Genomic DNA, 288,358 nt, shown 5'->3' on the forward strand with positions numbered 1-288,358 from the left:
ATAGATCATGGGAAGCATAGATCAGGGTTAAAGATAAACATCGAAATGGCTATGCAGCTGAATGAATGATTAATTTTTTAATTTATTAATTACTCAAAAATTATAAAACAGTTCTATTTTAATTTTAATAATAATTTATAAATGCCAAGTCATGGTCATTTGGTCGGTTGGATAGAACACTTTGATAAACATAGGCATATCTACTTGAAAAATAGAAATTCAGATGAATATTTTCCATTCATTGTATTCACATAAAACTGTATAGGTACACATATAATTGTGTGCCAAATGCATAAAGCTATAGGAAAGGAAACAACTGTAGGAAAGCTACAGGAAAAGAAAGAACAGTTTAGGAAACAGCTGTAGGAAAGCTACAGGAAAAGAAAGAATAGTTTAGGAAAGAAAGCTCTTTCAATATTAGAAAAAATCTAATATTGCAACACTCCCCCTCAAGTTGGTGCATAGATATCCCACATGCCCAACTTGCCCAAAAACTTTGAGAACACTCGAGTTGAAACCGCTTTGGTAAGAATATCGGCTAGTTGATCTTCTGATTGAATCTTAGGCAGCTCCATAATCTTCTCATCCAACTTCTCCTTAATAAAGAATCTATCTACCTCCACATGCTTTGTATGATCATGTTGAACTAGATTATGAGCAATATCATATGTTTCTTTATTGTCACAATATAGTTGAATTGGCTGCCTAGGCGGACAGCCCAAATGTCTCAGGAGGAGTCTTAGCCACAATGCTTCACATACTCCAAGTGTCATACCTTGAAATTCTACCTCCGCACTTGATTGTGCAACAACATTCTATTTTTTGCTTCTCCATGTAACAAGATTACCTCCTACAAAGGTGAAATAGCCTGAAGTAGAATGCCTATCATCTATTGCTCCAACCCAGTCAGCATCAGTATATGCATCCACACTTTGATAATCCTCATTTTTAGTGAATAAAATTCCTTTTCCAACAGCAGACTTTAGATACCTAAAAATGCACATAACTTCATTCATATTTTGCTCTCAAGGATTATGCATAAACTGGCTAACAATACTTAATATATAGGCAAGGTCTGGCCTTGTGTGTGCTAAGTACATCAATCTTCCTACAAGTCTCTAGTATCTTCCTTTATCAACTGGTACCCGATTAGACTCAATACATAACTTCAATCCTTCTTCCATGGGTGTGTCAGTGGGTTGACATGCTGACATACCAGTTTCCTGTAACAAGTCTAAGGCATACTTTCTTTGAGATAGAAAGATCCCTTTATCATATCAAGACACTCTGATCCCAAGGAAATATTTCAAGGGACCGAGATCTTTCATTTTGAATTCTCTGAACAAGTAATCCTTAAGAGCCCTCCTTTCTTCAAGATCATTTCCTGTAACTATCATGTCATCCACATACACAATAAGTGTAGTGATCTTACCCTGCTGATTCTATATGAATAAAGTATGGTCTGAATTGCTCTGATGGTAACCAAAGGCTTTCATTGACTTTGTGAATCCTCCAAACGATGCCCTTGGAGATTGTTTCAACCCATATAGTGACTTCTTTAATCTACACACCTTCACACTATGTATTTCTGGTATCATGCAGCTAGGTGGGAGTTCCACGTAGACTTCTTCGGACAACTCTCCACGTAGAAAGGCATTCTTCACAATAAACTATTGTAATGGCCAACCCAAGTTTGCAGCTAGAGTCAACAAGACCTGTACTGTATTAATTTTAGCTATAGGTGCAAATGTCTCTATATAATTGATCCCATAGGTTTGGGTGTACCCTTTTGCCACCAGTCTTGGCTTAAAGTGTTCAATTGTACCATCTGCTTTTTACTTAACAGTATAAACCCAATGACATCCAACTGGTTTCTTTCCTGGTGGATGGTCAACAAGTTCCCAGGTATTATTTTCCTGTAATGATTTCATCTCCTCATTCATAGCGTCTTTCCACCTTGGATTAGCTAAGGCTTCCTGCACATTGTTAGGAATAGATACAATAGATAATTGATTTACAAATGACTGATTTGATTCTGATAAACAATGGTTAGACACATAATGACTTATAGGATATTTAACTTTATTAGAAAGTTCAGGTCATATGTGGATTTAGGAATACCTCTGGTGAGATGTTGAGTTAGTAGTTTTCTAGATGGTTCAGGAACATCCTTGGTAAGTGATTGGTGTGGTGTTAGGGACTCGGATGGAGGTGGACCCACAACTTTAGTTTCTGGGTGTTCATCACTACTTTGATCCAAAGTTTCACCTACTTCTTGATTAACAATATCAATTTTTGGATTTTCATCACTACTTTGATCCAAAGTTTCACTTACTTCTTGATTAACAATATCATAGAGTTCCCCTTCTTTAGAGATGTCCAAGCTACCAACATCTTCAGGAATATGAACATCCACATTTTCAGAGGTGTTATCCACATCTTCAGAGATGTGATCATCATAGTCTAAAGTCTGAATTTCCTTCTTGTACTCCCCCTGAAGTTCAGGCTTAGAGGAAAAATACATCGAGTCTTCATGAAAAACTACATCCAATGTAATAAACATTCATTGAGTTGGAGGATGATAGCATTAGTACTCCTTTTGATAAGTAGCATATCCTAGAAAGACACATTGCAATGCTCGAGGAGATAACTTGTTGCATTGATGCTTATGGAGGTGTACAAAAGCTACACAACCAAAGATATGAGGAGGTAAATTTGGGACAGCGAGAGCAACAACTACCTCAACAAGAGCCTGGGATGGTGTTTGGAAATCAATAGTGCTAGAGGGTACCTGGTTGATCAAATATGTTGCAGAGGTAAGTGCTTCACCCCAATAGGGTAACGGCATATAGGCTTCTATCAGAGAAGCACCGACAACTTGCAACAAGTGATGATTTTTCCTCTCAACTACCCCATTCTGTTGAGGTGTATTGAAACAAGTAGTTTGATGAATAGTTATGTGTGCTTCCAGATACTGCTGAAGTTTACGACTCAACTATTCACCTCCATTGTCACTACGAAGAACTTGAACTTGTGCATTGTACTGAGTACGATCATGTTATAAATTTTTTGAAATAACAAGTTCACATCACTTTTAGACTTCATTAAGGATACCCAAGTCATCCTAGTACAATCATCAATAAAAGTAAGAAACCAACTTGATCCACCCAAGGTAGTGACTTTGGATGGACCCCAAACATGAGAATGTATGATCATAAATGGAACTGAACTTTTATTCAAAGTTAATGGAAAAGAAGCATGATGGCTTTTTGCAAGTCTATAAGCTTCACACCAGAAGCTAGAAACATCAAATTTTGCAAATAAACTAGGAAATAATTTCTTCAAATAACCAAAGGAAGCATGTCCTAGACGTCGATGCCATAAGCAAATTTCAGATTTTTACTTGTCCCCCTTAGAGCCATCCATCGCTAGAGCATAACGTAGCTTGTCTGAACACTTTGACTCCAAGTCCAAGTAATATAGCTTCCCTTGCCTAACACTAGAACCAGCATTTGCCTCATTTGGATGTCCTTAAACACACAGAAATCAGGCCAAAAAATTACAACACAAAGTAAGTAGTGGTGATTTGGGAAATTGACAACAAATTGTAATTCAAAGATGGAACCACTAGAACATAATCTAGATTCAAAGTATCAATGAGAGGTAAGGATCCTTCTCCAATAACTGGGGCCAGAGAGCCATTGGCAGTGGAAACAATTTTCTGTGAGGACAGTTTAAGGGATGAGACCTGTCTAGAATCAAACATCATATGATCTGTAGCACTGGAATCAATTATCCATGCATTATTAGAAACAAGTGTAGACATATTTAAAGACTTATGACCATTACCTGCCACTACTGCTAATGCTGAGATATGTCCAGCAACAGTTTGATTGCAATGAGTGCATTTGTAGGTGGATTTTTTAGCACCATTAGTGATCCCTACCTTGAACAATGAACCTTCAGATTGAATAATAATGGGAGCAGATTTACTCTCAAATGATTTGCTCTCAAATACTTCTGAATCTAAATCGGCCATAGTTCAATGAAGGGATACAAATAATTCAAGCTTCAAAGCTCAGATACCAACTTGAAAAATAGAAATTCAGAGGAATATTTTCCATTCATTGTATTCACATAAAATTGTACAAGTACATATGTAATTGTGTACCAAATGCATAAAGCTATAGGAAAGGAAACAACTGTAGGAAAGCTACACAAAAAGAAAGAATAGTTTAGGAAACAACTGTAGGAAAGCTACAAGAAAATAAAGAATAGTTTAGGAAAGAAAGCTCTTTCAATATTAGAAACAATCTAATATTGCAACATATCTATCTCTAGTAGACTATTAACAAAGTAGCAGATGATATTAAGGTTTTGTGGGTTTTTATGATTGAGTAGCAGTTTGTATCAAGGAGTATCATACATGTCTAACCGTAGTTCAATGGGTGATATCCTTAAAAGGACAGGAACTATATATTTTTAAAACTAGAGACAATATTCAAAACTGCCAGCACTCAAGTCCTCCCAATTATTATGCAACCTTAACAAGGGAATCCATTAAGGTGACCATTTGAAAAAATAAATAACTAAATAAATAATAATGCCCCATCTTTATTGATGTGAAGATAAGGAAATATTTATAATTTATTACTAAGACAAATGCTAAACACATTAACGTCAATGAAGGAAGGTGACAGAAGTTGATAATTAATAGAAAGACATTCAAAGAAAAGGAAGTTATAGTAGCTAAATGCAGTTAATGTATACATATTTAAATGGAGGATGTGCCAAATTTAATAGCAAATAGTGATATTCAAAAGTCAGGATTTGATATTGTGGAATATGAGATAAGAAGGTTTAGGTTCATAATGATTTGAGTGAGAGTGTGTTTTATGGATGACTAGTGTATCTGTCCTTCAAGTTTTTGCATGGGCTCACAGGAGGATCGATTATGGACAGCATCATATCTAATGGACAAAGAAATTGGGTTGAAATTGGAGAATAATTATAACTTGCAAGAATTTGGCCTCTAAAATTCTTGTATTTGTCAAGCTATGACCAAGCTACATACATAATTTTGTGAGTTGTTGATCTCCTTACCTAGCATAAGTGCTCAAATACATCAACTCTATAAGGAAAATTGTGGTAATTCAAAACTCCTAATAGAAGTGTTACATTTTATCATTTGAAATATATGCTTGCTACAATCTTAACAAACATTTTATGGTCTCAAGGATGCCAAGAAAGCTCTGAATAATGAAATCAATGAGAATTTTAAATTGTGGGGGAATAATGAAATAAGTAAGATGTTTACATTGTGGGGGAATAGTAATATATGTTTCATTCCACTTGAACCATCTTTGAAGGGAAGAATCAGAGAAGAGACACTTCAGAGTTCCAATTTGAGCCATCCTTAGTGGGGAGATGATTCAAAAGAGGAGACGTCTCTCAAACAATCTAAGAATGCAGTTTTTGATTTGAGGATATAGCTCTTCATTGAAGCAACTTGTATCAAGGATGCATAGATAAGTATTGATTAGCTTTGAGTATTACATTTATCTTCTCATTGTATTCTCTCTCTTAAATTGGATTTCTATATGTGCTATAAGATTTATTTGTGTTGATCTTTTGCCATGTCTCTAAGGATGTTCTTGTAGGAAAAGAAGAAAGGCACATTAGGCATGCCACCAAATATGAGTACCTTTCTATAAAAATAAAAAAAAGGGAGTTTGGCACATCTGTTAGAGAGGGAGTAGATATGACATGTCTCAGTTTTCTTGCAAGAATCTCAGTCATATTGATTAAGGAGTAGACCTTATTGAGATGGATTCTCCACCAGTCAAAAACTATAACAACTAAAGGACTATGATTCATGGAATAAAGTCTTGTGTATATAGGTTGGAAGGCCTTATGCTATTAGGATACCTATTGAACTAGGGAAGCATGACATGACTTGCTACTAGAGGTTAGAAGGATGATAATAGATGCAGAGGGAGTCTAGAACTTCATCGAAGAGAACCTTGTACTAAGAGGTCAAAAAAGTTGATATTAGACTAAGAGGGAACTTTGATACTTTATTACTAACCTCGACAAGAAGGTCAAAAGATTAGTGTTTCTTCATGAAGAAGAAAGTCCTTTGTATTACATTCTTGTCTATGAGAGATAAGTTTGAAGTGAAAATCTTATTCTTTGATATGTTTTATGGTGGATGTCGTGACAATAGCACATGACAATATTCATAGGTGACTTCATGTGAACCTTTGATGGCATACATGTATGAGTTTGTCCCCTGTGTACAACATGAGAAAGTGACAACTTCTAAATGATTATCACTTGTATTTGGAGAAGTTATAGAAAGGTGACAACCTTACAATAACTTGTATCATGATATAAATTTTGTGTAAATTTTGAAATAAATCATGAAAAGACTTTATCTTATAAAACAACAATTAGGTGTTAGATGACATTTATTTGACTATCTACAAGTTGTTTGTATAGATATATTTTAGGTACTTGGTGAATATCTTGTCATGATATTTTGATATGCCATTACTCAGAGTAATTGATGAATATCATTTGATTGATATTCTGATAGGCCAATACCCATATGATATTATATATAATGGACGTCTTCTGATCAAAGATTTCCTTCTTGTGATTTCCTAATATTACTAATGGTATAATATTTATATTTATCATATGTTTATCCTTTCTTGCTAAGAGGGGGTGTTAATGTTTTATAGCTTTAGATGGATAAACCTATGAACAATTATATCTAAGCTATAATGTGTCTATATATATATATATATATATATATATATATATTGTCCCTTGAAGGGACGTGGATAGAGATTGTTATATTTGAAAGATATGGAAATCACTAACAATATTATTTCATATATAGCAATCTTCAAACTTTAATATGTTTTGGCTCACTTAAGGCAAGAAAGACTTCCTAAAGGGAAGTAAATTAAGTTGCAGATGAATTTAGAGCTAATGCCTATGAGATAGAACTCCTTCATGGGCTAGCTTTATCACCTATTTTTAATGTTTCTGACATTTACCCTTTCAAAAGGGTTGTGGCTGAAGGTGAAGATACAAGTACAACAACACCATTAGATGAAGATTGGATTAGAGACCTGCCACCTAGCCAACTAGTGGAATTAGAGTACATTTTGGACAAGAAAGAGCTAAAATAGGGAGGAGAACCTATTACCCATATCTAGTCAAATAGAAAGGGCTACCAATGGAGGATGCTACTTGGATGACTAAGGAAGACATCATCAAGCATTGATACATTGTTGTAGGTGTTAACTCAATAGGAACATGAGATCTTTTCCTAAGGGAGTATGGTGTAAGACACTATACATGTTGATTAATTTTAGTTAAATAATATTTTGTAAGGTCATTTTAGACATTTAAAACAGCTATGATCATTTCAAATAATTTTCCAAAGTTCCAATTCTTTGGGCTTTAAAATGCACAAATTGCTCAAATTGGCAAGTTGTAAAAATCAACGTTTTTGAGAAATGAGGGAGAAAAACATGGAAAAGAAGTGGAAAAGTCACCTCATGAACATGGATCAATTACATCAAATGATTATAGACTTAAATAACCCCTATGAACTTCATTTGTAGAGACTAATAAAGGTTTGAAGTGAGTTTTGCAAGAAATTTTCTTTGGTGTTATGTGATAAAGAGTCTGAAAATTGTTCAATTTGATTCATTTTTCTTTATCCATATGCTTTAATAGTGATTGGGGTTGATAGTAATATGAATCTACTCTATTTTGTCATTGGTTTTATGTTATGTCATTGAGTTTTCATTAGATGTCATTGTTTTTGTGAACAAAGGCCAAAACAATCTACCTAGGGTAACTTGAGATTCAAAAAAAAATGTTGAACTCTTGATTCACTTGGTAGATTGAGATAATTTTTGGGTATGATATATGTTTTCACAAATAGTTCCTTGTCTCAAAAGTGCAAGAGAAATGGAGGTGACCTCATATGGGTTTTATAGATTTAAGTGACTGATATCCCTATGTATCAGTTAAGAGAATAGAGTTTTTGATTTGCATGTAGGTATGGTGAGTTGGTTGGATGAGTTGAAGGGTTGAATCATTTCATGCATGTAATTGTGGAATGTTTTTCATGTTTTTGGGGTCCTAAATAAGTGGAGACAACAATATTATACTGCATTTTGCCTCTTGTGTAAACAAAAAGACAGGTTGTTGTCCTAGTTGTGTCCTAAACTAGCAAAACTTACTGTTGTATGTTTCATTGATTTTTACCATTATGCATGGGATGATTTGGATAAGCATGTCATATGGTTGGAAAGAGTATTGAAAATAGTTTTGTTTTCTTCAATTGTGACTCATTTTCAATGAGAAATGAGTAAGTTATCCACTTTTGTAAAACCAATATGTTCAGATTTAGGCTCCCAAATCTGTAGTCTAGTGAGTACTTTATATCAATTATGTATAGTTGAATAAGGACCTAAAAATTGGTGGGGAAATAGTTTATGTTTTGAACAACTTTCATTCTTTCTAGAAAAAATTATCTTGTGATTAGAGGGGTCAAACAAACCAATTTCCAAAAATTGTCATGTTTATATGGTTTCCTGTCAGTCTTGCTACAGGAAGGTGGTAAAACTTCATTATGTGTATTTGTAAGCTAAGTGACCATGTATGGTCCGGAAATGTCTCATTTATCATTAAAAAGGTTTCTTGAGGTGTCATATTGTGTAGGTTGAATACCCAAATCAAGTTTAGGTTTGTATCTATTTGTTGGGAAGTATGCCCAGTTGGTATTAGACTGGTTCCAAGTTTTGTGTAAACCTTGTTCCCTACATGTCGTTGTTCAAGAATGAGAGCTTGGAGTTCTAGTAGTAAAAAGTTTAGTGTTTGTGGTTTATGCTTCTATGATCAAAATACATACATCAATTAGTATAACTCAATTAACTAGTCTTTCATGTTCTACCATAATATTGGATTCTTCATGAGCATAGTTTTATGCACACATTTACCTCTTTTGTGTTACTTTGATTTTATATTTCAGTTAATTCATTATTAGATTAAATGTACCCCACATTGTCTTGATCCCTTAGCTCATCGGCACACTAGTTTAAATGGGGTAGTGTAAGGTAGGTTTTCTCTTTGAAAGGTAGCAAATCCCTTACTCTACACACTTGTGTGATGAGTAATGCCTCTAGACCTTAATCGTAGGGAAACACATATCCATTTTAAATTTCTAACAAAAATGGATGTCTTATGAAATTTCATGTAATGGCACCAAAGTTAGCTAGCTCGACTACTAGTCCCTCTCATTTGGACCAATCTTTTAAATAAAAGTGAACGCATAGGTTAGTAAGCTTATAGCTCGTTTTAAAAGGCACAATATAAGGCACACTTCAATTTTTACATTTCTAAGAAAAATGAGGGTCTTACGAAATTCCATGTAATGGGTAGATTTTTGAAGTTAGCTAGCTCCACTATTGATCCCTCTCATCTACAACAATCTTTTAAATAAAAGGAAGACATAGTTTAGAAAGCCTACAGCTTGTTTGAAAAGGCACAAAAAAGGCACCATCTAGGACACCATTTTTCAGGTTTATAAATGTATTTGACAAAAGATGTTTCTTTTGGGAAAATCTGCAAGCACTTGCCAATATATATAAACCTTTAATCTTTTAAACAAAAGCGAAGAAGTTTTTATTAGGCCTACAAGTTTCAAAAAAGACTTGAATTATATATATATAATTGTTTAATAGAGAAAGCAAATCAATGGGCAAGGCAATATACCTCACAAAATAACTCTGCAAGCTGATATATCATGTATACAACTAGATTTTCATCTTGGCCACTGAAGAATTTATTTCTCAGTGTACAGTTATTTTTTGGATTTATAAATGTAACAAACAAAAGAATTTATTTTGAAAAAAAAATGCAAATGCTTGCCATTATATATATTAAAAATTTTTTAATAGAGAAAGCAAATCAATGGGCAAGGCAATATACCTCACAAAATAACCCCGCAAGCTGATATATCATGTATACGACTAGATTTTCATCTTGGCCACAGCCAAAAGCAGTTTGAAGGTTCTTAATTTCGCTATTTAACTATAATAAATAAAAAATGTAATGAAAGAAGAGAGCACAACTTTTATCTATGGTTTGTTGTAAATTTTGACGTTTTGATTGAGAGACAGCTTGTTCGGAGTAAAATGATAATGTGCAGATTTTCAACCAAGAGGTGTGGTAGTTAAGAGCACCCATGCAAAAGAACTCTGTGTCAGACTCACACTCTCAATATATGCCAAATAAATATGTACTTCTAGCATTTCCCCTCAACTGTCTCGCTGCTTGTAGGTTCAGAAGAAAGAATCAACTCCGTAATGCACAAGCCATATTATGGTCCATTTCTTGCTCACTTGGAACATATAGAGATCTTTGTCAGGGGAGGCTTTTCATCATCAGCGGCAGAACACACAATCCATAAGTGTACCGAATGCTAATCAAGATAAGCTTCCCATCCAATAGTTTCTAACCTCTCCGCCTTCTTTCTAACTGTTTCTTTCATTTCAATCTGGTATTTACTTAATCTGAAAGGAAATGTGTACATCAAATGGTGAATATGATCTCAATTACACCTTTGTATTAGCTATTCAAAGGAAGATAGAAGAGATGCTTACCTTTCGTGGAGGATGGCATCTATGGTAGCCAACATCCTTACTGCAAACAAAGCAGCATTTGTTGCATTTTGAATTGCAAAAGTACCAACTGGAATACCTTTAGGCATCTGTAAGTTTGCATGAATGTAAGAACAGGACATACAGGTGACCATTCCAGAAAAACAATGCATTATGGTTTGCAATATATGGACTAATGATTTTTACATCTTCAAATCACAAATAATCAAAAACTGTAACTGCTTGGTTTTCATTCAAACAATCAATTATACAAAGCATAAAATACCAGAACTAGACTGTTTACCCTCTCATGATAGGAACTGCCTTCGAAAGATTGAATACCAAAGCAGAGACACAATAACTTCAAACTCATTATCATGGTTTGAATTTTGAAGGACATTGGGAAAGGAAAGAGGGTAAGTTCTGGCGGGGCTAAAATACATAAATTTAATATATCTGTTTCATGTCTTGTGCTACTACCATTTCTAGGGAGAATAATGTAACCATATCTCGAGAACTGGATGAGACAAAGGGAAAGAAAGGAAAATTGCAGCAGCTGATTTCTCAAGATCTGAGAGCACCTTTTTCGCAGTGAAAATTGAGCACCCTTGGAGGTTCTGCTAGATGAAGCAAATTTTGAAAGTTATGATTTGCATATAAAATGAAGTTGAGCAACAATGAGACTCGAAACATATTTATTTTCATAGCAATGATGAAAGCACTGAGCAGCATTGCAATCAAGCACAAGATTCTTCATTGAAAATGATGTAACATAAGCATCCTTGATGTCTTAGCATCAACAATGATTTACTTCTAGGATCTATGCAAATTCCAGTGTATGCATTATGTTAATTATATCCATATTATCATTAGTGGCATGTTGAATGAATTATTGAATAAAGATAGCTATGGTTTTTGAAGGTTTTTTTTCTTTTTCTCTGGCAGCAGTCAGGTCAGATACATCACCACATTAGGGTAATATTGGGATGTACATGAGAATAAACAAATTCCAGTTTACCTTTAATGCCCTCTTATGTTTTATTTTTTCTTTTTAAAATTTTACCTGGTTAGGCTCAATGCAAACACACCCACCTAATGTTTTATGCATTCCAATTACTAAACTCACCAATACATATCAAGGTTACCAGGAGACAGGGAGACTTCGAGGTCACCAATACTGGTACTGGTACCAGCATGACTATGTTTCAAAAATAGGAGATTGGGGTACTTGGAGGTGGCAATTTTTTTAGTAGTTTAAAGTGTCTTAACACAAAATAGTAAAACTGTAAAACTAAAAGACTAAAGTAAATAATAATAGTAATGTCACATTAATATACATTCAAATAGTTCAAAACTCACATTACATATCTCATAGTCATATCTGATTTCTGAATATCACATATGATCATCATCATATCAGATTAATAATCGCTGAGATTATCATTACATATTCAAATTTTAAATTCACAAATATATAGTTTAATGTTAAATTGCTAATACACAATCAAAAAACTTAGAACTATAAACAAAAATTAGAAATCTATCAAGTATCTAGTATGATGATGGTACTATCATCTACTCCACAAGGTCATCATCCACAAATTTTCAAGTTTCAACAAATTTTCACAAATGTTCATCATCAGTAGTAGGGTTGGGAATTAAAAAAAAAATAATGATATTTATAAAATAAAATATTTTTAATGATCTCTAATTTGGTTGGAATTTGGGATTATGGAATAAAAATGAAAAAAGTTTGTAAAGTTTTTTTGAGTTATTAAATAAATTTTAATAAAATATTAAAATGACTCAAATGATTAAATCATTTGATTGTCATTGGTTTTGCATTAAAAAACATTGCAATGAGGGCAAAAATGCATAAAATCCAGCATAACACTAGTACTAGAGTACATTAGGATAGTGGGACACTAGGACAAGTTTTCGGGATAGGGAGAAAATGGGCCTCATTTTCGGGAAGGCCAGGGGACGGCGACAAGGGGAGGATGAGGCAAGGAGGGTTTTTGTATGGAATACATATAGGACTTGAAATGCTAGTTATAAAATAATGTTTCAGTAGAACATACCAAATTAAAATACTTGAATATAGCAAAATCACAACATGAACTAGAACCATTGAACTTTCAACATAGTAACATATTACATACCCAATAGTAACATTCAAAAATCAAAATTCAAATAGATATTCAAGTACCCATCCCAGCGGCAGCATGGTTGCAAAAATGGTGGCGGTGGGGCTACATGCAAGGATGTCTCGGGGACAAGTACTTCAAGGTTTGGGAGGGGGTGCGAGTCCCCATGTTACACTGATAAAATCATTTAATATTATAATTTATTTTTATTTTTTATTAGGAGACTCTGGGAGACTTCACTTTTTTGGATTTGAAGACTTGAAACCTTCAAAAGACTTCATAATGAAGTCTCCAACCTTTTATGAGATCTCCAGAGATGCAAGAAGACTCCCAAGGTAGGGGGAGATGTGTCCCCCATAACACTGCTACATGTGCTAGCTGAACCTTTTCATTATTCAATAGATGGTATGTTCCATGAATATCAATAGCTAGAGTCCTGGCACGCTTTGATGTAGCTCTTTTTAGGTTTGGTAGCATCAACAAAGGATATGACATGCAATGGGAATATGGTAATTGAACAGGTGAGATAGCTGCACTGCAGTATCTACACGATTCTTCATAAATTTCCTGGATGATTTATATTAGGGGGGACCCATTCAAGCTAAAAGGGCAAGGTTTGAAAACCACCAAGTCACTTTTTCAGTCATCCAGGTTACTGGTTTGAATGACTGAGATGCCCACGGGGCATTAATGTTTTGATAGTTGATAATATGATATATTGCATGAATGAAAATAGTTATATTTGAAGGTTATGTTTTCAGTACGTAATTGTTAGATGGATTAACACTATTCAAGTGAACGGATAAGTTTACCTATACAATTGATTCACTAAATCCAGAAGCTCGTGTATCAAATCTTTTAGGTATGTTTTTCTTTGGTGCCACACAGGCCACATAGCATCAGCTCAATGAATATGAAAGATTATAAGAGATTCTTAAAATAGATGATTTGGTACACAAAAGAAAATTTGCATTTCAAACACCTGATCAATTGATAGTAAGGAGTCCATTCCATCCAACAACGACCCTCCTCGGCATCAATGCTTTGATTGTTGGTACATTGCATGAATGGCAATAAGCAGATTTGAAGGTTATATTTTCGCAGTTCAATTGTTCGGTGGGTACACTATTCAACTGAAGAGATTATTTTTTCTATACTGTTAAATCCAGAAACTCAAATTTCAGAAGTTAAAACCATTTTGGTATGTTGTACTTTAGCACTACTCAGGCTCCATAGCATCAACTCAATGAATATGATTTTTTTTAAGCTCTGAAAATAAAAAACTTGGGTTTATGAAAGATGAATTAGCATTTCAAACACCTGAACAATTGATAGTAGGGAGTCCATTCCATCCAGTGATGAACCTTTGACTGGGACACCAAGAACAGGAAGTGTAGTCATCGAAGCTATCATACCTGCACTATAAGTTAATTGTTTCATTGTTTCATTAATAAAGGCTTAAGAACCCCTCAAATATTTTGCTTAAATTCAGAGATCTGTACCAAGAATAGCTTGTTACATTATTATTTCATTCATTAGAGGTTCACTCACCAGGCAAGTGTGCTGCTCCACCTGCACCTGCAATAATGACTTTGATTCCTCTTCCATGGGCCTCTTTAGCATATTCTACCATTCTATCAGGTGTTCGATGAGCAGATACAATGGTTATCTGGAACACAACCAGAATTCAAATATCTTATCAAAATGTGTGGTCCCAAATACTGTTGCTTTCCATCACTTAAGCATTTCTTAAAATTATTCTTCAGGAAATCATGTGCAACTCTGATAGGCCTCACAAACCAACCTCATATGAAACATTGAATAATTTGAGAATTTCTGCAGCAGCTTTCATGACTGGCAGATCAGAATCTGAGCCCATTATAATACCCACTTCTGGGCTAGCTGTAAGAAATAGACATAAGGAAGATATCTTATAACAATAGTGTATGTATGTAATGAGGCAAATCGTAGAACGAAAATTAGACAGAAAACAGTAACGCAGAAGAAAAGAGATAGTTGAACTACGAAGTAAACTGGGACAGACCTCAAAAAGCACTGATTAAATAATAAATAGTCAGTTGGCAAAACTGCGAGCATATGTCATGATTACGCAAATATGAGAACTCAAGTCAGCAAATAAGGAAATTTAAACACCATGTATGGATATATTTAATATTTATTATGGATGCATGTATCCTTTGTGGTTAGGTTAAATTTGTTGCTTTAGGTTTCTCATGGAATATGTTTAAACCAGAATGTTGTGCTCTAATCCATTAATTTTATGACAATCAGTCATCTGGTTGCTTCATGAAATTACTACCAAAATTTCATAGACAACAAAAATCAAGACATGCGATGCAACAAATAGTCGCCTCATAAATCCAACATCTGGAAATAGAAGATTTGAATGCATATACATCCCCATGAGGTTTGATTTTCAACTTTTAGCAGAATCAATGCTTAAATATCTCCTACTTATCAATTACTGTTTTTGCCAAAATCCATATATTGCATTGTTCACTATAACAATATGAATGTTAGTAGAAAAAAAAACACCTAATTATGAGCACAATGTATTAGATCAAATTGGCTAAATCAGTCATTTGTGACTATCAGTCATTTGGCTGCTTGAATGAATAACTACCAAAATTTCATAGATGACATAAATCAAGTGTAATAACCCCAACAGGTTATAACTTCTTCAAACACCAAAAATCTTTATACTTCAGTTGTTTGACATTTCGTCAAACACTTTGCAAGCAAGCTCTGATACCACTGAAATGACCCTTACTATAAAGGTCACTAAAAGAACCAATGCTAAACTGAGACAATTCGTCAAACACCTGTCTTGTAGTCTGAACTGCACTATGGAAAGATAATGTCCTATGAAATTTGTCAAAACTGGGCATGTACTGAATACTACTGCTGGAGGTAATTTCCTGATTATAGGGAATTGTTTACAGAACTAACAACCTATTGATAAATGATGGCCAAACGTACTACACTAACTGAGACAAATTCACAAACAGTTGGCGAGAAATGTAAAGGTATAGCTGTAAACTTAAAAATTTGCCATAACGCTAAATACTGGAAACATCTATTATTTAAATCATTCTACACCTTCATATGTCTGATTATTACAATGAATGATTACCCAATTATGCCCTTGGCCTAATCTCAAAATCGATATGCAAACAATTTTAACATAAGAACCTGAAAATGTCAGCACTGCCCAATTACTGAGGAAATTCTAAAAAAAACCGAGCAGACCTGTACATGAATACTCCAGTCAATATTTTAGTTCCCAACTGGAATAGGCCTGTGTGATTCTTTTTGTAAAATTCGCAACCTTCAAACAGTGCCTAATCTGATATGAACTGAGTCCGCCTAGTGTCAAGGAAGACAATGCCCTAAGTCGCATGAAATTTGGATCAACTATGAAGATTGGGTTGCTCCAGCACAATTCTGTTCCTCTTAAACTCCAGACTGAGTGCTAAGTCCCTAAGATTCAATGCTGATGAGATGGACTGAATAATGGTCGGATTGAGACCTCTGATCTGTTCCTGGTCTGCCCCTCTACAACCTGCCCACACTGCCGCTCCTGTATGGCTTTATGCAATTTTTAATATAAATTGTAAACTTCAAACGTAGTGCCAAATCTGGTGTGGACTGAGCCGCCTGGGTTCAAGGAAGACAATACAATAGATCGCATGTAATTCCGACCAGGCATGAGGGATTTATAACCATAAATATGCTTCCAGCTTCCTTTTGAATTTCTCCAGTTCTGCAATAATTTGTGTAGATGGCAATTAATTCCACTCTAGCTAATCCTCCAATGATCAATGATGCAAGAACCTCAAAATTGGCCTTAGGCCACAGATTTCTGCCCTGATGAAGTGACTGTAATATCACCTCCAATTTGCAATAATTCAGGTGATATTCCACACCCTCAAAATTGCTTATCAATGGGAGTTTTCGTTCCCAAATATAATTTGAGAATTTGCAGACCAAATGACTACAAATTGCTCTAACAAAAATAGAAGTTGAATCCACAAAACCGCTTGTTTAAATGGATGCCCCCTGCCCTCTATTTATTCACCTTCCTAAGAAGTCACTAGGAACTTCTAGAAGCATCTTTTATAAAATCTTATTATAATGCACTTTATTATTAAATAACTTTATAAAATTAAAAGTGCATTCTCAATTCAAAATTAGAACATGTAGGCCCCACTTACTGGATGTAGGCTCATACAATCATCTGGTCAACAGGATGACTCTCTCTCTCCAAAATCATTTGCCTACGAGAGTTAATGATAGGCAAATCTACTATGGGAATCATGTCGCTAGAAAGGGGACATGACAGTCCGCCCTTCCTGAAATTGCTTGTCCCCAAGCAATGGCTGAACAATTAATCAATCAATCCACCTGAATCCCAAATGTAGTCATGAACTATACTACTATCAATTAACACAGGCTCCTACAATATCCTCTACAATATAACCAAGAGGAATCCATAATCAAACTGACAATTACATCTCAACCAAACTCCAAAACCACAACTGCCACAGTCAGAAACCCAAGAGACACCAACTCTTAGAACATCAGAACCCAAGTAAAGTGGACAACTCAAACTGCCAACACAGTAAATACCATCAACGCATCCCACTGGCCTATATGGAATGTACAATCCAACTCTGCAACAATGGTGAACACTCCCGAATGAAACTGTACCAAGTATGGAGAATCCACACACTGTACAACTCCTGCAGTCAACACAACTCTGTAGATCAACAACCACTATCTCATAGCATAACTCCCATGCACCGTTGATGGCGAAAAAACGTCACAAGATAAACAGCAAGAAATGGAACCCAAACCAAATCTGCCTGCCATCAACTCCTCAACACAAGGATCAAATGCTAACTGATGTACATACCCTGCAGTATAATGCTGATAAAAAGAACCAACCTCAGTCAACAGCTCACCATGAACAAGTGATACAACCCACTGTGACTGATCACCAACTAAGTCAGGAAATGTCATAGCCAAAGGAGTAGAATCAATAACAACAACCGCTGAAGCATCACTCCCAAACTCCTGCTCTAAGTCATGTATTATCAAGCTGTCAACCGCAAAACCTATCGCCATGTCATGCCCATCACAACTCTCATCTCGAGGCGTCAAACCGTCCCATAACTGATGATAAGCACTAAGAACCAAAGTACATCTCTGTATCATCATTTCCTCAACATGGTCATCAAAGGTAAATTGATGAGCATACCTTACAGTGTAATGCCGATAGAATGCGCCAATCTCAGTCAGTGGCTCAAACTGCAATCCAGATGAAACTAACTGCAATCGATCATTAACCATGTTGGAACTAACTACTACCTCCGAAGATATCACCAAGGGAGTAGTATTACTAGCAGGAACCATGCCAACTGCCGGCTCACCATCATCACACATGATCTTTGATACAACATCTCTAGTCTCCGTGCCATCAATACTAGAGGCCACCACCATGTCAAGCATATCACAACAATCTGCTGCAGCACCCAACTCAACTGAACCCGACTCTAGTGGGAACTAACCCGATATGCCAATGTTAGTATCAAGGATGGATGCATCCCCATCTCCACTGTCTTTGACAATCTCGACCATGGACATCCTCGGATCACCAGACACCACAGCTTGTGACTATACAGAATCTAGTAAAGACTGTAGTCGCTCTAACTCCATGGTCACCTTAGCCAAATGAAACTGTGACTGCTCGAAAGCCAACTGTGTACTCTCAAGAATCTCAGAAGTCACCTCGAGTTGCTGAGTAAACTCACTCACCTCATCTTCCTTGGCCACTAACGCACCATATGCTGTACTCCCCCACTCAATAAGAAAATCTGTGTCGGCTACCAACTGCATATAATTCTGTATCAGAATCCGGATAGCCTCCCATAAAGAGTGGAACTCTGTCAAAGAAAGATAACTGCCTCCTAGCTCATCACTAGTAGGAGAACCCCATCCATAAACTGCTAACAACTGACGAGCAGCATCGAAATGTTGGCGAGCTATAGCAATGTCTCGCTCACTAACCCTCAACTGACTAGACACATGATGGCACTGGCTAGACTGTCTCCTGCAAACCTCCTCTGACACACTATCTAAGGGAGTATCCTCAAAGTTACTGGTCTCTAGAGTATTACCAACCATATCCTGCGAATCAACTCCAAAGCTCATGTCAACATACGGAGTATCAAAATCTGTAGCACTGCTGTCCAACTCCTCTGTACCAAAAGGAACTGCCAAGGAAACTAAGTCTTCAAAATTGCCCACTGCATCCTCCTGGATATCATCAATGCCAATATGATCCTGGGACTCATCTGTACACACTGCAAAATATGAAAGATCATCAACACATTCCAGCAAGAATGATCGACTGGATATATGAACAAAGCCCAACACCGGTGTATAAAAACTAATACCAACATCGGACGAGCTGCTGGCACAAGAAAAGACAACACCGTGTAATCTGCTAATCAAATCCATGATAGCACCCAAACAATCACTGTTACCAAAAAGTGTTAAAGATCTCCAGTCAACTGAATCCCAAACGCCAATATAACAATCTCAAGTCCATATCCGTAAACTAGAATCAGTTGGTAACTCAAGCAAACTCCTCACCTAAGTAATATGACCAATACCAACTAATTCCACATATCTGTCTGACATTGTCCCTGTATCCTGGATGTGAATGCAAGATGAATTCACAACATTATCATTGACCACATATGATTTACGTGCCGCAGAAAGCTGAGTATCAGGAGTGCAAGATGAAACTAAACTCAACTCCATGCCATGCTTATCCCCATGTCTCTCCCAGTCCTGTAATGCCAATGGAGTATTCACCAAAGAAGCTCGAGTGTCCTCAAGCTCGCGAGAAAGCCTGTCAACTTCCTCCTCCTTCCTCCTCAAGGCATCTGAATAGTCTCCGACAAAGCTAAGAAGATGGTCACGATTTGATAGAAGATGTAAATAACTCAACTTCATCATTCTCATTCCTTCCCTAATCGCCTATAAGTCAACACAAGAAGAACCTGTTGTGACTCATTTCTGTCTCTCCTGTAGTTGAATCATCCAAATGTGATTCTCAATCAATCCATGCATCCTGTCATGATGAGATAAAGCCGCGACAATATCCTTGTCCCTTGTCTTCAGTTGGCTTGCCAAACCAAGTGAAGAGCTACTAGCCTCTATCTCATGTGAAGAAGCATCCAACTGTGCCTGATACTCATTTTTTGCAAAGTCCCTCAAAATTGCTTATCAATGGGAGTTTTCGTTCCCAAAGATAATTTGAGAATTTGCAGACCAAATGATTACAAATTGCTCCAACAAAAATAGAAGTTGAATCCACAAAACCGCTTGTTTAAATGGATGCCTCCCGCCCTCTATTTATTCACCTTCCTAAGAAGTCGCTAGGAACTTCTAGAAGCATCTTTTATAAAATCTTATTATAATGCACTTTATTATTAAATAACTTTATAAAATTAAAAGTGCATTCTCAATTCAAAATTAGAACATGTAGGCCCCACTTACTGGATGTAAGCTCAAATACAATCATCTGGTCAACAGGATGACTCTCTCTCTCCAAAATCATTTGCCTACGAGAGTTAATGATAGGCAAATCTACTGTGGGAATCATGTCGCTAAAAAGGGGACATGACATCAAGACATGAGATGCAACAACTAGTCACCCCATTTATCTAACATCTGGAAATGGAATGTTTGAATGCATATACATGTCCTACATGCCCATGAGGTTTGATTTTCAGCAACTTCTTACAGAATTAATGCTTAAATTACTGTTCCTTAGCCAAAGTCCATATGTTGCATGATTCACTATAACAATACAAAAGTTAGTTAGTATAGATGGACACTTAAGCAAGAACACAATATTTACCCTAGCCCCAATCGAGAGAAAACACCAACATGGAAATGAAGTACCTCATGGTTTTTTGTATAGAGGTCAATGAGTTCATTCCAAGCAGAAAGAAAATAATGAGATATCCAATGTACATCCTATAAGAATCACCATTGGACTCGACCTTATAGGATCACCTACAAAACCAATACTCTATACTTAGGGACTGATTTCTTGAAATTCAAAAGTCTTATGTATAAGAGTTTGGATGATAAAAATAGTCTATCAACTTCCTAAATATATTGTAATAATAACAAAATAAGGAAATGATCTTTCAAAGTTTGAAGTAAAATATGGATATTGGAGCTCTATGATGTGATATGCCTCGAGCTATAATGAATTTTATCATTTCAGATATTCTCTTATTGTATATGTAATTTGGACTATGTACTGCTGTTTAGAAATATATGATGTGTCTGATCAATATCCTTCAAATCAGGTATGAACTTCGTATGTATACCCATCATGGGTTTTGCAACTTGAAATCCTTATCGGTATGCAAACAATCATGTACCTTTTCCCGATTTATTTACATGAAATACATGCCTCCATAGTGTAGGCTTCTGCTGCTCAACTTGAGTACCTTCAGATTAGAGTGAGAATAAGGTACAAAATCTTCACACTCTCTCATCATTCAGTACCTAAGAGTCCACTGTTTTGTTTGGTCGATCTACAATTGGAAATTGTTCCGCACTCTTAAATATGTATGTTTCCTTTTACCATCCCTTAACTCTTATTTATCCTTCTTTTAATCTTAATCATGGTACTATGGTGGGGTCAGAGCAGCTTGTTGGATGTATTTGACTACTCCGAGATAGGGCAAGGGGATTAAAGCCTCAACCAGGCATCCATTCACTCCCACCGGTTTAGTATATGATTCTGATTAACCCTAGCCGTGGAGTTGCTAATAAATATGCAGTGAACATCCACATTTGATGATGACCCAGACCAAACAAAAAGGCCGCTCATCCCGCCCCTCCATATTGTGATTGCTAAATGTAATGTTTTCAGTGTCCTTTCCTAACAATGACTCTACCCTTGCCGTGTTGAGTAGTCTACTAACTAAATTGGGAGTCTCATTTTTCCTTGTACATAATGATCAATCCCCTCTTGGGTGTAATAACCCCGACCAGTTATAACTTCAACAAATGCCAAATTCTTTTATAATTTACTCGTTCGACGAAATGTCAAACACTTTGCAAGCAAGCTTTGATACCACTGTAATGAGCCCTGCTGGCTCTCAAACAATTTGTTATGAAGAATTGATTTCTTTGTTGTTGATGTTTTGCAAATTTTGATACAACAATATTGCAGCAAAACAAAAGATATTGCAATAATAATTTGAACTCAAATATTTGAAAATTACATAGGGAATATACAGCTGAAAATTCCAGATTTTAATATCAATTTAGATACTGAATATTTTCACAAAATATCAACAACCCAGTTGATAAAATATCCCCTTTATCTAAATCAACAATATCCAGAAAAATTAGAAGTTACAATTCATGAACATACATGTAGACATGCTTTGAAAACCCTCTGAAATGAAGACTAACAGTAGCAAAAGAATTCTCCAACAAATAAGTGCAACTACAAATATGTTGCTCCCAATGTGCATATAGAAAATAATGCCCAACAACAAATATAAATGGCACTCCACCAACTCCAAATAAACCAACAAACAATTTGATATAACAATTCCAGTGAATCCCCTCACAAATTCGAGATCAACCTCCAGCAACAAGAAAAATTAAACTTCTCCTTAGCAACAGTTAATACAATGGGAGAAATGACAAATTGTATACCTCAACCCAATTTGCTAAGAGACCTCGGAATAATTCCCAAAATTGAATCTACAATACTTCAGGTGTAGATCCCAAACCCTTATACTTCAGCAAAGGCACAGAAAAATCAGAACTTCAGAAACATCACAAAGACGACAAACCAAAATAAAATTATCAAATAATATGACGCTTTACTCATCAAATGGGCTCATATTTATAATTTCCAAATGGCAAAAAGTTTCCCAAATGAACTTCACTTAAGAAGCTTCCCACACACAACATTAAAATATAATAAAGTGTTGTTATAAACTAATTTATTAATTACTTTTGGCTCCGAAAATGACTTTTGCCACCATGACTTAAAATTTTGACATGCAAGGTCATTGTTTCTTGTTCTCATGATTTTAAAAAATTCGTCCTGGTTCCAATGAGCTATGATACTACGGTGACCAACAAACAACACCAACAAAAATAGCAACCTTAGCATATTTAAATGAATAACAATAATAATTCACCTGTCTTGCAAAAATAGCTGAAAAAGCATCAGAATTGAAATCTGACAAGACCAAAGTGATCTTGATGATAAAAGAACCTAACGGGGTGACTTACTATAAATAGACGCTCCCTCCAAGATTCTTGGCGCTCAAATTGGAAGGCCGGAATAAAAACTAAGCATCACCCAACTCCTCTAACTCAACATAGCTCATCGAAACCAATAGATTGACTTACTATAAATAGTAATCCCCTCAAATGGAGCCAAAACACACCATAGGTTGTTGGAAAGCCTATAACCACAAAACTGAGATCCTCAAATCCCATTGTTAGCTCACGAGAGTTGTGACGGTGAACTAACCTAGCCAACTACAGGAACCTGCTAAAAATGGGGACATTACATTGGGGAAGCTCTTTCATAGTATGGTGGACTACAAAATCAGCAAATGGGCAAAATCAGAGCATAAAAGTGCTAAGGGGCAGGCAGGTTTCAGACCTAAACATTCCACAACCGATTGTGGTGCAACACTGAGATTCTTGGATGAAAATATATGAAACACACAAGGTGCGAAGGCTTTTTAGCTGCTTCGTTGACTTTTAAAAGGCCTTTGACACAGTACCACGAGACAAGCTTTGGTTGAGAATGGAAGAGCTATGTCATGTCCCGAAATTTTAATCTAATTTTTTTAATTAAATTAATTAATTAACTAGTCCCAAAATTTAAATAATATAAAGACCTTTAATTAGTTACTTTAATTAATTAATATGTGGCCCAAGTTAATATTTGTATTTGTGGTTTCGATTGATTTAATATATCTCGGACCTATTTTTATTTTAGTTTTCATCGGTAAGTGTTGTCGTCAACTATCTTTGTATACCCATGGAAAGGTTTTCCCCGACAGGTATTTAAGCACGGCTTGTAGGTAGTCGTAGATAAGCATTCTGATTATTTATTTTGTACTACGAATTGCTGTTGGAATTCTCTATTGTTCGCCACTTTAGAAGTGAAAAATCTTCCCTTATTTGGTTTTGGTGAGATTCAAGCCTCACCCTATTCCGTTGCATGTAATACTTTGCTCGGATCTGGCAAGTCGGGGCACCATCTTTTGGCAATTATTAATTGAAGGTTGTTTGTGTTTGAATCTCTATTCTTGTTTGGCATTGTCTAAAGAATTCGAAATTAATAGCTTAAAGTGCAAATTTGAAATCATTATTTTCCATACGTCCTCCATTTCTCACAACACTTGGCGCAATTACTATACGGCCTCCAAGCTAAGTCATACCTCCTCCCAACCAACCGTACGGCCTCCACCTGCTCATCGTATGGACCCCATAGTCCCTACCGTACGGCTACACTACTAAATTGACCCGAAGCACTAAGCAAAACAACTTGAAGCATTGACAGGAAGCACTGACTCAATGTTGGCAATATGACCAATCAATCAAATAAGGTAAGATATGTGGTTGTTATTTATGGCAACATTTGTTTTGCAGTTTAGTCATGATTATTTGTGAAGGAAAATTCTCTAAGTATTAGACAATGTTACAGCAACCTACAAGATTTGTTGATAGCAGAATATTCCCTTGGAATATTCTCTTGCGCAGTTAACCTTAGATGCATGACATCATCCTGATGATGCATACCAGTGCGCATGTCCATACGATCAACCTAGTTCAAGTTATGGAAGAAATATTGATGCAAGTACCTCATAGTGCAGAATAGAGCATGTCAACAAATTGACTTGTACAACTTGCAGAATTGTTTTGATTACTAAATCTTGATGAACCGACTCTAAGGATGATATGTGAGCCGACTAAGGAAGAAATTATTAATATGTTTGATATAAGTAAAGAACTTCAATTGCCAAGTTAAAGAGTGTGAATGTGAATGCGATATTATGATATGTGATGCAAAGCAATGTTATGCGAGATATGATGCAAGTTGATATGTGCGCAGTCATTCTTGTATGAAGAACTGACAATTAGAAGTATTGTTAAGTACAACAAGTGATCCAATATTGTATGTATACCTATTCCCTTGAAGAACTTATTGTATAGTTGCATGTTAGGGCAGTGGGATCTTCTTGCACACAGTTGTATATGATTTGCCAACTCCTAACAGGGTTGAGACTTCTAACAAGGCCTAGTCTCCTAATAGGGACTCGAGACACTATACATTCTTCATAGACTCCTAACAGGGTCAATATCCTTAACCAGATTCTTTTTTATAGTAAATCCTCTAGTGGATTTCATCCCCACCGAGATTTTCCCTTGGCTAGGGTTTCCCTAGTTAACAAAATATGGTGTTATGAGATCTCTCTATGTATGGTTGTTTCTACTGTTCAGCATTGTTGGTTTATTTTCTTATGCATGTTGCAAAGTAATTAATAATATTCAGTTGTCGGTAAAAAGATTGAAAATACTGATTCACCCCCCCCCTCTCAATATTATCTATTTCTAACAATTGGTATTAGAGCCTACTTATTCAGAAGAGGCTTAACAGCTTGAATAAGATCCCTATGGATATGGAACAATTGAAGAAGAATCCTGAAGAAGCTCTTGAACAAATTGATCTCCTTGCTGATGAAAGAGAGCCTAAAAGACAGATATAAAGATGAAAAAGCTTACATTGGTGAACTAAAGGACAAAATAGATGACCTGAAGCAAAAAGGACCTAGTGAGCAAACCAGTGATGATGATATTGAAGATCTAAAGAAAGAAAATGAGATCTTGAAACATGAGTTAAAAATAGTTGAACTCAAGCCAAGTCTTAAGAAAAATGGAAGGAAGAATGACTGAAATAAATGCTGAAAATGCAAATCTAAGATCCTAGTTAAGCAAAGTAATATTTGAATTGGAATCTATCAAGTTAGAGCATGCAGAATTAGAGAAATACGACACTATTGTGAAAGGTGAGTTGGTGCAAACCAAACAGAAACTTGAGAAATTATATTCCAGTAGTGAAAAGATTGAAGAACAAATATCTATATAGAGACCTAGTTATGACAAGACTAGACCTGGATTCTTCCTTGGACAATCTACCAAGAAATCTATTGAGAGAAAATAACCTGATACCCCTGAAGTCAAAAAGGATCTAAGCATAAGCAAAACAGATGATACATCTAACGATAAGGAGAATGTTGCTCACTCTGAGAAATCTAAAGAATCTGATCAAGATGAGGATAGGAACCTCATGCCTGGTGTAATCAACTTGAACATACTAGAGATGATTGCAAAGGTAAGTCTTTTAAACCTATTTCAAATTTTTTATTCTCATAATTTTCATAGATATGGGCATTATGCAGTAGATTGTAAGAAACCTAAATTTGATAGTGATAATGCAAATAGTAGAATGTTTAGGAACACTAACCATGCAAGCAATAGAAGAAGATCTCACAGCAATGAAAGTGGAGAAAGAAGACAAATTATTCGTTACAGATGCAACAATCTTGGACACATAGCAAGGAATTGCAAAGCACCTAACAACTAGAATAATGAACAAAGGTATGTACCTGTATGCCAATTATGTAATAACTTTGGACACATAACAAAGTTTTGTAGAATGGATAGAAGAAACCTTAATAGGAATCAAAATCATAGAAGGAACAATAGAAGAAATGATGACAGTCTAAAGGAAGAAATGAAGGAGTTGACGAAAGAATTTAAGGAAATATTTGTAAAAGCAAGAGAAGCTGGAAGTTCTCACACAGTTTAGGAAAAAGCTCATCCTAATGTATATGACAAGACAGTAAAGTCACTTATTGTCTGTGACCCATCTTACCTGCATTAAGCACTCTCAGTAAAACAGTGCTTCAATTAATCATAACTAATATTAGAAAGTATATCACAAGTTGTGCAGTTAACAGTATATACTAGACATTGAGAGGAGTCTACAGTTAAGTGCGCATTGCTTAATATGATAAGGATAAGGATATACAAGAAGAATTATCTCTCTATTATACAGAGATAGTATTTGGAGTAGTGGTAGATATGCATTTAATGTAAGTACAGATTGCAAAAGTTTAAAGGATGCAAATTGATTTACGAACATCATTTGCTTGTGCGAAATCTTAAGTGCGAGATTGAAGAGAGATTTGACGTGTTGAAGTTTGGAGATACGTGAAATTGCTGAAAACCTAAAACGCTAAATTAAGGTCTTTTCTAAATTTGTTGAGTATATTTTTCAGAAATGGCAAGACAAGAAGTGTTTAATGTAAGCAATAGACCTAGATATAAGTTCAAGAAACACCCATTTGTTTCTCTGCTCGACGACCCCATTGGAGCATTTTCGCAAGTACTGGAAAATGTACTTCATGTCGAAGATATAAGAGGTCATATTCATTGTAAAATTGAAAGCATAGGAGATAGAGAGATTCATAAGGAATTGAACAAAATGTGCAACAATGATTTGTCACTAAAACCAGAACATGCATACCTAGAACAACTTAACCTAGTTAAGCACATGTTCTATATGGACTTTGATAATCATGAATGGAAAAGAATAATTCTGAGCAAAGTTCATGATGACCTTCTATGGTTGGGGGATTCTATCATATGTATTGATAATGACCTAATTCACAAGGTCACAGGTTTAAACAATGAAGGATGCAATCCAGTGAACATAAAGAATGTACGCAAGTTAGTTGAAACAAATCTCAATGCATGTTTTGATGGTAGAAACATAAAGGTCAACACCATTCAAGATGATGGAGTGAGACTCATTAGTAAACTTTTGGGATATGAGTTCAACCATGGATCTAGGATAGATTCAGTTCCTGTCGGATTTCTTCATGCATCTTATATGGTAGTAAAGGGTGAAGAGGTTAATCTATGTGACATTATCCGAACACAGTTGTTGGATAACATATCAAGAATCAAGAAGTCTAGGAGCACAGTCTTTAGATTTGAATCCCTACTGACATATATATTCTTCTACGTAGCAAAGAAGTTTCCTGGTATCACAAGTTGGGATGGAAGTGAGTGCGCAATATAGACTATCACTCGTGCATACAGAACCAAACTAGAAACAGTCAAAGACAATGATATTGACAGAATGATGAAATTTTTCCAAGTTGAAATGAAGCAAAGATATAGGATACCTCCTACGCTAGTGAAAAAATATAAGGATGAACTATGCTTCATGGTAGAAATAAATTTCACATGTATGGAGGCAATAGTTCCTCAAGTTAAGTTCATTGAACCTATGGGTTGCGAAATGAGTGAGGAAGTGATTGAAGGATATGCGCAAAAAATCTTACACTCAGAAGTTGATTCTAAATGTCCTAGACGAGGGACATATACTGAGAAGATGAGAGAAGTTAAAACAAGTCAGATAATCAAGGACTCCAAGAAGGTAGAAAAAGTGATTGATTCTATCTTGAAGGAATCAGGAATGTCTAGAAAGGAATTTGAAGAGGTGAAAGGGATAGCCATGGAAATGAAGGCCAGTTGTCAATTTGAACTATTGATCCCTAAACCTATTGCAATGGTCGGACCTATTGAAGAGGTCACAGTTGCCCAGACAAGTGCGCAAGCACCTACAGTGCCATATGCAGCAGTTGCGCAACAGAAACCTTCAAGGAATGCAAAGAAAACAGAGGAAGTGTCAACACCTAGGAAATCCACAAGGCTTGAGAAAACCCCTCCTAAGAAGAGAGGTAAGAAAACTACAAGTGGACCATGCAAGAAGGGAACAACCTTGCAAATTAGTTCTTTTGAATCTGAAGAAGAAATTGGTGACAGACTAGTAGAGCTAGTAGATTAGGAAGCAAAGACTTTAGTAGGAAGAAAAGCATGGAAACCTAAGGTAGAAAATCTTACCATGCAAATTATTAATGATAATAATTTCGTACATTTCAATAAGTACTATGACTTGTATAATAATGTGGATAGAAGATAGCTAGAGAATGTTGTAGTTAGAAATCTTATCCTAAAAGATAGAAGGTTTGATAGCATAAGAGGGCAAATACCTAAAGACTTGTACAATAGACTTTTAAACAGAAAAAGTAGAGTTATTGAGGAAGATAAGCAAATAAGGATAAATATGGTGAAAAAGCTATGTGTTGTAAATAATGAGGAAGAAATAACTGAAATTCTGAAAGGAATAGCACCATTATTGAGAAATAAGAAGAGATCCATTCTCCTCACGGGAGGAAACTATGAAGAAGTAAATGTGGAAACTCAAAAAGCAAGTCACATACATGTCTACTATGCCAAAGAAGAGTGCGCAGCCAGGAAGGCCAGCCCTATGCCTAAGGAGACTGAGAAGAGTGCGTAGACAGAGGAAACAAGTCCTACTGTAGTCAGTCCACCTCACAGTTTTGAGCAACCAACTGAAACACCAATTCCAAGTGATTCACCACATATTACAATTGCCAGTGAATCTATGCAAGTGGATGACACCAATGTGATAGTGGATAAAACTAAGGACCCTTTTAAAGATTTTGGTTCCAACATTGTTGGCAATATTGTTGATTACAACAGCTCGTTTGATGAAGAAAATGATCAAGAGCCTAAGGAAGAAGATGCACCTTTTGCAAAGAAAATTGAATCTAGCATTGAAATGGCTACTTCAAGTGTGCCTTCAGCAGCACCAGCAGTAACACCCTCTACACCACCTACACAAGCAGCAGTGGTCACAGCAGCAATAGTACAGTCAGATGAAGAAGATGAGGCACAAAATCTTATATCTTTTTTAAATAAACTTCTTGAAAAGAAGAAATCTGTCAAGTCTATTGAGAAGACTCTAACTTCAGTTTTGGACAGATTGGAAAAGGCAGTAAGTCTTGTTGATACACTTGCAGATATCCAATAGAGAGCAGCAATTTTGTGCAAAACCTTTGATAATGAGTTTACAACACTTACCAATGTGCCTACAATTCAAGCACAAATTGAGCATGATGGTAAACTTCTTAATACCATGTGTACAAATATAAGAAATGATATAGAAACTTTAAATGAATGCATTAAGGCATTAAGGCAGAGCATGGAGGAAGGGAAGCAGATATATGCTAAGTGCAACATGGCATACCTTCATCTTCACAGTTTTGATGAGCAAATCAAAGAGAAGGTAACTGAGCTTCAGACGCTCACTGATAACTTTTTGAAACAGAATCAAAAGTTAGAAACCATTGAGCATACAATGCAAGCACTTCATGATAGCATCAGGGATACTCAAGCAAAAAAGGAGAAAGTTCTGAAAAGATTCACTCTTTTAAGGGACCGTTTATCCCCACAGATTACATTGTTACAAAATCAGTTGGAGGAATGCTTGGCAGCCAAGTCCTCATATGAAATGTTTGTGGCTACAGATTTGAATGCAGCAAAGTTAGCGGCATATGCTCTATGTGCGATAATCAGTGTGTCTAATGCACTGAAAGATAGTTGGAAGAAACACCTTGAATGACTTCAATTGATAGTTGACAGCTCTCAGAGTCTTAATGACTTCAGTAGTGACCCTTTCAGTAGGAGATCTACAACATTGGAGAATTGTGCAAATGCCAAAGTAAGTAACCTTCTCTTAGATCTTGAATTGCAAAATTTGGTCCATGATATGTTTCATCACTTCTTGGTCACCATCAAGGAAGATCATGATACTAAGATTTCAGTTGCTATGCAGAGTCTTATGATTTCATGCATTGAAGAGATGGATGAAATATCCCGACCCATCACATCTATGTTATGGGTTGTTCATAATCTAGAATGTATTCCCTCTATAGCAGCATATAGATTGGTTAGTAATGTTTTCAAGCATTGTGAAGAAAAACTAATATCTCATTTGCACAAGTGGGAGAGAATGACTAACAACGACAATGGTGATGCTTTACATGAGGAGAATGAAGGCATGATTATAGGACCACTCCAAGAGGATTTGCTAAATCTTTCTACAACACAAAGATGGGGAGAACACCAAAAAAAATGAAGAGGTTGCTTGCACAGATCTTGTGAAGACATGGATGGATCAAGTTGTGCCCATCACCAAAGTTATGCCCGAGGTTCTGCCTGTCACCAAGGCACTATCCGTTGAGGAAGTTCCTTCAGTTGCCAAAGTTGTGTCCATCATAGAAGTTGTATCTGTTGCCAAGGCTTAGTAGTTTTCACCTCAAGCTATGTTTATCATCGTGGTCTTGTCCATCACTAAGGTTGTATGTCTGTCACCGTCATTGTGTCTGTCACCATCGTGTCCATCATCGTCATGTCCGTCACTAATGCCGAGTCTGTGTCCGATGTCGAGTTCGTGTCTATCACAATCGTCATATTTGTCACCGTCTTGTCCATCACCATCATGTTCGTCATCAACATCGAGTCCATGACTGTCATCGAGTTTGTGTCCATCACTGACGCCGAGTCTATCTCTGTCATCAAGTTCATGTCTGTCACCATTGTGTCCATCACCGTCATGTCTGTTACCAACGTCAAGTTTGTGTCAGTCACCGACACCAAATCCATCGTTGAGTTTGTGTCAATCATCGTTGTCGTGTTTGTCACCATTGTGTCTATCATTGATGTTGAGTTCGTGTCCGTCATCGAGTTTGTGTCCGTTACCGTCATGTCCATCACCGACGCCAAGTTTGTATACCTCGTCGAGTTTGTATCTGTCACTGTCGTGTCCTTCACCAACACTAAATCTGTGTCTGTTGTCGAGTTCATTTCTGTCACTGTCGTGTCTGTTGTTGTCACCGTCGCCATATCCATCATCGTCATTGTGTCCGTTATCATCACCACCGCTTTGTCCATTGCCATGTCTGACACTGTCACCATCATGATGTATGGTATCTTCGTTGTGTCCATTGTCGTCACTGCAGCTGTGTCTATTACCAAGTCCATCATCATTTTTGTCACCATCGTTGCGTCTGTCAACGTCATATCTGTCATTGACGTCAAGTTTGTATTCGTCGTCAAGGGTGTATCCATCACTGTAGTTGTATCCATCGACGACGTCATGGCTGTCTTTGTCATCATTGTGGCTGTATCGGTCACAATAGCTACGTTTGTCGCCATTGAGACATTGCTCGTTGTCGAGGCCCTATCCATCATCGAGGCTTCAACTGAGGTTTTGCACACCATTGAGGTTTTATCTGCAGCTAAAATTTTGTTTGCCGTTGAGGTATTATCCATTGAGATTTCTTCTACCAAGGTTCCCTTTACTAAGGTATTCTTTACTGAGGCTCCCATCATCGCGGCACCCTTCACCGAAGCTCATGTCACCAAGGTTCTCACAATCAAGCCCCCCTTCGTCCACATTCTCACTACTGAAGCTTTCTTCGTCAAGGTTTCATCCATCCGGAATATAATAGTGATCGTTGTGGTTGTGTCAATGGGTAAGTTAGTGCTAGCATCAACATTTGTGTGCACGACCATACCCAAAGAGATTTTGAACATAATGACATGAAAGGTTCCATCAATTTGTGTCATTGGATCTTGGTGAAGGCTACAACAATGTTTATATCAAAATGACACAGCAGATACTTAATGACAGTGGGGTGCAAGAGAGGTTTGATGACAATTCACTCATTTCGCCTGCGTGCTTGGTTTGGGATCTTGGCGACTTGGGATACAATAATATTTATATCAGAGTGGCCCGACAAAATTTTGATAGCAATGTGGTGCTACGGAGGATTGATATCATTTCACTTGTCTTCCTGTGCATTTGATTTGGGACCTTGGAGCTGTTGGTGTTTCATCAGATGACGGATTGCTTGAGAGCAAGCAATCTTTGGGCAACAAGGATTTGTCATGTCCTGAATTTTTAATGTAATTTTTTAATTTAATTAATTAATTAATTGGTCCCAGAATTTAAATAATATAAGGACCTTTAATTAGTTACTTAATTAATATGTGGCCCAAGTTAATATTTGTATTTATAGTTCCGATTGATTTAATATATCTCAGACCTATTTTTATTTTAGTTTTCGTTGGTAAGTGTTGCCGCTGGCTATCTTTGTACACCCTTGGAAAGGTTTTCCCGGACGAGTATTTAAGCACGGCTTGTAAGTAGTCGTAGATAAGCATTCCTATTATTTATTTTGTACTCTAAATTCCCGTCGGGATTCTCTGTTGTTCGCCATTTTGGAAGTAAAAGATCTTCCCTACTTGGCTTATTTGGTTTCGATGGGATTCAACCCTCACCCTATTCCGTTGCATGTAATACTTCGCTCGGATCTGGCAAGTCGGAGCACCATCTTTTGGCAATTATTAACTGAAGGTTGTTTGTGTTCGAATCTCTATTCTTGTTTGGCATTGTCTGAAGAATTCGGAATTAATAGTTTAAAGTGCAGATTTGAAATCATTCTTTGTCGTACCTCCTTCATTTCTCACAACTCTCGGTGCAATTACCATACGGCCTCCAAGCTAAGCCGTACCTCCTCCCAACCAACCGTATGGTCCCCATATACCCAACCGTATGGCCTCCATCTGCTCATCGTACGGACCCCATATTCCCTACCATACGACTACACTACCAAGCACTGATCGAAGCACTAACCTGAAGCATTGGCCACCCGAAGCACTGACAAAAGCATTGACCTGAAGCACTGACCCGAAGCACTGGCCACCCGAAGCATTGACCCGAAGCTAAAGCACTAGCCTGAAGCACTGACCTGAAGCACTGGCCACCCAAAGCACTGAGGGATACTACTTGGAGCACACAACCAGACTACCTGAAGCACACAACAAGACTACCTAAAGCATACTATGGGACTTCATAAGGACACTCTATAACAGAACATTACAGTGGTATTAGAGCAGCAACCTTTCGAGAACATCTCCGAAACTTTTGAGAACATTACCGAAACCGTTTGGGAGCATCTCCAAAACTTTCAGGAACATTATCGAAACCATTCAGAACATTACAAGCTACAAATCCTGACTGAACTTTAGAGCTGCAACACAGACTATATGAGCAAGTTAGGGCTAAAATCAAAACCATGGAGGGGATGTCACAGACCTTTGCTAGCAATATAGGAGTTAAACAGGGTTGCCCCCTCTCTCCTACCTTATTTGAATTATATATCGACAAGTTAGAAGAATGCCTAGATAAAAACAACAACGATGGGATTCAACTAGCTAACTATGTAATAAAACTTCTCCTATATGCTGATGATCTCATTCTAATTGCTAAAATGGCTGATAGGCTGAGGGAGCACTTGAAGGCACTGGACATCTTTTGTCATTTCGTCGGGATGTAGGTGAACACTACCAAAACAAAAGTGATGGTTATCTCTAAATTAGAACAAGAAACAACAAAACACTTTCCTTTTTGAGGGCAGCCCTTTAGAGATAGTGGAGGAATACAAATATCTAGGCATCAACTTCCACAACAAGTTCAACTGGGAAACATGTAGAACAAAACAATTCAAGGAGGATGGAAAGCATTATACTTGCTTTAGAACAGATGCAGGAATACAGAAGTATGGGATTGGAAAACCAAAAAGATGCTCTTCGGATTGTTGGTCATTCTGGTGACTCTTTATGGGTGCGAGATCTAGGGCAGCAGCTTGTCAGATCAGAAATGGAGACAGGTGGAAAGAATCCAAAAACAATTAATCACTCGTAGTCTCAAAATTAAGTCTATGGTTCCCTACAGGATCCTATTGGCGGAAACAAATATGCTTCCTATAGAGGCTTCAGCTATGGTCCGGTTGTATGCTACTTAAATAAAAGATATGGAAGCGCATTGCTGGCTCAAATGGATCATAGAGGAAAAATTGGATAGAAGAAAAAACACATGGATGAAACAAAATATCAAGTGGATGGAAAAATGGAATATTAGTATATAAGATTGCCTAGATAACTTTGATGGAATAAAAAGTTTATAAAAGAAAAATTCAGGAGCCTCCTACGGACAAATCAAAATGGGCACAAAAAGGAATATTCTATTGAAGAATTTAACCCAATGAGGGATCTTGAAGAGAAGGCATACATAGGAGAAAATATCAGCTAGAAAGCCAAAATGATAATAGCACAGCTTAGAACGAGCTCACATCTGTTGAGGTCTGTAACCGGGAGATGGATGATTCCAAAAGAAGAATGGCAAGAGAGGGTCTGCCTATTCTGTAGCATGGGAGTGGTGGAGACAAACTGACATTTGATTATAGACTGCCCAGCCTACAATAACATCCGCTCCATCTATGGAGATATTTTAGAAACGGACAACCTAGCTACTCTTTTTGAGGAAATGCAGCTTGATAGGTCAGCACACTTAGTGGTCAACAATCACTGTCAAAGAACACATCTAAGGAAACAGTCTCAAAAGAACTAAGATTTTGGGCGTTGGTTGTTTCTAGCTGGTCCCATAGGCTGCTTGGGCCTCATGGATGTTATTAAAATAATTCATTCATTAATTCATTAATAAGATTATCTATGTGTGATGGGGTTCAACTTGCTGACTGTATACATGAATCTCTTCTTAACTATGCTATCCTCCTTTCGTTCCTTTCGTTGCTTCCTTATATATTTTGTTTATCTGAGAGGATGCGCCTCTTGGTTTAGAGATCTCCTTTTTGAGGGCACGATTATCAACCCTACTCACATATTTGAGAAGTCAAACGCTATCATTGTCGTATTCTTCAAGGATACCACTTGAGTATAGATTCCTTATGGCTAACTATTCCATGTTCTAAAGATTAACTTAAACATTTTCCACTTCCAATTCCGACACCAATGGCTTGTTCGCAATATATGGTGGTCATTCCATCAAAACTTCTAGTAACTCTTAATTAAAGTTTTGTATTCATTAATTGTATTAACTGATGAAATTAGTATCCAATGTTGTCCATCCCTAAATACTTTTCTATTTTACTATTATTATTATAGAGCTATTTTTTGTTCAATGATATTATTATTGGTTAGATATCTTATATATAAATATGCATTATAATCTTATAGTTTCATACATATCATTAGTAATCTATCATTTTTAAACGTTGATTAATATATTTATTACATGTTATATTATTCTACTTTTATCTATTTATTCTATTATTAAGATAATTTTGTATATTTAATTTTATCAATGTGGTTATAATTATTTAATCTTATGTTTTAATTTGTATTATCAATAAATCTCACTCAAGAAATTGGCCATTACAAATGCCTTTCCCAAGAGAGCAAAGATAGAATTAGATCAAATTGGATACTACACCACAATACATGCATCTAATTCCTTGATTATAAAGGCAAGGTTGGATAGGATTAGACAAAGATTGTGTCATGTGTCTTAATCAAATGTCATGAGACAACTAAAGTTACAACTATTCAGCGATCCGACTGGTTCCTCAAATTGTTGGTTGGAGTATTTAGGATTTAAAGAGACTGTAATAACAATTATATGAAAATATAAACAATATTGGAAAATAATAAACCACACAAAAGAGAACACAAAACACAAAGGTTTAACGTGGTTCACCCGATCCCTAGGCTACGTCAACTAAACAACAAGTCTAATATTCTTATTATACAGTGATTACAACCTTAATACAATTTGCAATCCCTTGCGACTAAATACCACTCTGCCCCAGGACCTTAATACAATACATGCATCTAATTCCTTGATTATAAAGACAAGGTTGGATAGGATTAGAGACTATGTCATGTGTCTTAATCAAATGTCATGAGACAACTAAAGTTACAACTATTCAACAATCCAATTAGTTCCTCAAATTGTTGGTTGGAGTATTTAGGATTTAAAGAGATTGTAATAACAATTATATGAAAATATAAACAATATCGAAAAATAATAAACCACACAAAAGAGAACACAAAACACAAAGATTTAATGTGGTTCACCCGATCCCTGGGCTACGTGAAACAAACAACAAGCCTAATATTCTTATTATACAGTGATTACAACCTTAATACAATTTGCAATCCCTTGCGACTAAATACCACTCTGCCCCAGGACCTTGCAAGGAGCCCTACCCCTTGACCTTGTCTAGGGGGCACTGCCCCCAAACCCCCATAGAATAATCTAGGGGGAAATTATGTCGAACGAAGTGGGGAAAAATTAACCTCCAAATCTAATTAGGCTCCGCATACAACAATCTCCCACTTGGAGACTAATCAAACTCCACAACAATAACCTCCCACTTGGAGACTAATAATAGCACTGGTAAACCTATAGCTCCCACTGGGATATAAAACCACACTAGATTCTATTTTTTTTTATTATGTTTAGTACAGAAGACCAACTAAACCTTTGTAAACATATATGTTGAATTATCATCTGTATGTATCTTTTATAGCTTTAACCGTCCATCATCCATACCGCAACTAGATATGTTTTGTATTTGAATGTAGAGCAGAATTCTTTACAAGATGAATGACGCTTTGGCTATTTGTAAACAAATAATTGTTCATATGAGGGCAGCCCCAACTCTTCAATAAAGAATTGAAGCCATATCATCTCCTTGGTTGCCTCTATAGTAGCAACATAGTCGACCTCTGTAGTGGATAAAGCATTCACCCTCTACAACCGAGAAATCCAACTCACTTATTTTCCACCAATAGTAAATACATATCCTATAGTACTCTACCTGGTATTTAGATCCCCTTCCAAATCTAAGTCAACATATCCTTGTAAATCAGTAGTAGAACCCCCAAAATGTAAACATTTACTAGATGTACCTCTCAAATATTTGAAAATCCATTTGACGGTATTCCAATGCTCACTCCCACAATGACTCATATATTTGCTAACAACTCCCACTGCATGTGCAATATCTAGCCTAGTGCATACCATAGCATACATTAAACTTCCTACAACTGAAGCATATGGTACCTTTGACATTTTATCCTCCTCTTGACCCCATGACCTCGTTTTGGGGACACTGGCCCCAAATCCCCATAGAATAATGTAGGGTGAAACAATGTCGAATTAAGTGAGGATAAAATTAAACTCCGAGTTTGATTAGGCTCCACATAACAACATAAATCCTATGAGCTTGCCTACTCAATACTGGGATCTCCAACACAATTTGGCCAATGAACAAGACCAATCCTTAAAGATCAAATTCCCTTGCTCTTCAAGCTTTGTAAAACCTAGGTGGGTTAACCTACACCTTAGCCCTTTCAAACTCATTCAAGGTTTTTTATCGCAGACTTTATTGATTCTTCTAATTGGAATGGCAAGAATTTTCACAGGAATAATCAAAACTAAAGTTGAGAGTTTTGAAGTGTTTGAAAGCTGGAGTATACGCTGAGCAATTCAATGATATGCATATGAATATGGTAATGAATATCACCAACTACAATAAATAAACAATTTAATGAAATAATCAAGACCAATTCCTTATCAAATTATGGGTATATAGAGTCCAACTTATATGATTATTTAATCATCAAACTCTTTGGAGATAGTACGTGCTACCATCAACCACTAGATAGAGAAAATCAAATACAAAATCCTAGTCTAATTGAATTTAACTTCAGCCAAAGAAGATCAATCATACAAAGCAAGCACTATATGCACACTTTGATGATCAAGAGTATGTATTGAATTCAATCTATCAATAGCAGTTTTTAATCCAAGAGGACAATTTAAAGAATGCAAGTATATAGAAATCAATTTCCCAAATTTGCAACGAAAACAAGTTCTTTGCATTAATTTCAAAAAGATAGATACAATTGAGTGATGACTGGTTGCAATACCTATTCAAAGACTGCAAAATCATTTTCTTTTTATACTATTCACTATATCAACTATATCTATTAAGGTCTTGTTACCCCTTCTTATAGAAAATGAAGGGATGCAATAGTGTAACATCCACTTTTTTTGGGTCTTAACTAACAACTAGCATATCAAAGAAATATAGTTATTACTACATATTCATAGGAAGACAATTATATCAATTATATTCATGTGAATGAGATTAATGGTTATGGAAAATTCCATAACTAACAATTGAAGACATCATTAATGTATTTAACATGCAATTTAAAATCTACATATCGTAGGATTCAACAGCGAAATCCATCTAGGGATGCTTTTGCAAAACCCAAGTTAATCCATAAATACCACTTAGGAACAATTAGCTATACCACTTTATCATTTAGGGCATCACATACCACTGTATCAATTAAGGCATTAATTACCATTCTATCATCTAGGGCATCACATACCATTATATCAATTAGAGCATCAATTACCATTGTATCATCTCGTCTCCTTCCATTGCTAACTATGGCAATAACATTCAGTTAGGAAAATATGCTCATATTCAATATTCAAATAAATGGAAGACTGAAATAAAAATCCATCACATAAACCTATCTCTTGCATATAGATATATTCCATGTCCAGTTGGAAGATCAACCAATCTAACTGGTTGCCAATTACATTGACGATAAGGGTTGCTTTCATTTAAGGAAATAACTGAAACGATGATATAAATCAATCCATCTTATCTTTTACTTGAATAAACATCATAAAAGTAAATTACCTATTACCAATAAATGTTTGAATGCTTAACTTGTCATTGTCTGATGCACGTCCTGCCATTTTGTGGAGAGGAAAACATTGTTAGGGGCTTAACCTCCCAAACACGGACCTTAAACTTATCCCCTCACTTTCTCTAACTAGAAAGGCCCTCCCTACCCAGAATAGACATGGAACAGCTTGTCTAACCATTGAGCATCCTGGTACTTAATTCCACCACTTGACTTGACAACAAAGTATATGAATTGGACAACATGAGTTATTAAATGGTTCTTTAAAAGTAATAAAATTATTATATCAAATCTGATTCTGGTTTTCTTGTTCTTGCAGAGCTATTTTCCACCTCTTCACCCTCTTTCTTGGCCATCCAACCGAGTGAGTGTAAGGTGTCAAATCTTAGAGTAATTCAACTCTTTTGCTGAAACTCAACTGGTGGAAAGAATAATATAAATTCAGTACTGTCATAATACAGTTTTTAAGACCCGAGAACTTTTCTTAATGAACTACAGAGAAATAATTGGAATCCGACTGAAACAAAGGGGTGACTTAGCATAACATATATAATTGGTTCAAACTTAATATGGTGAGATGGATTCATCGAATGTACTATTTGATATTATAGTCAAACATTAATAACATAGAAATCATTGACACAATCCTTGCATCTGTACTATCAAATGCATAACATATATCAATTACGATTTGGGAAAGTTGATCGCATAACCTGATCAAGAAAGATATGGAGCTTTGGGCTTGACTCCGTACAGCCAGCTCTTGAAGTGTGTGTTCCAAAATGCGGAGTTCAAATCGGAGATCTTGCAATGAAAACGACTCAAATTTCTCTTCAATCCAATCGCAGAAATAAGTAAGAGAATAAAATGAGAGAACAACGGTAAAATACTGAACTCGGGTTTGGTTCTCAGACTTCTCCCCACAAGAAGACATAAGGAAAAATATAAAGGCTTTTAAGAAGCCGTGGCTCTTGCAGCAATTATAAGAAAGAAAACTGGCTTCTTGTTTCACCGATTAAAAAAAGATGCTAAGTGTACATTCTTGTCTCTTATAAAGACTAATAAATATGAGGAAGAATTTGAAGGTTACCTAATCAAAAGGATAATTTATACATACATACATACATACATACATACATATATATATATATATATATATATATATATATATATATATATATATATATATGCACGTATATATATTATTTCAAATGCTAGTATCATATTATTATTATTTTGTCCAAGGTTATATTTATTTGGATACGCATATTTAAATACATGTATGCTTGGAAGATTATTTTATCTTCTTATCTTCTCAGGGTATATGCATATTTGTGTATACGTATATTAATAGATATGAGCTTGTATAATTTAATATTATGGTGGCACCATACTTTTATACCTATGTGCACATACATATATATGTATTATTCAAAATGATGAGAATGTCAACATAAACCATTAAAGGTATGTACTTTGATTAAGTTAAAATGTTTAATGTTTTAATGATTGTCCAATAGCTCATGGTATTGTCCAACGTACACTCTTGTTTTCCTAGTTGGTTACGCTTAGCCATGGTGATTCAAGATTCATACCTATTTGTCCAGTGATGGTGGTGCCCTTGTACCCCATTCTTTTCTGACAATGCTCCCACCCCTTTGACGTGCTCCCTACAAGGAAATTCTCCATAGTTAAATCATATTACCATAACAAGTTATTAAATAAATGATCAAAACAAATAACCGCCTTTTCAATTCCCATGAATTCATGATAAATAACCATCTAAAATAGCTTTAAAATATCATCATAACGGTTAACTAGCATGTTATCTTTATATAAAATTATAATGACTAACCATCTTACCATTTCACATGATTATAACAAATTTCAATTGTCAACTGACTTCACGTAAACCTCAATGGCTATATGAACATTTTTAATTGGGTCAAAAATTGAGATGTAACAAATAGAGCTTCAAACCTTTTCACAATGTAATTGCCTAAAACTAATTGCAACCAATCACTAATTTGTACAATAGTAAACAAAAGCAAATAACCCTATTGACTTCTTTACTTAGGCTAGCTAGATTCCTCGAAACATTTCAAGTGTCAGTTTTCATGTGTCAGTTGTTGCCCAACTGATCTTGAAACTATGCAAAAATCTGTTGCACCTTGCCCTTGCCTTCCTCTAGTTCCAACTCATGGCAAGTGCTGGTGTACTTGGCATAACTTGTCGTCAATTGCACGCAGCCACATACAAGTTGTGAATCACATCCAACTAGTCCTCCTATTCAGATGTGTGATTCAATTGAATGATTGCCTTTAGGTCCTCACCTGCAAGATGCTCTTGAACTGGAAAACCCATTCTTGTAGACTATGGCAACTAGAACTAAGACTTGATGATGATGGATCTTTGACCCAATATCAACCTAGCATGCTCACGTAATATAACAAGTACATTTAATGCTCTATTAATTTGAATGTCACTTCAAAGACATTCCATATATATTTTCATTTATTCGTGCTCCAAAATGGTCACATTCCATCAGTCATTTAATTCGAACTTTGTACTTTTCAAGATGTTTTAAGACAGATCGTCATTTTGCTACTTCGTACGCTTCTCTATCCACAAGTTCCAAAACTGCAATAACTATTTCACACTTCACCAATTCGGAGCTCTTCAACTTACTTCCTATGATTTTGCAAAATTACACTACTTCACAAGCTTCTTGGATCATACCTACAAAATCGTGTGCCTTGTTAAATTTTCCATAGGGAAGGTCTACAAGGATGAGCTATGCTGTGATGTGATTCCGATGGACACATGCCATGTCCTCTTGGGTTGTCCCTAGTAGTATGACAGAAAGGTTATTCATAATGGAGAAAAGAATACTTGACACCTTCTGGAAGGATGGATCTAAGGTAGTCTTATTACCTCTCAAGGGTGATGGAAAAACTGAAAGTATGTTGTCTAAAAAGGAACTTGTTAAGGAGATGAAAGTGACAGGGTGTTGTTATGCTTTGGTAGTACAAAACGGGAAAGAGGAAGACTTGACTATACCACCAAAAGCAGCTGCAGTGTTGGAAGACTATTCAAATGTTATTCTAGAAGAGCTACCTAATGGAATTCCCCCAAAATGAGATATCCAACATCATATTGATCTTATTCCAGGATCAAGTCTCCCCAATCAAGTGGCATATAGAATGAGTCTAACACAACATGCAAAATTGGACAAACAAGTGACTGAGTTCATACAAAAGGGCTTAGTACAGGAAAGCATGAGCCCATGTGTTGTCCCAACATTATTAACTCCAAAGAAAGATGGCACGTAGAGGATGTGCACAAACAGTCAAGCCATCAATAGGATAACCATCAGGTATCGTTTTCTTATCCCACGTCTGGATGACATGATGGATGTTCTTGTTGGAGCAACATATTTCTCTAAGATTGATCTACGAAGTGGGTACCATCAGATCCGCATCCGAGAGGAGGAGGAGTGGAAAACAACTTTCAAAACTAGGGATGGTTTGTATGAATGGAAGGTTGTGCCTTTTGGTTTATCCAATGCACCTAGTACTTTTATGAGACTCATGAACACTGTGTTGCGTTCGTACACTAGTAAATTTGTAGTAGTTTATTTTGATGATATACTAATTTTTAGTAAGGGAAGGGAAGAACATCTGCAACACCTGAGGATCATATTGGGGGTATTGAGAAGAGAAAAGCTCTATGCTAATTTGAAGAAGTGTAGGTTCATGCAAGCAAGCTTGGTTTTTGTAGGATTTGTCATTTCTGCAGATGGTGTCAAGATGGATCCAGAGAAAGTTCGAGCCATTCTTGAATGGCATTGTCCACGTAGTATCACCGAAGTGAGAGGTTTTCATGGCTGAGATACTTTCAATAGAAAGTTCATTCGTAATCCCAGCAGCATTGTAGCACCTATGACAGAATGCACCAAGGGTCGGGAGATTTCATGGACCAAAGAGGCTAAAGAGAGTTTCCAATACCTAAAGAAGGTCACTGAAGCTTCCAATACTAGCACTACCAAATTTTGACGAAGTGTTTGAAGTGGACTGTGATGCCTCACATGTGAGCATTGGTGTTGTACTCCGCCAAGAAGGTATGCCCATTGCCTTTTATAGTGAAAAACTGAATGATGTGCGAAAAAAATATTCTACACATGATATAGAATTCCATGCAATTGTGCAAGCTTTGAGGCATTGGAAGCATTATCTAGTAGCCAAAGAATTTGTGTTGTTTACAAACCATATTGCTCTGAAATAATTGAACACACCAAAGAAATTGAACACTAGGCATGCAAAGTGGGTCTCTTTCCTACAGGGGTTTACCTTTGTTCTGAAGCATAAATCAAGGAAGCAAAATCAAGTTGCAGATGCCTTGAGCAGGCGAGTTGTTCTTTTGACCATCATGAAAATAGAGGTGGTTGGCTTCAATGCAGTCAAAAGCTTGTATGAATCTGATAGTGACTTTTGGGAAGTTGTTGATCAGTTGAAGAATCCAATACCTGGGCAGGCAGACACTATTCAAGGTGAATATCTAATGCAAGACGGTTACTTATTCAAGGGGAAGTAGCTATGTGTTCCTGTAGGCTCAATGCGGGAAAATATTATTCAAGAATTCCATAGCAGTGGTATGGCTGGGCATTTTGGGAAGGATAAAACAATAGCTTTGGTGGCAAATAAGTACTATTGGCCAAAGATGAAGCGAGATATCACCAAGGTTGTGGAGAGGTGTCAAATTTGTCAAGTAGCCAAAGAGCACTCCTAGAACACCGGATTGTACATGCCATAACTAGTACTAGTAGGACCATGGACAGACTTGAGTATGGATTTTGTATTGGGATTGCCACATACATAGTAAGGTAATGACTCTATCTTTGTAGTTGTGGACAGATTCTCAAAAATGGTTCATTTCATTGCTTCTAACAAAACTAGCGATGCTACTAGGGTGGCCGAGTTATTCTTTTTTGAAATAGTCAAATTGCATGGGGTTCCAAAAACGATCACCTCATATCGAGATACTAAGTTCTTGAGTCATTTCTAGAGGACCTTATGGAAGAAAATGGGAACAAAATTACAGCTCAGTAGTGCTTACCATCCACAAACTGATGGACAAACAGAAGTTGCCAATCGTAGTTTGGGTAATCTGTTGCGATGTATTATTGGAAAGAAGCCCAAACAATGGGATTTGGCATTGCCTCAAGCAGAATTTTCTTATAACAGCTCAGTGAATATAAGATGTTCCAGACCTCCTCTGGTAAACAACCGATCAAATGATGGTGTGAATGCCCTTCAAGAGAGGGTCGTACGGCTGGGTTATGGAGTAGAAATGAGGGATGGTTGCTTAGAAGTTCGTACAAAAGACCACAAAGGTTATACAATGAGAATAACTAAGTCGTATGGTGAGGAAGGATGATGGTATTTGATGGGCATACGGTGAGCAAGTGACTAGCAGTATGGTGGAGATTGTCCAGGCCGTACGGTGGAAGTGGGCAGCTGTACGTTGAGGATAGATGTCGTACGGAGGTAGGACAATGGTTTGTGCAAGCCGTACAAGGAAATAAGAGGCCGTATCGTGGTGTATGAAGGCTATACGGCTGAACTGGAAGGTTGTACAGTAGACAGGAAACACAACCGTACAATGAGAGTGGGTAATGGGGATGGAGGGATGAATGAGGGGTTGTACGGTCAAGGAGTGAGTAGTACGGAAGAAGATAGGAGGCCACATGAACAGGTACCTGAGTCCAATACGGAATACAATCTAATTCATACACAAAACACAATAGCTCTTGATAAAACCCACACAATAATAGAGACTTGAATGCGAATAATAATGCCGAAAGATGGTGCTCCGATTTGCCAGATCCAAGCGAAGTAATACATGCAACAATGGAATAGGGTGAGGGTTGAATCCCACCAAAATTGCAAATAAGCCAAATACGGAAGGTCTTTCACTTCCAAAATGGCGAACAACAGAGAACCCTAAATAGGAGTTCGCAATACAAAGAAATAATCCAAAATGCCCCCCTACAGACTTCCTACAAGCCGTGCTTAAATACCCGTCGGGAAACCTTTCTGAAGGTGCATAAAGATAGTCGATGGCGACAGAAACAAAATAAAAATGGGTCCGTGATACATTAAATCAATCGTCCCGTTACAAAAGTCTAATTTATTATTTATTTTATAACGGGAACATTACACTCCTCCCGTCCCAAAGTTTGCTTGTCCTCAAGCAATTGCAATGCCAGGTGTTGGAGAATGTGCTCGCCTTTCCACGTTGCATCTTCCAACGGTAGGTGTCACCAGTGTACCAAGTATTCATTCACAATGCAATTCCGTAGGGCCTTTTCATGTACCTCGAGGATCTTGGCTGGTTCCAAAATGAACTTTCCTTCTTCGTTGAGTGGTGGAAGGTTGGTAGCAACTGTGACAGTTTTCCCTATGGCTTTCCTCAGACAAGAAACATGGAAGACATTATGAATGCAGCTTCCCTCCGGAAGTTCCAATTTGTACGCTACTTCACCAATGCGACGAACCACGCGATAGGGGCCATAAAATCGTGGCTTCAATTTTTCCTTTCCTGTTCCCTTTAATGAAGATTATCGGTATGGCTGGAGCCGGAGATAAACAGATCCCCCACTTCAAAACTCCTCTATATTCTGTGTTTGTCGGTGTACATCTTCTGTTGATTTTGTGCCCGCTATAGGTTTTCTTTCAAGCACCTCAGTTTGTCCTGTCCCTCCTGAAGCCAGTCCCTTACCCTTGGTGCACGACTGTCACCCAGAACTGTGTCAATGAAGGAGAGGGGTTCGTACCCATACAGAGCTTTGAATGGTGCCATTCCAATGGACATGTGGTACGTGGTATTGTAGCAATATTCCCCCAAACGGATCCATTTTACCCACATTCGCTATTGTGTCGAGACGTAGTTCCAAAGGTAGCCTTCGAGCGATTTGTTCATAATCTCTGTTTGTCCATCCATCTGCAGGTGGTAACTGGTACTTGGCAATAGTTATGCCCCTGCCATCGGAAACAATTCTGTCCAGAAGATGCTGATGAATCGCCTATCCCGATCACTGACGATGTTTTGGGGTAACCCGTATAGATGAAAGACTTCTCTAAAGAACAATTCGGAAACTTGTGAGGCCTGAAGGTTAGAGGGGATGGCGAAGAAATGTGCATACTTTGTCAATTTGTCAACCACCACGAAAATACAATCCCTTTCATTCACCTTGCGAAGCCCTATTATGAAATCCATTGATATACTTTCCCACTTATGTTCGGGAATTGGCAAAGGTTGTAGCAGCCCGGTAGGAAGAGTATGTTTGGACTTGTTCTGTTGGCAGACTATACACTCTTACATACTGCAACACGTCCCCTTTAAGTCCTTTCCATGAAAACCTCTCCCGAAGACTTCTGTAAGTTTTGAGGAAACCCGAATGTCCAACCAGAGGTGAGTCGTGTACTTCCTTCAAGATTTTCTGCTTCAATTTGGATTCTGGCACCAAGTATATCTGGTTCTTATAGTAGATGATGTCATCCACCACTTTGTACCGATTATCGTGAGTGTGGCCATCCATTATCTCATAGGCAAATGTATTTTTGGACTATTCCACTAACAGATGTGCCTTCCAGTCAGCTGAAATCTAGTCTAGTGAGTAGATGGTGGGTTTTCGAGACAAGGCATCTACAACCACATTGTTCTTCCCTTTCACATATTCAATGTCAAAATAGAAAGCTTGAAATTCGCTTACCCATTTTTATTGCCGTTCATTCAAGTCCTGTTGCTCCAGAAAATATCTCAGACTGTTGTGATCCGTACGGATGACAAACTTGGCACCTACCAGATACTACCGGAACTTGGTTAGTGCATGTACAATGGCCAACATTTCTTTGTCATAGATGGAATATAGGCATTCTGCTGGCGTAAGCTTCCTGCTCTCATAAGCGATGGGATGTCTATCTTGCATCAGTACCTCTCCAATGCCTTTCCCAGACGCGTCGCACTCCAAAATGAACGGTTGAGTGACATCAAGTAGTGCAAGTACGGGACAAGTGCTCATGGCCTCTTTCAACTTATCAAAGATGAGTTGTGCCTTTTCATTCCACTAGAATGACCCCTTCTTTGTCAAATCTGTTAATGGTGCGCTAATTTGAGAGAATCCTTTAATGTACCTCCTATAGTAATTGCACAATCCAAAGAATCCTCGCAAATTCGTGAGTGATTTTGGGGGAGGCCAATCAAGGATAGCCTTAATCTTCTCCTAATGCCCTTGAACTCTGTATTTATTGACAACATGCCCCAAGTACAATATTTCTGTCATACCAAATTCACATTTGGATTGCTTAATGAACAAAGACTATTCCTCCATGATACTTAGGACTTCATTCAAATGCTTCAAGTGCTCCTCCCATGTCCTGCTATAAATAAGATCATCAAAGAATACCAATAAATACTTGCGCAGTTGTTTGTTGAAGATGCAATTCATGCATGATTGAAATGTAGCAGGTACATTGGTCAATACAAACGGCATGACCAGAAACTCATAATGTCCGTAGTGACAACGGAAAGCTATCTTCTCCACATCTTCCTCCCTCCTGCGGATCTGATGGTATCCCGAATGGAGATCTATTTTTGAAAAATAGATCGCGCCATGCAATTCGTCCAGCAGCTCATCTATCCTTGGAATGGGATATCTATTCATTAATTTTTTTTGTTCAACGCGCGGTAGTCCACACACATGTGCATCATCCCATTCTTCTTTTTGACCAATACCACAAATGATGCGAATGGGCTAGAATTAGGACAGATCCATCCTTTCGCTACCAATTCCTGAATCGTCCTTTTGATCTCATCTTTGAATTTCTTGGGGTGACGGTACAGTGTGATTATGACTGGCTTTGCTCCTGATTCTAACTCGATAGTGTGTTCAAACCCCCGATGAGGTGGTATGCCAAGAGGAATATCCATGAAAACTTTATCATGTCTACTTAAAATATCCTGGAGTTCATCATCCTATGGAGGTGTTCGATGCCCCTTTATAGGTTCTGTCGAGATAAAACAATGCGCAACGCACGCAATGTCATCATGCTGAAAAATTGCCTCCATCCGCTGCGAAGAAACTTCCTTCGGACCTTCATTTGCCATTCCTCGGAGGACAACCTTCTTTCCATCAAAAACAAAGGTGAAGTCCATCTGTTTGAAACTCTGAGTGTATTCATCAAGTGTCTCCATCCACTGTATGCCGAGAATAACTTCCATGTCAGCAAGGTCCACTATGAGGAAATCTTCAGTCATCGTGTGACTCGCCATTGTGATACTTAGCTGAGAAACAAGGTGCATGCAAGGCAGAAAAGTCCCTTCGGCAACCTTGACCTGAAAGCCTGCGTGCGCCTCCATAGGTAGATTTCTTTGCTTTACCAAGGATGAGTTTATGAAATTTAGAATAGGTTTGCTATCCAACATCACCGTAACCCTTTGTCCTTGAAGGGTACCCCGTATACGAAAAACTATGCACCTTGGGCCGCCAACCAATGCAATGGTTCCCTTGCATTGTACTATTGCGGCAATTCTCTTCGTACGGTTCAAACTGATGTTGGTGTCATTGTGGGGTTGGTTATCTTCGGTTAGCATTTTTTCCTGTTCGTCCTCATCATCAGACACGACCTCAATGTAATGGATCTTCTCATTTCCGAGGCATCGGTGACCAAGCTCCCAAGGTTCCTTGCAATTGAAACACAATTTATTCCTTTGGAGTTCCTATCTGGTAGCTTCATCCAACGACGGCTTCTTGGGCGGAGGTTTTTCCCTCGGAAATATCAACGGTTTAGGATGTGAGTAACTTCGAGAGGATGATGCCGATGACGATGCCATACTCTATGCTTTATTGATTGCTTCCGACAGGGTGGCAGGATTGAACCCCTTTACCCAACCTTTCAAAGGTTCTGTCAATCCGTCCATGAAGAGCACTACCCGTCTCCTTTTGGAAATGTCCATGACCAAAATAGAGAGTTTTTAAAATTCCGCAATGAACTAATCGACCGATCCAGTTTGTCTCAGTTGTGCCAAACCTTTGAAATTGAGCTCCGGATCTTTACCATCAAATCGTTCTATCAATTTCTCCATGAATTTTGCATAAGTATTTATTTGATCATGCCCTGATGTGATGGTGTTGTGGTGCCACCATTCATGCGCAACTCCCTCCAAGTGCAACGCGGCAAACTTGATTGCTTCTTCTGGCATAGGATTCAACTGGAAGTAAGTATCAACTTTCATTACCCACGCTTGCGTAGATATGAAACCTGATCCGTCAAATAGAGACAGATTTACCTTACTCAACTTCCTTCTAAGATCATCGTTAAAGTATCCTCTATTTCCGCCTCTCGAATATCTCATTCTCATATCTGCGTACTCTTCGTAGGATATATCTTCTTCAAGGTTTGCATTCTTCCAGTCTTCTCTCATCTCTTCGAAGGTTGGTTGTCTCCCTTCGTGTTGTGCCTCCGTCCATGGTGGAAAAGTCGGCATGGAAGGTCGAGAGCGTGTTGGCTGAGGGTTTGATTTACACGACACTAAGTCTGCGCTATGACCATTTTGTTCTCCGGATATTTTTTTCTCTGCCAACTTCTTGAGAGTTTCTTCCATGATTCACTGCATATCAGTGATCTGTGCCTAATTCCTGGCAAGTTCCCTCCCTAGTGCCACAAGTTCGGTAGAGGTAGGTTCTAGTTCGGCAGCCATTCGATCAAGGGAATGTGTCCTTCTCTTCCGGCTATAAACTCTCATTCACTGACCACAGGTTGGCAGGATCGAAGCACTCTGATACCACTGAGATGTTCCAAACCTCCTCTAGTAAACAACCAATCGAATAATGGTGTGAATGCCCTGCAGGAGAGGGTCGTACAGCTAGTGTATGGAGTAGAAATGAGGGATGGTTGCTCAGGGGTCCGTACGGAAGACCACAAAAGCCGTACGGTGAGAATAACTAAGCCGTATGGTGAGGAAGGACAATGGTATTTGATGGCCGTATGGTGAGCAGGTGACTGGCAGTACGGTAGAGATTGTCCAAGCCAATACGGTGGAAGTGGGCAACTGTATGTTGAGGATAGATGTCATAGGAGGCAAGACAATGGTTTCTACAAGCCGTATAAGGAAATAAGAGGTCGTACAGTGGTGTGTGAAGGCCGTACGGTTGAACTAGAAGGCCATACGGTAGACAAGAAACACAGTCGTATAATGACAATGGGTAATGGGGATGGAGGGATGAATGAGGGACCGAAACCGCAAATAAGCCAAATAGTGAAGGTCTTTCACTTCCGAAATAGCGAACAACAGAGAACCCCAAACAGGAGTTCACAGTACAAAGAAATAATCCAAAATGCCCCCCTACAGGCTTCCTACAGGCCGTGCTTAAATACCCATTGAGAAACCTTTTCGAGGGTGTACAAAGATAGCCAACAGCAATGGAAACAAAATAAAAATGGGTCCATGATACATTAAATCAATCGGCCCATTACAAAAGTTTAATTTATTATTTATTTTACAACGGGAACATTACAGAATAAGTCAACTAGTAAGTCACCGTTTCAAGTTGTTTATGGACGTAATGCTCAAGGTGTTCTCGATTTGGTGCAGCTTCCCTTGGATGACAAAGTCAGTGATGATGGAGAAGCCTTTGCAGAGCATCTCTACCAGTTGTAGGAAGATGTAAGACAGAAGTTGCAGGACAGCAATGAGTAGTACAAAGCTTCTATAGATGCTACTTGAAGGTATCAGGTTTTTAGTGCAGGGGATCTAGTGATGGTTTATCTCAAAAAGGAAAGGTTTCCTATCGGGACTTATGATAGATTGAAATATAAGAAAATTCGTCCCTACAAGATTTTGAAGAAGATTAATGATAATGCTTATGAGGTAGAGCTCCCCAGTGATCTTGATATATCTCTTGTGTTTAATATTTCTGGTTTTTATACTTTTCATGGTGATGATACCTCTGTTGAAAAGGAGGATGTGGTAGACTGGACACACACCATACCTATCAAAAAAAGAGAAAAGGTTGCACAAATTCTAGACAAGAAGATTGTTCAAACTTGCCAGGGTGACTACAACAGATATCTCGTGCAATGGGAAGGGTTGGCACCAACAGATAGCACCTGGATCATGGAATGGAATTTGCAGAAGCTAGATGAGCCTAAATGGAAGCAGTTTGAGGACCAAAACTTACAAGAGCTGCGTTCTTTTCAAGCAGGGGAAAATGATACAGGGGCATTCGAGGGTCAAGGCTTTTGACTTAGATGTGGGTTTTGGTCAAGATTTACTTTCGTGGGTCATAACTTTTGACTCGGATGTGGGTTTTGGCTGAAATATTTTCAGGCAATTGCATTAGGAGTTATTTGAATTGCCAATTGAGCCCAGCTCGATAGGTGGTCATTTTGACATTTTTTCGAGAGCTTGAAATCTTGTCTTGACCTCTAAATTTTGCTTTTTGTGTTTTTTCTAGTTTTTTTAGAAACTTGTTTTTGTAATAAATCTAAAATCGTATTTTTGATTTCCTTGATCAGTGGGCAATTCATCTTGCCTTAGTTGGGGGCTTTTCTTGGGAAACTATAATGAGCCTTGCTCAAACTGACCACAATTACCCTAATTTGCTGCTTGTAAATTTTGTCAAACAAATCATGTGCAACCCTGTAACTTGCTGGTCTGAGTGCATAAATGTTTTCCAATGATATCCAAGGTATTTACTATTTGCAAAAGAGTCCTATGATGTTTAGACAAGGTCCTAGATGCAATGCAAATTTCTTTTTGTATTTTGAAATGCAATAGATGTAGTATCATGACCTAAATGTGCAGCTACAGCTTATAGTCATTATATCAAACAATTGACATACATCCTCAGATTTAACATTCAATGCTCAAAACAACAAGTGATAACTTCCAACTAATGATATGGTATTGAGAATGCAATCTTCTAACAATGATGTCAATGCCAATGCCAAGACTCTTGGCTTACAACTCATATAATAATTACAAACAGATCTGATACAAAATGTTCACCTACAGCAGCTACCATGAAATGCATCCAAATTATCATTAAGCTTGTATAAATCAAAAGGAACCTGGAACATGAAGTTGCCTTGAAGCTGTGATGAATTAGCAAGCAGCATCTTGAATGATAATGACCTCTTGATGCCGAAACAATCCTCAAACCCAGCCACCCCTGTTCTGATATAAATTAATTTCGATAAAATAATTCTTAGCTTCTATGCCCTCCAAAATGCATCCAACTTTATCTTCTAACCCTCTTATGAAGTGCGCCCATGGTAGAAGAGAGAATCGAACCAAGTTGAGGGAGTTACAAGCAAATCGTGGCCTCCATTATGACTGTAATTTTCTGATGTTTGAATTATCAGACTTTCCCTATGCAATCTGCCCTTTATGACCTGGAATCAAGAAGAATTTGCTGCCAAATGAGGAGCTAACAATATACCCTGCAAAGAATCATCATCTCCACATTGTCCCATGCAAAATTAAATGAATATGTTGCTCCTCTATGCCAAATCGAATCTCCTATATGCTGGCCCTAATGACTGTAATAAAATCAGACGGATATCAAATTATAATGAAATCTCCAGCTCCAAGCTTCATCAATGGAAGCTCAAGCTTCTCCAATTAATGGCTCCAATTGAAACTCCAAACCAGCAAAAGAACTTGGCTCTTTGGCCACCAATTAAGCACAAGTGAAAGGACTGAAATATCCTTCCCACAACTGCAATAATTCAGGTGATATTTCACACCCTCAAAATTGCTATCAATGGGAGTTTTCATTCCCAAAGACAAATTGATTATCTGCAGACCACTTGGCTCCACAAATACTCAAGAAGAAATCATCAATCATCAACATCCAATCTGCCTCCAAAACGGGGACATTACAGAAACATCGGGATTTGTAGGATGAGTTTTAAAATTTACCAAATATGGTAATTTTTGGAATTGTAATAAGTAGGTGTTTCTTTTCATTGTAGAGGCAGAGTAGAGTTGCGAAAGTTTTAATAAAGAGTTATGGTATTCTGAAACATCTGTCTAGTGTTAATTTCTGAATTATTCTTTGAAGAGAATGGGTTACATCAATAAATTAATGCTCAATGAAATGAATTTACATGCTAGTGGAGAAAGAATGACTTTAGTATAAAGAATGCTCTTCATAGTCTAAGGCCACGTCCACGGCACAAATGAATATCTTCCACCAAGGATATGCTCCAAATATCATTGAAATTTGTAGAAAGAATCTAGAAAAGCCTCTGTAAAATGAACTGACTAATATAGTCTAATGGATATATTTGGCATAGATAAATTATCACACTTATGTCATTCATCGTTGCTTCTTTATAACTAGAATTTATCATTCATATTCCAAGTTCCCACTGTGACTCTGACATAAAACAATAAATGTCCTCCATGTTCGGTGCTTCCTCTTGACGATCTGTTGTTGGATGAAAGAATGTAGTCCTTTGCTACTTTTGTCACTAAGTATCATCCAAACAGGTTCATGAAGAATTAATCACCCAAATATATGGTGCAATTATATTTCATCTCTATTGGAAACCAGTCTTTATTGAATGATGAATTTATTTCTTCCTCGAACCTTTCTTATGTTTGGAAATAAGTATTATCTTTGTGAAAATTATTTGTATTATTCGACTTTGTTGTTCATTACAAGAGGTAGTCTCCAACAACGGAAATTCAAACTTTTGAGAATGTGATTCAACTTCACCATGGGATGAGCTTTAGGTCTTAGAAATGTGGGACACTATGCTTTAATATCAACAAGAGCCCACTCCTTACATTGGATGCGAATTATATGTTTATATGGGCACCTTAGTAATATACTCTATTTCATAATACTTGTTTATATTCTATGAACGTGTCAAGACACAAGGTTGCAGCCCAATTATGTGTCTGACCCTCTTCCTTATTTCAATAGCAGACTTCTATCGCTTGCTATTGGATACAACCGCTATATAGACTTCCATTTTTCCATTCTAAACGTGTGGCTTCAACTAATGAGCTTCCCTAAACATCGATGCCATCTAGATTGTGGCATGGTTCCTCTTGTCTATCCTTTCCCATATTGATGGAAGATTCCACTGCCCCTTCGATTGAGAGTTGCGTGTCTTTGGTGGGTCTTGACTTGTCTCTCTCTACATCAAGGCTTACCGACTTATACCTTTCAATCGTCAATATAGATATTTGCTAAAGATAACTATGCCAAGCATTTTGTGATTACTATTATGCCATAAATATGGAACATTGAATGAGGACCAAGAAAAACATCATATCACCACAGATTATAAGATGTTCATCGAGATTCAAGAAATATCCATTCTAAAGGTTTAGACAATCATATCCAAATAACATTTCTATATTATCTTGACTCTGACAACTGGATTTTCCAGGGACAAATAAATACATCTTTAATATCGTGCCCTTAGCGAACAAAGATCTCACAATTCTCATCAAGCCCTACATGGTTTCACTAAAACAGAAACTAGTTAGACATTCTTTGTCATTTCATTCATGTCACAGTCATTGACATTAATAACATGAACATCCATGCCAGGATTTTTATATACTGTATTTGGGAATTGGAACAATCAATTTGAGGTTCACATATATGGTGAACTAGCCCAAGGGATTTATGAATAGAGGTTTGTCAAAATAGTCTCTCTTCCTAAGTCACTAGCTTGAGTTTGTCAAAAGTCTCTCTTCCTTTATTTCTAATTTTACCATGTTGAGTTTTATCAGTTTCATTTAGTACATGATAGTCAGGCCTAGATGTATCTACACCAGCCCCACTATTCTCAAACTCACAATAAAGCAAGGTAACCAAATATTGTCCGTGGAATTGCACTGCAATCAATTGGCAGGATCAATCAAATTCCCAAGAGCAGATGCATAACAACAATGCAAGAAAGAAGGCTGCCATGGTCTTCCCATATAAGTGGTAAAACTTCCTTGGACAGGGACTAAATCAGAAACCGATGTAATTATAGAAGCATGTATGATAATGTCACTATTTTGGTTGGGAACTGTTCTTCCTTGGTCAAACAAGACAAGAAAGTTGCTTTTCTGAATGAGGGCGACAGAGTTGCCAAAGATGAAACCGATTGTGCCTTAGATGTAGCATTCTCTGACAAATTTGGTGGTTCCTACATGTACGAATGGTGGAGAAGCAATCATGTGATTAAAGAATGAACAACCTAAGTTCACTTGCTGCAATTCAAATTAATGTTGACCATGTCGGGATTCAATTAAATTACTTCACTTATTTATGCCCAGAAATATATAAACTCTTATAAGTAAATTACAAATATTTTGACAAACTATAGAATACATTCGGATATTTTATCTGCAGTATTTTCTCAGGCCTGACTACAAACTAGTGCCTTTTGGTGACTTTTCTAATTGTTTGATTCTATATGCTGACTCCATATCTTCCACTGTAGCTGCAAATCTTCCTAGCATGTCTTTGATTTCTTTCTTAGATTCGCAGTTTGGCTTTGATACCATGTTGAGTAACATGGATCATTTTCTGCAAATGTACTTACATTGCCAATGTAATTGATATTTTCCAAATGCAGATTTGTAGACTCATAAATATGAGAGGAGACATGTCTCATGAATAGACATCTCTCTTAGTTAATCATCATTAGTTAATATATTATTAATATAAATAACCATATGTATAATACATACATATATATAACACATATAAGAATATTTATCTAATGATGATTTACAATCAACAATGTATCTCATGATCGAATCAATTCGACTACAACTACAAACTTAACACTTTCTATCATTTTCAATAGTTGTTGCTACTTTGAAAGCCTCTTGCAATGTACTCGGCCTATGAGATCTTATCTCATAATGTATTTTACTGTCAACAACACATATAAAATTTTATCAAGAAGGAATCCACCAGTCGAATGTCTCTTGTTATTCTGTTCAAAATTTTTATTGAATCTCTTATTAAATTCAGCAACTGACTCATTTGAATTCTTCCTAATGCTGGTTAATTCATGTGAGGCAAAAGATATATCACTATGGTCCCCAAACTGCTCAACAAATTATTGCCAACTAGATATAGATCCACCAGGGAGTCCCTTGTACCATTCAACAGAATCATCAGTTAAAGACTGCACAAATAACCATGAATACATCCTCATGATTCTCCTCCAACTCCTCAATTGCATTCTTCAAATTAATCACATAAGCTTCTGCAGACTGAGATTCTTCTCCAAAGAATTTAGGAATGGTTGTTCTTAATTTATTTGAAATAGGGTTAGGATATCCTACAATTTCAATAAAGTCAAGTTGTATATACCCTTCAATTATCACTAGGGCCCTCACTCCTTGACCTATGTTCAACTGATGCAAGTTCTGCCCTCTTTAACTATTTCCTATATTCTGCTGGTTTTTCTGAGGGTTATTTCTTAAATTATTTTCATTTTTATTTGGACCATTTAGATCTTTATTGTTATGATATACTTCTCCTTTATTTTGATTGTCTCCAATAATTGTTTACTTTCTCTATCTTGTTTCCCTCATATAAAAGGTTTTTATGTCAAGTATTAAAAATGGACTCTTTGTTTTTATGAGGATTGTATTTTGATGACTTACCAGCCTCTCAGTTTCTGTTAACATCAGCCTTTCTTGGAGTAACAACTTCATTCCTCTTGATGCCTATTCTCTCCAACATTTTACTTAAGACTCTTCTTAAAGCTTTGGTTGCTTTTGTAGGTGAGATATTGCACAATATTTGAAAAGTTGTATCCAATTTCTGAACTTCATCATTTTCATCATCTTCTTCTTCTCTTGCTTCATCTTCTACCTCATAGATTTTTGGCCGTTCTTCGTCATTAAGTACTGTCACCTTAAAGAATGGATTCTTCTCTTGTTCTAGGGTTTTGTTATTCACTTGCTCATCATCTTCAATGTAAGGTCCTTTCTCTCAATATGCAAACCTTCTATATCCAGTTAATGGCATATCTAAGGACCGGTTCTTCTTACTTCCATTCCTCTTCCTAGGACTCCACTCCAAATACTCACACCCTGTGTGGACATATCTTCTTCCCCACAAAAAATTGAAAGATGAATATCTAAAATCCTTCCTTCTTTCAAGGCGAAGAGCTTGATAATTCATAAGATAAGGAATTCAACATAGAGTTGCCACCTCCTTTTAAGGATAACTTAATTTGTCAGACCCTCTGGGCTCTCCCTCCAGCAGAATACAAATTGGAAATATCTTCTTGATTCTGGTTTGCAAAACAACAATTTCAAGATAAATTCACAATACTTTTTGTGAGTGACTCCCTAGTAGAGTTGCTAGTCAGTTGGTTCTTCAAATTGTTGGTTGGAATCTTGTGAGCTTGCCTTGTCAATGCTAGGATCTCCAACACAATTTGGCCAATGAACGGGACTGATCCTTAAAGATCAAATTCCTTTACTCTTCAGTCTTTGCAAAACCTAGTTGCGGAAACCTACACCTTAGCCCTTTCAAACTGACTCAAGGTCTTTTAATGTAGACTTTATGGATTATTATTCTTGGAATGGAAAATATTTCACAAGCCTAATCAAAACTAAAATTGAAAGTTTTAAAGTGTATAAAAATTGAGGAAGTATATGCTGAGCAATTCAATGATATGCAAATGGATATGGTAATGAATATCACCAACTACAATAAATAAACAATTTAATGAAATAATCAAGACCAGCTCCTTATCAAATTATGGGCAAACAAAGTCCAGCTTACATGGATCTGCAATCATCAAACTTTTTGGAGACAATACGCTCTACCATCAACCACCAGGCAGAGAACATCAAATACAAAACCCTAGTTTAATTGTATTTAACTTCAACCAAAGAAGACCAATCAGACAAAGCGAGCCTTAAAATTTAAAATTTGATGATCAAGAGTATGTACTGAATTCAATCTATCAATAGCAATTTTTAATCCAAGAGGGCAATTTACTAAATGCAAGCATATGGAAAGGAATTTCCCAAATTTGAAGCAAAAACAAGCACCTTGTATTAATTTCAAAAAGATAAGTACAGTTGAGCGGTAATTGATTGCAATACCTAATCAAAGACTACAAAATCATTCACAATCTGTACTATATTCGCTATATCGACTATATCTATTAAGGTCTCGGTACACCTATATAAAACGAAGCGGTGCAACAGAGCTTCAAACCTTTTCAAATGTAAGTGCCTAAAACTAATCGCAACCAATCACTAATTTGTACATTAGTAAACAAAACAAAAAAAAAACTATTGACTTCTTCAATTAGGATGGCTAGATTCGTCGAAACATTTTGAGTATCTCGTTCATGTGTGGGTTGTTGCCCAACGGATCTTGTAAGTCTGCCAAAATTTGTTGCACCTCAGCCTTGTCTTCCTCCATTTCCAATTCATGGCAATCGCTAGCGTGACTAGCATAACTTGCCTTCAACTCCTACGTGGCTACATATAGGTTATGAATCACATCCAGCTGGTCCTCCTGTCCAATGGTGACATCTGGCTAGATGATTTACTTCAGCTCCTCACACGCTAGACACTCTTGAATTGGTTAACCCATTCTTGGAGACTTTGGCAACTAGAACTATGATGTGATGATGATGGATCTTCGACCTATGTGCTTAGGATTTCCCATAGTGGTATTAACCTAGCAAGCTCGCATAATATAACAAATGTATTTATTGCTCCATTAATTTGAATGTCATTTCAAAGACATTCCACACATGTTTTCATTCATTCGTGCTCCGAACGGTCATATCCAATCAGTCATTTAATTTGAACATGGTACTTTTCAAGATGTTTTCAGATAGATCATCATTTTGCTACTTTGCACGCTTCTTTGTCCATAGGTTCTGAAACAGTGATAATTGTTTAAACTTCGCCATTTAAGAGCTCTTGAGCTTACTCCTTACGATTTTGCAAAAGTTTGCTACTATGCAAGCTTCTTGGGTTATGCCTATGAAATCGTGATTTCACAAGGTCCCTACATAGTCTTTGTGAAATAGCGAAAAATTGTTTTTCTGCCTCCCCATTAACATGCTATCTCCGAAATAGCAAAATTTCATTGTTTTGCTTGACCCCTATTAACTTGCTTCCGAAATTGGTAAAATTCACTTTTAATGGGTTTTTGATGATCATTTCTAAGGAAATTTTGGAGGCTCCATCAAATCCAAGACTCGAGAATTAAATGTCAAAGGATAAGATCTTATGACAACAAAACCACCTTGAAAGATTCTCTAGGACGTAATTTAAGCATGTGAATAGGACCTACTAATGGACTAGTTAGGTAAAATTTCTTATTCACACCAACACCCTACTTTATGTGCAACTTAGGTAGTAGGTCATTATGCAAAGAATGGAAAGATTATGTTTACGCCTATGGATCTCAACTACTAGGCCATTTTAAGAACCCATTTACAAAGCAATCTCTCATAAACAAAGAAAAAGAGAAAACTCAATGGGACAAAAGGCCCCTCTAAAAGATATTAAAGATACAAACAAGTGATTTAGTATGGAAGACTAATGGCGTTCCCCAAGGGTTACATCCATCACAAAGATACAATAAAGCATATGATCAAAACATGGTCCAAGAAGATGCTAAGGATGTTGGCACAAGTAAAAATGGGAAAGTACCAAAATTTATTTTTTCGGTATTTTCTATGTTCTAGTATTTCACATTTTTGGAGGCCTCTAAGGCATTCCTAGGCTTCAGCAGTGCCAAGAAGGTGTAGTTACTTGTAAACCTTCACCCACAGAATGTAGATCTTTAGAAGATCTTTCCAAAAATTATGATGATTTGTGATTTCAAGCTATGAGTAGAAAGTTATGATTTCTACAAGTAGACATAATTTTTAATATAGGATTTTGTAGTTTTCATAGTTGTTGAGATTTTATTTTGTAACTAATTAGCTTGTGGACTTTTGTTGATGCAAGTTTTGTGTCACTACATAACATATTAGTAATTGGATGCTTGATACAAAATATCAAATACACAATTCCTCTCTTGAAAAGTTATCCCTCATGGGACATGAGTATAACTCCAATGTTCCTTACACCGTTGGATACTCGCTCAGTTTTATCAATGTGATTTGCTGGTAATCACGTAGGCGGCCTTACGTTTTCTTGTTTGAGAAAAATTTGGATCTTGGTGAGAAAATGGAGATGGTGGTTCGGTGTGAATGCTAGATGATGTTGATGGCGCGATGATGGCAATGTAGGGTGAATGGCGATGGAAGGTGAGAATGCCGATGTTTTGGTTTACTTCTCTAACTAACCTCTTCTAAGCATGAAATTTGGCTGCTCAACTACTCCTACTCCTAAGAATGGAAGGTTAGCAGATGGACGGGGATCGAATCTAATGAAGGCTAACCAGCGGCCCTACCTCCATAGATGCAACGCTTCAAAGGAAAGTAAACTAGATCACCACACAAAGCCTCCCAACTAGCCGCTAGGATGCTAATGGCCTAGTGTTGACCCCTATCAAACATCTACCAAAGCTACCATGCAACTATCCATTTTATTTTACTCTTACTCTAACAACTTGAAATGAAATTGCTTCAACTTGAAAAGAAAATTTAACTATGTGGAAGTAGAAAACATGCAATAACACCCAATGTTCTTAGTCAACATGCAATGAAAAAGAGAGCACTTTGGTATTATTTTCGCAACAATTTCTCCAACCCCTCCCCTTTACAAATGAGAGCCAATGGCCTTATATAGAGGTCCAAAATACAATGGACGGTAGAGATCAAAACAAGATCGACGATCCAGATTGGATCAAAAAACCCTAATTAGGGTTGCCACCCCATCGGCCAATGAGAAGATGCCACCTCATCAATGGACCAATGAAAAAAGTGCAAAAGTGGCAACCAATGAGAAGGCACCAAAATGGTGGCCAATCAGAAACAAACACTTGTCCTATTCTAGAAGAAAGAGAAAGTTGCCACTTGGGCTTACATAAGATGATCTTCTAATATAATTCTTCCTTTTTCTTTTGTTCTTTTAGCTAAGGCAATGAACTTAGCTAGCCTTTCGTTAACTTCTTCCATAGGAGGACAAGGTGTGTGCTTCGCTCGGAGTTCTGCTGACTTTGCCACGCTGTTTGCTGCTTGTAGTATCCTTTCGTGATCCTTCTCATATTCCTTTGCAAACCCAATAAAAGCATTGAGTGAGGAAAGGGTGTTCAGATGTTTCCTTTTGACGGCAGCCTTTCCTAACTCATCCAATCTCGATCCAAATCCTGTCTCACTGACATCCTCCTCTCTAATACCCTCAAAATCAAGCGCCACCCCAACGTCGCTCATCATGGTCGAAATGGAAGTGTCGACGCTTGGGCCGTGTTGTGCAATCTCATCATGAATTTCTTCAAGTGTTCTGAATCTGGTAGTGAATGCGACATACCAAGATTCAACTATGCTCAATCCTCTCTCATCAACCAACCGGGCTCTTTCCAAATATGCCTCCGGTAGCCTAATGAACGCTTGCAGCCTAGGAATAACCAAATCCTTGATGGGAAGAAAATTCTTCCATTCCTCTTCAAATAATCTGAATTTGTTTCTAACAGTCACCAATGACTGGAATGTTGAGATGAAGGAGGGCAAGAAATTTCGCCCATCTTGGATTGTATCATAGATCCAACCCCTTACTTCATGTAACTGAGCTGATACCTCTTCTGAATTGCTCCCGCTGTCTTGAGGAAGGGCTGCCTGATGCAGCTATTGGATTGGCTGGCAATCTCTCCAATATTTGTTTTCGGCCTCCAACTTTACTATCTTTTCGTTTGCCTTCCTCAATCTTTCTCTGATTGATGCTATGCCTTCCTGAACCTCCTCACATTCCATATCATCTGTATTTCTTCCCAAATTATGTTCTACTATTTCGTACTCCTGGGCTGCAATCTCATCCGCTGCCTTATTGACTGTTGGTATAGCAATCTGAACCCTTCGGTGACCATCACTGTCGCTTCTGATTACCCTTGCCACCGTATTTGCCATCTGTTTTTGGTTCTCGCTATCATCCTTTTCTATTAGTCCTTGGATATCATCAACTGCGTGAGCCATTACCACCTCGCCTCTCGGCATAAGCATTTGCCTTAACCATAGTGGTGCAGTGCATCTCCCCAAATCCGGATTCGGTTCGACCAACAAAGCATCACCAACGGCCTTAGACGCCTGACTTATCTCTTCAATATCAATCGGCCCATCTTCTTCTCTACTAGTTTCTGCCATATTTCCTTGCTGGTTCTCCGAGAGAGGGGAGTACTCCATACTTTCACTGTAGCCACTTGATTCCGAATCAGAGCTCACCTCCACTGCGGCCCCTTTATCACTCGAATTGACCTCTTGGCCTCTAGCCTTAGTTATACTCTCCCTTGACGGCGCTGCCCGCTGTCTCTTGGCTGGAGGTTCCGAACGTTCTTGGCTTTTCTCTACCTCCAAAGCCCTCTTCTTGCTATTTCTAACTGCCTCCGATTGTCGGCCACTTCCTTCACCCTTCTGTCCGATTGATTCTACTAGACCTTCCTTCGGTTTCATCATCTCATAAGTAAGGAGAACCTTTTGTCTTTGTAGCTTTCTCAACTTGGCATTATACCATGACTCGGTATGCAAATTGAGACAAACTGTACTTCCTGCCACTCTAATGTATGTGAATTGCGGGAATTGGATGAACCAACTCCCAAACTTCTTAATCCTTGCTTCTGCTTCCGATGAAAGTCTCTTAGCAGGCGCCCCTTGTAATACCCTTACTGTCTTCATGGCGAATGCATCGCAAAACATCTTGTAATCCTTGTTATTGTGCAAATGAAGCTGCGGATAGCATTCATGCACCAAATATTGCCCCGGCCCATTACCAATCTCTCCTAAGGCCCTAAGTCCCGGACTCTCATACAATCTAGCAATTAAGTAAAACAGATAGGATCCCATGTAGAATTGCCTTTGGTTTTGAACTGTTCTAAGTTGCAACTCTAAATTTTCACTTATGATCCTAGCCCAATCAAATTTTCCTTTTCCCTTTTCAATTTCATCAATGAAGAAGTACATCCAGTTTTTGAATTGCATAGCTTGAGCTAGGCCCATGATCCGGCTGAGAAGAATAATGAGATCGCCATATTCCGGCTTGAAATCTGCCACTGTAAGCCTCGTTGATTTGTTAACTCCTTTCCTTCCTTCGTGTATCCAATTCCGCTTTAGATGTGAGAAGTAGGCCTCTTGGTTACCTTGAAATGATTTGGCCGCCTGATCCACCATTACAACTGTCATGCCCTTGCTCTGGGGAATATTAAATGTCTCTTCAATTGCTTGTTCGCCAATGTTGGCTAACACTCTCTTCCCTTCGCCAAAAATGATGGATTTACTGTCTAGATCAAATCTGGATGCACACTCCATAATCAATTCCGGACAAGGCAAAGGAGGAAAAGCTGCTGCATGTACAATTCCGCTCTTGTATATCCTCTTTGCCAAGGGGGATTGTCCTTCCTTTAGTCTGTCCCTCATCCGTATCATGTCCACTGTAGCGATATTAGTATCGGTTATTTTCTTCATTTTCGAGAAGAAGGAAATTTTGGGCGTCATATCCTCTTTGTCTTTCTTAGCGTTTGCCCGCTTGGGATTCTTACTTGCACTATCATCCTCCATGCTCGTCGCCCTATTACGGGATGGTAGAGTGGTGGACCAAAAGGCAAGAAGAACCAAGTAGTGCAATTCTTAGAAAAGAGCGAAAGAATGGATGTCAGCTTAAGCACTCCTTGCAACTCTAGATGATGACTTTCACTTTAACTAATAATCTCACAGCAACTTTTCGGAACCCGGGATATGACATCAAAGAATTACAAATCCCTTTGCAAATTAGAAAACAAAGCCTCTAAGCTTATCCAACACTTGCCTTCTATGCAAAAATCAAACTTTCATATATATCTCTTCTCCCAACAAAATTGCCCAAATCTGATATAAAAATTGCAGCCCCTCTAGAAAATCAGAATTTTGTCTTCCACAAATTTCGGCCCCCACAAAATTCGGCTCCCACAAAATTCGGCTAAGCATGAAAAAAAATCTACCCTTCCACAAAATTCGCCCAAGCAAAGGAGCAAAATCTGTAAAATCTGCCACCTAGGGCACAAATCGCAGCCCACAAAGTGGAGCAAAAATCCCCAAAAACGCAAAAAATCTGGCCCTTAGACAAATCGCCCAACAATGGCAATGGAGAAATTTCCCAAAAATCGCCAAAAAACTGCCTTCCACCAATTTCGCCCAAGTCTGGAAATCTGCCCTTGCTTCAAATTCGCCCAAGCATGAGGAGCAAATGAATTGATGAAAATGAAATGGGAGGGGACTCCCTTTATAGCAGCTTTCACCTTCCTCCCAGGCTGGCCGACTTGGTCCTATAGAGAAAAAAAAACCAAAATTAAAGCTAAGTTAGTGGCCCACTTTAAATACTTTGCCAAAATTTTAATTTTCTAAAATGAAAATTGCACTTTTAATTTACTAATTAACCACAAATTGCAAAACGAAATTGAATGGTGCCTTGGGGATGCTAAAAATTTCTATTTAATGAGGGTTTGCTAATTAATACATCCTTGAAGTTGAATTTTGGCTAACCAAAAGCCATTTCTTAATATTAATTTACCAATTTCATTAAATACCAAAAGCTTTCAAGGCAAATTTAATCTATTAAAGCCAATTTTTGCAATTTTCCTCTAAATCGATTTTGCTAAATAATTAAAATTTTATGACAAAAAATAAAATTGCCTCTAGAGTAAAAATCGATTTTGCAATTTAACTTCATCTTACAAAATTAAATTCTATTTCACCAAAAAAAATAAGATTTTCCAAGAACCTAAGTCTAACGAAAAATTTCCTTATTTGAAAATCATTCAAATTTACAATTAAATCCAAATTTTCAAAAGAAATCGTCTAAGTACAAAATTCACAATCTTATCCTGCCAAGTTGAAATCAATTTTGAACTTATTCGGCCTAAGGATAGAACTGATAGCTCTGGAAAATCAAGTTGAAACCGGGTGAAAAATACATCTAACCTTCTCCACTGGCCCTAAAGGCGATTAAAAAGGGGGTCCCCAAGAATTTGGGGCGATGTGTGAAAACCTCACAACAACTTTTCATTTTCATTTCCAAGGGATATTGGTGACCCTTGGGATCCATCAAACTTGTATAAACGCTATTTTCAAATTGAATGGATCACTTTTTTGCTTGCAAAAACATCTGCTATTGCATTTTAATTGCTTTCAATTAAGTCACAATACCATAGGTTCTACACCAAGTATTGTAATATGCACTCTTAATTCAGATCACAAGTATCAGAGCTTATTCGCTCCTACATGTCCCATCATACGCGATCATCTTATCAAAGGTTGGGATGGGCATGAGAGATCTCTTAGATTATCTTCCTTTGAGTCATGCACAATCGTAGATGGCAAAACAACCACCTAAGGGGACGGATGAATACTTCAAAATATTGGTGGAAGAGGCATTAAATAAACAACGTGAAGAAATGATGCAGCAATTTTCATAGATGCTTGAAAAGCGAGAGTCACAAGCCAGTCCAAGCAATTCATAATTTGGTTGGCAAACCCCATTCAAGGTGTAGGTAAATTTTGATATTACAACTTTTCAAGGGAAAATTGATGCAGATGTTGTTGATGACTAGTTATCCAATTTGGAGAGGTACTTTTGTGTTAATAATTTCTTAGATATTGAAAAGATAACCTTAGCCCTCCTCAAAGTTGAGAATCATGTGAAGTTGGCATGGGAGGTTCACTTAACAACTAAAGAAACCCAAGAAGCTCATGATGGACATGAATTTTTTGTGCTATTTGATGGAAAACTCACATGGGAAGAATTTGTAGAGCATATAAAATAAAAATATTACCCTAAGGATACCTATGAATAAAAATATATGCAATGGCAATTATTCCGACAAAAGAAAGACCAATCAATCCAAGAGTACACGAAGAGTGGTCTTCATAGATACATTCAGACTGAAATCGATTTCTTGAATATAGAAACATTATCTAGTGCTTTTAAATATGCATCAAAAATCAAGAAATTCAAACAAAACGGGCTGAGGGAAAACCCAGTGAACAACAAATGGAAAGGTGAAAGTAATAAGCCAATGGGAAAACAAACAGCCAAGAAGCCATCTCCAAATTCACCAACAAAGAAGACATGGGGGGTAAAGAAAATAGAGCAAGAATTAGGTATGTGGTATGAAGTCTATAAAAGTCTCTCTCATAACACTAAAGATTCTAAAACTAAAAAGAATTTAATGATGGAAACCCATGAAGAAGCTATTGAACCCGAGATGATGGATTTTGGAAAACAAAAAGAGGATGAACAAATCATTGACGTTGACCCATATGCCACAGTGGCCACTGCAAAGGTATTTTCTTGTGATGATGAAGAGAGATTATTCCACTCACAAATGTGGGTAAGAGGAAAAGCTTTGCATTTTATTGTTGATAGTGGTAATCAAAAGAATTTGATATCTTCTAAAACTGTAAAAAGATTGAATCTAAAGACAACATTACACCTACATTCATATTCTATGGAGTGGGTGAGCCAAGGGCGAGATATTTAAGTAAACAAGTAATGTCATCTTTCGTATTCTATAAAACCATTTAGAGATGAGGTGATTGTGATGTAGCTCCTCTTGATGTGTGTGATATTTTGTTGGGGTGTGTGAGTCAAGGCCACAAAGTGTGACAATCAAATTAGGTGGACAAAAGTACCAGATTCCAAAGGTAAGTCCTGCACACTCTCCATCTTTGATTAGTGCAAAACAATGTAGAAGATTAATAGCCCAAATTGGTAAATTTGTGTGATTAATGATCCATTTGATAAACAAAAGAAAAATGTGTGTAATTCTCATTCCATGGTGTCCATCACAACAAAACAACAAAGATCAATGGATCAGGCTTTAACAAAATACCAAAATGTGTTTGAGTTACAAACAAAGGTACCCTCACATTGCCAACTTAGACACTATTGATTTGATATCACGAACCCCATTGCCTAATGAGCTAGTATAAGGAGGTAAGTTCTAAAAAATGATGAGATAAAAAGACAGATATAAGAATTGATTCAGAAAGGACATATCTGCCCAAGTGCATCTCCCTGTGGTAGTACAATTGTTCTTGCAAAGAAAAAGGATGGTACATGGAGGCTATAGATCATTGAATAAGATCAATATAAAAAATAGATATCCAATTCCTCATGATCTCTTAAACCATCTCAGAGGGCCAAAATTCTTCACTAAAATTGGCTTGAAATCTAGGTGTCATCAAGTACCAATTGATCCAATAGATGTATGGAAGACTGCTTTAAAATCTAAAGATGGACTATTTGAATGTCTGGTGATGCCTTTTTTCTCTCACAAACGCCCCAGCCACATTTATGAGGATGATGAATAATGTGCTTAGGCCATTCACTAACCTTTTTGTAGTTGTATATCTGGATGATATTCTAATTTTCAGTAAAACTTGGGAAGAACATCTACAGCATGTGGAACAGATATTTTTTGCATTGCAAGACCATGGGCTCTATACAAATAAGGAAAAATGTTATTTTGGTATGTAAAGTATTAAGTACTTGGGAAATGTTATTGATAGTGAGGGTGTTCGTGTTGATCCTGAAAAGATCCAAGTAATTGAAGATTGGCCTACTCCAAGGAAACTCATAGAGATGCGTAGCTTCTTGGGGTTAGCTAACTTTTATCGCAGATTTGTGTTTGGATTTTCACAATTATCTTGGACTTTGAATCAATCATTACAAGGAGGTATGAAAGCAAAATTCAAGTGGATGGGTGCTCAACAACAAGTATTTGAGGAGTTAAAAAAAAGCTTATGTTCTACACCATTTTTATCTCTTCCTGATTTACAACAGTCTTTTGAAATACAAATTGATGCATCAGAATACGCCTTGGGAGCAGTTCTCATGCAACATGGACATCTAGTTGACTACCATAATGAGACCTTTATGATACAGTGCATAGATATCCCATCTATGATAAAGAATTATATGCTATTGTTCAACCTTGCAAGCAATGGAAACATTATATATTGGGAAAGGAGACTACCATCCACACAGCTCACAAAACCCTTCAATTTTTGCAAGCACAAGGCAAATTACAGAATTATAGGCACCAAAGATGGTCAACTTATCTTCAACAATTTCATGTCAACATTTGTTATAAGAAAGGAAGCACCAATAAGGTGCAGATTGTTTGAGCATGCCTCCAATTGCAAGAATAAGTATGCTATTAGAATCATGTGGTCACCAAACAGAAAATTGGGCCATCTTGTATGGACATTATAATGAATTTTCTGAATGATTATTAGTTGCAAGATGGAATGCTTTGCCAATTTGGCCAAATTTGTGTTCCTGAGGAAGAAAGTAAGAAGTTAATATGGGAAGCTCACTACAGTAAGGTTGCTGGTCATTTTGGAATAGGTAAGACTGTTGTTATATTGCAAAGATATTTTTACTAGCCAAAAAATAAAAATGATGTGATAGAATACATTGAAGCATGTACAGCATGTGTCATTGCAAAGCCTGCAAATCCTAAGTTGGGTTTATATTTACCACTTCCTATTCTAGATAAACCTTGGCATTCAATTTCAATGGATTTTATGTCTAATCTTCCTACCACTAAACATGGGCATGGTTGTGTATATATTGTAGTCAATAGATTTTCAAAAATGGTAATTTTGGTTGCCTATAGAAACGCAATCTCTACAAAAGAAACTGCAAAACTCTTTTTTGACTATGTTTGGGTTCATTTTGGGCTACCAAAAAGCATTATTCAGATAGGGATAGTCGGTTTCTAAGTAAATTTTGGTCTTCATTACAAGCAATGATGGACACAAAACTAACAAAGTCTACTGCATTCCATCCTTAAACAAACGGTCAAACAAAGGTCGTTAATCGAATGATTCAAATCCTGTGTATGTATTACTCCAAACATCCTTGTAAAAAGATGAGAGCCTTCCATATGTACAATATACCTACAACAGGGCAATTCCTAGTCAAACTAGCCATAGCCCATTTGAAGTTTGTCTCAGATATCAGCACTTAGCACCAACAAATGTTTTTATCCCTGTTATGCAACCTGACTTGGTACCATGCTTAGATAAGGAGAAGGACAAAGCAATTAAGTTCATTGATAAAATTCATCATTTGCAGCAACAAGTTCATAAAATTTTGGAGCAGACCACTAATGATGCAAGAGCATCCAGTGGTGTAAGGGCAATCCTGTATCACCCAAAAATATGCTTAGAGATAGTTTTTGTTTAATGTGTTTTATTTCTAGATACCCATTTAGGTCAAATAAAAGTTAAAACTCTCACAGTTCCACTATTAGTTTTCTGGATTAGAGTTTTTAAACACCTTAAGCACCTTGGGATACGTGTAACTGTAGAAAATGAATTATTTTGTAATTGAGCAAAAATTATGATGAGTTAAAGGGTGTAAGTTGGAGGGATGATTATACTTGTAATTTAAAACGTTCCAAAAAAAGAATTAGGTCAAAAGGCTTTACGGTTAGAAAGTTATTGCAGTTTTAATTTTCCTGAAGACCTCCTAAGAGCGCTTCAAAGTCAGATTCGAGGCACTAAACGGCCTCGTATGGGGCTGAAAAATGGGGGATGAGTGAAGCTGGTCCATAGGGCTGTAGAGCGCTCTGAGAGCTTTCTGGAAATGTAAACGGTTCATCAATTGGAGTCTCGATTCAAAAGTTATGCCTTCTGGAAGTTGGACTAACGTTTCTAATGCGACTTCTAGAACCTTTTGTTTTGGCGATGGATGACAACTGGCATATTCTAGAATGTATTCTTAACCCTAAATGAATTGGGGTCTATTTAAGAACATTTCTGGCATTGTAAAGGCAATTCTGAGTGGAGTAGAGAGAAGGTACTGTGTGGAGGATTTCTTTCTCCGGAATCATACTATAGTAAGCCCATAGGGCATTTTTCATTAATAATAATATTTCCCTTTTCCTGTGTGTTCATTCGTGTCTTTGTTTGTGTCTCCATCAAGTGGTATCAGAGCAGGTTTTCCTGAGTGTGTAGACAGAGCATTGACTGTGAGGCAGTTTGCACCAGGATTGTGTAGTTGTGGGTTTGAGACAAGAAGATGCCTCCACCAAGGGAATGTGGTGGAAGGGCTGGAGTTGTTACTCCTGAGGTTAGAGCTCTCCAAAGACAAGTTCAAGCATTGCAGGAGGAGATCTGCAAAGGACTGAATGTTGCCGCAGGCAATGAAAGTGAGGAAGAAAATGAAGAAGAAAATATTGGACAAGAAGGGGAAGGTGAAGAGGAAGTCCTAAATCAGGCAGACGAGAGACTTTTTAGGGCCATTTCTAAGCTTAGAAAAGGACCTAAAATTGATGTGGGTATGTTTTCAGGAACTCTAAACTTAGATGAGTTGATCAATTGGATCAATGCACTAGAGGAGCATTTTGAGTATGAGGATATCAGGGACCTAGAGAGGGTTAAATTTGCAAAGGCCAAAAAGAAAGGCCATACCAAAATCTGGTGGCAAGAGATTCAGCTAGAAAGGAATAGAAGAGGAAAGGAGAAAATCACAAGGTGGGATCGCATGGTGGACAAACTAAAGAAGCAGTTCATTTCTGTTGATTACAAGCTTGATTTGTTCAAGAAAATGCAAGGGTTAAAGCAAGTAGGAAAATCTGTCCAGGAATATATAGAGGAATTTTATCGACTTCTTATTAGGGCAAGGCATGCAGAAGCTAATAAGGAGAAGGTTGCCCATTACCTCAGTGGGTTACGACCTAGCATTCAGGAGGAGTTAAGTCTGGTTAGAATGACTAGCATTGAAGAGGCATACCAGTTTGCCCTGCAAGTTGAAGAGAAGCTAAACAAAAAGTTTGACTGAAGGCAAAGATGGCGCAGTCAAGGAGGAAGGGGCGGTGGTAGGTCATTTGTAGGCCGAAATGAGACCCAGAAGAAAAATGAAGGTGTGGGTAGTACCAGGAACTAGAGGAACGAGGGTTTCAACCGCTCTCGTGATCAAAACTTTGGAGATCAAAGAGGAAGAGGCAGAGAACGTGGGCAAGGTTCAGGAAGAGGAGGCTTTTGTGGTACCTATTTTCATTGCAATGAAGAAGGTCATCGTGCATTTGAATGCCCTCAACGACAAGGAAGGATGGATAGGAGAGCTAATGGTCAAGCAAGGGTTGCTCACATGGATGAGGATGCACAGTCATCGCATTCTGAGGATGTAGAAAGAGGAGAGGTTCTCGTAAATGAAAGGGTCTTACTAAGTGGTGAGACTGAACCTGGACAAAGGAGGGGTTTGTTTCATACCAGGTGCAAGTGCAAGGATAAGATAAGTGTTGTGATGTGATTGTTGATGTTGGGAGCACTGACAACCTGGTGTCTGAGGAGATGGTCTCTAAGCTAAAGCTCAAGAGCGAGAAACACCCCCAACCCTATCGGATTGCTTGGGTGAAGGATGATCATAAGGTCTTGGTCAGTGAACAGTGTTTGGTGAAGTTCAAGATTGGGAGTTAACATGATGAAGTTCTTTGTGACATTATTCCAATGGATGTCTGCCATTTATTGTTGGGAAGACCGTGGCAATTTGATAGACATGCTGTACATGATGGTCATGCAAATGCATACTCTCTGACAAAGGATGGAGTTCGCCACAAACTGAAGCCCTTGATAAAGGAAGGTGAAAAGGTATGCAGTAGTGCTAGGATATGTCTTGTTGATGGAAGAAATTTTTTGGATGGTATGAAACATTAGCGTATGTGTTATGCTTTGATTCCTAAAAGAGATAAGGAAGGTAATAGTGAAATTCCACCTGAAGTTTCAGGCCTATTAAGTGAGTATGGAGATGTCATCTCTAATAATGTTTCATAAGGGTTGTCACCAGTAACGCAGATCAGTCATCAGATAGATTTAATCCCTGGAGCTAGTTTGCCTAACAAGGCTGCTCATAGGATGACTCCTACTAAAACTAAGGAGCTAAATAGACAAGTTCAGGAGCTATTGAGGAAGGGTTTGATTCAAGAGAGCCTGAGTCCATGTGCAGTACCTGCAGTATTGGCACCAAAGAAGGATGGAGAGTGGAGAATGTGCACAGACTCTCGAGCTATAAACAGAATAACCATCAAGTATCGGTTTCCTTTGCCAAAAATGGATAACCTTATGAATTGCTTGAGTGGAGCTCAGTACTTCACAAAGATAGATCTCAAGAGTGGCTATCACCAGATATGGATAAGAGAGGGAGATGAGTGGAAGACTGCCTTCAAGACCAAGGAGGGTCGATATGAGTGGTTAATCATGCCCTTTGGACTAACCAACATGCCAAGCACCTTCATGCGGCTTATGAATGAGGTACTAAAGAAATTCTTGGAAAAATTTGTTTTTGTCTATTTGGATGATATTTTAATTTTCAGTAAGACTTTGGATGAACATTTATTGCACATTCGTAGTGTCCTTGAAAGGTTGAGGGAAGAGAAAATGTTGATTAATTTGAAGAAATCTAGCTTTGTAAAAAAAGAGTTAGTCTGCATGGGGTTTGTTGTATCATCTAAAGGTCTCAAAATGGATCTAGAGAAGGTAAAGGCCATCTTGGAATGGCCTACTACAAGGTCTGCTACCGAGGTGAGATCATTTCATGGTCTGGTTAGTTTCTACAAGAAGTTCATTAAGAATTTCAATGGCATATGTGCACCCTTGACTGAAACAATAAGGGGGGATAGGAAATGGGGGGATAGGAAAGAGTTCAAGTGGACTACAGCAGCTGCAAGGAGTTTTGAATTGTTGAAGAAGAAGGTGATAGAACAACCTGTGTTGGCACTTCCTGATTTTAGTAAAGTGTTCCAGGTAGATTGTGATGCTAGTGGCAATGCTATTGGGGTTGTATTGAGCCAAGAAGGTACGCCTATTGCATATTTTAGTGAAAAATTGAATGATGCAAAGAAGAAATATTCTGTTTATGATCAGGAGTTCTATGCAATTGTTTAGGCCTTAAAGAAATGGAGACATTATTTATTGCCAAAAAAAAAAATTCTTGTATACTAATCACCAGGCAATGCAGTACCTAAATAGCCAAGGTAAATTGAACCAGAGACATATGAAGTGGGTAGAGTTCATGCAGAGCTATACATTTGTGTTGAAACATAGAAGTGGAAGGTCTGATAGGGTTGCAAATGCATTGAGTAGGAGACAGTTGTTGCTTACAATAATGCAGGTTAAAGTAGTTGGGTTTGATGAACTCAAGAATCTGTACTCGGAGGATTTTGATTTTGCTAAAGCATGGAAGGCTTGTAAAGAACCTGTTACTGTAGATAGAACCAGGTGGCTAGATTATTTGATTCAGGATGGTATGCTGTTCAAGGGCAGTCAATTATGCATTCCAAGGAGTTCCATGAGGGAAAACTTGATCAAAGAGAAACATAGTGGGGGGATGGCAGGACACTTTGGTCGAGATAAGACCATTGTCATTCTTAGAGAACATTATTTTTGGCCTCAAATGTCACAAGATGTGAAGAAATTTGTGCAGAGTTGTCAAGTATGTCAAGCAGCCAAAGGATTTAGTCACAATACTGGACTTTATCAGCCATTGCCTGTTCCATCAAAGCCTTGGGAGGACATAAGTATGGATTTTGTTCTTGGATTGTCGAGGACACAAAGGGGTAATGACTCGATATTTGTGGGGGTTGATAGGTTCTCCAAGATCGCACATTTCATCCCATGCCACAAGACTCATGATGTTGTACATATTGCAGATTTGTTTTTCAAAAAGGTGGTGAGACTACATGGTCTCCCAAAGAGTATTGTTTTTGACAGAGATACTAAATTTGTGGGGTATTTCTAGAGGACTTTATGGAAGAAGTTGAGGACAGAATTGAAGTTCAGTTCTACACACCATCCGCAGACTGATGGACAGACAAAAGTGGTAAATAGAAGTCTGGGCAATTTGCTGAGTTATTTAGTGGGAGATAAACCTAAGGGATGGGATTTGATTTTGCCACAAGCGGAATTCGCTTACAATCATTCTATAAATAGGAGTACAAGGTAGATCACCATTCCAAATTGTGTATGGAAGTAGCCCAAGGACTGCACTAGAATTAAGGAAAATGGAGCAAGGGGAGAGGACAAGTGCCGAGGCAGAAGAATTTGCTGAACATATCAAGAGCCTACACAAGGAGGTCCATGCATACATCACCAAGATGAATCAACAGTATAAAGCCAGGGCAGATCAAAGGAGGAGACGTAAATAGTTCCAAGTAGGGGATCTGGTTATGGTACACTTACGAAAGGAACGGTTTCCAGTGGGTACTTACAACAAGCTGAAGATGAAGAAATTTGGCCACTGCAAAATTTTGAAGAAACATGACTCGGTAAATGCATATGAGGTGGAGTTGCCAGATGGGATTCACATTTCTCCCATCTTCAACATTGTAAACTTAACAGAATATCATGATGATGCTGTAGATGAGGGATTGATGCTAGAGCCATGTCCAATTCCTACTTCTAAAGAGGAGGAGATAGAAGAGATTATGGATAGTCGCGTGGGTAGGAGTACCAAAAATAGGCAGTATGAAGAGTACCTGGTGAAGTGGAAAGGATGACCAATAGAGGACTCAACTTGGATATCAGCAGCGGAGGTTGCCCATTTGGGTTTTCCTCTACCATAAAGTAATAGAGTCACTATTCAATCTACCCTGGGTGTCTAATGCAGAAGCATCCAGTCGTGTAAGGGCAATTCTATATCACCCAAAAATATGCTTAGAGATAGTTTATGTTTAATGTGTTTTATTTCTAGATAACCATTTGGGTCAAATAAAGGTTCCAACTCTCACAGTTCCACTATTAGTTTTCTGGGTTAGAGTTTTTAAGCACCTTGGGATAATGTAAAAAATGAATTATTTTGTAATTGAGCCAAAATTATGATGAGTTAGAGGGTGTAAGTTGAAGGGATAATTATACTTGTAATTTAAAATGCTCCAAAAAAAGAATCAGGTCAAAAGGCTTTACGGTTAGAAAGTTATTGCAGTTTTAATTTTTTTGGAGACCTCCTAAGAGTGCTTCAAAGTAAGATTTGGGGCACTAAACGACCTCATATGGGGCCGAAAAATGAGGGACGAGCGAAGCTAGTCCATAGGGCTGTAGAGCGCTTCGAGAGCTTTTTAGAAATGTAAATGGTTCGTCAATCGGAGTCGTGGTTCAAAAGTTATGCCTTCCGAAAGTTGGACTATCGTTTCTGGATTCTTCTAATTTTACACCAACTTATAATGCGACTTCTGGAACCTCTTGTTTTGGCGGTGGATGACAACTGGCATATTCTAGAATGCATTCCTAACCCTAAACGAATTGGGGTCTATTTAAGAACATTTCTGGCATTGTAAAGGCAGTTATGAGTGGAGTAGAGAGAAGGTACTGTGTGGAGGATTTCTTTCTCCGGAATCATACTATTGTAAGCCCATAGGGCATTTTTCATTAATAATAATATTTCCCTTTCCTGTGTGTTCATTCCGGTCTTTGTTTGTGTCTCCATCAACTAAGAAATATAAATAGAGGCATGATGAGCATCGAACTCCTCATAATTTTCAAGTTGGGGATAAGGTATGGTAGCATTTTCAAAAGGAACGATAACAAGGCCCTCATAAGAAGCTTCGTCCTCTTTGCTATGGTCACTATAAGATCATCAAGAAAGTTGGTGAAAATACATTTAAACTCAACTTGCCTCCATTTTTGGATGTTCACCCAATCTTCAATGTAGAACTGTTGAAGTCATATTTCCCTCCTTTTTTAGACATTGCAAAGGTTGCTGACGAAATCAGTCATAGAGAGTTGAATCTAAAAGTTGTTAATCCACTTCAAAGTGATCAAATTGTGGAGGTTGTCATGAATAATTTGAGGATCCAGACAATCTTTTTGTATTGTGTAGTAAAAGAAGGACAATTTGTTCAACAGGGAAAGTGGCCTACACGTGAAAAAACTCAGCTCAATTTTCCATAGATGTCGCTGAAGAAATCAGTCATACGGAGTTGAATCCAGAAGTTGTTAATCCACTTAAAGTGATTAAATTGTAGAGGTTGTCATGAAGAATTTGAGGAACCAGACAATCTATTTGTACTATGTGGTAAAAGTGGGACAATTTTTTTAACAGGGGAAGTGGCTTACACATGAACAAATCTAGCTCAATTTTCCACATGATGCAAAGTGTGGATGAAATGGGGCCTATTCATCTCAAGGAGGAAGGAATGATCAAAACACAGTACAGGAAGATGTTGAGGATGTTGGCAGAAGAAAAAATGGGAAAATAACAAGATTTATTTTTTCAATATCTTTTATGCTCTAGTATTTTGCATTTTTGGAGGCCTCTAAGCCATTTCTAGGCTTTGGGAGTGCCAAAAAGGTGCAGCTACACTTACACCTTCAACCACCGAATCTAGAACTTTAGAAGATCTTTCCAGAAATTCTGACAGTTCGTGATTTCGAGCTACGAGTAGAAAGTTATGATTTCTACAAGTAGACATAATTTTTAATATAGAAATTTTTGTAGTTTTCATAGTTTTTAGAGTTTATTTTGTAATTAATTAACTTGTGGACTTTTCATTTTCATTTTCATTTCCAAGGGATAATTTTTAATATAGAATTTTTTTAGTTTTCATAGTTTTTAGAGTTTATTTTGTAATTAATTAACTTGTGGACTTTTCATTTTCATTTCCAAGGGATAATGGTGACCCTTGGGATCCATCAAACTTGTATAAACTCTATTTTTGAATTGAATAGATCACTTTTTAGCTTGCGAAAAATCTATTGTTGTATTTTTTAATTGCTTTCAGTTAACTCACAATACCGCAGTTTCTACACCAGGTATTGTAATCTGAATTTTTAATTCAGACCAATATCCCTCCATAAGAAGGAAAGAAGGAAGACAGCCCCTCCACAATGAGATACCCTCTAGAACATAAAGCAACAAAAATAAGACAAATCTGATATTCCCCAAGGATACTCAATGATATAGCCAAAAGATCATCCATCATGAAGATACAATAGTGTCCTTCCTTAAGCAGGGAAGAAGAATGACTATATCGCCCCTCCACAATGAGATACCCTCGAGAACATAAACTAAAGAAACAAAAATAAGACAATTCTAATGTCAAGAAACACCAAAAACTCATGATTGATGGAACAATGATGAAATTGGGTGAAGAAACTAAAATGATTGTATGTTTGGTTGCCAAGGAACATCACAAACCTCTTTATGGAGCAACCTTGGAATCTAACTGAAGCTACAAGTGATTTAAGTATGATCTAGAACTAAAATGATGGGACTTGATCAAAATGGCATCTTCCCAAATGTCACCGGTGTCAATGAATCCTCTAGGATACTCCTAAGGAAGTATTACATACCATTTGTGCTCATCAAAAGAGAATACATTTTATAATGAATGGTTGACAAGTATTGTGTGACAGAAAAGTGTGCTGTAATTTAAATATGAATCAATTCTGATCTATACAATATTATATTTGAAATTCTGAATGATATTAAGAATAAGGGGACTATTATATATATATATATATATATATATATATGATTGTTCTTACATTAATGTCACTAAGAGGGAAGAAAAGGAATTTAATCTATCATTCCACTGAATACAAACTGTAAATTCAAAATCCATACATGCCAATCAACAGATTATATTCATATTTGATAATTTGAAATCCCACCAAATAGACAATTCATTGTGGAGGAGAGATATGGAACACACAAGGAGAGCTAGTAGCTGAAGATTCATCTGGGTTAAGTAGGACATCAACTGATGAATGTGATTCCGTGCCCTTGAACTCTGAAGAGTTAAGCAGGAGGCAATATGACAATTGTACTTCAGTCCCCCTGAACTCTAGAGACCTAAGGAGGTAGCATGGACATTGTACTTCCATGTAAATGAACTTGTTGGATAGGCTCAAAGGTGCCTTGTATAGTCTCCCATTACTACTACATAATGACGATGCATTGTTTGGATGAAACTCACAGGCTCAAGATTAAGACACTAATTTGACAATACACATTTCCAAACCCCAATTAGAAAAGTATGGTTTCCGTAGGGAACATTACAATTGGTATTAGAACTTTCATCCTGCCATTGTAAAGGATATTGTTGGTGTAAATAAGTATTTACTTATTACACTTACTTAAGTTTACTTAGGTTAATGCATTAGTTTATTATTTTGCATTATTTTATTGTTTTTATTTGTGAGACACTTGGGAGTTTGCACACCTTTTGAGTTGTCATGTAGACAACACAGGAGTACGCAACTCTATTTGAGCACATGGTGTCTACAACACTATTTTGCGTGTCCCACCCTTGTAGGCTTATCCTCTCATCACCGCACTTACTTCCGTGCTTAATGGAGGATAACCCATATCTGGTGGACATGTGCTTGGTTGTATAACACATCATGATGCTAACTTTTATGCATTCTAGAAGCTCTCCTGAGGCCTTTATATTCAGGCACTCCTAGTGTACTCTTAAGGAGAAAATTATTGAATACATTGTTATTCTGATCATACTCTCTCTTTGGTCTACTGTGTGCTTGTGTTTGAGTTATTAGTTCCTGGGTGAATTTTTCCCTTAGGCAAATTCTTACATGGTATCAGAGCAACTTGGAGATTATCTCATCACAAGCCGTTCGAGACCTCTCTTGCTTCATCACCTCAGCCCGAATCCAGAGTGCTACAGAAATTGGGAGTGTCTAGCGTCAGATCTGACCTCACCATTGCATCTGGAATGCTGAACCGGTGAAAATCGACTATAAACTCAGCTACTTTGGCCCAAAGTCGATCGTGAGGAAAAAAAATTTTGCAAATCGAAACCCGGAGGCCCCGATTTGCGGTATGGGTATGGTCATTTTTCGCAGATTCATTTGATTTATTTCAAATCTGCAATTATTTTGTTCTCTGCAATTTTTCCGGATTTGTTATTTTCGGAAATTTTTATTGGCCTATCAGAGAAAATTTTTTGGCCGAACCGAGCAGTGACACCCCGACTCGGCTCTGTATTTTTGTGGCAGATTTATTTAATCACAGGCTTTATTATTTATTTTTCGGCCTCTACAATTTGGCCGTACATAGCACAGAGGCGTACTTGCGAACAAATTGCAACAGTGACAGCCAATCCGGCCCGTGACTCACCTTTCCAGCCGACCCAATACGGCGACGGGATCTAGCCCACACCGGCGTTGAAACCCCCGGCGGCCCTTAATAGTTGCCACAAGGTCTGTGGCATTCTCATTTTATATAGTGCAAAGCGCTATCCCACAACAGATGTGGGATTAAAGACTGCTGATTCTGACGCCGCGCGACTGTTTTCTTCGGCCACAACGTAGATCTCTAGCGACCGCTGCACATCTGGTGTCAACCTTCTCGTCACGCCCCGCGCAATGCCCAATCCCGGCCCCCATTTTCACCCAACGGTCGCAGATTTCTTTCTCTGGCTTCTGCGAGTAAATCCGGCTACGGTCACAATTTCCCGGCAATTGCGCAGCGCAATTACAATTTTCCGGCTACGGTGTAAGGTTTCAAGCGTAGTGACTACTTTTCCGGCAACTCCGACATCACCGACTTTCTAAAGTTTCCCAGGTGCACAATCACGGTTTCCGACAGTTTTAAAAACTCCCGCCAACTTCCACGCGGACTAATCCAGAGAGGCCACGCAGGATCACTCTATTGGACTCAGCTTCCGCCACGTGGACCCGTGTACGCACAGCGAGGACATGCAATGTTGAACATGCCTTTGACACGTGTACAAACTGACATGTCAAACTCCTTGCCACATCAGCAACACGGGAATGCCACGTCACCACGTGGAAACTGTTCTTGCCATGTCCTCGTACGGATATTGCCACGTTTCATTGATCTGTACAGTACGGAATGTCAAGTTAGCTTGCCACATCACCCCTGGGCATGCTTTTTTTGCTGACGTCACATTTTCACTAGGTTAAAATTGACGGTCGTTTGACTGTCATTCCTAGGAATTTTAGAACTGCTTTGACGATTGTTTGACCGTCAAATTTAGACTCGCAATTTCTCCTCCAGACCACTCTTCAGATTGCATTTCAGTTTGGCAGCCTGAGTTTGCGAGCCCATATCTCGGACATCCGGACTCCGATTCAAGTGCAAGTTTTTTTGAAATCAGGTAGAATTTCCTGAATTTTCTAGTGGTGGTGTTGTTTTCTGATTTTGGTGCACAAATTTTGCAAAAATTGCGTTTTTTGGTGACTGTACCTGTATAATCTTGCGTTTTGCAACTTCAGAAGCTTCGTATGGGCCCATCTGGTCACTTTTTCAGGTTCCGTTTTTTTTGAAAGTGCGTATTTTTTCGTCTACTTTCCAGATCTAAAGTCAGATTCTAGGGTTGTGTGGACCAATTCCTCACTTTCAGAATTAGGTCATCTTTGGCATTGTAAAGCTTTGATTCTTTTTCAGAATTGTTGTAAAACTAAGCTACAGTGCTTAAGTGACAAATTTCAGCCTTATAAGGCAATTGTAAAAGCAAAATCAGAAAGTCCACTTTGTTCATTTTGACAAGTGGCCCATTGTAAACACACTACTTATAAATTGCCAACAACATCTCTTTTGGGGGGGGTCTTTTGATTGAGTGAAAAGGGAGGGTGTGCACTGTGTTCTTGTGTCTCTCTCTTGTGCTCTTTTCATTTCTGCATCATGGGTTTTAAATGTCCTCCTTTAACGTCACACAACTATTCTACATGGAGAGATATTGCATGGAGTAGATTAATGGAAAAAGGATATAGTCTTTATGTAGATGGTACAATTACCAAACCTACTAATGCTAAAGAACTCATTGAATGGAAAAGACAAGACCAACAGGCTTTAGGTGTAATTAGGAGTTGTGTACATGCGGATCTTCTCTTTCACATTAAAAATTGTTCAGAATCTAAGGAAGCTTGGGATAAACTTGAACAGTTGTATCGTAAAGTGGATGAAGAAAAGGGATTTCAGATTGAGGATGATCTACTTCTCTTGGATCCTATGAATTATGACACAATTCAAGATTATATCATTAAAGTCAATGAGTATAGGGCACTTCTAAAAGATTGTGGAAATCCCATGAAGGATGATGGGTTGATTCATCACATCCTGAAGCGGCTACCTTCTGAGTATGCCAACTTTGTTTCAAGCTTTAATACTCATAGGTTAACCATGGGATCGGCTTACCAGAAGCCTTCCTTTGATGGATTTGCAGACATGTTGATTGTTGAACAATCTCACTTGGTGGATTTTGGACTTCTCAAGTTATGTAAGACCAAAGCCTTGGTGGCTAGTGATGCTCACAAATCTAGTCAAGGGGGAAAAAGCAACAACAACAAGAAGCAGTGGAAGCAAAAAACAAAATCTGAGACACAACATGACTCCTCTCAACAAGGCGGTTCTTCTTCAAACAAGAAAGGAAGTAATGAAAAGAAGGACAAACTCTTTTGTGCATACTGCAAAAAGCCAAATCATGACGAGCATCATTGCAAGACAAAAAGAATCGATGAGTTAGAAAATCTACTCAAGAAGAACAAGATTCAAGTGCCAGGTACTTCCAAGGATTCTACTCCTACCTCTTCAAAAGGTAAAGGTCAAGCACTTATGGCAAACACAAATTCTTCTTCGGAATGGATACTTGACTCAGGTGCCTCTTACCATATGGGTTCTTCAAAGCAAGACTTTTCTTCATTGAAGCAGTCAAAGGTACCACACATCTTCGTGGGAGATGATGCTAAGATGGAAGTTGAAGGGAAAGGGCATGCAGAAATGGAAAATGAGGAATAAAAGAAGTTCTCTACGTTCCAAATCTAAGCTCTAATCTCCTATCAGTTTACCAAATCACTCACCTTGGAGATGGTCATAAGGTTGAGTTCCTTCCCGATTCAGTGATGGTGCGAAGTTTAAAAGATGATTCATTGGTAGCAGTGGAGAAAGTCAATGATGACAAGAGGTTATACTCCTTCTCCCACTTTGTGCCTAAGAGTCCTTCTCAAGCCTTGTTAACTCACTCTATTTCAAACAACTTATGGCATGAGCGGTTTGGTCACCCTGACTTCCGCTCTCTTCAGCAACTTTGCTCAAAACACATGGTCAAAGGTCTACCTAATATCAACTTTTCTAAGGGAGAGTGTTCAACTTGTTTAGTGGATATGAATCTCAAGGAGAAGTATGATAAAGGGAAGTCTTCTCGAGCTCCAGTTGTTCTTCAGCTAGTTCACATGGTATTAGTAGGACCCTTTGCAGTGACTTCAGTCAGCCAAGGCCACTACATACTCACATTTGTTGATGACTTTTCGAGATTCACTTGGGTCTTCTTCCTTCATCCTAAGAATGAAGTGGTTCATAAGCTTCAAGACTTCAAGGCTCATGTTGAACACAAGTCAAGGAAAGCCATCAAAGTATTAAGGGTGGACAATGAGAACAGATATGTTGACAGAAGACTTAAGAACTTTTGCAGAATTGGGGGGATTGATCTTCAGAACTCACCAGCATTCAGTCTGCACAAGACAGATGTTGCAGCTATGAGGATTAGGACTCCCAAGACCATGGCAAGTTGCATGATAAAGGCCAAGTCTCTCGATCCTACACTTGAAGTTGAAGCCATTAGCAGTGCTACTCACATACTTAATAGGTCTCCTCATCCAGCCTTAGATGGCAAGACTCCTTTTGAGGCATGGTGCGGCAGAAAACAGGTTGTGTGTCGCCTTAGAGCCTTCGGTTGTCCAGCATGGGCAAACCTTTCTTCCAGGAGTTGCAAGGCACCATCACCTAGGCCTTGTACCTTTATCGGTTATGAAGACAATGTGAAGGCTTACAGACTGATGGATCCAGAGACTCATGAGATTTTTGTGGAAAAGGATGTTCACTTTGAGGAAAGTGCTCCCAGCTTGTCCTCTACTCCTCTCTGCACATCATACACAGTGGAAACTGATAGTGACACCAGCGATAGTGCTTCAACGGGTTCAAACACGTGGGGTTCTATCGACAGTTGCAGTGAGAGGTCACATCAATCCAGTCCACGTCCTTATATTGCCACAGTGAAAGGTCCAACACAGCATGGTACATCTCGTCTTCCAGCTCCAGCTTCACTTGACTTGGGAGACAGACTTTAGGACTTACTTCTTCTAATTGATGATGGTTCTTCTACAATTGTTGCAAGGGCTCAATCTGACCCTCATGTCCATTCTTTGCATGATCAATCTTCACAGGTTGGTGTGATTGTGGATCCTTATGAACAGCAATTAGTGGAGGTCTCTTTGTCAATTGAGGAGACAGATGGTTCAGTGGAACAGGTTCAACAGACATCCTTGCCAGATCTGCATTCATTCTTTTCAGCACAGTTGGAAGGGGTGAACTTCAGTATCAGTACAGGGATACTTGAGTAGGTTTCAGGGCTAGCATACATCTTCAGCAGTGTACCTTTGCTTTTGTTTCTTCCTAAGGGGAGGAACACCATTTTGCATTCATGGACCAGCTTCTTCATCGGAGCGGCTTGCACCTATTGGCATTCTTCTTTTGGGGGGGAGCCTATTCTATCTCTCTTCCTTCTCTCATTCTCTTTTGTATATATTGGATGTATGTCGTCATGGGGGGTCTTGATACTCCATCCATCGATGCATCCATTTTTATCTCTCTTTTTGGGGGAGGGTTTTTCCCATGAGGTTTTCCCTCTTTCCCCACTTTATGGGAGATTGCATTTTCATTATGTACATGGGTACCTAATATGGCCTAGTAGCCCGGACCCATTATGCATCTTCATCCTAGATCCTAAGCTTAAGGGCATTCCCCTAAGTTGCACTTAAGGGGGGGTGTTGGTGTAAATAAGTATTTACTTATTACACTTACTTAAGTATACTTAGGTTAATGCATTAGTTTATTATTTTGCATTATTTTATTATTTTTATTTGTGAGACACTTGGGAGTTTGCACACCTTTTGAGTTGTCATGTAGACAACACAGGAGTACGCAACTCTATTTGAGCACATGGTGTCTACAACACTGTTTTGCGTGTCCCACCCTTGTAGGCTTATCCTCTCATCACCACACTTACTTCCGTGCTTAATGGAGGATAACCCATATCTGGTGGACATGTGTTTGGTTGTATGACACATCATGATGCTAACTTCTATGCATTTTAGAAGCTCTCCTAAGGCCTTTATATTCAGGCACTCCTAGTGTACTCTTAAAGAGATAATTATTGAATACATTGTTATTTTGATCATACTCTCTCTTTGGTCTACTGTGTGCTTGTGTTTGAGTTCTTAGTTCCTGGGTGAATTTTGCCCTTACGAAAATTCTTACAAATATATAAGAACTAATGAACAATTCTAGTCAATTAGAAGGAACCTAATAATGTTTGAATTATGTGTATGCTTCATGTAAGTTTTGTTTCTTCGTGCATTAATGTGTACACTTAATGTATCCTTCATGTCTTCATATATCATGTGCATACTTTGCATTTTGAAGTATGTGCCCCATGTGTGGTTAACTAGAGGGAATCATGTAATATCCCTTCCCCAAACTGACTGATTTTAGCTCAAGGAATATTGTCAAACACTTGTATGCTGCCATTCTCTTTTCTAGTTTTTTTGTGTTTTAAATTATTTGATATAGTTTGAATGATGATAAGAAATTTAGAATGTTCACAAACGATATTACAATGCCTCTTAGAATGAACTAATATGCAAGTGTTGTTCTTTTTGGAATTTTCTTAATGCATATACATGGAAACTAGATATGGAATGCATACCTGACATTTTGACAAACAATTAGCATACAACTATTGTGTTAATCATATATGCTATTAGATGGACATTTTGTCAAACAAATGGTATGCAACATATATCTCCTTTATTGAATTCATTCCCATGTACAATGTTGCTATGAGCTTCGCAAGACAAATGGGCTTACAATAATGACTACAGTAATGTCAAATCTGATTTTGAATTATCACTTACCACAGCAAAAAAAATTACAATGCTAACTACTAATAGTTGCAAAAGTAACCTGATAATAGTGATGCCCAAAGATGGAGATGAAAGTTGCAATCAGAATCAAGCATAAATACTGTAGTGCAGGTACTGTAGCGCAACACTATTCATGTGTACTGTAGCAGCCAACAATAAATGTATTCTCCAATTTAAGCACAAATAGAACTCCAGAATGAAACTCTCTTGAATGCCAAATTCAATGGATATTTCACCACCTCAAATGGTTGCAACACTGATGAATTGATGCTCTCCAATGGCTAACTGAAATAAGAAACACTTAGGTTCTTCTCCCAAGTTTATATCAAATGCAATTGACAATAATCGGATGCCTAGCAATGAAGTTTTCGCCTCTATTTATTCTTTTCCATCACCCTTCCAGAAGGAAATAAAATATTATTTAATTGCACTCTCTAGAAGCTTCCCGCCAACTGACATTTTGTCAAACAATTGGCATACAACTATTATGCTGATCATATATGCTATTAGATGGACATTTCATCAAACAAATGGTATGCAATATATATCTCCTTTATTGAATTCATTCACATGTACAATGTTGCTATGAGTTTGCCAAGACAAATGGGCTTACAATAATGGCTATAATAATGCCAAATCTGATTCTGATTTATCACTTACAACAGTAAGAAAAATTACAATGCTAGCTACTAATAGTTGCAAGAGGAACCTGATAATAGTGATCCCCAAGGATGGAGATGAAAGTTGCAATCAGAAATCAATCATAAATACTATAGTGCAGGTACTGTAGCGCAGCACTGTTCAGGTGTACTGCAGCAACCAACAATAAATGTATTCTCCAATTTAAGCAGAAATAAAACTCCAGCATGAAGCTCTCCTGAATGTCAAATTCAGTGGATATTTCACCACCTCAAATGATTGCAACACTAAAGAATTGACGCTTTCCAATGGCTAACTGAAATCAGAAACCCTTAGTTTCTTCTCCCAAGTTTATATCAAATGCAATTGAAAATAATCGGATGCCTAGCAATGAAGCTTTCACCTCTATTTATTCTTTACCCTCACCCTTCTAGTAGGAAATAAAATATTATTTAATTGTACTCCCTAGAAGCTTCCCTCTTTCCAAGGGCAATAATTAGTTGTACTTCTAGAAAATGCACTCTCTAGAAGCTTCCCCCTTTCCAACACAATAATTAGTTGTGCTTCTAGAAAATTAAATTAATTAAATATAAAGTCACATTTTAATTTTAATTTATTTAATGACATTATAAGAGATTAATTTTATCCAATTCTCTTTATTTCTTCACTTAGCCTTCGGAGAATGTAAAGGCTAAGAACTCCACTGAGATGCTAAAAAATGGGGACATTGTAGTCCGCCCCTCTTGAAATTGCTTGTCCCCAAGCAATCTCAACTCTAGATGCTGCAAAATTTCTTCACTCTCCCAAGTTGCATCCTGTACTGGTAGGTCCTTCCACTTCACCAAGTACTCCTTGATAGTACGTCTCCTCAAATTCCTCTCCCTAAACTCAATGATAGCCTCTAGTACTAAAACCAATTTCCCCTCATCGTCCAAGGGTGGAAGTACTATAGAAGGAACAATCTGGAGTCCTAATGCCTTTTTGAGACGTGACACATGAAAAATATTATGGACTCTGCTCTCTTTCGGCAAATCCAACTTGTAAGCCACCTCTCCAACTCTTCTAATCACCCTAAAAGGCCCATAATAACGTGGCTTAAGTTTTTCAGCACCACTCTTCTTGAGAGTGGACTGGTGGTAAGGCTACAACATCAAATATACCATATCACCTACCTCAAAAGTCCGCTTAGTCCTCTGTTCAGCATATTGCTTCTATTGATTTTGTGTCTTAGTGATATTATCCTTAAGAGCCTTCACAATTTCCTATCTCTCTTGTAATAAGTCTCCAGCACTGGGCACTCTACTATCTGATAGCAACAAATCCATGAAACTGGGTGCCTTATATCCATATAATGCCATGAATGGTGACATCTAGATAGACATGTGATAAGTGGAATTATAACAATATTCACATAGATATATCCACTTAACCCAAGTCTTTTGTTGTCTTGCTATGTAATTCTTGAAGTATCCCTCCACCCATTTGTTCACTATCTCTGTCTAACCATCTGTCTAGGAGTGGTAGCTAGTACTCGAAGTGAGTTTTGTCCTGCACAATCTGAACAAATCCTACCAAAAGTGACTCATAAACCTGCTATCCCTATTGCTGACAATGCTTCGAGGTAAACCATGCAACCTAAATACCTCTCTGAAGAATAAATCTGCCACCTATGTAGCAGTGTATGTAGTGTTGATTGGGAAGAAGTGGGCAAACTTTGTAAGCCGATCAACAACAACATATATACAATCTCTACCATAGCCTCTCGGCAGTCCTGTGATGAAGTCCATGGATAGACACTCTCACTTCTTGTCAGGAATCGGAAGTGGCTTCAGTAAGCCGGTTGGATAAGAGTGTTCCCATTTATTTTGTTGGCAAGTAGGACACTCTAACATATTGCAACACCTCATCTTTGAGCCCTTTCCAAGAAAAACACTCACGAATCTGTCGGTAGGTTTGTAAAAACCTGGATGTCCTACCATAGGTGAGTTATGATAAACTCTCAACACCATCCTCTTCACCTTTGACCCTGGCACCAAATAAATGCGCCCTTTGTAAATGATGATCTCATTCACAAGGGTGAAATCACTATTCTGGATCAATCCATCTATGAATCTTGATGCCCATGTATCCTTTGCATACTCTGCAAGGATCAAATGTCTCCAAACCTCTAATATATTAGTCATCAAGCTCAAGTGGGGTCTTCGTGACAAGGCATCTGCTACTACATTCGTGTCCCCTTGAAATAGATAATATCAAAATCATATGCCTGTAATTTACTTACCCATTTCTGTTGCCTATCATTAAGATCTCACTGCCCCAGGAAATGTTTCAAGCTATTGTGGTAGGTTTTTATGTTGAATTTGCTACCCACTAAATACTGCCTGAATTTGGCCAAACCATGCATTATGGTGAACATTTCCTTATCATAAATGTTGAAGCTCCTCCTAAGCCCCCTGAGCTTCCTACTATCATAAGTAATCAGATGCTTGTCCTGCATAAGCACTGCTCCAACACCTTCGTCAAATGCATCACAATGCAACTCAAAAGGTTTGATAAAATCTGGTAATGCTAGCACTGGACAAGAAGTCATCAACTCCTTGAAGTTATCAAAACACTCTTGTGCCTCAAGAGTCCATAAGAAAGCCCCCTTTCTCATCGAGTCTGTCAAGGGTGCTGCATGCCTAGAATATCTACTAAAAAATCTTCTGTAGAACCCACACAACCCCAAAAACCATCTCAACTGTGTCAGGTTTACTAGAGTAGGCCACTCAATAATAGCATGAATCTTTTCAGGATCCATGTGTACTCCCTGAGCACTGATAATGTGACCCAGATATAATAACTCTGATAATCCCAAATCACATTTGGACTCCTTTGCATACAAGGACTCCCTGCTCAGAATGCTCAACACAGTTTCTAAGTGTCGCACATGCTCATCCCATGTCCTACTATACACTAAGATGTCATCAAAGACTAACACAAATTTCCTCAAGTGCTGCTGAAAAACCCTGTTCATTGTGGACTAAAAAGTAGCTGGAGCATTAGTTAGCCCAAATGGCATAACTACAAACTCAAAATGGCCACAATGACATCTAAATGTCATCTTCTCTAAATCCTGCTCTCTGATTCGAATCTCATGATAGCCTGATCTCAAAACAATTTTGGAGAAGAAACATGCTCCATGTAACTCATCTAATAACTCATCAATCCGTGGGATGGGATACCTTTTTTTGATAGTCTTTTAGTTTAGGACCATGTAATCTATGCACAACCTAAGAGCACCATCCTTCTTCTTCACCAAAACCACAGAAGAAGCGAAAGGAGACTTACTTGGTCTAATGTGCCCCATAGCAAGTAGTTCTTTGATGGTTTTCTCAATCTCATCCTTCAATCTCTTTGGATGCCTATAGGGTGTGATCATGATGGGTTTAACACCCTCCTCTAACTCAATAATATGCTCAATACCTCTATCTAGAGGTCTACCTGGTGGTATTTCACTGAAAACCTTGTACTGCTTGATTCTCAGTTCCTGTATGTCTGCATGATATTCTAAGTTTTGTTGCCCCTGTGATGGCATTAAAGGGCTACGGGTTGCCTACTCAACCCGGTCATATCTCAACAAACTCTCCAGCGTCTGCAAGACATCATCCAAAACTCACTATCATGAATGGCCTTAAGTATATGGGTCTTCCCTTCTAACTAAAACCTCATCTCCATATCTCTCAAATTGAGAGTGAACTCCCCTATCTCATGTAACCAAGTCATGCCAAGAACTAAATCTGTATCACCCATGTTAACAACATAAAAATCTGCTTTGAAATCAAAGTTATTGATCTTTAGAAGCAGACTTGTAATCTTCCTGTCACATTTGAGGATGTGGCCATTAACTACCCTCACTCTCAGACCCTCAAATTGCTCTATCTGTAACCCATGCCTCTCAATCAATCTAGAACCAATAAAATTGTGAGTAGCACCTGTATCAAGCAAAGTAATAACTCGCTCACTAGCCAATACCCCTCCATCCTGAATGATCCCTCTTGTTGTACACAAGTGAGATGGGCCTCCTTAAGTCTACCCTTAGTCTTCTCATCACATATATCATCTGTGCCTTCCTTTTCTTCAATTGATTCCTCATTTTCAAATTGCTGGTCTGAATTTTCAAAATTAAAATCCTCATAATAAGCCCACATAACCCTGTTTGCTTTCCCCTTTGACCCCAAAGGACAGTCATGGTTCTTGTCATAGGGTCCCTTACAATAAAAACAAAGTTTTTTCTTCTTTAAATCATTCAATGTCTCTCTATCCAAAGGAGCAAATGATTTATCTTTATTTTCAGCCTTTGTTTCATTCCTCTCCGATTTTTTGAAGAATGGTTTGTCTTTGCTAGATGATACACGCTTTGACTGAAATTTATTTACTGGAGCTGCTTGTTCCATACTTCTAGCCTTCTTAATCACTTCTTGCAAATTGAATGGATCAAAGGCTTTTACCCAACCCTTCAGTAGTACGGATAATCCCTCTGTGAACAAAACAACCAATCCCCTATCTGATATATCTAGCACCATAACGGATAGCCTCTGAAAGTCACTAATGAAATACTTCAATCCGCCTATCTGTTTCAACTATGCCAACTCCCTAAAGTAGACTTCTAGATCCTTCTTATCAAACCTCTCTACCAACTTGTCCACGAAGTCTTGATATGAAGTCACTTGGTTATGCTTAATGGTAACCATCCCATGGTACCACCAATCATTCCAGCTCCCTCTAAATGTAGCATGGCATATTTTATTGCCTCCACTTCTGTCATAGATCTCAGTGCTAAGAAGGTATCAAACTTGTGATGTCATTCTGCAACTCCCTTCAAATGTACTTGAGGAAAGCTTCCCTGTAGCACGCTTTAATTCATTATCCTCACCACAAAGTCTCCTATTCTGTCTGACTACACGGTGGTGTTCTCTTTTTTGGTTCACAAACCTCTCAAAAGTCATTCTCTCCCATACCTGCAGTGCTAATAATTCTCATTCATCATTAGCAGCCATAAGAATATCTACAAATGTCTCATCCTCAGCTTCCTCTGTTGGCTCTTGTATTGGTTCCTCTCTAACAAAGGTAGGACGTGTGGGCATGTCTGTTTCTGGAAAGGGTTCTATGAGCTCTAGGTGATCCCACTGCACTCCTATTATCCTCTTGTTCTTGATTTCGTCTATCCTATGGATTCATGCGCTCAACCATGGTGGTAAGTGCCTGCAAAGCCTGAGCCATCCACTCGTCCTATAACCACTGCTCTAAAAAATTCCCTTGTTTTCTGATCCTCATTCCTATTGTCTCTTGGTAGGCTACACTCTTCCCTATCACCCATGGTGTGTGGCTGCCTGTCAAAATCTTGTACCCTATCAAACAAAGCTCGCCTATGAGTGTAAAATCTGTGAGAGCCAACCCTAGGTGGCTACATGTGATTGCTAAACCCTCAGGATGGAAAAATTTAGCTCTGTTACCAATGTAATATCCGTTGCCCAAACTGACTGATTTTAGCTCAAAGAATATTGTCAAACACTTATATGCTGCCTTTCTCTTTTTTGGTTTTTTTTTTTTGTCTTTTAGATTGTTTCATATAGTTTGAATGATGATAAGAAATTTAGAATGTTCGCAGATGATATTACAATGCCTCTTACAATGAACTAATATGCAAGTGCAGTTCTTTTTGGTAATTTTTTTAATGCATATACATGGAAACCAGATATGGAATGCATACCTACAACCGACATTTTGACAAACAATTGGCATACAACTATTATGCTGATCATATATGCTATTAGATGGACATTTGGTCAAACAAATGGTATGCAACATATATCTCCTTTATCGAATTCATTCCCATGTACTATGTCGCTATGAGTTTGCCAAGACAAATGGGCTTACAACAATGACTACAGTAATGCCAAATCTGATTCTGAATTATCACTTACAATAGCCAAAAAAAATTACAATGCTAACTACTAATAGTTGCAAGAGGAAACTGATAATAGTGATGCCCAAGGATGGAGATGAAAGTTGCAATCGGAATCAAGCATAAATACTGTAGCACGGCATTGTTCACGCATACTATAGCAGCCAACAATAAATGTATTCTCCAATTTAAACACAAATAGAATTCCAGAATGAAGCTCTCCTGAATGCCAAATTCAGTGGATATTTCACCACCTCAAATGGTTACAACACTAAAGAATTGACGCTCTCCAATGGCTAACTAAAATTAAAAACCCTTAGTTTCTTCTCACAAGTTTATATCAAATGCAATTGACAATAATCGAATGCCTAGCAATGAAGTTTTTGCCTCTATTTATTCTTTTCCCTCACCCTTCTAGAAGGAAATAAAATATTATTTAATTGCACTCTCTAGAAACTTCCCCCTTTCCAAGGCAATAATTAGTTGTACTTCTAGAAAATGCACTCTCTAGAAGCTTCCCCCTTTCCAATACAATAATTAGTTGTGCTTCTAGAAAATTAAATTAATTAAATATAAAATACCTTTTAAATTTAATTTATTTTATGACTATAAGAAATTAATTTAATCAATTTCTCCTTATTTCTTCACTTAACCTTCAGAAAATGTAAAGGCTAAGAACTCCACTGAGATGCCAAAAAAATGGGGACATTACAAATCAAAAGATATGAATTTATACTTGAGATCATAAAATGAGATATTTTATTGTGCAAGCGTTGGGTCACTCTAAAAAATAATTTATGCTATGACTTTGTTCCTTCTCTCATAGTAGAGAGCAAAGACTTGTTTAAATTAAAAACTTGCAATTCATATATCTGGCTTATTGGATTCAAATATCCAAGATGAGATGATTTCAGAGTTGTCTAACAAAACCTATTCACATTGGAAGACTTGTATCTAAATATTTGCATAGGTTGAGAGCAATTTTGAGTAAGAGTGGGATGTAATGTCCCCTTTCTAAAATAGTATTTATAAGAAATAATAATAATTAAATTAAAATAGATAGATAAATGAGAATAAATATACTGTGATTATAAGACAATTAAGTATCTCAATTTTGTGAAGTCTTTGAGAGAAGCAAAATTGAAATAGTAAATCTAAATATTTAAACAATCATTATATCAACCACATACTATCTAGTGCTCTCTGAAGAATAGAGTCCCCTGTATTTGAGCAAATTTCACTAGTAGCCGATAAGATCCTAAAATGGAATTGTCCCAATATCAACAAAACTAGTTAGTGTCGAACCATTATTGCAAATAATATACACTCCTATTTATGTTTGGAGGTTCAACTAGAAAAACCGGATATCGCAACTCTTGAGATAATCGGATATCTCCCAAACTCTCATGTAATCTCAAAAAAGGTGACAATGACGAGAATTTTTAATCTTTTGGCACCGGAACAATAACACAATGTTACGTAGAGCCCAGCATTTCAATGATTTTTCTCTATGTGAATGTTGGACATGCCATGTTTATGCTTGTGTTGTGTAATGTCTTCTTGGTAATGAACAATAACTAGTGAGAACAATATCATTAATCAATAGGGAAGTTCAAGTGATGTGTAACTATTGATCAAAAACTAAAATGCAAGTTCTCACAGACATATGAGAAAGTGCACATGATTATAAATTATCACCAAAAATAATTTTCAAATAGGCAATTATATAAAGGCAACATGAAGGGTTGTGATTGGTAAAAGGTTGACAATAAACAAGTTATGGCTCATGCAATGTGGCTTGTCGTTTCAATATTTATAGACTTTCATAAATCATTGAGGCATCAAATTATATGTTATAAAATATACATATGTTATGAGGTTTTCACACCATCATCCCATTGCAAAAGGGGGCCCCTAACATTTTCCCCCCACCCCACCTCACCTCACCACCCCCTTCTCCCCTCTCCTCTCTTTTTGCAATTGTTGTTTGTTGTAATATCCCAGTCAAATATGGTCCCAATACTTTTCTCAAAATAAATTTTCAGAATGCAAACAAATAGCGCATGCAATAAACTTTCAAACTTGACTAACAATTAAACAACAAATGCATGTACAAAATCTCTATTGCATTATGATTTTTCAACAATACAATATCATAATCAGCAAGTCCATATAAATTCTTCAAAAATATGTTATTGCATTATACATCAACAATGAAATAACAATCAAGTCCAATCTTACATATAGAAACATAGTCGAATTGGAAAACAAAGGAAGAACCTATAAGTACACGGGAGACACCTGGGTGTGAGGTCTCCACGGACAATGGGGTTGAGTCCACTGTCTATCAACACGAGGGTTTTTGTCCTCAAGCTGGATGAAAGCTGAAGCTTTCCAAATGACTCTCCACGAGAGAAACTGAAATCTAAATCATAAACCAAGCATGCCAAAACGAGAATCTCTTCCTTTTTGTGCATCAACATGTGACCCTTCAGTTTCCACTTCTCTGTTTTTCGTCATCTTCCTCTTTTGTCACCTTTTAACCCCCCTTATAATATTAAATTGACCCATTTTTATAACTTTCCTTCAAACTCTCATAAGCCAACTTTAATATTTTATGAATTTAACTTTGGGTTCCTAATGTCCCAAAAATGAGACATTACAGTCCTCCCTCAAAACTTCTTGTCCTGAAGCAATTAGTACCAAGATCCCATATAAATTTGAAGGTAACTATGTAGTCCAATCTGAAAACACATCATGTCACATTAAAAGCAAGGCGTCCAAATGCAACTCATCCATTGGCTAGATCCTTGGATCCCATGTCAACCTATGAAGTACTATTGCATCTATAGGTTGCACGACTTTAACCATAACTACATCAAATCTCAAACTGTGTAGTACTACAACAAAATCCTCAAAATATAACATCCTGTTAACACCTAGATCCCAAACCAAGCTGTCGACTAGATCCTTGGTGTAGAAATAGACAATTGATGAATATCCAACCTCTTGAATCAGCAAATTGAATAAATCAATGCCCAACACACTACCCTTATGCAAGGAAACCAACTCATCATGACTCCAGTTGTCATTGTCATAACTTGGGTCAGCATCAAGAATGTCAACATTGTCACCAATATGTCGCTAAACTGGAAAGGTAAACATCCCATATGTAATATATCATAACATGTGTGGTTCCTACTCATCTACATGCAACTCACTAACCTCTGTAGGCCAAGCCAAATCTGAAAATGTACTAATAGTCCAAGCGAGGTAGCCATTGATAACTAGAGTATGCAGAAAAATCAACAATCAATAAGTAGGTAGCTGCTATATCATTAGAACTTGGTGATAAATCTCTAGGTAAGATGTAAAAACCCTTAGGGGACACTAAGAACAACTTTGAGCTCTCCGCTTCACCAAAAGTATCATCACTAAATTCATCTCAATCAATGAAGAGATCGTCGTCGAGTGGAGTCTCTGAATTAATTTCACTTTATTTATCCCTATCCACATGACAATGTGAAGATGTTTAACTACTCTCATAAAAATCAGAGCTCTCGTGGTTTGCTTTTTGGTGGTCCTTAAAGTTTTCTTCAAGATAATGAGCCTTATATAGATAAGGTGAAGTGTATATACTATATATTGTGCTCTTCTTCACTCTCATCAAGGGTGTGAATCCCTTCTATTATTTGTTTGAACTCCTTAGCCTTAGGTTCTTGACCATCATCTTGGTGAGTGGTTGTTCTAGAAATCTGAGTTTCAGCCTGATGTAGCGAGGATTGTGTCATACTAAGTGGGAGACACAACTCATCTATCTTTCTTTATCTTCAGCATGTTTGATAACCATATCTCTGTCTTTGATCAACTTCAAGTAATCCGATTCATTCTTTCCAATGCTTTCTTAAGAGTGTGAAGGTCTGCACTATTGATTCCATTTATTGTTCCCTTCTCCTTTTCAACACCTTTAATTTCCCACATGGTTTCTTGAATGTTTTTAGTGGTCATGTCAAAGTACACTAAGGATGCAATAACCATATCATTTGATATTTTCAACTTATCCTCCAAATTATACACTCCAAAATCATCAACTTGAATTGGAATTTCTGATTGGTCCTTCAAGTTAGACCCTATAGCAACATCTTGCTTTAGATTTTGAATACCAAATTCATTTTCAGCTGCACCATTTTCAACATTACCCTCTATCGTCATTTGTGTTGTCTCATCAATTATTATGCCATTGTTCTCAAACAGTCCATCCTCATGGTGAGCTACATTTTCATTCTTAAACATATCATGTAGATAGACATTCTCATGAGAACGTTTGTCAATGACAACTTCCAATTCACTAAATAAGATGCTAGAACAAACCTTACCATCTTCCATAGCAGGATCCCTCTCATGATCTTCATCACGTTAAAGTTGAACTAACGAGTCTTCAACTTCATAAATGCTTATCTGCACTTCTTGAGTTGACTCTTCTTTCTTATTTCCTCATAAGTGTGATCAAGTGACCAAATACGCCTGCAAATAAAACAAACCCGCGCTTCCCCATTTGGTTCTTACTCATTTTTTAGATTATACAACCTATAATTCCCTTGCCCTTAGGTTTTTTTTAGCCTGTTGTGTATACTTCTCAATTTTTACCTCATATTGTTTGAGTACCTTGTTGACCAACTTACAAGCAACTTTTGAAGCCCCTTGTTCTCTATTTGAAATTGATAACAACATTCATAGAAGTGGCTGGAAATGAGCACCACTCTCATTAATTGTCATAACCATAATGTTTTCCATGGCTGGAATAACATCTACATTGTGATCTTCCTTGATAGTGCCTAATAGATTTTGAAACAAGGTATATATTAAATCATACAATCCCAAATCAAGTAGTAAATTACACAACCTGATATCTGCAAATGATTTTAGAATGGCTCCCCTTCTTGGTGAATGACAACTGTTGTTGTCAACAAGATGTTGAAAAATATCAACAATAAGCTGAACTACCTCCCTCATAGTGACTTCTTCATAAGGTTCTTGCGGAGCTAAAATTTATGACCTCCATTAGACAGAAGGGTCTAATAGTTTTATTTCATCATCTAAGTGTCTCAGCCACGTGTATTGATTCAATCATGTCACTGTAGGAACAAGAGTTGTCTACAATAAATTAGAAGTTATTTGCTCTACAATGGTTAAGCATTCTTCCAATTGGATCTATAAGCTACAATCCTTTTTCCAATTTATAAATTCTAGCCCAATTTTGCTACCCGTTTCGTAAAGCACTCTAGCTAAACTCTCTTTTGATGCCATCTTTAAATATGTCTTCGATTTTGCTTCTGTTTCATATACCTATGATATTTTCAAATCGGTTTCTTCACATGATCGTCATACTTTTTCAGTTGTGCTGGTTTCTAGTTCTTGTCTTCAAATCAGTTTCATAATCTAATGCTGGAGTTTCTACAAAACATATGCTCTGTGATTCAGACATTCTCGAAAGAACCCAAAGTATGACTACTGAAGCTGAGACACAGCAAAAAATCTCCTCTGACAGTAACTGCAATCTTCTAAGTACCTGCTAATAATTTAGCCACAAAATTGTTCATTTCCTCCATTAAACATCCACTATGAATTTAAGCTCACTGTCCTGCCAAATATTTAACCGCTCATTGCTATATATACTTAAGATGACAATAGCGTATCGACATTACATAAATAAAATACCATGGCAAATATTATGCCCAGTACTGGTTTTTTCTTATCTTTGAGAATCAATCCGGTTATCAAGCTTGTTCTCAATCTATGAATTCTGACCAACCAATGTCACGTTTCAATCATGCACTTATGCTCCCGGTTGTTACATTTCAGACAATGTCAACTGAAAAAAAATGTTGCTTACTGCCAATTCACAATATTGTTGTTACTGCAAATGATTTTTCCATAATTTGTAGTCTACTTAGAATTGCTCTGCAAGGGATGGTAATCATTTGTCTTTATACATTTGGTCAATGTCATGGAACTACTACAAGTATTCTTGTCTCATGCCAAATGCACAAACTGCTAAATATATACTACCCAGGCATTTCACTGGCTTGTACTATGAATCTGTTCCAGGAGTTATGAATCACAGTGCATCTTTTTTTACTAAAATATACTGCTCCTCGTATCTAGCTGACAACAGGCAGTCACAGGAATGAAACGGAAGACCTTGCTTCAAATTCCAGAAATTTTGTGAGATAATTGATCACTGGCAGACATATATGTCAGTATCCAGCTACATGAGTATGCCTAACCTTAAACTGTAGCACCCGAAACCTGAGCAAATACAGATGCCTCTCAACTTTACCATTTCACCCCTGCTACAAAAATTCCATAGATTTTATTAAAAAATTGATTCGAGTATTTCGACTGTCTTTGGAGTGATACCAATGCTACATGCATTATGCCCATGACCAAGTTTCAGGTCTTCATGGTTATAGCATTCAACAATTATGGTTCTCACACTCATTCACCATGGAAAACATAAATCCCAGAAATCAAAATGAACTCTACCGCACGTGGGACAAAGACTACAGTAATATGTGTTTAATAGCTTAGTATCCAGCTCCTTCCCTTGAGCAACTTCACACCAAAATACTACAGATTACTCATTCTGACAGCTTGCAAAATTATTGTTTCTGAATGACATGAAATAACTAGGCTGGGAGTCGATGAGATTCTTACACCCATTGTTTCCTCATACCAGCATTCAGGAACACCATACCACAAAAACGCACATACTGCTAGATCAGAATGTTGACCAAAGTGAGGACAGGACTTATGCTGCTACCAGCACATATAAATATTCTTACAACTTTTTTTGTATTGCTTCTCGTTCAAGGTAATAGTCGAGCCACTATTTCCCTTCCACAAAGAATTTGTAATGCCTAACAACACATCTCAGTGTTCCCTTTGTAACTTGTAAGACTATTCAGAACTTCCCGACTACTCCCCTAGGCAAATACGAAAACAATCACACTCTAGTTTCTCAATCACAAAACATTTATATCTCATCTCCTTCTGTAATGGAAGCCTTCCTGAAAACATTCAAAACAGCTCGGATGTAGGAGTTGATAAAATCCAACTCCACAGCTTGCCAAAATCACTTGCATGCAAATAGCTTGCTGAAGAGAGACCGAAGGAGCAAGAGCTTGAAGCAAACAATGCAAGAGAAAATATTTCACAATAGGAAAATGAAATTGCTATGTGAATGGATAAATTTACAATGAGAGAGAGACCGCTTATAAAGGCTTCAAGGAAGCTTGTAGAACAAGCTTGGAAGGTGGTATAAGATAAAGTTGACAACTAAGCACACTTTCCACAAAAAGGTGGAACATGCTAGAAAGGAACAAACTCCCATGTTGTCAACAACTCATCACTACAACTATTAACTACTAAATATTAAATAAATGCATTTACCTAAGTAAGCTTAAGTAATAGAATAAATAATTAATAATTAATTATTTACTCTAACACCCCCCCTAAAGTGCAACTTAGAGGAATGCCTTAAGCTCACAAAACTAAGAGAAAATGCAAAATAGGTCCCGGCAACAAGGCCATGTTAGGTACCCATGTACAATGCAAAGAAATGCAACCTCTAAAAACGGGGAAAGAGGGAAAACCTCATGGGAAAAACCCTCCCCCAAAAAGAGGTAAGTACAAACATGCTGAAAAAATGAAGGAAGGCAGGCCTAAACAAGACCCCCAAGGACAACTTCCACCGGAAACATTTCAAGAGACTCTCTCAAAACCATAAGTACAACCAGCCCCCCCAGAATGATGGAGCTCCTATAGAAATGATCGAACCAATGAAACTCCAATGTGGAAGAAACAAGGGCACATAACAAGGGAACCTCTGAATGATAGGGGGAACAGGAAGGCCTAGGTGATGCCCAAAAGAAAAAGTATGAGGATCCAAAAATGGAATCCCCAAGGCAGGTGTGATGACACTATCATGAATGTCCGTTGTAGTATCTGCAACAAGTGTACCTGGAGTCTCAATGAATGAAGCTAGAGGATCAAGTATGTAATGTCCCCTCTTTAGTACGACATGGCATTGTTCGTGGATTTGCCTATTACAGACTCTTGTAGGCAGATGTGATTGATGAGAGAATCATTTTGGCATTTATTTGGTGATTGGATGGCTCATTATGCTCTTGGAGATATTATTTTATTTATATTTTATCAGCATTTTTATACGGGGCCTACATGTTATAATTCTAAGTTGAGTTGCAATTTTTTATAAAGTTATTTATTATAAAGTGCATAATAATGGAATTTTATAATGGATGTTTCTAGAAGTTCTTAGTAACTTCTTAGAAAAGGATGCTTCTAGAAGTCCTTAGTAACTTCTTAGAAAAGTAAATAAATAGAGGGTTTGGCCTCTCATTTGGACAGACAGGAATTGATGATTCTACTACCATTCTCTTTGAGCATTTGTGGCACCATCCAGGTCTACAAATATTCAACATAATCCTTGAGAACGATACCTCTCAAGAGATTGCATAACTGAGGAAGTGAAAGACCTTCTGAAGAGTTGCACTTTGGAAGTGGTATTCCGCCATTACAAATATAATGCACAAGAATTTAACTAAAAAATAGTAAAGGAAACCTGTAACTGATTACATGAAAATGTAGTCATCCAATAATGAATAGCAGTCCTTCAATTATGATCATAAGATGGCACCACAGTTAGCATACAATGTTTGGAGACACCAAATGCAAAACATACCCCAATGATTGTCAAACACTGCCCCTTGTATCTACAACGCAACCTCTAGATGACAGAATTTTCTCCATTCTCACCCACGGCCATCAAAAACTCCAAATGCACAGCCATAATATGGCAGCAATCTGCAACAACTGAATGCCCTCTGTCCTTTGCAAGAATTTTAGAATTCAATAAGACTAGTAATGAATCTCAACACAACAAAATAAATCTTGGCCTCTAGATGAAGCCAAAGCTCTTGTGCAATTCCCTGGTATCTTGCACCAATTTGAAGTGCTATAACATGATAAACTTACAATTCCTCAAGCTGATAAAATGAAACCCTTGTTTCAATTCCTTCTTCACACCAACAAAGCAAATACACAAGTCATGAATACTCAATCCATTCTTCTCTTTGGCTTTTATAATATATCATGAAGTTCAATCTATAAATCTTCTCCCACAAGTCTCATTAATGGCAAACTCATTTCTTTTGATGCAAAGTTGACTTTATATTATAACATTTATGAAACAAACTTTTTAAATGAGGATTAATTATTCATTACCCTCAAGATGGCCCCACTTTATTATAAAGTCAATTTATAACTTTATAATATAACTCAAATAATTAAACATCACTGATGGCCATTAAAATATTAATCTCATTAAATACTCATTACTTTGACAAGTCGTCTGAACCAAGGAGTCAACCACTGCATCCACTACACATCTATCTACCTTACTAAAAATAGTAAGGGCCTCTCTAATGTCCATAGACTTCCTATAAATAAACAGAACAAGAAACCTCTGGATAGCCTAGCCTCAAAATATAGTCACAGCCTGGAGAGATAAACATCATAAATTGTGATTTGAAGAACTCAAAAAATCCCAAATTGGATGCTCTAATTCACCATACTAACCTATATAGGGTCATATAATAGGCTAATCCCTCAAAATCTGGTGCTCACAAAAATGGCGACATTAGAGTCTGCCCACCCTAAGATTGTTTGTCCCCAAGAAATCACGACTGCAAAGGAACTACACTATCAGCCTAAAAGAAGACTGTGAAAGGTACCACAACGAAACACAATTGTTGCAACACTAGCATAACCACAATTGCAAAGAAATGAACAACCTATTCATCCAATCTCTATGCACTAAAACAGTGCATCTAAAACAATTTATGCACATGAGAATCAAAAGTGAAATTGCCAATAAGCACATCATGTACACACTGCACTACTCCCCAACGAACCCAGATTGGAACCCTAATGCATGAGAAGGATCCAAAAATACACCAAAAAGTGTTCAACAAAATATGTGTGGATCCCAATTACTGAATAGAAGCCTGCTAAGAAGAATAATCTAACTCCTATTGCAATAATCCGATCACAATGTCACCATGTTGACAATGGTGAAGCAATCCAATTGGACCCATCCAACCTAGATTGCTAAACCTGCCACTACCTAGATACTAGAATAAATGAAACTCGCATACATCCATCATAAGGAGGTAAAAATATCTGAAATCATTTTCTACACCAATCCCATGCTACATTCTATCAGGCCCCCATGGCTGTGAAATCTATCTTCTGTTAAACTACCTTGGATGTGCTGACTTTGCAGGAATTCTATGACCAACTTGTAGCTATTGATTCCATCTACTGAAGATGGTGAATATCTATCCTAAGAGGATGGTATAAAATCTTGGGGCCAATCCACACCAACGCATCATCAAGTCCTCCATGTGCGAATCAAAAGAAACGTGATGAGCACTGCTCACTGTGTAGTTATGGTAAAAGGCTCCAGCTTCTATCAATAGCTCATCACTAACAACTCTAGAATCAATGGATCCAAACATCCCAAACTAGACCCTTTAATCCAAAATACTAGCCTATGAGGTTCAATTAATAAGCTAATCCCTCAAACATTGATGCTCACAACATTACAAGATGCATTTGCTTCCCAAGTCTTGTGATGTGAATCTTCTAAATCAAAATTCCTTTTCACTCCAAAGCTGGTCATTTGCATCTTCATTTTGTTTGGTGCCATGGGAAAATTCACAGAGATGGTACCTTTTTTTCATGTATAATGTGATCTTCTGTGTAAACTCTTGGCGGGGATAATTGAGTCTCTAGAGTATTCCCTTGTAGAATTCAATTAATTTTCCCAAATGCTTGGGGAACTTTTCTCTTCCAACTTTTGCATTAAATCTAGCTTGGAAACAATTACAAAGAAAACATTCTTCCATGAATTTGGTAAATGATGTATTGCAGCTAACCTCAAACATCTAGGAAGTGGATAAGCACAAAACAGTAAGATTACAAACAATGAATCTACCATTGAAAGAGAGGAGTGCAAGCATCCATGTCTGTGAAAGTGTGTGTGTGTGTGTGTGTGTGTGTGTGTGTGTGAGAGAGAGAGAGGGGGGTTCACATTTGAGTGTGTGTGTGTGACAGATAAGGAAAGAGAATGCACACAAGCATGTTTGTCAGAAGGGGGGAAAAAAGAGTGCATGCATGCACATGAACATGTGTGTGTGTCTGTGTGTGTGTGTGAGAGAGAGAGAGAACCTGAATTATCATTTTCAGAGCTTGTCACAAAACCTTTAGCTGAAACTTTTGAAGAATTTTCTGAAGATCGTGTACTTCTAGAGCCAAAGCTCCTGTCCTGAGTTTCCCCATCTACTATCAGCTTCATCCTTGCTCTAACCAGATCCATTGAAGGTCCTACAACAGTGATATGGCCCATCTTTCGCTGCTTTCTCATTTCTGCACAATCCTCAGTATAAATGTCATGAGTATAGAAACATAATAAACATAAGGCATGTAGCATAAGGAATCTAACATATCTAGGAATGAAAAAGAAAGATAGATTAAAACCAGGAAATGCATATCACAATTTCTATCATACCAGGTTTTTCATACCAGTGAACACTTGCACCTGGAACTGATACTGCTCTTTTCATGAGTTGATGAGCTTTATTGAAGCCTTTCTCTCCCTTTAAGATGACAACAGTCAGTGTTCATATAACTCTGTTTCTCCTTCACCCTTCACTAAAGAAAACATTTAAGTAATAACTGAACTATATCACCAAAAATATTTAGAATTATATTTAAGGATATCTGGCTCTAACTTGTTTTTATCCCAACTGCATTAACCATAATTTAATGCTCAAACCACACAAAAGTTACTTTTACTTGTATGTAATAATTTCCTCAGCAGAAAGACTCTTGCTGAATGATCTAAGGTTGACTAGAATTAAAGAGAAAAATGAATTTGCTTATTTTTTAAGAGGATGAAACCAACGCAAATGCAAAGTCCTAGAAAATAATTTACTCTAAAATATTTTTCACAAGTCAAATCCTCGCATGATTATCAATTAAAATGTTTAATGCAAAAAGAAAAAGAAATCTATAATAGATGCATAGAAGTTTGATGGCTTGTGCTTTGCCTATTCAAACATAAGTTAGGACATTCACAAGCGCAATACAAATTCCCATGCAGATCTTAGTATTACCATCATTGCAATTTGCAAATACCATAGTAAGATACATTAGCAAGGAATGTCATAACTTTCCTTTGGTAGGATGTTACAGAATTGCCATAACAAACTCTTTCATCTCCTAGATTTGAGAATTGCTGAGTTGTTCAACAATCTCCACTTCTTGTTTTCTCTCAAATCATATTCAAGTCAAGCCCACACTCCTGACCATGCACTGTAATCAGCATATCTCAACCTAGCTTTTACTAATTTGGTTCTCTGACAGGTATGTTAATGATTTCTTCAACTGTGGCAGTTAAGAGAAAAATAGTTTGTTGGTAGTGTTGTGGTCTTCACACAATTGGCCCATTGCAAATGGGGACCCCTTTTTTCAGTTTTAGCAAGTAAGAATCTTTGTCTAAGATGGTTTAAGTTGGCAACATTTTTTCAAGCCTCCAAGTCCAGGGTGAGTTGAGCAATTTTAGCTCATTGCGAAGCAATTTTTGTCTTAGGTTTGTGCAAGCACTTTGGTGCCATTTTGAGAAATTTTCATAACCTAAATCCAAGTAGAGAGTGGAATTTTAGTCTAGAAGAGAGGGGTTTGCATGTTTGAAAATTACAGCGAAGTTTGTGAGGAAGCCATCTCTTCGGGAAATTTCACATATTCCGAAATCTCCCTCTTCACATCTTCCGATATTTCCCTCTTGAGGAAATTTCGCATCTTCCAAATCTCCCTCTTGGGGAAATTTGCATCTTCTTAAATTTTCCTACCTCCTCATTTTTCCCAAAAATCTCAAGATGGAGGCCTTCATTCAGTGGCAAATTGAGCATTGCAACATTAGAATGATGGGCGAAATTTTGATAATTTTTCCAAAGGATTTTCCTTCCAGGGGAAATTTCATGTTTTTTGAAATCTCTCTCTTGGGGAAATTCCATATCTTCCAAAATCTCCCTCTTGGGGACTTTTGCATCTTTACATTTCCCCACATTGAGTTTACCAATTTTTGCCATCCTCTAAGGCATTAGAAGATGGATTTATGGCATGAGGCCAACACCATGGGCAAGGAATTACCAAGGAACATTCAAATGAGGTAATTTGAAGGATACTATCTCTTGAAGAAATTTCACATCCTTTGAAATCACCTTCTTGGGGAAATTTCGCATTAGGATACCATCTCTTGAGGAAATTTCACATTCTCTGAAATCACCCTCTTGGGGAAATTTCGCATCTTCCTAAATCTCCCTCTTGGGGAAATTTCACATCTTCGAAAATTTTCCCACTCAAATATCATCCTTTGTTAATTGCCAAAACCATCATTTCTCTCAAAAAACAAAAAATAAGGAGGGAGAAAGTGAAGAAAATTAGAAATAATAATAATAAATGGTGTTGGATAGTGATGAGATTAAAATTTGCCTCAACTTTACACAATGGTTGGTCTTAAATTGGGATGAATTTTGTTCATTATCAATTTGAATTTATTTTCAGATTTCTCTCCACAAGCTTAATGCTTTTCTCCTCCATTTTGTAACATGAATTCAAGAAGGCGAAGCTAGTGGGCAAGGTGATGATCAAGGCCTCAAGACTTCAAGCAAATACTACAAGGAGATGGCTCAATCCTGAAGACTCAAGTGAGAAGGAAAGATTCATGGTCAAGCTATCAACGTGCAAAATCAAGAGGAAATTCAAGAAAGTGCAGAGGATCCAGCTACATGAGAACATATTCAAGGAAAATCAAGAAAGATCAAGTTTACACATTCGCGAGGATGCAAGCAGCTCAAGACAATTCCATGAGAAAATTCCAAAGGATGATAAAGTGCCAATTGCTTGCCTCTTCCAATCAGAAATTTCAGTTTCAAGCACAATTATTCACATCACGCCAAATGTCCTATTTTATCATTGGTTTGAAAAACCATTGTAATTTTTTTATTGTCCCATGATTTGGTGCCTTCATGTAATTGGTTGCAAATGAGGAAACCCTAATTAGGGTTTGTGGGAAGAAATCTAGGCCCTTGATTTTGAATCGGTATTGGCCCTCCATTGTAATGGAACCGCTATAAAAGGTCAAGCCCTTCTCATTTCTAACTCATTAGTTTAGAGTTTAGAGGGGGTTAGCTTAGAGATTGGAAGTAGCAGAGAGCAAGGAGATTAGAGTAGGATAGCTAAGGGAGAGAGATGATGAATTTGTTTCTATAATACTTGTCAATGTAATTGATAATTCATTGTTGGTTATTATGGTGAATTACTTGTTATTGCTTTTAAGTGTTGCATGGTTTCCTCAATCTTTCACTCGGAGTAGATTTTTTTTCATCTTGAATTAGTTTAGTTGAATGGAAGTTTTTGTGGATCTTTACTATTTTGACTCGCCAAATTCGGGTCACTAGCCTCTTGCTGATGGTAAGGGTGCCTTGTGTGATAAGTCGATGATTGAATGCACTTAACTTCAATTGATATTCAATTGTTAGATTGCATCCATTTGATGGTATTGGAGAGGAGATATTGTTTTGAAAATCATTCAAGTGTTCCTTAGAAGCATACACTAGATGGGTGGAGCTGCTAGTGAGATTACATCTCGTAGAGTCCAAGTCAATCCATGGTTCCTTTCATTCCTAGTTAAAGATAGAAGTAGTGGTAAGTTTAAGTCAGATTTGAAGTGGAAAAGTTGGATATATTTTCTTTGCAGGTTGTGAAGCCCAATCTTTAGGAGTGCAAGAATTGATATCTCCATTGAATGAATAGCATGAGTCTCTTTGTGATAGCCAACATATCACATCATCAAAATGAGTGAAATCCACGATTAAGAAGGATCCTTGTAGTCATTTCATGATCTTAATTTGCAAGATTAGCATGCGAGATGACTTTATATCAAGAGAGGATTGAATGTTTGGTGTTTCTCCTTGAAACATTAGGTATTTGATTCTGCATGTTGCAATGGAACGAAACTCACATCAACAGAAATTGGCGCTAGAAGGAGGGTATGAACAAAGTTCATCCATGGTATTATCAAAGTTCATTCATGGTATTATCAACAAAAGTGAGCATTGAAGTATATTAGAGATAGGAGATCTCTACAAAAGTGAAAAATCCAGAAAAAAAAGTGAAAATTTAGAAAAACTTAAAAAACCAAAAAGAAGGAAAGGTTTCTCAATGGATAGGAAGATGGATGTTCTTCCCATTTGGTTTGATTTGAACAAAAAGTTGCATCCATGTGATTTGATTCAACTTGTAGTAGGATACTGACACCACCCAGCATGAGGAGATACACTGTTTGGTGTTCCTTTTGAGGATGGACTTGGCATTACCAAGAAGAATTTCGATTTCACAAGTGTATCAGCCTATGGTGCTTGTTAATCCAGAGGAAGATTTCCTTGAATTGAAGAGGATATTGTTAGGAAACCCAAGATTGAATATGGAGAAAATACTCAGTCTAGTGTGCATAACATTTCACATTAGGAATCTACTTGCCCATCCTACCAAGACACTATTGACTTTATCAAGTTTCAAATGGGTTGGTATGAGGAGATATCCTTGGAGGGTGGAAAGGATTCGTTCCATTTCCCAAGTTGGATGCCGAATGAAGGCAGTCATCATCACTCAAGTTGGGAACCAAAGGTTGAAGTAAGCAATCAGTTGCATCAAGCAAGCATGGATGAGTATAATGATGATGATAATCAAGAGGTAAAATTTTCACAAATCACTTCACAAGAAGGTGTCGAATAGAAAATTAAGGAAACACTAGATTTTATTCAAGGAAGAGGAAGCATAGAAAACAAAGATCAACATCTTGAAGGACTAGAAGAAAATCACCCCCAAGTTTGAGAAGTTAGTCATTGGCGAACTTGCCCTTGTGCTACAAGGTATATTCTTGAGGATGAATTACAAGCAATTTCATATACACTTTGGGAACAAGATAGATGGATGGGTTAGACAAAGAATCGCAAGTAATCATAGATGAGTCAAGGTATGAAGATCAATTTGACATAGCATTACAAGGCATCATCGCCACCAAGTTCTTTGGGAGGGTGCTAAAGGATATCATGAAGTTGATTCACTAACAAGGGTATTTCACAAGGATGTGTGGTTCATGCTATACAAGGACAAGCCACCTAAAGCAATATTCCAAGGGCTTGATCTCAAGAATAATCATGCCTTGAACATCAAAGAGTTTGACGCTAAAACCAGAGGAGGAATCCACCACCAACTACAACCTCTTAAAGCTATGGATGATCAACAAGGATTTCAACATGAATTACCACTCAAGACATGCTAGGTTGTTTCTTTCCTCGCTTCCAATGTTGAAAATTTTGACAGTTATTGACCATGGTCACATGAATTGCCTCAATTGTTGATCTTGCATGATAATTTTCCTGAGCTTGAAAATGTGGTAGATAATATTTATTCGGAGTACAAGAATAAATTTGCAAAATTGAGAACCATCATCCAAGCCTTGTTACTCTTGAAAATCTTGAGAAACCATGTTAGATCAAGTGTATATATTAGTTTAGTTTGAGAAACCATGTTAGATTAAGTGTATATATTAGTTTGGTTTGTCTCATCTCTTTGGGATTCTTGTACATAGTTAGAGTAGGTTTGTCTTGAATCAGTTAGTTCAAGAGGGTTAGTGTAGGTTTTCTTTTTGTTGGTTAAAGTAGTTTCCTAGTCAAGTCAAGAAGCTTATTTGTTCAAGTTATTTCACTTGAGACTTCTTTGAGTGGCTCGATTGGTTGCTTGCTTAATTCACTGTAGGGAGTCAATCTGTAGATTTTCCTTGAGTCATTCAACCCAACTAGTTTAGTAGTTGTTTCTTATAGTGGTCTAGGCTTCTTTAGTTTAGTTGCTTGTGTTACATCCCAAATTTTGCTATATTTAAAAAAAAATCTTCTAGCCATTGAAAATTCATGTGAAGTTAGTTGTTTGGTAAATTTGTTGAAAATAACTTATTCATGTGAAGTTGATCTATCAGTAAAATTGTTGAGATATTTGATTCTTGTGAAATGGAATTTTGATTATTAGTTATTGTTTCATTTTACACGTTAGTTAGTCATTATAATGGGAATTAAAAAATGAATATCTTAGAAATTGAAAATGATTATGTGATATTTCATTATTATTTCAAAATATGGAAATATGTTATTACCTGGAACGCTTTCCTATTTGCAGGAGCACAATGAAGGAGGGAAGTGTTGCCAAAATGGGACTTAGGAATGGGACACCCAAATTCACTGTCAAACTATCAATTATGAAATATAACCACTTGGATCAAGTATGAAATGACTAGACAAGCAAGAAAGTACACAAGATGACCATGAGCTAACCATGACCTGAATATAAAGGGGTGACATTAATATACTCAGGCACGAACGAAGATGTTGTTGCCACCCCTTATTCTTTTATTTTGAACCTCGGCTAAGATTTTCTTATTTATTTAATTGCCTTGAGCTGTCACCCTTTATTTCTTGTTGCCTTCATGACATCGAGCAATAGTCTTTTCCTTTATTCAAATATGAATTTGGAAGGTTGTGTAGAAGTCTTATTTTTTCCACCTCAGTCTTTTGCGTAACTAAGCATGCACAGGGGTGACCATTGTTTATCTTGTCACTCTCAATGGATGCATTTTTATTCATATTGCTCTCACCCTCTTGGGTAGCTTCTTCATACATTTTGCTACCACAGAAATTCTTCTTCATTCATATTTCTTTTATACTCATTCCTAAGAAGTGGGTGAATATAACCGATGATTGTCTCTAATTATGTTGAGATCGTGAGACATTCCAATATTCTTTTATGGACAAAATTGAAAGCTTGATAGAGTAGGCGAGTGGCATTATGATACTTTCACCAGTTGTTGGTCACATCTGGTTGGGGTGCTCTTATAAAAAATGATCACGTTGAGAGTAGACTTTCCCTAGCAGAGGTTCATGCACTTCAAGAGGTTGTTAGGATCTTGAAGCATAATTACTCGCAGTTAGTTGCTGACAGAGATTACCTTATGGATTGGGGTAGCACATGTTGTGAGGCATTGCTAGGGAAAGAGGAGATGGTTGAGCTCACTCAAGAGCTTGAGGTGACTGTGGACTCTCTTCAGTGTACTGAATTGGCTTTTCAGGTGTCACAGTTACAAATGGATAAGGTTCCTGTGAAGTTGGAGCGGGTAGAGTCGATACCATCCCCAGACCTTGTTTAGTTGCACATTGTAGTTGGTGGTGAGTTCGCTTCTACAATTGGGGATGATGGACGTAATGATGTGGCAATCATATCCATCTAGAATTCAAGTGTAGTAGGAGTAGGAGGTAAGAGCATCAATAGAAACGAACTCTCAAGGTGATTCGCTTCCTTCTATTAGAAGCGAATCTATTTCTACATCTCATACAACTGCTGCCTTTGGCTAGTTGGCAACGCCACATTTTTCAGAGAGATCATTTGTGGGTCGTAAGGGAGCAGGTTGATGCTTCCACATATAATTTCTACTACATTGAGACTTTCATGGAGTATCTTTTGGAGAGTGGATTTGCGAGAGGATTGACATAGAGTATCTAAGCATACTCTCATCCAAGGCTCTCGTGTTATACAGCGATTGTGTTAGCATGAATGATGATGATATTCTTTTGGAGGAGAATCCTAAGCATTGGAGAGTATTGACATGTTGCATTCATGACTATGTTTGTCATTGATGTCAACATAGCCGTAAGTCTATCAAGACTAACAGAGTAGCAGATAGAGATCTTAGTTGTACAGACAATGTTTTGATTGTCGAGTGATGTGCAATCATGGACATGTTCTTTACTGTGTCCCAATATCGAGGTTCAATGCACAGCAAGGAAGTTGAAGATGTACGGAAGATATGCCTAATTTACTAAGAGCAATACGGAGACAAAGTACCTAAGAAGTAGTTTCTGATGTTTCTAATGACTGCACCATCTTTCGCACATGAGATCAGCAATTGCAAGTTAGACCACTTGCAGTATCTACATGCCCAGGACAGTTTATAAACGATTGGAGTTGGTGATAGTGATTCGGATACTTATGGTCGTTATCATCTGCACAGTGCAGTTGGGTGTGAGTATCAATTTGATAGGAACTCATATGTTGTTAGAATTGGTATTTCAATTGGATTGAATTCTAATGAGTTGTTACTGCCATCAACGCTTACATTCAATTTCTAGATGATTGTCATTGATATGAGTTATTTGGGTGTTGGTGCTATAGGAGTTGCTTGCACACAGCAAGCATAGTACGCAGTTCTACCCTTGGGATCCGGTGGACTGTGATGTTCATTTTGCTCCGAGATTTCTTAGGGACAAGCAACTTTGGGAGGGAGGACTGTAATGTCCCCATTTTTAGCAGATTCCTATAGTTGGCTTGGTCAGTTCATCATTATGACCCTCAATAGATGACAGTAGGATTTAGGAGTCTTAGTTGTGGGATTACAGGCTTTACAGTAGCCTATAATATGTTTTGGCTCCGTTTGAGGGACTTACTATTTATAGTAAGTCAACAATTGGTTTCAATGAGCTCAGTTAAGTTAGAGGAGTTGAGTGATTTGCTCAACTTTCATTTTGGGCTTCTGTTATGGGCTCCAAGAACCTTGGAGGGAGCGTCTATTTATAGTAAATTAACCCTGTTAAGTTCATTCATCGTCTTTCTTCACCAAGGTAACTTTGGTGCTGTCAGATTTCAATTTTGATGCTTCTTTAGTTGTTTTCGCATGATGAGTATATTATTATTATTCATCTAAATATACTGAAGTTATTATTTTGTTGGTGTTGTATGTTGGTCACCTCAGTATCATAGCTCGTTGGAGCCAGGTTGAAAAGTTTTAAATAGTGGGCACAAGAAGCAGTGGCCTTGTGTGTCAAAATATTATATTATTGTGGAAAAGGTCATTTTTGGGAGCCAAAAGCAATTAACAAATTGTATTATAATGGCACTTTATTATATTTTAATGTTGTGTAGAGGAAGCTTCTTGAGTTCATATGGGAAACTTGTACCATTTGGAGTATAAGGGTTTGAGATCTACAGCTGAAGTAGATTCAATTTTGAGAATTATTCCAAGGTTGTTTGGCAAATTGTGCTAAGGTATACAATTTTTCATTCCTCCTACTATATTAACTATAACTAAGGAGAGTTTGTTGGTGCAGGTTTATGTTTGAATTTCGAGGAGAGATTTTCTGGAATTATTATTCCTCCATGTCTGCAATAGAGAGGCTCAATTTGGGCAATTGAGGTTGTCGTTTTTTCTCCTGGAAGACTGCATTTTGATACTAAGGTGCCTGCATCATTTCCTAAGGCTGAGATGTCAATTACTGGGGATTGGATGTGTTTCCGTAGGGCCTGCGATTCATATTTTTGGGGCTGTATATTAATGCAAGGCCTGCATTTTTCATCTAGTCACCTATAGCTCAATTCTGGAGTCCTGCAATTTGCTAACGAGTTTGGAGATTGTGTTAATTGGCTGTGTATTCAGGGAGGGACTTGCAAATCAGATTCATAGACTTACATTTCAGATAGTGACACTAATATCAAGCTGGACAGCAGCCAATACATGGAACCAAAATGTCATTGCAAGGGCATTTACTTATTTCTCATATTAAGTTCCAATCTACTGTATGGAATTGTATTAAATTTTCTTGCAAATATTATCATATATTATCAATTTAATTAATGAATAATAAATTCAGAGTGTTTTGTTATTTCCTGGCATTAATATTTCATTGCATGTATTTTCTCAAAAAGGAACAAAAAAGGTAAATGCTTCCCAAAAATTCCCAAAAAATAGACAACACACAAAAACCAAAAGAACAGTATTCTTCTGAGAATAGTATACCAGCAGGGGTTTAGATAGGGTCTTTACATTTTCTCATTGGTTTGAAAATCATTGTAATTTTCTTGTAGTTCCATGAATTGGTGCCTTCACTTGATTAGTTGTGAATTGGGAAACCCTAATTAGGGTTTGTGGGAAGAAATCTAGATCCTTGATCTTGAAATTGATATTGGCCCTTTGTTGTAATGGAACCACTATAAAAGGCCAAGGCCTTCTCATTTCAAACTCATTAGTTTAGACATTAGACGGGATTAGCTTAGAGATTGGAAGTAGTAGAGAGCTAGGAGATTACAATAGGATAGCTAAAGGAGAGACTTGATGAAGTTGTTTCTAAAATACTTGTCAAAGTAATCGATAACTCATTGTTGGTTCTTAGAGTAGATTTATTTTCATATTGAATTAATTTAGTTGAATGGAAGTTGTTGTGGATGTTTACTTGTTTGACTTGACAAATTGAGGCCACTAGTCTCTTGCTGATGGTAAAGGTGCCTTGTGTGGTAAGTCGATGATTTGATGCACTTAACTTCAATTGATATTCTATCTTTAGTTTGCATCCATTTAATGGGATTGGAGAGGAGATATTGTTTTAGAAAACCATTCAAGTTTTCCTTAGAAGCTTGCACTAGATGGGTGGAGCCGTTGGTGAGATTACATCTAGTAACCTTGAAGTCATTTCATGATCCTAATTTGCAAGCTTAGCATGAGAGATGACCTTATATCAATAGAGGATTTGAGTGTTTAGTGTTTCTCCTTGAAACATTAAGTATTTGATTCTACATGTTATAGTGGAACAAAACTCACATCAAAAAGCAATTTCTGATGGGTGCAGTCTTCACAACAATTGAAGAGAAGCATAGCGATCTCTTCCAGATAAAAAAGGGGTCACATGCTTGCATTAGTCCCTGAACTACTATTTTGTATGAGAGTTTACATGGAACGAAAAAAAGGAATTGTTGAAAATACCCTACAAAATGTGAGAATAAGAAAGGAACTGATTGACAGTATAAAGAGAATATTGCTTATCGAAGGCCTTATAATCTTATTACTAAAAAGAAAATTTGAAGTGGTGCCAATGGATATAGAAAAGCAAAGACAAAGTGTCCTCTGGAGAGAAAAAAATGGATGAATATGATACTTTGTATAGGAATAGAAACAATGAATTACAAACAATAGAAGCACTAAAGGACATGCTTAAATTGACGGGAGAATTGAAAGCAATAAAAAAAATCAGCTTAGAAGTAAAAGACCTCTAATGGATTACTTGCAGAAGTGACAGTTGTATCAAAAAGATTGACCCAAGAAATTATTTTGTGTGATTTTACCCAAGATTTGGACAAGTCAATAAAAAAGTTCCCAAATAATCTAAAGTGCAGGAACGCACAAGTATACTTTAAAAAGGGAGAGCAATTCTCTCCACTTAGCACACCACAAAATAGCAAAATGAACAATAATTCATCCCCAAGCAGCTATCAAGATCATGGAGGGAATAAAAATAAGTCGATGATAGTAGTGAGAGATCTAGAGAACTTAAAGATAGTGTTACTCCAAGGGCTGCTCAATCATACAATGTCAGCAATGTAGCAAACGAGGACACCTTACAAGAAACTACCAAAAATACCTAAACAAATTGGGAGTATTGTTCAAAAGGTGTGAAAATCTGGAGATTGTGAGGACACCAAATGTATGGAGTGAGAGGTCAAACAATATGATCAATGTTGGAAGACATAACCAAATATTGGTTGTCAAAAAAGCCCAAGCCCAAGCCAAGAAGGCAATGTACCCAAACCAACATATAGAAAACGAGAGACTTTTGAAGCAAGTAATGACTAAGTAATATCAGTGCTCCAATGAACATGCAAGTGCCTCTATGAGGAGGTCGGGGATAGATAGAAATAATGCATGACAAGTACTACAAGTTGCTACACCAGTTCAGATGGAAAATGTATTACAAAGCATCCCCAAACATAGAACTGCAATTGCCACCATAGCAATAGATTGTGGTAAAAGAGAAGGAAGAGTGGTCCACGAGTAAAATGAAGATTTAAAAATATAACCTTTACCACATGGTGATCAATTGGTAGATCTTAAGTTCTTGAAAATTAACTTGGAAAAGAAATCACAATACTACATATAGAGATACTCAAGAAGACTCTTACTAATATGTAATAGACCCTTCTAATAATAATCTTTAATGTTAAGCTGTAATAGAATTGAAATATAAAATAAATAAATGATTATATTCTTAAAATAATCAAGAATAATAAATATAATTTAGTACCCATCAATCCAATAATATTCAAGAAATACATTGTAATGTATAAAGAAATCAAAGAAGCACATATATTAGTAATTCATAACTAAATAAATAAGCTTTTCCATAATCTATAAATCAATAAAATAAATCAAATTGGTCAGCAATGACCCTTCTAAAGGTAAGTGACCTTCCACCACATCTTAATAGGTGGTCACGGCAAATGAGATAAGGCATTGCAGATGAATGAGAAAATACCACAGATAATAATAAAGGAATTAAAACAAAGTTTTAACACAGGAAAAACGAATAAATGATATTGCACATGGATTGCAAGAGGAATAATAATTGTCATAATACATGGAGGACGTTAGTTATATCAATATGGTAATTTTCAAGGAAGTGGAATTTGTAAGCCCCACCAAATATGGAGCTTAGAATCCCGAAATTTTAGGGAAAAGGACGTGTAAGGTATTGTTGTGAGGTTTTCACACCATCACCACAAAATCTTTTGGGGAGCCCCTTTTTTGGGCAAGCCTTGGTAATTTTTGCAAGTGTTGGGAATTTTTGGGTTGCCTTAGCAAAATTTGTAGTTGCCCAAAGCTTTTTGAATTGGCATTTTTACACCTTGGACGCCTTTGGACCAAGAGGCATTTGGTTTGTTTTCACCTGGTGCGAAACTAGATTTTTCGGAACATGTAATTTCATCCTTAGGCCTAACAAGTTTCAAAGCAACATTTTTTCGATGGCTAGAATGATATTTGGCAACATAAAATTGCAAATTTTGAACTTTGACAAATTTTGAAAATTTGACTTAATTGAACAAGCTATAACATTTTCAAAATGAATTTTAGATTTAGTCGTTTTGGAAAATCTAGAGAGTTTTCAGTGAAAAGAATTTTTTTGATAGTGAAATTGAATTTATTTGAATTTCAATTGCCAGAAAAATGATTTATTTTGTTAAAAAAATTGAAATTGTATTGTAAAATTGAAATTGGATTAAATTGCAAAATCTCTTTAATTTGGTCGAAATTTTGCCTAGGGAATTTTAGAAATGTTAAAGGAAATTGGTAATGTGGAATTGAAAATTGATTTTGGCTTTGCTAGATTCAATTTTAATGATATTTTAATTGCCAAAATGTTGTTAAATGAAAATTTTGACATCTCCTAGGCTTACCTTATTTCTATTTTGCAATTCTGGGTTAAACTGGCAATTTAAAGAGTCAATTTCGTTATAGGGCTTAGTTATTTTCATATTTCATTTAAAACTGGGCCATTTTGTGGGCCATTTTGCGGGGTTTGACTTAAGTTTTTGTTTCCCTCCAAGCAAGTCGGCCCACTCTAGAGGTCAACAGGGGGATATAAGAAGGGGCTTCCCCCCTCTTATTTCCCCATTCCATTTCTACTCCTCATGCTTGGTGTTGAGCGATTTTCCTCCAGCTGGGCGAATTTCTCGTTTGGCAACGATTTGGCTTGAGGATTTCCATTTTTGGGCAGCGAATTTCTTCCTAGAGGCTGGGTGATTTCTGCCCCAAGGCAAATTTGTGAGTGAAGATCTGATTTTAGGCAAGATTGGATGAATTTTGGAGGTCTGATTTTCCTCCTAGGGTGGCAAATTTTTCCATTTGCTAAGGCATCACATTTTGGAGGACTGAAATTTCTGAGATCAAATGTGAATTTGAAGAGGCCCAATTGTTGGTAGAAGGCAGATTTAAGATAAGATTTTCGTTCATCTTTAGAGGTGAAGATTGGTTTTAAAGGCGGATTTTATTCCTTGTTCTTGCTTGGTTTGTTTCCCTTATCTTCTTCTTGCACTATTCATCCACCACTTCATCATCTCCATTGGCAAGCTGAAGTTGGGAGATATTGAGTGTAGATTTCATGATAGGACATTTGTAATGATCTATTCCGTATGTTCCCTCTATTTGATGGTCTCCATTCAACTCACAATTCAAATTTCAGACCTTTGAAATGGTCGTACCATGCAGAGGAGGCTATAAACCTAGTTGGAAGGGAAAAAGACAAGCCATATGTGTTTTGAGGGTTGTATGTTGGTCATGCAGATGTAGTATGATATGTAACTTGGTGATGGTCGTATGGTGTGGGATCAGGGAAGTGAATGCCATACAGTGGATGGGGATGTAGTTGGCCGTATGGATGAAGGTCGTACAGTAGGAAGAGAGGGTCATACGGTGGCTAGAGTAAGTCGTACGATAGCTGGGGATAAAACAGGAGACAAGGAAATAGTCGTACGGTAGGCCCAAATGACTATACGAGAGGGTGATGGGAAGATGTATGGTTAATTATGCTAGGCTACAGTGGCAGATGATGTATGGAACGAAGGGGAAATGCTAATTTCTATAATCAACAACTTATGAATCCGAATTCATGAAATAAATCCAAACAAGAATAAAGTTTGAAACACGAATAACCTTCAATTAATATTTGCCAAGAAATGGTGCTCCGATTTGCCAAATCTGAGTGAAGTATTACATGCAACAACAGAATAGGGTGAGGGTTGAATCCCACCAAAACTACACGAGCTAAATAGGGAAGATCTTTCACTTCCAGAACTCCAGCAGGAATTCGCAGTACACAGAAATAATCCAAAAAGCATCCCTAATGACTACCTATAAGCCATGCTTATATACCCGTCAGGGAAAACTTTCCAAGGGTGTACAAAGATAGCCAACGGCGATGCAAACTACGGAAACAAAATTAAAATGGGTCCGAGATATATTAAATCAATCAGCCCATTAACAATAGTTTGATTAATGATTTATTTTATAACGAGAACATTACAACATTTGGAAAGGCAAAAATAAGCTAGACCACCCTAAGATTGAAGTTGAGAGATATAAGTGTAGTCAATCCTAAGGTAACGAAGAGGCAGAAATAAGTGGTAGTCCCACCCCTAGATTGGGGAGGCGATATAAGTGTAGAGATAGGATTTGGGGACGCAAAAATATGCTAGATTCTATCGATAGAAAGAAGTTGAGAGATTTATAAGTGCAATCCATATCATTTAGAACAAAGAGGCGGAAATAAGTGTTTAGGATGGTGGATGTTAGTACAAGCAAGAACTTAAAGGGAACGAATACCAAAAAAGTCAAGGAAGACATGATGCCTAAGACCATCTTCTTCTTGAAAGTGAGGTGAATAAGTGACACCAACATCGGCGTGGTGAACATGGTAGGGTTGAAGGATAGATTGAAAGATGCACAATCCCCCACGGCGAAGAAGATCTACAAGAGCGGAATTGTACACGCGGCAACTTTCCCTCCTACCTTGCCTTCTCTGGAATTGGTAATGGAGTGTGCATCCCAGTTCGATATTGTGACCAAGTCCATCATTTTTGATGAAGGGAAGAGGGTGTTCGCTAACATCAGCGGATAAGTGGTTGAAGAAGCATTAAATATTCCCCAACATATAGGCATGAAAGTGGTAATAATGGATCAAACAACCAAGTTCTTTCAAGATAATCAGGATGCCTACTTCATTCATCTAAAGAAGAATTGGTTACACGAGGCCAAGAAGGAAGTTACCAAATCGTCAAAGCTCACTAGGTCAGATTTCAAATCAGAGTATGGCGACCTTATTGTGCTTCTCAGCCTAATCATGGGCGTGGCTCAAGGTATGCAATTCAAGAACTAGATGTACTATTTTATTGATGAAATTGAAAATGGAAAGAGAAAATTTGATTGGGCTAGAATTATAAGTGAAAATTTAGAGTTGCAACTAAGGACAATACAAATTCAAAAGCAATTCTACATGGGGTCCTACCTTTACCATCTGATTGTGAGACTATATGAACATCCTAGACTTAAGGCCTTTGGAGTGATTGGCAATAGGCCGGGGCAATTTTTGGTGCATGAGTGCTATCCACAGCTTCATTTGCACAACACCAAAGATTATAAGATATTTTATGATGCCTTTGCTACGAAGACGGTAAGAATATTACAAGAGACACCTGCTAGGAGGCTCTTATCGCAAGCGGAAGCAAAAGTTAAGAAGTATGGGAGTTGGTTCATCCAATTTCAGCAATTCACATATATCAGAGTAGTAGGAAATACAGTTTGTCCCAAAAGACTTCCAAGGTAGCCACCCAACAAAATAGTTTTGATGGAGTTGGCCAAGCAACTTGAGCATTATAAAAAGTTGATGAAACTTAAAGGTGAGACAAGGATTATCTTCTCATTTGGAATAGGCAATGATAATTGCCCCAATCTTGTCGCCTTTGTAGCTACGGAGAAGAAGTTAGAGTAGTATCATCTAGGATGATATAGAGCAAGACAAGGATTCGACCTTAATGATCTTATCAAGACATCTCACGAGAACACAATCAAACATATTCCTAGTATAGAAGATTTTCCGGCCAATGCATAGGATGACTTTCATGTAAGGAAGTTAGCTTTCTCAAGATTGTCAGTGGGCATGATGATGGCAATCAGATGGAAAGGCCTTGAACTTCCCGAATAGTTGGAAGATGATGAAAATGTGCTAAGAGAAGATTATGATACAATGGATGGAATAGAATTGGGTCCAATGGGTTGGGATGATCATCAAGATCCTTACTTAGAGGCAGTTACAAGAACAATTGATCTACACATTGAGTCATAGTACAATGAGAAGTTAAGGAAATTACAAAGTTAGAAGGTATACCTTACTTATAAGATGATGAAACTGGAGAAAGAAGGTCCAGTGGAGACAGTCAGACAGAAAGGTGGGGGCAGTAGCCAACAACAAAGAGCAGTTAAAAGAAAGAAAAGAAATTTGGAGGTTGAGAAAAGTAAAGAACATCAGGAGCCTCCAACAAAGAGATAGAATGCAACACCATCAAGGGAGAGCATAATTGAGGCTAAGAGCCAAGAGGTTAATACAAGTGGATAAAGGGTCACGGTAGAGGTGAGCTCTGATTTGGAATCAAGTGGTTACGATAGCAGTATTGAATACTCTGCTCTCTTACAGAACCAGCATGGAGATCATGTGACAGTTACTAGTGAAGAAGAGGATAGACCAATTGATATTGAGGAAGTAAGCCAAGTGCCTAAGGCCGTTGGTGATGCTTTGCTAGTCAAACCGAATCTAGATTTGGGGAGATGGGACTGCACCACTATGGTTAAGGTAAATGCATATACCAAGAGGCGAGGTGGTGACTGTCCGAACAGTTGAAGATATTCAAGGGTTAGTGGAAAAGGAAGATAGTGAGAAACAGAGACAAATTGCAAAAACGGTGGTAAAGGTAATCAGGAGCGATGATGAGAGTCAACGAAAAGTTCAGATTGCTATACCAAAGGTTAGCAAGGTAGTGGACAAGATTGTAGCCTAGGAGTATGAGATAGTAGGGCACAACTTGGGAAGAATCACGAATTTCATGGAGTGTGAGGAGATCTAGAAAGGCATATTTTCAATTAGAGAAAGGTTGAGGAAGACAAACAAGAGGATTGTAAAATTGGAGGCCGAAAACAAGTATTGGAGAGATTGGCAGCCTATCCAACAGTTGCATTAGGCAACCTTTTTGCAAGACAATGGGAGCAACATAAAAGAGATATCGGCTCAACTACACGAAATCAAAGATTGGATCAGTGATATAATTCAAGATGGGCGAAATTTCTTGCCTCCCTTTCTCTCGACATTCAAGTCATTGGTGGCTATTAGAGACAAATTCAGAACATTTGAAGGGAAGTGAAAGGATTTCCTTCTAGTCAAGGACTTAGCCATTCCCAAGCTACAGGCAGTTATTGGGCTACCAAAGATATATTTGGAAAGAGCCAAATTGGTGCATGACGGAGGAATGAGTATGGTGGAGTCATGGTATGTTGCCTTGACCATCAAATTGAGGATACTTGAAGAGATACAGAATGAGATTGCACAGCATAGCCCAGGCATTGACACTTCAATTTCAACCATGATGAGCAATGTTGGGGTTGCACTTAATTTTGAAGATATCAAAGAGGAGAACGTCAATGAAACAGAGTTTGGATCAAGATTGGATGAGTTGGGGAAGGTTGCCATTAGGAAGAAGCATTTGGGCACCCTTGCCTCCCTCAATGCCTTTATCAGGTATGCGAAAGAATATGAGAAGGATCATGAGAAGACACTTCAAGCAGCAAGCAACATGATGAATTCAACTAAGCCCGAGATGAAGCACACACCTTACCCTCCCATGAAGGAAGTCAACGACAGGCTAGCCACGTTCATTGCCTTGGCTAAAAAGATGAAAGAAAAGGGTAGAATTATATTAGAGGATCATTTGATGTAAGCCCAAGTGGCAAATTCTTCTTTCTTCTTGGGTAGGAAAGGTGTCTAATTCTGATTGGCTACCATTTTGGTGCAATCTCATTGATTGTCACTTTTCCTTTTTTTCATTGGTCCATTGATGAGGTGGCGTCTTCTCATTGGCAAATGGGGTGGCAACCCTAGTTAAGGTTTCTAAGATTTGATTTAGGTCGTTGATTTGGCCTCTTAATCTCTACCGTTGGTTGTATTTTTGGCCCCGATATAAGGTCATTTTCCCTCATTTATAAAAGGTTGAAGAAAAGCATTGCTTAGACAATACAAAAATTGCTTCTCTTGTCATCGTTGTGTCTTGCAGGTGATTAAAGAACACTTGGTGTTATTGCATGGTTTCTACTTCCAATAGTTAAACTTAAATTCCATTGAAGTTGTTAAAGTAGATTTTATTTCAAGAAAGTTGTTAAGCAAAAGTAAGAATAGATGGATAGTTGTATGGTGATATTAGTGAATATTTGTTAGAGATCCATAAACTAGGCCACTAGCATCCTAGCAGCTTGTTAGGAAGCCTTGCATGGTAATCTAGTCTCTTGTCCCTTGAATCATTGCATCTATGGAGGTAGCACCATTCGTAAGCTTTCATCAGATTTGATCCCCGTCCATGTGCTAATCTTTCCATTCATAGGAGTAAAAGTAAAGCAACAAGTAGTTTAGTAGTTGGAGTTTTGAAGAAGAAAGTAAGAAGTGAGATAAGTTGGAAGAGCAAATTGAGAAAGTTAAATCAGTATACGTTGCAAAGCTAGATTTCATCACCATCATAGAAAAAGTTTGACATCCTTGAAAGAACAACGTAAGTCCACCTACATGATTCACCAACAAATCACATTAATATAACTAAGTTAGTATCCACAAGCGTAAGGAACCTTGGAGTTTTCTCATGTTCTTCATGAGTATTTACTTTTCAAGAGAGGGTTGAGTGTTTGGTATTCTATATCAAGTATTCAATTGCTATATGTTATGTAGTGGTATAAAACTGACATCAACTGACATCAATAGGTAGGTGATAAAAGGTAAGTATTTTATTAATTAGAAATGTTTCTTTTATTTGTTTTACATGACTTTTATTTTATATTATTATATAAATTTATATATGGAAATTTAAATTATATGTTTATGTGTTGAGTTAATTAATGTTTGAAAAAATAACTTTTAATTTAAAATATGATAATTAAAGATTTGATATTATAATTTTATTTTGATTAATAAAATTCTTATGAGTAAATATTTGATCAAGTTCTATAGGGTTAGTGTAGAGTTGACAAATTATTTCTATATAAATGGCTACATGCCAGTATAGAGTTTGAATTAATATATAGTTTATAAAATGTTATGAAATGTTTAAGTTGGCTAGATATGGATAATATTGTTGAAGTTATTTGATATTTTTATGAAAGATTGATATTGCCTATTATGGTTAAGGAGACTAACATCAAACTCTTTGTGTTAGTATTAGAGATGGGTGAAATTGCATTTGGCTAACATTGAAGGGCTGTAAATCAAGCTCTTTGTATCAGTACCAGAGATGGGTAAAATTCCCATTTGGCTGACACAATGGAGATGGAATACAGACTCTTTAGTGTCAATATCAGAGATGAGTGTAATTACCCATTTTGCTGACATGATAGAGATGGACATATAGTGTTGGTATTAGAGAAGGGTGAAATAACCATTTGACCAAACACTACCTAAAAGGATATGACTTCTATAATGTTGGTATGCGAGAAATTTTATCTCCATCTAACCAACATGTCTGAGGAAATATAATGGTAAGAATATTCTGATGGTGTCAACATATGCATATATAACCCTTAAAGGGTGCACTCTAGAAAAGACAGCTGAATAACTAAGGATTAGAAAACCTAATCTAGAGACATCTTGAAGGTTTGGGTTTAGGGTAGAGGGTAGAATCGTAAAATATATTTTATTATTGTATAAGTTCTAACATTGGTTTTACAAATATTATTGACAATTGTCCTCCCTAGTGGGGACATTACAGTTGTATCAAACCAATGATCTTGCCATCTCGTAGAGTAAGTGCAATTATAAACATTTCAACCAATAAAATATCAAATTATTGAATACAGTAGATAAAGAAGCCTCAAAAAATGATTAAACAAATTATCAATAGACAAGTGATTTATTGTCAAGATAGGAGAGGTGGAGTAAATCCACTCAAGATGGGAAGGATTCCAAGATGGGTAAGGACATGCTTTCGAATTCTTTAAGGAAAAAGTCCAAGATAGGTAAGAACATGATTCCAAAATCCCTAAGAAAGGAGTCCAAGATTGGTATGAACACGTAGTCCCAATGCCTTGAGGGAGCCTACTCGTAGATAGGTATCTAGCACCCTGCAACATTGAGATTTTCTTCCTCTTAAAGAGGTAATGTATGAAACAAAAAGGACTTGAGCTCAATATGCTAACCTATCTATTTCATTAAACCAATCATCAAGGAAAATATATTGAAACTATAAAGATCAATCATAAATTCATCTTTCAAATATGAAACTATCATTCAAATTATACATGGAATCGATTGAGGCAGCTCATTGACCCCGACATTATAAAATATATCTATCATCCTATGTCATTTAATAATCAATTATGATCAATTGCAATGAATCCTACATTCACCAATTGAATTAGAAATCGAAGTTCAGTCACTTTTCCACTAATCCCTCAACTGAGATCTAATAAATAAAATAGAAAAAGGAATTGCTTGAGGACAAACAATTTTGGGAGGGTAGGACAGTAATATACCCTTCTAATAATAAACTTTAGTGTTAAGTTGTAATAGAATTGAAATATAAAATAAATAAATGATTATATTGTCAAGAATAATAAATATAATTTAGTACCCATCAATCCAATATCAAGAAATACATTGTAATGTATAGTTAACATTATAAAGAAATCAAAGAAGCACATATGTTAATAAATTCATAACTAAATAAATAAGCTTTTCCATAATCAATAAATCATTAAAATAAATCAAATTCGTCAACATTGACCCTCCTAAACATAAGTGACCTTCCACCACATACTAATAGGTGGTCACGGAAAATGAGATAAGGCAAAAGGCACCAGAGATGAAAGAGAAAATATTGCAAATAATAATAAAGGAATTAAAAGAAAGTTTTAAAACAGGAAAAATGAATAAATGATATTGCACATGGATTGCAAGAGGAATAATAATTGTCATAATACATGGGGAGCGTTAGTTATATCAATATAGTAATTTTCAAGGAAGTGGAATTAAATAAGAATCTGAGTAAGGGTGGAGTTACAAACAAGTCAAAAAGGAATATTGCCATTTGTAAGGCCCACCAAATATGGAGCTTAGAATCCCAAAATTTTAGGGAGAAGGACAAGTAAGGTAGGTGATAAAAGGTAAATATTTTATTAATTAGAAATGCTGCTTTTATTTGTTAAAGAAGTTTATTACATAAATTTTATTTTATATTATTAAATTCTGATGAGTAAATATTTGGTCAAGTTCTATAATGTTAGTGTAGAGTTAAATCATTTCTATATAAATGGCTACATGCCAGTATAGAGTTTGAGTTAAGTTATAAAATATAAAATGTTATGAAATGTCTAAGTTGGCTAGATATGAATAATATTGTTAGAGTTATTTGATATTTTTATGAAAGATTGATATTGCCTATTATGGTTAAGGAGACTAACATCAAACTCTTCGTGTTAGTATCAGAGATGGGTGAAATTCCATTTGGCTAACATTGAAGGGATGTAAATCAAGCTCTTTGTATTAGTATCAAAGATGGGTAAAATTCCCATTTAGTTGACATAATGGAGATGGAATACAGACTCTTTAGTGTCAGTATCAAAGATGAGTGTAATTACCCATTTGGCTGACATGATAGAGATGGACATGTAGTGTTGGTATCAAAGATGAGTAAAATATCAATTTAGCCAAACACTACCAAAGGATATGACCTCTATAATGTTGGTATGCAAGAAATTTTATCTCCATCTGACCAACATGCCTGAGGAAATATAATGGTAAGAATAATCTAATGGTGTCAACATATGCATATGTGACCCTTAAAGGGTGCACTATAGAAAAAACGATTGAATAACTAAGGGTTAGGAAACCCAATCTAGAGACGTCTTTAAAGTTTGGGTTTAAGATAGAGGGTAAAATATTAAAATATATTTTATTATCGTATAAGTTCTAACATTGGTTTTGTAGGTATTATTGTCCTCCCTAGTGGGCACATTACATAATACAAGCACCAATAGAGGATTGGGAGTAAAAAAGCTTCTTAAAGATACCAAAAAGAGTCTAGGTGATAAACTATTTGGTCACCATCTTTAACTAGTGAGTGAAAATCAATAAGGAATTAGAGTACTAAGTGTTTAAGGCCCAAAAGGTATTCATAGGATCCCGATCACTTTTAGTAAATTGTGTAGTCATTTCCTTGCATGATAAGAATATGATGCAATAGTAGGTCAAGTGTGGTTGTTACCAGCCAAAGCCAATTACAACTGAGAAAACAATACTCTCAATGAAAAATAAAGGAAGGAAATTACATAGCCAGAAGAAACTAGCTGTAAGCGAGGAAGTAGCCTCACCAAATCCATTAAATTTGAATTTACGAGAAGTGTCCTTAGAGAAATAAGATATCCCTATGGAAGAAGTCCCAGACACATAACCATGTTCCATTGGGTTGTTTCAGTGGCAAATAAAAGGCCATGAAGTATTCTACCTTCAATGTGATATTATCTAAGCAATAGAGACAAGGCAAAATGTCCATGGTGGTTGTGGTAAAGGAGAAAACATGAAAGGTGACTATTTGACACAAATTTTTTACATTTGCTTATTAAATTATTGAATACAAATTAGGAAATACAGAGTTAGATGATAGACCAAATTACCAAATTGATGGATAAATATATGAAATATGAAGAACCTACGATTGGAAAAGTAAACTTAGGAAAAGATAGTGCGAAGATGATAATTAAATATCCACAAAATCCTATGCTGAAAAAAATAGAAGTCTATTTTCTCGTAATATAAAGATGTGGTAAGAGCCTATCTATCTCCCGCCACGCTTACTTCATACATTTTCCTATTAAGTTTTTTTATTTTTTCAACAACAACTCTACCTGCAACTTCAACTTCTTTCTCAAGATGGTCAAATTTCAAACCTGTATAGCTATACTTTCTCCAACTATTTCTCAAGCCTTATTCATTCTCTTTGTTTATGATCCTTACATATCATTTACTCTTTTGGTTCTAACAACCTTGTGGTCTCTTCCTATTTAAGTAAGATCTAAAAGCATGTGATGGGGAGTTTCTTTACTCTAGAGCTTTCTTGCTATACCAAGGCTACTCATACCTATCTAGGGTTGCTATTCCAAACCCCAACCTAGAGGACTCCTATCTAATCCCCTTTCACCAAGAAACTCTCCAATCAATTCAAATTTCCAATCCTCTAACTCCAAGTCACCAACGGTGCATCTGTTTGATTCCCTAAATCAAAGATGTTGAACTACTAGTGATGATCAGATCATCCACATAAATAACCAGAAGGATGATGTCACTATCAATAGCCTTGATGTACAGATTTGAGTCTGAAGAACTCCTCTTGAAGCCTTGATCACAAAGGTACTCGTCAATTTTTATGTACCATGCCCGAGGGGCTTGCTTCAAGCCATAGAGAGCTTTTACCAATCTGAGAACTTGATGGTCTTTACCAGCAACCTTGAAACCAGGAGGTTGCATCATGTAGACCTCTTCATGGAGATCACCATTCAAGAAAGCACTCTTGACATCCATCTGATGAACCTTCCAGCCAATTTTTGCTACCATGGCTAGGACTAATCTGATGGTGCTCATCTTTGCAATAGGAGCAAAGGTCTCCTCATATTCAACGCCCTGATGCTAAGAAAATCCCTTCGCTACCAAACAAGCTTTGTACTTGTCCAAAGTACCATCCTATTTGTATTTGATTTTGTAAACCCATTTGCAGACAATGGGTTTCTTCCCTAGTGGAAGATCAAAAAGGACCCACATGTTGTTCTTTAGCAAGCTCTAGTGTTCAAATTGCATGGCCTTTTCCCACTCTAGTATTCCCTTAGCCTTAGAATGTTTGAGGTACAAACACATTGTGAATGTTGGCCATGAGAGCAAAGTTAACAGAATATGCAGTTTTGCTCTTTTTCTGAGCAGTTCTCCCATCAATGAGCTCATCATCACGAAGATCAGCAAGTGTCTTAGCCCACCACTTAGGCTGGATAGGAGAATGACGAACATGAGTATTAGGAGATGCATGATGATCACGTTCCTCATCAGAAGAATCTGGATCAAACTCAAGTAAAGCATCTACAAAGTGAGGTGATCCTGTAGGAGAAGTCAAAGGTGTCTGTACAGGTATCACTAGTATAACTGGAGCTGCAGAAGCTACTAGAGCCCTCCCATCAAGTGGGCGTAATGGAAGCCGAACTCCCAAATCATGGGCCTACATAGGCTGGTCTGTTGGATCAGGAATAGGAGAAACAAGCATGAAAGGTCATCGCTACTCATCAAAGACTACATCATGACTATAGATGAGACGAGATGTCTTAACATCAATCAAGCGGTAGGCTTTGTGAAGACTGTTGTATCTAGCAAGCATGAGTTTCCGACTTTTGGCATCCAACTTGGTGCGCGAGACATCGGGATCCAAACAAAAGCAAGGGAGCCAAAAACCTTCAAGTGACTGATTCTGGGATTGTGACTTGACCAGGCCTCTTCCAGAGTTTTACCTTTAACCGCCATTGTAGGTGATCGGTTCAACAGATAAACTACAGTGTTAACTGCTTCTGCCCAAAATTGTTTCGAAACATGTATGCGTTCAAGCATGGATCAAGCCATCTCAGTGATTGTCCTGTTTCGACGTTCAACTACATTGTTTTATTGTAGCGTGTGGGTTGTGGTTAACTGATGTTTGATGACATGTGTATCCAAGAAGCTAGAGAAAACATTAGAACGAAATTTCCCCCCATTGTCTGATCTAAGAGTAATAATAGATTTCCCAGACTCTTTTTCAACTAAAAGTTTAAATTTCTGAAATACAAGAAGTGCATCTGATTTCTTTTTAAGGAAATATACCCACATTTTTCTACTGAAATCATCAACAAACAACAAAAAAAACTTGGACCCAAGAACAAAAGGAGTGGCCATAGAGCCACAAATATCGGCATGTACAAGCTAAAGTACTTGAGAAGCTCACCATGAGTCACCACTGGTGAAAGGTGTGTGATGTTTCTTCCCAGCCTAGCATGCATTACAAACTCCAAGGTATTGAGTCTGAATCTCTAGCAAGCCAAGAACAAGCTCATCCCGAGCAAGCTATGAGAGAATGTACATTTAAGTGCCCATATGACTGATGCCAAAATGTGCTGACAGAAGGTCGTCAGGCAGCCATAGCTAAATCCTGAGAATCACCATAATCAGTAAGTCTGAAAAGACCATGATCCTCAAGACCCACTACAACCGTAGACTTAGTCGCCCGATCAGTGATTGTGCACTGATGTGAACTGAAGGTGACTGCCAAGTGTGGAGAATGTTGTAGCAACTAACTGACTAAGAGTAGATTTAGTTCCATCCCTGGAATGTAGTATAGATCAAGGAATATGAGATTCCTCCCAATAGACTGAATTTGAATGTTGCCTTTGCTGACAACCATGTACTCTTCTCCACCACCAAAAATAGTAGTCTGAATAAGGCTGGTAGTCGGTAAACTAGTCTTTGCGGTGAATGACATGACGAGAGGCACCTGAATCAATGTACCAAGCAAACGACATCACATGATCTACAGGTCTTTTAGCCATGAAGGCATAAAAGGTAGATTTTGCCTGCTCAGTGTGCTATGCACTATTCGCTTTGGGCTGCGAACCTCATTGCTTAGACAACACGCTAAGCATTTTCGACATTCAACCTTAATGTGTCCAAACTTGTGGTAGTAGTTGAATTGAATTCTTCTTTCGAGAACCATCTAATGCTAGAGTAAAGAAGACTTCTGTTGAGATGGCTATTGAAACGTGCCTTTATCCTTCTGAAAGGATTTCACAGCAAAGGCTTGCTCTGTCGAGGTGGAACTAGAACTGCTACCGAAGTGTTGTTTCCACCGATCTTGCTGAAGCAACAGAGTGTAGAGATTAGTGAACTTCAAGTCAACATCAGAAGACGTGATGTTGAGAGTCTCGATAAAATGCTCATAGGATTTTGGTAAACTCGATAACCACTATCCTCTTCCTCCATCTTGCAGCCGATGGCAAGTAACTGATCACAGATTTCCACAATCCGATTCAGATGTGCCTGGAGCGAGATGCGCTCATCCATGACGATAGAAAATAGAGTGTTTTTTAGAAAGAAGGCTTTGCTTTTATCAGAAATCTCATGAAGACCTTTGAGATGTGTCCAGATCTCGGCAGTTGTCTTGCTGGATGGAATCTAAGAAAGTTCATCATCAGCCACAGATAATTTGAGAAAAATCACTGCCTCTCAATAATTCAAATCCCATATATCTTCATCAGGACCCGGAGAAGTCAGACACTTTGTAATACCCACAAGAAGTTGATTGCTCTTCCGATATTCAAAAATTGCGATGATCCACTGCTTCCAGGTGCCATAATTTCAACCATTGAATTTGGACTTATGCTCGAGCAAAATGTTTGTCAAAGATGCCATGGCACGTTTTTCAATAAAAACTGTGAAAATTTGTGGAGGCATGTTCTTTGAGGCAAAAAACAGAAGACCTAGGAATATTAGAGCAACCCAGGTGAGCTCGAAAAACCCAGAAGGAATATGTTGTCGTTTTCAGAATCTGCTGGCTTGAAAATCGAGACATAAAAATCAAGGCACCCAAAAAAATGGACAACCCAGTTGAGCTCTCAAAAAACCCACCAAGAATCTGAAATCAAAATATTTTTTCAAGCTCAAAAATTAGGGTTTCGAAAAAATACAGTCGACAGCCATGGAGGTAAAAAATGGCAAAAAAAAGGACATTTGCAGGCAAAAAGATGCCTCATTTGTTCAGGAACAAAGGCCTTTTTACAAGGACAGCACAGACCAGAACGCCCAAGAAATCACTGATTTGCAGATTGCGATTTTCAAAAAAAACGCCCAAGAAAATACACCTTTTTTTTCAAACGAATTCGCAGATTTGTCTTTGAAACCCTAGTCGTGACTAGGTATTACGAAGCACGTAAAAGACTTCAGAAAGAATTTTGAAATTGTTTTGGAGCAGATAATTTTGAAAGAAATTATAAAAAATTCAAAAACATTTGAAGTCTAGGCTCTAATACCATATTACGAAAGTAATTGGTAAATACTTGCTTGTTATTAACAAAGACCGGAAGGTCAATTCATACAAAAGAATAAAACGATGTTTCCTTAGGAAACGATCGTAAAGAATAGAAACATTTTATTCTAGAGAAAGCAAAAAACGAAAGCAAACTAAAGTGAACTAGATATTTACAATAGATAACCATTAACTAATAATAGACGACTTATCTATTATTGTAATAAATCAGTCTAAGAAAGAAACTATACTATTAGAAATATGTGAAGAGGTGGTAATGTGATATATATAACATACTCCCAAGGTCCGATAAGATTTGATAGTTCCTCCAGAGGTAGCACATAATGGTAAGCATATTCAAACAACGAATAGGTACAAATGATAATTTATACCTATAGTAACACTGCCTCTTGCCTATAGTGGGTACATAAGGTGCAAAAATGGAGGCCCTGAAATTTGGGCTCCATCACTACTAATGGGAACCCAAAACAAAGGACCCCTACAACAAGCTCAAGGCCTATGATTCCAACCTTTGCATCAAGAAATGAGCAACTAGAGGGAGGTGGAACTAAATTGGTTGATCTCTAAGACCAATTTAGGCAAGATTAGATAGATAGAGGGTTTCAACTTGAAATGTCACTTAAGGAGTAGAAGGATTTGACGATGAAGCATCTTCCAAACAAAAGAAATTCAAACAACCAATTCGAATTGAAAAGGGAAGTGGGGAAACTTAGCATCTTAGCCCTATTTTGATGGTTTGATGCAAATGACAACACGTTCATGGATGTAAACGGTCAATACATCCTTCCAACTGAACCCTATGTCAAAGAAAGAAGCTATAAAATATATCACCTTACATTTGGATAGCGTCGAACAAGAATGGTAGTATCATGGGATGACCATTATACAACATGCAAGAATAACCTTATACATGGGATTCACATAAAGATTAATTAAACAATTTGATGACAAAGACCATGAGCTTCATTTCAGGTTGGCCCAATTAAATAAAAGAGATCGATCAAAGAATATGCAATTGAATTCTAGTGGATGTCAGTCTTAGCTATTGATAAAGAAGGAATGAGGTTAATAGACCTATTCATGGATGAACTCATGGATCTACTTAGAGGATGGGCTAAGGATCTCGAACACAAAACCATAGAAGAGACCATTAAGAAATCTAGGAATATGGATCTTGAGACAAGTTAGAACAAAGCCTCACCCAAAGAGTTATCAAAGCCTAAGGATCAAATTAAACTTGTCATTCTCAAAAGGTGCACCTAGAAGGAATAAGTTGGATGAAGAGATACGAGAGGATTTAAGAAGAATAAAATTGAGTTTCACTTGCAAAGAACTCTAGGCACCCGAATAGTAATGCTTGAGTAAAGATCAAATCCATTACATAGAAGCAAGGACTGCTAATACAGGAGAAGATGATGGCGACTTGAGCAGTAAACAAAGTGAATCAAAAGATGATATCAAGCCACCTTCGTTTAAAAGAAAAAGTGGTATTGTAGCTACCCTAAATGGTTCCTCTAACAATGATACTTTTAGGATACAAGGAACTTTGTGAGGACAGGTCATAACCATTCTCAATAGTAGGGGGGCCAACCACAATTTCATAACACAATACTTGTCATGTCGTCCCAAAGACTTTCTACTTGTGATCATGAGCCATTTGATGGAGTAGCAGCCAATTGATCAATCTTGGAATGCAATACCCTAGTCCCAAACCTAGAAGTCGTTATAGTAAGTTATGTCTTTGAAGATGACGGCCATGTGCTAGACTTAGGCAAAATTGACATGATCTTTGGCATAAAAAAGATGAAGGCAATGGGCAATTTCACCCAAAACTTCAAAGTTGTGATATTCAAATTCTAGACAAACAACCAAAATTACATCCTCAATGGACTACATGATGATACATTCCAAGTTATATCAAGAGATAATAAAATCCACATCAAAGGTTAGAAGACAAGTTCCATGAAGGACCTAAACAATGTAATGACCCTGCTCAAATCTGACCTTAAAATGCTGATTGAAGGCTCAAAGAATTTCGTCAAACACTTCACATACAAGAGTCATATGACTGATATAACATTTCAGTTTGCTTTAATGACTCTTTTCTTCAATTAGCATCAATGAGAATGTTTACAAATGACTCTAAATTGATTAAATAATGACCTAACATGAATATGCAACTTATTTTGACAATATTCAATGCATATATGTGACTGAAACTACTTGCAATATGCAGCTACAGCAACTAATAATTATGACAAACACTTTGGATGCAACCTAAGATGACATTTATGCACTTACAGCCAAGTGGTATTTTAACAAACATTTAGTATGCATAATTATAACATTATTTATGCCAAAAAAGAGAACCTACAACCAATTGACATTTTGAAAAACAATTGGCATACAAACTAATAAGTTGATCATGAATGGCAATAACATATTCAATTACAATAGTAGTTGACCAACAACTTATATCTCCTTTGCAATAAAATGTCTACTACAATGATGCTATGAATTGGTCAAGACTCTTGGCTTACAATTGTTTGACAATAATGTCAAACTTGATTTTCTGAGTATTCACTTATAGCAACAATTAAAATGCCTATGATGACAATGCAAACTACTTAGTGAATGCAAGAAGAACTTGGTAATAATGACGCCCAATGTTGTTGATGAAGAAACAATAAAAATCCAATGTGATAGTCACCTTCCAAGCTCACATCGAAATACTCAAACTGTTGCCCCTATTCTTGCTTGGATAAAGTTTAGATAATTAGTTGCAGCACCAAACACCTTCCAATTTGCCCCTAAAACGATGGTCTCGACGATAGGAATTGAATGCAATAATACCCAGAATGATTGGCCTCCTCAATCGAAAGGTATGAGAAAAAACATGAGACTCACATAGGCTGATCAACCTCCATGACAGCAGATTATGAAGGTCTATAATGATCTTGCTCAATAACATAATCAATCTTAGCAATACATCAGCTGGTGAAGTAACTTCTCCATCAAATGCAATAATACATCAGTTGTTGCAAGTACAATAATACATCAACTATTGTACTCAAATAATCTCCACCATGAAGCACAAGATTGGACTTCTGAAGTAAAGCCCACAATCAGCAATAATTCAGCTGGTATCTCACAGCCTCAAAATTGCATAACCAATGAGGGTTTTCGTCCCCAAAGATCCTCCAATGGCTGAAACCCTAGCTAGCTTCTCCACCAAATAATCACATCAAACAATCATCAATTCCTGGATGATGAGAATGAGGCCCATGATGTCTACTTATACTTTTTCCTCAAGAGGTTGGCCCAAAATCTAGAAGCTTCCAGAAATTATTTTATTTTTATTAAGTGACTTTATGATATATTATTTTATTTTAGTCGCTTTATTAAATTAATTAAATATAAAGTTACCTTTTAATATTTATTTATTTGATAACTTTATAAATAATTAACTTAATACCATTTATTTATTTAATTAAAATAATTAATTAGTCATCCTCATAAAATATTCATTATTTTGGACGACTTAATTAATTAAATTAATTAAATCAAATTACCTCCAAAACGGAGACATTACAACCAACCACAATCAATAAAAGCGTCTATCCTCATGAGACCAATCAAACACATCAAGAGATTCAAAGAGGATATTGAAGGATTCTTCAAAGAATTGCTTACAAGAGTTTGTAAATGATCCACATATGTGCCAATCTATGTGGAAATAATAGTAAACAAAGATCGAATATCAGCGATGTTTCATTTACCAATTAAGTCGAGCAAGGAACAATTTGACAATCTTTTTGGGAAGCACTTTCAAGGAGGGGATATTGTGATGTAGTAATGATATAATAACAATATTACACTTTTGCAATCAAGGAGGGGCAGACCCTCAGCACCTATAGACAGTTAGAAGGAAATTAGTAGTAAGTTTTACATAGAAAGTAAAAAGTTTGAGTAATAAAGTATCAAGAAATTGTGAAGTCTTATAAATTAGATGATTTTTCCTTATGACATTAAGACATACGAAGATGAGACAAGATGATGTTTAACATAGATCATCATGCAAGAATGTACATATCATGACAACAATCATCATGAGATGTTATATGGAGGCCCATAAATCAATCATTAAGGAAACATTCTCTCCTACCAAGAGGGAAGAGTATCGTCAAAATATAATATATATGAGCAAAAGAATGTTCCACTTCAACCAATCTGATAGTCAATATAGACCAAAAAGAAAATAGGGAGAAGATCAATGGTGTATGAAGGCATCACTATCAGAGAAAGGAAGTGTACTAGAAAAATGGATACTATCAATATCAAGGGGAAGAACCTTATAGTTATCAATGACCAAAAATTAGGAAGACATATAGATGGTACACCATTACGGAATATAATGTCCCCATTTTTGTCAACATCATAATTTGAGAGATTAGCCTATTATTGAGATCCTCGTAGGCTAATTATTGTGAATAGAGGGTCTTCTGTGGCAATGGTTTTGCTTGGGACGGTCTTGTCTTCTCCAAAATTTAGTAAGCTACCGGTTGGTCTTCGTTTGGCTCAGATTGGACTTCGTTTAAACTTAGTTTTGTGCACTTACTACTTGTGGTAAGTCGGGTGTTGATTGAGATGGACTCTTTCTATTTTTGGAAAGTGCATTTGGTCGCATGGAGAAATAATAGGTATGACTCTTATTTCAAACAGCATATTTAAATGATGAGTATTTTGGGAGTTATTATATTTTTAGTAGTCAAATTATTATTAATTATTAAATGGCTTATTATAAAGTTACATTACAACTTTATAGTTTCACTTAAGTTGAGAGTTGAGTTATCATTGTAAAGTGTCATTTATTAATTAGTTAAGCCAAGTCAAGTGAGAGAATCTAAAGGAAGCTTCTAATTAATGTTGTGTGGTGAAGCTTCTTGAGTGAAGTTACATTTTGGCAACAAAAGGGAATTTGGAGATTATAAATAGAAGCCCATTTGTTGAGAAAAGCATGCTTGAATATTTATTTGCTTTTGTTGCCTTTGTGGCCTTTTCTAAGTTTTGATTTTTGTGCCCTTGTTGAAGTATAAGGGTCTAATTCTAAGTTGTTCCATTGGATCTACAACTGAAGTATTGTAGATTCAAATATGAGATTTTGTTTTGAGTTGGTATTGGCACTTGTGCTAAGGTATACAATTGGCCATTTCTCCTACTATTTTACTGTACCTAAGGAGAGTTCTGTGTTAAAGAATTTCACTGGTATTGGAAAAAATTATTAAATTTGTACTTGCATTTTTTGTTCGAAGGGATTGGCTGATTATTGAAGTCTACAGGCAGCATTTGGTTAGATGAGTTTCAGATTTGCAGAATTGGGAGGCCGCAATTCATTTGGCTGTGCTAAGATTAGAATTTGAAGAGATTAGCATCCATCCTGGCATTACATTCCAAGCTGCATTTGATGAGGAAGCTGGTTAGTTATTGTATATTTCATTTCCAGATTTTTGTGTCTACCTGCAACACTTTTGTGTCATGTCCAATAAATGAAATTGTGCTAAGGCATTTAATAAAGTGGGGAGTTGCTCATTGAATGTTTGCCAATATTCTGATATCAATTTCCGGTCAATTGGTGAATGTATCAAATTATTGAAAGAGTGGAGAATCAATTCTCATATTGGCAAAATATATAGCTATGTGCATCTATCCATCTCCAGTTCATTTGCTTGAGTTTTGAGTTCACTTGCAAAGTGTTTGACAAATTGTCAAACATCTGAATAATTGAACTATTTTGGAGTTATAACCAGCTAGGGTTATTACATTGAACGAGCAGATCAATCACATACATCAAATGGAGAGAACAAGGTAAGCAATTAATTACCTTGAAGTCAATCATCACTGCATATGGATCATATTCGAAGAGACAAGAAATCGATAAGATATATTATCAAGAGGCAATCACAAAGAACATAGAAGATCAATCCTCAATCATCAAACATTGAACAATTAATGATCCCGAGACTATCAACATAATGACAATCCAATTACTTCAGATCAATTATCACTGAAGATAAGAAATCATGCCTTGACTGATTAAAATAAGCTATTTATGGATAAAGGTGATTATAGACTAAAGATTAATGAATGATGATTAATCTAAAGAAAACTAATGACATGCTATGAGCATAATATTCAAATCTGTGTGGTTAAGAGATGATGAGTACAAAGCAGATTGACTAAGATGGGAATAATTGATGACAGTAATTAAGATTGATAAGCATCAATTATACAAATGCAAAACATTGATTGACAACAGGGATTATACAAAAAAACTAATCGATGACTTGTTATACTTTGAAGAGGTGTAATCAAGCATAATTTTCTAAAGTTAACAGCAGTCAGTATCCTCATTAATTAGGGAGACAGACCCAGTTTGTTATGCCTTAACATTGAAGAGTAATTGGCATTACTCATGAAGACATACATATGATACCAATTTGTTATGAAGTGATATGATTTGCATGATAAGGAGAGATGCAATTATGGAGAAACATGGGTCATGTCACTTAGATACAGCCTATCCCTTAGATCAACAAGACATAAGAGGGTAAGCAAATCCATTCATTTCAATATCATTCAAAAAAGCTTCTATCTCTTATTACATCATACTTGGATAGCTTGAGCAATTTGGCCAAAGTGTCAATGAAGGTTGCATAGTTTTAAGGGTCAGTATCACAGAGAGCACCAACATTGATACAAGAGTACATTGTGAGATGTGAAACATCATGATCAATTATTATTGAGAATTATATAACATGATCAATTATTGTTGAGAATTATATATTCAGATCAAAAACAGCAACCCATCACTATAAATAATAAGTGATATCCTCACATTTGCATACCCATTTCATTATATCAGACACGACACTATATGGCATTATTGTTATCATCAGGAGCGGGTTCATTGCATTACCGACATTGACATATCAGCAAGAGCCAAGACTTGTAAAGCCTGACAGTGGAAAACAAGCTTTCTGCATTCATTTATTGGAATATCTTAACCTTGCATAATTCCTATAGTCTGACAGTGGAAAACAAGCTTGCTGCATTCATTTCCCTCAATCCAATCTGACAAGTCTCTGGTTTACTATCTACAGAACTCAGTGAGTCAGGTTACATTAGAAATATATTCCTTGAAATTGGCATTAGACAATCACCTTAAATTCTAATTCTAAATTCTGAAGCTAATCCCAAAATAATGGGATAGTGTGCCTGCAAATATTTACAGAAATTGATATTACCTATTCTTTATGCCCTTCTTTTCCAATGATAAACACACAAATGCATGTTACATGAGCTTCCCTCCAGAAGTTGTAGTCACGTGGAAACATGTAACTATTAGAAAAATAGCAAAGTTGCCCTATCAATTGCTGCCTTTTCAATCCACAAATAAAGTATCCCAATTATTATGTATTATTATTTATAGCATGACTTTTACCAAATAGAATATAATTTTTTTGAGCACAATGAGCAATTATGCATCCATTTCTGCTATGTATGTACTTCTTATCTGAACATCCTCACATCACAACAATAAAATCTAGCCACCATTGCCTAGTGGAGCAGCATTGAACAGATACCATATTAAGATTTTGTAATCAAATGCACAGTAACATGGTGTACTTCGCTGATACTTCAAGATATTTTATACTTGTAGATGTGTTTGTTTATTATTTTATTTTTAAGGATACAAACTCCTAATAACAAACTTATTTCTATGTTGATGTTATATAACAACTCACTGATATTACAGACAATAACAGAATATTAAACCAATAAGCCAAATAAAGGCACAAAAAATTATTTACACCCATCTCTTAACCATGACTTAATAAACTTTATTTACCACAGCATTAGACTACGATGCAATCCACATTCCAAACAGAAAAGTATCATCGTAATTGATAAATAAAATAAAACAAATTGCATATTCCCCACTGCTCCACAATTGAAAAGTACATGTGCCTAAGAAAGAAGACAAAAGTAACATCCAACTCTGTAGAAATTAGGAACATTCCAGCACCTAGATTAGGGGTTCAGGACCTCACCATTAATTGGCGGTCAAAATATGACTCATAAAGGTTACCACATCTAACACCCCATACTTATGTGTCATTGTCATAGATAATAATTTTTCAGGATGCTTGTCTAGAATGAATATTGGAGAGTAGCTCCAGATCTAATATATTATATGATTACTACTCATTGCTTCTCTAGCAAGGCCCTCAAGTTTCAAATGTAGTACACCTGGATGGCCTGAGAAGTTGCAAACAGTTATGGCCTACAAGATATGGCTAGCTGCTAATGACTTCCTTAGGGAGACAAGATGCAGAAACAAGATTTCATTAGGATAATTATCCACTCCTTTTGAAGAGTGCAATATTAGTGAAGGAACTTGAATGGTCACAGCTCACATCAGAGCTAACAATAATAGACTTTGGAAAGTTGTAGACTATTCTTAGGTCAATGGATCATATGCAAGAAGTTCTAGCATCCAAAGGATATGAATCTCAATGTAACCCTCTGTTTCTCATCTGATATAGCTTACCTTTTGTTTGGTGTGATATAAATTCATGCCTTACAAACAATGATAACTTGTGCCAAGATAGAATAAGAAAATCAACAAAAAGTAACACTAAAAATCATTCATTAAGTTTGCTCAGGTTTCTATAAAGAAACTAATCACCTCATCTTCACCAAGCAAATTATACATGATCGCAGCAGGTACTTTCATAGAAGCATCACCAAGAGGAAGATCAAGAATAGCCCGTAAATGCTGCTCAAATTGTGATACATAGCATGCTTCAATTGTATGATGACCACTGTTGTGGGGCCTAGGTGCAACTTCATTCAGCAAAATCTGCAGAACATTAGTAAACCCACTATAAGTTACTGTTTATGTCTAAGGATTTCAAGAACTACTGCTGTCAATTTTATGGCATCTCAGACCTTTAGTGTTGTATGCATGCACTATTGAAAAAGAATATAAAAGAATTCATGTGTTCCATAATATAAGTTTGAATATAGAGAAACATAGAATTCAATGGTGCTGCTAAGGGTCCAAATACAGAAACCACTCACCTGACCATCTCCAGTCAGAAACAGTTCAACAGCAAAGACTCCGGCACCTTTGAGGGAACTAACAGCTCTTTTAGCCACTTTAACAGCTATTTCTCTTATTTCTGTTGAAACGTTTGCAGGTGCCTCCACCACATGGCAAATGCTATCGCTGAAAAATCAAAACACCAACATATATGATGAGAATCATATGAACTGCGTTTTCTGTCTATTTTATCCCTTATTCCTCATTAACTTGAATATTGAAACATATAACTCTCTATTTATCAATTCAGAAAAGACAATGAAAAATTTTGCTCAAAATATTTTGTTTCTACTACCTACACATATAAGAATATCATCTGAGACCATATCTGGTTAGCATTTCAGGTTTGTAAACCCAAACAAAATGACTTTGGCCATCACACGCTAAAAGCCCTGAGAAATTAGAGCCAGATTCTAATTATGAAGGAGAGACTGGTTAAAGTGTCTACTTGTCAGTAATCATATTTTTAAACAAATTTTGGCCTACACTATCTTTTTTCTTTTAGAATTTGTTCATGATATAATAAATTTCAATTCTCTTCTGATCTTGATCTCAAAGAGATTATGGATAGATTAAAATAGCAGTAATATATCGCCAAAAGTAATCTTATTGCAATAAGTTGAGCATTCCGCCAAAATACTTACTTATCACCATTTACTTATCGCCGACAAGTTCCCTATTTATTGCAGATAAATCTTGTATGTATCACAAACATATCGGTGATACTTTGAAAACTATTGGCTACAATCTTCTTATAGAGACTGACGACACAAAAAAAGAGGCATTTTACATATTTGTTTTTGCAAATTGGTGTGCAGATAAAAAAAAAAGGTTTGGAAAAGAGTAAATGTGATTTGCAGCATCTTAGAGCAATTTGTTGTGGATTTGAAGTGGATTCAAAGAGATTTTTCAAGCATATTTGTATACACAAGTAATCAAAATTCATTCTCTTTTTTTTTTTAAATCAATTTGTCTTGTCTTGGTTGCACATAAGTTTAAACAAACTCTATAATAGCATTTCCAATGTACTTTTAAATTGTTTTAGAGCGTAACGAACAAGATCTAACACCATTTTTAGCAATTTTTGCAAATATCTTCTCGGTTTTCTCAAGTTTCAACTATGTTTAAAATTATTTAATGTTTTAAACTAAAATAGTTTGTTCATTAAGTTTCTTTATTGAAATAAATTATATTATTTGTGCCTTCAATTTGTATGTCTAAGTTGAAGAGGGAGTATTAAAGATATGGTAGCAACGGTTAGAGTCCAAGAATTGTCTGATAAAACAATATACATGTGTGCATGTATGTATGAACTGGTATACATGCATACACATACATACATAATCAGAACTATTATGGCCATCAGCAAAATAGCTCTTGAAATTGACCAAATTATCATCATCATACTAAGAATAAATTCTGCAGCATTCATTCTATTGGATCATGTTCGATCAAGCAAACAAATCATGGTTATGATTGTTTATTCCAAATCGAAGTTTGCAAATGATTAGTTTAACCTAATCATTCCCGATTAGGATCGGGTTTCTTAATAAATGGTATTTAATATCTAATCGTGTCTCTTCATAAAGAGACATATGGTGAATAGACTTGACAATCTATGTTTGTATCCCTTGGAGCAAATATATGATAAGGATCCAAACAAGAGATATGACCATCAAAATCAATAAATGATTATATATCCTCGGATTAGGACTACAGCACATTGATCAAATAAACACTAGTTCAAATTCCTACCTATGAATTTATATTCAGTATTTTTCAATACTCGTTCAGAGTTTTAAACATGGGCCATTACACTCAATAGGAGATCACCTGTCCTAGGAGTATTCCTCAAGTCATCTTATGAAAATTTGACAAGTTATAGAACAACTAATACAAAGTTACAAAAGTTGTCATTTTGCAACCTTTGGAAATTGAATAGTCAACTTCATCCAAAATGTTTGGGAAGTGCAAGAGACTACTTCGAGAAGTTTAAGGAGTGAATATAAGACAACGAGATTGAACTATATAAGTCAAAAGTATATATTTCCTTTGGAAGTTGAATAGTCAACTTCATCCAAAATGTTTGGGAAATGCAAGAGACTACCTAGGGAAAGTTAAAGAAGTGAATACAAGACAATGAGATCGAACTATAGAAGTCAGAAGTATGTACTTGAAAAGTTTGAGTTGTTGGCAATAAAGTTTTGACTCAGTTTTCTATAAATTGTGTGCAATCTAAGCTAGCACTAGAGTATATGTATTGATAAAGCAAGACTTAAATGTGTGATAGATAGAGATATGTGTTATGTTTTCTCAATAAGTCAAAGTTTTGTGACAGACTATGAAACCCTTGCTTGTCTGGGTTTAGAAAAAATGGGGCCCTTTACTCGACTTCTCATCATAGGAATTTTATGGACATTTAGGATTTACAAGTAAATGGTATGTGTTTTCATTTATATTTTTTGGTTTTAAGCCAAAATTTGTTGGCAAAGAAGAGAACAAGACATCCCTAGTCGGGGATCATCATGTGACCGACTTGTTGAATTATGTGAATAGAGTTGTTGAGTTGCAACTTGGTTGGTTGGGTGGAAGGAGAATGGTGAGTTAAAACGGACCTATAGATGTTGGATTAAAGAGAAGAATTTGTTTTCTTAATGTTTCTTAAGGATGGAGACCTAATTACGCTTAGTGGCCTAATAGGAGCGGTGAGCATTTTGCTATCATACTTCAGCTCTAGGGCATGAGACTTTGGATATTAATAGAACTCCCAAAAGGGTATCAGATACCACAGTTAGTTTGAAAAGTCCTTTGGAAACTTGTGGGATTGTGCCTTGCAAACCAATTAGGTTGGCCTAATTCTCCAGTAGATCTGATAAGGGTAATTTTGCTCATAAGGTGGAATTGTTTGAAACCCATCAAAGAAAAGTCATAGACAAATGGATGTGGGATGCTCAAAGGAGTCTCAAGTGTGTTGGCATGATTTAGTATAGCAACTGAGTTAGTGGGTATAGGATTGAACCTCATCTCCCATGGTGAACCTAATAGTAAGTTGATGAAACTGATTGATGTCACTAGGGTTGTAGCATAGTTAGTGTTGGGTGTGATTCCATCCTTCCATAGCTCAGCATCATATTGGTATCAGAGCAAGGTAATTTAGGAATGTGAGGTAGTGAAGAAGAGATTTTTGACAATATACCTTCCAAAGGGATGACTATTGAGGTGGCTAGAAGGTTCCAAGAGATGGAAGAACGAAACCAAAGGTTAGCAAAGGAGATTAAGAAACTGACTAAGAAGGGAAAGAAGGTTGAAGTATAGTCTAATGATAAGGAAGAAAGGGGAGAGCGAAAATCCCCTATGTGGGAACTAGAGATGCCCATTGATCAAAAGTGGTTCATTGATGACCTTAAGTCAATTGGAAAGACAGTCATGGACAATAAGAATGGCATCCCTGTGTTTTTTGGTAAGATGAATCTTGATGAAGTAATAGAGTGGATTGAAGTATTGGAGAATATTCTTGATGTGAAGAACCAAAGGGTTAAGATAGCAAGGTCAAAGATGAAAGAATCTACACTTACTTGGTGGAATTACCTCCAAGATGAAAGAGCAAGAGAGGGGAAGAATTTAATTTCTTCATGGGGCAAAATGGCTTCAAAGGTCAATGAAGTATTTGTGCTAGATGTTTATGAGGTACAACTACATAGGAAAAGACAAAATCTTAAACAAAGTAATATAGATGTCAATAGTTATATAGAAGAATACCATAGACTTAGTATGAGATCAAGGGTACATGAAAGTGAAAAAGAAAAGATACCCAAATACCTAAATGGGCTAAAATTTAACATTCAAGATGAATTAGGCATGTTAGGCCCAAATATATTTCATAAATGTTTTCAATTGGCCATGTGAGTAGAATAGACGTTAAGGGGGAAACAAGAACAAAGTGGAAGATGAAGCGGTAGCAAAAACTTTACAGGTTGAAGTGGGTCACTTCACAGGGGACAATCCTCTAGATTAACAAATGAGACAAGTCAAGGAGAACCTCAAGGAGGAACGGGTAATAGAGGCAATGACAAAGGTAGAAGACCCAATAGCAGAAGACAATTTCGAGGAAGAGGTTTCAAATCATTCAAGTGTTACAACAATAATCAAGAAGATCATCTTGCACATAGAAGTCCTGAAAATGGGAATCCACAAGGAACAAGAAGGGCACAAATAATTCAAGAAGGCTCTCAAGGTGTCAGTTCATCATCCAAACGGTTAGATCCTGAAAAAGGTGAATATTTGATGATGAGGACTTTGCTCAAGGTACTAACCGTACAAGAACCACCACAGAGGAAGACCATAGAGATAACTAAGTGTAAAAGTTAGTGAAATGTACGTAAGCTCATGATTAATTCTAGCTCTACATAAAATCTTGTTTCTCTTGAGATGGTTGAAAAACTTAAATTGACAAGGACTCTACACCCTTATGCTTACAAAGTGTCATGGTTGACTAAGAAGAAACCAAAATCTTGTCAGTCAACAATCTTGGGTAGATTTTCAAGTGGATACCTGTCATTTACTTTTAGATTGCCCGTGGCAATATGCTTTGGAAGCCCAACATGATGGTAGGTAGAATACTTACACCATCCTCAAAAATGGAGTTAGGTGTACTATGAGGTTACTACCTGACAATAACATAGAGAAACAAAGAGAAGTCATTGTTGTGTGTAGGACGAAGAGAGCTTCTAAAATTCATAAATGAGGAACATACCCCATGTGATGCCTTAGTCATCCTACACAAACAAGACGAGAGAAAAAAGGAAGAGAAAACAAAGGTTAGAAAGAAGGAAGTTGGTCCTAAAGAAGTTAGAGAACTATTAAATCCGTATAAGGGAATAGTTTTAGATGACATACCTGCTACACTACTGTTGTCACTTAGGTTTGCACCCTTGTCCAAGGCCTATGCGCGAGGACAACCTAGTGAAACATGGAAACAACCTCCAAGCTGTGGGACTTGAACTGCGAGGTTGAGTCTCCAGAGAAGGCCGGCTTCCTCTTACTATCAGGGCGCACCTAACTACTCTCGGAAGGAAAAGGGGAAGAAGGAGATGCAGAAAACAACTCTACCCTACCTAAACTACGGAGGTGATGCACCAAAATAGAGTGCTCAGACCCATTTCTGCCCATATATGCACTATTGAACCAGAATGAAACTAAGGATATATACATACAGGCTTGTTTTGATCTAATAACCTCATGCAGATCAAGAAGCACAACTGAATAACACAAGGAAAGAGGAATCTCACTTATATATTATCCAATAGGCAAAAATAGATACAGTATACAGGCTATAGATCTCGACAATACACCAATGAGAGGCAAAAGGGATGCACATACACATTAATGGTTGAGGGAGATAAAACAGAGAATCATTCAGTTCAAAGGCACAGGGAATGTTACACTGAGAGTTGCAGAGCAATATGAGAGAAATCAGAAAGAGTCGACCCTTGGAAAAGATTACAAAATTGCCTTTATAGTTCAGGCATAACTGAGGGAAATGATTCTGCATTAACTGCTCAACTACTGCCATTGAACCCCAAAATATCCGATCAAAGATCACACTCGAGCATGGTTCTCAAGTACAAAATCAGATTTTCGACTGAAGGAACGCCTCGAGTAGAAAGAAGCGGCGCCAATGAATGATCCTGACACAGTAGATGGATCGACTGAGACGGTGGAGTGTTTCCCTATGCCTTGCATTCATTTCAGGTAGGTCGGAATTGATCGCAAAGATCAGATCGCAAGATAACCTTGATCATTTTTTGCTCCCTGGTTCGTGAATCAACAGGGTTGAAGCAAGTCAAACAGGCTATACGAGCCAGCTGGGTCATGCAGGCCAATCACCTTTCTTCGCTCCGCCACCTGGGGAAGTCTTTCGTGGTTGACCTTCCGTCATCGAACTAATCGCGCCACCCTTGCAGATATTCATATTAACTGTGACAATTACATTAACCGCCAGCCACCAACCGTCCTTTCTGACCGGGCCAGCAAGACACGCGTCAACAAGGCGCTGTGTCGCCAACATAAACCTCGAGCAACTTACCCATAGCGAGGTGGCGACGACCACCAATCGGCCTAGATCCGACAATCATGAAGACTCGTCATACTCCATACTGTTCTTACCCCGGGCCCATCATATTTGGCAGCACCTCTGCAACTGCTGTCATATCCAACCGACACCTGGCAACACCTCAGTGACCGCACCTTGGCGAGACCTGGCCCCACTAACACGTGGCGACCTGTCGCTACGTCGCTATGGTAAAAATCGCACATCTTCGCCATGGCGATATGGCGACAGTCGTTGATCTTCTCTAATCTAACGGCCACGAAGACCCACCTTCCTGCAACCTTCCTTGTAATTCGCTGGGCCCGTGGTACGTGTGGCACTTCCCTGTTGGTCTATCGGTCATTTGATCCCTACTGCGCTGGCGGGATGAAATACGGTCCCACCAGGACACGTGGCGCCCTGTCGCTACGTCGCCAATGTTATCTCCTGAGCAGTTTCTGATGGCGAGATAGCGCCAGCCGTAGATCTCTGCAAATCTGACGATCGTAAAGACTCGCCTCTTGACTGTGCTGGCTGAACTGAAGATCTCGCACACGTGGCTCCCTCTAATTCGCCGCCGTGACACCGGACTCTGCCAACTGGGCAGATGAAGTACTTGACGTAACCCAACCGCTTGCCTGAAACCTCGCTGTTATCTTCTCCGGCCCGCCAAACCTTGCCGCCGAACATGCTGACTTATCGTCGTCGACACATCCTTTTCGACGGGCGCTATGTCACCATGGAAATTTTCGGGCCAACGCGTGATAGCGACATAGCGCCTACGACGCCGCAGAACATTTCCGACCCGCGATAAAACTTTTCCGACCCGCGCCATCCTCTACCCTACAAGTTGGACCCACCGGACACGCATCGACCAGTCGCTATGTCGCCATCGTAACCCTCGCACAACTTTATCATAGCGAGATGGCGACGACCATTGATCAACCCTGATCTGACGGCGAAGAACTTGCGAGGCATAAAAATATCATAAGGTTCAGAACTTAGGTAATTTTGATATCTTCGTGGGTATTAAAATATTAGTAATCGGGGAGGTGACCGTTGGGCGGTGTAACATTCAAATTTTGAAACTTGGCGGGGCAAACAAAATGTGGTAACATTCTGGCGACTCACAGGGGGCATGAGCCTACTCGATGCATAAGACCAGCGCCTGTAAACAATCCATTGGGCTATGGAGTCAAAAATGGGTCTAAAAGGTACAAATCTGAGAACTGCAAAACCCTAACCCTTTTTTGCAAGGAAATCAAAACATTAAAAAACCCTAGATCTGCCCTTGTAACTGAAGCAAAACAAAACTTCCTCTGCAACCTGAGACTGTCAAAACTTCGGAAGCTGGCAACTCAAAAGGAGAACCCTGTGCACGCGCACTTCTTGAAAGGCAGGAAATAACAGAAAAGGAACTAGACTAACTATGTACATGGGTTCACAATCTTCATCAGAAGCAAGCTTTAAGATAAATCCCATTAACTGGGATGGGCAGAACTTCACCGTTGGGTCTGCTCAGTTGGAATGCATTAGCCTGTTTGCAACTGGCAATTAGGTAAGGGCCACTCTATAATGCATCAAACTTAGAATGTCTTCCTGGTTTTGCCCTATCAACATCCCATTTCAGAACTAGATCCCCCTCTTTGAAAATCCTGTCCCTGGCCCTTCTGTCGAAATTCCTTTTCACCTGTTGCTGATGCAACTCCAGGGTCTTCATAGCTTTATCCCTTTTTTCTTCTAGGTCCATCAGCTCTGCCATTCTTACTGACATGGCACTATCTTCAATCAATTCCAGCTGATGAGCCAACTCCAAGGAAGGGAATTCCAGTGAAATTGGGAGTCTAGCCTCCCTACCATATACCAGCACAAAAGGTGAATTCCCAATAGATCTCTTGGGTATTATTCTATCAGCCCACAGAGCAGTCTTTAATTTTTTATGCCAGACCCTCTGATTGTCTTCTATTGTCCTCTTCATGATTCTGATCAGATTCTTGTTGGAAGACTCAGCCAAACCATTTCCCTGGGGATAATAATTTGATGATGTGCTCACGTAGATATTGTGATTCATTGCCCATGCACAAATCTGGATTCCAACAAAAGATTTAGCATTATCTGAGATGATAGTAGAAGGAGCACCAAACCTAGATACAATCACATCAAGGAACTCAACCACTGATGGTTCTGTGGCATCCTTCAAGGCAACTGCCTCTGTCCATCTAGTGAAATAATCAGTAGCAGCCAAAATCCATTTATGACCTACACTAGATGGAGGATTAATAGGGCCTATAAAATCCAACCCCCACTGGGTAAAGGGCTGATCCACCTGAATAGGATGAAGGGGGAGAGCTGCAAGCCTTTGTTTGCCTGAAAAGAAAGCACATTTCTCACATTTCCTCACATACCTATAACAATCATGGAACAGAGATGGCCAATAATAACCAGCCCTCATGATCTTCATGGCAATTGTTCTTGCAGAGAACTGGCCACCATCAAGGCCATCATGAAGTTCTTTAATCATCCTCTCAGCTTGATCCTCTTCAATGCATCTCAACAGGGTCCCATTAAAATCCCTCCTGAATAAGATACTATCAATCACAACGTAGGGAATGGACTGCAGTCTATATTGTCTCCTTTTAGCTCTGTCCAATCCCTGAGGGTATCCATCCCCTGATAAGAAGCTCTTCATATTATTTATCCAGCTCTTTGGGCCGTTAACATTTCCTTCCTCCTGCTGCTCTGTTAATACCATAGCGGCCTCTTCATCAGAATCCTGACCTGATAACATTTCTTTGCACAATCCTCTCCCTCTTACCAGCTTGGTAATCTGAATATCAACATCATATTCCATTACCCTAGTGATCCATCCAGCTCTCTTTTCACTGATATCCTTGCTTAACAGAAAATCCTTTACACTGGCATGGGGCACCAACAAATGGATCCTATTGTGGGATAAGAGGTGCTTGAATTTCTTCAAGGTTCTGATGACTGCAAGGGCTTGCTTCTCAACAAAGCTATACTTATCTTCATATTCTTTGAGCCCTTCACTAAAGAAAGCTATGGGCTGCTCCTCATCCTTGCCATTTGTCTGAGTCAAGACAGCAGAGATACTCGACTCACCACCTAAAGTGTAGAGGATAAAATCTTTCTCAAAATTTGGGTTCATGAGAGTAGGGGCTGAGGCTATGGCTGTCTTGATCTCTTCAAAACTCTCCTTCCCCTCCTTGGTCCATAAGAAAACCATGTCTTTCTTAAGCATTGATGTAAGAGGTTTCACCATGGTAGCGAGATTAGGGATAAACCTCCTCACAAAGTTTATTCTACCAAGGAAACTTTGCAGCCCCTTCTTGTGTTTAGGAAGAGGAAGGGAAAGTATTGCCTTTGTTCTTTCTGGATCAATGGTCAGACCATCCTCAGATACAATGTGTCCCAATAATTTTCCTTGGCTTGTAGCAAAGACACACTTGGCTGGGTTGAGGGAAACCCCAAACTCTCTACATCTTAGAAATACCTGCCTTAGATGATCAAAATGATCTTCTACATCTTTTGAATATACAGTTATATCATCAAGGTATACTAAGACAAACTTATCAATTAATTTTTTGAAGGCCATCTCCATTGCCTTCTGAAATGTGGCGCCTGCATTTGTTAGTCCAAATGGTATCTTGTAGTAAGCATAGGTGCCCCATTTAGTAGTAAATGCTGTTTTATGTCTATCAGATTCTTTAACCAGCACTTGGTTGTAACCAGAGAATCCATCAAGAAAAGAGAATCTCCTTGACCCACTGACCTTGGATAGAATTTGCTCCATTAAAGGGAGAGGATTGTGATCTTTAAGAGAAGCTTGATTAAGATCCCTAAAGTCCACACACAATCTGATTTACCCATGATGAGTGTTTGACAGGAAATATTATATTGGCCTCTATCAACTTGGATAATTCTTTTCTCATTAGGGGCTCAATCTTAGGATTCACTAGTCTCTGTTTTTGCCTTATTGGTTTGGCCTTATCAACTAGATCTATAGTATGCTGAAACAAACTAGGTTCAAACCCTTTTAAGTCATCATATGTCCAAGCAAATACATCATTAAATTCTTGACATAAATGAATGAAGTTTTCTTGCTCAGTTTCAGAACATACCTTCCCCATATTTAGAGATTTTCCATCAGCAATTGTAACTGGGGCATAATCATCCTTTTCTGTAGCTAGATTTATTCCTTTGCGTCTTGTTTGATCATCAAGATTAAAAACACTCTCCAAAGTAATGAGACCCTTGGGCAACTTGTTAGAACTAAGGTGAATGATCTGATCACCATACTGATCTTGCAGCCTTGACTGGTTTCTATCTGAGAATTCTGCCTCATTCTGCAAGAAACTCACAATTTGCTCATCGGAGTCAAACACTTGCCAATGAGTGTTGTTGTCAGGGATGGCAGGCCTCACTACCACCCTAATTTGTTGCTTCTTCTCCTCCTCAAGATTCCTTGGTACATCATAAGCTGCACCCACCGCTGCAAGTCTATCAGCATGTTTATTTTCTTTCCTAGGAATGCTCTGAATATTAAATGCATTGAAACCCTCAAGCAAATCCCAGACTCTGTGTTTGTAAGACTTGAGCAGGCCATTTTTGGTGACATTCTGGCCTCTCACCTGATTGACTACCAACTCACTATCTCCATATACTTTCAAGGCTTGGATTCCCCTCTTTTGGGCAAGTAAGAGACCTTGAATCAAGGATTCATACTCGGCCACATTATTGGTGCAACTGAATTGGAGCCTGAAGGAGAAGTAGTATCTTATTTGTGTAGGAGAGACCAACTTAACACCGGCCCCTGATCCATTTCTATTCCTTGAGCCGTCAAAGTACATACTCCATATTCCGTTTATATCATCATTAGTCCCAACAAGAGCAGGAGCTTGAGCCTCTTTCTCTATTATGCAATATGTACTAAGGCCTGTCTCAAGAATTTCCGACATAGGCTCAAACTGATATGCATTTGCCCACTCATCCAAGAAGAAATCAGGAATCTCTGCTATGGAAGTGACAGGCTCATTTACTATGTCATTTTCATCCATCTCTAGAATAGGGCAATTCATATTGATGAAGTTGGGAGTGTAAGATTCAGTGTGATGAAGGGCTTGAGGTTCTGCTCTAATTGAGGCATTGGCTCCATATCTGGTCTTAAATGACATATATGACCAATCAGCAAATATGAATCCACCAATCTGAGCAGTGAAGTCTCTTGAAAGACAGATGGCAAAATAGGGCTTGGCTTCAGCAACAGATATATCTTGAATCACAATGCAACCGGGGCATGCATGTAGGGCCATCTCTACATTCCTAAGGATACCTATGGTTTTGACAGTACTACCATCTAGTTGTAACACATCCCTAACAATGGGCTCATATTTAATCCCTAAAGCATCAGCAACACACCTAGGCATTACTGAGCTACTAGCCCCTAAATCTATCATGCAATTGTGGACTAATTTGCCTCCTATAATCAGGGAAACATAGAATGGGGGAGGTCTAACCCTTTTATTTGTCTCCACATCCCCAACTGGTTGTACTAGACTTGTGGCATTCTCCATGATAGATGGCTGATCCTTGAGTTCAATCTTCTCTAATTCTTGTTGCAGCATCCTCTTCTGCATTGGTATGGTAGCAACAGCATCCCACATAGAGATATTCACATTGGTTTTCTTCATTTGCTCTACCACACTGAAAGGTGCATTAGAAACTTTGGTAGAAACTTTGGGAGCTGCACTTATAAGAGGTTGAGGTGGGGCAACATAAGGACCACCTGCATCTTTCTTTCTTGGATCTTGCTCTTGCTGCTGTGAAGTACTTGCTTGTTCATTTGCTGCTTGTATATGAGGTGTAGCACTCGAAGTTGAGGCCTGCTTAGGAGAAAAAGGGGCAGCATGTTCCATAGCTCTCTTCCTGCTCCTTGTGTTATGAGCAACGGAATCCTGGTTTATATTACAATGCTCCCCATCCTGATGATTCATGAAAGAGCAATCATCACGTCCTTGAATATATGATGCCTCCTTGGGATGATCCTCCTCGTATGATTGCTTTGCTGCAGGTTCTTGGACAGTTAGGGCCATATAAGATTCTGCCTTCTGGCACATGCAATAGGTATAAGAATAGTTGCAAGAAGGATAGAAATCTTGATCTTGGGCCAAGTTATTTTGAGGGACTATGGCTCTATTCTGATTTGAGCTTGAAGCAGAAGCATGACTATTTTGCCTACCCTGATCAAAGGAGCTATTCCACTGATTAGGAAGCCTACCACCACTTGGAGCTTGATATTGCAGTTGGGGAGGCTTGCCACTTTGAGCTTGCTGCCTTTCTAAGGCCACCACCTTGTTACTCATCTTTTGTATCATAGAGAGACTATCCTCTAATCTCTTCCCCTGGCCCTTCAACTCCCTCCCCTGCGCTTGCAATTTTTTATCCAGGGTTTTCTCTCTTTTATCTGTATTCAGCACTAGACCTTGGAGCATTTCTTTGAGCTCATCTATCCCATTTGAGGATGTAGAAGCTCGAGGGACTGGAGTAAAAGTTTGTGATGTAGAAGTTGTAGGAAGAGGGGCCATTGCAAGTTGGTGATTAGGAACATCAGGAAAGAAAGGCATAGGGGGCCTTGGAGCCAATTTTCCTCCTTGCATTAGGATGTTCTCAGCTTTTATGGCTATCTCATAAGCATTAGGCAAGGTATCCCCTCCCATAGCTTGGATTGTAGTGGCAATATCACTGTCAAAAGCTCTAAGGTAATGCAAGAAGGCATTACCAAGGGTAGGTTTCACTGCAGTAGGTATTCTATCCCATGTCTTTTGGAATCTATAATTAAAATCAGTCATACACTCATGGGGGGCTCTTTTTATTGTAGTCAGCTGCTCTAATAGTGACAAATGGTCACTCTTATCCTCAAAATGTTTGCATAATCCTGCTCCTAGTTCATCCCAATTAGTTATAGAACCATGAGCTAAGCCCCTATACCACTGTAATGCTTTTCCTTTTAAAGATGAGGCTAGAAGTTTGACAGCAACATCATCCTCTGTAATACCATGAATATTACAGACATTTGCTACTTCTTGGATATGCTCTAAAGGGGAGATAGAAGTCTCACCAGTAAAATCAGGTATGCTTTTTAGTGCAGATACTGGTATATCATGTCTTTGGGCTAACAACAGAGGACTTCCACCATTAAAGGTGGCAAAAGCATGAACTCTTGGCTGTGCCATATAAACAAGTGTTCTATTAATGAGCGTTGGTGGCAATCTAGGCTGAGTTCGAGCAGTAGGAGGAGTAGAGACGGACCTTACAGGTATATTAACTGTTTTTTCACCCCTAACTGGTGATAATGAAATTCTAGTCCTCCTTCTAGGATTTGAAAGGGAAAGCTCTCGATATTGAAATTTACCTCTAGAAGATGCCCTTGTTTCAGCTCTGGGCATGAATCACTGCAACTTTGGCCTGGAACCACGTTTGTTGATGTTCAGAGTCACCAAGGACTTTGAAGGACCAACCTCTCGAAGGCTTGAATACTGAAGCCAGCACTACCTCTTCAGTATTAATCTCTGAAATTCTTCCTTCTTTGACACCAGTAGACTTTAAATCTTCAATAGGATTGTCCCACCGGGCGTGCCAAAAACTGTTGTCACTTAGGTTTGCACCCTTGTCCAAAGCCTATGCGCGAGGACAACCTAGTGAAACATGGAAACAACCTCCAAGCTGTGGGACTTGAACTGCGAGGTTGAGTCTCCGGAGAAGGCCGGCTTCCTCTTACTATCAGGGCGCACCTAACTACTCTCGAAAGGAAAAGGGAAAGAAGGAGATGCAGAAAACAACTCTACCCTACCTAAACTACGGAGGTGATGCACCAAAATAGAGTGTTCAGACCCATTTCTACCCATATATGCACTATTGAACCAGAATGAAACTAAGGATATATACATACAGGCTTGTTTTGATCTAATAACCTCATGCAGATCAAGAAGCACAACTGAATAACACAAGGAAAGAGGAATCTCACTTATATATTATCCAGTAGGCAAAAATAGATACAGTATACAGGCTACAGATCTCGACAATACACCAATGAGAGGCAAAAGGGATGCACATACACATTAATGACTGAGGGAGATAAAACAGAGAATCATTCAGTTCAAAGGCACAGGGAATGTTACACTGAGAGTTGCAGAGCAATATGAGAGAAATCAGAAAGAGTCGACCCTTGGAAAAGATTACAAAATTGCCTTTATAGTTCAGGCATAACTGAGGGAAATGATTCTGCATTAACTGCTCAACTACTGCCATTCCCCAAAATATCCGATCAAAGATCACACTCGAGCATGGTTCTCAAGTACAAAATCAGATTTTCGACTGAAGGAACGCTTCGAGTAGACAGAAGCGGCGCCAATGAATGATCCTGACACAGTAGATGGATCGACTGAGACGGTGGAGTGTTTCCCTATGCCTTGCATTCATTTCAGGTAGGTCGGAATTGATCGCGAAGATCAGATCGCAAGATAACCTTGATCATTTTTTGCTCCCTGGTTCGTGAATCAACAGGGTTGAAGCAAGTCAAACAGGCTATACGAGCCAGCTGGGTCATGCAGGCCAATCACCTTTCTTCGCTCCGCCACTTGGGGAAGTCTTTCGTGGTTGACCTTCCGTCATCGAACTAACCGCGCCACCCTTGCAGATATTCATATTAACTGTGATGATTACATTAACCGCCAGCCACCGACCGTCCTTTCTGACCGGGCTAGCGAGACACGCGTCAACAAGGCGCTGTGTCACCAACATAAACCTCGAGCAACTTACCCATAGCGAGGTGGCGACGACCATCAATCGGCCTATATCCGACGATCATGAAGACTCGTCATACTCCGTACTGTTCTTACCCCGGGCCCATCATATTTGGCACCACCTCTGCAACTGCTGTCATATCCAACTGACACCTGGCAACACCTCAATGACCGCACCCTGGCGAGACCTGTCCCCACTGACACGTGGCGACCTGTCGCTACGTCGCTATGGTAAAGATCGCACATCTTCGCCATGGCGATATGGCGACAGTCGTTGATCTTCTCTAATCTAATGGCCACGAAGACCCACCTTCCTGCAACCTTCCTCCCTCTTAATTCGCTGGGTCCGTGGTACATGTGGCACTTCCCTGTTGGTCTGTCGGTCATTTGATCCCTACTGCGCTGGCGGGATGAAATACGGTCCCACCAGGACACGTGACGCCCTGTCGCTACGTCACCGATGTTATCTCTTGAGCAGTTTCTGATGGCGAGATAGCGCCAGCCGTAGATCTCTACAAATCTGACGATCGTAAAGACTCGCCTCTTGACTGTGCTGGCTGAACTGAAGATCTCGCACACGTGGCTCCCTCTGATTCGCCGCCGTGACACCGGACTCTGCCAACTGGGCAGATGAAGTACTTGACGTAACCCAACCGCTTGCCTGAAACCTCGCTGTTATCTTCTCCGGCCCACCAAACCTTGCCGCCGAACATGCTGACTCACCGTCGTCAGCACATCCTTTCCGACGGGCGCTGTCGCCATGAAAATTTTCGAGCCTACGACGCCACAAAACATTTCCGACCCACGGTAAAACTTTTCCGACCCGCGCCATCCTCTGCCCTGCAAGCTGGACCCACCGGACACGCGTCGACCAATCACTATGTCGCCATCGTAACCCTCACACAATTTTATCATAGCGAGATGGTGACGACCATTGATCGGCCCTGATCTGACGGCGGAGAACTTGCGAGGCATAAAAATATCATAAGGTTCGGAACTTAGGTAATTTTGATATCTTCGTGGGTATTAAAATATTAGTAATCGGGGAGGTGACCGTTGGGCGGGGTAACATTCAAATTTTGAAACTTGGCGGGGCAAACGAAATGTGGTAACAACTACCACCTACTAGGGAAACTAGCCATCAAATTGACTTTATTCCAGGAGCTACATTACCTAATAAAGCTGCCTACAAGATGACCACTATGCAGAATGCGGAAATTGCCAAACAGATACAAGATTTGTTGGATAGAGGATTAATAAGGAAGAGCTTGCGCCCATGTGCAGTCCCTGCAGTCCTAACACCTAAGAAGGATGGACCATAAAGGTTATGTACTGATTCTAGGGCTATTAACAAGATTACCATCAGATATAGGCTTCCTATGCCAAGAATAGAGGATTTGTTAGATTGTCTAGGAGGAGCACGGTATTATTCTAGGATTGATCTCAAAAATGGATACCATCAAATCAGGATAAGGGAAAGAAATGAGTGGAAACCACTTTTAAAAGCAATGAAGGTCTTTACAAGTGCATGGTGATGCCTTTTGGCTTAGTAAATGCTCCTAGCACGTTTATGAGATTAATGAATGAAGTGTTGAAACTTTTTATTGGGAAGTTTGAGGTAGTATATTTAGATGACATTTTGGTCTTTAGTGAAACCAGAGAAGATCACATGAGACACTTGGAACAAGTTTTGAACAAATTACATGAGGAAAAACTGATGATAAACTTGGCAAAATGAAGGTTTTTGCAAGAAGAATCGGTTATGTAATCTCAAAAGGGAATCTAAGGATGGACCTGGTAAAGTAAAAGCTATACTCACTTGGTGAACACCTAAAACCACTGGGGGTTTTAGAAGTTTTCACGGATTAGCTACATTTTATAGAAATTTCATCAGCAATTTTACTCACAGATGTGCTCCCATATTGGATACCATCAAAGGAGGACAAAAGTACATATTTATTATTTCTCTAGACAATAGCTGCAGAAGAAGCTTTTAAGGTTCTGAAGAAAAAGGTGGCAGAACAACCAGTACTTACCTTCCCTAATTTCAATAAAATATTCACCATTGCATGTGATGCTTCAAATTTGGCTATAGGGGCGGTAATCAGCCAAGACAGAAGGACCATTGCTTTCTTTAGTGAGAAACTAAATGAAGCAAAAAGAAAGTACTCATCCTATGATTTGGAACTATATGCTTTGGTCCAAACACTTTAACTGTGAAGACACAATCTACTACCAAAAGAAATTGTGGTGTTTATAAATCAGGCCTTGAGTTACCTAAACAGTCAAGACAAGTTGAGCCATAAGGACATGAAATGGGTAGAGTCAATCCAAGCTTACACATTCACTGTCAAACACAAAAAGGGGCAAGCTAACAAGGTAGTTGATGCACTAAGTAGAAGGTTCCTGACTATACAAGAGATATTGTTACAAAGTATACTTATTAAGGCACTAACTTTCAACAAGCTTACAAGGTTTGTAGTGAACTCTCAAACTATTATCATAATGAATTCTCTGAAAACTTGATACAGGGTCGCTTAATGTTCAAAGGGGGACAACTTGGAGACAACTTTGTGTTCCTAGATGCTCTATGAGGGAAAATACAATAAATGAGAAGCATTGTGGAAATTTAAGTGGACATTTTGGTTTAGGCAAGTTTTAGAACAGGTTAGAAGATTCTACCATTGGCCTAAGCTTCAAACTGATGTCAGAAAATATGTACAGCAATGCATTGTGTATTGGAAAACTAACAAAACAACCACTAATGCAGGTCTGTACCAGATACTACCTATTCCATCTAGACCTTGGGAAAGTGTTTAAATGGATTTTACCATGGAACTGCCTACAACACAAAAAGGTTTTGACAGTATACTTGTTGTTGATAGATTTAGTAAAATGGCTCATTTCTTACCTTACAAAAGCACTAGTGATGACTCATATATAGCATAACTATTCTTCAAAGAAATAGTGAGAAATCATGGTTTACCTTTCAATATAGTATCAGACAGAGATGTCAAGTTTGTGTGGCATTTTTGATGCGCACTTTGGAAGAAATTGAGCACAAATCTGTCATTAAGCTCTGCTTGCCATCCTCAAACAGACAGACAAACAGAAGTTGTTAAAAGGTCATTGGGAAATCCGTTAAGATGTCTTACAATGCAGCATGATGAAAAATGGGATAACATTTTACCCCAAGCAGAATTTGCCTACAATGATTCAATCAATAGAAGCACCAGACACAGCCCATTTCACATTGAACGTGGTATGCATCCAAGAAGGGTACTAGAACTGAGGAATCTACCAATAAGTGAACCAATCATTTATTATGGAGAAGAATTTGCAATAGGGATTAAGGAAATCTGTCATCAAGTTAAAGAAACCCTGCAGAAAGTCTACACACCAGTAAGCTGACAAGAAAGAAGCAATATAAAATTTCAAGTGCGTGACTTGGTATGGGAAAATCTCAAGGAAAGATTACCAAAGAGCAAACCTGCTAAATTGCTCATGAGGAAACTAGGTCCTTGTAAAATCCTCCAAAAATGTAGTCCAAATGCATACAAAAATTATCTACCTCCAGATATATGTCTATCCCTTGTTTTTAATGTTGCTCAAGGAGCTAATTGGCAATTGATGTCATGTCAGCATTTTGATATTTCATTTGCTCTTATCAAGCGTTATGGCCCCTCATCCACTTCAGATAAAAGCAGATTATGGTAGCAATTATCAGATTTAATGCAGGGGCTTGTGGACCAACATATTATTCTTGGTGATGACTTCAATGCAATCACATCTATAAAGGAAAAGAAGGGTGGCATCTTCCGTCCACCATAAACAATAGAGGACTTTGTGGCCTTCGTCAATGCTAATGAGTTAACAGACATTTCTCCCTCCAACAGTACATTTACTTGGAACAACAATAGAGTTGGATTTCTGCAAATACTGAGCGTTTGGATAGATTTCGTGTGTTTTTTACTTGGAAGCTATAAGATTATGGGTTTTCATAAAGCATTGTCAGTTATTCTTCTTCAGATTACTTTCCACTCATGTTAGAGCTTATCAAAGCTACTGCTACAACACCCAGTCGTAAACCTTCATTCAAAAGTATGTGGTTTAGACATCCACATTTTCTGCCTTTGTTACAACAGTGGTGGGTATGTGCTCCATTTTATGAAGGCACCAAGATATATCGACTGCACAAGAAATTGCAATATGCTAAACAGCTAAAGGGAAAATCAAGCACTTGAAGAAACATGTTTACAAGAATATCTTTCACCAAAAAGAATGTGAGTCAGAAGCTTCAAGATATCAATGAGATTATTATTGCTCAAGGCTCGGACTTGGAGATTTTTAAGAAGCAAAAGGAGCTTCAAGCAGAGTGGACGAAGTTGTGTAAGAGAGAAGAAGAGTTTTGGAGGCAAAGATCAAGGGAGATTTAGCTTCAAGCAGGAGATAAGAATACACAAAAAATTCATATGTCAGTAAGGCAAAGAAGAGTGGCTAATACTATATTTGAGATTGAGGAAGCTTTCTCCGGCAATATGTTAAAAATTTGTCAGAGCATAACGAATGATGGCGCAATGTTTTTCAAAAACTTGTTGGCTCCATCTTTGGTTTCTCATGTACAACAGGATCAGGAACAAGAGCTACTAAATGCAATTCCTCAGTTAGTTTCTCCAGAGGACAATTAGAATTTGTTAGGAACTTTCACATTTAAGGAGTTACAAGAGGTGGTTTTTTCTATTCATCTGGATAAGGCTCCTGGCCCGGATGGGTATACGGCATTATTTTTTTTTAAATGTTGGAATGTAACCAAGTGGGATCTTTGGTCTGCATTAGAGGAATCTACCAAAAGCAGATCCATGCTTAGAAATCTTAACACTGCTAACATTGCTTTGATTCCTAAAGTCAGAACTCCATGAACATTTGCAGATTTCAGATCTATTTCATTGTGTAACACAGTTTACAAGATTTTCACAAAGGCCATCTGTCTACAGTTAAAGAAAATCTTAACTAAAATAGTGTCCCCAGAACAAGGTGGGATCGTTCCTGGCAAAGAAACAGTGGCAGGAACTATAGTTGCACATGAGGTACTACACTCGATCCATTCAAAACAGTCCCCTACTATGATGATCAAATTAGACATGATGAAAGCATATGACAAAGTGGCAATGGTTCTCCCCTTTAAAGTGCTCCGCAAATTTGGGTTTGATGAGAAATGGTGTAAATGGATTAGGGCTTGTATTACAGGACTTTTCTTCTCCATGATTGTGAACAGTGAACCAATTGATTTCTTTCAAGCCGCCCAAGGTGTGACACAAGGTGATATGTTATCCCCATCCTTATTCATTCTTATGGTTGAGGCGTTTTAGTAGGATAATCAAATTCAAACAGGATCGGCAAAAATGGGTAGGTGCTCAAATCGATGGTACTTCCTTTGCAGTTACTATTTATCTGTAGATGAATCATTATTGTTTGGTAGAGCATTAGATTTGTACATAGCAATATTAGGGCAAAGGATTAATGATTACAAGTCTAATTTATTTTTTGTTTTTAACAATGAAGTGGTCTTGAAGAAGTTGACAAACGTGTTGGGTTTTTCTCAAGAATCCCTGCCATCACTATATCTTGGTATGCCTTTGTTTGCTGGAGATAGTAAAGCTGCTCACTGGAAATCAATTTTGGAAAAAATTAGGAGCAAGATCTTCTCGTGGAAATACAAGTGGTTATCTTTGTCAGGGAAAATCATGTTGGTAAAATTAGTTTTGTCATCAACTCCAAATTACATCATGTCGGTCCTCAAAGCTCCAGCTGCTACTATTAAACAAATTTAAAAATTAATAAGAGATTTCATTTGGAACAGCAATATGTCTGGTGAAAGGAAAATACCTTTGATATCTCGCAAAGAAATGGATAATGATAAGGGAAATGGTGGGATTGGGTTACATGATATGACCAAGAGGAATGTTGTGTTTGGAGCTAAGCTAGTATGGTATATGTTTCGCCAGCCAGAACGTAAGTGGTAAAAAATAACTCTGCAAGGAAAGTACTTGGACAGCCTAGATCCCAAGCGAATCTTAACAATTTCGAAGCCTCCAAATGGATCAGCTATGTGGGATTTTTTTATTTCTTCTAGAGAGCTTATCACCAATTTTGTATCTTAGGAAGTGAACAATTGTGAATCAGTTAAATTTTGGGAGAACTCGTGGTATGGTTCGCCTTCTCTTATGGCTACCAAAGAATTGAAGGATGCCATCGAACTTATTAAAGACAGCTGGGGCATTTTTTTTGATTGATTATGTTATAGCAGTGGAAAGATTTTCTCGTAAAGTCATTTGGAAAGATCCATTCAAATTAGCTATTTCTCACGATCATGTGCTTGCATAAAATTCTTGTTGATAAAAAGGTTTTTCTTTAAAAAAAATCTAATGATTTGATTTGGGCTCCCTGATATAACGGTGGGTATTCCATTAAGGCTGGATACGGGATTCAGTGTTAGAGGGAACAGCGGCAAGTAAGGCAGAGAGCATTTTTCTTTTGCTAGAATAGTGTGGTCTTATCAAAGGCGGGGTGCTTCACTTGGCTTGCACTAAGTAAGAGAGTTTTAACAAGTGATAGATTGCAGAAGTTTAAAATCTTGCAGCCTTTTTAGTGTGTATTATGTAAGGATGTGATGAAAGATGTGGATCACCTATTTGTTCAATGCAGATTTGCTTAACAATGTTGGTATATGGTAATGTCTAGACTCTAAAATGAACTTAATGATGCCTCATCCAAATACGTGATGGGAAATGTTTGAATCATGGCCTATTCCTTTTACCAAATCCAGCTTTGCTTGTATTGAGAAGTGTTCTCCTGCATTGGTGGTCTAGGCAATTTAGTGGGAACGTTACAAACATATTTTTCAGAGTAGGAGTTCTCCCATAGAAGTCGTACTTGTGGGCCTGCGGAAGTCTATTTGGGAGGTGGTCAATGCAGATGTGAAAGAAAAGGTTTGTAATTTCAATTTTACCACTAGGATAATATGCTTCTTAAGGAATGGAAATATATTCTTGTTCCTCCATTCATAACTCCGTCCCATTTGATTAAAAAGGTAGACAGATCACATATTCGAGGAAAACCTCTGCCTATGGGTTTTTTTAAGGTAAATTTTGATGGATCCTCTAAGGGGAATCCAAGTAAATCTGGTTGTGGCATTTTCTTAGGAAATTATGTTGGTGAGATTGTTGCATTTGAGTGTCTTCCTCTTCCCCAAGGCTCAAATAATTTGGCCAAGTCCTATGCATTGCTTCACGGGTTGACCCTAGCTAAGAAATTCAAGCTTCAAAAGATTCAAGTGGAAGGCGATTCAACTCTTATCATTAATGTTTATATTAATAGGAGTATTCTTAAATGGTGAATCAGATATGTTATGCATATTATCTAGAATATGTTAGATTTGTTTCAATATATCATGTTTCTCACACCTGTAGGGAAGGGAACTCTACATCTGACCTTGCGAATTGGGTAGCTATCGGTTTGAATTTGGACTCCACAAGCATGAACATTTGTGTGAATAAATTTTCAAATCTGCAGCATATCATCCCTGCAGATAAAAGTTATATTTGATTGTGATAGTTGCAAGCTTGGACAGCTGCTTGATGCTTGGAGTAATTATACAGCAAGATAAGGGTGTTGAAGATGATGAAATAGATCAGCTCGGGGCTATAGATGCAGAGGTGGATCTGTTGGTGAAAAGGTTCTCCAGTTGTCCACATAAGTAGTTGATGATAGGAAACAAAACAGAATACTTATATTCATAATGAGAACAAAGATATCCCAAAGATTTGAGATGAAACGCATCACAGAGATTTGTGTAAGTCCCTAAAAAATTTCTTGATTGAAATGGAGCATTTCAATATAATGACTTCCTGAAATACCCATTTGAGGAAAATACCGTTGCGAATGGGATTCGATCTGTTCTTGAAGCCTTGGAAATTTGAAGCAAACAAGACTATTAGGAATGAGTACTTTATTAGTAACAATAGCAATGTCAGAATACTGATGGAGCAGGCTCTGAGAATGACTTGCTCTGGACTTTCATAGCTCCCTGATTAATCTTCATCCTTGTTGCATCATTTCCTCTACATTAATCCCCAATGAACTTATCAGTGGTCTCCCTGGTGGAATTTGCTGATAGGAAAGGCGACTCACCAATGTGGGGTTAAACATAAGAAAATAAGAAACCATCGGATAATTGCAAACATATCATACATGGAACTGACTTCAGATAGGAATATCATACAGCAGAAGTTTATAAGGTGGCTTAGTGATCATTAAGGAAGGCACAGACTTCTATGAAACTTCAGAGACAAAGCTTCTTCATTCAATATCGATTTTGGGAAAGCCGGTAGGAAAAGATCATGGTCCTTTGTACAGTCTGCAGAGTGGGGCTTTTCCATCTGTGACTATTTGTTTAAAATACATTCTTGTGTATTGCACAGTGCCACTAGAAAATGTTAAGGTTATGGCCTTGTCATTCAAGCATATGGATGCTACATAGATGTGACAGTTAATAAGCTTATGAAGCATTTGTACGCAATTTTTTTTGTATAAGCTATGATTTAGGGTTTTCTTCCTGGATTCTTTCCCTAGTGAGCATTTGAATCCGGTTATTATATATATATATATATATATATATATATATATAACATGTTCTCTTACACAGGAAATTGAAGTTTTGATCAAGACTTTTCCCTCACAGTAGCCTCATAAGATGGAGAGGATACTAGATACCAAAATTGCCAGGAGGACAAGGAGAAATGCCTACAAAAACTATTTGGTAAAATTGCATGAATTACTTGATAGTGAAGCAGTCTAGATAGATGAGTTAGACATTAAGAAATATGGAGGTACTTTTAAAGAACTTATCTCAAGTGGACTTGAGATTCACCAGCATAGGGAGTATGATGCAGGGGAAACCCCAAAGCATGAAATTTGATCAAGAAACAACTATTTTGTTGTTTAGCAAAATGCTTATTCCCGTCCCTGTGAATAGAAAATGTTTAACTATTTCGCAACTCACCTATCTACAAACTTGCGAAATGGTGTCTACTTCAAGAAAACTCCCGGAATTCCATTTAGTATAAATGGTGTAGTACCACTAGGAAATTGTCCAGAAATAAGGCTTATTTTGTAGACCATTGTACATTGGTCAAGTTCAGTCAAAGGGACCATTAGAGTTAGTAGAATCTCACATAAGTCCAAGGAGTATTGCTCAAGTCATTTTAGCAAGATTTGACAGGTTGCAGAACAAGTATTGCAAAGTTACAAAAATTACTTTCAAAGTTGCAAAACTTGTCATTTTGCAACTTTGCAACTTTTTGCAGAACAAGTATTGCAAAGTTACAAAAGTTGCTTTCAAAGTTGCAAAACTTGTCATTTTGCAACTTTGCAACTTTTTGCAGAACAAGTATTGCAAAGTTGCAAAAGTTGCTTTCAAAGTTGCAAAACTTGTCATTTTGCAACTTTGCAACTTTTAGAAGTTGAACAACCAACTTCATGCAAAACGTTTGGGAAGTACAAGAAACTACTTGGCGAACTTTTAAGGAGTGAATTCAAGACAATTAGGTCAAGCTACAGAAGTTAGAAGTATATACTAGAAAAGTTTGAGTTCTTGGAAATAAAGTTTTGTCTCAGTTTTCTGCAAATTGTGTGCAATTTGAACTACCATTAGAGTATATGCATTAATAAGGCAAGATTGAAGTCTGTGACAGATAGATATGTGTTAACTTCATTTTCCTCTGTTTCAGTAACTTTTAATTGTGTTTTGTTTGCTCAATAAGTCAAAGTTCTGTGACATACAGTAAAACCCTTGTTTGTCAAGGTTTTGAAGTAATGGGACCCTTTACTTGACTTCCCACTTTAGGAATTTCATGGCCATTTGGGAATTACAAGTAAAAGGGATGTGATATCATTTTGTTTTGGTTTTAAGCAGAAGTTGGCATGGTGGAGAACAAGCCAGCCCTAGTCGGGCATCATCAAGTGACTAGCCTGTTAAATTGTGTGAATTGAGTTGTTTAGTTGCAATCTAGGTGGTTGGGTGGAAGGAAATTGGTGAAGCATAATTGCTGAGTTAGGACAAACCTTCTACATGTGCTGGATCAAAGAGGAGAATCTAGTTTCTTAAAGATGGAGATCTAATTAGGCCTAGTGACGTAATAGGACTAGTGAGCAGTTTCTTATCATACTTGAGCTCTAGGACCTAAGACATTGGAGATTAATAAGCTCCCAATAGCATATCAGAAACCAAAGTTAGTTTGGCAAGTCCTGTAATATTCCCTCTAATAATGAAATTTTAACAGAAAATAATAGTTGAAACATAATTAAATAAATACCTTGTCAATCTATTCATGTATATATCATATAGTAAAAGTCATAAGAGAATATTTGTAACTATCAGATTAATAAAGGATTGCAATATACCCTTGTGAAAATAATTAAGTACTAAATTATATTATAAATCAATAATATAATATGATATTCATACATGATAATAATATAGTGGTCACATACTTACTATACTACACAAATAATTAAATGTCACTCAAATATCATTTTGCCCACATTAGAATTATCACATTTTCACAAAGGGTAAGATCCATATGAGCCATGAAGTCAGCTAATACAAATTTAGGCAAATACATATTAAAATATAAGATGATTATCAACTAAAGAATCAACATTGGAATATATTATATTAAGATTGACAATAAATGACTTATACAATCACCAAATATAATATGATCCAAAGAGCATGTCTTTTCTTAAGATATAAGAAGACACCAAATCATACGATTCAAAAAAGGATGGGAAGAATAGATATTAAATAGTGAGCATAGATAAAGGTGAACATGGGAAGGATAAATGCTGATAGGATAGATGACCAGGAAGTAGTAGACTAAGCACAAGCATCGATCATAGAAGACAACTAAGACAAAAGAAAAGAGAAATGAAGGAGTCAGATTTAAAATCATTTATAACTTGTGATAACCACCAACAGTGAAGGAATGAATTGAATGGAGTTTGGAAAGTATATACAAATCATAAAATATAACTATTGATCAATACCAAAGCAAAGAAAATTAGAAGTTAATCGGGAAAGCCATTGGCCAGTCACAAATCATCCTAGAAGTAATCTAACATTATTTAAGGGGGTCGATACAGGAAAAACAATGTCAACCACGCCATCCATATAAGAGAGAATGTAGTCAAATATTGGCAAGGAGACAAATCTTCAACAAAACATTGCAACCGCGGAAGGGATATGGAAGAAGTTAAGATGTAATCTTGGTCAAAGACCCAAAAGCATCACACAGACAAGTAGTAAATACACATTGTCTCTGCATCAATGTTATCAACGGAACACATCAAGCATGACCAACCAATGGTGTCACAAACTGATTCCAATGCAAACATTAGTGATCTTATAAATAGAGTAATAGGAGGCCCTAGATAGTAACAAGACCAATCTCCAATGAAGAGATAGAGACAAAATAAGAAGAGATCCTAAGAACTAACGTATCACAGTAAACTACTAATAGAGAATCATATAGAGGGACTAACGTAGTAGAAGACCCAAGAACACTAGAAGTATTTGATCTTTAGTTAAGACTAACATATTCTGTGTAGAGAATTACAAGAGAACTGATAGCTCTCATAGGGATCCAGCAATGCCTAGTCAAAGGACATTCGTTATGAATGTCGAGTCTTTCAAGATTAGAGGGCATTCAGAAATTGAATGTCGGATTCGGATTTGAATCCAGAGGGAGAGATTTGTAGAGAATCTCTTAGAGACAATATATATTATAGTGGTCAGTCATATGCATATGTCAGAGAAGAGACTTGATTAGAGGTGGGATCTCTGCCAAGTAATGTCTAAGAGATCCCAAAGCCCTTGGGAAAAGCACTGCTCGTATGACAATTTCCTAATCTTGAATTAATTCTCACTAGAGAATTAGGTGATCTTTCCTAAGGATTAGTAAGGGTAGTAAGGGATAGCATCTAGATCTTGTAATAAATTAGCTTACCATATTTTCTAACTTGTTCTAAGATATATATATATACACATACACTTCCTATTGTGTATTAACGTTATATTGCAAGTTCTAGCACTTATCCTTTGAATCCAATACCTGGGACATCCCAATGATATCAGAGCATGATCTTGCCATCCAGTAGGGTAAAGGTGAATCGATTTGTCCTATTGAATAAAAAGAAGTATAATAATATGTTTGCATAATATTCAAAGAGTTGGGGCAAGTTATTAAACAAATAATAATAATAATAAATGAAAATAAAAATAATACTCTATAAGAAATTTTGACTCCCCCATTGGAAGGAAGAACATTTAACTTGAAATAATTATTGTCAATTCATTCAAATAATTTATAAAATAGATCAATGAATAAATTAATAATTATGATAAATTATTCCATGTGAATCAATCCTACATTCACAAATCCAATTAACCAATCAAGTTGAATCACGAGTAACACTCAAAATATATGTAATTACTCAAGGTTGTGTCATTAAATTCAAACTAGGAAATTGAAGAAGAACCATGGGATGAATGAGATCTAATGATTTGCTTGAGGACAAGCAAATTTGGGAGGGTAGGACTGTAATATCCCCTCTAATAATGGAATTTTAATAGAAGATAATAGTTGGGACATAATTAAATAAATACCTTGTCAATCTATTCACGTATATATCATATCATAAAAGTCATAAGAAAATATTTGTAACTATCAAATTAATAAAGGACTGCGATATACCCTTTTGAAAATAATTAAAAGTAAATTATATTATAAATCAATAATATTATATAATATTCATACATGATAATAATATAGTGGTCACATATTTACTATAGTACACAAATAATTAAATGTCATTCAAATATCATTTTGGCCACATTAGAATGATCACATTTTCACAAAGGGTAAGATCCTTATGAGCCATCTAGTAAGTCAGCTAATACAAATTTAGGCAAATACATATTAAAATTTATGATTATCGACTAAAGAATCAACACTAGAATATATTATATTAAGATTGACAATAACTGACTTATATAATCACCAAATACAATATGATCCAAAGAACATGTCTTTTTTTAAGATATAAGAAGACACAAAATCATTGATTCAAAAAAGGATGGGAAGAATAGATAATTAAATAGTGAACAGAGATAAAGGTAGATGTGGAAAGGATAAATGTTGATAGGATAGACGATCGACAAGTAGTAGACTAAACACAAGCATCGATCATGGAAGACAACTAAGACAAAAGAAAAGAGAAATGAAGGAGTCAAATTTAAAATCATTTATAACCTGTGATAATAACCAACAATAAAGGAATGAATTTAATGGAGTTTGGAAAGTATATACAGATCATAAAATGTAACTATTGATCAATACCAAAGAAATAAAACTAGAAGTTAATTGGGAAAGTCACTAGCCAATCACAAATCATCATAGAAATAATCTAACATTATTTAAGGAGATCGATACAAGAAAAACAATGTCAACCACACCATCTATATAAGACAGAATGTAGTCAGATATTGGCAAGGAGCCAAGTCTTCAGCAAAACATTGCAACCGTGAAAGGGATATGGAAGAAGTCAAGATGTAAGCTTGGTAAAAGGCCCAAAAGCATCCCACAAACAAGTAGTAAATGCACATCGTCTCTGCATCAATGTTATCAATAGGACACATCAAGCATGACCAACCAATGGTGTCACAAACTAATTCCAATGCAAACATTGGTGATCTTATAAACAGAGTAATAGGAGGCCCTAGAAAGTAACAAGACCAATCTCCAATGAAGTGATAGAGCCAAAATAAGAAAAGATCCTAAGAACTAAAGTATCATAGTAAACTACTAATAGAGAATCATATAGAGGGATTGACGTAGTAGAAGACTTAAGAAAATTATAAGTATTTGATATATAATTGAGACTAACATATTTTGTGTAGAGAATTATAAGAGAAGTAATAACTCTCATAGGGATCCAACAGTGCCTAGTCAAAGGACTTTCCTAAAGAAGACTCCAAGATTAGAGAGCACTCAGAAATCAAATGTCAAATTCGGATTTGAATCCAGAGGAAGAGATTTGTAGAGAATCTCTTAGAGACAATATATATATTGTAGTGGTTAGTCATATGCATATGTCAGAGAGGAGACTTGGTTAGAGGTGGGATATTTACCAAGCAATGTCTAAGAGATCCTAGAGGCCTTAGGAAAAGCACTGCTCGTATGACGTATGACGGTTTCCTAATCGAGGATTAATTCTCACTAGAGGGTTAGGTGATCTGAGAGAAGCCCCTTTCCTAAGGATTAGTAAGGGTAGTAAGGGATAGCATCTAGATCTTGTAATAAATTAGCTTACCATATTTTCTAACTTGTTTTAAGGTATATATATACACTTTCTATCGTGTAGTAACATTCTATTGCAAGTTCTAGCACTTATCCTTTGAATCCAGTACCAAGGATATAACAAGTCCTTTGAAAATTTGTGGAATTGTGCCTTAAAAAACTTAGGTCGACCTAGTTCTCCATTAGGTTTGATCAGGGCAATTTTTCTCATAAGGTGGAGCTATTTGAAACCCATTACAGAAAAGCCATAGACAAGTGGTGTGGGAAGTTGAAAGGTGTCTCAGGTGTGGGAGCATGATCTAGGAAAGCAACTAAGCTTGGTGGGTATAGTGTTGGGCCTAGTCTCCCATGGTGAACCTAATAGTAAGTTGATGAAATTGATTGATGTCAGGGTTGTGGCATAGTCAGTCTCGAGTGTGAGCCCATGTTTCCATAATTCTACATCAACGGCCTACATGTATAGCCTTTCCTTAAATCTCAAGCCATTCTTACGAGATGGATTGCAAACAAACAAGCACATCCTATATTCTACTATGAGCATTCATTTAATCATCGTTTATTATTCATATGCACATAGATATAATTATACCACAATCACTTGTAAGAAGGAAGGATGCTAAAGATGGTCGATCTAATATAATATCAAATTGTCTATCTAAAGATATGTTCTTGGATGTAAATGTTTATCAATCTTTATGAATGAATCTTAGTCCTTTTGTGTGTTCTTTGTGTTGATTGCTTAGATAATTCTTGACAATTGTATCCCTATGGCAAGGGACTCCTAAATGTATATATTGTTGGATGATCTTCCATGCCTTATACTCTGATCTTCCCTTTAATGAGTACCGATTGTTGACTGAGTGCTGATTATTTATGCCTTCATTCAGCACCTATGTATCCCCTTCAATTCATAAGGTTTGAGTAACCACTTTTCATTGTTACCATTTGAGAATAATAAGTTATTCCCCAAATTGATCTCCTTTGGATGTCCTCCTAAATGAAGCCTTCTACACTTTATATCCTTCAATGTAAGAGAAAGTCACACCTCTTCATAATGGTCAAAACCTTTCATGATTATGACCCTTCAAGAGGATCGCAACACTCATCATTGCTCCCCCTTTGAAAAAGTCACTTCCTTTTCTTCCCATTCCTTTCTTCTTGTATTAATATAAGCTGTTGATTCGAGTTCAGGGACGGATTTGGGTTCACAAATCAGATTCCCAAATTCGTGAATAAAAACTCTCATTATGATTTTTAAGGATTTGTGAGAATATATGTGTGTGTGTGTATACACAAAAATCAGATTCACAAATTCGTGAATAAAGCCTCTCATTACGATTCGTAAGGTTGTGAGAATATATATATATGCATTATATATTCAAAAAATAAGAGAAATATGCATAATTATAAAACTAAAGCATTTCATACTACGAATCTATGATGCTTGACCATTGATCAAAGACAAACATTATGATTCAAAAGAAATTCATCACATCGAATTTATAAAAATACATATAAACTTATAGTTCAATAATGTTTGAAACATGATTCAATGATCATGAAAGTGTTCTCAATCATCAAATCGATTATCTAAAAAATCTGGATCATTGGGGTCTTGAGTGACTGTAAGTAATAGATCCGTGTTATCATTGGAACCAAAACCAGCTCCACTAGCACTAGAGGATATTGTATCGTTATCTACATCAAGCAACATGGCTCTAGCAAGGTCTTGAATCATCATATCCAAGTAAGCCGACTTCAGCGCCACATCTCAAAGCTTCTCTGCCCCCTTCTTGTATTTTGTATCCTTTCATGATAGGAGGCATAGGTTCTTGTGAACAAAAACCAAGTCTTCTTCTTTTTTGGAGCCTTATTGGTTATGCTTGACTGAGTGGATAAAGAAGCATGTACTCCAATTGTACTCAGTAGCAGAAGAGCTAGCAACCTAGAGAGAAAACAAACAAAATTAAGTGTTAAACTACATTGCAAGCGGCCAAAAACAAATAAAAAACACTTAAAATTAAAAACTTACTTGCGATAGGATCTTTGTGGCAGGAGGCTAGAGGTACACGTAATCTTTCCCATTGAGATACCACCATGTAATTCCATTCTTCTTTGATCATTCAAAGCAACAAGATCTGCATCTTTACCTAACATAAATAATTGAAAGTCTGTCCAAACATTGTCCCCCACCTCTAGATCATTGAAGATCCTACTGAATGCCCTCTTATACCTACTAGCGACCTCAGCATCTCTATAACGTGTCATTCTCCCCGAAATAGAAAGTACCTTTGGGGTATAGAACCTAGGGGAGAAAGCATAAGCTAGGAGATGCAAAGGTGTAATCATCTTGTTCTAGCGGTGGAGAACAATTTCTTCCACCATTTTGTGTAAGGTCTTTGCAAGATCGTTCTCTCTCCTTTGTATGATCTAGGATACAAATAAAAATGATGTTCATGTCAAGTATCTTGATGTGAGTTACGTAAATTAAAAGTTTTTATATTCATCTATCTCTTAATAATAATAAACTAGGATAGATAATTGTATTATAACTTACCAATTTGACTTTCTCCAACATGGTGGAACAGAAAGTGCCTCTAGGGTATAAAACCTAGGGGAGAGAGCATAAGCTAGGAGACGCAAAGGTGTAGTCATCTTGTTCTAGCAGTGGAGAACAATTTCTTCCACCATTTTGTGTAAGGTCTTTGCAAGGTCGTTCTCTCTCCTTTGTATGATCTAGGATACAAATAAAAATGATGTTCATGTCAAGTATCTTGATGTAAGTTATGTAAACTAAAAGTTTTTATATTTAGATATCTCTTAATAATAATAAACTAGGATAGATGATTGTATTATAACTTACCAATTTGACTTTCTCCAACATGGTGCCTATGGCATCATAGATGCCCCCCAAGCATGGTCAAACCATGTCAACAAACATAAGCATAAATATGACAGGCTCGATGAATTTCAATACATAATCCACCCAAGCCTACCAATCATCATCCAATATTATTGCCTTGACCATTTGGACCCTTGTTGTATTGGATTGTTTCCAAATACCCCATTGGTTGCTCATCACCATTTGTGACAATGCATCTTTCACCCTCACAAGTCATCTAAGGACAATTATGTGTGATGCAAAGCAGGTTTCAACCACCTAAAAACATGTTAATAGTAAGTTAGTAACACATTTAATTATGTAAAACATGACATAAACCCATATTTCATAAATGAAACTAAATAAATTAAATTTTTAAGTTTACCTTAATAATTCGAATTTGGAGAAAATTATGTAATGTGTCAGTCACATATGGTGATTTGTCACAAACTATTGAATTTCCCCAAACTCCTTACATAATTGTTTCATCTAATCTATTTGGGTGGCAATGGCTTGCATTACCAAATTGAGAGAATGGAAGGTGCATGTTATCCCAAAGATGTGATCATATCTAGCCTCTACCAATGCACCAGCGACCTTGCAAACTTTTGCATTGTTCATGATAACTTGGACAACATTATCACTACCCACTGCCTCTATGGGATCAATGAGAATCTGAGCAATAAAATCAGCATCTTTTACTTGTCCCTCGTAGTCTACCACCTTCAAAAACATTGTCCCTCTAGGGAACACGACAATAACATTAATCAATGGTAGTTTTTGGCATTTGTAATCAGTCCATTCATCTGAGACAGTGGACACACCTTTTTAAACCCAAGAATATCTTATGGGTTTTAGTTGGGTTTCTAGATTTTCTCTCATTGTGCAATAAAGTGGTGCACACCTTTTCATATCTAGGGCCTTGGCAACCAGAAGGTGCATTATTTATTGCTTGCATCGTCTCCCTCCAATAAGGTGATCTAACTAAGTTGAATGGAACACCATTTGCAAAGAGGCAACATCCAATTTTTTCATCAGCTATATCTCTCAACACATTTTGAAATGCCTTATCTAATGGACCTCTCTTGTAGGAGGTGATTTGTGGTTCTCCTACATCATCATCATCCCTAGAAGACATAGGCAAGAAGGAATGTCTATAGGCTTGGTGAATGGGTGGTGTCATTGATTCTTGTTTCCCGCTATAAGCATTGTGTTTCCCTTTTTGAACTAATTTGTTAGCATTTTCTTGTTCTTTTACAAATGTTGTTATTTGTCCAGCTGGCAACCCTATCTTATCTATCCCCTCGCACATATTAATCCCTTTACCCTCAAGGCCCAAGAAACAAAGTTTGACTCTAGAGTAGGATCTTCTATATTGTACATCACAAAAATTACATTTCCAAATGAAACCCCCATGTCCACTACACTATGAAATCCATGTAGTGTGTTTTCATAACAGAGAACCTTTATCAATTTTATATTGAGATCCCTCCCCACCCATTGAGCTTTGACTACTAATTGCTGCACTTACAATCTATAACAAAAATGAGAAAAAAAATCAAAACTTCTACAAAACTTAGAATAAATATGAAACTTTAGAAAAACTTGAAACAATGAAAGAAAAAACTAAAGAAAATGGTTCAAATGCATATCTTCAACACTCAAATCTACCTTTAGGAAAGTATTTGTCACTCCACAATCAATCTCCTTGGATTTGAATCACTTCACTTCAAACTCGTAAGAATGAGAGAGAAAATGAGTCCAAAAAACAATAATAATAAAAACCTATTTTTAAGTTATTTTGGCCCCACACTTCTTTTTTGGCTTCTAGGTCCGCAAGGGTCCGCTTCGGATTTTTCCGAGTCCACACGGATTCATAGGCAGTCTGAGCAGGGTCCATAAATGACCCTGTGGTTCTATGCACAGATCCATAGGGTTATTTATTGACCCATTACGTATCAATTTGTGGATCCAAACCCAGCACAGACCCGGATCCGATCCACGGGTCGGACTTGCAAATCCAGTTACGCGGCCATTAATGCTTACCTAATTACTTTTGTTCCCTTTTTCTTAATCCCTCTGTCACCTTTTAAATAAGTTGTACTCCATTTCAAACCTCTTAACCTAAAATTAATTAGTAACTACATTATATGTCTTATTATTTTCATAATGCAGTTTTTTATTTATATTATTTATTATTAAATCATATTCAAAAAGGGGACATTACATTTTTAGCTAGCTCCTTGTGTTTGTTGCTCAATTTTTATGCTTATGCTATTGCTTATACTTTCCTTTCTTAGGTTATTCAAAATTGTAACTATATTATGTCTTATTATTAGTTATGTATTTATTATTTTTATAATGCAATTTTTTATTTATATTATTTATTATTAAATAATATTTCAGAAAGGGGACATTACATTTTTAGCTAGCTCTTTATGTTTGTTGCTCAATTTCTATGCTTATGCTATTGCTTATACTTCCTTTTTTAGGTTGTTCAAACAGGCATCTTATTTGTTGTACTTCATGTTTCTTACAGTAATGCTTTGGGCTGGGGCCCCAATAATAGGTCCCCAAAAAATAATCAAAAAACAGCTAAACTGGATAAAGAATAACTATGGAGTTTTATGTAGTGTAGAAATTAGAGAAACTCCACAAAGTCTTGGCTCGCATTATTAATATCCTGGAAAGAGAAGTGAAACTCAGAGTCCCCAGTCACTTGGTAATCATAAGAGTGCAGTGACTGCTAATAACAAAAAAAAGGAATTCATGCTCAACTGGTCAATGCAATAATCATGTAGATAACACGTGTATGTTCATAGTTTTGGTTCTTCTGGTAGCATAGAATGTGACAACTTCAAGAGAGAGAAATATGAGGTGGACAACCCTCTATATAAGACAACAATGGACAATACAGTAATAGTCCACAGAAGTTTAAAGAGCAGATCTTTACAATTCCTATAAAGAGTTGAACAAAAGAAATGAATTCCTTTTCTATGAATTTAAACACAGAAGAGAATAACAACCAATAGGTATATTTAATGATGATACCAATTTGGTTTTTCATTTTAGACGCCAATTTATTTCACTTTGTCAAAAGAGATCTCTACAGTATGAGAGTAACGGAATAACAGCATTAATTGAATATGGAGCAAGTGTAGATATTTATCATGTTTACAGTTACTACACAGTAGCACCTTTAGAGAAGGGTCAGAGCTAAATTCTACATACTTGTGGGTAGTTTCAACTACTGGAAAGCAACAAACAGTGCCATGTCTTCCTCTTGCCACAATTACAGCTAGTTCCTGCATTATTGAGAACTCACGTTCAAATGCTAACAAAAGAAAAAATATTCAAGCATTCACAAAATAGAAATCATGAAAATGCAGTCTACTTTTCCTTCGGGGGTTATATTCGTCCTTTTAATTTAAGTAACCTTGATAAATGGTGCCCATTTCTCTGCATACAACCCATGCTCATAACCTCCTAATGCTGCAACCAAAAACATAGAAGAAAAATAGGTATTTACTTTATGTATAGAAAAGGATAAAAGAAAGCACTAATTTACCATTCCAAAAACAAAGTCCATCTCCAAGAAAACGAGAAAATATTATGGTGAAATAATGAATTGCCTAAATCCTCATAAAATTTAAATCCCAATAAGAGGAATTATTGCAAAAGCTTGCACTTCTTAATAACAGAAATAAAGGTTGATTTTGATAACACGACACTATTTTGGAAAAATATAGCTTAGAACATACATAAAACATGAGCATAATCAACAAAAATGTTGTACATGATGAGAAGATCAAAGAATTCCAAGATGATTGAATTAATCTTGAAGCTTGCGAGGACAATGTGAAAGAAATACAACCTTTGAATTCCCACATGGTGGAAAAGAACCAAAATAAAATCATTGCACATCGGTGGATGCAAAGAAAGATAAGTTACCACAAATAGACGGACTGATTACTATTAGTATTTTATCAAAAAAATCAAAATATGATGATCCTCGTAGGAACATGGAATGGATGAGTAAGATAGCTCACAGGTATCAATAGATTTGAAGAAGCTCAAGGACAGTAAATTTGCCAAAAGCTAATGCAAGTTAAATATAAAGACTAGATGCTCATCCCATTCCCACTAGACCTATGTCGCTCTCCCACACCCTCAAAGATGTCTCTCATTCTCACATGGACACGACAAATAAGTTGTTAAAATAGGGACCGTGTGAGGTGAAGAGAAAGGCCCACAATCAAAGAATAGTCATTCTTTGTTTCAGAATCAAGTCAAAGTCATGGCTGCAATGCCCCCAAATTATTCATATATCATGGAAATAAGCAACCACAACAGTGACGCAAATAAGCCCTAGGGGAACCCATGTGCAGAATACCTAGCTTCCAAAGCAATGAAACCAACATATTCCAAACAACAACATTGCAATACAACATGAGCCTTCCTATTTCAATAGCGATAAACACCTTCTACTTGAAAGGAAAACCAACAACATAAACCTACAAAAGCCAACGTTTAATGCCTTCAAGCCCTCAATTTATAGACTCGGGTATCCCAACAAGGTCTCAAAATACCATGGTAAGAATCATCACAACCACTCAAGGGAGTGCCCTTCAAAATAGAATGTAACTACCAACAAAAAAATGTTTAACTTCAATTATAGTTGTCATATGTAACTCCCATGTGCCTTGCCATTTGGAGTTGATTTTGTTAGCATTTTATTTTTCCCCTTTTAAAAACTGTAAAATGATTCAGCATGTATGGATACTCATTTCTTCAAATTAGAATGGGAAGCTTCTTAGTAATGAAAATCCTAAGACTCTAAACTAGGGAGGTAATTTGTCTCTTTATTCTATTCTATCCATAAAAAAAAATTTGTGTTCCATCAAGATTCAAGCCAAAGGAATTATCCTAATTGGTCTTGAATACAAAGTGTTTCAAGTTTTAGTTTGTTGTGTCTTTTCATACTTTGTTTTTATCTAGTCTTTACAAGATTATGAAATTGAGCAATTTTGAATCATTTATCATGCCAAATGGAAGAAATTGTTGAAAAATTTGTCAAGCATTCAAGCTGAATGTGATTTTGAAAGTTGTATTCCAAATCATCAAGTGCACAAGCAACAAGGGTGCATTTGAATGAGTAAAATTTAATGTCAAAATATTTCAAGACATTAATAAAATGTGCAGTTTATGAAATTTTGAAGCATCAATATTAAGGGGGTGCGAGAGTCTGATGGTTGCACCAAATGGATATCTAGATTTCCAAAATATAAGGCATTGTATTGAATTGCACATTAGCGAAGCCATGCACCCTTGACAATGGAGCCAATTTCATATCAATGTACTCAACTATGCAAATAATGGACTAGAGTTTTCAAATGACATCCGATTTCTCCATAATATTGACTTTTCAAAAAGATAGAAAAAAACAAAATTAAAATATAAGTTAAGTGAAAAATCTTCTATAGATATAACTACTACTAGGAACCATGGAAAGCAAGTGTTTATTTTGTGAAAGAAACAAATTTACTAATATGAAAAGAACCGGTTACACAACTCTCACAAATTTCAGTCCATCACAAAGCAAAATTGGGGCAAGAAGTGTAGGTGAATATTGTGTTGATTCCTAACAACACAAAAAAGATCAAAGAGCTATTCATATAAGTATAATTTAGCAATTTTAGAATTCAAATGGCAGTCCCAAGGGAAAAAACTAAACATTAAACAAATAACTTTAGATAACAAATCCTTAGACTGAAATTTGTGAATTCAGATTAAATATTTCAAAAGCGTCATCAAATAGATCATCATGGTTGAGAATACATGCACTTAATGCTGAACCACCTCATAGAGTAAATCAAGTAAGATCCTCCCCAAAAAACATAATCAAGAATATGACATAGAAAGGGATGAATTGTACAAGATAAGACATAAGGGAGGAGACATCAGATGACATAGAAAGTGTCATGGAAGGGCCTCTACTAGGAACATAAGAGGATATCAACATTGTAAACAAAGGTATAGGTACAGCTTTGGATATGTCATACAAAAGTCATCCATACGTACATCTGTTGTAGAGACCCTATGGAGGATCGGGGTGGCAAGAGGATAGGCACGATGGGCATGGGCATGGAAGCAGCTGCACAACTAGTACAGCTAGTAGGATAGACAAGGCATCCATAGTAGGTAGGTTGTCAAGGGGCTGGCAACAGGCCATTCTTTCTAGATTGGGGAGTAAAGAAGATAGCCTTTACAACTTCCCAGATCTCATTGTAGCCCATTTAGTTCCTTCATGACGTAATCCACATTCCAAGGTACTGGACATTAAAGCTACAAAGAGTATGGCCCACATTATATGCATCACTACCTCAAAGGGAGTGGAGACAACACAGCCTATTGCATTAGTAGTCACACCCATAAGAGTACCTCCACCTCAGGCCACTCAAATTGTTACCACTCCTACACCATCACAGATCATAGCCCCAACAACCATGGCTACTCAGGGAAAAAAGAAGGAACGGGACACTAGCAAGGATGGTGGGATGGATGCGGAGGAGACAGACAACTTACTTTCTAGATTTCGGACAGGAGTGGAGGATATACTGCCACCCTCCCCAACTTTGATGGGAGAATACAAGGACATGGATCTCTAGGTGGAAACTGTTGGGATGGAAGGTGAGAGTCAGCACATAGGAGAAGGTGGAGCTGCAACAAATGTATAAGGCCCAACACCCTTTGAAGAGTGCACATAGTGATTCCTAGCAAAATTAGAGGCCATGACCAGTGCCACATGTGAAATAAGGATAGAAAGAAGCAGATATGAGAGTATCGATCTCTACAACAGTCCCTATAACACTTCATGAAGGCAGGTTGCCACGAAGTGTTTAAGAGGATTTTCACAAAGCATGGTTGACCCAATGAAGAAATGGAAGAACGGATACAAAAACGGAGAGCCCCACAGACCATACAAGAATCTAGCGCACAATCAACCATTATGACTATCCTCTCACAAATTGAGGAAACTTTTAGGTCCACTTTTGTAGAACTTCAGAAGGTAACTTGGGAAGCGGATGCAAAAAAGTTGGCCTTTGTAGAGAAGAATAGGATGGATGCACTGAGACTTCTACAAACAGCATGAACCAAATAGTTGACAATAGAAAGGATGTGAAGCTACTTAGACAACAGCTTGTGCGAATGACAGCATCTACCACTCTAGAGACATCTTCTCACCTGTCTCAATAGCCCACTAGCCTAATAATTTTGTTTTGGTTGTTTAGAAGATGACTACTTTTTGAGGGAGGAAATAATGAACACTGGTAATAAAGTAATTAGGGTATAAAGAAGAGTTGTTATCAAAACATGTGTACTGAAGAGCCACAACGATTGGTTTTCGTAACCAACTAGAGCGCTATATGTAGGAATTAATGGGAATTGAGAAAGATATGATAATTTGGAGAACATTAGTAATAGTGGTAATGTAATCCTTTGGTACAATCAACAAAATGGCATTTTGTCATTTATGTGTGATCTATATGTTCTTGTTATTGGGTTAGTATTCTACTCACATTGGTACGTAGTTGTTGTATATAACTTCTATACTTACCATATTTGGCATATGAATACTTCCATACTTGGCATGTAATTACTACCATATCTGGCATACAAGCACTTATATTGCGTGCGAATGCTGCCATATGTGGCAGACAACAGCGCAATGCTACTTTACTATTAGCATAGTGGTCTCTCATGAACTTATTTTCCACTGCATGTGTGTGTGTGTGTGCGTTTTGTATGGAAAAACACAAAGCAACCCCAAACCCCTCCTAAAATGTGATCGAACCTGCAAATCCAAACCCAAACTGGGACCAAACTTAAACCTCGGTTATCTCTTGTTTCTAAGAGACATATGGGCACTTGCCGATTCGAAGGGTGTGTTTAGGTAGAAGGGCTTTGATCTCTGATGCCCAAGCACATCATTTTCAGAGCTTCATTTCCTTGTCAGGTTTTAATGCCATTTTGGAAATTTAATTCAGAGTTGTGGGGATTTACACAACCTACAGCAATATGCTTGCATGTTCCTCAGTGTCATTGAAGCTGACATCAAAAAGGAGAAGTGGATTGTTATTGTGAGATGACTTTCTGAGGATTCTGGCAAGGTTGGCTTGGGTTTTGAAGATATTTCTGAGGTATTTGAGCATAAATATGCATGTTAATACTCATATTCATCTCAGAAAAATGAGATAAAAAATAATGTATGTGGTTTCTAAATATTTTTGGAGGATTCAGTGAGTTTTCCAAAACTTTTTAATACTTAGTAATTTGTCTAGATTAGGAAAAAAAATCAGACAAGTATTCTAAGTCTAGATCTGAGTTTGAAAGGTTTTTTATTTACAAATAAAATTTCAGAATTTTCAGTTGCATACTTTTGGAGATACTGTTGTTTTTTCCTTATCCCTATTTGGGGATATTACACCCTTTCAAGTACTAAATAAGAAGGTTTTAGAAGCCCTGTACTCCAAAGATTGTCAGTTCAAATACCTCTACCTCATGTTGCAGATTGAGATGGAAGATCAAGATATAATTCACATTGAAATCAATGAATCTGTCCAAATATAGAAACAATTTAAAAGAGGACTTGAAAGATCAAAGGTTGAGATCCCAAGCTCAAGTAGCTCAACAATCTCAATTAATAGAGTTCAAACAATGTAAGTGTGCCAAGAAAAATCAGGATCTGGAAAAACTCCAAATGGCAAAAGAGAAGGCCAAAGCTCAATTAATGAAGGCTATGCCGATGGTCCAAACAGCCAGAGAAAGAGAACTTTTGGCTTCTCATCACTTCAGACAACATACTGAGAAGATCTACAAGTTACAAGCAGCTTTCTATCACCAGAAACTCCTTCAATGTCTATATCACCTTCAAGGATATCTCCCAACTCCACCCTCAATGATGATTGTTTATCCTCCATTTTGTTGTTTAGAAGAAATGATGATTGTTTATTCTACATTCTTTTGCCTAGAAGAGGACTTTCCTTTATGGGCCCTAACATAAATAGAATAAAACATATTATTTATTTTTAAGTTTTATTTTACTTTCAGTTTGTGGGAATGGTTATATTTTGTTGGCCGGTTGAATTAGTTTTGGTAGTTGCCAATGGTTGGAATTCCTTGGCAACCATCATCAAATTGATATAGTTCTTCTACCACTAGATAAATGGACCGTGTTGTTGGAAGTGTTCCCTATCCCAATTTCGCATGAGAGCATTGAATGAATGAAGCAACTATCATATCTTTTGAATTAATATGCTATTTTTGAATAATATTATATGTCTATGAACAAAGTTACCTGTGCTTTGAATAATTGTATGGTCCATTTAGTAAGTAAGCAAGATCTTGAATATGATTGCAATATTCCCACTCAACTTATCATTGTGGACTTCAAATTTACAAAGAAAGTAAACTAAAGATAAGGACAGCAAACTAAATTGAAAATCAAGCAAAGATCAAGCAACTAAAAAATATAGATACTTCTTCAAGAAAGTAGATTTTTTGTGGGAAATAGCCTCAAGATACAAAGCCTGTGGCCTTGCACATCAAAATGCCAAAGACCGCAAAATCTGAGAGCTTCACCCTGGTTAATATCATCGAAGTGGTTTTAATACACAAGAAAACACATTGACCCCAAATTTTAATTATTAATACATGTCCCTTGACTTGAATGCCTTCCTATGCAATGGAGATCTACTACTTAATCAGTCAAAAGTGAGAAGAGGAGCATCTCAATTAGTGTTAAATGTATAGGTGGCAAAATACACGTTGTGATCAAATAAATAATAGCAACAGTGTAATCTAAGGGCAAAGGGATATGGAAACAACTCAATTCCTGAAATAAAGATAAAATAGAATATCGAGAAGGAAATCAATTGTAAAAATGGCAACAAAGCTAATGGTACAAAACTATATTATAATTTGCTGGATATCATTAATTTATTGACAACAAGAATAGCATGACATAGAAGCTTAGAATAGAGATCAAGGAGCCACTGACTCAGTCATATGATAGTAGATGCAAGGAATTTATTTGCACTGTGCATGGCCAAGACAATAACGGAGTATTAAACTAATAATACACCTTACCAGAAACAGCTGTAATTATATCCTCTTCACAGTTTGCAACAGCATTGCCTCGGCCATCATAAGCAAGACGTCTACTTTTTATCATCAGTGGATAAGAAAACAGATCACCTGCTAGTTTCGCACTTTCAAAGCAGTCAATCTGCAACCAAATGGATTATGAATTCACTAAAATTTTCAAGAGCTACAATACCTAATAGGATAAGAGTCAATATTCCCTAACTTTAACACTAAATCACATGAAGAAATAATAACCATACCTGCATAAAATCTGGGATTGGAACATTATGCTCACGAAAATGAACTTTTTGCATATATTTGTCCTATAAAAAAAATACTAATCAAATGTTAGAAACACAGGTTTGATGTCCATACCATAGTTCAAAACATCAAACTCAAGTAAAACTTGGAGTCCCAAATGCTTCATTCAGAATAGAAATCAACAAAAATTTGGCAAATAATATAAATTATACAGATACACAAAAAATAATGCACATGGAATTAATTTAGAAAAAATATCCAGCTATTGTAATTATCAATTGGGCATTGATGATTACATATGTCACTCAAAGGCTCAAAATTCAACATTACAAATATTGCACTACTGCTACAGTCTACAATTTCTTCTTTACCCTCCCAGTAGTATTCAACCTCGATATGAGGTAACCCAAAACCATTTTCCAAAGGTATTATAAGTTTGTCATCTTCTAGTGTTTTTGCTTGCATCTTTTCTGTCTCTCTTTATTTCAGCAGGATCTTAGTCATTGAACATTAAATCCACATCTTTGGCAAAACAATATGAATATGAATCAATGACATCAAAGTAGATGACATTATAAGAACCCTGCCTCTCCATCTCTTTTGTGTGAAGGTGAAAACTGTATTGAAAAAAATCAAGGTCACTACTAAATGCTCTCAGATCGGCTCTCGTTGCACTCAAACCTAAGCACTACAAGGATAACACAAAACAAATAACTTACCTAAGCACTACAAGGGTAACACAAAACAAATAACTTACTTTGGAACATTCAGTGTTCAAGCACAATATCTTCTCACCATAAATATACAAATAAAACAATAAAAAAATTATATGGATTAAATTAAAATTGTATTTAGTTAAAGAAGGGTGTACTTTGAGAACTCAGTTTTGTTTTTCTCTTCTTTGAATGCACAAAAAATCAAGACAAAGAAAAGAGCCTCCATTCCATAGATTTGTAGGCCTGCAACTGATCTAAAATAGTGTACCCGGGCACGAGGTCAGACCACCATAACCACTTCATCCACCTTATAGAGGCAAAAATTCTGGGTTTAACTAGTACCATATGGCATGTTAACTAGAGAGGTTGTTTCATCCATCTCCAATCAAAAACTTGTCAAACTACTTCATATTTCCTATTGTTTCCACCGTAATAATACAATATGGCCTTTGTGGCCTAATCAAGATAACTCATTAGCATCTTGTCTTCATAAACCTTGACCAAAGGCTTTGTCGCTACAAATTTGATTTAAAACACAAAAACAAAAAAATCAAATTTCATAAATCATAAGTTTATAAGTTACCTTGAATATCTCTTGTGCACTCTTGGTGAACAATGCATTGGGTGTCTATAACCTTCTTCCCTTTGCCTTTCGCAATATTCAAACTCCAACAAACAATTCCTTGCAAGTGTATGCTTGAGAGAAGATAATACCTTATAATGCTTTGCAAAGTGATGAACTTGTTGGAAATTGTTTAAACTTGATTACCCAAGCTTTTAACATTTGGTGTGCTCTCTCATCCTAGTAAGCACCCATGTATTTTTGTGGATAAATGTTATGATATTTCAAGAACCTTCAACTGCACTATTGACCAATCAAACTTCCCAATGTCCTCAACCATTAATTTAGTGTAATAAGGAATGCAAACGCTCTAAAATAAATAGTGGGATGCCTCCCCTAACAAAATGTCCTAGCAATTGCAATGCCAAAGACAAATTGAACAACATTCTTCACTCCTAACTATTACACTACTAACTTCAACAAAATACACAAATTCTATGCATTCTCGACTGTGTGAAACATCAAAGAACTTCAAGAAACAACTATACCATTGTGATCCACTAGAATGTTGATAGGGATCTATCGACACAAGTTTTATGACCACTTCAACATGCTGAACTGAATGCTTAGCATTTTAAATAAATGACCAAATCTCCAGCTCTCTCTTGAACAAGGAAGCTCATATGCTAAACAATGTATCTGAATTGTGTGATCAAATAAGGCAACCCCAAGGTTCCTTCTAGTTGTGAACTTTCACTCAGTTATAATGATGTGATATGTTGGGTATCACAAAGGGACTTACATTGTTCAATCAATGGACATCAACTACTTCAACTATTTATAGCCAAACAAATTACAAAGCAATAAGGGTTTCTATTCTACTCTTAGAATACAGGAAATTGTGAATTTATTTGTGACTACTAGACGTGATGTTGTCATCAACTCCATCAAACTAGTGTGATATTCTAAGGGAAATGTAAGATGTTCAAACTATTACCATTACAAAAACACCATCAAAGGATGCATATCAATGTGCAAACAATAATCGAACTAAATTTCATTAGACTTCCAAATGACCATGCAAGGTAAATTTACAATGAAGAAGTTGTTAATGGTATGGGCTAAGTTGTCGATACAAGTGCAAATGCCGATGTGGGAGCGCGCAATTTTTATTTATATATATATAGTATGAGGCTTCATTTATCAAGATATCTAATAAATATTCAAATGCCATAGGATATACATCTATGTTCACGATGTAATAACCTTCAGCCGGTTATAGCTTAAATAACATTGATTTTCTTCACTAATCAGAAGTTTGGGATTTTGCCAAGCACTTGCCGTGCAATTCCATGAAGTAAGACCCAATGCTGCTACAGGTGATCTGTAGCTTCCACAATGCACAGCAATTTTCCAGAACCAAATCGCAGGTCTGCAGATTATATTTGCAGCCACTGAACTCTTCAAAATTAGACAACCAAGATGAAAAACTCTCTCTCAGCAGTCTACACATATGCCAAATGAACTCAATGCAATTCAACTACAAATCGATGATGTCCTCCAAGATGTAATGACCACAATTGCAATGCAAATACTTCCAGCTCCAGAAATAAAGCATTGCCTCCCTTACAGTCAGCACAGCCAATGGAAACACCAAAATTAATTCATAAAACTTTAATTCCCATTCTGCTATACCTCAGCAATAGATTGGAGAGCAACCCAATAATTCTCAAAATTGAATCCACAATACTTCAGCTGTAGATTACAAACTCAAGCCCTTATACTTCAGCAAGGGCACAAAAACATCAGACTCAAATACTCTTCACAAGCAATAAAAAGAAAATGATCAATCAGATGCCTTTCCCATCAAATGGCCTCATATTTATAATCTCCAAATGGCACAAGTTTTCCAAATGAACTTCACTTAAGAAGCTTCCTCCACACAACGTTAAAATATAATAAAGTGCCATTGTATTATAATTTATTAATTGTTTTTGGCTCCAAAATGACCTTTCCCACTAGAACATAATACTCTGGCACACAAGGCCATTGTTTCTTGTGCCCACGATTTAAAACTTTTCAACTAAGTTCCAACGAGTTATGATACTAAGGTGAGCAACATTAAACACCAACAAAAATAGCAACCTCAACATATTTAGATGAATAATAATAATAACTCACCCGTCTTGCAAAAACAACTAAAGAAGCATCAAAATCAAAATCAAACAACATCAGAGTGATCCTGATGAAGAAAGACGATGAATGAACTTGACGGAGTGACTTACTATAAATAGATGCTCCCTCTAAGATTCTTGGAGCCCAAACCAGAGGCCCGAAATAAAAATTGAGAGCATCACTCAACTCCTCTAACTTAACTGAGCTCATCTGAACCAACAGCTTGACTTACTATTAATAGTCTTTCAAACGGAGCCAAAACACACCATAGGGTGCTGGAAAGCCTATAACCCTACAATTGAGACCCTCAAATCCCACTGTCAACTCACAAGAGCCATGATGGTGAACTAACCAAGCCAACTACCGGAACCTACTAAAAATAGGGACATTACACACAAGTCTAATGCAAATCAGAAAATCATTACAATTACAAAATTAAGATTTTGCTCATGATTCATCTAGGGATGTTATGAGAATATAGTTGTCATATTTGTGAAAAGTTATGGACTAAGCAAGTCTCAAAAAGATTGATTCATATTTACTTCCATTCAAATACTCAACTGCTTCTACTCAACTTGAAATAAAATCTAATCTAAGTGAGGAAATGTAGAAATCATGCAATACTCCAAAATGATACAACTAATCCACTATGAAAGACAACAATGAATTAATGAATGATTCGAGCAAATATTATTGCAACAATCTTTCCAAGTCTCTTTTTTACAAATGATCCAAGTTGGTTTTTATAGAGGCTCCAAGTGCAATGAAGGGCCTAGATTGATCCAACAAAGCCCTAGTGTAGCTAACTATTACAAGTATTAAATGTTGACTATTTATGTTAAAATGCCACCTTGTAAGCCAATGAGAAAATTAGATTAGTTTGATTGGCCAATCTAAATATAGATTAGGTTAAAAGCATTAAGTGTAATATTCCACTCCTCCTTTGTGATCAGAACAAATAATAAAATAATTGTATGTGGTCTACTTGTGCGGGTGAGGTACGGATGGCGTACAGTATCAAGAATATTGCTCAAGTAAGTCTGTACGGAAGGTCACAGGAGGCCGTACGATAGCTTGATCTATGCCACACGATGGGTGATTAGTGTACAGTGGGCAAGGCCGGTAGAAGCCGTACGGCTTTTTAGATGTGGTCATACGGTATGTTAAAAGAGGTCGTACGGTATGCTGAAAGGGAGGTCGTACGGTATGGTGAAGAGGAGGCCGTACGGAGTTGGAAGAATGCTCGTAGGCGATGATGTGAGGACCGTGTGGTGGAAGGATGTTGGTGTATGGTGTTGTGAGAGGTCGTGCACTGAGGGAATGCGGAGGTCATACGACATGTTGGGGAAGGCTTTCGCAAGGTGTAGTATGGTATCTCCTTTGGAATTCACCAAGAGCTATGTCTTCCAGAATGAAATGACAACTCAATTAATCTATACAAGATACTCCAGAGAATAATGAAATAGCACAAATAAATATAGATATGTTCCAAATAACAAATGGTGTTCCAGATTTGCCAAATCCAAAACAAGCAGTACAAAGATAGAATAGGGTGAGGGATGAATCCCACCAAAACTACACGAGCCAAATAGGGAAGATCTTTCACTTCCGAAATGGTGAATTACAAAGAATCCTGAATGAAATTCGCAGTACAAAGAAATAATTCAAATAAATTGCATACCCTAAGACTACCTACAAGCCATGCTTAAATACCCGTCGGGAAAACTCTCCGAGGGTGTACAAAGATAGCTGACAGCGACACAAACTACGGAAACAAAAATAAAAATGGGTCCGAGATACATTAAATCAATCGGCCCATTAACAATAGTTTTATAAATGATTTATTTTATAATGGGAACATTACATTAAATGGAATCCACGTGTACACTTAGCATGATTTGACCAGATGCTTTTGGACTTTTGCAACTGCAAAATTCTAAAAAAGTTGAAGATGAATATGTGTCACCTCAACAAGCTTGTCTTGTACACTTTATCAATATCTCTTGATACTCAACATTTCCAAATCCTTAATTAATTGTGATGGCTCACATTCATGTTGTTTTTCATCCTTTAAAGTTCTTCACCTTGAAGCCTTCCCATTGACATGACTTTGGACTTGCACTTGTAGTTGAAATCTCAATATGATCTTGATGTCCTGACTTTGATCTTGCACTTGTAGTGTTCTATGCAGTACAATGCCTATCAAATACATTGTTGTTGGGCATTTTCCCTCGAGTATATTATCCACAAGTATTTTCACTCGACTACATTGTCATCGAATATTTGCCCACAAGTATATTGCCATTGGATTTTTTTCCTCAAGCACATTTATGTTGTATACTTGCCCTTCAATACATTGTTTTCATGTGCTTGCCCTCAAGTGACTTTTCATCGGGTGATTGATATTGTTCAGTACATCACAGATTTTGATCTTCAAAATCTTCTAAGTTATTGATTTCTCATTTTCACACTTACCTTCAACTTGACATCTTGACTTGTAATTCAATCATCTCTTGCACTTGATTTCTCAACTTCTTCACTATCAACCCAAACTCTTATGGCTTCAATTCAATATCTTCAATTTTCCATTCAATATTATACCTTCAATTGCAACTTGGACTGCCTTGACACCCTTGATTCAAATCAGATTTTACTCTCTTCATTGTGTTAAACTTACCTTCATTCCTTATTGCACCACACTTCAACTTCATTTCACATAAGAGTCACACTTTATCATTTCTTGAGCTCTCAACTTCAATCTCAAAGTCACACTAAAACTTTGACTTCCTTCAAGATCTCAACTTTCTTCGCTAAGGGGCTCGCCATGGAAGATTTAGGGGTTGCCTAGCTTGATCAACCTCAAACCTACCTCATGGCTATGACTGTCAAGTGCATGACCTTGTCTAAGTTACTCGAAAGCATCACATGGAAATGAAGACCACAACACTGCCACTAAACTAAGGCTGCCTATGACCACTAACACTTACTGGCAAGCAAAACGAGACGGTCCCCAATTGCAATGGGGTTTTGCTGTGAAAACCTCAATAACAGGATCTTATTTATGTCAGCATTCCATTCATTTGATAAAAGTCCTAAGCCCCATTTCTAACATATTGTCTTTTGGTCTTTACTATTAGATTTGCATTTTTTCAGCTTGTAGAGCTTCTCTTAGTTCTTTGTAGTACCTTTAAATGAATGTTGTGCACCTAGAACATTGTCAATATAGAAGCGGGTAGAGAAATTAATAAAGTTTAAACTTCCTTACATACAATTAAAGGAACATCAACTCCATGAGCCATTAGAAGAGTCACTTAATGTATCAAGGTGGCTTGCAATCCTTGCTAATGAAACTGCTTCCCTCATCCTCTTTATTCCAGATATTGCATTCATATCTCATTACACTTCTTCCTCCACTTGGACACACAACTTAACATCTCAACCAGCCATTTGAGCATTTAAGTCGTCAAACAATTGATACCTCCTTTCACATTAAACCCATAATGATTACAACTTACCTTGCCAATTATGGCACCCAATTAGCGATGTTTTCCAACCAGATATCCCAAATAGCAATGTTTTCATACAAGATCTTTGTCATCTTGCATAATCCCTTACCTTGGACACTATAGAGAATCTAGATTCTAGATTGTGGGCCATTAGAAAAGTCACTTAATGTATGAAAGTGGCTTGCAATCCTTACTAATGAAACTGCTTCCCTCATCCTCTTTATTCCAGATTTCTTCTCATCGTAGATTTAATGTATTACAGTCATATCTTATTACCTCCTTCCTCCACTTGGACACAACTCAACCAGCCATTTATGCAAGCTAGCATTTGAGTCATTAGCCAATTGAAACCTTCTTTCATATTAAATCCATAATGATTACAACTTGCCTTGCCTATTATGGCACCCAATCAGCGATGTTTTCATGCAAGGTCATCCAATTAGTGATGTTTTCCAGCAAGGTAACCCAATTGGCAATGTTTTTATGCGAGTTCTTTGTCATCTTGCATAATCCCTTACCTTGCACACTATACTGAATCTAGATTCCAGACATTAAAAGGAAATAGTCAGCCACAAGATCTACAGATATAAAAAGAAAGAGACATTAAAGCCAGAATAATACTTGTTGAAGCACATCCCACCATTAATAAATCCTCACAAACTCCTAACAATCACTACAGACAGTTCGAATTCAAATTTTTGATGTCAAAAATTCCAAAGGAACTGAATGTTTCAGGTTTTGTGTAGGTTTTCTGTTTCCAGATATTCCTGTTAGATACGTACTCATCCTTTATCTAAAAAAATTGACCCTCTTCTTCAAATCGTCATGCTTTATGTTTTATTTTGTGTATTGTTCAACTCTAACCACTTTTGCCTCAAAGCTAACAAGATCTTTTGAACAGTCAGGCAGGCCAGAAAAGAGTTTGAACAAAGAAAATGTGATAGAAAGGCCAAAACGTGTGATTCTAACAAAGTGTTAAAATTTAAAGGAACTGATCTTTAAGTGAGTTTGTGCTGATCATAGGAGCCTGATGAAGTAGTAACTTTTGGATACTCTTCACAAATTGTGACACTATCAGGACAAAACCTTGATTGGTGCAAGGAGGTTAGACAAAACCCTGACATACCTTATTCCATTTTTGCTCCCAACTCTGTGGTTTCATTATTTTATTGTATTCTTTTGCAGGCTGGGGGATTGCAGGCAGATTTTGAGCCACGTCAAGGGCAGATCTGGAGTGATGTGATGGACTGTTGTGAAGACTCGTATGAAGGTTCAGAAAACCCTAGCCACACTCACCTCATCGGAGGTTTCCAAGCCAAGAGCAGATTGTGATGGAGTTTGGCCAGATCTTAGGATAATTTCTGTGCTTTTTAGGGCTAGGCATGAGAAAACAAGGCACAGATCCAAGTGCCTGAGAGTCGGTTATCTGTGGAGTTGTCCAATTGAGAGTATCATGCCTCAGTCTAGGGTGAGTGGAGTGTGAATCCGGCCTTATGGGACAGTTATGATGCTGTTTCCAATAAGAACTCAAAAAATCAGTCATCATCTGGTCAAAGTATTTCACTATCAGGAGCAAGTGATTCTGTACTTCAATGGCTCCGACCTCTAGTCATTTCTGAGATAATTTTTTGGACATTTTTCTTGCAAATATAAGCAAGGCTTGGTGATATTGTTTCCTTGTAATGCAGTTGAAAACAAAAAACTAAGTACTCATTGATTTCTTTCAGCCTTGGTATTCAGTTTCATTTCTTCATATTTGCATTTTTTTCTATATTAAAATCCCAATGGCAAGCTATGCAGATCCACTCAATATGGACTTGTAGCCTCCTGAAAAAGATTCAGACAATATATTTTTTTATTGTTCAAAACTCTAATTTTCTACCATGAGCCATGGGTTGACAAAAGTTTGTTGCCCATTCATGCACCTAACCCAATCAATCAATCTTGAATTTGTTGCTGCCATAAAATTAAGTAGGTGCACCAAAATAACTAGCCAACTCTACAAATTCATTTCAAAACAAAATCAAGTAAACAAAAAATATACAATCAGAGTTTCAAGTTTACATGAGGAGGAAACTTCAACAATAAAAATAAGTCTAGCTGCTAGCATGAAGAGGGATGTAATGTCCCTATTTTTGGCTAGTCTGCGCAATTGATGGAGTTAGCTCATCATAGCGATCCTCATGAGCTGACAGGGTGTTTTGGGGGTCTCAGTTGTGAACTTACTATTTTTAGTAAGTCTATTTTTGGCAGTGCAGTGGGTGGCTTCAGCAGTTGGTCGTCACCTGAAATTAATCAAGTAATAATTGCATGAGCTCTAATTTATTTATTAATCATGGAGTTGCGTTATTATAATAATGTTTATATTATTATAATAATGACTTTAAGAGATATTTCTAAAAAATGTGTTGGAAAGTTTCTAGTGTTGAGTTCTTTTGGGAAACTTCCACAATTTTTGAAGTGGTGTTTTCAGGAAACTTTGACCAACAAAACGTTATAAATGAGAGCTCATTTCATTGGAAAAAGCACGCTCAATTATATATTTGCTTTTGTGCCTTTGTGGCTTTTTCCTGTTTTCTGACCTGTGAGCCCTTGCTGAAGTATAAGGGTCTCGTCTGAGAAGTTCTTGGCAATTGTGCTGAAGTATACAATTGGCCAACATTGTCCTACTGTATTTCTGTATCTAAGGAGAGATTCATTTTGTGGTGTGATTTGAAGGAAGATTATTTGTTGGAGCTGTATTAGGTTTGAAGCTGAAAATTGTTCTAAGGTTGTTTTGCAAATCACTGCTGTTGTATAGCAATCTGCCATCACTCCTTACTGTTTTACTGTGTCTAAAGGAGGAGTTCGTTTGTGGTAATTGTCTGATTTTAAGAGATTTTAATTCCTGGAGATTGTTACTAAAGCTGGGAAGATATTAGTATCTTCTGTTGGATATTCCTGCCTGTGAGCTATTTCTGGAATATTATTGTGCTCACATTGGGGCTATCATCACCTTTTCAGACAGTGGTTGCCACTTCTCTCTACCGTTTCTGCCTTGGGGAAGGCTACTAGTCAACATTGAGGACCTGTGTTTCTTCCCACAAGGCCTGAAATCAGATTTCTAGGGCCTGTGATATATTGCAGGGTTCCGTTGCATGCTTCACAGCCAGCAGTAAGGGCTTACAGTGATTAACTAAGGACCTGCATTCTGACTGAAGATTGCACCTGGACTTTGTGTGATTAAAGCCAGAAAATCTCGATGCCAAATAGACTCTTGAGTTGGTGTTTGATGTATATGATTGGGTGACTCTGAAATTCTGATTCGGAATGCCTGTGATTGATTATTCTTCAAGCGTCCTGTGTCAATTCACTGTATTTGGCGTTTAAGCTGACTATAATCTTCTACAGCTGGGCAGCTACACATCCAAACATTGACACCATCGGGCGTGTGCAATCTTTGCCTACATGTGGGACAAAACATGACATAGCATGTTACAGGTTCATTTTGTTTTAAGTTCCTTTCCCTCGAATTGTAGACAATAACTCTGCTGCAGTAAACATTGCATAAGTTGTTAGCTGGCTTAAATTTTGAAAAGTTTCAGAACACTGGATAAGGAAATAGAATTTCCATATTAAAGCTTTGAATTGGGTATTGTAAGCACTAATTCCATTCTCTGGTTTGGTTTCACAATTTAAAAATAAATTAAAGTCACATATTCAATAATATCTGTGGAGCCTGCCAAGTGTTTGACGAAATGCCAAACACTGAATTGTTAAGAAAATTCGGTGTTTATTAGTTCATGACCAGCAGGGGTTTTTACAAGGGAAGAAATTAAGTAGGTGCACCAAGATAACTAGCCAACTCGACAAATTCATCTCAAAACAAAAATCGAAGTAAACAAAAAATACACAAGCAGAGTTTCAAGTTTACAAGAGGAAACTTCAACAATAAAAGAAAGTCTAGCATGAAGAGGGAACACAACCATTTTAGCAAATTCATCATTAACACATCAGTGTATGTCATGTCCCATTTTCCCAGTTTAATTATTAGAAAACCTTTAGTTTAATATTATATTTTTCATGGGCTATTGGAAATATATAAGGGAAATAATTTAATAATTTATCTTTAGTTGTCCAAAAAGTAACTTCAAATTTTTTAAGTTATAAAAAAACATCTCACGTTTTATTATTAAAAAAGTTATTTTAAAAGAAACAAAGAGTGTCACCAGGCTTGGGGTACAAAATGATGTCATTTCGAAAGTTTTTGTAGATTTTCTTTTAAGAGCAAAGGGAAAAAATTAAAAATTAAAATGATACTTTATTTCTTCAAAAGTGCCTACAAAAGAAGGATTTGAGAAAAGAAGGTATTTCAGTTTTCATCAAATCTAACTCTTTAAGATTGAAATTTGTTTATTCATTCTACCCTAAGACAAAAACCCTTTAGCAAAATGAATTCAACAACAAAAATCCACCTGTTTGTCTGAGTAATTCCATCCACAGATAACTTGTGAACTGCATTTTGAAGACAAATCCCTCATCTACAAGAGTAATTCCACTTATTGATTACCAATGTATTGATCAATTGAAAAACATATTTCCAGTTTGAGCAGTTGCATGCTAGTGTTTAGCAATTGCATGTTAGTGGTCAACAGTTAAATGTCAATGTTCAATAATTGCATGTCAGTATTCAGCAGTTGCAAATTAATGTTCAATAGATGCATGTGTGGTTTCCACAATGATTTCTCATTCAGAGGTTTGATTCATTTTATGAAAGCCGTAACATTTGATTTGATGTTGATTGGATATATCATTTCTAACTTTCTAGTATACCTTGTGAATATAGAATTTATATCATTTCAGTACCTTTATCTTAATAATATTTGAAAAGTAGAAGATAGAGTTCATCAGTAACTAAGTAATGCTTAATCAGGAAAATTTGACTTTTGGGCAAACATTATGATGTTCCTCTGCCTCGCAACCATACATCTTCAAAAAGGGAAGTTTTATTTTGATCAGCTTTGCATTTCTATAACAGTTCACATATTTAATATTTCAACTATTAATTTCATCCGTGTAAACAGTCCTACAGCTGCAATATTCACTAGTATTTGTAAGTGATTGCATTGCTCTATTTTTAATCAACATGGCTTATATCTCTGCTAAAAGTACTTCTATAACTGATCAAACAATTCAAGAGTTGAATGTTCATATTTCAATGGCTGGTTGCAATCGTTGTTAATTTGCTGATATAAATTATTTTCAAAGGAATGTTGTTTCTACGGCCATTAATATTTAGTAAAATCTCAAAGTTCATGTTTATGTTTCAAAATTTATAGATTTTCTACTTGATATAAATTGTTATAGATTTAGAAGCCTAGAAGGCTATGCTACCAAGACATTAGTTTTTAATTCATTTCCAGCTTTGCATGCAGTAATTAAGAATTCCAACACCACATGCCCACCTCAGGATCTAAGTAATCAGAAATTCTGAGGATCTATGCATTTCATCAAATACTTATTTGATAATTGAGGAAAATGAATTGAGCATATTACATCGTAAGAAGAACGCATCCTTGATCTCAAGTTAAAGCCCCATCCCCAATCACCTATTGTGTTAATCACTAAAACTCTCTCATGGGCATTGATCTTGACAAGGAAGCTAAGGCGCTTCCTAATTGTGAAATCTTTCCTCACTTCTTCAATGCAACATTCCAACCCTCTTCGTTGAACCAAACCCACCTATTCAACATTGCAAAATTGTAATGTCCCCAGATCATTTTTAGTTCTTTTGTAAAACCTATTATGAGACCAAACAATGTACAATAACATAATATTCCGTATAAACCCTTACTGAAAGATATGCTTGCAGCTGACAGAAATAACAGAAAATCCCTTATAATAAATTTTCAACAAATCCAGGCCATGAAATATCTTCCATAAGTACCCACAAAGCTGCACAGCAGCTATACCATATATAATGTAGCACATTGGAGTCAGAAATAAGGCTGCAGCAGCATGTATAACACACAGCCAGCTCCCTACAATGGTACAACAACCTAATAAGGAAACTACAACAGCAAAACACTTTGGTTCAAACCTATATTGCAGCTAACATATTTAATTTACTTCAATTCTATTTCCCTTATATGCTAAGCTGGGAATGGTATGGCAGGGCACAACAAATAGGTCTCTTTCCTTATTTAAATTCTTAGTCAATAATAAGATTCCTTGATCATTGATATAGAACATGTACAGCAATATAAAAAGGAACAGATCAAAATAAAGTACCAGAAATCGTCTCGCAAGGCTGCAATCCTCTGGAACTTGTATAGCTACAAGACATATAAGTTCCACAGAGGCAATAATCTGCAAAAACTAGCAATTGTACCCAACTAATCACGAATCCTATAGCTACCAATTTTTTCCCTGAAAAATCTCGATTTTATGAAAAAAATATTAAATATCAATGATATTTTGCATTTATAGCACATTAAAATCATGCTAAAATATGTATAATGGGGAGTGGGGTGGGAAGTAAGAACATCATTGCAAAAACCCTAGAAAATCTAATGAAATTGCTGACTCGCTCAAAAATAGGTTGATTCCAGGACAGAATCGAAGACAATGTGAAATCGGTGTGGAAGCAATTTGTTGTTTTGTCCCTTATTTTTCTTTCCGTCCTCCAAAAAACCCTAAACAAACGAGCGCACGGGGAGGGGGGGGCAACGGTAGTCATCAACAAAGCTCGAAAGAGCCTCAATTATCCTAAATTGTCAAGGCCATGTGAGATAGTATCGAAGCAGCTGATGAATCTTCTCTAAATTACAGTCTTGATATGATCCAACTCTCTGTGTGCCCAACCCCATGGATTCTAATGATACCAACTATATAATTCACATTATACTGTAATTTCAAATTATAACAATTATGCACTATTATAGATGGCACTCTAATAGGGAAGGAACGAACCCCTATTATGCACTATTGTTGACTAATAATATATATTAAAATTTATAATGTATATTTTTAATTTTTAATATTAATTCATATATTAAATTTTTAATATATTATTCATATATAATTTGTGTAATATATTATATAATTTAAGTGTTGGGTAAAATTTTTAATGTGCCCAATGACACTAGCACCACACGCCTCCTAGGTTCACGTGAAATGATTTCAACTTGGAGCTATGAACAACTGAGGGACCCTATCCCCTTATTAGAATTGAGGCACAAAGCCACAAGCACAATGATCAGCAAATGTGCAAGCCCGCAATCATAATGGCCTAGTGGAGGTTTGAACCTGGGTGGGGACAACACCACCACCACAACCATATAGAGTGAGTGTGTGCGTGCGTGAGTACCTGCATGCATGTGTGCATGTGTTTTAATTTATAATTGGTATATTTGATTCTTTTATTAACAATTGTCAAAACTAGTGGCTTGGTAAATTTACTTCAACTAAACAAATGCCTTTCGTTGAATTCTATCCCATATAAAGGACTTGTCAATTGCCTATAAGGAATATAAAGCATTGCAATTATGGAATGTGATTTGATAAGCTTTCTCAAATATCTAACTCCCCCTGAAAAATTCCTTGCCTCAGTCATAGTGAAATTCTTGGATCATTTCAAAATAGTTTCCACTTACACTAAATCCCTAACAGTTGCTAGATTGCTTTCTGATAAATTTTTATCTCAATTACTTCATAGACTTAGCTAATATTTGAACTCAAACAACTATTTGGTGACTGCCCTCTTAAAAAATCTTCATAAATTTTGATCTCAATCACTTCACATACTCGAGTAATATTTTGATTTCTGACCTAGACAACTATTTGTTGACTGACCTATCAGAATACCCAAAAACACGATCTACAGACCAAATCAACCTTCACAACACAAAGAGAATCAACAAAAAGTTGATATTTCACAAACAATGGACAAAATGAAAAGAGATGATGCATACTATAAAGGCACCCGAATATAAACGGGATGTAGTGGGAGGTATGGAAACAATCGTCACCCAACTACCTCAACCAAAATAATGAAAAATGCACTAACTAGTAACTAAGTAATAATAAAGGGAAAAAATCAGCAGCCAAAAGAAACTTTAGCCTATATCAATAGCCTCCCTTAAATGCAACTTAGACAGATTATTATGCGTATTGAGATGCAAGACGGGTATTGTCAACAAGGCTTAAGCACCCACGTACAACTACAACGCAAAAAAAACCTCTCGTAACCAAAGAGGAGAAAACCCTAGAGAGAGAAAAATCCTCTCCAAAAGAGAGAAAATAGAAAATGTTGAATAGGAAAAGTGAAAGAAATGGCTCCTAAAGACCCCCCAAGGACAATTTCCTTCATCCCAAACATTGATCTCAACAAAAGATAGTGAGGAGATGCCAAAGGTTTAGTGAAGATGTCAAACAACTTGTTCCTCTATAGGCAAATACTCCAAACTCATAATACCATCCTTAAAAGTTGTTGAATCAAGTGCATGTGGATCTTAATATACTTAGTGTGTTGATGCTCCACTAGTTTGTGAGAAATGCGAACGCCGCTCTGATATCACACCAAAGTGTAGTGGGATGATCAAAAGGAGAGCCAAACTAAACCATCAACTATCAAAGCCATTTAACCTCCTTACTAGCCAAGACTCTCCTCAATACTCAACCTCTATTGATGATAATGCAATAGCAATTTGCTTCTTGCAAGACCATGCAACTGGACCAAAACCAAGACAACACACAGAACCATAAGTAGACTTTAGATCATCAACGTCACCAACCCAATCAAAGGCAGTGAAGCCCCCACAATATTAGTAGCTCTGGATGTGTAGTAAATGCAAACTTAGTGCCCCCGAATGTACCCCAAAATGCATTTGGTTGTCTTTTAATGACTTGCATGAGGATCTTGAGAGAAACAAGAAACAAGAACAATTGCAAAGGAAATATTAGGACAACTGTGTCAAGTATATTGGCGATACTAAGTGGCATCAACAAATGGAGTAGTACATCAAGTACACAAAACACCTAACTGTAAATGAGTAGAGGCATGCTTGCAATTAGCCGAACCAAATCTCTAAAGCAAATCAAGAGCATAATTCTACTAAAAGATAGAAATACTTGCAAATGACTAATGAACCTAATAACCAAGGAACTAATGCAACAAACCAAGGTCAAAATCCTACATCAAGCTCTCTGAGTACCCTCAATCAGGGAAGAAAAACTCATTGTGAGAATCAATTCATCCACATAAAGAATAAGTATGAGAATATCCCCCCCATGCCTCTAAATAAGCTAAAGAGTCAAAGTGACATCTAGAGAATCCAGTGCCGTCTATAAATATTGTGTAGCCGACAGGGTGTTGTCGTCGGTAAAGATTTTGTAGCCGACAGGTAGATTAGTATTGTTATGTAGCCGACGGACCCCTTCGGAAAGGTTCGGCGGGAAGTATTTATACCTCGTCTAGGATTATTGTAAAGCATCTTATCTTATGCTCTGTATGTAATCAATTGGCATGTGCGAATAATAAACGAAATACTGTTGTTGCTGTTCTTGTTCATTGTCTGTGTGCATTAATCAATTAATTTATGCAATAAACATTTGGTGCCGTTGCCTGATGGATCTAGAACAAACGCTAGAATGACAACTAATGCCAAGTCAGTTATACAAAAATAAGAATAAGCTGAAGGAAAAAGATGAAATCCGCATAGCTCAAGAAAATTTAATTTTGGCAAAGCAAGCCGAACACAGACAGAGCTTTCAGAAGGTTGCCGACGGACACCGAAGCGCTGACGAATTGTTGAAGGAGACTTGACAACGATTGGAATTGGTGGAAGGAGCCAGGGAGGAATTTTTTACCCTGTATTTGCCGAGGGAAGAGAATCCAGATGCAAGAGAATCGACTCGCACGACTCGGAGTGCCGAGGGAGCACGAGCATGGAGTGAACTCTTTGTCCACAATACACTTCTGGAAGGGACAACTTCAGAAGATCCTTCTTCACCAAGGTTCGTAGCTGTTGGGACCGCCGATGTGGGAGTGCAGACCGCCGGTGTGGGAGAGCAGACCGCCAGTCTGGGAGTACAAATCGCCGGTGTGGAAGTGCAAAGCCACAGTGTGGGAGTGAACAGCGCCAGTGTTGCAAGACCGAACAACACTTGTGCAGAAAACCCAGTAGTGATGGCAAGACCAAAGGAAAAGTTACCGAAGTTTGATGGCGATGGTAAAACATGCAAAACGATTTGGAGGGCAAATGGCATAACCGATAAAAACGAATGGGTCCGACAATTTTTGGCAACCCTACGGGGTATTGCAATCAACTGGTTCGCCGATGCAAATCCCCAAAATTTAACCACTTGGGAAAACCTTAAGAAAAAGTTTACTACTGAATTTCAACTGTTGCGCAACGACAACGAAATTGTCGCAGAGATATACAATACAAAACAAGGGAAGAATGAAACAGTCTGAGTTTATGCCAGGAAGCTAAAGGACTTGATCAATAAAATGGAGAATAAGCTGGCTGATGGGCTACAGAAAAGATGGTTCGTTAAAGGCCTTCACCCGAAGCTGTGAAAGAAGATGAAGATTGTGCCGCCATCGTCATACACTGAAGCGTACAATCGGGCAATGAACCTAGAAAGTAAGCAAAAGACAAAAAAGAAGAAAAATAGCTCGTCGGATTCAGATGATAACACATCTTCAACAGAAGATAGCAGCGATGATGAAAGCAACAGCAAGAAGGTTCGAGCCCTCTAGAAGGACATGATCCGGATGATGAAGGAATTCAAGAACATGCAGAAAGAAACAAAGGGAAGTGAACTATGGTGCACAGAATGTAAGGCAGAAGGTCACACAAAAGGCTCTTGTCCAAAGAACCAATTTTGCAACATCTGCCAGATCATGGGACATTCCACAAAAGAATGCCCCTTCAATAGGAGCCAAAAAAAAAAAAAAAAAAATTGACAAATCAAAAATGTTCAGAATGCATAATGGATGATGCCAAAGGGAAGGGAAAACATCAAAGGTTGCCAAAAAGAGTGTGGGATAAGAAGAAAATCATAGAAATGGCGTGTTCCATGCAATTTTGTGTGGGTTTCGAAGTGCTAATTTGGTCTTGGCGGCAAGGGGCGCTGCCCCTCGACCCCGCCTTGTATCTCAGGGCGCTGCCCCAGGACCCCGCAGGGGCGCTGCCCCCTAGACCCCCAATCGATACAGTTATCAGTCGTGGGAAGTGTGACCAGTTGATGAGACCTAGAGCTGCTGCAAACATAGTGTGCTAGAGGTGGAAAGATCAACGAAGCAAGTCCTTCGAGAGGGGTGATGCGCTGTGAGGCACTTGGAGTAGGTGTTGGGCGTGAAGCTGTCTTGGTGGATGCATGGAGAGCTCGAGAGGAGCCGATCATCTAGTTGAACGCAATATGGCAACACTTGGCTCAGTGTACCCAAAGTTGGCAGCATAGGTGGCTATCAAGGTCAGCTTGACTAAAGGAGACAGTATTGTGTTAGCAGAAGCTACAGATGTGCATGGGTTGGAGACCAATTTGGTGCAAGCACGGGATGAATGTGAAAGTGATCTATCTTGTTGTAATTAGTCAGTTAATGTATTTTGTTTGTTAATTTGTCTCAGATATTTTGTAATTGTCGTCCGAAGACGACTTTTTCTTTTGGGGGGAATGATGTCATCTGTAAATATTGTGTAGCCAACAGGGTATTGTCATCGGTAAAGATTTTGTAGCCGACGGGTAGATTAGTATTGTTATATAGCTGACGGACCCCTTCGAGAAGGTTCGGCGGGAAGTATTTATACCCTGTCTGGGATTATTGTAAAGCATCTTATCTTATGCTCTATATGTAATCTCTTGGCATGTGTGAATAATAAACGGAGTACTGCTGTTGTTGTTCTTGTTCATTGTCTGTGTGCATTAATCAATTAATTTATGCGGTAAACATCCAATACCCAACAAGAAACTACCTATCGACTCATAACAAGCCCTAGGGGCTTATTTGAGACCATATAATGAACGTTGAAGCCTACAAACAAGTGAAGGGTCGTATACAAAATCTAGTGGCTGCTCCATATAGATCTCCTCTTAAAGATAACAATGTAGGAAGGCACTCTTCACGTCCATCTAATACACTAACCAACCCTTAGATGCAACAATAGAAAATACAAAACAAATGGAGTCAATGCCATCAACCTATTAATACCCCTAGGCTACATGATGCCCTTTGTACTTATCAATAAAACCATCAACTACAAACTTGGTACGATACATCCACTTGCATTGAACCAACTTTCTTCCCTTACAAATAGGAACAAGATCCCAAGTATGATTCTTCTTTAAAGAAGAATACTCCTCATCCATAGCATTATCCCACTCTGGAACATCTGGAGAATCTTAAATCTTTCAAGGACCAATAGAAACTACATGACTCAAAAGACTAATATACCTAAAGTTTGGGCACAAGTACGGCGAGCAATTGTGGGATCACCCACAAGAGAATTAGCCTCCTCAAGAACAGTACAAGCCCAAAGAGGTCAAGTAAGTGCAAGAGTAGATTGAAGAGTCTCAACAACCAGATCGGGAGCATCATTAATGTAGCCCAGACCCCTTTCAAAATAATAACACAACACAGATTTTCAAAACACCAAATTCTTCATTCAACTTCTCCAACTCTATCCTACCTTACAATGAAAGAAAACACCTACTTATTACAATTCTGAAAATTACAATATTTGGCAAATTTTCGAAAAAAAACCGAATTTTTCATTTTTGGTAATCTCCAAAATCCATCCTACAAATCCCGATTTTTCCCAAGAAAAGCCCCCAACTAAGGCAAGATGAATTGCCAACTAATCTACGAAATCAAGAGTATGATTTCATATTTATTAAAAAATAACTTTCTAAAAAATTGGAAAAAAACACAAAAACTCAATTTCGGAGGTCAAGATGAAATCTCAAGCTCACAAAAAAATGTCAAAACGGCTACCTATCGAGCTAAGCTCCATTGGCAATCCAAATAACTCCTCAACGACTGCCTATAAAATCTCAGCCAAAAACCATATCCGAGTCAAAAGTTATGACTCCCAGAAGTTGATACATCATTCTGCCCTTCTTGAAAGAAACACAACTCCTGCAAGTGACTGTCTATGAATTGCTACAATTTTACTGGATCCAACTGCATTACTGCTTACTCAAATAACCATGTACTCTTTGTTTCAGGTAACCCGTCCCACTTTATGAGGTATCTATTATGATGACCATGCCTTGTGGAGGTAGTCTGCTTGTCAAGAATTTTGGCAATCTTTTCCTTCTTATTGGGGAGGTGGTGTTGCCAATCCACTCCCTGGCCCTCATTTGTATTGGGAACATCTCCATGGATTGTGTATAAATTAGAAACATTAAAAATAGGGGAAATGTCAAGATTTGATGGTAAGCTGACCTCATAAGCATTATCATTAATCTTTTTAATGATTTTGCAAGGCCCAAACTTTTTATCCTTCAATTTATGATAGGTGCTTATAGGAAACCATACACGCCTCAAGTAAATCATCAGCAAGTCACCGACATCTACAGCAATCTTGTAATTCGCATTACTCTCCTATAACTTTTGTCTAACATCATCACTAATTTTGTCTCCCAAGGGAAGTGACACAACATGTAGAACACCTTGAGGGTTTCGACCATAGACAATTTGAAATGGAGATTTTCCAGTGGATCTGTTAACAGAACTGTTATAGGCAAATTATGCCTGGAGTAATGCCAAGTCCCACTGTTTAGGCTTCTCCCCCACAATGCAGCGTAACAGATTTCCCAAACTCTGATTAACTACCTATGTTTGTCCATCCATTTGAGAATGATGAAATGTCCCTTTTCTGATTTTTCATGATATTTCCAACCTCTAATCAGATCTTTAAAATCAAACAACTGCTATCACAAAGATCCACCAAATTCCTTAAGAAACCCCAAATCGGGTATGTTGAAAATAGTGCTAAAAGCTTCACAACTTCACAAATTATTAATGAATCTGAAAATGGAAATTTTTACAGAACTTTCAGCAGCATAACAGCCTACAAATTGATATTTCCAGATCCGTATAGCCTTTACACAACAGCTCGAAAATGTAGGACCAAAACTATGCTCATCGGGCTCCCGAAATAGCACAAAATATGCTCGGAAACACCACAAGAACACTAATAATCTATCTCAGAAGTTTAATCACGTCCCAATATATATATTCAGCTCTATTTTAACAGCTTAAAGTATAAAATACAGCAGCAACCAAAACTGATATGAAATACTCAACCGGAAACACCAAACTCTTACAAAAATACACCCGGAAACTCACAAATCTGCACTGTTCAGCACAAAGGCAAACTCTGTATGAGCATGCACATGGAATGGCTTCAAACTCCCGTCCTTAGCCTTCCTAGAAACCTGCAAACTCCCGTTCTTGGGTCTCCCTGGAAACCTGCAAACTCCCGTTCTTGGGTCTCCTTCTCCACAGGTTTGGCAGCCTCTGAAGAATAACAAAGAATGAGTGAAAATCAAGTCTGGAATCCCCCCAAAATGCCTCCAAACCTCTTTAAAAAGGGCATAACTGTAACTCACGTCCAAGAGAGGTTAATGAAACATATTTTAATAATAATTATCATTTATTAGTCCAACGGTTTCCAAAGATTAACTCCCTTTTTCCGAAACTTCACTTTCTTGGGCCTGCCTGTCTTAGCAAAGATTATTATTTTTTAATTATTTGAAAAGGGGACATGACAAGTCCTCCCCTCCCCAAACATTGCTTGTCCTCAAGCAATGGCTGAACAATAAACCAATCAATCCTCCTGGATCCCAAATGTAGTCATGAACTATACTACTACCAATTAACACAGACTCCTGCAAGATCCTCTGCAATATGACCAAGAGGAATCCATAATCAAACTGGCAATTATAGCTCAACCAAACTCCAAAATCACCATTACCATAGTCAAAAACCCATGAGACACAAACTCTTAGAATATCAAAACCCAAGTAAAGTGGACTACCAACATAGTAAATACCATCAATGCATTCCACTGGCCTATATGGAATGTACAATCCAACTCTGCAACAATGGTGAATGCTCTCAAATGAAACTATACCAAGTATGGAGAATCCACACACTATACAACTCCTGCAGTCAACACAACTCTGTAGATCATTGGCCACTGTCTCATAACCATAACTCCCATGCACCCCTGATGGTGAAAAGCCATCACAAGATAAACAACAAGAAATGGAACCCAAACCAAATTTTCCATGAACAAGTGATACAACCCACTGTGACTGATCACTAGCTAAGTCAGGAGATGTCATAGCCAAAGGAGTAGAATCAATAACAACACTTGCTGAAGCATCACTCCAAAACTCCTGCTCTAAGTCATGTATTATCAAGCTATCAACTACAAAACCTGTCGCCATGTCGTGCCCATCACAACTCTCATCTCGAGGCATCAAACTATTCCATAATTGATGATAAGCACTAGGAACCAAAGTACATCTCTGTATCATAATCTCATCAACATGGTCATCAAAGGTAAATTGATGAGCGTACCTCACAGTGTAATGCCGATAGAATGCGCCAATCTCAGTCAGTGGCTCAGACTGTAATCCAGATGAAACTAACTGCAATTGATCATCAACCATGTTGGAACTGACTACTACCTCCAAAGATATCACCAAGGGAGTAGTATTACTATCAGGAACCATGCCAACTGTCGACTCACCAACATCACACATGACCTTTGATACATCTCTAGTCTCTGTGCCTTCAGTACTAGAGGCCACCACCCTGTCAGGCATACAATAATCTGCTACAATACCCAACTCAACTAAACCTGACTCTAGTGGGAATGAACCTGATATGCCAATGTTAGTATCAAGGATGGATGCATCCCCATCTCCATTGTCTCTGACCATCTCAGTCATGGACATCCTCGAATCACCAAACACCATAGCTTGTGACTGTATAGAATCAGATAAAGACTGTAGTCGCTCTAACTCCATGGTCACCTTAGCCAAATGAAACTGTGACTCCTTGAAAGCCAACTGTGTACTCTCAAGAATCTCAAAAGTCACCTCAAGCTGCTCAGTAAGCTCACTCACCTCATCTTCCTTGGCCAACAATGCATCATATGTTGTACTACCCCACTCCATAAGATAATCTCTATCAGCTACCAACTGCATATAATTCTGTCTCAAAATCTGAATAGCCTCCCATAAAGAGTGGATCTCTGTCAAGGAAAGATAACTTCCTTCCTGCTCATCACTAGTAGGAGAACCCCATCCATAAACTGCTAATAATTGACGAGCAGCATCAAAATGTTGGCAAGTGATAGCAATGTCTCGGTCACTAACTCTCAACTGATTAGACACATGATGGCATTGGCTTGACTGTCTCCTACAAACCTCCTTTGATGCACTGTCTAAAGGAGTATCCTCAAAGTCACTAGTCTCTAGAGTATTACCATCCATGTCCTGTGAATCGACTCTAAAGCTCATATCAACATACAGAGTATCAAAATTTGTAGCACTGCTGTCCAACTCCTCTGTACCCAAAGAAACTAAGTCTTCAAAATTGCCCACTACATCCTCCTGGATGTCATCGATGCCAATATGATCCTGGGACTCATCTGTACACACTGCCAAATATGAAAGATCATCAACACATTCCAGCAAGTATGGTCGACTGGATATATGAACAAAGCCCAACACCGGTGTATAAAAACTAATACCAACATCAGACAAGATACTGGCACAAGAAAAGACAACACCGTGTAATCTGCTAATCAAATCCATGATAGCACCCAAACAAACACTGCGACCAAAAAGTGTTAAAGATCTCCAGTCAACTGAATCCCAAACACCAATATAACAATCTCGTGTCCATATCCGTAAACTAGAATCAACTGGTAACTCAAGCAAACTCCTCACCTGAGTAATATGACCAATACCAACTAACTCCACATACCTGTCATGATAAGGTAATGAAGTCACAATACTATCTTCACTCACCTTCAGCTGGCGGGATAAATCATGTGAAATACTACCTGCCTCAACCTCATGTGATGAAGCATCTAACTGCGCCTGGTACTCTTTCTCAGCAAATTCATGAATGCTCAATGTCTGCTCATCTCTACTAGGTATCTCACCATCCTGCACAACAACATCCTCATAATCATCATCTGAACCCACTACACTGTAGTCACTGCCTGTTGTAACTATACCATCCTGAATACCTGTGGCATCACCCTTTGACAACCTGTAAACAATTGTCTCAATTTGAGTATCAAGTTGACTGTTACTATCAATCTGTGTAATATCCTTTCCCACCACCTCCTGTGGCAAAGTAGAATCTGAGACCACTACCTGGCTATCAGCTAGTTTCTCAAACTCCTCATGCAAGTTCTTGGGAATTGTGTCATCTGTCCTGTGAGAAAATCTGCCAAATAGAAATCCAGTCAACTTATCCACCTTAGCTGGGTCAGATAACATGTCATTTATACGGTGGTGCTCAACCAACTGTTTAGACATGTCATGGCTTATTTTCATAAGTTTATCTCGAATGTCTAAATAACCATCCTTTCTACTATTTTGACTCTGGCTATCAATTGTCCAAGATCGTTCCCTCTGAGACTCTGTACTATACCTGTCCATTCTGGATAAAGTAGAGTGTAACCCCAATAGGATATAACTTCTTCAAGCACCAAGAACTAACATGCAAATGATTAGAAGTAGCATGCAACCATAGATTTGGACATGCAACTGATTAGAAGCAACATGCAACCACCAAATTATGACATGCAAGATCTGGGTAGTTGTCAAAACTGACATGCAAACTTCTACAACCACCAAATTCACCAAGAACTAATAGGCAAATGATTAGAAGTAGCATGAAACCATAGATTTGGACATGCAACTGATTGGAAGCAACATGCAACCACCAAATTATGACATGCAAGATCTGGGTAGTTGTCAAAACTGACATGGAAGATCTGGGTACTTGTCAAAACTGAAATGCAAACTTCTACAACCACCAAATTCACCAAGAACTAACATGAAAATGATTAGAAGTAGCATGCAACCATAAATTTTTACATGCAGCTGATTAGAAGCAACATGCAATCATAAATTATGACATGCAAGATTTGGGTAGTTCTCAAAACTGAAATGCAATATCTGGGTAGTTGTCAAAACTGACCTGCAACTTCTACAAACCCTCAGGCTGGCAAGATCATGGCTCTGATACCACTGAAATGTCCCTTTTCTGATTTTTCATGATATTTCCAACCTCTAATCAGATCTTTAAAATCAAACAACTGCTATCACAAAGATCCACCAAATTCCTTAAGAAACCCCAAATCGGGTATGTTGAAAATAGTGCTAAAAGCTTCACAACTTCACAAATTATTAATGAATCTGAAAATGGAAATTTTTACAGAACTTTCAGCAGCATAACAGCCTACAAATTGATATTTCCAGATCCGTATAGCCTTTACACAACAGCTCGAAAATGTAGGACCAAAACTATGCTCATCGGGCTCCCGAAATAGCACAAAATATGCTCGGAAACACCACAAGAACACTAATAATCTATCTCAGAAGTTTAATCACGTCCCAATATATATATTCAGCTCTATTTTAACAGCTTAAAGTATAAAATACAGCAGCAACCAAAACTGATATGAAATACTCAACCGGAAACACCAAACTCTTACAAAAATACACCCGGAAACTCACAAATCTGCACTGTTCAGCACAAAGGCAAACTCTGTATGAGCATGCACATGGAATGGCTTCAAACTCCCGTCCTTAGCCTTCCTAGAAACCTGCAAACTCCCGTTCTTGGGTCTCCCTGGAAACCTGCAAACTCCCGTTCTTGGGTCTCCTTCTCCACAGGTTTGGCAGCCTCTGAAGAATAACAAAGAATGAGTGAAAATCAAGTCTGGAATCCCCCCAAAATGCCTCCAAACCTCTTTAAAAAGGGCATAACTGTAACTCACGTCCAAGAGAGGTTAATGAAACATATTTTAATAATAATTATCATTTATTAGTCCAACGGTTTCCAAAGATTAACTCCCTTTTTCCGAAACTTCACTTTCTTGGGCCTGCCTGTCTTAGCAAAGATTATTATTTTTTAATTATTTGAAAAGGGGACATGACAAATGATAAGCACTACTAAACTATAACTGTGTTCCTAATTTCCTCCAAAGAGTCCTCCAAAAATGGCTCAAGAACTTAGTGTCTCTATCAAAGGTAATGGTCTTTGGAAGGCCATGTAAACGAACAACTTTTGAGAAGAAAAGTTCTGCTACTCTAGTTGCATCATTGGTCTTTTTACAAGCAATAAAGTGGACCATTTTTTAAAATCAATCAACAACCACAAAAATAGAATCATTACCTTGCTGAGTGTGCGGGAGACCCAATACAAAATCTATACTCACGTTAGTCCATGGTTTGGTGGGTACTAGTAAAGGCATGTATAATCCTGTATTTTGTTAATGTCCTTTAGCCACTTGACAGATTCTGCACCTTGCCAAATATTTAGTGATGTCCCTCTTTATCTTGGGCCAATAATACTTATCTTCAACCAAGTGTATTGTTTTGTCCTTTCCAAAGTGTCCAGCTAGTCCACCACTGTGAAATTCCCTGATAATGTTTTCCCGCATGGATCTACCTAGTATACAGTTGTTTACCCTTAAAGAGGTAACCATCTTGCATAAAATAGTCACCTTTCACATGATCCAACTTACTAGAAGATGAAGCCTTTAGTTGTTCTACAATTTCCCAAAAATCATCATCAGTTTCATACAAGGTCTTAATAGCATCAAAACCAATGACCTCAGTTTCCATTGTGATTAATAGTGTAACACGCCTGCTCAAGGCATCAGCAACCTGATTTTGTTTTCCAAATTTATGCTTCAAGAAAAAAGCGTATCCCTGTAAGAAAGATACCCACTTGGCATGTCGACTATTCAACTTCTTTTGTGTGTTTAGATATTTCAAAGCAATATGATCAGTGAATAGCACAAACTCATGTTGGATCAGATAGTGCCTCCAATGTCTTAATGCTTGAACAATTGCATAAAGCTCCAGATCATAGGTAGAATAATTCTTTCTTACTTCATTCAATTTCTTGCTAAAGAAGGCCACAGGCTAACCTGCTTGGCTAAGAATAGCACCTATCCCAACATGTGAAGCATCACACTCTACTTCGAAAACTTTGTCAAAATTTGGAAGTGTCAATATAGGAGCTTTAGTTACCTTTTTTTTCAAGAATTTAAAACTCTCTTCAGCATCTGGTGTCCATGTGAACTCCCTTCCTCTGGTACAATCTATTATAGGTGCTATAATAGTGCTGAAATTTCGGATAAACTTTCGGTAGAAAGTTGCCAATCCATGAAAACTCCATACTCCTATTATACTGGAAGGACTAGGCCATTCTAGGATTGCTCTTACCTTCTTCAGATCCATTTGAATACCAGCTTGAGAAATGACAAAGCCCAAAAAGGTCAAACTAGTTTGTATGAACCTACACTTCTTCAAGTTCACAAAGAGCTTCTCCTTTCTTAAGACGCTCAAGATGATCCTCATATGTTATAAGTGTTCTTCCTTGCTTCTACTATAGATCAGAATATCATCAAAGTAAACTACAACAAACTTACCAATGTAAGGTTGCAGCACTGTATTCATCAACCACATGAATGTGCTAGGTGCGTTCGAAAGCCCAAAAGGCATGACCATCCATTCGTACAAACCATCTCTTGTCTTAAATGTTGTCTTCCATTCATCTCCCTCTCGAATGCGGATCTGGTGGTAGCCACTTCGGAGATCAATCTTGTTGAAGTACTTAGCCCCCACTAATTCATCCATCATGTCCTCTATCCGAGGAATAGGAAACCGGTACTTAATGGTAATCTTATTGATTTCTTTGCTATCAGTGCACATCCTCCATGTGTCATCCTTCTTTGGAGTCAACAATGCGGGTACTGCACATGAACTCATGCTTTCCCAGACCAGACCCTTTTGCATCCATTCAGTCACTTGTTTATTCAACTCTGCATGTTGTGTTGGATTCAACCGATAGGCTGATTGATTAGACAAAGTTGCTCTAGGAATAAGATCAAGATGATGCTGAATATATTTTTTGGGTGGGAGGAACATCAGCAAACTCCTCCAACTTCTTCATTGTCTAGGGTGGCACCACATTTTCTTTTTCTTCTCCTCTTTTTAGTACTAGTGCATAACAACAACCTATTACTTTCATTTCTTTGACAACTTCTCTTGTAGACAACATGGTTTCATTCTTCTTTTCATCCTTAAGAGGCAACATAACCACTTTAGAGCCATCCTTCCAAAATGTGTAAGTATTTTTCTCCCCGTCATGCATGACCTTCTTATCATACTTCCATGGTCTTCCCAACAACATATGGCAAGCATCCATAAGGATAACATCACACCATATCTCATCCTTATAAAAATTTCCTATGGTAAATTTGACTAAACATCTTTTATCAACAGTTACTTCATTTCCTTTCTTAAACCATGCAATACGATAAAGGTGAGGGTGCTTCTCAAATTGTAAATTTAATTTCTCTACCATTTCTCTAGATACCATATTCTCACAACTACCATACCTTTCCACCAAAAGTGCATCTAGTTCTGAAAAATGTTGGTCCAGAGCCATGAATCATCAGAGTTCTTTGCAGGAACTTCATCTTTTTCTAGGATGATCATTGATCTCCTCATCATGAGGATTTCTCCCACATCTGGTGAGACTTCTTGCTCCTCCTCTTCTAGCTGAGCCAGGTTCACTCTAGGCTGTCTTCCTTGATTTGTTTCTATCATGTTATAATTTGAGCATTCAAAGGCTCTTTGTCCTTCTTATCCACATCAGAAACAAGTAAAGGGCCTCCGTTGGGTTTCCCATCCTCTTCCACTACCATAACCCCGTCCTCGTTGAAATCCCTTTCCTCTTTCCTGTTTTGCAGGATCTTGTCTGGAGTCTGTATTTCTTTCGACGCCTTAGGAGGATTCTCCTCGGCCGTATTTAGAAATTCCTTGAAACGGTGTTGAGGGACCCCTTTGTCCTCCTCTATTCCTCTAATTGTACTATCGATTATGCTTTTCTTCAGCCTTCAAAGCTAATTGGTAGGCTTCCTCTATATTGTTAACACGATACAAGCTCAGTTCATCTTGGATAGAGAATTTAAGGCCATTCATATATCTAGCAGCCACCTGTTCATCATCTTCTTGATGCTCTATTCTCATGGATAACTTATAGAATTCATTTGTGTATACTCTTGTGCAGAAGACAAATTTTGCTTCAAATTCTGGAACTTAAGAAATAGGGTTTGTGAGTAGTCTAACGGTAAGAACTTTTCCCGAAGCTTTTTCTCCATCTTGCTCCATGTTTTGATCTTTTCCTTTTGTTTTATGGCTCGTTTGTTTTGGAGGTGATCACACCATATCATTGCATGTCCCTTTAATTTTGTGCAGGCAAACTTCATCTTCCTTCCCTCTGCCACTGGGCTTCCATTCAAAAAATTTATCCATCTCATTTAGCCAGTCTATCAACTCTTTTGGCTTAAGACTACCAGCATAGCCTGAAACTTCGATCTTGATCCCTTCATTTTTCCCTTCTAAAGCCTGAAGCACTCTATCTTCATAGCTCAACTCTTCCAAGGGTTCTTCATTTTCTTCATTTTGATTAACACCTCTTCGATTTCCCTCTCCATCTGATTCGTCCTCTCCTTGTGCTACTGGTATTCCTTGATTATCCATTCTCTCATTCAGCCGTTCAATCTACCTCTACATATCCAACATAAATCTTTGCATTTTAGTGACACCTCCTCTTCCTCTTCCTCTTCCTCTTCCTCTCCCAGCCATCTTCCCGCTCTGAGACCAAATGATGTAGCCCAAACCCCTTTCAAAATAATACTCAAAAAATAATAACACAACACAGATTTTCAAAACACCAGATTCTTTATTCAACTTCTCCAACTCTATCCTACCTTACAATGAAAGAAAACGCCTACTTATTACAATTCTGAAAATTACCATATTTGGCAGATTTTCAAAAAAAATAGAATTTTCCATTTTTGGTAATTTCCAAAATCCATCCTACAAATCCCGATTTTTCCCAAGAAAAGCCCCCAACTAAGGCAAGATGAATTGCCAACTCATCTACGAAATCAAGGGTATGATTTCGGATTTATTAAAAAAACAAGTTTCTAAAAAACTGGAAAAAAACACAAAAACTCAATTTCAGAGGTCAAGATGAAATCTCAGGCTCCCGGAAAAATGTTGAAACGGCCACCTATTGAGCTGAGCTCAATCGGCAATCCAAATAACTCCTCCTCACACAACTTCCTATAAAATTTCAGCCAAAACCCATATCCGAGTCAAATGTTATGACTCCAAGAAGTTGATACATCAATCATCAACAACAACCTCGAGATCAACACCATCATATCAAAGTAAAAAATCCTCCAAAGAAGTATTGGGAAGAAGGGAGGAAGAGGTTTGTGATAAAGAATCTGTTGGTGTAAAGGACTCATCAAAGTGAACCTCTGGATGAAAATGAACCTCTTAAGTGATGAGGTCAAACCATAGTTTAAAAAAACGAAGAAAAATCGCCAATCCCGTGATATTTCACTAGCCATCCTGCCAAACGATATTAACACCCACAATATCGGCAACGTTATTTTGAAAAAATTGTTGTGATTTTTTTGGAAGATATCGCCAAAATGCACATATAAACATAGTTAAAAACGTTACTTTCCGTTGACCATTTTATATATTTAAAAATATCGACCTCTTTTTGGGTTTTTGCCTTATATACACATACCGCTATGTGTATTTGTGTTGACTACTTTTACTTTAACAGGGTTATAGAAGGCAATATCGATAGGTTTGTAGACTTGCAGGCACTAGCTGAATAGATGATTGGTTGCAGTTTGGACCATTGCAGGCACTGGCAGAATCGACAAACTGGAGTCTAGTATCAACTTATTAGTAAAACCATTTTCGTATTCAGCCATTTTTGTTTCACTACTAAATAGATTTGAATTTTATTGGTATTAATTTATATAATTAAAAACTGCATAATTTAATTTATAATATAAACCAATAAAATTCCAATTTATGTAATACTGTATGTAACTTTATTATTATAAATTAAATAATATATTAACTGTAGTAATCAATTAAATACACTTTAAAGATATATAGAATAGTAAATACATATTATGAAAATTCAGTTTTATTATTAAGTAGTAATACTTTATAATTTATATACTATTATAGTGTATTTATTATTTAATACTATATGATGATATTTAACTATATATAATAATTATTAACTAATATATATACAATACTGTAAGCATATTTTAAGGTATTGTATATTTTTAAATGTTCGAAGATAAAAGTGTCGATTTATCACCAAATTTTTTGCTGAGCTTTTTCCGATTTCGAAATTTTCAAAAGTTTTGGGCTAGCTGAGATATTGCTAAAACCGAATTTTTAAACTATGGGTCAAAACAACCAATAACCTTCACATCCTCACAATAGCCAACAAAAAGCAACCAATAGCTCTTCTTCTACATCGCTTTCTACCTACTTTGTGGAAAAAATGCGCATGCATCACTTTCAAAGACTCTAAAGTAGGAAACCTTAGGCTTAACATGTGACCACGCCTCCTCAGGAGTCATATTCTACAGTACCTTATGAGTCATACCACTCTCAATGTAATTTGTGATATTGACAGGCTCTACCCAAAATGTTGGAGCCATGGAAGGAGACTAAAGCATAAAATTGACCATCTCCTTTGAAGCCCTATTCTTTGACTCACCACAACATTTTACTAATAAAGAATACCTCAAGTACTACAAAAGTACAGAAGTGTCTGATTGACATATTCCCTCCCATTGTCTGTGAGAATCTTTTGAAGAGAAAGACTAGACTACTTCTCCACAAATGTAAGTTAGGTCATGAAGAAATGAAGAACCTCATCCTTGTACTTCAAAAAGTACACCCATGTGCACCTAGAGAAGTCATTAATAAAAATGAGCAAATGATTGGCCCCTAAAAATGGAGTCAAAAATGAAAAAAGATCACTATGGGCAAACTCAATAGGTGTTGAGGCATGTGTGGTCACACCCTTAGGAAAGGGATCCCTATGATGTTTTCCAAGAACACACACTTGACAAATGTCATTTAAACAAGAGAACTTAGGGAGATGTCACCAAGTTTTGTGTGCTCATCTACTGAAGATATTTGTAATTTAGGTGTCCAAACCACTCATGTCAAAGCTTGCTCACAGAATCTGCATGAGCAATAAAGGATAAGTCTGATGAAGACTCAAATATATCAAACCTTACCAATCAAGCCACATGATTAGTTGTGCTTGCAGCAATCACCTTCTCAAGATCTACAACTCTCAAATAGAAACATCATCGGGAGAGAACTTATCAAGTCTTCCATCACCATAATAACAAATTTGATAAACGGAAAGTACATTCTAACAAATGCCAAGAATAAGAACATCATCAATGGAATCATCCTTCGTTTGAACTGAGCATGTCCCTAAATTGGAATTTGTGCAGAGTTCCCTACAGCAATATGAGAAGTGCTACTAGATGAAATAGAATCAAAAAGATCCTTAGCATGAGTCATGTGGTGTGAAGCACCTAAATCAAGAATCCAACTACCACTGGTAGAAAATATAACCCTAGCTAAAAGTGCTTTCCCCTTTCCCAAGGAAGACGACTTTGGCATGGAAATAATATGCTTAGTCTTGTAAAACAATGTGCATCATTATGTTTGAATTTGCCACGAAATGAACAACTCTCCTTCTTCTTAGAAGATGACCCTCCTGAATTAGAGGATAACCCTTCTAATTGTTCTTTGCCTTCAGCTTGTAGGGAGGTCCGTTGCTTGCAAGGGAATTTGTCTTGGGCTGCTTCTTATTCTCACCCCTGCCTTTGGAAGATTGAAACATCAAAGCATGACTCTCAAGAAGAGCACCCGTTTGAATCAATTTGGCTTGCTCCCTACTCAGACAATCACAAGACTCCTCAAACAAAGGCATCAATTTCTTGGTCTTGTCCCATATAGCATCCATGGTAGAAAAGAAGGTAGAGAAAACACTAGAAATGGGCCTCTCAGCTTGGATAGGCTTAGGAAAATACATTGTTTATCCTCTTTCTCTTGACCACATCCTTTCAATTGTGACAAACTTAACTTGAACTGTGCAAGCAAATTTGGACTACTAGGAAATGCATATGGAGAGAGAGATGTGAGATCAACATCAAATCACAAGACCCTAAAATCATTAATGTTTCCATACAATCCTTCAAGCTTATTCCACACCTCTTTTAGTGACTCGCACTCAACAGTATGAAAAAACATGTTATCAGGCATCTGAAGACCTATTAGACCTTTTATCCAATCTAAATTGTTTCTATGAATAAACCTCTCAATTTCCTTAGTAAACTCATATTGATCAGCTTTTAACATTTGACCAAGACCCCAAGATTGCAATAGTTGTGACATTTTAAGCCTCCACATGTGATAGTTGTGTGGAGTGAGCAAGTCAACCCTAGGGTCTGAATGTTGAACAAGGACACACTTTAAAAAAATATGTAAGATATGTCCCCCCCAATGGACACAAAGAAAAGTTACAATTCCCAACCACCGATTTTGCCAAAAGAATAAAACTTGTAACACACTTGAAAAGAGCCTCTCAACTTGGATAGGATTAGAAAAATACATGCTTTATCCTCTTTCTCTTGACCAACATCCTTTCAATTCTTACAAAATTGACTTGAACTATACAAGCAAATTCCAAACTACTAGGATACGCATCTGGAGGAAGACATGTGAGATCAATGTAAAGCCGCAAGACCTTAAATTCATTAACCTTGTCATATAATCCTTCAAGCTTATTACACGTCTCTTTTGGTGACTCATACTCGACACTTTGATACAAGTTATCGAGCACCTGAAGACCCATGAGACCTTTTATCTCATCTACTTTGCTTTTATGAATAAACTTGTCAATCCCTTGGTGACTCGGTTTAATCAACTTTTACAATTTGTCGAAGACCCCATGATTGCTATAGTTGTGACATTTTAAGCCTCCACGTGTGATAGTTGTGTGGAGTGAGCAAGTTAACCCTAGGGTATCACATGTTGAACAAAGACACACCTGAAACGAATATGTAAGATATATACCCCCCTAGGGTATTATATATATGCATCTGAAGGAAGACATGTCTAATAAACATCAAGCCGCAAGACCCTAAATTCCTTGACCCTGCCATACAATCCTTCAAGCTTATTACACGCCTCATTTGGTGACTCATACTTGACACTTCGATACAAGTTATCGAGCACCTGAAGACCCATGAGACCTTTTGTCTCATCTACTTTGCTTCTATGAATAAACTTGTCAATCCCTTACTGAACACAGGTTGATCAACTTTTAACGTGTGTCTAAGACCCCATGGAGTGAGCAAGTCAACCCTAGGGTATCACATGTTGAACAAAGACACACCTGAAATGAATATGTAAGATATATACCACCCTTGCCCTGCCCCCAAAAAAAAGGATAAAAAGCAAGTTATAGTTTCCAATCACCTATTTTGTCAAAAGGATAAAACAATTTTTAACTTCAAACTATTAAAGCTGGCTTTCAATTCTAGAATATTTAGAAGTTACCTCCACCAAAGTGGAGTTCATTAATGCAACTCCTTGATGTAATCTTGTTGCAATGGTTTAGTGAAGAGCTAAAGATCGATAGAGTCCAATTTCTGGTGCAGGAGCACCAAGGTCAAATCCAAGAGGCAGGAAGAGCAATGGGGTCACTAATGGATCCCTGGGAGGTGTTGAAGACAAATGGCCTTCAAGGGTCATTAAAACATGTAATAAGAATTCTCATGCTCTTGAAATATTATGTTGATCATCTATTGATCATTTTGTAAACAAATAATAAATGTAAGCCTTAATGGCATTATTGAGCTTAAAAGGTACCTAGGGGTCACTAGGAATGGATTTGGGTTGATCCTAGGTTAGGGGTGGATAGAAATGACCTATAAAGGTCTAAAATGAGGCTATCAAAGCCTCTAAAAGATGTCAAAGGCACTAAAAGTGCAATATTTTGTAAAATTGCCAACAGTGGCAATATGAGCCAAATGGGCTTAATGTGGTTAGTTGGGATCATAGGAGTTAGTTAGTTGGCAAAGGTTGTTTAAATCCTTTTATAAGTCTTTAGGGAGAGCATAAGATGTTGTGTTGTCGAGTTGACAACATTTGTTGTCAACTTGACAACCATCTTTTATCCATGTAATGTTTATAGTTGGTTTTTGGTTACTGTTACCAAACAGTTAGGAAGTAGTTCCTGTCATTTTCTTGAATTTAGAGTCTTGTTTTAGGGGGATCCACGGGAGTGAAGGAGAGATCAAGGTGGTGGTGTATTGGTTCGAGTTTGTAAGACAATCAATCAATGAAAGTGAAATTTTCTGCATTCCTATAGTTCACTATTCCGTGGAACAGTCCTGGCAACAGAGATTTAATAAAGATATATCTAATGTGATTTTAGTTTGGCTATGGTGTAGGACCATCTCTTAGCATCAAGTTTCATTTATTGATGTGAGCACATTATTGTTTTATTTGCTTATAACACAAAGAACTTGACTGGTATTTTGGAGACAGCAACTGGCATTCTAGGTACAGTCAGCATTTAGATTTGTAGCCAACAACATGGAGTGACCCTCCCACCCCTGTGGCAACTGTAACTTGGTGGGAGGGGGTTCATTAATGTAAAAATACATTGCAATGGCATGTTCTATTGCAGGAAAATGAAGTAAGGGGCTTGGAGGATCACTGTTTGTTGATGTTTGCTGTAGAAACTAGTGCTTGTTTGATACCAGTCTTGGCTGGGAATGATTGAATGATTAGAGAGGCTAGATAATGGTTGGAATGGTCTATTAGGATGCATTGTAAGGTGTTTGAACCTTTGTTAGAGTTGTGAGTGATTTGATAGGGTAATTTTTCTAAAACCCTTGATTTCTAGCCCAAGAAATGAGGGTTTGGTGGAAGAGTGCATAGATATGCATGGATGCTTAAACAAACTTGAAAATCCTTATATTTAATACATTTCCTAAGAATTGTTTTGGTTTTGGAGTCATGGAAGTAAAGGGATACAGAATTTCCTTCTTTGAGCAAGGGCTAATTAGGCCTAATTGAAGGGTAGGTTGTGAAGGAAGTCTTCACCAGTCTAAAGGCTAGAAACTGAGATTGATATGCATTTAGTATCTCTAAAAAGGGTATTCAAAAGTGTGAAAACATTCATAGGTTGTTTGAGAATCTTGGGAATGAAATGCTGATTTCGGTGTTGGCAAGCTACTAGACAGGCCTAGAAGGCCATAGTTGAAGAATGGTGAAAGATGGGTTGATAGGAATGAATGGGGAGTTGGAACATGACAAATGTATTATGTTAAAATGCTCTAAGGTGTTAGAATCAAGGGTTGAGGTTGGAATTGAGTTTTGGTGTGTTGGAGGCACTAGGTACACTAGGTGGCCTAGGATGGAGTTGGTGAAATGAGAGATTGGAATAAGGAAGTGGGAAGGTGAATTTGATTGGTATGATTGTGGAAGTGATTTACAAAGTCAGAGAACTCCATTTGACCTTTGAGTAGGACTGAATCCTTGAGTTGATTCCAAGTTTCTTGTTGAATCCTCGAGTTGAGTTAGCCTACTTAAGGTGATAATGGAGGGCTCTGCATCAAGTGGTATCAAAGCACAGTAAAAGATCTGGTTTGGGGTGAAGATCTAAGATTTTGAAGACGACGAGTCCTTTGTTGAACCCTTAGAGTTGAATCATCCTCCGAGGGTGTTCCAAGGTGGTGACTCTTTGTTGATAGATCTTGGATTGAAGGTGGGATTAGAGGTGGTTGATTGCAAGAAGATTGAATAGCAGGTACAATGGTCATCATGGCAGATAATGAGGATGCAAGGTACATTCAGAGGTCATCCATATTCAGGACACAATGCAAAAGTTGTTGTTTCTAGTGGTACTCTCACTAATCTTGTTTCAGATGAAATGATTTCTAAGTTGAATATTGAGAAGATAGCACATAGTACACCTTATAGAGTGTATGGAATGAATAATGATCAGTGGGTTGATGTCAAAGAACAAGCATATATTTCTTTCAGTATTGGTTCATATTGTGATACTATCCTATGTGATGTTATGCCTTTGGGTGATTGTCATGTAATCTTGGGTAGAGTATGGCAAGTTGATGTTAGATCCTTGTATGATGGCAGCAAGAATGCTTATGTTACTAACAAGAATGGAAAAGAGTTTGTTATGAGTTCATTGCAGGATGATAAGATGGCATGGGGAATGTCAAGGACATGGTTGATGGGAAGAAGAGAGTTCCAAAAGTGTAAGGAACATGAAGACAAAGAGAAAATGCTGAAGAGGAGTGATGGTGCTTTGGAGCAAGTAGCCATCAAATGAAATCAAGGTATGTGGTCCATCTGAAGGACAAGAGGAAAGGTTGCAGCAGATCAGTTGCAAGGAAGTGAATGAATCTCATGGTATAGAGGTTCAAAGGTGCAAAACAGGGGTAAAGAATGAATTTGCTGATGAAGACAACGAGGAAGAAGCAAGGTTTGACACTGAAGGAATGATACTAGTTGGTACAATTCTATGTCCATTAAAGTTTGGGCAAAAAAAATTCACAAGGACAGCCATGGAGGAGGATGACAGGATAGATACTAAGGGAATGGTAAAAAGTCAAGAAAAATGGCTAAATGATGATGATACGTTGCTGACAGGGGCAGAAGTCTCTAAGAATCAAGCATCTGACTATGAAGACAGCATGAAGATGAAGAGTCATGTGAAAACTAGTTCACACATGTGTATGGGGACAGCCTATACTAGGAGAAAGGTATTGCTTGGGTTTTTGATACTAAGTTTGTTTATGTTGCAGGTGCATCCTACTGTGGTACAAATTTATGGCATGATGGAGTTGACCAAGTTGTGTCAAAGTCACCTAGTGGCAGGGGTGTGTTACTTATGTTTCTTTATAATGATTGGGTCCCTAGATCTTAAGCATAAAAGGAAAAAACAAAGATGTAGAAGGAAGGTACAGGGCATATACTTCCACAAGGTATCTGAGAACATGAGGAATCAGTTTGGACAACAAGATGATAGCATGAGTAGGCATGACAAAATAGCAGGTTTAGTCACCAGGCATTCTAGGAGACAAGAAAGCATGGAGTATGCAGAGACCAAGTCCAAGTGTGCAAGAGACATGATCGGGCATGGAGATTCCGTTGGACAAGTTTGTTTTTCAGAGCATTCCAAGAGGACTTGGAACATTTCCAAAGTTGGGGAGTATGGTGCAGGAGCACCAAGGTCAAATCCAAGAGGCAGGAAGAGCAATGGGGTCACTAATGGATCCCTGGGAGGTGTTGAAGACAAATGGCCTTCAAGGGTCATTAAAACATGTAATAAGAATTCTCATAGTCTTGAAATATTATGTTGATCATCTATTGATCATTTTGTAAACAAATAATAAATGTAAGCCTTAATAGCATTATTGAGTTTAGAAGGTACCTAGGGGTCACTAGGAATGGATTTGGGTTGATCCTAGGTTAGGGGTGGATAGAAATGACCTATAAAGGTCTAAAATGAGGCTATCAAAGCCTCTAAAAGATGTCAAAGGCACTAAAAGCGCAATACTTTGTAAACTTGCCAACATTGGCAATATGAGCCAAATGGGCTTAATGGGGTTAGTTGGGATCATTGGAGTTAGTTGGTTGGCAAAGGTTGTTTAAATCCTTTTATAAGTCTTTAGGGAGAGCATAAGATGTTGTGTTGTCGAGTTGACAACATTTGTTGTCAACTTGACAACTATCTTTTATCCATGTAATGTTTATAGTTGGTTTTTGGTTACTGTTACCAAACAGTTACGAAGTAGTTCCTGTCATTTTCTTGAATTTAGAGTCTTGTTTTAGGGGGATCCACAGGAGTGAAGGAGAGATCAAGGTGGTGGTGTATTGGTTCGAGTTTGTAAGACAATCAATCAATGAAAGTGAAATTTTCTGCATTCCTATAGTTCACTGTTCCATGGAACAGTCCTGGCAACAGAGATTTAATAAAGATATATCTAATGTGATTTTAGTTTGGCTATGGTGTAGGACCATCTCTTAGCATCAAGTTTCATTTATTTATGTGAGCACATTATTGTTTTATTTTCTTATAACACAAAGAACTTGACTGGTATTTTGGAGACAGTGACTGGCATTCTAGGCGCAGTCAGCATTTAGATTTGTAGCCAACAACATGGAGTGACCCTCCCACCCCTGTGGCAACTGTAACTTGGTGGGAGGGGGTTCATTAATGTAACAATACATTGCAATGGCATGTTCTATTGCAGGAAAATGAAGTAAGGGGCTTGGAGGATCACTGTTTGTTGATGTTTGCTGTAGAAACTAGTGCTTGTTTTGATACCAGTCTTGGCTGGGAATGTTTGAATGATTAAAGAGGCTAGATAATGGTTGGAATGGTCTATTGGGATGCATTGTAAGATGTTTGAACCTTTGTTAGAGTTGTGAGTGATTTGATAGGGTAATTTTTCTAAAACCCTTGATTTCTAGCCCAAGAAATGAGGGTTTGGTGGAAGAGTGCATAGATATGCATGGATGCTTAAACAAACTTGAAAATCCTTGTATTTAATACATTTCCTAAGATTGTTTTTGGTTTTGGAGTCATGGAAGTAAAGGGATACAGAATTTCCTTCTTTGAGCAAGGTCTAATTAGGCCTAATTGAAGGGTAGGTTGTGAAGGAAGTCTTCACCAGTCTAAAGGCTAGAAACTGAGATTGATATGAATTTAGTATCTCTGAAAAGGGTATTCAAAAGTGTGAAAACATTCATAGGTTGTTTGAGAATCTTGGGAATGAAATGCTGATTTCGGTGTTGGCAGGCTACTAGACAGTCCTAGAAAGCCATAGTTGAAGAATGGTGAAAGATGGGTTGATAGGAATGAATGGGGAGTTGGAACATGACAAATGTATTATGTTAAAATGGTCTAAGGTGTTAGAATCAAGGGTTGAGGTCGGAATTGAATTTTGGTGTGTTGGAGGCACTAGGTACACTAGATGGCCTAGGATGGAGTTGGTGAAATGAGAGATTGGAATAAAGAAGTGGGAAGGTGAACTTGATTGGTATGGTTGTGGAAGTGATTTACAAAGTCAGAGAACTCCATTTGACCTTTGAGTAGGACTGATTCCTTGAGTTGATTCCAAGTTTCTTGTTGAATCCTCGAGTTGAGTTAGCCTACTTAAGGTGATAATGGAGGGCTCTGCATCAATTTCAGTCTGAGAGTGAAGAAGAAGCAACTTGCTTTCTGAAGTAAGATTTTAGATGATCAGCTGAAGACATTCTTCACCATTGACGACCCTAGGTTCTTCCAAATAGTAAAGGCAATGCTAGGAGATGAGCATATAATGGTCACTATAAGTACAGTATCAATGTTGACGTTGCTTCCAAGATTTTAAGCCTAGTGTTTGGAGTTAGAAGAGAAGGAGGACGCTTGATGTATTATACACTTGTGTAAATGGAGAACGGTGCCATTGCAAGTTCATCACCATATCTAATCCAAGCAAGGGTTTAAAGCCAGAGGCAGTGGCTGGTTTCGTATAGAAGAATTCAACCCACCTCTCCACCCATTTTTCTTATGGACAGCTTCATCAGATAATGAAGACATGAGGGCACATGCCCAGTTGGAGTGGAAATTCATCAAGAGTACCTACAGAAATGGCAGGAGAAACAGAGAACCTGGTCCACCAATGATGCATACAGAAGAAGAAGAAGAAGAAGAAGAAATGAAAGTTCACTAAGCACAGCCACTGGGTAGAGCAACAAATGAAGAAATTAAAACCAAATTAAGTCTAGTATAATTTTGTTTTTTTTTTTTTTATGTAGCTATTATAAGTAGGAGATATTTTCTGCAGCAAGTCAAATTGTGATATTGCTATCAAGGTTCAACTGTATAGTTTTTTGGGTCAAACTCATTAACACATGTCAAAAAAAACTACAAAGTTGAATCCTGGTAGCAATATCACGACACATACTATAGATTCTATTGTGCTGGCCATAGGCCTAACTTCCAATCGTAGAGATTGGATATTTTCTTGTATGCAGCACAACTATGATAGTTGCAATAGCTAGGATGTTTAGTACAAATGGAGTTATAAGGGATGGTTTAATGTTGTGCATATCAGTGGTTTAAGCCACCATTTCAAATACTGTATTTTTTTTTCAATTCAATATATAAATTACAAATAGAGTTGTAATTTAATAAAATAAAAAATAATGCAAGAATCTTGGTGACGTAGGCAACATCAACGTTGAAAGAGGTGGAATGTTAACTTATGACAATGTTTGCTAATTTTATGTACTTTTTCTTCTCTGTCTGCCAAATTTCTAAGCCATCTACCATAAATCCATAGCAGTACGTCCCTCTGGATTATTGGAAAAATAACTCGTCCACTCAACAGAATTCTATGAAGTTCTTAAGTCTAAATTTTCCAAACTCAAACAGCAGAACAGGAATGAAGATAAAACAATATTTCTCTTTGTAACATCCATAACAAATCACTTCAAGAAAAAAGCATGATTATTGGAATGGGAAATTTAACATATAAAAATAAGTGTGCAATCCCATGGCCCAAAATATGTAGTTACAATTGTCTGAAGCACCAAGATCGAAAAGTTATCAAGTCAAAACTTATCCATAACTTGCTTACCTGGATAAGCCGAATTGTTGATGCATTGGGTTGGCAATCCATTCCTTGCTTTTCTAGTACATCTAATGTCTCAACGTCCACATGCTCTATTTCCACCGTTAGTACTCCACACCTATTGACAGTTCATGTATTTTAGCAATGAAAAACAAGACATATATGCAAAAGACCATTTAAGAAACAAACAACAGGTAATACTCTCATAATAACAATTAGGTTTAAAAAAAGGTTGTACTCTTTGGCAAATTTTTGGACTGCATTAGTGTCCCTGAAACTGCCCACAACATGCTTATGAGCAATCGCACTTGCAGGACAATTCTCCATAGGATCCAGCACTGCTACCTTGACACCCATCTTGGAAGCTGCCTGACAAAGCATCCTTCCCAACTGTCCTCCTCCCAAGACTCCAACAACTGTGTCACTAAGACCAATGACACTAGTACACAAATTCTCGCTGTGAACATAAAGAGACAAAAAAACACCCATCATTTCCATGTTGAAAATAAATATATATGGTATATAGCAACGGCAATAATAAATACACTCAACATTTTGGCTACAATCTAAGCTGCCTCAAGTTTCTTGAATAGTTTGGAAACGAGGTGTCAGAACAAAAGAAAACGGCTAGAATAGGCAATTGTAAAATCTACAGTTAAACTTCTAGAAGTTCTGAGTAACGAGAGCAGAAACAGAGGCTCACTGAGACAAAATAAGAAACATTATGATATTGTGAAAAGCTTAATTTTAACTCAGAACCTTTCGAATTCCTGAAGCATTTCCAAGTTTGATCCCATGTGCACACATTCATACATATTATCTGATATATGGAATCTTAAACCAAGAGAATACTAATTAAGCTAGAAAAACACAAAAACAAAAATGCATATTTTTAAATACACGGGTCAGCTTTATCAGCACCATACATGCCATGCTTATTACAAATATCAGAAACACCAACAATACAAAAGTAATAAACTGCCTACCACGTGGGTGTTTGATTCATTGCTTGAGTTTCTGCATCTGGTTTGGAAATCCCTAAAGCCTGCACTTGCCTGCGCCTCTGTTGATAACCGACAACTGAAAATCCAACTGACTGGGAATGAATGTGTTTTAAGTTATTGATATGAAACAACTGAAACGATTTTATTTTGGTTGGAGGCCCTTTGTAGAATAATGGGGAGGGCGTAGCAAACAACAGAGTATCCATTAAAAAATAACAAGCTCAAAATGTTTACTATCGTTACGCCTGCGTTTCTCGGAGCCAACTGCTTCACTGACTGCTTATTAAATCCTGCGTTTTCTCCATTAAGCCCTGAGTTGCTTTTACCACTGTTTTAAAAAAGATAAACCAGTCCCTAAACATGCCCAAATTTCCAGACGTAAAAACTGCAGATCCAATCGAGAGAGCTCGGAGAGAAATTGTTCTATTGTAGTCTATATTTTAGCAGTGTTCTGATTAAGCTCCCCCACGTCTTGGGGTCGATGGTGAGGCTCGGCGGCTCTGTCTTAGACTACTCCTCCAGGTCCGCAATTTGTCCGTTGAGCTTGGTGGAGCTGGTCCGATATAGATTACTTCATCGTTTCGATCGTTCAATTCATCACTCGAGCCTAGCATGCAACCGTTGAGGTGTATTATGTGTTGCATAGCACCCAGTTTACTGTGTCGAAGCAGCTAGAGCAGTTGAAGTTTTCAAGCTCCTCTCATCGGTGATCTTTAATTTGTTTTTTGATCTTTGATTTATTTTTCCGTTTTTTTTTTTTTAAACGATTATTAAGTGTTTAAATTTATTATCGATGTTGTTTGATTTTATTTATATCAAATTTATTTATTTATTATATTAATTTCTTAATTGCAAATTATTAAAAAATTTGAAGTTGAAATGTATTATTATTTTAATATCTTTAGTTTATTAAAAATTAAATAAAATTTTGTTTCAAATTAAGTAATGAGTATGATAAAGAATATTTTCAATAATTAAAAAAGTATGTGTTTTAAATTGATAATTCTCTTTGGTATTGATTGTGTGATAGTTTTTAACATTAATGTTTGGATCATACTATATAATCTATCATAGGATGCAAAAGAGAGCAAAGGAATGAAAGTACAGGATTAAAAGAGGAGAGGGGGAAGAGAGAGAAGGAGCATACAGAAACCAAAGTTGACAAGAACAACAAAATGAGTTATAAAAAGAAAAAGAAAAAGAAACACCACAAAAAATGCCAAAGAACCAATAAGAAAAGGGAAAAAACACACGCACACACATATATATACACACATATAAGACTAGACTTAAGGAGGAATTAGTAAATAAATTAGTAATAGTTCTTATATCGATTCCTTCTACAAAAAATGAACTAATGCAAGGGTGTGTGTGCCAAGTTAGTGTACAAAAATGTGGAGACCACACCAAAAAAACAAAAATTCTCAATAACTTGATCAGGTTCGAGTTATTAAAAAATTCAAATGCAGGTCAGGCTTGGTATCCAAGTCTGTCGATAATAATTTAAAAATAACTAGATCAGGTTTTCTAAGGTTATACTACTAAAAAACAGTTTAGGTTTTTTTAATTTATATTACTTAAAACCTAATCAAGTTTGGATTTTTTAACTGTATATTACTTAAAACCCGATCGAGTTTTAAGAAGCATAAATAATATATGTTGCCTATATTTGAGGGCATTTTTATACCCTCAAATGATGGCAACAACGTGCAAGTGATAGTAAGAATCCAAAACTCGGTCAGGTTCTTAAAGAAATTAGTGATTTTTTTGCATTTCGTCCATGGTGCCCCACAAACAAGGTGTGTGTTCATTCTCTTTGTCGTTTATGTATTTTTTCATCATAATTTATAATGTGTTTTTGTAATTTGTAAGATTCATAATTTCTTTTCATAATTTTTAATTTTTAAAAAAATTAATAGTAGATGCATCAATGAATCCAAGAAAACGAGGTAGAGTTGAAAGACCACCTCCAGCACAAACACCACAATCAAGCCCTCCACCCGTAGTGACACAACCACAAAACACTCTACCCATTGTGACACAAACACAAAACCCTCCACCCACTATAGGGCACAAAACCCTCCACTCAATGTTCTCGTCCAACAACCACCACTGCCTATAAACCCTATGTGCATACCATTACACCATGTCAATACTACATAAGAGGATCTCATAAATAGCCTTACACAAAATAGGGCTCACATTATCCAAATGGTCAATAGGTTGCAGTCATCTACACTTTCTCACTCCTAAACCCTAGTGAATGCACTTGAACAAATGGCCCAAAATGTGAATGATCAAGTGTCTAGGGAGGTTACCAAATGGGGTTTGTGGAGGGATAGGTGTTCTGCATTTTATGTCGATAGATTACCATATCAACAAGTGAAAGATAAGGACATAAAGAAAGATAATATATGTGTTCTTTTTACTGATCCTATATCTAGCAACTCCCTAATATGCACAACCAAAACTTTTCCTATTCATTGGTGCACTCATACTAGGATCATATCATGTTTTTGAGAGAGGTGATATATGGCATTTGACCTACCACCATGTAATAATTATGAGGTGCCTCTATATTTTTTGAGAAAGCTATGTTGGAAATGAAAAGGAGTAACTAAGAGGGGAGGGGTGAATCAATTACCACAATAAATAATTCAAAAGTCCCTTTAAGATGTCAATACATATAAAATCAATAATTTGTTGTAACTCGATTAACACTGAATATTCTATTGTAACTCAGTTAACACTGAATATATTATTGTCGCTCAATTAGCATTGAACATGAAGATCTTAAGATATTTAAATGTGATTAACCTTACTTAACTTAGTTGCAAAAACATAAAGAAAATAACATGAACACATGAGACACCGAAACCCAATTTGGGAAAACCACCAATTGCAACTAGTTATTATTTTTCACTCTTATGGAGTGAGCCCTGTTAGGAGCCAACTTAGTTAAAGGTTACAAAATACACTGTTAGGTGTGATCCTATTAGAGGATTTAATTCACCCGATTAGGAGTGGCCTTGTAGGGGTCTTCAGACACTTCAATCCAGAAATGCCACCTTGTTAGAGGATTTGGCAAACAGTTGTTAGTGTTGGTGTAAATAAGTATTTACTTATTACACTTACTTAAATTTACTTAGGTTAATGCATTATTTAATTATTTTACATTATTTTATTATTTATTTAGGTGAGACACTTAGGAGTTTGTGTACTCTCACAGAAGTGCGCAACTCTAATTATGCACATGGTGTCTACAACACTAGAGTTTGCATCATTCACTGAGTTGTCATGTAGACAACACAGTTATTCGCACTCCTCATTTAGCACATGTTGTCTACAGCATTGTTTTGTGTGCTACACCATTATAGGCTTATCCTCACATCATCGCACTTATTTTCATGCTTAATGGAGGATAATACATATCTGGTGGACATGTGCCTAGTTGTATTACTTATCATGTTGCTAACTTCCATGCATTCTAGAAGCTCTCTAGAGACATTTATATATAGGCACTCCTAGTGTACTCTTGAGATGGCATATATGGCATATTGAATGAATATTATCATTCTGATCATACTCTCTCTATTGGTCTATTGTTGTGCTTGTGTTTGAGTTCCTTAGTCTTGGGTGAATTCTAGCCTAAGCCAAATTCTTACATGGTATCAAAGCTGAGGGAGATTCTCTACACAGTTGTTCGAGACCATTCATGCTTCAACACCTCGACTTGAATCCGAAGGATCCACAATAATTGGGAGCATCTAGAGCCAGATCTGACCTCACTGTTGCATCCGGAGCTTCAATTTGGTGAAGATCGACTATAAATTTGCCTATGTTGGGTGAAAGTTGATCATGAGGCAAAAAAAATTGCAAATCGAAACTCGAAGGCCCCGATTTGTTGTTTGGGTATGATCATTTTTGGATCTAATTAATTGATTTTTAGATTTGAATTAATTTTCTTCTCTATATTTTATTTTTCGAACTGGTATTTTTGGATTTATTAGTTACATAGGCAGAGAATTTTTTTTAGCCAAACTAGGTAGTGACACCCTGGCTTGGCTCTACAATTTTGGTGGATACTCTGTAATTTATTTCGCAGGGTTTATTTATTTTATTGCGGGTGGCTTCATCAAATTTTTGTGTCATACCTGCTAAATCTAGTCGGAAAATTTCTCGGCAGCACCTAAACCCCTGATCAGACCACCACACAACATTCCAACGGACCCCCCAACTTCCACCAGCAACCAGAGAAGCTCCATTGGTGGGGCTTTTTTACTTTCAATTGAGGGCTTGGCTCTATTAAATAGCACATAGTGTTATTACCCACACAATGTGGGATTATTCCACATAAAACTGGCAAATGCAAAACTATTTCCTGGTAGCTATAATAAATTCCAACACCAAAAATCAAAGTTTGGTATGGCGAACACTGTAGTGAATATTCTGGCATGGTTGCATAAATTTCAACGAACACTATTTTGAATCTAGCAAGTTTAAAAATTCTCGCGCTCGGCATCTACCACACGGCATGATTTAACACGCCCATGTGATTCCCTGTGCAGACCTCTCAGAATGGGACATGCGGCAACATCTGCACACAACACAATTTAAATACACTAGTATCAGGACATGTGGTGACATTTCATTCGCCCCGTGTGCCAAGTCAACCTACACACGTGTAATTCCACTCAGCCTGCACAGTCAGCAATTTTGACATGTCAGCCTCTAAGTAAGTAGTCTAGTCAACATTCAAGCACCCTACCACATCATTAATTTCCATACAATTCCATATAGTTTGTACGATATGATACTACCACATCAGCCACTAACGTACAACAGATGTCATCACAGGGCCCGAGCACACTGTCGTCACCAGTTCATTAGCCTAAAATTGATGGTCGTCTGATCGTCATACCAGGCCAAATTTGAACTGTTGCGACAGTCGTATGACCATCAAATTTAACCTCATCTTTTGTTGATGCAACCCCTCTCCAGATTGATTTTCAATTTTGCAATCCGAATTTGGGAGGCCATAACTTGGACATTTGGACTCCAAATTAGGTGCAATTTTATTTGAAATTGGGTAGAATTTCCCAAAAAATTTATTGGTGCAACTTTTTTCTGGTTTTGGTGCATGTATTTGTTAGAATTTTCATTTTTTGGTGACTGTACATGCATAATCCTGCATTTTGCAACTTCAAATGCTCTATACGGGCACATCTTGAGTTGAAAATAAGTTTCATTTTTTTTTAAAGTGCATTATTTTTCATCCACTTCCCAGATCTGCTATCAGATTGTAGGGTTGTGTGGACAAAATTGTCACTTTTAGCAATAGGGCCTTTCTTTGCTTTGTATTGCTTCAAAATTGTAGCACATTGTAAAGTTCCAAATTTGTAATTCATTAGGAGGTTGCAGTAAGAAAAATTAGAAGTCCATGAAGGCCAAAATTGGCAAGTGGCTCATTGTAATCGCATTATTGATAAAGTGCCCAAAGCATCTATTTTGGGGGGTTTTCTTGATTTAGTGAAAAGGGTGGGTGTTCTTGGTGTTGTGTTCTCTCTTTTCTAAAAATTTCTTTCATTTTCTACATTATGGGAAACTTCAAGTTTCCAAAATTAACTCCTCATAACTATGCTACATGGTCCATAAAAATGTGTTATCACTTAATGCATAATGGAGTTTCACAATATGTAGATGGTACTCTTCCTAAACTAGTAGGTGATAATGTTTCAGCTTGAGTAGCAATGGATAGGAAAGCCCTAGGTGATATATGTTTGGGGGTTGATGATAAGATCATGTATCAAATTATGAAGTGCTCTACATCCAAGGAAGCTTAGGATACCCTTGAAATCTATATGGTAAAGTGTCTGAAGAGGATGTTTCAAAATTGAAGATGAGCTTGTTTCCTTAGATCCTAAGTCATATGATTCAATACAAGATTTCATCATCAAGGTGAATGAACTAAGGACATAGTTTACTGATTGTGGGAGTTCTATCAAAGATGACAAATTGATCTATCTCATACATAACAAGCTACCATTGGACTATTCCACATTCATATCTTCTTTTAACACATCTAAGGCTACCTTAGGGTCTGCCTATAAGAAAGTCACTATTGATGAATATGCTAATGTGTTGGATACTGAAGAAAAGAAGTTGAAATCAATGGGGATTCTCAAATCACCTTAGTCTAAAGCATTGGTGGCCAACAATGAGGGTTCTCAACATTCAGTTGGACAATCTTCAAATAAAGGAAAGGGTAAGAAGAAGTGGAAGAACAAATCAAAGGATGTAGAAAAGACAACACCACAATCCAATCAACAAGGTAAGTCCTCGAAAACCAACAAGAAGGGGGACAACAATAAAGAGAAGAAAAAGTGTGCCTATTGCAAGAAGTCAGGTCATGAAGAGCATGAGTGTTATCTTAAGAAGATTGATGAGTTGACCAACATCACGAGGAAACATAATGTTTCATTGCCTAATGCTCACAAGGAGAAAGGGTCTTCTTCAGATTCCAAGGGCAAAGGGCAAGCACTCATGGCTAATTGCAACTCTTCAAAGGAATGGATATTTGACTCAGGTACCTCATATCACATGGGTTCTTCAAAGGAGGATTTTTCTTCAATGAAGCAATCAAAGGTACCACACATCTTCATGGGAGATGATAGCAAAATGGAAGTTGAAGGAAAAAGAAATGTGGAGATGGAAAATGGAGAGTTTCAAGATGTTCTCTATGTTCCAAACCTAAGTTCAAATCTCCTATCAATCTACCAAATCACTCACCTCAGAGATGGACATTGATTTGAGTTCCTTTCAGACTTAGTAAAAGTGCATAATCTTAAAGACAATTCCTTAGTTGCAGAGGGGAAAGTGAATCATAAGAAAAGGTTGTACTCTTTCTCTCATTTTGTGCCCAAGTCTCCTTCAAAGGCCTTGTTATCTCAATCCAATTCAAACATGCAATTATGGCATGAGCAGTATGGTCATCTTGACTTCCACTATCTTCAGCAACTTTGCACAAATAGAATGGTCAAAGGTCTACCCCAAATTAACTTTTCTAAGGGTGAATGTTCAACAGATTCAGTGGATATGCATCCAAAGAGGAAGTTATAAAGAGGGAAGTCTTCAAGAGCACTAGATGTTCTATAGATGGTTCACATGGTATTAGCAGGTCCTTTTGCATTCAGCCAGGGTCGATACATACTGACCTTCATTGATGACTTTTCAAGATACACTTGGGTCTATTTTCTTCATAATAAGAATGAAGTGTTGGACAAGTTTCTAGCCTTCAAGACTCACGTAGAAAAGAAATCTAGGAAAGCCATCAAAGTTCTCTGAATGGATAATGGAAGCATGTATGTGAATAGAAGACTTAAAGACTTTTGCAGACTCGAGGGAATTGATCTTCAAACTCTGCCAGGATTCAGTTCACATAAGACAGATGTTGTAGCATTGAGGTTCCACACTCTTAAGTCTATGCCAAGTTGCATGATACAAGCCAAGTCTCTAAATCCATCATTAGAAGTCGAAGTAATCTCTAGTGCCACTCACATTAATCTATCTCCTCATCCAGCCTTAGAAGGCAAGACTCCTTCTGAGGCATGGTGTGGCAGAAAACCTATTGTGACAGACTTCAGAGTCTTCGATTGTCCTGCATGGGCAAAGATATCTTCCAGGGGTTGCAAGGCACAGTCATCTCGGCCTTGTACTTTCATTGGTTATGAAGACAGTGTGAAGGCATATAGACTTCTAGATCTAGAGACATATTAGATTTTTGTGGAGAAGGATGTATACTTTGAGGAAAGTTCACCAAGCTTGTCCTCTACTCCTCTCCACACATCTTATTGTGTGGAAACTGATAGTGACACTAACAATAGTGCTTCAATAGATTCAGATACATGGGGTTTTATTGGCAGTTACAGTGAGAGGTCACTCCATTAGTTCAATCCACATGTATACATCACCATTGTGATAGGTCCAGCATAGCAAGGTACATCCAGTCTTCCAAGTACAACTTTAGTAATAGATTTGGGAGATAGTTTGATGATCTTCCTCTTCATCTTGATGCAGTAGCACCTTCTTCAATTGTCACGAGGGCTCCATCTAACTCTCTTGTTCATTCTCTACAATTCTTTGAGATAAGTTCTTCAGCTAGTTGAGCAGGTTTCAAAGACATCACTTATCCATGGGATTCTTTCCACACATAGCGGAGGCATCTCATTTGTACCTTTGGCATTGTTTCTTCCTAAGGGGAGGAATGCCATTTTGCAATCTTGAATCAGCTTCTTCATTGGAGCAGTCATTAGCAGGCATTCTTCTTTGGGGGGGAACCTATCTTGTCTCTCTTCCTCTTCTCATCATTCTCTTATGTATATATTGGATGTATGTCGTAATGGGGGGGGTTCTTGATTACTCCATCCATCCATGCATCCCTATTTATCTCTCTTTTTGGGGGAGGGTTTTTCCCATGAGGTTTTCCCTCTTTCTCCGCTTTATGAGAGATTGCATTTGCATTATGTACATGGATACCTAACATGGCCTAGTAGTCGGGACCCATCCTGCATTGCATCCTAGATTTCGTAAGCTTAAGGGCATTCCCCTAAGTTGCACTTAAGGGGGGGGGGGGGTGTTGGAGTAAATAAGTATTTACTTATTACACTTACTTAAGTTTACTTAGGTTAATGCATTATTTTATTATTTATTTAGGTGAGACACTTAGGAGTTTGTGTACTCTCACAGAAGTGTGCAACTCTAATTATGCACATGGTGTCTACAACACTGGAGTTTGCATCATTCACTAAGTTGTCATGTAGACAACATAGTTATTCACACTCCTCATTTAGCACATGTTGTCTACACCATTGATTTGTGTGCTACACCATTGTAGGCTTATCCTCACATCATCACACTTATTTCTGTGCTTAATGGAGGATAACCCATATCTAGTGGACATGTGCCTAGTTGTATGACTTATCATGTTGTTGACTTCTATGCATTCTAGAAGCTCTGTAGAGGCCTTCATACATAGGCACTCCTAGTGTACTCTTGATATGGCATATATGGCATATTGAATAAATATCATCATTCTGATCATACTTTATCTATTGGTCTACTGTTGTGCTTGTGTTTGAGTTCTTTGGTCTTGGGTGAATTCTAGCCTAAGTCAAATTCTTATAGTTAGGCTAGCTCTATTAGGGGATTTGATTCATTGCTACAATTATTATAGAGTAATAATGACTTGAACTGATTACTGATGCAACTGTCTTTTCTAATTTCAGATCTTTGTTCTAGCTTGAATACTTGATCCTCCTTGATCAGAATGTTCTTTGCAGCTTGGTCAACTTAGATACTCTAATATCCTTCCAATTTGCGTCCTTTATTTATCTTCTTCAATCTCATTCTTCTTTCAATTCAATCCTCAACTTGACCTTATACTTATATGAATAAACTTTTCAAGTTGGCTTGAATATACTTTAAAAAAAATAATTTCCATCCCTTAATGCAACTAGCATTAACCAATAAATCAATCAAACTCAATATGCTATTAGTCGACTAACACAGAATTGAGTGCTCGGTCAACTTAGAGAAACTCTTCGTTAATAGACCGAACTCAGTCAATACTGATTCTGAAGTGACTTTCCTTTGGTAACTATTGTCACAAAAGTTTGCACCCTTGCCTAAAGTTTGACCTAAAGACAACCTTGTGAAACATGAAAACAATCTCCAAGTTGTAAGACTTGAACAATGAGATTAAGTCTCCAGAGAAGGTTATCTTCCTCACTATTAGGATGCACCTAACTACTTCTTTGAAGGAAAATAGAGAAGGAAATGCATGAAATCAAACTACTTAGTCTAATCTAGAGGGGTGATACACCAAATAGTACATTCAATCTTATCTTTGCCTAAAACTGCACCGTTCATCAATATAATCCCAAAGTATAGAGATTCAATCTTTACTTTAACTCAACAACCACATGTAGATCAGAAACCAATAGAATGTTATAAGGAAGGAGCTTCACTCTATATTATTCAAAGAAACAATAAATACAACATACAAGTTGAAGAATGAAGGCAACACATTAATAGAAGACAAGAAGATAGTCAACAATATATTAATGGGAGAAAGAGGTACAACAAAGAAGTATATTTACTCAGAGACAAAGGAAATTACAGTAGTAGAGTATGCAATACAATTGATACAAAATTAGAGAAGAGACCCACTCTTGAAAGAGTTACAAAATTTTCCTTTATAGCTTAGGCATAACTAAGAAGATTTCAACTGAAACCCTAAAACTCAACCACTATCTCCAAGTTACAAAGAACAATAACTACTGATTCAAGGAAGATTTGATCAAATGGAGAAGATCTGATTTTTATGAGCAATCTCAAGCCCTCAAGGGACAGAAACAATGGCCATAACTGCTTTGATCGGTAGATGGATAACCATGGTGGCGGTAGAATGAAATTTGCATTTATCAGGTGTCAAGAACACCAAAAAGGTGGTTGTAGGTGATCAAAGGATTTATTTTCAATCGATGAGCCACTTGAAAGTGTTTACAATAGTGCCAGGTCAACTATGTCATTAAGTCAACTAGATTCAATAGTCAACCTCGCCACATGGCCTTATATCTTGGAAGTGCTCTGCTAGATCATCTTGTTTCTATCTCAGAAAAAGGAGAAAGTGCTTTCATGTCTTACTTTAGGGCTTGCGATCTTATGATCGACTTTAGCATTCAAACCCTTTTTATCATCCTAGACAAGGAACTTGGCTTTTACGATCTTACAATCACTCACTTATCACATTGTTGAAAGTTCCCTTCAAATCCATTTTGATTTTATGATTAGTAATTCGTCATGAGATTGGGGCATCAGTTGGAATTATGATCTTACACTTAGCATTTTAACCTTTTCGTAGCATCACCAACATGTTTCTTAGACCATAGGATCATATGACACAACTTTGCATAGCATTAAGCTTTACCTTTTCTTTCCTTACAATCTCTCGATTGTAGCCAACTAACCTTGTCATGACCTCAAAAGTTTTTCCCTTAACTATTGTCTCTGACTCCTAATCATATGCTTGTTGATTTCTCTCCTTTGTCATAACTTTGGAAACCCTTGGATTCACTTTATGTTACCCCTTATAACCATATACTCTCCTGTATTTTGTGGCATCATAAACCTTCATTGCTTTATCCTACGATCTTATGATCTACAACTTATCCTAAGATCAAAAAATTCAATTTTCATGTGGAATAATTCTTTATGTTCATGCACCTGGCCCCACTCAACTTTAACATTTCCCTACTTACGATCTTCCAATCATACGAGCTTACAATTAGGCATAGCATCTTAACTCTGCCTTTGAAGACTCACAATCCTACGAATTCTTCTATCTTCTTAGCCCTTCATCTTTCTTCCTTTTGATCTTATGACTATCGTAGCATCAAAAATCCATTATTTCAACCTCCAAATCTTATGATGAGTGTAAGATCATAACACATCAAATTTTTCCTTTCAACTATTCAAAATCTTGTAGCATCAAAACTCTCAAACTTTTCCCTCCCATTTTGCATTTGGGTCAAACTTAGCCAACCCTCTTGTGACATGTTGCAGCATTTGATTTTTTGATCTCTGCTTTGTTATTGTCACCCAGGCCCACTAAGACATGTGTCCAATGCTCACATTCTCTCTTTGGCTAATCTTCATGCATCTTTGAAAAGTGAGAATACAACAATCGTCAATCTAACAAGATTTGATGGTTACTATACAATTGAAATTCCTTTGTCATAGTCAGCACCTCTAACCAACTAGAACATGCCACTTTGTCAACTTTCTCTAACACATTCCCTTTTTGTGGCCGACCCCTACGTTTGATCCCACTACATCCATGTGTCAAATGCTTGCTTTCTTGCTTTGGCTATCCTTCGCACAACTTTAGAAAGTGAGAATATGACAAGCATTGATTTGCATCTCATCAAGAATTATGATTGATCATGAACCTTTGAGACATTTCTTCCTTTAATCCATTGAGATCTCTTAGAATGTTGACACCTGTCCAATGTTATGTCACCACCACCAAGTCCCACTGAAAATGGACTTAGGAAAAATATAAAAGTAGATGCATAAATCATTTAAATGAATAGGGTGCAGGGTCAACACTTAAGAGTGAATGAACCTAACAAGGGGACCCAACTTAAGTTATGCATGGGTAATCCAACCCTTCAAAAAGGTGATACAAAAGTATATCATTGAAGGGGATATCAAAGGTTTTAGTTAGGTTTTAGCCCCATGCCTAACACTCTATATAGCCTAGCGCACTGTGCAACCTTGATGCCATGAATAGATATCTTTGATTAGTTTTAAGTAATGGTGATATGGGAACAAAAAGGGGGGGCTAAAATAACTAACATTTCTAGTGACTCAAAGGGGATGCTTGCCTACTAAGCATGGACTAGTGGCCTTAGCAATCCATTGGGCATGGAATCACAAAAATGAGCCTTGTTCTGCAAAAAATTGTAACCTCTACAACTGTAAAAACCTCAAAACCTTGCTATATCATAGAGAAATAACTTATGCTTGTGCACTTATTTACAACTGAGAAACTGCTCTATTATGTACAAAAACCCTTACCCTTCCCTAGAAGCAAGGCTTAAGGTAAATTCCAATAATCAAAATTGGTAGAATATCACCATCGGGCCTGGATAACTAAAAATCATTGGCCTCTTTAGTACTGGTGATAACATATGAGCCACTCCACATAGAATCAAACTTGGAGTGTTTGCATGGTTTAGCTCTATCTATATCCCACTTGAGAACAAGGTCTCCCCCCTTGAAAACCCTAGTTTTAGCCTTCCTATCAAAAATCCTTTTGACCTGTTGCTGATGTCTCCTTTTGACCTGTTGTTGGTGTCTCCTTTTGACCTGTTGCTAATGTGTCTCAAGTGTCTGCAGAGCTTGATGTCTTTTTTCCTCTAGTTCAATCAATTTTGTCATCCTAACTGTCATGGCATTATCTTCAATTAGCTTTAATTGATGATCTAATTCAAGAGAGGGAAACTCTAGTGAAATAAGAAGCCTTGCTTCCCTTCCATATACTAGTATGAAGGGTGAGTTCCCAATTGCACTCTTAGGTGTAATTATATTAGCCCAAAGAGATATTCTTAACTTTAAATGCCAACACCTCTGATTGTCTTCAATTATCCCTTTGATAATCCTAATTAGGTTCTTGTTGGAGGACTCAACTAAGCCATTTCCCTGGGTATAGTAATTTGAGGAAGTGCTTAAATAGAAGCCACGGTCAACTGCCAAAGAGCAAATGTGAGTCTCAATAAAGGACCTAGCATTATTGGATATAATTGTTGAAGGGACACCAAACCTAGTAACAATTCCATCAAGGAATTCATCTACTAAAGTCTCTGTAGCATCCTTCAAGGCTACTACTTATGCCCACCTTGTAAAGTAGTCTATTGCAGCAAAGATCCACTTGTGACCAAAGCTAGAAGGTGGATTGATTGGACCAAAAAAATCTAGCCCACACTGGGAATATGGTTGATCAATCTAAATAGGATGAAGGGGAAGAGATGCCAACCTTTGTTTACTTAAAAAGAAGGCACACTTCTAACATTTCCTCACATGTTTATGATAGTCATTGAACAAAGTTGGCCAATAATAACAAACTCTCATTATCTTTATGGTTGTTCTTCTAGTTGAGAAGTGGCCACCATTAGGGCCATCATGAATTTCTTTGATCATTTTATTTGTCTGATAAGGGTTAATGCATCTTAATAGGACTTCATTGAGATCTCTCCTAAAAAGAATCCCATCCATCAAGACAAAAGGAATAGATTGCAATCTGAATTGTCTTCTTTTAGCTCTATCTAATCCTTGTGGATATCCTCCTCCCAATAAGAAGATTGTCATATCATGTATTCAACTATTCAAATTTTCATCCCCTACTAGTTGTTCATCCTCAAATACCAATGCAACCTCTTCATTCATTTCTTATGATGAAATCATCTGCTAACATAATCCTTTACCTCTCACAAGCTTTGTGATTTTGATGTTAATGTCATATTCCATGACCTTGGTGATCCATCCAACTCCTTCACATTTTCATGTGGAACTAGGAGCTAGACCTTGTTATGTGATAACAGATGTCTAAATTTCTTTAAAACTCTTATGACAACAAGAACTTGTTTTTCCACATAACTATATTTGTCCTCATAATTCTTTATCCCTTCACTAAAAAAGGCTATAGGTTTCTCTTCATCTACACCATTCAACTGTGTCAAGATAGTTGATATGCTTGACTCACCCCCAAGGGTATAGAGAATGAAATCTTTATCTAAGTTGGGATTGATAAGGGTAGGATTTGATGTTATTGTTGGTTTGATTTATTCAAAACTGGCTCTCCCTTCCTTTGTCCAAGTGAAAACCATATTATTCTTCAACATAGCAATAAGAGGTTTGACTATAGTAGCAAGTTTAGGAATGAACCTTCTTACAAATTTGATTCTACCAAGAAATCTTTGTAGCCCCTTGTTATGACTAGGAAGTGGAAGAACAAGGATTTCTTTTATTCTTTCTAGATCAATGGTTAAGCCATCCCTAGACACAATATGTCCTAGCAACTTTCCTTAACTAGTGGCAAACACACACTTGCTTGGATTTAAAGACATGCCATAATCCCTGTACTTGATGAACACCTGTCTCAAATGACTAAAGTGGTCTGCCACATTCTTTGAGTAGACTGTTATGTCATCAAGGTAGACCAACACAATTTTTTCAATCATTCTCTTTAAATCCATCTCCATTGCTTTTTGGAAGGTAGCACTTGCATTGGTTAATCCAAAGGCATCTTGCTATAGGCATAAGTACCCCATTTAGTAGTGAAGGTTGTCTTGTATCTATTAGACTTCTAGACTAACACTTAATTATAACCCAAAAGCCCATCTAGGAAGGAAAATATTTTAGAGCCATTGACCATGGATAAGATTTTTTCGTGGAGGGGATAGGATGGTTATCTTTGAGAGAGGCCCTATTTAGGTCTCTAAGATTTATACACAATCTGATTTCTCCATTCTTCTTCCTAACATGAACAAGGTTGGCTACCCAAGAGGAATGTTTAATAAGAAAAATAATATTAGCCTCTATCATCTTGGATAGCTCCTTTCTCATCATAGGTTCAATCTTAGGATTGACTGGTCTTTGCTTTTGCCTAATAGGCTTTGTATCACTATTTAAATCTATGGTATGTTGAAACAAACTTGGGTCAAAACCCTTTAAATCATCATATGACTATGCAAATACATCATTGAATTCTTGACATAAATGAACAAAATTTTCTCATTCAACTTCAAAGTATACCTTCCCAAACTGAGAACACTTCCATCAACAATGACAACTGGTATGTGGTCATCTTTATTTGCAGCTAGGTTTAGACCTATGCTTCTTGCTTGATCATTAGGATTGAAAACACCTTCTAAAGTGATTAGAGCCTAGGAAACTTGTTGGAGTTGAGGTTCATGATCTGATCACCATATTGGTTTTGTAACTTGGACTAATTCCTATCAAAGAATTCTACTTCACTTTGCAGAAAGTTGACAATTTGTACATCATAGTCAAACACCTGCCAATAGGTATGGTTATCTGGAACTACGGGTCTTACAACCAGTATGATGTGTTGCTCTCTTTTTCCCTCAACATGCTCTGGTACATCATAGCGATCACTTATTGCTGCAAGACGATCAACATGTTTGTTATCTCTTCCAGGGACACTTTGGATATTGAATGCTTGGAAGCCCTCAAGCATATCCCAAACTTTGTTCTTGTATGATTTGAGCAGATTATTCTTTGCGATGTCTTGGCTCCTTGGTTAACAACCAGCTCACTATCTCCAAAGACCTCTAAAGATTTGATCCCCCTCTTTTGTGCAAGTTGGAGGCCTTGAATCAATGCTTCATACTAGGCCACATTATTAGTGCAATTGAATTGGAACCTATATAAAAAGTAATATTTCTCCAAACTAGGGGAAACAAGAATTACACCAACACCTAAACCATTTTTGATCCTTGAGCCATAAAAGAACATATTCCACAATCCATTTGTATCTTCTTTTGCTTTCATGAGATTGGAAATAGGAGCACCCTCCTCAAATATACAATAAGTTCGAAGGCCTCTCTCTTCAACTTCTTATGTTGGGTCAAGTTGGAAAGCATTATCTCATTCATCTAAAAGATAGTCAGGAGCCTCTGTTAAGAGTGTAGCATGTTCACAAGTTATGCATTCCTCATCTTCTTCATGGATTGTACAATTCATGTTTATAGGGCTAGGTGTGTAGGTCTCTATGTGATTAAGGGCCAAAGATTATGCCCTTAGGGAAGCTTTTGTCCCATAGCTTGTCCTAAAGAATATGTAGGACCAATCTGATGTGATATAACCACCTATCAATGCAGTGAAGTCTTGGGAAAGATAGATGGAAAAATGTGGAGGAAGCTCAACTACTAATATGTCTCGAGTGACAATACAACCAAGCATGCATGCAATGTCATTTTCACATTTTTCAGGAGTCCTACTATTGTAATAGAGCTACCATCTAACTGTAGTACATCTCTAACCATTGGTTCATATTTAATACCAAGGAGTTTAGCTATAAATTTTGGCATCACAAAACTACTAGCTCTAGAATCTATCATGGAATTATGAATTATTTTATCCCTTATAATCAAAGAGACATAAAAATGAGGAGGCTTTTTTTTCTTACCTGTGTCTCTTTCTTTTGTTGGCTGCACCAAACTTATTACATCACCTAAGGTGGCTGATTGATTTGACATCTTTATATTCTTTAGCTCTTGTTGTAGTAGCTCCAACTATGGTGGCATAGTGAGAACATCCCACATAGTAATATTAACACTAGTCCTATTCATCTGATCTATTATGTTGAGAGGAGTGCCAACTGCTTTGATAGGAGCCTTGGGGACTATAAGAATTGAAGACTGAATTTGAGCAGCCTGAGCTTTAGTAGACCTCTTTTTTCTTATGTTTTTCTTCTATTGGGGAACAACATTTGATTGTGCATTTATAATTGGAGTATGAGGGGCAACATGTGAAGTTGAAGCCTAGTTTGATGGAGGAGGTGTAGCACTCTCAATGGCTCTTCTTTTGCTTTTGGTATTATGAGTTATAACATCATAGTTATCATGGTTAGCATGATGATGTTACTTTGGCTAATGGTTCATAAAAGAACAATCACCCTGCTATTGTAGGTGAGAACCATCAGTAGGTTGACTAGCATCTTGCTGCTTGATCCTATGTGACTAATGTTTGAGATGGTTTTGCCTTATGGCATAGGCAATGTTCATATAAATAATTACAAGAAGGAAAATGTTCTTATTCTTGAGAAAGATTGTTTTGAGCAACTAATGTCCTCATTGGATTTGTGCTTGTATTTGCAGTAGAGGCATTACCCATAGGTCTACTTTGGTTGTATGGAACATAACCTTGGCCCTGATTTGGTGGCCTATTATATGTGGGGTTTTGATAATGAGGCTAAAAGGGCTTATTACCTTGAGCTTGTTGTCTTTCTAAGGTCACCACCTTATTGCTGATATTTTTCCCCATTGGGAAGTTGTCTTCCAACTTTTCTAGATTGGAACCTTGACGTTTTAGCTTCTTTTCTAGATTGGAACCCTGATCTTGCATCTTCTTTTCTAGATTGGAAACCTAATCTTGCAACTTCTTGTTTATATTTTGCATCAGGGCTTGCATGATGTTCTTCAACTCTCGTAACTCATTGAAGGATGTAAAGGCTATTGGGGTTATGGCAAGAGGTTGTCTTGTGGATGTGGTAGGAATAGGGGCTATTGTAGGCTGATGAGTAGGCATGTTAGGAAAGAAAGGCATTGGAGGCCTTGGAGCTAACTTCCCTCCTTGAAACAAGGTATTTTCTACTCTTATGGAAATTTCATATGCAACTGGTAAGGTATCCCCTCCCATGGTTTGTAAAGTAGTAGCAATATCACTATTGAATGCTCTTAGGTAATACAAGAAATCATTACCAGGGGAATGTTTTACTGTAGTAGGTATTCTATCCCATGTCTTTTGGAATTTGTCATATATTCATGGTGTGCTTTCTTAATGGTAGTTAGTTGTTCTAGGAGGGATAGATGGTAACTTTGATCTTCAAAATGTTTGCATAATCCTTCTCCTAAATCATCCTAGTTATTAATAGAATTATGTGGTAATCCCTTATACCATTTTAAAGTTTTTCCCTTTAATGATGAGGCTAAAAGTTTGATAGCAACATCATCTTCTATAATACCATGTATATTGCAGATGTTTGAAACTTCTTGAATATGTTCTATTCGGGAAATAGAAGTTTCACTGGTGAAATTTGGTAGACTTTTAAGAGCAGATACTGGGATATCATGTCTTTGGGCTAAGATGAGAGGACTCCCTCCATTGAAGGTAGCAAAAACTTGATTCCTAGGGAGGGCCATGTGGAATAATGATCTATTCAAATGAAAAGATGGTACCCTAGGTTGTGATCTATCAACTCATGGAGTAGAAAGAGATCTAGTAGGTGTATGTGCTACTTCTAAACTCCTAATTGGTGATAGAGAGAGTCTATTTCACTTCCTTCTAGGGTTTGAAAATGAAAGTTCATGGAACTAAAAAATACATTTAGAAGATGCCCTTATTTGAACCTTGGGCATGAATTGCAACAATTCTTGTCTAGAAACCAAGATGTAGAGATGGAGTTGCCAAGTGGTTTGAATTAGAGCCTCTTGAAATGCTAAGAGAAGCACTATTTCCTTAGAATAAGTTTTGAGTTCCTTTCTTAACACTAGTGAATCGATAGACTTTAGAAGTGCTTCAATATATGTCCCACCAGGCATGCCAAAAACTATACTATGACTAGTGGAAGCTATGAAAGCTGATTTGAATCTTCTATTATATGTCCCACTAGGTGTGTCCAAAACTATTGTCACAAAATTTTGCACCCTTGCCTGAAGTTTGACCTAAAGACAACCTTGTGAAACATAAACAATCTCCAAGTTGTGGGACTTGAACAATGAGATTGAGTCTTCAGAGAAGGTCGACTTCCTCACTATTAGGATAAACCTAACTACTTCTTTGAAGGAAAAGGGTGAAGGAAATGCATGAAATCAAACTACCTAGTCTAATATAGAGGGGTGATACACCAAATAGCATGTTTAGTCTTACCTCTGCCTAGAACTATACCATTCATCAATATAATCCCAAAGTAGACATATTCAATCTTTTCTTTAACTCAAAAACCACATGTAGATAAAAAACTAATAGAATTATATAAGGAAGGAGCTTCACTCTATATCATTCAAAGGCAAAATAGATACAACATACAAGTTGAAGAATGGAAGCAACATATTAATAGAAGGCAAGAAGATATTACACAATATATTAATGGAAGAAAGAGGTACAACAAAGAAGTATATTGACTTAGAGACAAAGGAAATTATAGTATTAGAGTATGCAATACAACTGATACAAAATTAGAGAAGAGATCCACTCTTAAAAGAGTTATAAAATTTGCCTTTATAGCTTAGTCATAACTGAGGAGACTTCAACTAAAACCCTAGAACTCAACCACTGTCTTCAAGTTGCAAATAATAATAACTACTAATCTAAGGAATATTTAATCAGATGCTCATCCCTATGGAGAAAATCTGATTTTTACATACAAACTTGGGCCTTGAAGAGACACAAATGATGACTATAATAGCTATGATCAGTAGATGGATAACCATGGCGATGGTAGAATGAAATTTGTATTTATCAAGTGTCAAGAACATAAAAAAGGTGGTTGCAGGTGATCAAAGGATTTGTTCACCATCAACGAGCTGCTTGAAAGTGTTTACAATAATGCCAGGTCAAATGTGTCATCGAGTCAACTGGATTCAATAGTCAACCTTGCCATGTGGCCTTATATCTTGGAAGCATTTAGCCAAATCATCTTGTTTCCAACTCACAAAAAAGGAGAAAGTGCTTTCTTGTCTTACTTTAGGGCTTGTGATTTATGATCAACTTTAGCATTCAAACCCTTCATATCATCTCAAACAAGGAACTTGGCTTTTATGATCTTACAATCACTCACTTACCGCATAGTTGAGGGTTCTTTTCAAATCTTTTTCAATCTTATGATCAATATTTTGTCATAAGATCAAGGTGTTAGTTGGAACTATAATATTATGCTTAGCATTTTAACCTTTTTGTAGCATCACCAACATGTGTCTTAGCCCATACAATCGTACAACACAACTTCATGTAGCATCAGGCTTTACCTTTTTTTTCCTTATGATCTCTCAATTGTAGCCAACTAACCTTGTAATGACCTTTGAATTTTTTCCCTTAACCGCTATCTCTAACTCCCAATCATATGTTGGTTATTTTCTCTCCTTTTTCGTAACTTCAGAGACTATTGGATTCACTTTATGTTACCCTTTATGAACATATACTTGCCTGCATTTCATGGCATCAAAAACTTGCATTAGTTGCTTTTGCGATCTTATGATCTACAAATTATCATAAGATCAAAAGATTTAATTGCCATGTAGAATAATTCTTTATGTTCATTTGCCTAGCCCAAATCAACTTTAACATTTCCCTATTTATGATCTTACGATCATAGGAACTTACAATTAGGCATAGCATCTTAACTCTGCCTTTGAAGACTCATGATCCTATGAATTTTGGTATCTTCTTAGCCCTTCATCTTTCCTCCTTCCAGTCTTATGACCTTCCGATCTCATGACTATCGTAGCATCAGAACTCCATTATTTTAACCTCCTGATCTTATGATGAGCATAAGATTGTAATGCATCAACTTTTGCCTTTTGACTATCTAAAATCTTATAGCATCAGAACTCTCAAACTTTTCCCTCCCATTTTTCATTCAGGTCTAACTTAGTCAACCCTCCTATGACATGTGGCAGCATCCAATTCGTCGATCTTTGCTCTATCATCACCACCTAGGCTCACTAATACATGTGTCCAATGCTCGCATTCTCACTTTGGCTAATCTTCATGCATCTTTGAAAAGTAAGAATATGACAAGTGTCGATCTAACAATATCTGACAATTACTATAAAACTAAAATTCCTTTATCCTAGTCAGCACCTCTGACCAACTAGAACATGCCACTCTGTCAACTTGCTATGATAAATTCCCTTTTTGTAGCTCACACTTGAGTTCAGTCCCACTATGTCCATGTGTTGAACTCTCACTTTCTTGCTTTGGCTATCCTTCACACAACTTCAGAAAGCAAGAATACAACAACTGTTGATTTGCATCTGATCAATGGTCCTGATTGATTGTGACCTTTGAGACATTTCTTCCTTTGATCCATTGAGATCTCCCAGAATGTTGACACCTTCAAATGCTACGTTACCACCACTAGGTCCCACTAAAAATGGACTTAGGTAAAATATAAAGGTAGACGCGTAAATAATTTAAATGAAATGAGCACGGGGTCAACACTAAGTAAATGAACCTAACGAGGGGACCCAACTTAAGTAACATATGGGTAATGTGACCCTTCAAAAAGGTAATACAAAATTATCTCATTGAAGGGGATAACTAGGGTTTTAGCTAGGTTTTAACACCACATACTTGGCATACTGTGGAACCTTGATGCCATGAATAGATATCTCTAATCAATTTTAAGTAGTGGCAACATGGGAACAAAAAGGGGGGACTAAAATGGCTAATAGTAATCGAGTAAAATTGGTGAACACAAGATCCATGCCAACTTCCCTTTAGTAACTAAGTGAACTCAGTTAACACAAGATCTTCCTTAGATGCCCAAGTGAGCTTGGTAAGAAATGACTCAGAAATGAGAACGCTTGGCATACATATCAAACTATCTACAACACCTGAGTGAGCTCAACAATCACTAACTTGCTCAATAAGGCTTGACATTTTGTGTAACATCAAAGACAATTTACAACTGCATAATTGTTTTGATTAAGCGATACTGTGAGTTCATCCTTGGCGAGAAACCAAATTACTTTGACATCTATGAGTTTTAGGGTAGAGGGAGAGGCTTTGCATAGGATAAACCTAGGGCTCGTAGGGTGGTACTTAAACATGAGAGGAAATGTACAACACAAAAAACCATTCCTCATTTTGTGCTCCCAACAATTGTAAAGGAGTCTATAGACTCTTCATGTAGTTGCATCATTGACATATGTCATCATTGAACATGGCTCATAGTTAGGTGGTATTACTTCACCTATGACACCTCACCCATCATCAGATGCACCTTTAGGGTCATCATAGCCTACGATAACTCCATCATCATCACATGCACCACTAGTTACATCCTTGATTGTGTCAACTACATCATCAATATGTCCATCTGTCATGCCCAATAATCAAGGAAGAAACACACCAACAAATTTAAATTTTAAGGTAATAATAACTATGTTGACATGTACTAGTGTAGAATACTTTGCAAAAGGATGAATACCTAATAAAGTTATCCTTCATGTTACAAGTTTTAGGTAACATTTGAATTTTGATAGGTATTTCAAAAGGATGTAAAGTCGGTATCACAAATTGCATTGGTTCAAAACCTATGAATTAAGTAATACAAGAACACTCAGTTCAAGTTAATTAAGGTTGGTTGATTGAATCATAATTTAAGTATGACATTATGTTAAAGAAGCATTAAGGATGTTTTAATTTTCTAAGTAGAATTTGAGTTAGATAGGTTTAGTTTAGGCGAGGTGTGATTCACAAGTTTTCATTTCTGACATGAAGATAGGAGATCACTACAACATTGGTACATTCAATTTTTAGCCACAATTAATGGGCAGACCAACCATACTTAGTTAAAGTAAATTTCACAAGATTGTATATGATAAATAAGGTAATTCCCTTAGGTTTTTATAATACCTTATACTCATTTCAGTATGCCAGTTCAATCCCCCAGGTGAACTAGGTTTGCGTCTCTAAGGAGTTGACCTATCACCATAATACTTGATCTCAATTATAATCATAACCATTCAAAACTAATTGAAAATGTTAAATATTTATCATTTAATTATTTACAACATTCATTTCATCTTTAAAACACAATCCTATACCACTAGCAGGTCATCTACAAAAGACCCCTTCAATGACCCCTTCAAACCTATAACCTTAGAAATTTGAGTTCATTAAACCCAAAATTAAATAAATAAAATATTAAAAAAATATTATTTAAAATATTTCCTTAATAAAATAATATAGTTTCACTTAATATTCTAACATTGGAATTAACCAAAACATGACCCTTACTTCCTAACATAACTTCTAATCCTTGACCCCCCTTTTCTAACTAATACAGGCCATCAATAACCACTAATTTAATAAGTTTAAAATTCAATTACAATCATAAAAGATATTCCTATAAGTTAAATTTACTATATCACATGTGCAACATTTTACTACTAAATAATGATAACAAAAACCAATACTAACTAACTACTAACACTACCTTAATAATCTCCTAAGTACTACTTGCCTACTAACCCTATATTACGCTTACTAATCTTGATTAATGTAGTTTTAACATACCTCCTCTTATACAATATATACAATCATGATTGTTCAAATCCAAATAATAATTATAGCAACAATGATCTCACATTGCCACTAAAGTAATTTGAAAACCCCAATGTGGTAACCTATTAACATGTATTAAGATTGTGCATTAAATTAATCAAGCAACGTATGATAAAGTATTTTAATGATAAGTGAAAGTGAACGATGGTTGAGGTCACTTCTTGTATGATAGAATGAATGATTAATGTATTGATAGAAAAAAAACTAGAGTAAATAGGCATGAAGATAGTAAGATGTTGTAATAGTTGAATTGTAGATGGATAATTCATAAAAGGTATATTACATTCAATAGACCTCAAGATGTTGATCAATCTAACTAAGTGAGGAATACATGATATTTTATTTAGGAAAGGTTGTCCATTTTGGGTTTATGATTATTGTTATGACGATGCTAATTTGATGCATTCTTAGTGCTACTTATCTTCTAATATTATGGTTTCATCTGATGTTGATCAATCATGTTTAACAATTGGGTATTGAAGTATGATTCATGTGTCCTAATGGTAAGGGAATGGAATTCTACATCTATGTTGGTGATCCTATATTGATGTGTATTTTATTAATGCTATAATTGAAATACATAGGAGTGATCATATTGAATGGTGTTTTACAGTATATATTGGAGAAATTCCTTAAATGCAAGTGTGAAATGATAGTTGTGTTATTGTAAATAAAGAATATATATGGACAACTCATTATGTTGATTTACATTTTCAATACCATGGACAATAAGATGTATAGATTTAACATTACATATCTTGTATCTCATTTTATATGCTTATACCTCATATCGGGCTACCAATATTTTCACGAGTGTGTAGGTAGTAAGCCCATGGACACATGGAGAACCTTGCTAGGTGTATTGTTAAGCCAAGGTTAACCCTAAGGAGGAAATAACCTAATTTTCATTGTATTTTATTTGTGAAAATAGTCATTTGTTTAATGTGAATTGTTAAATGTATTTTTGTATAATTATATTGGCATGCCAAATGTATAAAGTGATGTGTTTTAAAAGTGGTGTCAATTGACACGTGTTGTGATGTGGCATGCTAAGTGTGTTGGGTGAGTAGTAGAGTGACCCTTGGGTAACCATGTAGTAAACCTAGGTGAGTTTCATTGTTTATAGAATCAAGAGAGTCGTTTCACACTCAATTTCGAATGCAAACTTGGAGTGGAAATTTAGGGGGTTAAAACCATCCCTAGACTTAGTTTAGGACCTTATTTAAAGACCCATATGGTATAACTTGGGGTTAGGGTCATATTCAAGTATATAAATCTTCCCTAGGCACCTAGGAGACCACCCAAAAGTTTAGTTTTCCAAGGTGGTCGAATTTGGAAAGGGTTAGCATGGGAATGTTTTGGGAAAGGAGAAGATAAGGGAATGTTGGGAAGAGTGGAGTAGAGACTTAGAAATGAGCAGAGACTTAGAAACAAGGGAGACATAGAAACAATTTGGGGACTAAGGAAGGAGTAGGAGAAAAGGGAGAAAACATTTTTTTTAGCTAAGGAAGGAATAGAGACCAACTAAGGAGAGAAGGAAGGGAGAAGGAGAAAGGAGTTGAAAACCTCAAGCTTGGAAGTGAGGTGAGTGGTTTTTCCTTTGGTTGATGCCATGTTAACTCTATGTTTTGGATAGAAATTCTAGTTTTAGTTTGTTATGTGCAGTTCATGTATTGTAAATATGGTTTCATGAGCATACATTCCTTGGTCTTTAATTTATATGTGTGAACTTTATGTTGTGGTAGGATTTTTAGATTTAGTTTTGTGATGTGCCAAACCCTGTAATGTGTTTTGTGGTGTATGTATATCATGTTTATGAGTTCCCTTGTAAACTTGGAGTTTTATTTTGGAAATATTAGTTTATGTTGTGTCTTTGTTTTGTTTTGGGGTGTTACAAGGTGAGCCTCACGCTTGGGAGGGAAGAAAACCTTGTTTGGGTGAAGGGTGTATAGGGAATGCTATGAGGTGGAGAGTCTCTCCTTGTAGGGGAGAGAAATGACATATGAGTGATATGGGACTCATATGCCACATTGTTGTCTTGTTTGGGGGCCATAAGGGGGTAAGATAAAGCCTTGTGAAGGAATTTGGATCCATATGTATAGCCTTGTAAAGGCATGCGAAGGGATATGAGCCTTGTGAAGGCATGTATTATAATTTCCAATGTGGATTCTCCCTGTTGTTTAGTTTCCACCTTCACCCATTGAAGGGATCTATTGTGATCCTTAGTGCAAGCCTTGGTGGGGAGTATTGTGTTGTATTGTGATGATTGTATGTGGTAAAACGTGTTGTATAAGTTGTTGTGTAATGTTGTATATAAGATATTGGTTTGAAAAGAAAATGTGTTACCACCTAGCATTGGTTCTCCTAGTGCGGGGGTGGTCTTGAAAAGGCCTATGTTTGGGAGGAAAGCATCCCATTGGCATTCTTGTGTGTGTGTTTCATTATAGGCGATAGTTAAAGCTAAATCTTGAAAGTTAAAACTTGTTGCTACCTTTCTATGTGTAAAGAGATAGTCTTTGTATGTTGAAGTGTAAAGGGAGAGTCTCCCATTGTGTACCCCCATTAAGATTATTGAGTTTTCTTATTTACCTTATTTTAAAAGAAGGCAACTTTATCATATTTGTGAAGTTCACTAGTTGTTTCATGTGTACTACCACTTGTGTCGAGCCATGGGAAAGTATGTAATAGTTTTGGTGTGAAGGATAAATGATTAGCAAAGTTGTATTTGTTGCAAAAAGTATTCTATAGTGGATTTTCTTTTGAAGTGTAGATATTTACCTTTATTCATGTTGCAAATAAGATGCAATTATATCCTTAAAAAAAATTAGTATAAGTTCTTTATTTTGATTTGTAATAAGGTTAGATTGTTTTTGTGTATCAGAGTTATTATTGATGCATTGACTAAAGCATACTTTTATTATCAATTGAATTACCTTTAATGGTAGATTGAGTTAGTGACTAAAGGAAACAATAATAATAATATAAAAATAAACCTTATGTTATGAAAGGAAAAGAAAATTAAAGTGCAAAAATTTTATTGTCAACTTAGTAATGGCATCTTTTATAAAAAAAGAAAAGAAAAAAAATTAGAGGAGGGTTTGGATTGTAAAATTTGGAACATGACACTTGGTATCAGAGCATAGTTTCATAAATTAGGACCTAGGCTCATTATGTTTCCAGTGCTATAAAAAAAACACAATACTAAAGCTTTAGATTTATAATTTTTCTATTTAGATTGCACTACTAGATGCTAGAAATTTGACTTGTTCCTTTCAAAAAGTTATATATATTGAAAATATTTTATGTACATGTAATTTGTTATACTCATTTAATTTTTCTATAAGAAGAAATAAATTAAACAAATCAGTTCATTATTAATTGTCAGATTTTATAGTGAAATACAGAGAAAGTTTTCTTTTCTAGTTTACATCTCTAAGCCTCTTGTTCCAAATTACATAGCTAATCATTTAAAATAGGTCATTATTATGATATCTATAATTTATTTCTTTTAAGTGTGTAGAGAAACTTAATAAGACATAAAATGTGAATCAAATCTGAATCAGTAGTATTTATCAAATTCTGAAACATTTAGAAAAAAAAAAATTAAGTAAAACTTAGCAAAGGTGATCATGGATATGAAACTGCCCAACATCACAACCTAGAGGTACAGTCATAGCAAGGGCAAAAAATAGAGGAATTAAATGCATCCATGTCATATATATAAAATAGAAATCTACATGAACAATTGGAACATGTAAGCTAAAGAAATCACCAAATAGGCATATATAGAGACCTTGAAATGAAAATGTGTCAACAATATATTGAAATAATAATGAGATCTAGATCTGTACGCATCTATTTTAAAGTTAGTAGTGATCGTATATTTTATTCAATACTGTAGCTACTTAAGCATTTAAACACACACACACACACACACACACACACACACACACACACACACACACACACACACACACACACACACACACACACACACACACACACACACACACACAATATAAAACAAAATAAAATAAAAAAATTGTAAGAGGGCTACGTGTTTCCATGACTGTGAGCATGAGGATTCCCAAACCCTAGGATGGAGCATGCAGCTGTGGCCACCACTCACTACACCATGGGAAGGCAGAGCCTCGGTTCTATCGTCCCACAATGGGAGGGTAGGCTGTGGCTTTGCAAACCCCTTGTGGGTGGGCAGCAGCCAAGTCATCACCACTGGTTGACCTTTCCTGACAGGAATATCCACTTCCCAAAATGGCAAAAAAAAAAAATGTACATAGTGTATATGCAACTAGTGATGACCTCTCAAAAGGGGAGAGAGCTATGAATGATAAAACTAAACAAGTGTATGCATATTTTGCAAAGAAAGAGAAATGAAATACAACTAGTACAATAGGGGGAAAAAATGTAGGCATTAAGATGTCATAAAAATATGAGAGAGGCGTGCATTATGTACACGACTCACTATTGCATTTGAATGTTCTCAAGTGGATATAAAATCTGCACATAGCTACACATATTCTTTTTGAAGGTGGGTGTTGAAAACTTTTACACAACCCCATCCTCCTTTAAAATCAAACCTTCAACCCACAACAAATCAAAAGAAATACAACAAAAGAAGAAAATATATATCCATGGATCAAGAGAGTGCATGCATGGTACAAGCATAACTCTCTAATTTGGATCTTCAAGCTTCCATTGAAACTCCTCTTTCAACCTAAGAATAAGAAAATACGAGAGCAAGAGGAGAAGAACAATAAAAATGGACAAGGGGTTTGAAACCCATAAGCTAGAAAGACAACAAAATGAGGAAATAATTCATTTTAAAACTAGCCCAAGCCCTAATTTCAAATTAGGGTTAGGGCAGACTTTGTCAAAAAGGAAATGAAATTCAAATTTAATGTGGGCCATGTTGACTCAAGTTGACCCTTTTGACACAAATTTTGAATGCAACCATCTTTATCAATGTGTGTTACATTTTAAAACATGAAGTCAAGAGAGGAAAAGTTGGTTAGATAGGGTGGTAGAAAAGGAAGAGGTTTTGTGTTCAAATCTCACTCTCAACCACCACTTAGCTTTTTGTGCACATACTAAACTTACTGAAGAGATGTTTATTATACCATATGAATATGAGACCATTGTTAACAAACTAAGTCTAACAATGGTGCATTAAATTGTAAAAAAATAATTAAAAAATAAAATAAAATATGAGACCATTGTTAACAAATTGAGTCTAACAATGGTGCATTAAATTGTGAATTTTTTTTTTTAAAAAAGAGAGTATAAAATGAAATTTGACTTTTGGTGGTTCCATAGGAGTTCCCTGATTCTAAGCTAATTTCAATATGTAAGAAATAATAATATATATTTTTTAAAATAATAATAATTATTAAAAAATAAATAAAATTTAAAATAATAGTAGTAATAATAAAATAATAATAACAATTTATCCATCTTAGAAAGAGATTTAAATAGTAATTGTCTATTTGTGTTTAAACCCTAAGTTTTATATTTATTTTGGGAAAATGATGTTATAAGACATTTTATCTATTGAGTGTATTATTATAAGGATTACTGAAAACCACATTAATTAAATTATCTATTAATTGTATTCCACCATTTGAATTATTTATTTAATAATTCAATAGTAGTAAAATATTTTCTTATGCGAGTTAAGTAAAAGTTTAGACTTTTGATGTGGTAGATATTAAATGCTGATTCACATATCCATTTATTTAGTGGAATATTTTTAATATGTTAAAGTAACTACATAGGCCTTATTTATATTAAGATATGACAAAGTTAAAGTATTAATAGTTTCCATCAATTAGAAAATATGACTTTACTAAACATTCCATTGGACACTACAACTATACCTTAATAAGAAACACTCTTAATAAGTCCTTAGTATGGGGTTAATATTTTAACATAGACATATTACATTAGTGGAATAATTAATATAATTACTTATTAAAATTACTTAATTTAGTAGTGAGGTGTTCCTTATGTTGACTTGGTGGTCATCACCTCCTTCGAGGTTCACGACATGGCTTAACCACCTCTCCTAGATCTAGGTAAGTCTGGTGTTTGTGGCATTCGTTGATAGCTCAAGCTTTTGGTACAATGACAAACATATTGAAAATTGGTATTAGAGCCTTGGGTCACGGGTTCAAATCTCGAGAGGTCTCCTTTATTTCATTGGTGTGGAACCCTCAGTCAATGCTGAGGGGGAGATTGTTGACTTGGTGGTCATCACCTCCTTCGAGGTTCGCGACATGGCTTAACCACCCCTCGTGGATCTAGGTAAGTCTGGTGTTTGTGACGCTTGCTGATAGCTCAAGCTTTTGGCACAATGACAAATATATCAACACCTTAAAATGTAAATATAAATATAAACTATCATCTTAGAGTATCTTTTAAAGAAAATAATGTGGTATGTCAAGACAGTTAATATAATGTGAGGGTAAAGGAAATCATTCTAGAAGGAATAATATAATTTGTAATATCAATAATTGGAGGAAATTAACTAAGTAAGCTACAAAAAATAGTAAACACAAAGGTAAACAAGGTTTTATTTATACGAGATAGATGCAAACATAAACCAAAGTATTACAAAACATTGTATAAGAGTCTAAAATTGTTAAGGTTACCTCCTTTAATATCTAATCCAATCAAGTAAAATAGTTGTATAAGGAAGTTAAGTTCTTATGCAAAGGCCAAAAAGAAAGGGTTTAATCTAAAAAGAGAATTAAAAATTCCTAAAGTAAAATTCTACAAGTAGTTGAAATGTTGAAATTTTAAAAGGATGTCAGCAAAACATGATGATTCGAGAATTAATAGGTGTTAATATGATTTAATCCCATTATGAATATAAAGTGTTAGTAGTAAAAAGTGTTAATGATACCCATTAGTGATGATATGATAATTGCATTGGACACGATGTTTGTAAATGACCAATCTATTTTCATGGAAATCTGACTATATACAAATTATCACCCTTATCTATTACTTAGATACAATAGCATTAAATTATTTTGATGCAAGCCATGATTTCATTGGTTCATCAGATTAGTTGGCCTCCTTTGGGCACTTAAAATGCTCATATTTAAAAAATATATAGAAATAAATCTCAATTACTCAGAGTCATGCTAGTAAAATTACTTCTTTCAATTTGATCCCTTTTACTTATTCCCTGAGTGGTGCATGTGAATTATAACATTAATCAGGGTATCAAATTTTTCCTTGATTATGATCTAAATTCATGCTCGTGAGGGAACTTGTTTCACAATGATATAGGAGGAAATCTGGATACCATGAAAAAATAATTGAGTAAATAATAAACACCTATGAGTAGTAAAATCTACATTTATAAGTCTAATTTTCTTATGAAAGTGTAACTCTATTACAGTAAGGACATTTAACCACTATTACATACAAGTAATTGTATTATTTAAAAGAAATCCGAGAGTATTGAGTAAAGTGAAACATGGAGTTAGAAATCTGAGAGTTACCATTCTTATAACAAAGTAAAAATAAACAAATGAATCAAAATAAAGATAATAAAATAATAGAATGGAATAAATATATAAATAATAATATTTGGTGATTGAGTAAATGAGGCATCTAATATTTAAATTTTGGTGGATATTTATGGAATGTGTTGTGTTGAGACTTGATTATTTTCCTTTTAATAATTAAATTAGATTCATCTCTCTACAAAACACTTGATGTCTTGGAAAGTTTGAAGGAAAACCTAATTCTACAAATATCATCACCCAGAGATACAGTAAGAGTATTTGGAAAGCAAACCTACTCCTTCGAGAAATTTTCTCTAGACCTTGGTTGGTACATAATAGGACAATTATTCTCAGATAGCACAATTGTTATGATGACCTTAACTATTATGGCATGATATTATTCCATCTTCTAGACAATGGTGACATTAACAAGTCATTGTAAAATTATTCAATGCAATACGATATAGTACTTGAGATGTAAAAGACAAACACCAGTGTCACATGGAAAACCCTTTTATTTTTTTGTCTTTTTTTTTAACAACCTCTGCTAAAGGCAAAAGTACCATATCATTAAAAATATTAATAAATAAATAAATACGCATAAATCTTTGGTACCATATGTACTATATCCATGAACATTTTAACTCATGCCCCGTATGTATCAACTCATCAGGTGTCACCAGAATAAAAGAAAATAATATAAAATTGGGGTGGGGTACATTCATATGAACACTACACCACCAATAGTTATCAAAAAGTAATATGAGATTTTTGTGTAATGTGGAGTTTCACTATTATCTTTTTGTAATTTTAATTACCTTTCTTGTTATTGTGATAGTTGTGTTTCTCAAAGTTGGGGCCACTTGGCCAAACTACTCTTTTGAAACTCCTACTTTGCCTCGAGGACATTTCTTTTTAGTTTTGAGTAAGGTTTTGTTATTGGTGCCACACTTAAATTTCTTGGATTTTGAAATTTTATGTTTTTTATCTTTGGGATTAAGTTTACTTTATGAGGCACTTTTAAGTGATGAAATGATTGGTGTATGTGTTGTTTTTATAGATGGCCATAACCAAGGTAGATCCTTGACAAACTAATGTAAAAGGGACATTTAGAAAGGGAATGTATCATCATAAAATTGAATGTTTACAGAAGATACCTCATTCGAGATATTAAGAATAACCATTTCTTTTATAAGATCACCTTAGCAATTTTCTATATTAATGTTTAAATTTGGTAAAGTTCCAGGAATAAAGAATTTACAGTAATAAAGAACCCTACTCAAGGATATGAATACCTTAAGACTGGACCAAGAAAACTATCACACAATAAAATTTAGAGAAGGTCAGGTATGAGTAATTTTAAAGGACCATGTTTCTAAGATTTTAATTCTGAACCAAGAGGTTTGCTAAATTAAACAAGTCTGACTAACCATATGTAACCACATGAATTCTATGTGAAAATGTATGTGGAGAGAGAAATAGGTTGGAACCCTAAAACCTAAGAATCAAATGACTACAAGTATTTGAACTTCTCTACCTGACAACATGATAAGTGTTTATGTGGAATTGATAACATTAGACCTAATTTAAGGATTGCCAAATTTATGTTAATATCTTGATTGGTTTGATCTCAAAGAAAATCACTTTACATTGCTTCGGTTTATCTCATGTTGATAATCATATTTAAAAAAATAATAATATATGTGTACAATTTAAGGGAAATCAATGGTGGTCATTTTAGATAATTAATTTGAACTATGTAGAAGGATAATAACTACTATCACCTTTAAATCTATTGGATTTTATATATTTCTTTCTATTTGACTAGCCTAAGGACTTGTGAAATAAATAGTTAGAAAACTTGTAACTTTGTTGACCAGGAGCTTGCATATGGTTAATTATGTGGATTATTTGTAAGAACCTAAGGTAAGGTGTGTCCTCTGGAATCATGGCCGACTTCCAGGAGGAAGTTGAACCTTAGGTGGGGGAGAATGTAACGTCCCTCCTCTTATAAATTATATAAAATCATGATTGTTCAAATAAAAATAATAATAATAGCAATAATGATCTCATATTGCCACTAGAGTAATTTGAAAACCCCAATGTGGTAACTGATTAGCAAGTATTAATATTGTGCATGAAATTAGTCAAGCAACATATTCTAAAGTATTTTAGTGATAAGTGAAAGTGAATGATGGTTGATGTTACTTCTTGTATGATAGAATGGATGATTAATGTATTGATAGAAAATAAACTAGAGTAAATAGACATGAAGATAGTGAGATGTTGTAATAGTTGAATTGTAGATGGGTAATTCATTAAAGGTATATTACATTCAATAGACCTCAAGAAGTTGATCAATCTAACTAAGTGAGGAATACATGAAATTTTATTTAGGAAAGGTTGTCGATTTTGGGTTTATGATTATTGTTATGATGATGCTAATTTGATGCATTCTTAGTGCTACTTATCTTATCATATTATGGTTTCTATCTAATGTTGATCAATCATGTTTAACAATTGAGTATTGAAGTATGATTCATGTGTCCTAATGGTAAGGGAATGCAATTCTACATCTATGTTGGTGATCCTATATTGATGTATATTGATTTATACTATAATTGAAATACATAGGAGTGATCATATTGAATGGTGTTTTACAGTATATATTGGAGAAATTCCTTAAATGCAACTGTAAAATGATAGTTGTGTTATTGTAAATGAAGAATACATATGGACAACTAAATTATGTTGATTTAAATTTTCGATACCATGGACAATAGGATTTATGGATTCAATGTTACATATATTGTATCTCATTTTATATGCTTATACCTCATATCAAGCTACTGATATTTTCACAAGCATGTAGGTAGTAAGCCCACGGACACACGGAGAACCTTTCTAGGTGTATTGTTAAGCCAAGGTTAACCCTAAGGAGGGAATAACCTAATTATCATTGTATTTTATTTGTGAAAATAGTCTTTTGTTTAATGTGAATTGTCAAATGTATTTTTGTGTAATTATATTGTGAAATGTCCCTTTCCTTATTTTACATGATATTTCCAATCTTTAATCAGATCTTTAAGATCAAACAACTAATATCACAAAGATCCTCCAAATTTCTCCAGAAACCCCAAATCGGGTATGCCAGAAATTGTGCCAAAAGCTTCACAGCTTCACCAATTATTAATAAATCTAAAAGTGGACATTTTTATAGAAATTTCAGCAGCATAAAAGCCTACAAAATGAAATTTCCAGATCCGTATAACCTTACACAACAATTCTCAAATGTAGGACAAAAACTATGCTCATCGGGCTCCCGAAATTAACACAAAAATGCCCAGAAACACCACACAACACTAATAAACTATCTCAAAAGTTTAATCACGACCCAATAAATATATTCAGCTCTATTTTAACATCATAAAGTCTGAAATACAGCAGCAAACCAAACTGATATGAAACACTCAATTGAAAACCCAAACTCAAACCAAAAACAACCCCGAAAACACCCAAATCGGCACTATCCAGCACAAAGGCAAACTCTATATGAGCATGCACATGGAATGGCTTCAAACTCCCATCCTTAGCCTTCCTAGAAACCTGCAAACTCCCGTTCTTGGGTCTCCTTCTCCACAGGTTTGGCAGCCTCTGAAGAACAACAAGAAAATTAGCAAGAATCAAGACGTAGAATGGGCCCAAAATGCCTCCAAACCCCTTTTAAAGAGGGCATAACCCTAACTCACATCCAAGAGGGGTTAATAAAATATAATTTAATAATAATTTTTATTTATTAGTCCATTGGTTTCCAAAGATTAACCCCTTTTTCCGAAATTTCACCTTTTTGGAGCCTGCCTGCCTTAACAAAGTTTATTTTTTTAAAAAATTATTTGAATAGGGGACATGACAAGTCCTCCCCTCCAAAATATTGCTTGTCCTCAAGCAATGAAGGTTTTAATTCTCAAGAATATGTTCTCCTTCCCAAGTTGCATCCTCTAGTGGTAATCCTTTCCATTTGACCAAATGCTCTATGATGCTCCTATTTCTCAACCTTTTCTCTCTTGTATCCAAAATCTCTTCTGGTATCAAAACTAATTTCCCTTCATCATCAAGAGGTGGTAACTCTATAGATACTATGGTTTGCTGGCCTAGAACCTTCTTTAAGCAAGGTACATGAAAAATATTATGTATTTTGCTGTTTGGTGGGAGCTCCAATTCATAAGCTACCTCTCCTACCTTCTTGATGATTTTATAAGGCCCATAGAACCTTGGCTTGAGTTTTTGTGCCCCACTTCTCTTCAAGGTGCTTTGCTTATATGGCTGCAACCTAACAAATACCAAATCTCCCACCTCAAAAGATCTTTCAATCCTTTTCCTGTCAGCATATATCTTTTGTTGGTTTTGTGCATGTTGTAGATTATCCTTGAGGGACCTTATTATGTCTTGGCTTTGCTTGATGAAATCACTTGCTGCGGGTACTCTGCTATCGGAAAGTATTAGATCAACAAAGGAAAGGGCATCATAACCATAAAGAGCACGAAAAGGAGGCATACCAATAGACATGTGATGAGATGTATTGTAACAATACTCCCCTAGGTGTAACCATTTCACCCAAGCATGTTGTTGATTTGAAACATAGTTCCTCAAATATCCTTCTATCCATTTATTAACTATCTCTGTTTGTCCATCTGTTTGAGGGTGATAGCTAGTACTGGGAGTGAGTTCAGTTCCTGCCAAATGAAAGAGCTCCTTCCAAAAAGAGCTAAGGAATCTACTGTCCTGGTCACTAACAATGTTTCTAGGAAAACCATGTAATCTAAAAATTTCCTTGAAGAACAATTCGGCCACTTGTGATGCCTTGAAATCAGATGTGATAGGAAAGAAATGTGCATACTTAGTTAGTCTATCTACCACCATATATATGCAATCCTTACCTTGGACCTTGGGCAACCCAATGATGAAATCCATGGAAATACTTTCCCATTTTTGTTCGGGAATAGGAAGTGGCTACAACAACCCTGCAGGAAAATTTTGCTCACTCTTGCTTTGTTGGCATACCATACATTCCTTAATGTGTTTAAGGAAATCCTCCTTCATACCCTTCCATGAAAACCGCTCTCAAATTTGCCTGTATGTCTTGAAGTATCCTTGGTGACCAGCCAAAGGTGTGTCATGAAAGGCCCTCAATATCCTCTCCTTAGTTTTTGACCCTGGCACTAAGAAGATCCTGTTCTTGTAATAAATCAATTCATCAACAACCTTGTACCTGTTATCATCTACTAAATTATCCAAAATCTTGGTGGCAAATGAATCTTTAGCATACTCTAAAATTATGGAGACTTTCCAATCAGCAGAGATAGATGATAAGGAACACAAAGTGGGCTTTCTTGAGAGAGCATCAGCAACCACATTATTCTTTCCTTTCATGTATTCAATATCAAAATCATAAGCTTGCAATTTGCTTACCCATTTTTGTTGACGATCATTCAAATCCCTTTGGTTCAAGAAGAACTTGAGGCTATTATGGTCTGTCTTTACAATGAATCTCCCACATACCAAATATTGTCTAAACTTATGAAGTGCATGCATGATTGCCAACATTTCCTTATCATAGATGGAGTACCCTTTCTCTGATTGATTTAATTTTCGACTCTCAAATGCTATTGGATGTCCCCTTTGAGTTAGGACAGCCCCTATACCTTCTCCCGAAGCATCACATTCAACAACAAAAGGTAAAGAGAAATCTAGAATTGCAAGCACAGGGCATGAACTCATTACCTCCTTAAGCTTATCAAATGTTTTTTGTGCCTCTTCTATCCAAACAGAAGCTCCTTTCTTTGTCAAATCAGTCAAGGGGGCAGCAAGCTGAGAAAATCCCTTGGCAAATCTCCTATAGTAGCTACACAACCCGAAGAAACCTCTCAACTGTGTAAGATTAGTGGGTGGAGGCCAATCCAAAATTGCCTGGATTTTTTGTTGATCAACCTGTACTCCTTTAGAGCTTATAATATGTCCCAAATATAGGATCTCTGTCAAACCAAACTCACATTTAGATAGCTTAGCATAGAAGGATTGCTGCTCCAAGATTCCCAAAACAGTGTCTATGTGCTTTAGATGCTCTTCCCATGTTTTACTGTATATCAAGATATCATCAAAAAATACCAAAACAAATTTTCGAAGATGCTGACTGAATACCTTATTCATACAAGATTGGAATGTTGCAGGTGCATTAGTGAGTCCAAATGGCATAACAAGAAATTCAAAGTGCCCATAGTGACATCTGAAAGCAGTCTTTTCCACATCTTCACTCCTCATTCGGATTTGATGGTAGCCTGATCTTAAGTCAATTTTTGAGAAGTATATAGCACCATGTAACTCATCAATGAGTTCATCTATGCGTGGTATGGGATACCTATTTTTTATGGTCTTCTTGTTTAGAGCCCTGTAGTCTATACACATTCTCATTGTACCATCCTTTCTCTTGACAAGTACCACAGATGATGCAAATAGACTAGAGCTAGGCCTTATGAATCCCATGTCCAAGAGTTCTTTAATAGTTTTTTCAATTTCTTCCTTATAACCTCTTGGATGGCGGTATGGGGTTGTTATAACTGGTTTGGCACCCTGTTCTAACTCTATAACATGCTCAAAACCTCTATCTGGTGGTAATCCTGGAGGCAAATCATTGAAAACTATACTATGCTTATCAAGAATATTTTGAATTTCAAAATGGAAATTACCTTGATTCTTTGGAGAGCTTGTTGGTTGGATTATGACTCCTACTACCCATGTTACTTGTTCTCTTCAAAAAGTCCTCTCCATCCTCTTTGCAGAGACCGCCTTAGGTGCTCCATTCGATAACCCTCTCAATATGACTTCTTTCCCATTGGAATGAAATTTAAACTCCATAGCTTGATGGTTCATGTAATAGCCTCCGATAGAGTGCAACCATTGAACACCCAATACAAGATCTGTCTCCCCAATACCAACCACATAGAAGTCATCACATAACTCATAATCTCCTAAGGTCATCTTGAGTTGTTTCACCACCCGTGTGCAAGGCATAGTGAATCCATCAGCTACAGTAACATTGAATCCCTCAAAATCTTCTGCTTTAAGCCCTCTTTTCATGACAAATCCCTCATCAATAAAATTGTGAGTTACCCCACTATCAAGAAGAACAGTCAACCTTTGCCCTGCTAGTACCCCTCGAATTCGGAAGGGATGGTATCTTGGGACTCCTGATAATGCTGCTAAAGTGCCATCCTTGCTGATTTCTTTTACTTTCTCTTCTTCTACCTCCTCCTTAGTATCATGAAATTCCTCATGCTCATCTGAATCAAATTCTGAAGCAACTTCAATATAGTGCACTTGACCTTTCCCCAAACATCTGTGTCCTGGAACCCATGGTTCTCTACAAGTAAAACAAAGCTTTTTCCTTTGTAATTCACTCCTAGTCTCTTCATCTACCTTCTTTTTTGCCACATTTGTCACATCTTTTGGTGGTAGTGTTGGGAAAGTCTTTTTTTGAAAATTTCCCTTATGTTGCCAAAGATTTGGGGGTTTTTGATTAGTGATTGATTTCATAGGCACGCAAGTTTCAAGTTGCAAGCTTCTTTTGATAGCTTCCTGTAAGGTTGAGGGTGAGAAAGCCTTAACCAAACCCTTAACAGAATCTTCTAAACCATCAAGAAAAAGATAAACGATCCTCTTTTCACTCATATCAGGTACCATAACAACCACTTTTTGAAATTCTTCTATATACTCATTAACTGATTTGGTTTGCTTCAACTTTGACAATTCTTTAAAGTACTCTTCATCATCCTTGAGGTCAAATCTATCTATCACCCTTTGACTGAAATCTTCAAATGTAGTTACCTGATCGTGACCTTGAGTAGTCATTCCATGATACCACCAATCATAGGCTGCATCTTCCAAGTGTAGACTTCCAAATTGAATAGCATCACTCTCTTTCATGGGGTTAAGTGTGAAGAAAGTTTGTAATTTTTGTAGCCATGCTCTAGCTAAAATTTTATTTGTTCCATCAAAAGTAGGTGCTGTAAACTTGCTTATTTTATTCTTGAGCTCTCTTCCACTTGTGTCATGCTCCCTCCTGTTCTCTTTCTTGGGCATCAAAGCGTTCATCATATCCACATATTCTCTAAAAGGAACTGAACTACGAAAGTCATCATCTAAGCCATTGTAAGTAGCTCTTAATGTAATCAAATTATCTGTAACCTCTTCCACTGGATTAATGGCTGGATTTGGTACTGGTGGCTCATCTGAAGGCAAGAAAATAGATTTGGTTGATTTAGATGGTGTGGATCTCCCATTTCTCAGCTCCTCTGAAGTGCTCCCTTTCTCATTAATAGATGCAATTCCTTGTAATTTTTTTTGTCAATATTCGCAAAGCCTCTCTAGTTTCTGCCAAACCATCCACTATTTGCTTCTGAGTATTTTGGATGTCTTGGAAGAATTTCTTTGCCATCTCATCTGGATCAGCCATACTTTTTTCTTCCTTGGATTTTGTACTTTTGCTTTCAACTGGGGGTTTGATCCAAATTTCTTTATTCTTTTCTTGCTGCAAATATCTTTTTTCTCTTTCACTTAGTTGCATGCAATCATAAAATATGACATGCAAGATCTGGGTAGTTATCAAAACTTGACATGCAAGATCTGGGTAGTTGTTAAAACTGACATGCAACTTCTACAAACCCTCAGGCTGGCAAGATCACGGCTCTGATACCACTGAAATGTCCCTTTCCTGATTTTACATGATATTTCCAATCTTTAATCAGATCTTTAAGATCAAACAACTAATATCACAAAGATCCTCCAAATTTCTCCAGAAACCCCAAATCGGGTATGCCAGAAATTGTGCCAAAAGCTTCACAGCTTCACCAATTATTAATAAATCTAAAAGTGGAAATTTTTATAGAAATTTCAGCAGAATAACAGCCTACAAAATGACATTTCAAGATCTGTATAACCTTACACAACAGTTCTCAAATGTAGGACAAAAGCTATGCTCATCGGGCTCCCGAAATTAACACAAAAATGCCCAGAAACACCACACAACACTAATAAACTATCTCAAAAGTTTAATCATGACCCAATAAATATATTAAGCTCTATTTTAACATCATAAAGTCTGAAATACAACAGCAAACCAAACTGATATGAAACACTCAACTGAAAACCCAAACTCAAACCAAAAACAACCCCGAAAACACCCAAATCGGCACTATCCAGCACAAAGGCAAACTCTATATGAGCATGCACATGGAATGGCTTCAAACTCCCATCCTTAGCCTTCCTAGAAACCTGCAAACTCTCGTTCTTGGGTCTCCTTCTCCACAGGTTTGGCAGCCTCTGAAGAACAACAAGAAAATTAGCAAGAATCAAGATGTAGAATGGGCCCAAAATGCCTCCAAACCCCTTTTAAAGAGGGCATAACCCTAACTCACGTCCAAGAGGGGTTAATAAAATATAATTTAATAATAATTTTTATTTATTAGTCCATTGGTTTCCAAAGATTAACCCCTTTTTCCGAAATTTCACCTTTTTGGAGCTTGCCTGCCTTAACAAAGTTTTTTTTTTTTTTAAAAATTATTTGAATAGGGGACATGACATATTGGCATGCCAAATATGTAAAGTGATGTGTTTAAAAGTGGTGTCAATTAACACATGTGTTGTGAAGTGGCATGCCAAGTGTGTTGGGTGAGTAGTAGAGTGACACTTGGGTAACCATGTAGTAAACCTAGGTGAGTTTCATTGTTTATAGAATCAAGAGAGTCATCCCCCACTCAATTTCGAATGCAAACTTGATGTGGAAATTTAGGGGATGAAAACCATCCCTAGAGTTAGTTTAGTACCTTATTTAAAGACCCATATGGTATACCTTGGGGTTAGGGTCATATTTAAGTATATAAATCTTCCCTAGGCACCTAGGAGACTACCCAAAAGTCTGGTTTTCCAAGATGGTCGAATTTGGAAAGGGTTGGCATGGGAATATTTTGGGAAAGGAGAAGATAAGGGAATGTTGGGAAGAGTGGAGTAGAGACTTAGAAATGAGGAGAGACTTAGACACAAGGGAGACATAGAAAAAATTTGGGGACTAAGGAAGGAGTAGGAGAAAAGGGAGAAAACATTTTTTTAGCTAAGGAAGGAATAGAGAATAGCTAAGGAGAGAAGGAAGGGAGAAGGAGAAAGGAGTTGAAAACCTCAAGCTTGGAAGTGAGGTGAGTGGTTTTTCCCTTGGTTAATGCAATGTTAACTCTATGCTTTGGATAGAACTTCTAGTTTTAGTTTGTTATGTGCAATTCATGTATTGTAAATATGATTTTGTGAGCATGAAATCCTTGGTCTTTAAGTTATGTGTGTGAACTTTATGTTGTGGCAGGATTTTCAGATTCAGTTTTGTGATGTGCCAAACCTTGTAATGTGTTTTGTGGTATATGGATGTCATGTTTATGAGTTCCCTTGCAGACTTGGAGTTTTATTTTGGAAATATTAGTTTATGTTGTGCCTTTGTTTTGTTTTGGGGTGTTACAAAGTGAGCCTCACCCTTGGGAGGGAAGAAAACCTTGTTTGGGTGAAGGGTGTATAGGAAATGCTATGAGGTGGAGAGTCTCTCTTTGTAGGGGAGAGAAATGACATATGAGTGATATGGGCCTCATATGCCACATTTTTATCTTGTTTGGGGGCCATAAGGGGGTAAGATAAAGCCTTGTGAAGGAATTTGGATCCATATGTATAGCCTTGTAAAGGCATGTGAAGGGATATGAGCCTTGTGAAGGCATGTATTATAATTTCCAATGTGGATTCTCCCCATTGTTCAGTTTCCTCCTTCACCCATTGAAGGGATCTATTGTCATCTTTAGTGCAAGCCTTGGTGGGGAGTATTGTGTTGTATTGTGATGATTGTATGTGGTAAAACTTTTTGTATAAGTTTTTGTGTAATGTTGTTGTTTAATGTTGTTGTAGCACCAAGAAAATGGGTTAAATGCATCACATACTATGAGAAAATCACAAAACTGAATAATCATAAGTTAGCACCCACTAGTCTACCATGAAAGCCAAACTAATCAAAAGAAGCAAACACAAGGTTAGAAACCCCCTCTTTCATTTGTAGCTCCCATGTCCTTCTTTCTTCTCCAAATGTTGTAGCTCCAATTTGCCTATAGTGCACACAATATTGAAGCAAAGTCTATGATAGGGATAATGCCATGAGAATACTAGAAGAGTGATTTTAGTGTAAGAATGAAAAATGCAAAGAAACTAGGGACTCAAAGAATCAAGAATTAGGACTTCAAGGATCTAAGAACCTAAGGGCCGAAAATGAGAGAAAGAGTGCTCATTTTATAATGGGCATGGAGGATGAGAGCATTGGATTTTTCACCCTTAGATATGCAATGTGGCAAGAGATTACTTTGAGAATCCATGTCGCATATGAAAAAATATGCCAAGTATAAGATTCTATGATGCATGGAAGTCAAACTTGGCTAAATGTGGACAAGAATTTATGATGCATCATAAGACACCTCAAGCCCACTTAAAGCCAAGAATCTATGACAAATAAGCCAAATAGGGACATGCGTAAGGAATAAGAATATTTGATTATGAAAAACCTTAGACAACTGTCAAAGGAGAATCCACGAGGTGTCATATCCAAGTGTCACAATGATGCTATATTTTATGGAATATTCGAATTAAAAATCCTTTAATTCCACAAAATAAGAATTAGTAGAAAATGGAATTAATGATGGAAAATGGAACTTAGGAAATTAAGAATTTCCATGGTTTGCAAATAATGAATCAATTAACTAATAAAATTAATTAATTGAGGATGAGGATTAGGGAGAATAATTAGAAAGAATAATAGGATTAGATTATGGATTATTTAAACCTATAGGGAAAATTAGTAAATGATTGGCTAAATTGATTAAATAAATGTGACCATATCCTTTGATGAAAATGTGATGATGATGGATATCAAATAAGATGATGAAAAGTAGACCAAAGCCATGGTCAGATTGATTGATTGAAATTGATAACATGGCAAGGACACATGACATGAATTGATTGATACGTAATTTTTAACTAACATTGCAAAATGCTATAGGATCGAGGTTGATTGATAACGTTGATCATAATAACATCGACGAACACTATCAACATTATTAAAATGGTTGATAATGCCATGATCCAAAATTGAAAGCCTCAACAATTTCAAAGATTGGATAACATGAATGATAGTTTGACCTAGCATTGAGAGCCGCGATAGTACTAAGGTAAGATTGATAAGATTGATAGTTTTCCAAGGCACTTAAAGCCACAAAAAAACCCAAGATCAGATAAATGATGATTGATTTGGGATGTTTGATATGTTCTGGGTTATTAGAACTGATTTCAAGTGATTTTGAGTTGATTTGGGGTGATTCCGAGTTGATATGAAATGGTTTTGAGTTGATAGGAAATGATTTTGAAATGACATGAAATTGATGTGAAAGAGGATACAAATGATAAAGTATGATCAATTTGGACAAAGGATCAAAGTTAGTAGAATGAGAAAATGGGACAAATTAGTATGAAGAAGTGATGAAACCTTAGATACAAACCATTTTTGAGCATCTACATTTTGCCCCTCTTTGATACAATGTGATTTAAGTGTTGTGTCAAAGAATAACTAGCGAGAAAGCCAGAACATGCCCCAGTAGGGATGATATATATGGGTGTCCTATCAAGAAATTGACTAAGATAAGCATATGATAAGTCAATTTTTCAACAATGAGAAGAAAAAACCATAGCAATTGACGGATCACAAATCAGAGCTAAGATGTGAAAGTTATTAGGTCCAGAGTGCAAAACAGGGTCAATTGGGAGCTCGAGAGGAATTGCATGGGTTACCACTCAAGAAAAAAAAATGATGAAAATGATAGATAATTTTGTCCACAACAAAGATACAAATCCAACACAACTAACGAATTGCAAATCCAAGTTAAAATACAAAAGTTATGGGCTCCAAAGTGCAAAATAGGGGTTTCAGGAGCAGTTTTGGGCATCCTACTACCCCAAGTGCACCCAAAACTCAACCAAGTGCGTCCTGGATGCACTTGGTAAGCCCAAGTGTGTCATGAAAACACCAAGTGCATTCATGATGCACTTGGGAAGCCCAAGTGTGGTTAGAAAGTGCAAGATGTGCACGAGAAGGTTCCAGGGGCCAAAATCAACATGACGGGGGACAACCAGGAGGCCAAGAGTAATTTCAAGGATGACCACTAAATATGGTTACCAAATAATGGAAATGATAGCTTATTATTTTTACAATAAATATGAGTCCAACACAACTGACAATTTTTAAATCAGAGTTGAAATGCAAAAGTTATTGTCTCCGGAGTGCAACATAGGGGCTTCAGGAGTAGTTCTGGAGACCCTAGGTCCCCAAGTGCATCTTGGACGCACTTGGTATGCCCAAGTGTGCCATTATAGTACCAAGTGTATCCATGACACACTTGGGAAGCCCAATTGTGCTTTGAAAGTGTAGATTGTGCCCTAAAAGTCTCTAGGGGCCAAAAATAACTCGCTTGGACTCGGAATGTCCTAAAACTTTGCATGCATGCCCAAAATGATGGAAAGATGTCATAACATGAGTGAAATCATAAAAAATGGTTAGATTTGGTCAAATATGGTGAGACAAATGTCAAAATGAGGTTGAACCAGGTGGAAAGCCACATAAAGTTGATTGATAGTACAAGATGATGCAGAAATGCATGAATGCAAGATGAAGATGATTTGGTGAATTAGAAGACATGATCATGGTGGTGGATGAGGAGATGAAAGATAGAAGACTGAGGAGATGAGATGAGGAATTGTTAGTATGATGGGAATACTTTTTCTTTTAGAAAGTGCACTATATGTCAAATGGAGCTTTATTTTGATATGACTGGAATGCAATGCATGATGGCATAAAGGGCTAGAGCGCCAATGTAATCCTTTTGCATAAACAAGCACGATGTAAAAAGAGGATGACCTTATCTTCCTAAGGCATATGTACATGCCCTAGACTCTCAAAGGTACATTGCAATAGACAAAAATAGAAAAGGATGACCATGAATCATCTCGGTCACTCTCATAGATTAGGTTATATCATCGAGTGGCATAGGAACATGATCGAAAAGAAAACCCAAAAAAAATAAATCACTTACTAAACAGCATGAGCCAACAACTATTCTTGTCCATTATTACTTCCTTTTGAGTGCTTTTAGGTGTTCAGATGGTGTTTGACATGTTGATAATGTGATATTTCTGGTTGTAGATTCAATTGATAGGTTCGTAGTGATATGTTGGATTGATTGTTGGTTCACATTGCCCAAATAGTGTGATTGTCTTGAAAGTGTAGTGCTTTGAATTTTAATCTGCAAAGTGCAAGTGCATACACAAAAGGGATGGTTATCCACAGTGAATATGTACAAGGTTTATTGCAAATTTTTGATGGGTTTTGTGATTTTTAGGGTTTTGGGGATATTTGATTTTTTTTTGTGCTTTTTTCAGGACATTATGTGATTTTTATAGATTTTTTCAGGATATTATGTCATTTTTAGTGGTTTTTTTAGGACATTTTACATTTTTTATAGATTTTTTCAAGACATTTTATGATTTTTATGATTTTTTAAGGATCTTATTTGAATTTTTAGGATTTTTTTTAGGATCATAAAAGAATATACAAGTGCTAGCTCCAATTTATTATGCGATAGGTCCAATGGATAAATGTTCTGAGGGATATGCCCCCAGTTCAAATTCAAACTCGTGCACTGTATAGGTAATATGCCCCTAGACAAGATGCAAACTATGTACAAAGGCCAATGACAGAGTGTGTGTGTAGACTGGTGATGCTTAGGAAAGATAACGAAGGACATTAACCAGTTTGTGAGCCATGATAAGGGACCAAGGATATCTTGCAATATGAAGGATATGATCAAGGAATAATAGAGGGGGAAAAGACCGGATGGAATCCAGATAGATGGAGGAACAACAACTGATTACACATGGCACCTGTTTGTCAAGTTTTCACCATGGTACTTGCCCAAAGTGCTTGTTTACCAGGTTTTCACTTTTGGATGGAATTTTTCTCTTGACTCAAATTTTTGTGCCAAGATGCCTATTTGCCAGGTTTTCATCAAGGCATCCATTTTTCCATGACTTTTTTCACTTTTTTCTTTTCTTTTTTTCATGACTTTTTGCTATTTTTTTGATATTTTTTCAGGACTTTTAGATGGAATCAAGAATGTCACTAACAAATGCTGAGAAGATATCTGTTGTTGGTGTTGCTAGTTGATAAGCTTTGGATCCATGATTGACCATAACTACATAGGAGTTGTTTTGAGTCTATAGCTAAAATCAAACCATTGGAAAGGCCTCAAGATATATCATCGTGTACCATATGTAAGATAGTATCTGTCTCTTGCGAATCAAGACATCTGAGGATAATTGGGTCAACATATATGTTGTGTGGGATGTTAGTGATGATGACATATGCAAAGACTTGTTGGATAAGGATTTGATCTTTTGTGTTGGAAAAATTAGGTAGCTGGATGTGGGGATAAACAATGGGATATAAGGGAGGGTTGAGACCAATGACCTTCCACATGAATGCTGATCGAGAGGGCTCCAAAAGACTTTGTGGCATGTTGAACACTAGAACACTGATATTCATGGCATTGGCTTTTTCATTTTCTATCCTTGGGAGATTCTTAGTTTATGATTTTTCATGGTCTAATGGTGCCTTTCAATTTTCACTAAGTGACTTATGCTCATTATTTTTTCCTTTACTGTCAGATGGAGTTGACTCCCAACAATATGCCAATGTTTTCACTTCAAGAGAAATTGCTTCTTTATGATTGCTATCCATAATGCCTCCATATATTTCAAAGTCTATTATAAGAGTGTCATCATTGTTGAATTGATCAAAAATTGGTGCTCCACGTTGGTCCCAATCCAACAGTTTAGGATAACTTGAGGGGATGTCATCATCAGTGCTGAATGGGCTTTGGTTAAAGGTATGGATATGGGCATTAGGTTCCATTGTATCATTGGGGTTATGCTCAAAAGTGAGAGGATTTTTGGTTTCATATGGGATATCCTCAGATGCCTTTTCATCATTCAAAACATCCATAGTCTTACACTTAGGTACAGTAGTACTAGGAGGACCTATTCGTAATGGTTCAAATCCAAGCCCCAAACTAAGAGGTCATGCTTTTGTAGTGATAGGTTCAATTATACCTTATTTCTAAGATCAAAGACCACTATAGCCATCATAGCCTTGTTTCTGCATGATAGTAAACCCAAGTCCATACTTTCTAGGAGATAGCAAAGCAGGTTTTTGTTCTACTTTTGCTTTCTTAATACATACAGATGTATTCTTATTGATAGAAGTGGCATTTTGTGTACTAATCTCAAAGTGTTGGTCTTGTAATAGTTTTTATTTACCATAAGATTGGGGAGAAACTGGTGGCTCCCTAATGTGGGATACTTGAGACATAAGGTACTGTTCACAACCATTGTCTTCAATCTTCATCTTGTCCTTGGCCTTACTGAGGAGTATATCAACATCCACATACTTAGAGGAATCTATGGGTTGTGCTTCATTATTTGTTGGGACTTTTTATGTAGTAGCATCTCTTAGATTAGCACAAAACTAGGAAGGATCTGGATCACCGGGGATGGTAACCTCCATGTTGTCATAGGAAAACCTTAGACATTGATGATATGTAGAAGGGACTACTTTCATAGCATGAAGCCAAGGGCATCCTAGTATCATGTTGCAGTTCATTTCAATATCTAGGACATGGAACAATGTGTCTTCAGTAGTCAGGCCAACTTTGACAGGTAATGTGATGATGCCCTTGAAGAAGCGGTCACCATCATCATAAGCTTTTATTGTGATTCTTTGAGAGGGATCCACATAGTCTTCAAAATAACCCAATCCTTTGACAACCTTAAGAGTACAGATGTTCAGTCCTACTCCTCCATCTATTAAGACATGTCTAACTTTGACATTATAGATGAAGACTTCAAGATGAAGGGGATCATTGTGATTAGGTTTTTCCTTAGGAATATCCCGAGGAGAAAAGGTAATATGTTGTGAGGCGGATAGGTTCCCAACCATGGCTTGGAACTGGGTAACATCCATGTTATTTGGGACTATTGACTCTTTAAGGGCTTGTTCCAAGATCTTTTGGTGTTGGGGAGATACACCCAGTAGGTCCAAAATAGATATTTGCATAGGGGTCTTGCCGAGCTATTCAACAAGGCTATAATCAAATGAAGTAGGAGCTACAGGTCTACTAAGGGATGCAAGTCTAGTAGAAGCAGTAGGTCTAGATGGAGCTCTAGGTAGGGTGATCTTGGTACGGTGTGTAGTGATAGCACAATGAAGGTCTTCAGCTTTTAAAGTGAATGTAGATATGTGGGAATCTGACTCATTGAAACAATTGATAGTATAGTCATATCCCATGCGAGTGTAATTCACATTAGCTTGTGAGTTTGAGTTTGAACTGGAGGGCTTCTCTTTGTCATGATTACCCAAAGGATCTTTAAATATAGTGTGGTTAGAGTTGGATGCTAATAGTGATGGACCAATTGTGATTACACCATCATCAATAAGGTCTTATATTGCATGTTTCAATTGGAAGCATGATGAAGTCTTATGTCCTTTGGTGCAATGGTAATCACAGTACTTTTTGTCATCCCACCAATCTACTTTAGTTAACAGTTCATCTTTGATTGGGGGTAGCTATAGGAAGTTATTACGCAATAACTGTTGTAATGTAGCCTCAAGTGGTATTCCCAATGATGTGAATTTTTTGTCCTTGGTTCTAGGATGTCTCTGAGATTTGTCCTGCATGGAAGTCTTAGTCTTCTATTGTAGGGATGATGTTTGATTAGGAGTTTGTGAATTTGTAGGATTTGCACCTTTCAAAGTTAGTTGAGGTTGTGTTGCGCTAATTGTGCGGGCATCCACAATACCATCATTAGTCACATTCTTGTTTTTGGAGAAATTTTTTGGCTTGTCATTAGAGGAATTGGTGTTTTTGTTTTCTTTGTTTATCTGAGGATTCCCTTACAGATAAGAGCATCTTCAAGACTAGCCCCTTTTTTCATTAGTTTGGAAATAGTGCTTGGGCTCTTGATTTTGAGTTCATACATTAAGTCCAAGACTAAATTTTCAATGCACAAGTTTACTTGTTGTTCTTCAAGAATGTCTAGAGAGCATTGACTGACTAATCTTCTCCAATGAAGTAAGAATGTGATGAATTGTTCTCTTATCTTCTTTTTAGTCAAGCACAAATTAGAAAGTGTTGCTTCATTCATAATGTTAAAGGCAAAGTGCGATATGAAGTTGTCTGCAAGTGCCAACCAAGATTTGATATTACTGGGAAGTTTGGAGTACCATTCAAGTGCGGGCCCACCTAGAGAATGAGGGAACAATCTCATGAGGTAAGTGGGCTCATCATTGAGTTCGGTACATGAAGCACAAAATTATTTGATATGATCAACATGGTTTCCTTTTCCTTGGTATTTTTCAAACCTTGGAGCCTCAAAGTGCTTTGGGAATGGAGGCATATACAAACTTCTATTGAATGGATTAGGATGTAAGTCCCTTTTTGTATATAGAGCCTATTTCTTTTGGACTCCCAATACCTTGAATTGTTTGGAAAGTTGTTTGAATTGTTGTAATAGCTCTTCATGGGATTTTGTGTGATAGTCTTTCCTTCAAGTCTTTTGTGCCTATGAGTAGACCAAATTCTATGGTGGGAGCTATGTCAACTCGGTTCTGACATTTCTGTGTCTGATGAGTCTGGTGATGTGTCACTAGGCGGTGGAGGTATGTTGGTACCTCAAAGACAGAAGGGTCCTTGTTGTTGGGGAACTTGTTGTGGTATTTGATGTGGCACTTGTTGCGGGATTGACTACGATTATTGTACCATGTGTTGTTGTTGTGCCATGTGTGGCAGTTTCTGTTGGGATACCTCTGTTGGTTGTATGTGAGACCATGTATGTGCTTGTTGTTGTGGAGGTATTTTTTAAGGTTATTGTGGCACCTATTGTTGTTGCAATAAATGTTGCTGGTATGCAATTTTTTTCTCAAGGCATCTTTGGTATTCCAACTGTTGCTTGTGTTGCTCTTGTTGTTTAGCAAACATCGCTTGTTGTTGTTGGAATTATTGTTGATACATTGTATGGAGGTCAAGTGGGTTTATGTTGGATTGCATATTAGGAATGTTGGATGTTTGCACCACTTGAGGTTGTTGTTGTCATGGTTGATGTTGTTGTTGATACATTGGATGTGTATTGGAAAGATTGGGTCCTTAGACTATCACAGGTTGATGTTGTTGGGGTAGTTGGTTATGTCCTTGAGAAGTGATCATCATGTTGGTATTGTTGCTTTGGCTCCTTTGTGTGTTAGAAGTTCCTTCTTGTGACATCATATTGACTTGGCTATGAGATGTGTTCCTATTGGGAATGGGTGTAATGCCAATAAGGCTTTTCCTTTGTGCATCAATAGGGATTATTGTAGTAGATGTTGCACATAGTGTACTCATGGGAGGCTCCTTAACATTTGATGTCATACCACTTGGTAGGGTTAGGAGCAAAGGTGCACTTTGTTGATTTTCCTCCAAAGAAGGTATGTCTGACATCCCTAGAGAACAAGTCCCTTTAGGTGTATCTTTTTGTTGCATCATGTGACTAAAATCAAGTCTTAATGTCCTTTTGGGGTGTTTAGGAATTGGTGGTAGTTCGTTGAACAAGGGGTCAACATTGATGTGTTCAAATGTACTTTGGAGGATTTTGATGGTTGATTCTTGATGGGACCTTATAGGTGCCATTATCGTGTTTGAAAACTCCAAAGGTTATTTTCCCTTATCTAAGTCCAAATTGATCATGGGTTGTATGTTTTGAATGGTTGTGTTGGTTTGATGTTTGGACTTAGGTCCTTCTATGTTTGGGTTGAATTTGACGATTTCTTAGGCTGCCAAAAGTTTAAAGTTCTTGCGAATTTTTTTGCCTTGACATGCTCTAGCCATTTCTTCATCAGTGATGCCATAGTCAGTGTCAGAGTCATCATTGAGGTGTATAGTACCTTGTTGTATGTTTGATGTGTTATAGTTGAAGGTACTTGTTTTAGGTTGGCTGAATTTGAAGGAATGTGATTGTTCATCTTTGGGTGTGGTTGGCACACTTCCTCCTCCGGGTGGTATTGACACTAATATAGCTTCAAAGTTAGGACTCCATTGAACCATCCCATGGGTGGGGGAAGTGTTTGAAGGAAACCTCATGGTAGGTGCATTGTTCATGGTTTGTTGTGTCATAGCTTGATTATGATAATCTTGTGGGTCTGCTAGCAATGGTTGTGATGTCTCAATTTGGCCTTCGCCAAATGTTGGTTGGGTTTTCTTGCCCTTCTTCTGTCTTGGATGAGGTTTTGGTTGCACTAATGTCTCACAAAACAATGGTTAATAAAGTTCTTCAGGTATTTGAGTTGATTGTGTCCTAGTAAGTGCTAGCATGATACCTAAGAATGCAAATTCAATGTAGGGAAACTTGAATGGACTTTCTGCCTCCCAAGTGCACACCTAAACTACCAATTGCACACCTAAAGTGTGCAATTGGTAAAACAGGGTTGCGGTTGGTAAAAGAGGTCAAAACTTGATAATTAAGATGTGGGTATTCAAGATAGGAGTGTTTTTGGGATTTTAAAGTGTTTGGGGATGTTATGCAATGTGAGGAAATGCTAAATGAATTAGGGCTTTGACATGCAAAGTGAAAATGTGCTAGGGATGTTATGCAAATGCAAATGCAAGGTGCCGTTTCAAAGGTATGAAAAATGAAGATTATGGTATGCAAAATGGAGGTTAGGGTTGTGTTTTGGACTTGGTAAGGATGCCAAAGGTTGATGTATTGAAGATAGACTATGCAAAGGATGGTTTCCAAGGGTTCGTAATGATGTTTGGGATATGCAAAATGAGGGTAAATGCTCAAGAAGGCAATTTGGTTGATGGACAATCTGATAGGGTTTGGTAGTGAGAATGATGCTAAGGTTTGAACCATGCAAGATGAAGGGGATATACCACTAGGGTAAGCCAAAATGACATTTAGGAATAGTATTATGCTAATGATAGAGGTATATGCAAGGTTTTGAACTTAGGTAAAACCTTTAGAAAGTATTTTGTCTAGGAGTTTAACCTTGTGATAAAGGACTTCGGATCTTGACCAAAAACTGATAAAAGATGAAAAGATCAAATTGATAAAAGATGATAAGGTCAAATCTATCAAGACATAGATATATTTTGACCAAAGAAAGTGATAAGAAAAGATAAAAATCCTAGTCAAGATCCATTATCTGCCAACACTAGGAGATACCCTAAGACTCATACTTTGTCTAGATTTTTGACTAAATTCAAAGGTTTTAGGGGTTCAAAATGATGTTTCAGAGACTCCAAATGGTGGTGATGCATAGTAGATATGTGATATGGACAATTACTATGATGAAAAATGGGATTTTGGGTGCAAGATGCGGTTTTGGGTCAAGTGCAGAATGAGGAGGTACAAAGGCTCAGTTCTAAAGTGTAGTTTGGAGGCCCAAAATGGTCCTACAAGTGCCCAAGTGTGCCCTAATAGTTCCAAGTGTGCTCCAATAGTACCAATTGCATCATTGACACAATTGGGTCCAGTTTGGACACAATTGGTAGTTTTTGGGCGCAGTTGGTAAGCTAGGAAGAATGTTTGTTGATCCCGAAAGGTATGATTGCCAAATTGATATGCCAGAAAGCCAAGATGTTGGGGTTGATGTTAGGATGGGTTGGGAGATGTAGAATAGAGGTTATGACCTAAGGAATGATGTCCTAAGTGAAGGTAATGAAGACTAGGTGATGTAGAATGCAGATCTGGGCAAGCTAATGCAAGGGGAGCTAACCACGTACCTAAAGACACAGTTGACACCCCAAAATGTTATCTGGAATCCCAAACTAGGTTTGAGGACCACCAAGTGTGCCCAAATAGTGCAAACTATGTCAATGATGTAGTTGGTAGTTTCAAAACATAGTTGATAGTTTCAGGGCACAGTTGGTAAACTGGGTTGAAAGTAAGGCAATTTCAGGAGCTATGTTTTCCAGAGTAATGCTACAGAGAGGTAAACAGTAGGGGACAGTGTTAAGACTATTATGAATGCTTGAAATGATTTGTAGGGCATCTAGAATGATGGTTAAAGTGGTCAAGATGAGGATTGGGTATGCAAAGATGCAAGGTGGTGGATGCAAAGTGCAGATTTTGAGATGGAAATGCAAAAAACTAAGGGAGGTAAACTAAACCCAAATGGATGCAATATGAAAGGTCATGGATGCTAAATGAGGACTAAAAGTTGTAATACAAAGGTTATATGATGAAAGTATGAGGCCTAGAATAGGGTGAATGCAAGTGAAATCTATGCAAGGGTGAGATCTACGTTTTGCCAAGCACATTTAGGAGTACAAGTTGCCATGTTTTCCAAGGTTTGAGTGTGTTGAACAAAATTTTTCAAAGTTTGATCAAGGTTGTAAAGTTTTGACAATGTGTAATGTTTGGAGAAGGTTCAAGGTGTAAATTTGAATGTTGGCTATTATCTTGATTATGTTTTACACACATGAAAGACACATTAAGACAAGAATAGCTGTTGTTAAAAGTGAACAAACACACCATAACCTAGGCTTTTAGGACTATATCCACTGAATTCCTACTTGAACCGAAGTTCAGTTGCGCTAATACAAAGTGGAAAACCTAGGATCTTGGCACCATAGGATCCCCCTTACAATGCACTCACTTCTCGAGGCTACCAAGACCTACTTCCCAAGGGGCATGACTTCCCAAGGGACTATTGCCTCTACTAAGGACCGCGAGAATGTAGGATGTCTTCACGGGCATGGGTGACCCCTTGAGCCAGTGGATAGAAAGGATTTTGGCCACTAAAACACAATTTTTAGTAAGGGCATTCCATTCTAAAAGTGAATGATAAACTTTCAAAGAAGGTCTCCCAGCCCTGAGAATCGAGGTTTGACGTGCCACAAGGGTACTGGAGGAGAGCTATCACGCAACAATATTGCTGACATGGCTTTCACTGTAATCAAATTTTATATAGCGGCTAGAACATTGACTTGGATTTTGGCCCATTACTGCTCTGAGGTCATCCCTTGGCATACCCAATATCAAGTATCTTGGTCCAAGGTAGGTCTCCTATAAAAGTTACACATATTTCTCTTACATCCAAGATCCACAAATGGAGAGGGGAGAGGATACATCCAATTTAATTCCTAGGGATTTAAACACTATAGACACACCAGGAAAAAAAAGGAAAATTTCATTTTAAGCACCAAACGAAGTGTTATCTAATCTAGGAAATCCACACACATGGTTTTAGCAAACATGCAATGGTCTTCAACAACGTCCTGCAAAGCAAGCATTGGTAGTTTGTTATGATCATGTCTTCATCCCATGATTGCCACATGTTGCAAGTAGATCATTAGTAACAAAAAAATCCTCTCATCTATGTTCTAGAAGCAAATAAAACCTTACATGTAGATTCTGATTGATGTGTGTGTTTTTTGTGAACTAGGTGTGTTTTGATAGAGCAAATTGCACCCTAGAAAGCCAAAATGGCTCAAAACACCCCCAAGTGTGCCTAGATAGTGCAAACTACATCAATGACATAGTTGGGACCCAGTTGATATTTTTAGGGCACATTTAGGAGGTCAGGTGAAAATTGTGGGGAAATGGTGCCTAATTAAGACCCAAAAATTGAATTTTTTTGACACCTATACTACCAAGTGTGCCCAAATAGTGCAGACTATGTCACTGACACAATTGGTAAATTTTGGACGTAGTTGGTAAGTTAGAAATAGCAAAAAGAGGTTTTGGTGGCTCCTAAACTCTTAAAACTTCTCCTAAGGGTCCCAAGTGCAACTTGACAGAGCAAAGTGTGCCCTAGGACAACAAGCTAATAGAATGCATGAAACAAGAGCATACAAGCATGTTACTAGACCCCCTAATTAATCTAGGTGTGAAAAAGAAGAGTATATAGTCATTATACCCTTCCAAGTGAGCTCTTTCCTTGCACCTATAAGCACAAAACAAGAAAACCCAAGTTAGATAAGCATGTTCACATCAGGTTCACCAAATGTAGTGCCTAGAAAATGGGTTAAATTCATAACATACTATGAGAAAATCACACAACTGAATAATCATTCATTAGCACCCATTAGTCTACCATGAAAGCCAAACTAATCAAAAGAAGCAAACACAAGGTTAGAAACCCCCTCTTTCATTTGTAGCTCCCATGTCCTTCTTTCTTCTCCAAATGATGTAGCTCCAATCTGTTAGAAACCCCCTGTTTCCTTCTTTAGAGCATTGTGTCAAAGAATGATAATGAAAAAACCATAAAAGCATGCCTTAGTAATGTGGTATATATTTATGCCCCCTTGAGAAATTTACCAACATAGGCATATGATGGGTCAATTTTGTTGACAATGAGAAAACAAAGCCATAGCAATTGACTAGTTTCGAGTCTAATCGGGCTATTTTTGGCCCCTAGAGCCTTTTAGGGTGCAATTTGCACTTTCAGAGCACAGTTGGGCTACAAAACCTAGGATTGGATAAATGATGATTGATTTGGGATGTTTGATATGTTCCAGGTTGATTAGGACTAATTTTGAGTGATTCCAAGTTGATTTGGGGTGATTTTGAGTTGATATGAAATAGTTTTGAGTTGATACAAAATGATTTTGAAATGACATGAAATTGATGCAAACCATTTTTGAGCGTCTACAGTTGTATATAAGATATTGGTTTGAAAAAAAAAAGTGTTACCACCTAGCATTGGTCCTCCTAGCATGGGGGTGGTCTTGAAAAGGCCTATGGTTGGGAGGAAAGCATCCCATGGGCATTCTTGTATGTGTTTCATTGCAGGTGATAGTTGAAGCTAAAGCTTGAAAGAAAATACTTGTTGCTTCCTTTCTATGTGTAAATAGATAGTCTTTGTATGTTGAAGTATAAAGGGAGAGTCTCCCATTGTGTACCCCCATTAAGATTATTGAGTCTACTTATTTACCCTATTTTAAAAGAATGAAACTTTATTATATTTGTGAAGTTCACTAGTTTTTTCATGTGTACTACCACTTGTGTTGAGTCGTGGGAAAGTATGTAATAGTTTTGGTGTGAAGGATAAATGATTAGCAAAGTTGTATTTGTTGCAAAAAGTATTTTGCAGTGGATGTTCTTTCAAAGTGAATATATTTACCTTTATTCATTTTGAAAATAAGATGTAAATATATCCTTAAAAAAATTAGTATAAGTTCTTTATTTTGATTTGTAATAAGGCTAGATTGTTTTGTGTATCAGAGTTATTATTGATGCATTGACTAAAGCATACTTTTATTATCAATTGAATTACCTTTAATGGTAGATTAAGTTAGTGACTAAAGGAAATAATAATTATAATAATAATATAAAAATAAACCTTATGCTTTGAAAGGAAAAGAAAATTAAAGTGCAAAAATTTTATTGTCAACTTAGTAATGACATCTTTTATAAATTAAAAATAAAAATAAAAAATAGAGGAGGGTTTGGATTGTAAAATTTGGGACATGACAGTAGTACTAAAGCTTATTACAAATTCCTAACCCACATTTCCAAAAAATAAATTATACCTTTATTATCTATTAACTAACTATATTTCAACTACCAAATGTCTCCTAAGTCCCTATACCTTCTTACTAATCTACTCTAAACTCCACTTGTCTTCCCTTCCCCCTCCACAAATCACATCATCCACCTTGAAGTTGTGCACCCAAATCAAGGGCATGCATGTCAGCACATGAAGGGAATTCTAACCCATGTCTTCATGCACCCCAAGGTAGAGTTGGTGCTTGGAATGGTGGGAGGAAGGAGTGTGTTGGGAAAATTGTTCAACTTACATTTATTTGCTATAAATGCTACTTGTTGACCTTGTCTCTTCCCTAATCCACATGCGACCATATTGGAACATGTACGAATAAGGCATAAAGGCATGTCAGTGCATTTTAAGGGAGGAAAAGTGCATGGAAGGGAGATGGAACACATGGAAGAAAGGAGGGAGGTTGGAGGTGTTTGGGGCCCACCTAACCAAGGGTCCCATCACCCACCTCATTACTAAGATTTTTTATTATTATTTATTTTCCTCTTGAATTTTCCCTTACGCCTGCATGAGGTGTTAGGAGGATTATGTTGAGGGTGATGTGTGGGTGTGGGCCCCACTCATCCACTCTACTTTCTCTTTTAAAATATATATATATATATATATATATATATATATATATATATATATATATATATATATATATATATATATATATATATATATATATATATATATATATATATATATATATATATGACTACAATTATAAGTTCTTAATGGCCTTAGTCTATGCAATGATAGGAATACAAGTGGGTTTATTAAAATTCATTATAATAATGACTATTGAAAGGGTGGAAATTTTTATGGGAAGAATTAAATTTCTTATCATACAATTTCCAGAGACCTGTAGGGTCTCTTCTGGAAGAAAATGGATATAGATTTTCCATTGCACTTATGCATAGATTTCAATATTTCCATACTTCATTGTAGTATGATTAGATTTATTTTCCCACTAGGTTGAGGAATATTTATAAGGTGAATGTCCCCCCATAATGGGTACTAATCTATTGATTCAACCATTGGATCTATTTGGTAAAATTTGAAATAAACTAAACAATACATGTACTAAATTTAACATTGAATTATATCATGAACTTAAGTAAGCCTCTACATGTATAAAACTCTCAAAGTAATACCAAGAGCATATGAATACCATTTTCTTTCCTTTCATTATTGGAACCAAATTTACAAGAGATAAGCTATGAAATAGCAATTTGGATTACTATGTTAAATCCATGCTTCAAAGGTCAAGGATGGATTGAAATCCATTAGAGTGTTTGGTCACATAAAATACACCTTCTCATACAATAAAACTCTATTCCTATTACAAGTCATTAAATTTACAACATTGAACTATTTCATTACAAATTTATCATCAACATGAATGCACAATACAACATGTGGTATTACAATGGAGAAATATCCAATAAAATGACATCAAGAACACCTTTAGTGCTCCAATTCAACAATGAATCCATCATAAGGCCAATCCAAAATCTGCAAAAACATACAAAACTAACCATGGAGTGTTCACCTCCCATCTTAGGCCTCGAAAGGCCACCCACTAAGCTAGGATAAATTGTAGCCAACTAGGTGACATTCAAAATCCAAACACCAGGATATAACTCAACATATAATTCCAATTCAAGGCATGCACAAGAAGATTCATCTTGAACCTATGAAAAGGGTGGATCTTTCATGTAGGATAGGCCAATGCCAAAAACATATAGAAACATGCCTCTTCCAAGGCTAGAACCTCACATGGATGCCCGTTTTTCATACTCCTTTTCTCTCTAAACAAAATCAATAGGAAGTGACATGCAAGGGCCTATACACCTTGCATTTCATCCCTCTTCTCATCATGAGAAGAGACTCTTCACTAACATAAAGTCCAACTAACACCTTCCCCTTACATGGCCACTTCTTCCCTATCTAAGGGTGAGGAATGCAAACACTCCATAGTTTTCCCAACAAAACAAGGAAAGGAAAAATAAGTAAAAACCCACAATACCCATCTCTCACATGATAACAACACAAAACACAACTCCAAACATGCAAGTGATTTACACGCACACTTAAGTAATGAACAAAATGAACATATCCATGACAATGGAGAAACCTACCTTCACAAAGGTTATGGCAAGAATGAGTTTTGAGATGACCTTAATTCTTTCCTCCTTCAAATTCCAAAACTTGTCTTCTCTTAAAATAGAGTGTGGGTGAACACCCTCCAACTCTTCAAAGGGACTCTAAATGGCTTCTAAACTCACCCACCCAAAAATAGCAATAACTCCAACTTGACTCTAAGCCTCCTTTAGTCTCCCCGATTGCCCCTACCATAAAGGCAACCTCTTAGCAAGAGTGTAAACTTGGATAACCTCATGGAGATGATCCATTTTAACAACAAAGGGAAATTGGGATATTTTAGGGGTCATAAATGTTTCTAGGAAGTTCTAGAAGGGTGGAAAAGGTTCCTAACCCATACCCCTACTACTTGGGAACTTGGACTACATTAAATATGGTGTCTAGGATCAATTCATGACCTAGACAAGTGGATTGAAATATTTGATCTCCAAAATCCTAAGGATTTAAGCTTTCCACTAAACCCTAATCAAGGGAAATTAATTTAGGTTACTAACTAAATCAGTCTTAGGTTAATGGGTTACATTTCCAACCATAATTGACATGTCAATAAACATATGCATATAATGAGTGTCAAGTGACACCTTAAGATTTAGTTTTACATAGCATTCAACAAGTCACAAAATACAAAATGGTACACATACATTCAGATTATGATACAAATTAAATACTTGACAAAGAGGTTTGAATCATGTTATTGGATTGAACATTGGTCTTACAGTTTGTACATAGGATTGGTTATTGTTTCTTCAATTAATTCCATGGTTAAATTTCCTACACACTCAATGTGAATATCAATAGTTCGATAAAATCACACACACACACACACACACACACACACACACACACACACACACACACACACACACACACACACACACACACACACACACACACACACACACACACACACACACACACACACACACACACACCAAATTTACATAATCAATTGACTAAACATTCTATACTCTCATATTTATAATTCTTCCATTTATGCACCTAATAAGCATAATTGAAATAACATAACATATTCATCAATTCAAATTAAAATACTAGAATAATCATCATAATGCATGCATATACCTAAACATCACAAACATCATCAATAGAGCATACTAAAGCATCTAAATACATATAGCCTAATCATCAAGGTACCATAAATAACATCATCATCATAAGGTGAAACACCTCACAGTATCATTAGTACAAATCAATGTTTAAACAATCAAACAATGTAGTAAGTCTCAAATCAAAGGGTATCAAAACACAAATTTATCAATTGATCTCAATTTTCATTATGACACCTAAACCATAAAACCTTAATTCATATCCATCATCAAATTATCTAAGTCCATAACTTTCTATCACCTATTTATGCAAATGTATCCTTAGAAAATACATGTAATATTTATGATTTAAACCATAATTTCAAGTAATTGAATAACTCATCCCAATACAAAAGTATAACCTCTTGTACATGATACCCTAACAACCTTAACACATCATTGTGTAATTATAATATTTAAAATTAAGCTACTTAAGGGTACTTCTAGTGAGTTGATAATCTTTGTCTTCAAATTTCCAATGATTCATAAGAGGGTAAGTATTAAATTATATTATTGCAACAATCATCAAATCATTATAGTAAGATAGTCATAAATATCATAATGTCCTTTACATGGTTTCAAGACATAAACATGACAATAAAGTCACATTGTTGTGCTCATATATCCATTCAAATCTCCTATAAAGGGTTTAACAATAAACTCATTTTTAAATAAGTGCATATGAGGAGGGGTCTTACAACGTCATTATAGTCTTCGGGGCCCAATCAATATTTTTGTTTTAGTTGCCAATTCATATGTGATGGGATGGATAGTCAGGCAACTCAGGATGGAGTGTCATCTCATCCATGTTTACATTATGGGTAAACTTGTTATGCATATGGAGGTGGGGATTTCACACTCACATGATTTGATGATGATGGTCTTTGATGGAGAGGATACACAGGTTTATTTGTTTGAGTTTTGACATGATATTATTTTATCACCTAAATATTATAAAAGTAAGTATTTTATTATTTTATAAAGCACTCTAGATTTATATGTGAACTATATGCAATGTAGGGTGCGACAAGCAGTACGAGAACACCATAGAGTACTCATTTTGCTAGAGATGTGAGGCTAGGAGGAAGAACACCTGAGGTAAAGTTTTTTAAATATTCTTAAAAGTACACTAATGTTGATATGTGGTGACTGCTCAAGAATGCATTGTACACTTTGTTAGAATTATTTTAGAATAACTGAGAGGGGGGGTGAATCAGAAGTACTAGCCTTTTTACTTTCTTGTCAAATCCTTAATGGCATATAATTGAAATTATCATGTATGCAATTAAATGTTAAATAATCATGAAAAGTAAACATGCATCACCTCATAACACAAAGGATTTTGGTGACCTAGAAACCCTCCAAGAATAAGAAGGTAAAACTGGGGTGGGGATGACACCCACAAAATTACTGCGCAATTGATTTCAACCACTTCTGATGGTTTGCCCTATCAAAGGCCTGCCCTGTTAAAGGCTTTACACACTGTCATATGTGACCTTGTTAAAGGATTTCTACACCCTGTTAGGAGTGTGCCCTGTAAGAGGACTTAAGAACATTCAACTTAGAATGCCACCCTGTTAAAGGATTTACATAGAGCTGGTAGGCCCACCCAAGTCCATGGGATTTACAGTCACTTTCTCAAAAGAATCTTTTATCCCTCTCTAAGGATCTCCTATCCTTCTCCTAAGGATCTCTTATCCTTCTCCTGGGGATCTTCTATCCTTTTCTTGAGGCTTATCCACCTAGCTATTAAGCTAACCTAGCAATGTAGGAATTCAATGTCTAATACAATGGTAAGAAAGTATTAGAAAGGTTTTGACTTGATAAAGATTGCAAATCTAACCTTGTAGATTTTAGATCACTCTTCAGTTCTTTTCTTTTCTTGGATTTTCTTCCTTGTAGTGCTGAGAGCTTGTCCACCCTTCAAGATTTGTCTCCTTGAGTTATTCCACTCATTATGCCAATGCACTCTATGGTCACTTGATCAACTTAGAGTCTTGATGCTCTGTGCTTACTCCACACTATGTCCTCTTCTTGACACTTCACACTAGCCTTCTCTTGGCTTCTTCACACGACCACACTTATGACCAACTCACCCTATCTCTCTTGATCTCTGACCTATAACTCCTTATAAAGAAGTTCTGTTCTTCATTTTTCGCTCAAGTCTTACCGCTTATCAATTTGAATTGATTTTTGAAATTGTTTTCCCTCCAAACTGTTTCTTCTAGAAAATCCATCAGTATTTGCCTTGAATTGGTTTGCATGGTTTACATAAATTCTGTGACATCTACTCATCATCCTTATCATCCAACTGATTCACAAAATTCAATGTAACAAACTTATCGTTACTGATCTGGCAATTCTTTTGACTTAACAAATAATGTAGCAACTCGACATCATTGGTTTACTAAT

The 288,358-nt window shown here is 37.0% G+C and overlaps 1 protein-coding gene across 1 annotated transcript; it reads right to left on the reverse strand.

Annotated features, from left to right (window-relative positions):
* Positions 1-9,926: 9,926 nt before the first annotated feature.
* On the reverse strand, positions 9,927-226,448 carry LOC149571571 (phosphoribosylaminoimidazole carboxylase, putative / AIR carboxylase). The gene is made up of 16 exons (XM_089813080.1): positions 225,720-226,448; positions 224,972-225,190; positions 224,740-224,851; positions 182,930-182,992; positions 182,673-182,811; positions 175,960-176,015; positions 175,755-175,828; positions 140,297-140,444; positions 139,902-140,075; positions 103,887-103,974; positions 103,547-103,744; positions 14,640-14,737; positions 14,387-14,504; positions 14,156-14,250; positions 10,692-10,798; positions 9,927-10,601 (listed from the first exon to the last, which is right to left on the reverse strand). Exons 1-16 carry the CDS (start codon positions 225,941-225,943, stop codon positions 10,511-10,513), a joined length of 2,004 nt encoding a protein of 667 aa, XP_089669206.1. The 5' UTR covers positions 225,944-226,448; the 3' UTR covers positions 9,927-10,510.
* Positions 226,449-288,358: the final 61,910 nt, after the last annotated feature.

Source organism: Cupressus sempervirens, chromosome 2 (assembly GCF_028749045.1).
Source record: "Cupressus sempervirens isolate cs-2001-9-10 chromosome 2, ASM2874904v1, whole genome shotgun sequence".
NCBI classification, from domain to species: domain Eukaryota; kingdom Viridiplantae; phylum Streptophyta; class Pinopsida; order Cupressales; family Cupressaceae; genus Cupressus; species Cupressus sempervirens.

Excerpts from the sequence above, each read along its gene's own strand:
- LOC149571571 (XM_089813080.1), bottom strand. The coding sequence starts at position 225,943 with ATGGATACTCTGTTGTTTGCTACGCCCTCCCCATTATTCTACAAAGGG. Across the intron at positions 176,016-182,672 it reads TATAATTACAGCTGTTTCTG|CATTAGGAGGTTATGAGCAT; the intron begins GTAAGGTGTATT and ends TTTTGGTTGCAG. Across the intron at positions 14,505-14,639 it reads TATTCAATGTTTCATATGAG|ATAACCATTGTATCTGCTCA; the intron begins GTTGGTTTGTGA and ends GTTGTGTTCCAG.